Source organism: Myodes glareolus, chromosome 23 (genome assembly GCF_982192425.1).
Source record: "Myodes glareolus chromosome 23, mMyoGla1.1, whole genome shotgun sequence".
In the NCBI taxonomy this organism is placed as follows: domain Eukaryota; kingdom Metazoa; phylum Chordata; class Mammalia; order Rodentia; family Cricetidae; genus Myodes; species Myodes glareolus.
The window spans coordinates 27525520-27813877 of record NC_142048.1 but is presented as its reverse complement, the minus strand read 5'-3'; the positions used below and the strand labels follow the sequence as shown (position 1 = coordinate 27813877).

The window sequence follows — 288358 nt, the reverse complement described above, 5'->3', positions numbered from 1 at the left end:
GCATTTGTTTCTCTCGCCCTTCTGCCTGCAGATACAGTGTTTACCAGCGGCCTCACCCTCCTGCCACCGTGATTTCCTCGCCACAATGGACTCTTCCTTCTTGGCCTGGGAGCCAGATTAAACCTTGCTCCCTAAGTTCTTGTCAGGTGTCCAGTCTCAACGACGAAAAAAATAACACTATAAGCCCAGAGGAAGAGAAGGATTAAGTAGAATCAAGCCCTTTGCATGTTCTCTGGAGGAATCATAGAGAATCATTCTCCTGCAATTTGAGTCCATCATTCCCTCTTTCTTGCCTTGGCGTTGAGACATTCTTGGCTGAGCATGTATGCATGCCCTACTTAATTTGGCATGTCTCTCAAGAGCTTTGTGCCTGGCCCTTCTGTTAATACCTCATTTTCATGATTTAGAATTGAATGTTATCTAAAGGCTCCTGTAGTAAAGGGCTATTATCCAGATGGCACTGCTGGGGTCTGGGGAAATCTTTAGGGAATGGGACTTACGGAGAGGCCTGTAGGTTGTTGGAAGCAGGGTATAGCAGACCCTGGTCCTTCCTCTTCCTGTCTCTTGGTTCCTAGCAACGAGGTGAATGGTAAATGGTTTCGCTCCATTGTACCTGCCAGCAGCGATGTCTCAAGGGCAATAACGCCAGCAGATCACTGACCTCCAATACTGTACACCAAAAATAAGCCTTCCATCTTTATCAGTCAATCATCTTGGGCATTTTGTTGCGGTAACTGAAAGCCTGTAAATGCATTCTTTTTGCATCCGCTTTGCATTCACTCTCTTACAGCAGAGCAGAGAAGCTAGCTGTCCTCTCACTAGCCAAAAACAAAACTCTTGGGGCCAAGTCATGCCAAACAACATCCTTTTCTTCATAGAACATAATACATTTCAGAACTGTCTGATCTCTCCTTGTAGAAGGAAATGAACATGCTGTTTAAGAATGAGGTTAGTGTTGCCTGCCTTCAGCCCCAGCACTTGGGAGGCACAGGTAGGGGCAGGAGGATTTCTGAGTTCGAGGCTAACCTGATCTCCAGGGTGAGTTCTAGGACAGCCAGGGCTACACACAGAAACCCTGTCTTGAAAAGTGTCAAAAACAAACAAACAAGCAACACCAACAACAAAAAGACGGTGAGCTCATTCAGAGCTGGCTGCACGCGCATTTCTATAGAGTCGCTGGCTTTCTGTTACTCAGAAGAATAATAGGCCTTTGTTCTTGGGCATAGATAGAGATTTAATTGAAGAACACGGGTGGAGTGGGAATAGTGGGTTTATCAGATGCAGTGGTTGGAACATGAAGAGTCTTGCTAAGCTCATGACGCTGAACACTTGGTCTCCCGGTAGCAGCGCTGTTCGGGGAGGCTGTGGAACCTTCAGGAGGAATCCTTGACTTGAGAAAGTGGGTTCCTGGGGAGCTAGCCCTGAGGGTGATACCCTGGGGCTGCCTCTAGTCGACTCTCAGCTTCCTTTCTGCTATTGCGACATAACAACTGTGCAATAAGCTAGTCACCCTGCCTTTCTTGCCACATTGGACTCACACTCTGCCCCCATTGGTGGGCCCCTTTAAGTCTTTCTTAAGCTGCTTCTGTTGCATAATCTAATCACAGCAGTGAGCAGGACACCTAATACATCAGATATGCAAACATGGAAAGGTTAAGTAAAACCAAATAAGAGATGTTAGCCGAACGAATGATAAACACAAGCAAGTGAGGGCCCACATGATTTGAGAAATGATCTCCACCCCTAGCCATGCATTAGAAGCCTTGGGGAATATGCTTAAAAGTAGTAATACCTTCACATTTAGTTCAGTTGGGGGACAGGTAATGAAAACAAAACCAAAAAAAAAGAGTAGGATGAAGGGACACTATGACTAAGAGTCTTTTTTTAGATATTAAGGTTCAGAATGGGTCCAAGTTATGTGACGTCCACTTCAGATTGAGTTAATGCCAAGTAAAGATCCAAAGTGGGGCACACTTTCTGTTATTAAGTCTATGAAACAAATGTGTAAAAACTAGTGAGACAGAGTCAAGGACTGAGTGTGCCAGGACGTTCCCAGCCATCTACTTCTGTAAACCAAGCTCTACTCTGGGCATTGAGGCATGGGGAACCAAGCCTTCAACACATTGAGATCTGAAGGACAATGACATGTTGGTAACAATGACTTCTGTGTCTTATGGTGATTAATTAGCTTATGGGTGTATTCATTCATTCAACCATTGTCTGCTAGTTGATCCAACAAGGCTGTACTAGATGAACCTTAGAAGGTTCTTTCTGTTCAGCCGAGGAAGAATGCAACTAGATACTGATTATCCAAAGAATATTTTTAACATCTACCCTGAACAACCATAGACATATAAGAGCTAATCTCAGGTGCATGCATTGCCATTATATAATATTAAGGTCCTCGGTAGCAGTCACAGGAATTACTGAGAAATGCCAAGCATCTGGATTCCATTCTAGACTACTCGGGTCATTGGCATGGGGACCTAGAACAAAGGATCAGCAGCCCCGAGAGAACCCAGAGAAGAAGGAAAAGCCAGGAGACAGGACTAAACCCTGGGAGCAAACAGTGGGGAAGGTCCCAAAGCACCCACTCTTAAACTGGAATGGATGGAAACCGGCCGTACTTTCTCACAGAATACCCTTCTGTCTGTCTACCTTCTCTGTGTCTATCCTGTTCTGCACACTGACTATTTCCTCCACATCCCCTGAGAAAAACAAAATTCCTGTTGTATTTCTTGCTTGGTTAGAGGGTCAGTATTGAAAGAGTTTTCTTTTGCTTTTTAACTAGCACTTAACCAAGCTTTTCTTTCTCTCCTTGGCTGATACACACACAGATGCATGCACACTTACACACACACACACACACACACACACACACACACACATGGTTGCTTGGAAGTTCAAGAACATACACTATTCAGGCAACAAGGACTGAAATAAGTATTGGTCCCATGGTGAATTAGACCATTAGCTCAAGACCAAGTCTTAAACGAGATTCACATGGGATCCCCAGAGCTCCTTGTGGCTCTCCCATAGGTACCCTTTGCCCTCATTGTCTTCGGGGCACACCAGATATCCAACTCTGTGTACTACGTATCTCAAATTGGACTCACTTAGAAGTCCTGTGGATATTGTCTTCAGGAATTGACCAAGGCCAGTAAGCAAGGAGCTGATACCATGCTGAAACTAGAACAATGCAGCAAGAAATCCCAGAATGCCCTGGGAAGATGGCATTTAGTCCCTGGATTTCTATGTATAATGCTGTGCTAGCTAAGATATGTGTGCATACATATATACTTATACTTATAGATAACTTTATATACGTATATATAACTCATTTATTGTAGAAACGAGTAAGATAAGAAAGATTGGGTGGCTTGCCCAGCATAGCCAAGGAGGTAACAGAGTTAGAATTTAAGCCAAAATGAACTTTAGAGTGAAGTGGATGCTGTTGTTGGGGGACGCATTGGCCCACGCCAGCCCTTGCATTTGAACAACATATTGACCTGAAGGAATCCCATAGCTAATGAACTACAATCTAAATTGATGTACAAGTGGGTTGTAACCTAACCAAGAGTAACTATTATAACTAAGTAAGTGAGCTTCAGCCAATCACAGCAGCTAACCCCCCAGTTAATCTCAGAATGAAAGCTATCAAATACGCCTCAGGTAATAACTGTTTGTCCTTTCTCCTCTCTCTGGTTGTTAAAATAGATCCTCACAGCATGTGTGTATGAGGCAGGGTAGGATGGGGTGGGGGGTAGGGATGAGGTGAACCATGTTTTCGGCTGGTTCTAGAATCCATTTCTTGCTCAAATAAACTTGTTTAGTTGAGTTGGGCTTCCTTTTTCTCTTTTGCAGTGTTTATATGGCACAGTTTATCTCCTTAGGAATGTACTAATGATTAACGGGGCTCAGGAGAGTAAGGCTGGGAGCCAGAAAGGAACCAAAGGCCAACATTGAGTTAGATCAAAGTCAGGAACTCAACACCCAAGTACCAACTTGGCCTTCCCTTCTCCCCTCCCTCTGCCTGTTTCTTTATCAGTCTTGGAGAGGCAGGACCCCAGAGAGATAAAGGAGACTTGAAGTAGGTCTGGCGATGCACCCCGAGAACACAACTCTGTAGGTACGAAATAAAGGAATTAGAACTACCCATTCCCAGTGGGAGTCACTGAATGTGAAGCGGGTGCTCGGTTTAGAGCGCTTACATCTTCATCCCCAGGAGAAGATAACACAGCCCCCTGCCCCACCCACACCCCCGCGCCGCCCCGTTTTCCCCCAGTAGGAATTACTGTGAAGTGGGTGCTCCGTGTGGAGCGCTCACATCTTCGTCACGGAAGATACTCGGAACAAACTGTTCAACAACCATCACTGTTGCCGACGGGAGAGCAAAGGGAAGGCACCAGATGCCCGAGCGGAGCCCATAGCTGAAGTGAGAGGAGTACTGTGTGCAAGAAGGAGGCTGAGCAAAGTGTCTGAGCAGCCTGTAGGCTCTCACCAAAACCTCAGCGCCTGCGGTGTCTGGTTCAGACTCTGTAGAAAGAAAATATGAAGCCAGTGGGTGCTTCTGACTTTGGGAGTAGCAAGTTGAGATAGCACCTTGGGGAAGAGGGACACATCATTGAGGCCCCAGACGCCTGAGTGAACAGGCAGAGGGAGGGGAAAGGCCATGGTTTGTACTGGGAGGGGAAAAGCCAAGGTTTGTACTGGGAAAAGGAAAGAATAATACTGAGGGTTTGGGTGAGCCTGACAAATACAGACCTAATTCACGCCATTTGATGTTTCCATGCAGGAGTCTCATGAGCCTTTCACACTTGCCCCAAAGTGAGCTCTGAATCTCAGTTTTTCAGATCCAGGTTAATGATAACTATCTCTCTACATACTCAGACTCAAAACTCACAGTATTAGTCTTGATACCCTCCCCCCCAACCATACCCAGTCCACAGGGAAGAATTACTTATGCGTAACTGATAGTTCTAGAATTTAGAATGCAAGTCCTCCCACCCACTCGGCTCATCTCCCTGGTTCAAGCCCTCAGCACAACCTCCTTAGGTCACCATGATGGTCCTGTCCTGCTTCCATCCTATGGGCAAAAGATATATATTTGAGTCAGATGGAATCACTCCCCTTTCTAAGCCTTCTTTGTGGAGTCAGGTCTATCTAAGAGAAAGGCCAGAATCCCTTCAGCACCATCCCATGACATTGGTGTCACGTGCCTCTTCTCAGCTTCATCGCCTCTGGACCATTCCCCATTGCTCCTCCTTGTCTAACCTGATTCATCTCCTTGCTGCTGCTGTCAACCTTTCCAGCCAGGCTGTAACTCCACAACCTTTGCAATGGCTGTCCTTCTGTCTGCAAGGCACTTTTCCCAGACGCCGATCTAGTTCCCTTGGACCTGTATCTCGAATATCACCTCTACTGTCTGAGTGTTGGTTTTCAGTTATCCCCAAATGCGTCACTATTTCTCCTGGCATTTGCTTTTCCGTGTTTATTTTTTCTTCTAACACGATTGTGTATTTAATTTACGTCTGTCGTCTCCTGCCACTAGAATCTAAACTCCATGAGTTTGTAAGTTTGTCCATTGTCCACGACTGTAATAAAATCTCCTATACTGTACCCTTTCAGCTCAGAGTCAGGTACACTTAAGGACAAGGTGTGGACCTCATTTGGCCCTGCTGTAGACTTCGTGGGGCTACTATCACAGTGATGGGATTATATATGAGAGATCACAGAACGAGACACGAGACAAGAAACGGGGAGTGCATACTACTTTAACATCCATGGGGACACTTCAAGATACTTAGCAACCGCCAGTCATGCCCCACTTCTTAAAGGTCCCACCACATCCTAGCTGTCACCCCCGTATTAGGCACTGCATTTTCAACACATCGGCCTTGAGAGGACACAATGAAACCATGTGAAAACCAGAGCAACAAAGATCAGAACTTGTGTCTGTTTTATTGATCGCCTTAGAACAGGGCCTACCATATTTAACAACAAATTTATGAATAAATAAATGATTGAATGAATGAATAAATGAATGGGCAAATCACAGAACTACGAACAAGGAGAATACTAAGAGCAGTCACAAGAACAGCAATAATAATGATAATGATGCTTTTGGGTTGCACAGAAGGGCTTCACTGTGTAGCGCTGGCTGGCATAGATCTCACAGGGTTCTGCCTCTACCTTCTGTGCACTGGGATTAAAGGTACAGGCACAGCACCTGGCTCAGTAACAATAACACTTTTAAGTTTAGGCTTCTGTCTGTTTCTTTGTTTAAACACCATCTGGGTGCAGAGACACTCCCCTCCGCTGCCTATCTGCCCTTGCGTGGGTACCTCTAACACGTGGTAGTTTTGCAGTTTAACTCTTTGGCTGGTGTCCTGGCTTGGAATGGGTATAATTCTGAAAGATAAGAAGTTGTAGTCTCCAGGACCCTAGAAGGTGAGCAGGTTTGAAGACAGGCCCTTTACAGAAGCAATCAAGTTGAAACTGGGTCACTAAGCTAGACCCTCCTCCAATGACTGATACCCTTATAAAAGTGAAAAACTTAGAGACAGAGACAGATGCATTCAGAGGGAAGACAAGGCCAAGATGTCCATAGAGAAGCTGGGCATGCCTGCAAAGATGGAGGCCGAGATCGGAGGGACAGTAACACAGCCAAGGAATTCCTGGAAGCCAGAAGAGGCAAAGAACACTTTCTCCCTCGTATTCTCAGAAGAACCCACCCCTGCTAGCAGATGATGGGTGCTGGACTCCAGGACAGGGAGGCATTCTGTCGGCCAAGACCACAGTTCACAGCACGGTCCCAGCCGCCCTGGGAACCCTGCACAGATGGAAGACTCAGCCTTACCAGGCGGGCACCCTGACTCAGGTAGAAAATAGAAAGCTCGGCCTTCATCTTGCCCAGGGACTGGGAGCCAGGATGCGGAGACGGTAAGTGGTGAGGTTGATAGGGAAACGCAGAAGAGCAACATGGCGCCTGAGTGGACACAACACAGCAACGTTTGGTCATGGCCGTAACCTCCTCCTTGCCACAAGCAAGTCACTCTACCTTCTAGGTCCTTATGTAGTCACCAGAAAAATGAATTTCTTTTTCTTTCTTCTGTTTTAAAAAAATGATGTGTCTGTGTGAGTGCATGCCATGGGCATACGGTTACCCACTGAGGCCAGAAGAGCTTGCTAGATTCCCTGGAGCTGGAGGTACAGGCTGCTGGGAGCTGCCTGGTATGAGTTCTGGGAACTCAACTCTGGTCCTCTGGAAGAGCAGCAAGTGCTCCTAACCACTGAGCCATTTCTCTAGAATCCCCGAAGGAACAGAGTAGTAGCTCTCAACTCGTGGGTCACCACCCCCTTGGGATTGAATGACCTTCTCACAGGGGTCACCTAAGACCATCAGAAAACACAGATATTTGCATTATAATTCATAACAGTAGAACACTTAGAGTTATGAAGTAGCAAGAAAAATGATTATGTGGTGAGGGGGGGGGTCCCACAGCATGAGGAACTGTATTAAAGGATCACAGCATTAGGAAGGTTGAGAAGCACTGTAACCGGAAGCATCTCTGGTCACAGCTGCAGCTGACCCTCTGTGCTCCATGGTTCTCTGACATCTTCAGAGACCTGGGCATGAGCCAAAGGCAAGAGAAGAACACACTGAATACAGGAGTGATCGGGAACACATTCTTGAAACCGCTACTAATCTACTCAGCCCAATTCAACAATTTAAGAACCTAGCATGTACCCTCCACTGGCTTTTCCTTGACATTCATTCCTAGCGTGGGGTACACTATTGACGGGATGGAGTTTGAACTTGAGTGTGTGGTAGGGTCCAAGGCGGTTACTGCTAAATTCAGCCTTCTGAGATCTCTCAAATTTAATTCACAAGCAGACATGGGGGAGGGGAAAAATCACAAAAAGGAGAGTCTAAATGAAGATCATTTTTGGTCTGTTAGAAAATAGACTTGTACAGAAAGGCCCAAAATAATGCATAATTGGCAAGTTTATTGTCAACGCTGCCACTTCAGTCCCAGAAGCATTAGCTGCCAGTTAGATAAACTGCTATAAATAATTATCGGCTGTGCAAAAATTGGATGCAGACAGAGACGTGAGTACCCTACAGGATCTGGAACTCTGAAACCTACAGGCTTGGAAACCACTCATCGCGTCCTTGTCTGCCCTACCGTGAACCCCAAGATGTGCAGCCTCTCTACCCCCAAAAGTGGTCATGGAGGGGTAGGACCGCGCCAAAGGCTGAAGAAGTCCAACCTGAGATGCGCTGATGCCTAGGTCAGAAATGCGCCTTTTAGGTTATGTGCGAAACACCTGTTCCACTCGAGAAGTAAAAGGCCCATTTAAAAAAAATCCATTCAACACAGCCTGATGAGAACCAACTATTTCTCAGCAGTAGATTCAGGGGATACAGGCTGCATGCGTGGGCCCTGTTTTACTGAGCTTCCACGTTCAGCTCAGATCCTGAAAGCTTTGAAGGAAACAGAAGGCAGGGACTGTTGATTCTGAGAGAGCAAGCAGACTTAATAAAAGAACTCTTTGAAGCGCTGAACTTGAAAGCCACTGCAAGGCCAACCAAAAGCAGCAGAAATAGTGTGTGGGAAAGCCCTAAGAAGGTAAAACTAAACATCCAGGGAAAAGGATGGAGGGAAAGTGCATGAATGAGACAGAGTTGGGGATCCAGAAAGACCTTGCTGAAAGAGAGGAAGAGGCAGGGAGGAGGAGGAAAGGGGGATGAAAGAGGAGGAAAGGGAGGGAAGGAGGAAGATTTTTGAATTAAACACAGTTCTAGCTGGGCAAGAGGAAGACAAAATTGGTGTTAGGGAGGCAGAGAGAGGATGAAAGTGGTGATGTTGGATCACCCAGAGTTGGCTTCCTACAAGGCTATGAGACGTTAGGGAAATTGGTGCTCATTCTGCACCCCTCCCCCGCAGCTTTGCAGAGCATCAGTAAAGTCAGCAGTGTTTCCCAGGTCTCAGGTAGCCCACACTGGTCCCAGATTCACTGTGTAGCCCAAGGTGCCTTCGTACGCCTGAATCTGCTGCCTTGACCGCTGGGATTGGAAGTTCTGGGTTTACGGATGTGAGCTCCCATTCCAAAATTTCTCTTTTCCTGAATAATAATTTTTTAAATGCTGCTTTTCTTAAAATCCACAATTTCTGTCCTTAATAGGAATTCTGCTGTTGTAGTTTATTTTTAAGGAGCTAGGGGAAGATTTTTAGAGTTAGATTTTGCTTTCTTTCTTGCTGTGTCAAGTTGTGTGTAGAAATGCGCCTTGTCATCATTTTTTCCTTTTGTAGGCACATGACCCCCACTATGCAGATGATCGTGCCTGATGACCCAGTCAGTTGTGGATGGCAAAGTAGTTGGATTATTTCCAGTTGTGCCCAGGAACCACGGCGGCGCTGTTGCATGTGTGGAAGTCTGCCTATAGGAAATTAGGAGACACTCGGAAGTAGGGCTGCCTGGCCGGAAGACAGATGCGTCTGTGATCGAGATGGACTTCGCCAAATTTCCGTCCGTTCAGGTTTCGACAAACGTCATTCTAAAGTGAGATGTGAGAGATCACGTCTTCCTATAGCTGTGCTGTTGAGTGCCCCACAGGCTACATGACTTCATCCAAAATTAGAAACTGCGACCCAGCAGGGAACATTCTTGACTTCTCTGATTCCCAGAAACAGCCCTGGCTCCCTAGACTTGCTAGAGCAGGCTAGTACAGTGACCATGTATTCAATAGAGTTACAGTCATATACTTAAAAAAAAAAAATACCTATGTGTTCGCTACCACTAAGAACTTCCTGTATTCTCCTGCCTTACCCCACTGCTGAATTCAGTTCTCCACTGAATTTCCCAACAATCTAATTGCTACCTGTAACATGGGGGCCGGCTTGTTGGGGTTTCTGTCCCACCTGGTACCCTACAACCAGCAATTCCCAAAGAAAATAACAGAGTCTACATTAGGTTATAAACTGATTGGCCCATTAGGTTAGGCTACTTATTAGTTCTTATAACTTATGTTACCCCATTATCCTTATCTACGTTAGCCACACGGCTCAGTACCTTTCTCAGCTTGGCAGCTTACATCTTTCCTCTCCGGTGGTCTGGGCAGAACTGGGGAGGGAGCTTCCTGCTTCCCAGAATACTCCCAGTCTCTTTGCTCCACCTCTACTTCCTGTCTGGCTTTTCCGCCTATACAGCCTGTCTGGCCAATCAGCGTTTTATTAAAATATGATTGACAGAATACAGACAATTCTTTTGCATCAGTTTGGACCTAGGCAGGTCTTATGCATGCTGTCACGGCTCTGTGAGTTAATATATGCTTCAGTTCTTTTGTGTCTGGAAGATGCTGTTTCCTTGAAGTCATCCATTTCCTCTTTCACATTGATCCCTGAGTCTTGAGGGAAAGGTTTAATAAAAACATCGCATTTAGGGCTTAGTTAGCCAAAGTCTTTTACTTTCTTCACAATGTCCAATAGTGAATATTTGTTTTAATTTCCATCTACTTAAAGGGGAAACTTCTCTGATGAAGGCTGAATGATGTATTGAACTATGTGTATAGCAATATGTCATCAGGGGCCATTTTATTCCTATGCTCATAATAATGGACTTTTCCCTAGGCTTATGACCTTTCTAGTTTCAGGTTCTTGGCCACTTACATTGTATCAGGTAACAGGTTCCATCTTAAGTGGGTCTTATATTCAATGTTTAAAAGTGGTTGGTTATTCCCATAACATTTGTACCACTACTGCACTGGCGTGTCTTGTAGGAAGATTGCTGCTGTATGCTTCAGGGTTTGTAGCTGGGTGATGGTGATCACTACCTTTCTCCTCTGGTAGAATGCCTCACAGCACCATGAACACTAGTCAGCATGGGAGAAGCTTCTGGCTGGGCACCAACTCCATTTCTTCATGTTCAATGACACAAGCAAGTGGTGTCTTCAACATAAGGATCTTACTGTCAGGTAATGGAGGATAAGCAACCCCTTTAGCAATGGCTTGTGATGTTTGGGAGTTTCCATGGGGTGCTTTGAGCCAATGACTGGACAAGATATAACTCATTTCTGGCACTGGAGGCTTACTTGGTGACAGAAGATGTTTAGTTGGTTTACTTGGTGACTTTACTTAAATTCATTGTATGTATATATGTATGTATGTATGTATATATGTATGTACATATGTATGTATGTATGTATGTATGTTTTAAGAAGCTTCTACAGCAGTAAGTTTCCATATGGATTTTCAAAGGTCTTTAGTATTTTAACTTTTTAACTCAACAGAAAGAATATCTCATCTGCTTTGAAAGTAAATGATAATGGTCCTTGTCCTTGGGAGGTGGAGTGCAAGACAAGGCCCTCATCCATCCCTTCTTGGTTGTCAACTTGACTACATCTAGAATGAACTACAATTCAGGGGGGCACACCTGAGAGAGATCTTTTGCTTGGTTTGAAGCACTTCTAGTCTGAACCTTTGAGGCAGGGAGACACACATCTTTGATCTGGATCTTGAAGACACACCTTAAATCCAGAACCGCTCGTTTTCTGTGTAAACAAAAGCAAAATCTCTTCTCCAAAGTAACATACCTTTTGACTTCAGTTTTGAAGCCAAGGTATTTTCAAAATACCTATCTTGGGTTAGTTCAGCAGCATTTATAAACAAGAGTCTTTTAGCAGCTGTTGCTCCTTCCTCAGCATTCAAACAATTCAAAGAGAGCATAATGACATACAGTATCAAGATTCTCTGTGTATTTTCCATCTTTATGCAGCTTTATTTTAACCTCTATTTCTTTTATTTTTACTTTTACTTTTTGAGACAGGTTCTCTGTATATCTTTGTCCTGGAATAACTCTGTAGACCAGGCTGTCCTTGAACTCACAGAGATCTGTCTGTCTCTGCCTCCCAGGCATTGGGATTAAAGGCATGTGCTACCACACCTTGAGGTCACAGAGGTCAATCTACCTCTGCCCCTTGAAGTCACAAAGGTCAATGTACCTTTGCCTCCCAGGCATTGGGATTAAAGGTGTGTACCACCACACCCTATTTCTCCCTTTCTTTCTTTTTTATTTTTAATGACTTTAACCTTTAGCCTGCATATATTTTTAATACACTGTAAACCATTTAGAGGTTTTCTTCCTCTTTGAATCTCTTTTTTACTGTATATCTCTCTTTTTGTGACTACATGAGTCTTTAAGGAGAAGATGAAAGCCGTGGCTTTGACGGCTAGATCCAGCCTATTCCTTAGCTTTCCAGCCTCATGGTTGAGATACCAGCCAGAGCTGTGTTCACTGACACAACTCTATGGCATTTCAAGGTCCTTGCTAGCAAGCAAGCCGCAGCATTCTGCTCACAGACCACACTCAGTCGGACTGCCTGCCTGAAAGAGTCAGAGATTGCCCTGGCAGGACAGCCCAGAAAGCCGGCATTTTAAAACAGCGCAGCTTTTTTCCTGCTACGACTGAAAGCTGAAAAGCATGCGTTCAGCTTTTCATCAACACTGTTTAAGTGTTTTGCAGCAGGACCTCTCAAAGGAGCTGCAAGGTTTGCAGCTAAAGCTGAGTCAGGAAGCCTCTCTTAAATGAGAGTGTTTGCTTGTCTCTAGCAAGCAGAGCTGACCCAAGAAGTTGCTGCTACCAAGAAAACATGCTTTACTCTATTCTTTCCCAAGCTTTCACAGGCTTTCTGTGGATTCAGTTATCCACGTGGGCGCCATTTGTAACATGAGGGCCGGCTTGTTGGGGTTTCTGTACCTTGACTTCAAAATTTGGATCTAAGGTTATGATGCTTTGGAAAAGTTTTTCTTTTGTTTTCACAGAGGATGAGACCCTGTGGATTGCTTCTATCCCAATATAGTATGATAGACCACGCCCTCCTGAAAGGTTGCTATGAACACCCTCAAGAAATTACTTTGCTCAACTGCCGACTAAGATGAATCTAGCACACAGTTTATACCGTGAAAGACCTGATTAACAATGCCCCCATTCAGCACAAAGCAGTTTGGAGAGAAATAACTACGTCCATATTCCCAAATATTGCTTATAAATGTTCTTTTACATTTAAAGGGGGATATGATATAGATGTGAATAATTTGCATTAAAGTCAATTTTGTTATATGTATATATATTTCTTATCTTGATTGAGGTATTGTGATTGTGTAGTGCATTTAAAAATAATGTATAATTAGGAAATATAGGTTATTAATGGATAATCATTAATAATAGTCAAGCTTATAGTCATGTTAGATTTTCTAGGTATATAGAGATTTATTTCAGTTAGATAGGCATTCCTCATATCTTTCAAAGACTACAGAACATGGCATTTAATGTTTTAATAACTTAGGACTTTTCATGACAATGAGACACGTCTGCTCCTGACAGCACCAATCTACTTTAAGAGAAGAATGGGCATCGAAGAGGCTCCTTATGGAGTTTGATAGCCATTTGGGCAAGAAACTGCTCTTTGCCTGGACTGATGCATAAACTGGACACAGAGAACCTGCAGAGAGAGGACTTCTGAACTTGCCTAAAGGTGAGATGATCTTTCGGGGTTCCTGATTCATGAAAGAGTCTGCGAGACCTTCTGCAAGACACAGCAGATAGTGACTGAACTGCCTTTGAAATTTCGTGCTTCATGGAAATGTCTCTGGATACTATGGGCCTGTAGGCTGAAGATGGATGCCCCAACAGTACAGAGGAACTTTGGGTGACTGTACAGGCAGCGAGATGTCTCTGTCATTTCTAGAGTTTTGGAAGTTGCTTACTTCTTGTTTACTTAGGTAATATTATATCCTTCTGGAGTCTTTGATGGAGTTGAAGGATGGTTAGTTATAGTTATAGTTTTCCTTAGTTATGATAAAAGACAAAGTAGATATAAATATTGTAACTATAATTCTTACTTGATAACTGCTTTGTTATATGTAATTTTACTATGTTAAAGTGAAAGCCTTTCTTTTTTGTTTAAATAAAAAAAGGGGAAATGATGTAGGTGGGGCTTCTGTTATGTTTTAGTTTCATTGGTTAATAAAGAGACTGCCTTGGCCCTCTGATAGGACAGAAAATTAGGTAGGTGGAGTAAACAGAACAGAATGCTGGGAAGAGAGCAGTGAGACAGATGCCATGGAGCCAGCCACCAGGTCAGACATGCTGAATTCTTTCTGGTAAGCCACCACCTCGTGGTGCTACACAGATTATTAGAAATGGGTTAATCAAGATGTGAGAGTTAGCCTGTAACTAACTCTCTAGAGATAATGGGCCAGGCAGTGTTTAAATGAATACAATTTGTGTGTTGTTATTTCTGGGGCTAAGCTAGCTGTGCGGGAGCCAGGCGGGATGAAAGCAGGCCTGCCTGTAGCTCGTTACTACAGCTACCGAACAGGGATGCTTTCTGTTTTGTTATAATACCAAAGAACGAACCTAGGGTCTTATACTCGAGAGGTAGGCATTCCACCATGGAGCTGTTAATGCGGCTAGCGAGGCTGCGTTAGCCAAGGTTTGCAGGAGATTATTCGCACTACAGAAGATAACTCTGTCAAAACACACGTTGGGACTGCAGTAAGGAGAGAGACAGCACCAGGGGAGAGCTGTCTTCACTGGCACACACTTCTCAAACCCTTCTGGCTAATGAGGTAGGGTGAATTAACTGTCCACATCCTGTAATTAAAGTGGTCCTGCTAGGATAAAGAAAATGAGCCAATAGGAAACAGAAAACTAGGCAGCATTGTTGAGTGACTGAATGAAGATTTGTCTCTAAGTGAGATGCTTGGCCAACATGCATCTGCATCGTTGACACAGGTGGGTTCTTAGAATGCTCAGTCTCTGACACTGCTCTGGTCATCAGCTCTGTTTTTCATAAATATCGTCAAAAGCTAAGCCATGCACTGTGCCGATGCAGATGGAAACATCTGGGCTTCTCTTGCTTTGATTTCCCGAAAACTAACCTTTCTTCCTTCCTTCCTTCCTTCCTTCCTTCCTTCCTTCCTTCCTTCCTTCCTTCCTTCTCTCCTTCCTTTTTTCTTTCCTTCTTTCCCCATCCCTTCTCCCCACTTCATTGAAATTATTTTCTTGTGAAAATTTTCAAGCATCGGTAAAAGTGGCTGTGAAGAGTGGAGCAGCCCATATATGTTCATCACCAGCCTGAGCCATTATCACCTCTCAAGAAACGCGGCTGTGGCCCAGTGGTGGAACACTTGCCTAACGAGCACCGCAGAGTCATGATGCAGTAACTACTACCTCACAGCCCATCATGTTTCATCTCTGTTCCCAACCAATACTCCATCACCTTCTGGAAACTTCAGGTCGTCCATTTACAATTTCCAAGTGCAGATATATTTCTGGATGCTCCCAGAATTCTTCCTGCTCCCGTGGAGAAGTAGATAAGAGAGATCAGACACTGAGGACTCTATGAAAATAAAAGGCATGTTTTGGAGGAAGGATGGCCTAGCTGGGGCGTTGTCCTGGATGCTGCCATTCCAGTGGGGTGGTACCATTCATTCTCAGGTTCTTATGTGCTTAGCCGTAGATTCTGTCCTGTCTCTTGCATGGATGACCCTGTTGAGCTGTGCATGGGCCACACAGGAAGGACCTCCCCTGAGACCATGTACTTGGAAGATGATAACTTTATTGTGAGCTCCTCTAGACAAATGGTACAAATGGGTATTGACTGTAATGCTGAATCTTTCACAGTTTGGCTTTTTAATTTCACCAGACTTTTGTCCTGATTCCTGTACCTTGTATAGCACTTAAATTCCAAAGATCCCAGTGTTATGACTATGCTGGCTTTTCCTGTAAGTACCCTGTCCCTTTAAGAAAAAAGCTCTGCCCACTCCCAGTCTCTGTCTGCCCACTGAGGCAAGCTCTCAAAGCAAGTCTCCCTCTCTCTTCCTCTCTCTCTCCCTCCTCTCCCTCTCCATTCTTCTGTCTTTCTCCTTCTCCCTTTTCCTTCTCCTCTCTCTCTCTCTCTCTCTCTCTCTCTCTCTCTCTCTCTCTTCCTCTTCTCCCCTTCCCCTCTACTCGCCCCCCTTTAATAAGACTCCATATCCAATTTCCATCCACATGGCATATTCTGTTTCCTCCCTGTGGTCCCCTAACCTCTATGGGACCCACCAAGGTCCCTCTTGTGCCATAAATTTTTCATCCATCCCTTGACAATCTTCATTATCCACCCTGAAGTAGAAGATTGTTTCTTCCTTCTTTTAAATGCAGACATGAGCATGTGTGTGTGTGTGTGTGTGTGTGTGTGTGTGTGTGTGTGTGTGTTCATGTGTATAAAGAAGAATTTGTATGGGAGTGCATGTTGACATGTGCATGCATGCACATGGCATACGGGTGCCAGGGGACAAGCTCAGAAGTCATCCTCAAGATTTCTGTTCACCATAAGACTTGGAGAAATTGAGTTGGAGTAGACTTAGACATCTTCCTAGCTTTCATAATATTTGAAGGTGCAATGTAAGGTATCAATGGGGAAAAGCAATCTACGGTCCTTCGCAGCTATGGAATTTAAGAAGCACAGCAATGCCTAGCATGACAAGACACTCCCGAGGTGCAATAGTGGCGCTTACAGCTGTCTAAATGAACTTAAGGCCAATTCTATAGGAGGGAATTCATGCCCAGTATTGTAAAGCTAGCCAACTACCCTTGCTTCATGAGATCGTGGACCGTAGCGCAGAACCTATTAATCTTAAATCCAGTGTGTTTTCTAACTGTATTCTAAATACTTATGCCCACAGGTAAGCATAACTCTCATCTCTCATTAAGGAGCTTCTTTTTGCAACAGGAGAGAGCCATTATAGGAAACCACAACTGAACAAAATACAGGGGAAAGAGACTATGGGTGTTCAACCCAAACTGATACATCTGCAATCCAACCCCTACACCTAAGACTCAGGGAACATCATGGAATAGGGGATAGAAAGATTGCAAAAAGCCAGAGGCTCGGGAGTCTACTGTGAGAAAGTATCTTCTATATATGATAAGGATACTGTATCTGTGAAATCTCAAAATGATCATCACCTAAACAGGACCTACACAATGACAACACAAGTTGGCATTCCAATGAGGATGGGAGGAGAATCTCATGGGTCCCACCCCTAGGTGAAGAGCTACAGACAATTAATAAGCTACTAAGAGAGAGACTCGGTCGTCTCCAGGGAAGAACTCCCTGGTGGAGTGAGTGTTTAGCCCCAAAACCATACATGCACAAAACATGCACAAAACCACACTAAATGGACTCAGCAGGCTGTGTGTGTGTGTGTGTGTGTGTGTGTGTGTGTGTGTGTGTGTGTGTAAAGCGCAATAAGTAAGGAGTAGGTCATGAATTTAAGAGGGAGTGCAGGGATATGGGAAGAGTTGGAGGGAGAGAAAAACAGTGTGAAAATGATGCAAATATAATACTTATGTATAAAACTCTCAAGATAGATAGATAAATAGATAGATAGATAGATAGATAGATAGATAGATAGATAGATAGATAGATAGATAGATAGATAAGGACTCTGTCCATGTCCTTGTGGTGTGACCTCTCTTCAAGCCCAGAGCTCACTGATACATCTCCACCTCCCCAACGTGGGGATTGTAAGTACACGCCACCATTCCTAGCATTTTGACATGGATTCTGGGTATCGAACTCAGGTCCTCATGTTGGTGAAATAAGAAGTCGATCATGAACCACCTCCCTTTTCCTTCCTTTTTAAAGAGCGAAATGACTATGTGTGATACAACAACGCTGCTTTAAGGAAAGAGCAGAAACACTTTATTAACTGTTAGGAAATGCTGCTTTCTCATTCCTACAACCCCATCAAGTAGGTGTTTGGAATCTCCTAACACCCTAGCATCCTACAACCTCACTGCTATGGGCCTAGCCAAACCTTGGTGCAAAATTGACACTAACAAAAGAAAGATTCTCATTTCACACACCAGTCCCAAAGAGAACAAGAAGAAATCTTCAACCACAGAAGAAAGCTATTCAGCATGAAAGAGCTGCAGACTGCTGTTACAGATGGAAGATTATACTCCTGAGTGATCTTTGGCCCAGAAATAAAGGGCCTCTCACTCTTGGAAGTGCTTTTCATGAAATTGGCAATTGCACAGTATCAATCTCCGGCTTGTCTTCTTTCCAATATGTTCCATCAGGGAAGCCCTTTCATCACTAGGTGAACTTTGCCTATAGGAGATTGATTTCCTCGGGCTTGTGACACAGTGGCGTCTTGTGAAAGATCACGGTTTCAGTGCAAGAAGGAAATAGTTGGGACATGCAGCTCTCATCCCTCAGCCTGGCTAGGGTCTCACTTCCTATGCACTTGGTTGCTGTGCTCCTATGTACAGCAAGCCTGCTGTGTTGGTTGGTTTTCAGTCAAGTTGACACAAGCTAGAGTCATTTGGGAAGAGTGATTCTCAATTGAGGAAAACCCTCCACGACTTTGCGTGTAGGAAAATCCATAGTGCATTGTCTTGATTAATGATTCATATGGATAGGGTTTGGCTCATTGTGGGCAGTAAGCGGCACTCCTCCATGACCTCTGCCTCAGTTCCTGCATCCGGGCACCTGCCTTGAGTTCCCGGGCTGACTCCCTCAATGATGAAGTTATCTATCACCTGACAGTTACGAGACAAATCCTTTCCTCCCAAAGTTGCTTTTGGTTATGCTATTTATAACAGCATTAGAAACCTGAAGATATCTGCTGAACAAGATCAGGTATGGTACAAGGTACCAGGGAGAAAGAGACAATGGATTTCTTTTCTCATTACATTTTTTTTGTTATTTTATATTATTTTGTTTCCTTGAGACATGCTAACCTCAAACTTGAGATGTTCCTGTTCTACCCCTCCAGTTGTCAGGATTACAGGTGTGCACCGCCATGCCTGGTTTTTTGCTACACCTTTGAAAGCTTTGCGGATTGGATCTGAGCCAGTAGGAGACGAATTCAAGCAAAGAAATGTCAATCACAAGAGTAACAAATTTACTTTTCCATCCATACGGTTGGTGAAGCTTTCTTTTCTGAGGTTATATTGAATGTTTTTCTCATTACTGTGACACACGCATTTTGTTTCATACTTTGAGGATTGTCTTAAGGTTTTATTGCTGGGAAGAGATACCATGACCATGGCAACTCTCATAAAGTTCAGAGGTCTAGACCATTATCAATAAGGCAGGAAGCATGCTGGCATGCAGGCAGACATGGTGCTGGAGCTGAAAGTTCTACATCTGAATCCACAGGCAGCAGGAAGAGACAGTGAGCCACTAGTCTGGCCTGAGCTTTTGAGACCTTAGAGCTCACCCCCAGAATCACACTCCCTACAACAAGGCCATACCTGTTCCAACAAGGTCACAAGTCCTAATAGCGACACTAACTATGGGCCTATGGGGGCCATTTTTATCCAAATCACCACAAGGGCTTAGTGTATAGTGGCAGGAAATGGCTAGCGACAGAAACTTAGGGAAGCAGGTCACATTGCAGGCACAGCCAAGATGCAAGGAGAGACAAATGCTGGTGACCCACTGGCATCTACTTTCTACTCAGTCTGGGACCTCAGCAGGTGTGTTTCCATTGTAGTTTAAGCAGGCAAGATCTCTTCTCATAACCTTCAATCGCTTACTCAAATCATCTCCTTTTCAGTAACTTGATTAAAGAAATTTAACTAGTTGCTTGGCTATCACCTAGACAGAACGTGGCCTCTAAATGTGGCTGCACATTGAGAACAGCAGGCAAGGCTAAATTGGTCCATTTATTGTGGTTTGAATAAGAATGGCCCCCCATGGGCTCATATGTTTGTATGCTTAGTCCCCAGATGATGATATGTTTGAGAAGGATTAGGAAGTTCGGCCTTGTTAAAGGAGGTGTGTCCCTGGGGGTGGGCTTGGAGGACCCATTCTCTCTTTGTCTTTCTCTTTGTCTCTGTCTCTCTCTCTGTCTCTGTCTCTCTCTCTCTCTTTCTCTCTCTGACTGCACATCCCAGCACCATGTCTACCTGTGTGCATCCATGCTTCTACCATAACGATAACGGACTGAGATTTCTCTTATAGGAGTTGCCTTGGCCATGGTGTCTCTTCACAGCAATCGGACACTAACTAAATCGCATCAGGACTACAGTTGTTATTTCAACAGACTGCACCTGATGCAGCACACTAACCATGTGAATGAAGTAGTCTTCTGTGGCTGCTGCAGCACATTATCACAGATTTAGTGACTTGGACAACACAGATTTATTGACTTTATTTTATTTCTAATCACAGATGTATGTGGGGGGCAGGGAAGCTGTGTGCACTTGGGTACTGGTTCCTGAAGAAGCCAGAAGAAGGCAGCAGACCCTCTGGTGCTATAGTTCCAGGCGGTTGTGAACCGCCTGACTGGTGTGCTAGAAAATGAACTCAGGTCCTCTGTAAGAGCAGTACACGCTCTTAACCACTGAGCCATCTTGCTAGCTCCCAACACAAATTTATTACCTTACGGCTCTGAAGTCAGAAGTCTAAAATAGCCTTACTGGGTTAAATCAATGCTGACAGAACTATGCTCCCTTTGAAGCTAATCCCTAGGGACAAGCTGCTTCCTTGCCTTTCCTCACATCTCGTATCATCACCCCTCTCCCTCCCATTTGCTCCAACCCAAACTTCTGTTCCAGCTTTGCTTGCTCCTACTCTGACCATCTTCCTTCCCCGCATGAGGGCCCTGTGATGCCTCGGGCCCAGGCAGGTGAACTAGGTATCTTCCCATCTCAAACCAGCTTAATCATATCTGCAAAACACCTTGTGCCATGTCAGGTAACACCGACACAGGTTTTGTGGGGGGATCAGGACATGCCTCTCTTTGGAGAAGGGTTGTCCTAGAGAAACCCACAAGGCAAAACCAAAACGTCAAGGTCTTTCACTTTCTGGACTGAAGAAGCAACAGAGGGGAACACCACGCTCCCCCAGAGCTAGAGGGACAGCTGTTCTTAGGAGCCTTGAGATGGGACCCACAGAGCCAAAATCCAGCCCTCTGAGAATGGGGTGCCAGTGGCTGGTGCTTCTGGGGGAGTCCAGAGAGGCAGCTGTGCTAAAATGCAGAGGAGCTGCCGTCAGTTACATCTAGAGAAACATCAGCCACGGAGGGACAAAAGGAGGCTTTTGAAGCTGATTGGAACAGACAGGAAAGCCTCAGGAAATCACAGCAAGGGACAAGTGTCTCTCTCCTTCTCACCTACCAAGTCTCCTGTAGTGCTTCTCACTGGCACAGCCTAGCAGGGAACCAGTTGGGGGAAAAAATGTGTGGAAGGATCGCAGGTAATGCATTATCAGGCAGAGGACAGAGAGGAGTCTGTGGAAGGCATCGTTTCAGATTCTCCGCAAAGGAAGCTCCAGCTTCAGACGAAACTGCTGATAAATGTCACCAGATGCTTAAGACTGAAATCATGTTACTTATACCTAAGCATTCCCAGAGAATAGAAAGAGTGGGAACACCTCCCAGCTTTCTTCTGAGGCCTCAGTTTACCTTGATCGCAAAAGCTAACAAAACCATTACAGAAAAGGAAAGTTATAGGCCAATATAGAACAGTGCCTATCAGTTCCTTTCGGTGGTGCGATGAGATGCCCGATAGAGACAACGGAAGGGAAGAAAGGTGTTTTGAGCTCACAGTTTGAGAGAGCATAGATCATCATGTTAATACGGTGTGGCAGGAAGCTGTGTGGAGGCAGGAGCATGTGGCCACAGTAGTACTGATGGAGGCCTATTCTTCAGCTAGGGACCAAGTACTCAAGTTCCCAAGCCTATGGGGGTCTTTTCACAGTCAAATTACAACCATGTTTTACCCTAAATAAACTTTACTGTAAAGTTATTCTTATGAAGCAGTGCTTTAAAAAAGGTGAATATGCTGTGTGTTGAAATTGGCCTACTTCAAGATGCAAGAATGGTTTAATATTTGAAGACTAAGAAAATCCTTCTTCTTAATACTATGTGGGGAAAACATGGCATAACCTAGGTAAGTGGTAAAAAAAAGAATTTGACAGTATTCAACACATATTCATGACTAGAATTTCCACAAATATAACTAAAACAACTATCTGAAGTTTATAACTGTGTCTACAAGAAACATATGTACATCTTATGACTAAGTGCAAAAATTGTTCCAGTAGTGAAAGGGAACAAAAGGGGGCAACATAGACATAAGGAAGACACACAAAGGCTGAAGGTGTAGGGCCCTGTCTCCCCTAGCTCCTTGAGGCGCAAATTGCAAGGATGGTTTTGGCTAGCCAGCTAAGCTTCCTGCTAACTTTTGTGCTCTTGTGCTCGGTCTGCCAGCCTGGTGATTTAGCCTAGGGCTTTGTTATACCTTTGGAATGGTAATTTCCCACCTGCCCAGAAGAGTTCCCACAGCGCCTATTCCCCATCTCAACTGTCTGTCTCTGCCCTCCGCCACCACCCCCTGCCTGGGAGAAATTCCTCACACAGCGCCAGGTTGTTCATGCCTGGCTTCCCCGTCTGGCTGGGAGGGGATCTCTCTTACTGGGGCAAAGTATATTAACCTCACAAAAAGTTAAATAAAATTGGCATTCGGCTCTTGGCGAATGACCCAGGTCTCTTGTGTGTGTCTCTGTTCAATCCCCAGGTCAATCAATCTCCAGGCCCTTGTCCAAACTCGTAGCAGATACGGAAAGTGCGCAAACCATATTGGGGGAGGGAGGCGCAGATTTGGGTGGAACATGAAGAGATGGCTCTGCTGTTAAGATCACTTGTTGCTCTTGAATAGGACCTAGTCCAGTTTCCAGCACCAAACTGGTGATTCACAACCATCCTTAACTCCAGTTCCAGGACATCCATTGCCCTCTTCTGACCTCTGGGGGTACCAGGCATTCACATGGTACACAAACAGGCAAAGCACTCAGTAAAGTAAACAAGTCTTAAAAATATATAAAAAGAAAGACAAATGCTGTATTTTCTGTCACATGAATATTGCATATTTCTCTGGGTGGGTGGATAGACAGACAGACAGACAGACAGAGAGACAGACAGGAGATCTATAGGATCAGGAGTTTAAAGTCATCCTTACGTAGTGAATTTGAGGATAACCTGGGCTACATAAGTCCCATCTTTAAAAACAACAGCAACCAAACACAACAACAAAGCACCAGAAGCTGGAGAGGCAGCTTGGTGGGTAAGAATTCTTGCTGAGTAAGCGAGAGGACCTGAGCTTGGATCCCAACACCGATGCAAAGAGCTGGGTGTTGTTGCTTATAACTGGAATCCTCGTGTTTGGAGGGCAGAGACGGAGGATCGCTGGTGAATCCGATGTGTCTGCTACAATTACCACACTTTCAAAACCCAAGTTTTTAAATAGAGAAAATTCTAACACTGACCAGTTCATTCATCAGACTGGGCACTCTGCTGAACTGTTAGAAAACATTGTAAAAATTGAGGGTTGGGGAGATGGCGCAGCGGTTAAGAGCAGTTACTGCCCTTGCAGAGGACCCAAGTTCAGTTCAGTTCCCAGCACCCACATGGCAGCTCACAATCATCTGTTACTCCAGGCCCAGGGAATCCAGTAGCCTCTTCTGGTCTCTATGGGCACCAGGCATGCCATGTGATGCACAAACATGCAGGTAAAACACTCATACACACAAATAGTTGTAAAGAAAATAGTATAAAATGATGGGCCCCATGAAACAGCAGAAAATCAGTATTCATTTCTGGGTACCTGGCCCACCTTAACAGCAGTTTTTAAGTGTGGAAGCCATGGAAAAGATACGTAGTGAGACAACCTAATTCACAGCTTAGCCCCTCGCTGTGTGAGCCTTGATCTTCTCCTTTATGAAAAAACAAAATGATGAGAGATGGCTGGTGAGCCAAAGGAACTCTATAGAAGCCGTTCACAATTCCAGCTAAGGTGCAGTGAACCTGTCGATACTAGAGATGGAGAAAAGGCTTTGGTCTGTAGTGAGAGGGCAGCGGAAGGAGAGGCTGATGCACCGGCACATTCCAAATGCAGACGGGCTCCAACCCGCCAGACCCCAACCTAATCACACATACAACGTGATGGTCCCCGTTTCCCATTATGTCCCCTCTGCCTTATTGCCTGTCACCCTGCCTTCCCCACTGCACTTCCTCTTTACCTGCGGGTAAAGACACTCGTAGAGAACAGAGAGTATGTTTAAGGAAAATTAAGGATCTAATGCAGGCTAAATCAACAAGATCTCACTTTTCATCAGCTGAGCTAGCAAATGTTTCACCTGGCTTGCTCTGTCCCGTGCTGATGGTAGCTTATGCAGATGTCCGAATGATTCCGAACCCGTCCTTTGTAGTGGCAGCTCTTTATTCCTTCCGCACTGGTCTTTAAACTCTTTGTCTGTGTGTGTATTGTATGTGATGCATGTGTATAATGTGTCTGTGTATAGAAAGTGTGTGCATGTGATGTGTGTATGTGTTTATGTGTCTGTATATGTTGTATGTGATATGAGTGTATAATGCGTCTATGCATAATGTATGCTTGTACATCTGATTATGTGTCTGTGTATATGTTGTATACAGTGTGTGTGTGTATAATGTGCCTTGTGTAAAATATGTATGTATGTGATGTGTGTAAATGTGCTTGTGTCTATGTCTGTATGTGATGTATGTGTATAACATATCTGTGTGTAGTGCATATATATGTGATGTATATGTGTTCATGTGTTTATGCCTGTTGTGTGTGAAATGTATGTATAATGTGTCTGTGTGTATGTGTGTGATGTGTGTTTATATGTATGTACGTGTGTTTATATGATGTATGTGTCTGTATATGTTGCATGTGATGTATCTCTATAATGTGTCTAGGTGTAATATATGATGCGTGCATATGTTTTATATGTCTGTATATGTGTGTGGGGGTGCATGTATGCTGTGTTGCACACATGGCGATCAGAGGACAGCTTCAGACATTGGTCCTTGCCTTTTGCCTGCTTGTTGGCTGCTGTGGAAGCCGTGATATCTGTCCTAGTTCTGCCTCTCGTCTCTCCGTGGGAGTGCGGGGATTACAGATGCACATGCGTGCGCCCGGCTTTTGTTGGGCTCTAGACACAGATCTAATCCATGTCTTTATGTTCGCTTAGTCTTTTACCCCCTGAGCCGTCTTTCTAGCTACCCACTAAATTGTCGAAGACTCCCAAAATGTAACTGAATGTCGCAGGCAGAGTCTAATGAAGGCTCACATTCTGCACCTTCCCTCTAAGAGATTGCTGACATGGGGCTCCTCTTACAACATAGGAAAACTGGAAATAGCTAGAGTTTTGTAATGGAAGAAGTCCCCAGTGGCTCGATTTCTCCATCCCTCCTCTACCCCCAAATAATTGACACAACGATTTCACTCACTTTTGTCTGTTCTTACCTAAGATTATGAGTGGAGGGGCTAGTCTGACCTACTGGAACTCTTATTTCTTGATAATGGTGTTCACAGATAATAACTGTGCCGAGACATGAGGAACCGTTGAAGTCCTGTCTAGTTTCTGCCAGCATCGGTCTTTACACTGTAAAGCTTACTCAGTGAGTTCCCAACCTCTATGGCCGGAAAGCCCCCATGCTTCGCCAGCCTACGGCTTGGGGTCTGCTTGCGGCACTAACTGTCACTACTTCACTGTCAGAACCCTCATTCATTATTGAACCAGATTCTGGAGGTGTAAGAACATCTGAATTTTAGCTTGAGCTAAAATTAAACTAAATATGATAACATGTTTAATTCAAACCATCCATGAATTTTTCATTGACTAGAGTATGATGAATGAATAAAACCAGTTTGGATGCCTTCATTTTAATCACAGTCTCAACTTCACATAAAAAAAGGATGTTTTTTTTCTGGTGAGTGTTTCCATTTCAGTTCTTTTTGTCTTCCCCTGATCTCCAGTTCTTCCCTTAGAAGTTTCTCTGCCTTCCTTTTTCTTTTATTCATGGCTTAGTCTGAATGCCTAGGGACATCTGCGCACTTGGTACTTGCCGTAGAGCTTAAAACCCGGTTCCAGTACTGTAATTTCTTTTTGCATCAGTGGTACCATCTGTAAACTGGGCTCATAATGACTGTGGAAAGAACAGAGCATACAAAACACACAATGTACACTCTGGCCACAGAAGGATTCAGTATCAGTTCACTCTTAGTAACATAGCATTGTCCAAACAGGTTCTTCCTTCCTTCCTTCCTTCCTTTCTTCCTTCCTTCCTTCCTTCCTTTTTTATTTGGTTTTTTGAGATAGAGTTTCTCTGTATAGTACTGGTCATCCTGGAACTCACTCTATAGACCAGGCTGGCCTCAAAATCACAGAGATCCTCCTGCTTTTGCCTCCTGGGCAATTATTTCTTAGTGATCTCTCTGTGACTCAAGAAAATGCGTAGTAGACTTGTGAGGTGATACCTAGAGGAATAGCTGGTTTATGCCAGAGATGGATGACTGGAAGTTATCGTCCCCATCTACCCCTGGCTTAGCACCATGCAGCTCCTACATATCCACTGTCCTGTCTAATTCCCAAGAGTGACCATGTGTCAAAGCATGTGTCAGTCACCCACACGTTCATGGAGATTCAGCACCAATATTTAACAGTTCCCCTCCTCTGTCTCTTTATTCTATCTGTCTGTCTGTCTATCTATCTATCTATCTATCTATCTATCTATCTATCTATCTATCTATCTATCTATCGTCTAATCTATTTTGGTAACAGTGCGGATAGAGCCCAGGCCCTTGCCTATTCCAGACAAGTACTATACTACCGTGCTACACATCCACCATTGAGGGAGGCTGTTTGCTCATTCCTAGCTGCCCTGACTTGAAATAATCACTCAGAAACTATATTATTTAAATCACTACTTGGCCAATCACTTAAGCATATTCTTAGATAGCTCTTATATCTTTGCTTAACTCATTTCTATTATTTTATATTTTACCATGAGGCTCATGGCCTACCGGCAAGGTTCCAGCTAATGGGTCCATGGCTTCTCTCTGATTCCATCTTCTTCCTCCCAGTATTCAGTTTAGTTCCCCCCCCCCCCACCTATCTCTATTCTGCCCTATCACAGGCCAAAGCAGATTCTTTATTCATTAACTAGTAAAAGCAACACATATACAGAAGGACTTCCCACAGCAATCCAGTCCCCATTTAAAAAAGACTGTAGCTTCCTTTCTCCCCTTCCTGTAGTTTGAGGATGTAGATACATTCCTCAGAATCAAACAACCAGTTACAAAGATGTGTTGAGATTCAAAATATTCAGAGCCCCATTCCGGGCTGTGTGGAGGCCACAGTGTTACTATTTGTCCTGCCTAATCCACTTTTCAGGGCCTTACTTTCCTGACCAATACCCAACCACATTCTCTGCCACCATCTCATACCAGTAGGGTTAGAGAACCCAGCCCAGACCAAGGGCCCAGGTCTAACCATGACAGCTACACTGGTGTCTTTACCTGAGGATTTAGTAACCAACCTGTCCCACACCCTGTGAGGTTGAACCAATCCACGACGTCAACTCCTGGAATAGGAAGACAGTCCTCTTGGGTCCTGGTCCTAGACCTCTGAAGGTTGTCTGCACTCCCTGCTCCCAGGCCTTGCCAATAGAGTCCCAAGGTTCTTTCCCTATCTGCTTATGGAATCTCCAGAATATACTCACCACACAGGGTCCATCTTCCCTCTCACTTCACCAGCTGCCTTGTCAAAGCCATGTTTTGTGTCTAAGCAGCCTTGGTTGCAACAACCCGTAGGTTTGCAATCTTTTTGTGGTGCTTCAACTGTGACATTGGCTAAATCATTTCAGCACAGTTAAACTGGACATTAAATTATGTGACATTGTCACGCTGTAAAATTCTATGAAGTGGGGCTAAGGTATCTTATCTGTGACATCACTGTTCTGAGGGGGTAAGTGTGGTTATCGGGGTGACTTCACTCAGTGTTTAGTAAGTCTGTCTGTTCTCCAGGAAGAGATTTTAAACAATTTCTTTCCCACAGGTAAAGTGCTCCAGTCTTTATTTCTAATTCACACCCTTGTGCTATTGTGAATCACCTTTCTACTGATATAAGATATGCTATATTAGTCACGTTCCTTTTACTTTAAAATGCACCTTTGGACCAGGTAGTGGTGATGCATGCCTTCAAGTCCAGCACTCTGGAGGCAGAGGCAGGCGGATCGCTGTGAGTTCGATGCCGGCCTGGTCTACAAAGTGAGTTCCAGGACAGGTTCCAAAGCAATGGAGAAACCTTGTCTTGAAAGATGAAAAACAAACAAACAAATAAAATACCTCAAAAAAACCCAAAGTAATAGATAGATAGATAGATAGATAGATAGATAGATAGATAGATAGATAGATAGATAGAAAGAATACACCTTTGGGGGCAGGGCAAATGGCTCAGTGGGGAAAGTGCTTCCTGTCCGAACAGGAAAATCGTGATTTGGATTCCCAGCACGCATGTAAAACCACGCAGGCTTGGTGGCTCACCTGTAATTCCCCACTTGTAAAGCAGGTCAGGGACCCCAGGACACACTGGATAGCTGGATTAACTGAATGCGTGAGTTGAGTTCCAGCGAGAGGTCTTGCTTCAATATTTAAGGTAAAGAGGGAAGATGACAGCCAGCATCAACCCCAGGCCTTCACCTGTTTTCACACACACGCAAGCCTCCATGTACATGCAAACACACATATACACCCATACCACATGCACACATCCTAGAGTAAATAGGTAAACAAAATTTCCTGGGCACGCTACCTATATATATACAAAGATAAATACACAAACAAAATTACCCAGGTATTGTAGTGCATACCTTTGATCCCAGCAAGGAGAATCTCCGTGAGTTTAAAGCCAGCCTGGTTCACATAGTGAGTTTCAGGATAGACGGAGTTACAAGAGAGGCCCCACCTCTAAATAAATAAATAAGTAAGTAAACAAATAATCAATTGAATTAAAATTAAATTCTCCTTTGCAAAGTCCCCTCAGCCATTGGCCTGAAAGGCATGGTGATTTTCTTCGGTATGAAATTATTTGGAAACCAGAAAATGATGACGATATTTTAGAAATAGAAATGTCCCCCGGGGCTGTCATGGTCCTCTGAAGCCACTGAATTTCAGCTGTTACCGTGCGCTGTGCTTTCTGTCTCTCGGCCTATGAGACGGTTGCTAGATGGTGAGCTTCCCGGGCATTTCTCATGCTTGCTGTTTGCATTTTAAGGAATTTGTTTCTGCGGGTGCGGATGAGTTGCCACCTGTGACCATGAGCTTTGATTTGGGGCTCCGAGGAAAGCTTCGTAACCTCAGGTGTGCATTCATCCAACAGCGAGCTTCGGAGTTCCTCATCTGTGCATACAGTTTTCTGAGGTGGGGGAGGGCAGGGAGAGAAGGAGGGAGAGGAAAATACAGAGAGAAAGGAAGGAGGGAGGAATTATATTTGGGGGGGTCTTTACAGTATAAAACATCTATATGCAATGAAGTCATTTCGTAAATACGGGCAAATTGGTTGGTAGAAAAATATGAATCATAACTGGGACTTTTTTTTATCCATCTGACTCACTGTGCTCTCTTCTTTTCCTGGAAACAGGCGAGTGAGTTTCTCAGTCCCTGCTGCCTCTGGCTGGGGCCATGTGACTCACCCTCAGCAACTGAGTCTGGTGGAAGTGATACTGCCACATGGGGGCGAAGGGGGCCCTCTTCCCCTCTCCCTCCCTCTGCTCTCTGGGTGACATTAGTGTCAGTAGTGCAGTACGTGAGCCCTGAGCCGAGTCTTACGCAGAAGGCCAATGCTCACACCGGCTCCAAACAGCCAAGGAGATTTCTTGTATTATTTGATAGAGCTCTTAACAGACCCCAACTCCTGTTCTTTAAATCCAAGACTATGGCACCTCTGGGATCCTTGCTGTGTGTGGCACACGGGTGCACCTAATGCTTCACAACCGACTCATAATGCTCTTAATCAGCTCTCACAAGTGACATCAGACAGCTGAGATCTTCTCAGCAGGATAAGAAAGGAGGCTGGAGGGCAGCCATACTATCCTTTCCATCTTCCCCCCACTTCCTCCCTTCCTCCCTCCCTCCCTCCTTCCCTCCTCCTCCTCCTCCTCCTCCTCCTCCTCCTCCTCCTCCTCCTCCTTCTTCTCTCTCTCTCTCTCTCTGTATGCATTTCATGAGTATAAAGAACGGCCTCCATGATTCAGTCTCAGAAAACCAAACCAAGTGTTTTGACCTCGTGTTCATGACTTTCTCATCCCTTAAAATAATCTGATCTTTCACAATCACATGGTTGTCTAATTTCCTTTGTGGCAGCTAAGCATCACTTTACGTAACCTAACTCACTGGGCCCCTGAACTCAAGACTCTTCCTCATCTCCTGAGAGTGCCCACAAACTTACTTTTTTTTTTTACGTAACCTGTGCCTTCTTCTATTTCAACATTCTTCTTGTTTATTCTGTGTGTTTTTTAAGATTTATTTAAATTTATGTGTATGGGCACTTCATGCACGCCTGGGTGCCTACAGATCAGAAGAGGGAGTCGGGTCCCATCCAGTTACAGGTAGTTATGAACCTCCATGTGGGTCCTGGGAACCAAGCCCAGGTCCTCTGATTTGAGAGTGTGGGTTCGCTGCTTCATTTTTTTCCAGCCCACTACACCTTCACAACCATTTGTGTATCTTTACTGTGAACAGTCTCTTTCACTGTTCCCTGAAAGTTCATCTCAAATCTTTTCCTCTTGAATCTGTCCCTTTCTTAAGAGAAAGAACTTAAGTTGTTAGCTACTACAGCAATAGCAGTTAAAGGAAATCTATTTATTTCTTGAATAGAGTTAATAAGACGTCTTAGAGCACTTGGGCTAAAGAGACAAAGATCAGGATGAATTAGTAAATGTGTAAAAATGAAACTACAGGACACCGGTGACTGATTTAAAAGCCAAAATAGAGAAAGTCCTATGATCACACATTTAGGGAAACTTGAGAAATATAATAGCATAACAGAAATAGGGAATGAGGAAGAGAGCTACTTTGGGGGGGATGATTAAGTTTGGATATTTTGAACTTTGAATGATAATAATACATAAAGAAGTGTACACTAGAGGCCTTGGCCAAAATGCTGAGAGTGAGCAGGAGAGGAGATTTGGGGGGTTGAATAAGAGTATGGATAGAGATGATCTAGAGAGCCCAGGGAGAAGATAGAGGGCTGGGACTGTCATGTGGCGGTGCTCGTCGTCGGAGAACACGGTTTGGAAAACAAACCATGGAGGAAAGAGCACGGAAAACAAACCATGGAGGAAAGAGCAATCAAGTGGGAAGTGCAGCCCACAGGAGTGAGAGCAGAGAAAGGATGCTCAGAGGAATGGGGACTCCTGTGCCCAGGGCTGAAGGGCAGAGAGATGACCGAAGACTGGGAAAGACTCCTCCAGGCCACTGAGTGGGAGTGGGAGTGGGAGACTGGGAGGAGCCGGGTGGGAATAAGTGCCAAGAGGCTCTCCCTTCTTGTTGGAAATTGTGATTTCTTTTTGTTGCTGTGACAAATGATCTGTATTAGGCTGGGTTCTCTGGAGGAATAAAACTAATAGAATAAATATTACTAGGAAAAGAGAGCCTTGGTAGTCCAGTGATGGTTGCCTGTACCTTAGAAATACAGAGAGCCTGATAGCTGTCCTTTCCACAAAGTCAGGTACTTCAGAAGTCACAATCCAACTCTGAAGACCTAGAAGTTTCCAGGAGAATCATGCTGGAAGGTAGAAACTGCAGTCTGATGGGGATGACAGCATTGATGGGCACCCTTGCTCAAGAAGAAGCAGAAGCAGGCAAGTGTGTACTGCTTTTCTTTTGTTCTTGGACCTCTTTAAACCTGAGCCACCTGTGAAAAGGTGCCATCCACTCTGATGGCAGGTCATCACCCTTTGCTTAATCCTTTCCGGAAATGCCATTAGAGATATACCAAAAGGCGTGGCTCTTTAGCGGGTGCAGATCCTAACAAGTTGGCAATGGAGGATAATCATCACCACACCTAAGAGAAACAACATAAAAGACAAGATTTATTTTGGCTCATGGTTTCTGAGATTTCAATCCGTGGCTACTGGCTGCATTGTTTCTGAGCCAGGCTGAGCCAGGAAATCACAGTGGGAGGCCATGCAGAGCAAAATCGTTCACCTCATGGTGGTCAGGTATGAGACAGAGAAAAAAATGAAGGAGAGAGAGAAAGGACCCAGAAATAGGATATACCTTTCAAAGGCATGCCCCTCAGTGATCTACTTCCTCCCAGTATGCATTACCTCCTTACAGCCGATTCAGCTACGAGTTTATCAGTGGGTTAACCCATTGAAGGATGAGGTTAGTGCCTCATGAGGTAATTAACCTTCAGTAGTGCCATGAGCTAGGAACCTGGCCTTCAACAGATGAGATGTGCATTCAGCCTGCCCTTCATCAGAGGGTGACATGCTTGGTGACCATTTTCTGTATATGGACATGTTTTACTTCACCACCCAAAAGATTCCCAGGAAAGGAATGTGGACTTAGACATCATATCAGACACAGTAGAGTCTTCCCGAGAGGAGGGCAGGCTGGTGTGAAGGAGACGAAACCTCTGCATTGCGAAAGTTTAGTTCTCAAAATTTTCATAGAGGGGCTGGTTCATGACTTTTGTGGGGGTAGGGGAAGACAGAGTCTCACGACGAAGCTCTGGCTGGCCTGAAACTCACTACATAGACCAATCTGGCCTTGAACTCACCGAGATCCTCCTGCCTCTTCCTCTTGAGTGCTGGAAATTAAAGGTGTGTGCCACCATGCCTGGCCTCATGATTGTTTTAAAGGCAGATAATGTTTGAGCATAACATACTAACTAGAACAGTATATGTCTGAAAAATTCAAGAGGAAAAAAATGGTATAATATTTAACAGGATGAGTCTTGGATTTATATTTACACAAATTCTACAGCTGGAGGCTAGCAATAGTACTTGATTGTCATGTTTAGTTGATCACTGGCCAGTTGGAAATTGCAGCGGTCATGTAAACTATTAAACCCTTGTGCTGTGTTTGATAATCATCAGAAGTTAAGGTGTGTTTCAGTTAGAAATAGGTTCGGATCAGAAAAGTGAATTACATAGACTTTAACAGTCAATAGCAGGGAACGTAGAGACAGGGGGATGCTAGCTTTGATTCTGTACCTCAGCAGTATTTCAAGAATTTTCTTAACTGTTCCCTCATACTTAGTCTAGGTTACAAGGTGGCTATTACTACTTCATCTCATTTAAAAATTCAAGGCACCAAAGAGTGGCACCGGTCACGTTTGTTTTTAATGTAGGCATGCTCAACAGCGGTTTCATTGTTTAGAACTGTATCACATGGCCATTAGCTGCGTGGAGCATCACACGTAGGCTTTGCTATATCTTCATTGGGCATGGGCAAAAAAAGGGCTTGAGTTTAGTGTCAGATATTTTGCTTATCTCTGAACCCCACAGACTCCCCAAAGAGCAGAAATCTTATACAGTCATCAGAGTAAATAACAGAGTCTCTGAAAGTTAAGTATATTTGAATATAGCATTGTAAAAAGAATGTGTGTGGCAGAATAAGTCATGTGCACGTCAAAGAGGCCAAGGCAAAGCCTAAGTTCTTAAAGGCAAAACGAGAAAGATGGTGTAAGTTGTTTTGAGCCACCTTTGACACGAGGATCACGAATGAGGGCTGTGTCAGACCGAGGTTAAATAGGCAGGTGTTGGGCAGGTGTCCTGTGGAAGTGTCTTCTGTACGTACAAGGTCTCAGTGACCATTGTGTGATGTCGTAGTTCAAGCAAAGTCTTTTACGATAGTTTTGGATGTCAGAAATATCTTCCTGAACTCACCGTCTTTATTCATTACTGTTTGGCTAGGGATGGACACAAATGACTTCATAGTCCTCCTATTTCCATAGTTCCAGCACATTCATTCAATCTCCATTCCCTACAGCAAGCCTGAAATACAGTACTTGATACCCTTCTGTAACATATGAAGAAAGTTAGAATCACTATCAAAGATATACCCCTGGGAGATAATAGGGCTGGGCTCCAATTCTGATCAAGTTGAAGCCAAACTTTTCTTCCCTCCAATTATGTCACATCACAGTGTTCAGGTCATAGGGACACAGGAAAGAAGAACCTTACTCATCGCCATATTTTGAAAATTAAAAAAAAAAAGTGAAACAGAACACACATAAGGAAAACGTGTGTGAGTATAGCTTCACAAATTTTCCAGCTTAATTGGATTAAGGAACAAAACATTACAGCATCCCAGATAGCCCTTCATATCCCCTCCAGCCTATTTGCACTATACAACCTCTGATGTCATAGTTCAGTTTTGCCTGTTTTCCTAAACTTCATATACATGGAAATATACAAGTTATACAGCACTCAGTCTACTGGCTTGACTTTTCCTAGGATCCAGATGGAAAGTGTATCTTAAGAATGGGGTAGAAGTTCAATCATAAACTGAGTTAAAAGCCAAATCCAGATCAAAGTAGGATCAAAGGTTATAACTTAATATTCCAAGTCCCACTGGCTAAGATCATCTTGGACTATGAACAATTGATCATAACCTTTGTGAGTCTCTTTTAAGAATTAGAATTAAAATGCTCGTTTAAGAATCCATAAGATAGTCTGTCTATATAAAAGCAAACAGACACAAAATGACAAAATCTTGCTTGTCCCTCAGGGAGCTCACAAACTCTCTAAGATTCATTTACACATTCCTCAGGGACTTCAAGACACCCAAGTACAAGACTCTACTGATAGACCAAGAGTCAAGTTCATATAGTCCCAACCATAGAAGCCATTTATTTTTCTTCTTCCTAGAAACAGAAGAAGAAAGAAGAAGAAGGAGGAGGAGGAGGAAGAAGAAGAAGAGAAGGAGGAGGAAGAGGAAGAAGAAGAAGAAGAAGAAGAAGAAGAAGAAGAAGAAGAAGAAGAAGAAGAAGAAGAAGAAGAAGAAGAAGAAGAAGAAGAAGAAAAACAAACAAACAAAAAAAACCCTGGGCATATATATGAAAAAGGAACCAGTAATGTGAATTATATTCCTGCTTTGGTTTAAATCTAAAAATGTTCCCTGAAGGTTCTTGTATGAAAGGCTGAGTTTCCAGCTAAAGAGCTTTAGAGAGGTCATCAGATAGTGAGGGTTCCACCTAAGCTCACTGATTCACTTGTTGATGAACTCATAACTGAATGGACTGTTGGTAGGGGAGTCTGTGGAAGGGTGAAGGTCACTGGAGGTGTACCACTGAAGGGCGTTGCAGGTCCCCAGAACCTTCCTCTCTATCCCTTCACCTTCCTGCTTCTGTGAAGTAAACAGCTCTCTGCCTGGATGCCCGTTGCTGTGATGGTCTAACTCACCACAGTCCCAGGACACGGAGTCACGTGACCACAGATTGAAACAATGGATGAGAACAAGTCCCGCCTCCTTTGAGTTGACATTCTCAGGTGTTCTGAAGCAGTTGGAAAAGTAACTGAAATAATCTTTTCTTGAGATCCTGTTTCCTTAGTAACACTACCAGATCCACAATCACTCATCACAGAGACTAGCTAAGAGTTTCTTATTTGCCCATCCGGAAGTCTTCCCTGGCATCCAGAGTCTGACCTAGCTATTTTATTGAAGTTTCTATCCACCAAGCCATCCCAGAGTTATTTCCTTAAAATCCAGACTAGGTCACTGATCTACTTATAAACAATCGATGATTCCTTGACACCAACATTTTAAAGTACAAACGCCATAATTTGGCAATGTGCTTCATCGCCGGAATCTCTGAAATTCCTCCCCAAATGTTGAAACACAAAACAAAAGAAAGCACTTAAGCCAGCAGACCCCATGATCCCACGCTACTCCGTAATTTCCTGTCAGCTCTCCCACTGAGCTCACTCTCACATCCCTTTCCCTCCAGCTTGTGACCAAACCTACTCACTCTAGTCTGGTGTGAGTTCAAGGAACTTTCTGGAAGCACTCGAGGTCATTTCCCTCCCCTCGCAAGCACCTCCAATAAACGCCATTCAAACGCCTACTCTAAATAGTTGTGGCAGAGAATCAAGAGGTCAGAATAGAAATTAAATGATGACAGGCACATTACTCTCTACCAAGGACAGAACCCTATTTGTGGCATGCAAGAGTGAGCATAGACCCACAAATAAAGCTTTCAATACCAAAGTCACAATTACTTTGAAATAGATTTAAAACTAGCCAAGATAACAAACACAATGCAGAAAAAATAATATAATATTTGAAACTAAGCATGCATCTTTGGCTCTCTGCTTTTATTGTGACTATATGACAATTATTTTTGCAGTATGTCAGGATGACTTAGCCTTACCTCTAGCAAGACTGATTAGAATTATTGATACCAACTTATTGATTATTGATAGTTGCTTCTTTCAGCTTTACAGTATCTTGGGGGTGCTTTTAGGGAATTGTCAAATTCAAGCAAGCTTTTCTTAAATTTCCATAAGATTGAGGGCTTCTTTTGCAGTGATTAATCATAAATATTTGGAGCTGAGTTCCCATGTAAGCCAGCTTGTCCACCAGTGCCCCCGATATACTTAATTCCCTGCTAAACTTGTTGAAGTCACTGTATTATGATAAATTATTAATTTATTTTTTCCAAAATATTATTAATATTTCCTTCTCTTCACTGATGGGATCATAGACCAAGTCAAAGACTTTCTGAATATTTTTACTTAAAATGTATAAATTTGTCCTAACGGGTTTGTGATTCTGGTATAATTTCACTGGTTGTGTGCAGTGTGTATCAATTGCATACATGAGGAGTGCATGTGTGTATACATGTGTATGCATATTTGCAGGTGTACTTGTATGGAAGGATGTGCAAATGTGTACACATGAATAGGGAAACAAAAGGTCAATACCATGTCTTTCCCCAGTACTTTCCATGAGATTTTTTTTTTGAGAGGAGGTCCTTCACTGAGCCTGGAGGTCATCAGGCTGGACTTACTGACCAACAGGCGTTGGAGCTCTTCCTGCCTCTGCCTTCTGAGTGCTGGGATTATAGGCATGTCATGCCACACCAGGCTTTTTTCTGTGGGTGCTAAAGATCAAATCTAGGTCCCGAGCTTATGAAGCGTTTTACCAACTGAGCCACCTCTCTAGCCTTTGACAGATCTTTTCCTGTAATATACACTATCTGGAAACAATTGAGAGCCTTTGTGTTGCGTGTTTTCACATGTAATTATTCATACTGCGTATTAACTATGTTCCTGGCAAGAGAAAATTCCTCCCTTGGTTAGGCACTTCCTTCTGCTCACAAAAATCATCGCTTGGAAGTATTTTTGAACTTGCAAAAAAGTTATAAGCATGATACAGTATGTGTATATATACCCATTATCCAAAATTAACAATTAAAAAAAACTTTGCCTAATTTATTTGTGTCATGTTTTGTGTGTGGTATGTGCATGCTTGCATCTTTTCCTGTATCATTTGAGAATATACTGTATGTATTGCTTTATCTAAACATTAGTTTGACCTTTCTAAGAAAAGAGATACAACATAGCATGCCCATTGAATCCAGGAAATTTAAGAAGGATACAATGTTATCTAATCTAGAGTCTATGACTCCATTCACCAAGTGTATTCGATGGAACCAGTTACATCTTCTGTAGCAATGTCTTCACATTTGCTCTCTGTGTTACTTGTTTTTGTGCACCTGTGATCATCCTGCCAGATAGAAATGCATTAAGAGGAAAAATATTTATTCTGGCTCACAGTTTCAGGGAGTTTCGGTTCATTCTGGTAGAGGAGATGCAGCAGAGTGGCTCAGTTCTTGGTGGCAGATGCGTGTGACAGAGGCATTACACAGCACAGTGGAGCAAGTATCAGAAAGGCCGGAAACAAGTGTGACCTTCAAAGACCCACCCCTAAGTCTACTTCCTCCAACTATGCCCAATGTGTTAATAATTCTGTAGACTCCTAAAATGACACCACCAGCCAGAAAATAAGTATTCAGAACTAGAGCCTGTGGTGAGGGGGCATCTCAGATTCCACAGCAGAAACTATCTGATACACCCTCCCTCTTTCCAGCTAAGCCCCTTTCTGCTCAACCCAAACTGAACGTCTCCTGTTTGTGAACACACTTTACAATTTTCTGTTCAACATTAGCCTGTTAGCTGGGCGGTGGTGGTGCACGCCTTCAGTCCCAGCACTTGGGAGGCAGAGATAGGTGAATCTCTGTGAGTTCGAGGCCAGTCTGGTCTAGGGCAGGTTCCAAAACTATAGAGAAACCCTGTCTTAAAACAAAACAAAACAAAACAACAACAACAAAATAAAAAAAACCCACACTAGCGTGTTTTACATTAGTAAGCTTGAAGCCAATGTGAACTACACAGTAAAATTTATCTCAAACAAATAAACAACAAAAAAGACTAAGTCTAGAGACTCAGAGAGAACGCTGCTCAGGAAATTAAAAAACAAAATGGAAGGAGCTTAATCTTTCCAAACTACAGTAACTGAGAAAGATTTACTGAGGTGGGATCACTAAGTCACAAGACTTTATCTGATTGCTCTTCGGTTGTCTAGTTGGTTCTTAAAGTTTGTCTGCAAAAGAGTCAGAGAAGACTGGAGAGGAAGGAAGCAGATTCTGGATCTCGCCCCTTTCCATTCTGCGTGAACAGGTCAGGGTGGGGCTGATGAAATCTTGAGAGAGGAGGGGGGATGGGGCAAAAAGAAAGCCACAGATATTTGGGGGGGGGGAGATTTTTTGTTGTAGACAGGCTCTGATTACATAGCCCAGACTGAACTTTAACTTGTTATGTAGTCCAGACAGGCCTTAAACTCATGCCAGTTCTCTTGCTTCCACCTCCCATGTGCTGGGACCATACCCTGACGATACCATTGCATTTTAATCGACAATGTTTGCACATGTTTATGGGGTCGCACATGATGTTTCAATACATGTATAGATTGTATAAAGTTCAAGCAGTGGTGACAGTTCTCTCTTTAAACATTTATCATTTCTTTGTAGTGAAATACTTACAATCTTCTTTTTTTTTCTGGCTATTTTGTCAGAAATGCTATCCATGTGTGACTCTAGCCCACCTCACTATGTTATAGAAAGAAGATGTCTTCTTCCATTTTGCTTGCTTTTGCAGTGTACAGGAGTTGGGTCCGGGGCATGATGTACACAAAGTGAGCACTCTACCACTGAGCCACACCCATAGCCCAGGGCACCTGCTTTAAAAGTTCTCTGAGCGAGACTGAAGCAGCAGCAATCAGCCCACGGACCACACTGGTTCCTCCAGGCTGTAGACACGTGACCTCTGAGTTGGCTGTGGCTTCTGGGCTGCTGTGGAGTGGTCAAAGTAGCATGGCCACCAGGAAATCAAAAGAGGGAAAGCCACAAGCGTGGAGCTGGGTGTGCGGGAGAAATCCCTGCTATTTCAGTCCATGGGTGGTGGCAAAAAATGATGCAACACTTCACAAGATCAACAAGGGGTGTGTGTAGCCCTGCTGTAGCATCTCCTGTCTGGGGGTGTGTATACTCTGATGGGGTGATGTATTTCCTCACCGGCAAGCTCTCAGTGGTGTGACTCACTCACTTCTTGGGAGCCTCCACCCTTGCCTCCCTGATTCCTACCTCTACCATCTAATTTCTGACTGCAACCTCAGGGCTACCCTGCGTTTCTAATACCAAATCATCGACTCACTTCTCCTCTTTCTTCCCAGCCTAGAATCAACCCGGTTCTGAAACCTGCAACTGTTTAGAATAACCCACAGTGTCCTCCCCACCTCCTGGAAGCTGTCCAGAGCGAGTGAGCCTGGGAGCCGGATCTCCCAGGCCTGAGCTGCCCCCATTGTCTACTGCCTTGCTTCCTGTCCCTTCCACGTGTGCAGGCTCTCAGACCTGTGATGTTCCCTCCAACGAGCACTAAAGGATGTCTCTGAGCTGAGGCACCATCAGTGCCTCCCTTATTTTCAAACCAGAAAAGCGACGGAGCAGGAGGAAACCGCAGAGCGCTGCTGACTCACCTGGGTGATCACCAGCCGGGACTTAGTCACAACCTGCAGAATAAACTCTTTGTCAAAATTGTAAGCCTTTCTGAAATAGTCTTCATCTTTCTTCATCAGTCTTCGAGCCTATTAAAAGTTTTATAAATATCTGCCAAGAACATAATGGATGCAGCAGCCCTTTGCTGAGTCCCTGAGACCATGAAGAGTTAGAATACTGAACTAGCATGCTGAATTGTTTGATTGATTGAAACATTGTCTCACTATGTTGCTCCAACTGGCCTGGAATTTGCTATATAAACCAGGCTGTCCTCAAACTCACAGAGATCTGCCTGTCTCTGCTTTCCAAGTGCAGTGGGATTAAATATGTATGCTACCATGCCTGGTATAAAAATATGAGGACCAGAAGATAGGCACGTCTCTGTCATTGTCGAAGACCCTCTGTGCCAGTTTTGTTTCAGTTGTGATAAACACCATGACCAAGCCAACTTAGGGAGGAAAGGGTTTATTTGGCTTATAGGCTATACTCTGTCACCGAGGGAAGCCAAGGTCGGAAGGCAAAGCAGGAGATGAAGTGGAAACCACAGAGGAGGGCTGCTTACTGGCTTCCCCCCACCACGCCTTACTCAGCTGGCTTTCTTATACCACCCAGGACCTCCTGCCCAGGGACGGCACTGCCCACAGTGGACTCTGGGCCATCCCCAGACAATCATTGATCAAGAAATTGCTCCACAAACAGGCCGATCCCACAAAGGCAATTCCTCCACTGAGATTCCCTCTTCCCGGGTAAGTCTATTCAGTGTCAAATTGACAAAAGCTAACCAGAGCATCTTCCTTACAGGAAAACACCGGAACTCTTGCCAATTAGTGATTTAATTCTGGCTTTACAGTGCTGGGATGGAGCTCAGGGATGGAGTTCTTGCCTAGTGTGTTCAAAGCCATGGGTTTGAGTCCTAGTATCAGGGCAGGGAAAGTTTACGTGGCATAAAACATTACTATATGAGGTCATTCCACTCTACACAGCTCTGTAAGACAATTACTGTTTTAAGATGGAGAAATATAGGCTCTGAGAGATTTGGTGCTATGCTTCGAATATGCCCACCAAAAACACATGTTGAAACTCAATCCTCATTGCGAGTGGCTAAGAGATGATGCCAGGTGGGACCAATAAGAGGCAATTCGATCACTAAGGCTTCCTTCGGCAGCGACATGGCATCTCTTTGGCTTCACCAGCTCTCTCTATATCTCTTCCAGCCTGGCTATAGTCTGCCTTGCCATAGGCTGAAGCAGCTTCTTTATTAACCAATGGTACTAAAACATTCGCAGCATACAGAGGGGAATCCTACATCACAGCCATCTCCCCAGCCTCCTTAAAGCCTACATTTGTTGACTTTTGAACTGTACATTATAAAGAAAAGATAGTCTGCTATGTGATCCTCCTATTAACCACAGAAATACGCTTGCAGATTCCTCCTGATTGGAAGACTCAGAGAAAGCAGAAGACTGGCTATGTGTCGCTGGAAGAAAGAGACAAGGCCAGAAGCATAACCCCACACTTTCCTCACCTGAATCACAGCTCAATCCTACCATTTCTAGATTGATTTATCCACCAAACGCATTCTGAGCCACACTACAAGACGGTAGTAGCGTGACTCTGAGAAAGCTCTCAAGTGGAGTCACCACCAAACATCAGGGAAACATGACAAAAGAAATCGTCCAGAGACAGTGTCACCAAAACAGCCTTTTATCAAAAATTGTTTCATTTTCCACATTGCTGACAAACATTATATTAGTCGAGTGGCAATAATCCCAGGAGCAGCATGTGTGCCTGGTGTCCCCTGGTAGGTCACTAACTGGTTTGAGCGTGGTTAGGGCCAGTTAGATATCAATCGGTGTAATAGTGGCTCTGGCATAAGCGTATTACCATTGCCAGTTCTTCAGGGAGTGTGGGGTCTTGACTTTGATCAGGGCTGTGATCCTTGGGGTTCTACCTCAGTGTTTTGATGGCATCCTGGAGCTTCAGTCTTCCAGTGTTGGAAGAAGAAAGCAATTTAGACATGAAAGAGCAAAGCTACGATATCTTCCGGATCTGTGCTCTGCCAGAGCTACACGCAGTACTGAGCGTGCGGCATGCAGCTAATCCAAATTGAGATATAATACCCGCAAAGAATTCTGAAAGTAGTGTGAGCAAAAAGAATACAAAGTATCCCAGCAATAATTTTTATGCTGATTAAATGGCGAACTAATACTAATTTTGGACATACTAGGTGAATAAAATATGTGACACCCTTGTATCTTTTTAACATTGCAAAGAGGCTACTGAGAAGCCTGCAGCGTACAGGGGCTGGGGAGACAGCTCTGTCAACAGCGTGCTAGCCACGCAAGTGTGAGTACCTGAGTTTGCTCCTCAGAACACATGTGGAAACAGCCAAGCATGGTAGCGCATGATCATGATCCTAATGTTGGGGAGGCAGCGACAGGCAGATGCCTGGAGCTTACAGAGAAGCCAGCCTTGAGGGCTTTGCCATTTCCAGATCAGGGAGGGGGGCCCTGTCTAAAAAAGGATGGAAGATGCCTTAGAAATGATTCCCAAGGTTTTCTATTTCTCTCTCTCTCTCTCTCTCTCTCGCTCTCTCTCTCTCTCTCTCTCTCTCTCTTTCTCTCTCTCCAAAATAAGTGCAAATTATATAAGCATTGCAGTTTACAAATATAGAGTTGATTTCATTGTTCTGGTGTCCAGATGTCCAGCTCGATGAGACAGTGGCTCTGTCTGGTTTTGCTGATCTGGTCCCTGGGACCTAGCATGGTCTCCAAGCCTGAGAAGCACCCATTAAACCTCTGGCGGCTGAGTCAAAGCCATCCCGAAAGTGAAGCTGCATGCCACGCGCTCAGTGAATGAAGAAATGGACAGGAATTATTCATTTCTCTTGAGAATCAGCTCTACTCCCTAGTTATAGTAACCTGAAGGCAGAGAAGGAAGCAAAAGATTTGGAACGCCCTACTTCTCACATGGGGGACTCCAGCCCTGACCTCCCCAGCCCACATCTGCCCACTTGCCTGTCCCACTTCAGTGTGCAAAAAGAACCTTACCATCTCCAAACCAGAATTTCTTGTTCCCCCCATAAGATGGCAATTGTCCAGGCTTTTGTCATCTCACGTTTTCAGGTAAACAAACAAACTAACTAACTAACTAACAAAAAACCTGTACATTTTTGAATCCTTTATTTTTATACTCCTCTTTATCACTGCAAATCATCCAACCAAGAAGCAATTCTATTGACTTTGTTGCAACATATATTCTAAATGTCTACATTTTTTTTTTCCACTGTCACTGAACCCACCTTTGGGCCTGACCTATTATTGTTCCTACCGGTCCAGGAATTGCTGACATCACCGGCAGAAATTCTGTGAGCTGTTATTAACCTGCTGAGGGAAAGCAGGATGACTGATGCGGGCATCTGCAAGATGATACGATGACTTTTATCTGCACCTCACAAATGCTTCAGTACAGAGCACACCAGTTGTGAGCTGGCTGGAGAGACGGCTCAGTGGTTAAGGACACTGGCTCCTCTCCAAAGCAAAAGACCTGAGTTCAATTCCCAGCACCCACATCATGGTTCATAATTGTCTATACCTCCAACTCCAGGGAATCCAATACCTTCTTCTAGCTTCCATGAACACCAGGCATGCACATGTTGCACAGACATACATGCACACACACACAGAAAATAATACTGAAATTAAAACTTAGAAAACATAAGAAGGGCGAGAGCTGGAACATTCCACTAAGCATGCCTCAAAATACACACCCACCTCCAGGCAGGCCTTCATTAGGTGCTCCAGACAGCAATAAAGTCTATATACAGCTCTCCACAGATGTGGGACCAAGAGACAGGCAAGACTACACCTTGTTCCCCTTTACCCCTGCATGAGCTGAACAGCATCTACAGCAAGCATTGCCCGGCTCCACCCAGCCCTCTTTCAACTGGGTTTCTTTTGCGACTTCATCTAGGGTGTTCCCTATTTCCGAAGTAAAACACAGCCCTTGCTTCTTTCTTGAAACCTGCAAAACATGAAAGCCAGTCTTCGCCTGCAGAATCACAGAAGGAAAAAAAAATAGAATCAAAAATCACTTAGGGAACTAAATTGCACACACATTTTGCTGGTGCAGATTCGTAATGAACTCGTATTGTTGAAAAGTTGCAGGGAACAGGGATTCGCCTCATTAGAAATGGAGGGGACACTCAGAGTCTGAGCCTTTGGGACCTAGACCAGCTTCTGTGTACAGTGGGAAAACAGACGCCTCTCCAAAGTTCATCTTGCCATTAGATTTGTAAAACTACGACTTGATGGGCTCCCTCTTTCTGCTCTTGAATTTTCCCTTCTCCTAAAATGCCCTCCTCTCCCTCCTAAGTCACTGATGTCATGTTTGACTACAGTGTTATCTGGTCACTCGTATCCATCACCAGCTTTTATTCAATCCTTCAAACATTTCATAGACCGATAGGCATCATGGGAGCAGGCTCACACCACTGTGCTTCCAGGTGACCGGTGACTTTCTAGAATGCTGTCCCCTCTTCACACCTGAAATTACCTGGCACAAGTGAGAAGGAAACACGGAACACGCAACAAACCCACTTAGGAGTTTGTTAGAGGGGGTGCATACAGGCCTGGGGATCAATGTGCAGAGAAAGAGGAAGATGGCGGACCTAGCTTTTTAAAAGCTGCCTAGCCCATATGCAAGAGGGGAATGGTGTGACTACGTCATACGCAGATGACAGGCGTGCAAGGCTTTAGCTGAGTCATACGTGGATGAAACCACGCATGCATGCGCGTAGGTAATGTGGGGTCCTTTAATAATCAGGCATCTCCGTGCCTCAGTCCATCTGCATGTGCTCACCTTTAGAACCAGGAAGTGCAGCCTTATCTCTGGCTGAATAATTACAACACTTTTCCTTGTCCTACATTTTCCTTTTAAGTCATTGTTGTGTGCTATTTTGATTGTGTTCTGACAAATAAAGCTTGCTTGGAGTCAACAGTGGAGCTAGACACTAACTGGCTAAAATTAACCATAGAGGTTTGGATGGCTGCAGACAGGAAACAGGAAGTAGTAAGGCAGGGCTGGGAAAGAATTGTGGCGGTTTTTTTGGAGGAAGGAACAGAAGAGGTAGAAGGTGACAGGTGGTGGCTTCCCTGATTCTCTGGTCTTACAGGCTCTTACCCCAATATCTGACTCCCAATTTTTTATTAATAAAGAATAATTAGTAAATGCTTTAAGTCATCCTCCAAAACAGGCAAAGTTGTTTCCTAATGACCTATCCAAGCGCTGTTTTAAATTCCAGTTATCACACTCCTTCATTACTGGTGGGAGTGCAAGCTGGTACAGCCCCTTTGGATATTAGTGGGGCAATTTCTCAGAAAATTAGGAAACAACCTTCTTCATGACCCAGCAATACCACTTTTGGGTATATATCCAAAGGATGCTCAATCGTACCACAGAACATGTGCTCAACTATGTTGACAGCAGCTTTGTTTGTCATAGCCAGAACCTGAAAACAATCTAAATGCCTCTTGATCAAATAATGGATAAGAAAACTGTGGTGCATTTATACAATGGAGTACTACACAGCAGAAAAAAATAATGACATCTTGAAATTTGCAGGCAAATGGATGGATTTAGAAAACACTGAGGTAACCCAGACCCAGAAAGACAAAGATCATATGTATACACTCATAAGTGGCTTTTAGAAGTAAAGCAAAGAAAAACCAGCCTGTAATTCACTATCCCAGAGAACCTAGACAACATGAGGACCCTAAGAGAAACATACATGGATCTAATCTACATGGGAAGTAGAAAAAGACAAGACTCCTGAGTAAATTGGGAGCAAGGAGACCATGGGAGAGGGTAGAAGGGGAGAAGAAATGAAGGGAGCAGAAAAAAATATAGCTCAATAAAATCAATTAAAAAATTAAAAAAAGAACAAAAAAGAAAAAAAAAGAAAAAAATTCCAGTTATCCAACTCTGTTGACTGTGTTAGGACATCACAGAGGTACCAAGGATGGTGCTAAAACACACAACAACTCTGTGCATCTGTGTGAACACTGTGCTCTTGTATCTGATTTGTAACGTCACTGACTTCCGGAAGAATCTTGGCTCTTGTTAACTCCTCGGATTGGGGTTCCTTCACTTTTTTCATCTGAACTTTTTTCATCACAAAAGGGCCAGTTCAAGACCTCCTTAATCAATATTCCTCCAAATTCATTGCAATGATTCCCTACATACCATTTATTAGGGCCTTATCCTTTATTTATTTTATTTTTAAAATATAGTTACCTTCTTTCTTGGAGAAATCTTATCCTCAGAATTAGATACAAGCATGAAAATACCTAGAGGGGTATTTTCCCTCAGTATCTAGTTGATAGGATTGTAATTTTTGATCCATTGATTAACCAATAAGAAGCTGGCTATTTGACTGGGGCTGTAGTCCAGTTAGTAGAATGTTTGCTTAGCATGCATGAAGCCTTGGGTTCAGTCTTCAGCAACTATTGTATTGGTAAATGCCTGGAATCCTAGGACTTGGGAGGTGGAATCAAGAGGCTCAGAAGTTCAAGGTCATCCTCAGCTATCTGGCAAGCTCAAGGCCACCCTGGTCTAGATAAGACACTTGAAGAAAAGAAACTAAAACTTCTGTTTAAGAGATTGGTTCTGTTGGTGAAAATCATACAGGAGAACACTAGACTGTAATCCATGTCATAGCAAATCACCCAATTGAACTCCCTGTAACATGAGGGCCTGCTTGTTGGGGTTTCTGTCCTGCCCGGTTCCCACAGCTGTTAAGTCCCAAAGAAAATCACACAGAGGTCTCTATAAGTTATAAACTGATTGGCCCATTAGTTCAGGCTTCTTATTAACTCTTATAACTTATATTAGCCCATTATTCTAGTATATGTTAACCACAGGGCTCAGTACCTTTTTCAGCGGCACAGGTCACATCTTCCTTCTACAGTGTTTGGACAGGACTGTGGGAAGAGCTTCCTTCTTCCCAGAATACTCCTGTTCTCATTGTCGTGCCTCTACTTCCTGTCTGGTTGTCCCGCCTAGACTTGCTGCCTGGCTACTGGCCAATCAGCATTTATTTAAAACATAATTGACAGAATACAATTGTCCCACACCAATTTCCATATTTGGTCTTTAAACCTTTAATGAGAAGATATCACCCCCCACACACAACTTTGAACATACTCCACAACCTGCTTTATGTCAATAACATTAATACTAACATACCCAAGTAAGAATCTGATGATACAGATAATGACCAACCTATTCCCCAGTACTCACGTTGGCATGACTTGATAAATGCCAGTATTTCTTCTCTGTTCATGCAATGAAGCTGTCCATGGGAGCTGTCACTGTCAGTGCCCAATAAATGTCACTAATTTTCTAATACCCCGACATGCAGTATCTGTAATCATCTTTCTTTGAGCCATAGAAGGAAAACAATTGGCGTGTTTCTCTAGTAACAGGGTGTCAGGTGTATCCAAATAGATAGTAACATCCTTCCGCAGTGTGTCCATGTCTGAGTGCCAAAAGCCTACATGTTTTCAATAATAAAAATTAGCAATACACTTAAGAAGACTATGTAAAGTCACTGTGAAGCAATACAGTAAGATAAAATGAAAAACCGCCATCTTGAAGTTGGACAAGGCGAACCAACAGACAAACGTTTACACGTTCAGGGGTCCCATAGGAGTACTAAACGGAAAGCTATGGTATACATACAGAGGACCTGTGTAGTCCTGTGTAGACCCAGTGCCTGTTGCTTCCGTCTAATGAGAAGATATTTAATATCTATTCCACACACAGAGATAAACTCTTATTTTATTGAATTGGCAAACTCTTATTCCTAAAATGGGACTCACGCTTAATGTCAGGAGAAATTGCTTTATTTATTTATTTATTTATTTATTTATTTATTTATTTATTTATTTATGTGATTCTGGCTATCAAATCCACGACTTTGTACATGCCAAGTACATACAGGTCTCTGAAACAGGGATTTGGTATTTTACTTTTTAGCATTTAGCATTGTGCCGAGTGCAACATTGACTAAACAGCAAGTGCCTGATTTTTTTTTTAATGATTAAGACCCCCCCATACTTTTGTGGTTGATTCTCTTGCCTAACTTTATTATTGCAGTCAGTCTTACTCAAAAGCGGTATAGCGTTCTTTCAGTGCTACATCAGCAGTGCCCAGAGAGGCTCACTGTCTAGTGGATGGGGGGAGTCGATGAAGGTGATGGACAGCCAGGGAGTTAGGGATAGACGGATGAGCGACAGAGTGGCAGTGATCTCTTTTGGTGCAGTATTAGACGTGGCCTCCTGGAACCAGAATGTGATTGGAATCTTGACAGCTCAGGAAGACATAGATGCGTGGAGTGATATGAGCAAACCTAGAGCGAGCAAACATCCTGAGCCAGAAGCTTAATGGGCCAGACGGGTTGGATGGAAGGCGGCAAGATATGGAGCAATAGGAATGCCACTGATGGCTGGGAGTCTGTTTGACGTTCTCCTGTATCTAACAAGAGGATGGTTAGCTCCGTGGAGATGTGCCCAGCTCATGATTGTGTTTCTAGAAACGCGCATAGAGCCTGTAACACTGAATTAATGGAGGAACAGCCCACACAGGAGGGCTAGCCTTGGCTACATCCTTTCTCACCTCTTTCTTAGCTACTCTATCACATTCTATTGATAATCTTGGTATTTTTTTTTAAAGTTTTATTTATTTGTTTGTTTTGTTTACAGTGTTCTGTCTGCATGTGTGCCTGCAGGCCAGAAGAGGGCACCAGATTTCATTATAGATGGTTGTGAGCCACCATGTGGTTGCTGGGAATTGAACTCAGGACTTCTGGAAGAACAATCAGTGCTCTTAACCTCTGAGCCATCTCTCCAGCCCAATCTTGGTATTTCTTAAACATGACTCAGCCTTGGTGTTTGTGCCTCCACTTACCCAAACGTTCTCTTAGGCTCTGCCTGCATTGATTCTCCCCCTCTGCCTTAAACATACCCACCTGAGACCTTGGCACATCTCTCAGTTTAAGGAAGCTTCTGTGAAACTCCATCCTTCCTTTCGTCTAAATCTCTTAAATCTCAGCTCAAAGTCTCTCTCTCTTCCCCGAGAAGCTATCCCTGCTGGCAGGCGTTGAATGTCGCTCTCATTTTGTCACTATTAGTCCCTCTAAGCTGCTTTACTGTTCTGCCCACCCTTGCTCCACCCTCTAGTGTTGGGCAAGAAACCGGGCCTCACAGTACAAGGCATTACGTGTCTAAACCACACTCTCAGCCTGGACTTTCTACTCTGCATGCATCTCCATCTTTTATTACTACATAGTTTTGGGGGGTTTTGTTTGTTTGTTTGTTTGTTTGAGACAAAAGCTTTCTTTTTTTAAATTTTTTCGCGCTTTGTATTTTTGTTTTGTTTTTTGTTTGTTTGTTTGTTGGTTGGTTGGTTGGTTGGTTGGTTGGTTGGTTTCTTGAGACCAGGTTTCTCTGTAGCTTTGGAGCCTGTCCTGGAACTAGCTCTTGTAGACCAGGCTGGCCTCGAACTCACAGAAATCTGCCTGCCTCTGCCTCCTAAATGCTGGGATTAAAAGTGTATGCCACCACCGCCTGGCCTGAGACAAGGTTTTTGGAGACAGGGTTTCTCTGTGTAACCCTGGCTGAACTGGAACTCATTTTGTAGGCCAGGCTGGCCTCGGACTCATGAGAATCTATCTGCCTGTCCTTTCAGAGTGCTGGGAATAAAGGCGTGTGCCATCAGGTTGCCTAGCCCAACCTGCCTTTCTAGGGGCTAAGTCCTAGACACTTAAATGTGGGAAAGACCACATTCGAACTGTTTTATCTGAGCAAGCCATTTTTAAAAATATAATGAGGTCTAGACAGGTTCATATCAAATATACCAAGTCACACAACTTAACTAAAGAAGCAAAATTAAAAACAGTCTTCCCAGGCCTACTTCAAACTCAAGCCAACCCACATTTTCTGCCACCCACTCTCCAAAGAGGGAGATGCAAAAGCTTTTCACACAATGGGTATGACCTGGGCGGAGCCCTCCATCATCCTGTGCCCTCATCTAAGCTGGCAGAGGAGAGAAGCGCCGCCCGTTGTCTTTCGTCCTTTAGCTTTGAACCCCGCTGTCTCAGATATTGGAAAAGCCTCCATTTGTGCTCTCATCGTGTCCAGGGTCATTACTTTTGCTGTGATCTATGTATGCTTTAAAGCGTTGTTGAGGGGTCTACTCCACCGTGAGGCCTGCCATTAGTGCCTCATTTCACGTGTCCTAGAAAAAATGATTTCACTTTATCTACGTGAATTTTAATACTGAGCTTGACTCACTGAATATCAAATACGGTGAACCCTATCAGTCTTTTTATTCCCTTTCCTGTTTGGTGGTGGGAGTGTCATGTTATCCTGACTACAATAGCACGTGGCATGATGGGGAGAGCAGCTCTCTCTCTCTCTCTCTCTCTCTCTCTCTCTCTCTCTCTCTCTCTCTCTCTCTTTCTCTCTCTCTCTTGTTGGGGCTAGGGCACAAGCTCAGAACCTCAAACTGATAACTGAAGAATCTCAGAAGGTCATGGGCCCCCTAAGGATAGGACAAAAGAGGGGCTGAGACTCCATTTCCCTTTTAAAATCTTCTTTCCCTGTTAATTGACTCTTTCTTGGCTATTGTGGCACCAAAAAGAAGGGCTAGGGGTTTGCTCTGTTGACAAATCCCTACCGACCCAATGTGCTTCCATCCTTGTGGGCAAAAGTGGGCTAACCAATCCCTACACTGTTGGCAGAGGTTGCTTGTTCGTTCCCTGCTGCCTAGACCATGAAATAATCACACAGAAACAATATTATTTGCAAAACTGTTTGACCAATAGCTTAAACATATTTCTGGATAATTCTTATATCTTAAATTAACCCATTTCTATTAATCTGTGTATCACCGCATGGCTGTGGCTTACTGACAAGGATCCATTTGAAATCTGTCTCCAGTGAGGCTACATGTGTTCTTACTGCCTCTGCCTTCTTTCTCTATATATCTTTTTTTGCCTGGATATATTCTGTTAAGCCATTGGCTAAAAGCAGTTCTTTATTAACCAATGGTATACAGAGGGGAATCCCACATCACTATACCCAAAGGGACACATGAACACCTTAACCCCAGTTGGAGAATAGGGGGAGTCATTCCTTAAGTTGGTGGCACCCAGCTCCCGGACACTCTCTCTACCCAGTAAGTTAGTAATGCTTGCTATTAAACTTTCACTATGTGCTGACTCATTTTCCTTTCCTTTAATTCTTTAACTGACAGAGGAAAACAAGCCACCTGCCAGCTTGTGTCACTTGGTTCAAGTTTTGATTCCTGTGAGTATCCTGGAGAGAGAGAGAGGGCTGGGATCTACATGTGCCAGCCATGTCCAGGCTTCACAACATGGAGACAGTTACTTAAGTCCTAAGTTAGCAAGCAGACCAGGTTGGTTTTCAAAAAGATGGCATTAATTCTTCCTACTTCTTGGCCCTCACATGCCAGATCAAATCTTTTAGTTGCTGAATTTCTCCATTTTCTTCTTCGTGAATTCTGGATCGACTGAAAACAGCCATTGTTGATTTCTTGTTTACAGTCGAGAAGCCATCGCTACCCAGTGGTGCCCGGGCCAGTATAGTGACAAGCAGCAGGTGCAAAGTCACTGTGAGCAGATGGGGAAGGTGAGCACATGTGAAAAGGGAACAAGTCGGAGCAGACCAGTTAACCCAAAGCAAACCGCTGTGCATTTTTAAATAGAACCTGTGAATAATGGAACCTTGTGACAAGTGGAGACAGAGACTTCTGGACTTCGTACTATATAAATCTATCCTCTCCAGATGATTTCCCAAAGGCTAGCTTCTGAGAACTTAGCACATTCTGATTAACTGAAAAAAAATCTCCCAAAAGTGTAAGCATGGGACACGAACCCAAATGAACAGAACTCCATTGACTGCTTATGTTTTAAGTTGAGAACTACGCTGAGGAATGGCCTGACCAGTGTATTGTTTATAAAAGTAATTTAAGTCATAAAACAAAATCAGTGTCCCCCCAAAACACATCTGAATAACCTTCAGCTTCCCAGAGTGAATTATAATCAGTTTTATTCAGTGAAAGCGTCGATGTTTATCATATTGAATTAATTTTAAAATCAGTTAAAATAAATTTTAAATAAATATAGCCAGACTAAATGCATTCCATTTAATTTTGATGCTCCCTGAATGTTTAATTTTGAGCGCCGCCCCCTCCCCCCCCCATGTCTTCGGTGAGGACTCAAGGGCGGAAGAGAACGTTTGTTTTCTCAGAGATGTGTGGGAGATCGACAAGGGCCAGACGTTGATTGCATGGCCAGAGTGATGTGAGCGTCAACAATGCCACATCCTCTCAGTGAGCTAATTAGGAAAAATGTTTTGTGCTTAAACTTGTAGGAGAGATCACACTATAGTGATAGATGGGCACTAGGGCATCCACACAGTGAGCCTCTGAATTCTTTTATTGTGTTCAGTACACTTCTCATGGCCAGGGTCAGGCATGTGCTTCCAAATACATGAACACGTCTGTATAACAGCACCTACCACCATGGCTACAACACAGTGCATGCTTGATAAATAAGTATTTCTAAGCAAAGACATGACCTCCAAAATTTGAAATGTAGCTTTAACTCACTGCTGATAAGAAGCTATGGGTTGTTGGTTACAGCATGGCGGGGAGTCTGGGATGGAGAGCCTCTCTTAGTGACAGGTACTTGATAAACCCACAGTGACAGCTGTCATGGTACTTCGTTTCCAGATGTGAAAACCAAGGCTGAGAAAGATCACTCACAGGCTACAGAAGAGTTCAGCCTTGAAGTTAGGTCTTTATCACTTTAGCCCCTCCCCAGCCTATCCGTTCTACCAGGGGCCTTAACTAGGAACCCAAGAAACCCAAAGAACGTATATTGGAAATGTTTATGAGGTTCTGGATCTTTCAGCGGGTTCTTAGGGTGACCCACAACTTTCAGAAGGCACAGATGTGGGCTATTTGCCTAGTGCATGGGTGAAGAGGAGGGTAGGAATGGTAGCATAGGCAGGCAGTGTGGGGCTCCGCTTACCCACACATAGCATTCCTCTAAGCCAGTAGGCCTGTTCTCTCATCCTACCCTCAGGGATTAAAGAAATGTCATGTCCCAGATCCTACTCGTTCCTCATTATATTTACAGCCACATTCAACTCTGAGAAACTTGAACTATTAGTGTGTAAGCAAGTGTGTTTGTTCTGGGGGTGTGATGTTAGGTAGAACTGGGCCTGATTACAGTCTCTGTAACGCTCGGCAAGGAGCTGTGTTGTAATGTGGAGAGTGAAGCCGGCAGAGCCGAGTGTCCAGGAGCACTGTCAGAAACATCACTGAGGAACTAAATACTGTATCCAGCTTTGATCAGGATTCTAGGTCACCGGCCTCCCTACACAGAAGACGGAGATTGAGAATTCTGGTTTTAGTCATCAAAGAGTTTCTAGAACGTCCACTGCTACCACTAGGCACGATGTTAGGGAGGGAGTTCTGTGTCACAGAGAATCACATGTAATCACAACTCAGTATGACAAATCCTACACAAGACACATAAAAAAGCACCGCAGGCACATATAGAGGCAAGAGAGCGTGTACCTTGGGGCGGGGGTGGTGGACGTAACATGACAGTCCAATTACATAAGTACCAGATGGAACATCGGGCTCTGCATTGGCTTGGGGACAGGAAGTATCTAGACTCAGCCTATCAGCAGACTTTGGACAAGCCCAAAGGATCCCCTGCTAGAAGCAGTACAATGATGACCTATCACATAGAGCAGATGCTCTGTGCCCGGAGTGCGGAGTAGCATAGCCCTGGAAAGAAGCACGTTGTAGGGAAAATGATATCTGACTTAGGCTTGGAAGGACAAGTAAGAGATGCACTGAGTCAAAGCCCTCCCAAAGAAGCAAGAGTATGATGTTTATAGGGCATTCACTGGGAAGCAAACACTGTGCTGGGTGCTTCAGAGACATTAGCTCACCGAGAAAGGATTTGAGCTAAGTACTATTACTATAGTCTGTATACTCTTGGGTACAGATTTTTTTTTCTGAGAATTTTAATAGCCATGTGTGGTTTGCAAAATGCCACCCTAATTCCTCTTCCTGGTAGCTATGCCTGCCTAGTCCTTTGCCACATTATTTTTTAACTGTAACATGAGGGCCAGCTTGTTGGGGTTTCCGTCCCGCCCGGTACCCCAGAGCTGGCATACCCCAAGGAAAATCAACCACACAGAGATCTCTATAAGTTATAAAGCTGATTGGCTCATTAGGTCAGGCTTCTTGTTAACTCTTATAACTTATCTTAACCCATTATTCTGATCTATGTTAGCCACATGGGCTCAGTACCTTTCTCAATGTGACAGCTTACATGTTGCCTCTTCGGTGTTCTGCGCAGGAGTGCTGAGGGAGCTCTGCTTCCAGAATACTCCCAGTCTCTTTGCTCCACTCCTACTTCCTGTCTGGCTTTCCTGCCTATACTGCCTGCCTGGCCAATCAGCATTTTATTAAAATATGACTGACAGAATACAGACAATTCTCCCGCATCATTTAACTGATCATGTCATTCAATTTCAGCAACAGGGACACAGCAAGCAAAGGTTTGAAGATTGTATAATGGCATGTTATCTCTGTGCTGTCTATATTTGAAGCTCTGAAATCGCCATTTGCGAATGCTTGAACCTGTTTAAACTGTTGAACTGTTGGAACGGCCATGTGGACATGAGGACAGGAGAACGGGTGTCTGAGGTTGTTCATTTCTGGCTGTTCAGCCCCGAGATAATCACACAGAAACTATATTAAAACACATATTTTTAACTAGTTCTTATATCCTAAACTAACTCATCTCCATTAATCTGTGTATCGCCATGTAGATGTGGCTTACCAGGTAAAGTTCTGCCCAGCATCTGTCTCTGGCGTAGGCTACATGGCTTCTCCCTTACTGTGCCTACTCTCTCCTTCTCTATCTGATTGGAACTCCCCCTTGCCCTATTCTGCTAAGCCACTGGCCAAAACAGCTTTGTTCATTAACTAATTAAAGCAAACTATAGACAGATTTCCCACACCATTTCCCATTTTCTGTTTAAATAAAAAGGAAGGTTTTAACTTTAATGCAGTAAAATTACATATAACAAAACAGGTATCAAGCAAGAATTACAGTTACAATATTTATATCTACTTTATCTTTTATCACAACTAAGGAAAATGATAATTTAACTAGTCTTCAATTCCATCAAAGACTGCAGAAGAATATAATATTACCTAAGTTAACAAAAACTGCATTGTAAGCAACTTTCAAAACTCTAGAATTAACAGAGACATCTTGCTGCATGAACAGCCACCCAAAGTTCCTCTGTAATGTTGAAGCACCCATCTTCAACCTACTGGCCCATAGTATCCAGCAGACTTTTCTATGAAGCAGGAAATTTCAAAGAGTTCCACCTATATTGGCAGTTTGTCAGTCACTTTCTTCTGTGTCCTGCAGAATGTCTAGCAGGTTTTTATGAAGCAGGAACTCTGAAGGACTGTCTCACCTTCTTTAGGCAACTTCAGCCATCATTTTTCTATGGGTCCTGCAAGTCCAGTCAAGCAGTCCAGGCAAGAGCAGTTTCTTGTCTAAATGGCTAACAAACTCCATAACGAGCCTCTTCATGCCCATCATCCTCTTGAAGTAGATTGGTGCTGCCAGGAGCAAATGTGTCTCATTGTCATAAAAAGTCCCAAGTTCTTAAAATATTTAAATGCCATATTCTGTTAGTCTTTGAAAGATTTGAAGAATACCTATCTAACTGAAATATATCTCTATATATCTAGAAAACCTAAATAACATGACTACAAGTTTAACTATTATAGATGACTATCTATTAACTTTTACTTTTTAATTATACATCTTCAAATGAGCTGCACAAACACAATACCTTAATCAAGAGCAGAAATATATATGTATATATATATACATATATAAGTTATATATATAACAAAATTGACCTAAAATTTGTATCAATAAACCAAGATTCGTACCAATGCAAATCTCTATGGCATACCCCCCTTCAAATGTAAACAAGCATTTATAAACAATCATTTGGGCATAGTTCTCTCCAAACTGTGTCATGCTTTTTGTTGGACAAAGTAATTTTTAGGGGTGTTCATAGTGACCTTTTAGGGTGTTTTGCTCTATCAAACCACATTAGTCTGGAAGAAATCCACAGGTTCTCATTTTCTGTTAAAACAGAAGAGCTTCTTTTCCAAAGCAACAAATCCTTAGATCCAAATTTTGAAGTCAAGATACCTTTAAAACATATATGCTGGTTTAGCTTAGCAGCCCATACAATGAAATGACTCTCTGTACTTAGCTCATTCACAGTAAAAAAAAAAAAAAAACTCAAAGAAAACACAATAATACACATGATCCAGACTCTGTGTATTTTATATCTTTCCGTGGCTTATTTTTCTTACTCTATTACTTTCTATACAAGTTTACTCTGTCTCTTTAAAGACTTTGTTTTATATTTTTAAAAACCATTTTCTTTCTTTTATAACTCTCTATACTCGTTTTCTTTCCTCTCCCAAGCCTACATACATTTTTTAAACATACTATGACCCATTTAGAGGTCTTTTTTTAAAAAAAAAAATCTGAATCTGTCTTTATTGTGTATATGTACATATTTTCTGACCAAGAGTAGGGTTTTGTTTGTTCTTTTGGTTGGTTTTTTAATGCTAAGTGGGCATGGCTAGGACCAACCTCACAGTATTGCCTGTTGGCTCTTCCCCCCAGGTCCAAATGACAGAAGCATGTTCATTGCCTCTGAGAGTCATTTACGTTACCCCAGCTGTGGGGTCATAGCAGGTCTGTGTCACCTTTAAGCAATTTGTAACATGCTGCTCACAGATCCCATTTTAGTGCTCAGTCTCCTGAAAAGGCCAGAGCTGTTTGTGCAACTAGCATGACCAGGAAGAGCACTGTTTCAGAACCACATGCTTTTTTTCATTTGTTTTTTTCTATCACTGAATCAGGAAGACCTCTCAGCAAACAGAGCAAGAGGCTGGTTTAAACTCTGGTTTTTTGTTTTGTGTGTGTGTGTGTGTGTGTGTGTGTGTGTGTGTGTGTGTGTCTGGAATTTCTTTTCAAGCTTCTTCAGGCTTTTTTTGTGAATGTATTCATCCCACATTGGTGAGCCATTCTGTTAGGGGAGGTTTCTATCCTTCCCAGTTCCACAATATCAATAGAGCATGAGACTCTTCATCTTAAGCTCATGGGTTCGGGCCCCAAGTTGGGTGCCAATTTCTTGTCTGAGGTTATTAGTTAGTTCCTGACTGCTCAGTCCCGAAATAATCACACAGAAACTATATTATTTGCAATACTGTTTGGCCAATAGCTTAAGCATATTTTTAGCTAGCTCTTATAACTAACCCATCTCTATTAATCTGTGTATTTCCATGTGGTTGTGGTTTACCAGGTAAAGTTCTGTCTGACTTCCAGTGTCAGGTGTCTGTCTTTGGCAGTGACTACATGACTTTCCCCTGACTCTGCCTACTCTCTCCTCCTTTATTTGCTTGGAACTCCCCCTTGCCCTATTCTGCTAAACCACTGGCCAAAACAGCTTTATTCTTTCACCAATAAAAGCAAAAAATAGAAGGACTTCCCATACCAGAAACTTCAACAAATCACCTGCTAATCATCAAACAAAATGAGGCCATTCCAGAACACCTAGCCCCAGATTAGCCTATGTCTGATAGAATCTGCTGGAGTAAGCCTAGGAGAGATCAGTGAAGAAACCACTTTGGTGAATCTAGCACAAGATTGTATATGACCATTGCTTTAAGCAGCTAAGTTATTAAAGCTAATAAATACAGTGTGTGCCTTTTGACTGATAGTATGTGGCAATTAAAACAAGCTACACTTTTTTCTTTGTATAAAACAATAGTGCCTCTTCTAATTGTGATTTAGATTTGATGCAGTGCAGTTTTAGATTCACTTAGCTGATTAAAAAAAAACCCTAGGGACTTGAGAGTTGCTTGCTTCAAGTCTATAAGTAAGCCATAGATTAAAATAAACAGTCTGACACTAAACTCTAGGCTCCTTGGCCCACACATAGTTCCATCTAGCTGGGGAGGGCAATGGCAAGCAAACTGTCAAGAGAGTAGGGATAGATCCCTTAAATGTGTCCCTTAAATGGCCTTGCAAAGAGTTGGAAACATCCATGACTTATACCCTCTTTTTCACATTGACTAATTAAAATCTTCATATCGCTTCAAGATAAGGATGTATCGTGCTGTGGGGTACAGGGTGAGGTCTGGAAATCCTGGCCTCATGGACAGCTTTGTGTTGAGTCTGAACATTAAGGGAAGGGAGGGGAGTTGGTGGACTCTGCCCAAGGTGGAGAAGAGAGATATCCAGGGAGGTTATTGCCTATGCAGCTGCTGCTGAGCTTTCTCATTTAAAGTGCATGAAGACCATGGATCAAGTACCTTTAAAAAACAGAAGGTGTATGGAGTAAGGCAGGGCTGTGGCTTGGTTAGGGCCACCATGGACCCATGTGGCAGCTGTCAGTAGCTAAAAAACAAGCTTAAAGGACTTCTGTCAGCAAATCCGAACAATGGTACAAAAACGATAGAAGAGGATTTGCCAAGGGGCCAGTGAGATGGCTCAGTGGGTAAAGGCATTTGCTCTTAAGCTGAGCAACCTGAGTTCGATCCCTGGAACCCATATTAGAAGGAGAGAACCAATTTTCTCAAGTTGTCTGCTGACCTCCATACACATGCTCTGGTGTGTGTGTGTGTGTGTGTGTGTGTGTGTGTGTGTGTGTGCCCATCCTGGTCTAATTGTGAACATGTATACACATACACACACACACAAAAGTAAAAAGACTTTAAAAGTTAAATGAGAGAATGATATGCCAACTGGATTAGCTTAACTAGGAAGCTTCCATATCTTGGTTTGTGGAGTGACTACTAGAAGCCCCTTGTGAGACTTAGGAAGGGGTCATAGCAATGTGAGCACGTAGTCTAACGTTTCTGAGATTAATTTTGCAAAAGACAATTTGACTTCTATCAGTTCAAAGAGGCAACACTGTCTGTTTTAGCCATTCCCTGGCTTGGGGTGCTGAGATCATTTTTGAAACCCAGCTAAGGGGACCTAGTGTTGCTCACACACTTCTTTGAGTTTCAGGAGCTATATTTATGGGATTTGCATTAGCAGGAATGCCTTCAAGACAACTCCACCCCTCCATCAACTCATCTATCATCCTGGCAGGAGGTTAAAGGTCAAGGGACATCCCTTCAGATGTCATAGGGCAGCTGGAAGCGTTTGGTAAACGTAAGAGAAACAGAAAATGTAATATGTACAGCAAAAAGTTATAGCATGGAACGATCTCCCGATTGGCACTCATTTAGATGGAAAGAAAGGATTTGGTTCTTACCCACATCTAATCAAAGCTATCAATTAAAAAAAAACAAAGCTGGTAAAATGGCTTAATAAGGGCACACCCCTGTAAGCCTGACAGCCAGAGCTCACTCCTGAGACTCATGAGGTGGAAATGAGGGATGTCTCCTAGAACCTCTCTGACTTCTACACATGTGCGTGTCGTGCTTTCCTCTTCCACACAAAATAAAGTGTAAAAAACAAAACAAAAAAAAACCCCAAATTCTATGAAGGATCAGTGAGATGACTCAGTGGTAGAGCACGGAAAGCCCTGAGTTTGTCCCAGTCACCATGAGTTTGATTTGATCACACACACACACACACACACACACACACACACACACACACACACTGTTGGCTTTCTTCTCAACATGTTGACCGTCTATCATCCTGGTCTAATTACGTGTACAAATGCCAAAGAAATGTCTTGACCAGTATCCTTCAAAGATGCAAGATTGTAAAGAAGAATCATCTCAACATACATGGTAGCTTACGCCTTTTATTCTCAGCACTTGGGAGGTAGAGGCAGGTGGATCTCTGTGAGTTTGAGGCCGGACAGGTCTATAGAGAAAATAGTTAAGTTCCAGGCTAGGCAGGACTACACAGTAAGACTATGTCTCAAAAACAAACAATGACAAAAATCTAAGAGATGGACACAGCCAGAAAGAGGCTAAAGGGACATGACAACTAGATATAATATGGTGTCTTGATTGGTACCCTAGGCCAGAAGGATTATTGGAGTAAAAACTGAGGAAATCTGAACACTGGGTAAGTTTTAGATATAATGGTATTTGAAATTAGTTTTCTAATAGTGATAAATGTGCTGCTACTGCAAAATCTGGGGGAGGGGTTTTGAGAACTTTGTAATTTTTCTCTAAACTGAAAACTGTTCTAGAAAGTAAAACTCATTAAAAATATTCTCTAAAATATAATTGATGAGTGTTCAGAGGGGAGACTTAGTATTCAGGTAGGCAAAGAATGCTTAAAATTTCAGATTCTTTTTAACTTTGTGGAATTTGTAGTATAATTATCATGTGAAACATTGTGTTTTGTTGTTTGTTCGTTTTTTGTTTTGTTTTGTTTTTTCCTCCCTCCTTAGTACTGCTTGAGTCCTGAGAGGACACAGACATTCTAAATTTATATCACACCATGATTTCTGTTCTCTCATTCAAAAGCTGCATTCACTTTTTGCTTGTTTGTTTGGTTTGAGTTTTTGTTTTGTTTTGGCTTTTGAGGCAGGGTCTCACTGTGTAGCTTTAGCTGGCCTGGAACTCACTCTGTAGACCAGGCCTCAGCTCATATTCACCTGCTCTGCCTCCTGAGTGCTGGGATTTAAAGGCATGACCTCTGCCCTCACCCCCATGCAAGGATTCACTATTACATCCAACTTTGAATGTACAATTTTCTTAAATAGGTTTCCAGAATTGTGTAAGCTTCCAGATTCTCAAACCCCACCATTGATTAGCATTGATTCCATATGAAGTTTAAAAAAAAATAACCAACTAAGCAACTGACAAACACCGTGTACAAATGCTGCACCACGCCTTACAGAGACACAAGAAGAGAAGAATGATGATTGATGGGTGGGCTGGCTAGTTTTATGTCAGTTTGACATAAGCTAGAGTCATCCCAAATGAGGGAGCCTCAATTGAGAAAACTCCGTAAGATCTGGCTGGAGGGCACTTTCTTAATTAGTGATTGGTAGCAGAGGGCCCACCCTATTGTGGGTGGTGTCCTGGTCTGGTGGTCCTGGGTTCTATGAAAAAGCAGACTGAGCGAGCCAGGGGAAGCGAACCAGCAAGCAGCACTCCTCCATAGCCTCTGTATCAGCTCCTGCCTCCAGGTTCCTGTCCTGTTTGAGGTCCTGTCCTGACTTCCTTCAGTGATGGACTATGATGTGGAAGTACAAGCCAAAGAAACCCTTCCATTCCCAACTTGTTGTTTGATATTTGTATTTTAATAAATAAAACTTACCTGAAGATGAGAGTAAAACAGCTGCCCTGATCAGCCTTACAGACCAGACAGTGGTGACGCACACCTTTAATCCCAGTAGCCACACTAGTTTGCATAGAAACTGGGTGGTAGTGGTGCACACCTTTAAAACCAGCTCTAGAGAGAAATATAAGCCAGAAGGAGATAGCTCACACACCAAGTCTCATTCTGAGGGTTCCAGAAGGCAGGATTGCCACTTTCAGACTGAGGTCGAGGTAAGAGCCAGTGGCTGGCTGCTTTGCTTTTCTGATCTTCAGGTTGAACCCCAATAGCTGTCTCTGGGTTATATTAATCATGTACAAACTTGCTTTTGGTCATAGTGGTTCATCTGAGCAGTAGTAACCCTGACTAAGACAATGCGGTATGATGTCTATTCTCCGGGTATCTGCAGTTTCATGAGAACCAGGGAAATACTCCTAACATATATATGTCCTCAAAAGTGATTAAGCATGCTGAGCGTGGTGGTGCACATCTTTAATCCCAGCACTCAGGGGCACAGAGGCAGGGAGATCTCTGTGGGTTCAAGGCCAGCCTGATCTACAAAGTGAGTCACAGGACAACTAGGATGACGCAAAGATTAAGCATCAAATATCTACTGATGGCAACCCTTCCTTTAGCCACACAATTGATTAAAAACACTTCAGCTATTACTAACCAGTATGGTTGTACTCCTGGAGACCATGCTAGCTCAGTGACAATCCCAACATTGTGCCTGATGATCATAATGATGGTTTTGACATGAGGCCATTGTCAATCCACCAACTAGCCTGCCCCCACCCCCAGGAAATGTCAGCTCTGCTTAGTTTCTCCAGAAGACTGATCAATTAGCTTTAGACAGACACAGATTTGGTTATAGCTGGAATTCGCCACATTTAAAGAATCAGATGAAAATATAATAGAGGCTGCAGAGAGACTCGGGCTTCTGCAGAGAAATCTCCCAATTGACTCTTCTGTGCTTGGCTCTACAAATTGTAAATCCCCAGCGTTCAAGGTGTGGTGGTCTGAATAGGCTCATAAATATTTAAATTTGTGCTCATTAGGGAGTGGCCCTACTAGACAGGGATTAGGAAGTATGGCCTTGTTGGAGGAAGTGTGTCACTGGGGGTAGGCTTTGGGGTTTCAAATGCTCAAGCCAGGCCCAGTGTTTCTCTTCTTGCTGCCTGCGGATCTGGATGTAGCACTCTTAGCTACCTCTCCAGCATCATGTCTATTTGCCTGCTGCTATGACAACAGTGGACTAAACCCCTGAACCTGTAAGCCAGCTTCAATTAAAGGCTTTCCTTTATAAGAGTTGCCGTGGCCGTGATGTCTCTTCACAGCAATGGGGCACTGACTAAGACACAGGGCTTGGGCACAAAATGAGTTAACCGGTTTGGGGAGGAATATCTTACCATGGGAAGAGATGAGGCAAGACAACCGCTGCAAACTGTCAACATGTAACCCTACATGCCTCCTTCGTATGTTGGAGAATCTCAGACTGTGGCCTCGTCTTTAAAATGGCATCTCTATGGAGGGGGAGCTTTAGACCGCAAACTATGAAGGAGGGTTGGGTGAAGACACAGGAGGATGGCATGAAAAAGCAAAGACAGAGAGCGATCTGGAGCAGGCCCTTTCCTGGCAGCCCTCAGAAGAACGAATCTGGCTGACACCTTACTTTTGTATCTCGTCACCAGAACCATGGGACTCCCGTTTCTGTCGTTGAAACCATCCACTTTCTAGTGTTAGGTTGCATGACTCTGGAAAAGGCCTGTACTACAGAACCTAAAAGATGCCTGAGGCGGCCCTGGGCTGAAGATTAGAGAAGGAGGAAGAGGAGAAGAGGAGTGAAATAATGGGTGGAGAGACGGATTCAGAGAGAGAGAAGCCAAGTGAAACATAAAAATGAACATGAACCCCTTTTCCCCCTTATAAAGATGAGCCTGTAGACCCAGAAGGATCTCAAAGTCCCAGTTGCTCTAGAGGGCTGTTGGTGTGAAGGTCGCCTCTCACCTGCATTGTCCACGGAGCCTCAGACACCATGGGAGGAAGGCTAGACATACCTAGGAAAAGGACTTGCTTGCTAAGTCAGCTTGAGCGTACCCATGACTGGAGGGAACGAATGTCATCTCCCAAGAGTGTAGGTCTCTGTTTGTGAAGCTCCTGCTCTCGAAGCAGGCACGCGACCCTGAATTCCAAGTACATGCTTGCCCTTCTTGCCACCTGACTCTCAGTTTTCACAATGGTGGCACCACCTCAGAGGGGTATGGTGAGCACTCCATAGTTTATTATCATTTATTAGTCACCTAGTAAATGATATCTCTTGTTGAAATCATCTACTTTATTGTGATTTTTTTCTCAAGTCAGGGTTTCTCTGTGTAACAGTCCTGGCTGTTCTTGAACCACCTTTGTAGACCAGGCTGGCCTTGAACTCACAGAGACCCGCTTGCCTTTGCCTCCCAAGTGCTGGGATTAAAAGCATGTGCCGCCACTGCCTAGCTGTGACAATAATCCTTGTCCCTCAGATTCAAAGTTTGCCGGGAGCAAACGCTGTTGTAACTGGATGACTGACCTCCGCCAACAGGGAAGGTAGCTCTTAGCAAGTGAATCCGTGAAACAATTTGCGTTGTCGTTGTCCTTTTTTCTTCAAAATGTCAGCATGATCTGAGGCTCAGTTTAGCCACACTGACCAGTTCTGGACACTGACCACGGTGCTCATTCTAGTATTTGATTTTCCTAAGAATTATCTTAAAGTTTTGGAGTGTATTTAAATTTCTTATTACATTTATTTGGGGGAGGGCACACATGCGCATGGTACTCACAGTATGGGTCCCAGGGATTGCACTCAGATCACCTGGCTCTCCGACATAGGTGCACTTTTTCCCCAGTGAGCCATCATCTTGCTGGCCTTGCACTGGCCTTTGGAAGTAAGCAAAAGGTCAAATCCACAGAGCCAAGGCTGAGCAGGGCAGATCAGCCTTTAGAATTTGGCAGGTGGACATCATCCTTGAGCAATGTCTGGTCTGCTTGCCACTCTAACTACCCCAGAGCCTGGGTCGTCCAGAGATGCGTTATGGCCAGGACATTGCGGAAGTCCAGTCTTCCTAGCCAAGGGCTGTGGCGAAACCTGGTGTGGGGACCGTGGTGAAACTGGATTAAAGGGGGTCGTGTATACCGGTGCTAAAGAAAAGATGGGGAACCTTCCGCCACCATGGTCCTTTGAAGCAGAGATGCTGGCAGAGAGGCCATGCCAAGCCATCAGCTGGGCAGAATGTTGAGGCTGGAAGAGCTAAAGGGTGCCTACAACATTCCAAAGCATCTCATTATCGGGGTTCAGGATATTTTGGAGTTAAGACACAGATTTACCCTTTGCCCTTCCTCAGATTCGTTGTGAAACTACGGGGCAGTTTGGGTGACAGCCTGGCTTTTGCTTGCTGACTGCCACGCGCGCTCTGGGACTTGCGAGAGGCCACGCCTACTGCGCGGCCTAAGAGGCGGGGTCGGCAGGACTGGGCGGGGCCTGAAGGGGGAAGGACCGGGTTTTGAGGGGTGGAGAAAACGTATAAGGAGGCGGGGCCTGAAGGGAAGGCTAGTTGCTGATGGGCGGGGCCTGAGGGGAGTGGCGGGCCTGAGGGGGTGGAGTAGGCCAGGCAGGGCGGGGCTTAGGAGGCGGGAATGGCGCTGGTTGGGCGGAGCCTGAGAGGACCGACGGGCCTGAGGGGGCAGGACAGGCTAGACCTGCGCGACAAGAGGGGCGGAGTCGGCGGGTTGGAGGGCGGGGGGAGCGGGCGCGCTAGGAGATGGGGAGGGGCGGGGCCAGGGGACGGGGCGGGGCGGGGTGGCGCGGCGCGGCACGCGCACTACCAGCAGCCCGGCCCTGCTGCTGCAACGCTGGTGGCGCAGGCAAAGGAGCAGCTGCAGCCGCGACTCCTTAAATAGCATCGCGACCCGGCGCGGGGCAGTTGGTGGACTGCAGTGACAGCCGCCTGTAGGGCTGCCGGGGCAGCGGAGGAGGTGAGTGCGCCAGCTACGAGGAGGGGCCGCGTGTCGGCCAAGGCGACCCTAGCCGGGCCGAGACTGGAGAGCCGCCCCGCGCGGCTCTGCGGGACGTTCCGCTTTTCCGGCCTGGCCTCCGCGGCCTCATTTCCCTCAACATCGGGAGGCTCCGGGACCGCCCGGGCGGCCGCCGCTTCCGGTGCCCGAGCAGGGTTCCCCGCGGACCGTGCGCGCGCGGCTGGTGCACCGCGGAGTCGGGGCGCGCCTCGCAGCACCGGTCCCTGGCTGGGGTGGCGGAGCCCTGCCCGGCTCAGGTGCAGAGAGGTGGTCCTGCCGGCTGGGGACCCTGGTGCCTCCGCCACCTCATCCCTCGTGCCCCAGAGGCAGGGATTGTGAGGTGCGCTCGCACCGCGCCTGGAGATGGACTGTCCCGGTGCAGCTCTGTGACGTGCCCCTGCGCCGAGCGTTCGAGGAGGGTCAGAGGCAGCGCCCGGAGCCCGATGTCATAAGTAGAAATTCTCGCGGTGTCTCCAAGAAGAGCGCCCACAGCCACTGCACACAGCAGTGATGGAGTCATTGATTTTAGGCAATCTGGCTTTTAATTTTTTTTCAAATTAGGGAGCAAAAATGGTATTTATCACCTTGAAGCGGAGACAGCGAATGCTGGTAGAGGACTTGAAAGAACACGTGGATTAGATCTAGAAACAGAAGCTCCATGTAATCAGTGCCTTATGCCAGGGCTTACAAACCATCTTTCCACTTCACCCAAGCTCATGGTTCTGGAGCCTAGTTAAGAATGGCCATTAAGAACATGTCTTACCGAGACATTTAAGCTTCTTGGAACGTGAGTATTCCCTATAGGACTTGACATTTGCTTATGTTTCTGGTACACGTTTTAACATGTAATCTGTAGTTATCCCAATGAGAATTATTAGCATAACCCAAACAAACAAAACACATCCAAATCCTTCAAGTTGTTCTGGTTCTCGTCATGTGTCCGTGACTGCGAAGCCCACCTAAACTTAGAAGTCTGAACTCGTGGTCTGCAATGGGCAGGCTTGAGAACACAGAAGAGCCAAAAGGAACCCACCGCTTGGAGCTACACGGTGAGGTGTGATAAGGGCAGAAAACAAACAGGGCCAGATCTTAGGAGATGTTCTTTCTTGTAGTTTCAGCTGAGAAATCCCTTCCTGGGGTGAGCCTTGAGGTGAAAATATGTCTTGAGCTAAAATCATGTAACTAGTGAAGGAAAACTCATAGCAACACATTTTATTGACTCACCTCTTCTTCAACAGGCAAACTTAAAACAAACATACAAACAGAGCTAACCTCCCCACCCATGGTTATAAGCGTTTGGACACATTTCCTTCCTGTGTCTGTTATTTACATTTTGTCCGTGTTTTATTATCGTGACAACCTGCCTGAAATCTCTGGGCCTTACAAATGTTGACATTTAACACATGCCATGTGACAAATGCAGGTAGGGGCAGAGTGTCTATTTATACCAGACAGGTCCTTTTTCAGCTCCCTCTAGGTTTTCTGAGCTAAGGGTGGAATAGTCAAGTGCAAACCAGCGTGCCACAGTGCGGTGAGTTAATGTCTTTAGCACACTTTCAGGTTTGATGTGGCTACCTAGTGCAGTATGGGTCTGTGTTTAGCGTACGGGGTCTGGGGAAGGATCAGGTGGTTTTGCCATTTACCACATTTATTTATGTGGAGAGATTTTTGTTTTTCTCCCTGTGGCTTTTTCTTTTTTCTTTTTTGCTAAGCTGTGGGATGGCTACAGTAGGTTCTAGCTGTTTATACTCAGTCATTTCGGAGTGTCATGTAGTTTGTAAGATCAGTTTCATTTGTTGGGTAAGCTCACTGTTGCTCCTTTGCATGTACCATCTCTTCTGACTGAATTCTATTTGTGCATCACCTTTAGAAATGTTTTATGGACAGTCTTGTTTATATGATGCAGCGTAATCAGCCATCGCTCGCTTTAAGGCAGCTCGCAGCTGGGGGGGGGGGGGTGTTCCCAAAGCCTCTTTAATTAAGCCTGACTGTTTGGCCCCGCTAGATTAAGGTGCCTGAGTTTTCAGCGAAGGTCTTCAGTCCAAATTGGGCAAACACTTTAGGGTCATGGTGTACCTTTGGCATTGTGGCCTGGAGGATGGATCTCCTCAGGGCTAATCGGAAGCCGCTGTGCTTGAGGTTAGGTGTCAGCATCCTAGTCCCCTGAGGGGCTTCTGAGAACATTCAAGAAGCGCAAGCCCTGCGAAGTCGAAGCTGGACGTGAGCTAGACAGGAGAGGCAGCTTTCCCAGTGTTTGTCAGAGTACTCTGAGATGACAGAGTGCTGGGTGTCAACGCCGGAGAAATTTTAGTTTGTGTGATCCTAGGGACGCAGGTAAGATGGACAAGGGGCAGAAAACTCTCTCATGAACGAGCTGTGCGAATTCTTCTGCTTTGTCCTGCTGCTTATGATTTCTTAGCTGTCGGAGGCAGTAGGATTTCGTCAGTTGTAGCCTTCGCGGAAGCAAGGTGAGGAGGTCTGAGGGCTGCAATCGAGTGGCCCTTTTCTTGTTCCCGACTGCCTGGGAGGGATGTCACTTTTACCTGGAGGTATGTGAGGGCTGGATTCCCTTAGGATGGGGTGGGGGGCTGCCAGAGAGCAGTATATGTCCTGTGTCCTAAGTCTGAGATTTCAAAACCAGTGGCTGAGTTCACCCAGGAGCCTGGATTAGTTCTCTTTATGGATTATTTGCTGGTCTTCAAGTAATAAGTAAAAATGTGAAAGCTCTCTAAATAGCTAAATCAAAGTATAGTTTTACTTTTTCATATTAGGAAAATAATATATACATAATATATGTGTGTGTATACACACAAACATACACATTTGTTATTAAACAAGGACATATAAAAAAACTAAAAGCCTTGAAGAAATTACTTCTGGGTTCATTTTCTTCCAGTTTTATGAGCAAACTGAAATTTTTTTTAACTTTAGAACTTGTCCTGGAACTACCTCTGTAGACCAGGCTGGCCTCGTACTTAAAGATCTGCCTGCCTCTGCCTCCCGAGTGTTAGGATTAAAGGCGTGCGCCACCACTGCCTGACAGAAAAGTAATTTTAAAGCATTTATTGTCATTTGAAGTTGAACATTTTGACAATTTTTTTAACTAACCTTTATTTTTATTTTATGTGTATGGATAATCTGTCTGCATGCATGTTGTGCAGTGCCCGCAGATTTCTAGAAGTTGTAGAAGGTGGCTTTGGCTCTCCGGGGACTGGAACTGCAGATGGCTGGGGACTGCCTTGTGAATGCTGGGAATCAAACCTGGGTCCTCTGGTAGAGCAACCAGTGCTTGTAAGTGCCAAGCCATCTTCTACATCTTTCCAGCCTGACAAGTCATTGTTAACCCCCTAAGTCGGTTACACAGTGATTCCCCTTGGGTATGTGTTGTTTTGAATAGGACTACTTTTTGTTGATTTCAGAAGTTTACCAATCTCTTTTCTCTAGTTTAACATATGCATGTTTAAAATAAGCCATTTTCTTTTATTAAAAACTCGCATGGTGTTATAACTGATTTGAAAATTGTGAATGAACGGGTTTTAATGGGCTTTCGGGTTCATGTACTGTAGTGGGAACTGTTGAAATAAGGATTTCATGCTTCGAAAGATGAATGGGGAGAAGCGAGTGCGTCAGAAAAGTGCGCTTTGCCTTTCAGACTGTTTCCCCATTTGGGGTGCGACTTCTGATAAACATATTATCTACCCGTTCGCAGGGCTATGGCTGCTGTAGAAATTGGCACTCTCCACTCGGGGTTGTTGTAGGAGACATGTCTGGAGCCACGAGGCCAGAACGCCGTTGATTAAGCAGAGTTAAGGAAAGCTGCAGCAGGGCTGGACTCTCCCTTTAGGTTCAGCTGTCAGTCAGCCGAGCAGGACCAGTTTAGGGACAGGAGCAGTGAGGATACCAGCCAATAGGATCGGATGTTAATTCATTGGTTTCCCAGCAACCTTGTGAGACACGTCCTAGACTTTGACACAGGTTCTCAACCTTCTTAATGCTGCGACCCTTTAATACAGTTCCTCATGTGCTGGCCACCCCCAACCATAACAATATTTTTGTTACTACTTCGTAGTTGTAATTTTGCTGCTGTTATGAACTGTAATGTAAATATCTGATATGCAAGCCCTATGAAGGGCCGTTCTACCTCCCCACCCCCAAACGGGTCTTGACTCAGAGGTTGAGAACTGCCACTCTGTGATACTTAGAGATTAAGTTGCCCAAGGCAGGATTTGAGCCTAGGCTGCTGTCTGGCTTTGGGGCCCGTGTTCTCGAATGCTTCCCACGCATGTCTCTCTGGAGCTAGGATCCCCAGGCCTAGGGAGTTCTACACTACTCCTCTAGTAACAAAGCCAGCCAGGTTCTCGCTTTCTGTCTCGTTTACCCTCAGCTGTGAATGTTCTCCTCCTCACACGGGAGTTCCCAGAGGTAACAGCTTGTTTCTGCATAGTGTAGTATGTGACCGAGATCACTCACTGCATAGCTCTAACTTTCTGGAGAACTGAAAAGTAATTAAGAATTTAAAATCCTCTGCCTTTGAACTAGGTCTTGGAAGCCTAGCGCACAGCCAGGGATGCATGATCAACGCAGAGTGTTGGAGACCACAGTTGGGAACAGGTCCTTAGCGTAACACAGATGGCAGAGCCCAGCACTCTGATAAGAGATTCACCTCTCTGTAACACATGGGTTTGCTCTCTGCTGGGTATTTAGGGAGCACTTTTACCCGCTTCTTGGCACGGTACGGTGGTAACGTTGAAAACGTAGCAGATGAGATAATAGAATCCTCTGTCTTCGGAGCTTGCAGGCACTGTGGTATTGTCCGATGATTTTGCGTCTCTCCTGGTTAAAGTACAGAGCTAGCAGCCGTGGGCTAAGTATAACAGGGCTGCTGCGGATGAAGGCAGGTGTGGTGAGCAGTGGTGGAACCGTGCATGGTCACTTCTATCTCTTGGCACCTCAGCGTCCCTTCAGACAATCCCCGGCCTCTGAAACAGCCTGGCTTCCCATCTCACTGGTGCGGTAACTGTGGCCGCAGCAGTAGGAAGGGAGACTATGACTCAGACAAGGTTACACAACCTGCCTTCCCCTCTGGCCATCTCTCTCTCTCATACACACACACACACACACACACACACACACACGCAGATGGAGTTTGTTCCTGGACCCTGGGCCTGTTCGAGGAATATCTGGCCCCTTGTGTTGTCCTTGACTTAATGTCCTGAGACTCAGGTAGCCAGTTTCTGCTTATTGTAATCTACTCTTTGCCCAACACTTCCCAGCATGCACCTGTTTCTTCCTTCCATTCTTAGTAAGCTCACAGTCTGTTATCCCCCGTGTTGACAGAAAATGCCCTTGTTAAGAAGAAAACTAAGAAGAAACAAATCTGAACACAACAGCACCTGTAATTCCAATGCTTGGGAGGCTGAGGCAGGAGAGTCACTGTGAGTTGGAGGTCAGGCTGGGCTTCATAGTGAGTTTCAGGATAGCTTGGACTAGGTAATGAGACCCCCATCTCAAAAATGAAAAAAAAAAGGAGGTGATGTTGGTTAAAGGGGGGGAGTTCTGAAGCAGATCTCTAGGGTGAAAACCATCACAAAGTATTTAGTTAGCCTCGCGAGGGCTTCTACAGCCTGGCTCTGGTGTGCTGTTTTCTCTGCCTGTCTCAAAGCCCCATGAATTGGGACACTGGGACAAGCCACTAGGCACGTGGGACTGAGGGCTCTGAAACCTAAGACTCCATCAGTTGTCCAGATACCTGAGCTGCTAGCCTGTATCCTGGAAGGAGGTGGAGGTGTAGGCGCAGGCCTCGAAAACCCTGTGTCTGTATCTCCATAGGCCTTCCTTTACTGTGGATCTTTTTCTCCACCTTTTCCTCAGAGAGCTGTCACTCAGAGGTACCTAATGTGACTCTGTTTTCAGACTCATTCATTGGAACCTTGGGTTCTCTAACAAGCAGCAGGGGTGCCACAGCAACCAAGGTGGTAGCTAAAATGTTGACGTCCGCCTATACCAGTTAAAAATGGCTGTACTCCCAAGTGTCCCAACCCCTAGTTCAGAAACTGGAGTCCCTTTCAGTGGCTATTTAATATTTTGTAAGCCTTCTGCCTCTGACTTGCAAGCTTCGTGGTATGGGTGTATATCTTTCCTCCTCATCCGAGCATTTCAACCATTCCGTGACCTCTAGTGTGACCTCTAGGTAAGAAGGGGACCTGGTCACTGTCATTTCTATATTTTCAGAAATGTTCCTGGGCCCTGCCCTGGCCCGAAGAAGCGAGGTATTGTCCTTGACTTGTGTCCCCAGACCCCGTCCATGGGCACGGTCTGCTTATTCTCCTGTACTCTGAACAATAGCACCCAGCAAGTGGGCTCCTGGTCCTTGCTTTGATTGTTAGTGCCACCAACCAAGACTGGAGTCTGCCACCTCCAGCGTAGACAGTGAAGGCTCTTGGTTAAAACACAAAACGGGTGGGGGTGCTGGGAAGGAAGGGATAGCTGCTTTCCCTGAAGCCTGGCTCTGACCCAGTCCTTCCTGCATAGAAATAGTCACGGCTCCCCACAGTCAGGCCCCAGGTCTCTTTTTAAGCTTGTCTGGTGGGGGCTTCTGTAGCCTGGCTTCAGCCTGCTGCTCCCTCAGCATTTCATACCGTGCCTTACCCCAGTAGTTCCTTCGTAGTGTCTTGATTGATCAAAACTGGGAGGCATAAGCAATAGTGGAGAGGGTGCCTGAATGGCCTTGCCCTGTAGTCAGATTGATGGCTATCTTAAATGTCACCATAAAACCTTCATCCAACCACTGATGAAAGCAGAGTCAGAGATCCACAGTGAAGCACTGGACTGAGCTCCAAAGTCCAATCAGAGAGTGGGAGGAGTGAGAATACGAGCAAAGAGGTCAAGAGCATGACGGGAACACCCACTGAAACAGTTTACTTGAGCTAATGAGAACCCTGGAGCCAGCATAGGACCAAACTAGGCCCTCTGAATGTGGGTGACAGTAGTATGGCTGGGGCAGACTGTGGGGCCCCTGGCAGTGAGACCAGGATTTATCCCTACTGCTTGTACTGGCTTTTTGGAACCCATTTTCTTTGGAGGGATACCTTGCTCAGCCTAGATATAGTGGGGAGGGCCTGGTCCTCCCTCAAAGCAATGTGCTAGACTTTGTTGTCTCCCCATGGGAAGCCTTACCCTCTCTGAGGAATAGATGGGGGTGTGCTGGAGGGAAGGTGGAGGGGACAAGAAGAAGGGAGGGAGTGGGAACTGGGGAACTGAGATTGGTATGTAAAATGAGAAAAGATAGGGTTTTTTTAACTAATAATAATAATAATTTAAAAAATGGCCCCTGGCAATAAGACACATTATCTACTCTGCTAAACTAGATTTTAGCAATTAAGATCAAGGAGTTGAAAATCTGTGGACCAAAACGCATGTTTCCTGGAGGTGAACTTTGGGTTCAGCTCAAGGGTTTCTTTCCTGTAGTTCAGCAGAGATGAGAAACAGGTGGTTCTGGGCTTCTCAGGATGGGAGAGGAGATTAGTGTCGAATTCTAGCTAATCTTGCATAACTGTACCAGAGCCGGCACTTACCTGGTATTCCCACTTTAAAGGTGTGCCTTGTTTCCCTGCCAGGAGTACATCGGTCAAATAGGTCTCTGTTCCTTCTGTGGGACATTGTACCTCAGACAATCTGTGAGGAATCCTAGCATGTGGAGCTGACAGGGACCTTTCAGCTCCACAGGGCCCCCAGAGAGGACATATCTAAAATCCAGAGGATATAACTGAGCAGTCCAGAGCCCTGGGCTAGCCTCGGAAGACAATGCCAGTCTGGTGTTCTTTCATGACTTGACCTGGAGATGAATTCAGGGACACAGAGTGTAAGCAAGGTAAGGATCCTTAGCGTTGGTGCTAGGCTGAAGCTATAGCGTTCCCAACCCAGGACAGATTTTCCTCAAACATGGCCAGCCTCTGAGGTTAGCATGACTCTGTGTCCTTAATTCTCCTTGTTCCAGACCAGCCACCCTTGTCTTGTGGCCTGGTGACAGTCTCCAGCAATGCCTCTTTCCATCAGCAGGTGATGGTAGGTGTCTTTATCCTGTATATTGTGGTCCCTTTTGCAGGCTTTTAGATGTGGCAGGCATTCAGGGGCTTATGTATTGTTGCCCATGTGAAGGAACTGGTGGCAGCTCCGGCAGAAACAGGTGAGCCTTGCCAGGCAGGTGCCAGAGAGGATGGTGTCTGGTAAGGGTTGCGTTCACTCCTGGTTGGGGAGCAGCTAGAACATGTATTAGGATGCAAGATGGAAATATTAAAAATATTAGAGATACTTTTTAGTCTTTCTTTAAATCCAGATTTGATTTATGGCTACAGAATATTTTGCAGAATATTGTGAGTATGGTTGATGAATGAAAGCATGTACATGTTGCAGGTGTGTCTGTTCGTCACTTAGTGGGATGGTAGGAGAATAGAAAACCAGAAAGTTGTCTCCTCTGCTGCCAGCTTGGCAGTTGAGCTCCAAGGGCCACCTTTTAAACGGCGACTCAGTTCGGCCGACAGGGAAAGAAGCTGAAGCTTCTCTCTGGAACTAGGCTCTGAGCCGTGTCAGCATGCACGTCTGACTTCAGGGGAGTTAGTAAAAGCTGGAGCGCTTGGATTTTGTCCTGTAGACGTGGTGGTGTGGAAGCCTTCGTGAGACAGATCCTTTATTTTCTCTGTGGTTTACGACCACGTCTCCTGAGGTTTGGGCTGCCTTGGTATATAGTAGGAGGTCAATGCATATTTGCCAATTGAGTACATGGACCTTTTCCTTGCGTGGAAATTAAATACTGTGCTGGATTGGCTGCCTCAGCTCAACACTGAACTTGTCTCCCTTTGTTTAGATCTTTGGGCTGTTGGCAGGATGCATTACATGTGCCAGTTTGGCTTACAGCCACCCCCCACACAGTTTCTGTACCTATAGAGTCAGAGGCCTGTTGGCACCTCAGAGTGTCTCCTGAATGACAGGGTGTGTGGAACTTGCTTTAAAATATTTTTTTTAAAAAAGAGCATAATAAAACAGTATTAGCAAAATGTTAGCTGTGATTGAAGTTGACTGGAAGATAAAGGTACCTGGTAATTTTATTGTACTATGTGGACTTTTGAATAGATCGGAAACTTTTGTAGCATGAATTAGTTTAAAACTAATGTACCTTGTCTATGCCAAACAGGTAACATCCAAACTTGGCATTTAGTTTTTCTTTTTCCTGTCCTTTAAATAGTAGGCCATTGTTCTGTAATCTTCCATAACTTAGATTTGTTCTGTGTTTAGCTTCCCTAAGCCAGTCACTTCTTACGGTTACCTGAACTCTGTAATTTTAGCTAATGTCCCATGGTGTCACAGATCCCTCTCGTGCCTCCCCACACAATGAGCAAAGTCTTGCTTAATCTGATCTCTGTTTCACCTGTTGCTTTTTCCAGCACCGCTCAGTGCCTTCCACAGAGACATAGGGGCCCATGTTCTTTAAAGGTCCGTTCCATTCCCAGCTTTAAAATATTTTAAAGACTTCGTTTGTTTCTGCTTTTTAAGCTACCTGTCGAGGTCTGTTAATCTTCAAGGGTGACTTCCCTGACCTTGTGAGTGGCTGTCCTTCCCCCGGTGGGAGTCCGTATTTGTATTCAGTTGGCAACTCACACTGTGTTGGGCTAAGCCATTTCTCTAGCTGACCGTTCCCCTGAAGCCGTGTTCTATTTTAAGAGGTGTGAGTAACCCTACCCAACGTGTGCCCTCTTGAGCCCTCTTATCCAGGTCGCTGCTATTTGATAGCTGTGACCTCTGAGTCGCTGGGCCTGGTGGACTCCTTGAGGACAAGGACTGAGTCTATTCTCTCTGCCATCCTGACCTAGGCCCCCCTGCAAGACATGGCTGTCTCTGTAAACTAAGCACTCCGGGGTGAAGATGAGCCTCCAGTAGCTATTCCATAACCGGCTGACAGGAATAGTGTCCTAGGAGAGAAATCCAGCCTCCTGGTCGCTGAGGCTGCCAGTTCCTAGCCTGCCCCTAACTGCCTCTTGCAAGGCTCCTGCTCCCTCAGTGCCCCCATATGGTCTGGCTTTCATGGCACTCTCCCTCCCCCTACCTGTCTTTGATTGTTTAGATTTGGCTCAGTTCCACCTTGGCCTCTGCACAGCCCTCTGGTGGCCTCTAGCCTATACACAGAGTGTTTTCTCCCCTCCAGATGCCTGCAGCCAAAGGCCTTACCGCTTTCTTCCTTCCTACCCTGAAGTTATCTGCAGCGATCTGTGTATGGTTAGCTCCTGCAGGTGCATTTGCCTTCACTCTTCTCCTGAACTTGTGGAAGGTGGAGGAAACATTGCTAGGGCTTCATCCTCCTGGCAGTGACCTTCTGTTTGCAAAGGGCTAATGAAAAAGTTTTATTTCCCTCCAATGTGCAGGGTATTGTTTGGTTTGCAGTGAGGCCCTCTCCGAAAGGACTCTTGCGTGGAAGTTGCTCAGAGGGCTGGCCAGGGCCTGCGCCAGGGCCTAGCTCAGGACAGACAGGGAAGGCTTAGCTGTGTTTTCTGGAAGAGCTTTATAGCCCATCTGTCACTCCTTAATAGGGCGGGTTACTACTCTAAAGCCTTGTGTAGCAGCTGGAAAATACATAGATACAAAAGAACATTAACCAACCTGAGCCTGGCCATATCTTATTTATCCTGAGAATTGATTGAACATATAGTTACTGATTGATACGGCAAATTTTGTGTTATGCATTTATAATTAAAAATCTGGGAGGGGGAGTCAAATGTAAAGCATAATAAAATAATAATGTTTAAGCACTATGTTCTACTATATATTACTTAATACTTAAGAATAATACTTCAGGGGGTTGGAGATATGGCTCAGAGGTTAATAGCACTGGCTGCTCTTCCAAAGGTCCTGAGTTCAATTCCCAGCAATCACATGGTGGCTCACAACCATCTGTAAGGAGATCTGGTGCCCTCTTCTGGCCTAAAGGCCACTGCATACAGTACACTGTATACAGAATAAACAAATAAATCTTTAAATAATAATAATAATAATAATAATAATACTTAAACACTAAGTTCTATGGCCTATTACCATAGAACTGCTAGATTTTTATGATTTATTTTTATTTATAGGTTGTGGGGGGTAGCTCTGTGTGTCTGTGTATGTGTGTAGGTGACTACCTATGTCCACAGAGGGCAGAGATGGTGTGTGTCTGTGTGCCTGTATGTGAGTATGTGCAGGTGACTGCCAGTGTCCACAGAGGCCCAGAGGGATGTGTGTGTGTGTGTGTGTGTGTATGCTTGCATGTGTGTGTGTGTGTGTGTGTGTGTGTGTGTGTGTGTGTGTATGTGTGCGTGTGTGTTTTTGTCTGTGTGTGATTATGTACAGGTGGCTGCTAGTTCCACAGAGGGTAGAGGTGTGTGTGTGTGTTTGTATGTGTGCAGTGTATGTGTGTCACTATTTGATTATGTACAGGTGGCTGCTGATTCCACAGAGGGCAGAAGTGTGTGTTTGTGCGTATGTGCATGTATGTATTTGTGTCTGTGTGTGATTATGTACAGGTGGCTGCTGATTCCACAGAAGGCAGGGATGTGGTATGGTGTGTGCGCGCGTGTGTGCGCGCGCACGTGTGTGTGTGTGTGTGTGTGTGAGAGAGAGAGAGAGAGAGAGAGAGAGAGAGAGAGAGTATGTATAGATAACTGCTTATGTCCACACAGGGCAGAGACATTGGAACCTCATGATGCTGGAGTTCCAGGTGGTGCTGGGAACAGAACTTGATATGTTCTTAATCACAGGGCCATCTCTCCAGCTCAGAATTGGTGACTTTAAGGTTTTCCTCCAGTATCTGTTATCTGGGATTTCAAGGTGTGGGTAGAAACCTGTTGATTTGATTTTGGTGACAGGAAGACTCCACCATCTTTTCATGTTGCAGGGGCCCCCATGGCTTTCTTGACACAAAGAGAAGCAATTTTCTGCTGTTCCCATCCCTTCTTTTGTGCCTATTATAAGGCTCGCACTGGCAGAGGCCCTGCTCCTGACCACGCAGCTCGTCTGGGCATAGCCAGTACCTGGAATGGGATGCTTTTGCATTTGAGTCCAGAATTCTTGCCACGTTTCTGTGCTGTGTAATTTCCTAGTCACTAATGGACAATATGGGCCCTGGGCAGAATACCTGAAGGGACCTCAAGGATTGGCAGGGTCCCCTTCTGAAACACAGGGACCTTCCCTCCTCCTGTCTTCAGGCCCTCAGTGAAGATGCTTCTTACCTACCTGGGATCCAGCCCTGGCTGTGGTAAGAGGCAGGGAGTCCCTTCACTGGTAAGTTGTTCTCCCTTCTCATGGTGGAGTTCCTCACCCCTGATTTCCTTTGTAAGGTGGAGGATCTATCCTTGTGGGTTACTTTTGTAGCCAGGGGAGTTTTATTTTCTCCTCTACCTGCTACAGTAGTAGTAGGCTGTACTTATGTTGTCCAACATGGTGAGACCGTGATGTCATCCTCCTCAACCTCCAGTCTCGTCGACGTAGCGAGGACTCATCCTTGGGTCAGGTATCATCTGATGTAACATGCCCTGTCAGATGCAGCTAATGACAGGAAGTTTAATCTTCAGAAGCCTCTTCTGTCTGCTTCCTCAGGAAGCGTTAGGTGTCTACCCATTCCATCCACTGAAGCTGGTTGACTGAGGCAGCCCCTTCTGTTCAAGTCCGTTTTCTTCCCTAGCATTTGTCGGTAAGCATCCCTGCTTTGTTATGATGTCTGTGCATAGGACAGTGTTAAGTCAATTAATATTCTACTATCTTAGTAGCTTATGTTAATTATGTGTAATGGGTTTATTATGATATTGTTATTCATGTATGTAATATGTTGTAGCCACCCCTCCTACCCTCTTTGTCTCCTTCCCACTCCCTTTAATCCCCTTCCTCTTTCCAACCAGCCCCTCTCCTATTTGCTTTCCTGACCCAGTGAGTTCCATTAGTATCGTTTACAGGAATGTGGTTTGTTTACAAGAGCCTGGGCGCCTCACTGGAGGCAATACCACTGATGAAAATGCCCCCTGTCAGACGTTATTCATCTATGTATTAAATAAATATGAGGACAAATGGAATAATCTCGCTTCCCTTAGGGATCTTCTTCAATCCATCTGACTCAGGTTTAACCTGCTGTCCTACATAAAGGCCTTCACACCACCTAGGCATCTTCCTTAGGAGTCCCCAGACAGACAGATCTTCTTTGTGTCTATGTGGGCAGGGAGGGGGCGGAGAGCTAGATGTTGTGTTGACTCTGTGACTGACATGTGCTCCAGGGAATGCTGGACAGGTCCTCTAGCCGCCCACCCAGCCCTCTCAGTGTCTGGAGGACGCTCTCCTCATGGCCCTGTGCTGCTTAAGCTCCAGGGTGGGAAGCCCGGTGTTTCTCTGGTTTGCAGAATGCTGTTTTGTCATAGAAAACTCACCTGCTGAGGCACCCTGGGAGCCTCTCTTCTTCCTTGCTCATGGACTCTGTGCTGCTGTGGGCAGCATGCTTGTCTTAAGCCAATGAGGAGTCCCCTTCCCTGTATGCCCTAGGACTGTTCTGTTGGTGCTGACTAACTTCTCAGGAAACGAAATGGTCGGAGAAGGAGAAAACAGCGTGGGGGTGGGCAAGAGGACACATTAATGCAGACTCCAGCTGCTCCGGATCCCCTGGCCCACGGAGCTCACTCTCTGCCATAGGGACATGAGACTCTGCAGATGGGAGGAAGGGGAGGCCTGCTGAAGTTTGGGAACACCCTGGACAGCTCTTTCCTGTTCGGAGTCACTGTCGTATAAGTGTCTCTTCCAGGGGATTGCAGTGAGTGAGTCCATAGTAAGCATCTCAGAGGGTCACATACTCCATGGGAGATACTCAGTATAAGTCCTGTTTTGGTCTGGGCCCTATGTGAAGCACCAAGTAGGAGCAGACGGAACTACAGCGACTGTCGCAGACCAGGAGTGTGGAGCAGGAAGTACCAAGTCTCACAAAGGCCACAGAAGTATCCCGGAGTTCACCTGGAGGATGGGCTGCTTATCAGCGAGGTCATCCTGTAAGAATTTGTTAGAGAAAGTGCCCTCTGGCCTGTTCTTGTAGGATTTGGACATCAGAAAACAGGCCTTTCTCAGGAAGGGAGCCAGTGAGGAAGGGAAGTGTAGAGCAGACCCAGGCTGGAGGGGGGTTTCTTTAGGAAAGGCTGGGAGGATGGGTAAAGAGCAGGTACATGTGCTCAGAGGGGAAACTGAGGCCGCAGTACACTGTGGCACCTGCTCCTGTATTGGTGCAGGGTTAGAGGGAAGGGTGGCCACCCCCAACCCTTTGATCCCGTCCGCGGAGGAAGTCTTCAGGGACCATCTCCCAGTCTCAGACTCTGGCCTTGTCGCTGGTTCAGCTTTCATCCTCCCAGGCCCCAGAACTCAGCTCTCCAGTGCCTTATCCTTTATCTCCAGTTATTTACCAAATCTCTGCTTTTTATAAATCATTTAGAATTTTCCTTTGGTCAGAGTTAGCCTTTGAGCTGTTTAGAAGTGGGCAGTTGCCCAGTGGCACTGGGTGAGTTGTGCAAGCGGCCCCACTGTCAGCCCCACACTTTCCATCGCCCCAGACAAAACCCCTGCAGCTGTTGGGCAACATCTCCCATCCCCCTCCCCTGCCCCTAGCCCCCCCCACCTCGTGACCTCTGTTCTACTTTCTGTCCGTAGTTCACCGATCCCGCATACCTCATGTAGATCAGATCACGTTCGTCCTTTCCTTTGGCCTATTTCTCTTAACCGGGTGTTTGCTACACTCGTTCATATCACCTCTGTTGTGGTGTTTTCCTGATTTTCTTTGAAAGGCTGAATGCTCATCTGTTGTATAGATGCCTGTGTACACCACAGCCTGCTTATTCCTTCATCTGAGATGGGCATTTGGGCTCAGACACTGGCTTTTAAAGTGTTGTGTATGGAGGCTTTTTGTCATTAGCATTATGACCTCCCCCTGCCTGGCTTCCAGTTCCTTTGCCTGGGTCACAGCTCTGACCTCTCAAAAGTCCAGAACCTTTGACTTCAGCCTGGGTTTTGACTATGCCATCCTCTCTTGAGTGTGGAACAGGAGCAGGGGATGTCCTGCTGTTTGGATTTTTGACAATAACCCCCTCATGCAGTAAAGAAAGGCCGTGATGAAGATCACATTTAGCCCTGTGTGTAATTGCATAGTCTGGGGTTCAATACGCTCACTGTAAGTGCTCAGCGGGCACTTGACTCTTAGAGCGGTGGAGCTCGGGCCTAGAAGGATGGCTCAGTGGTTCAGAGCACACACTGGCTGCTCTTCCAGAGGCCCCCAGGTTTGGTTCCCAGCTCCCACATCATGGCTCCAAGGGCTCAAGGCATGCACATGGTACACATACCTACATGTAGATGGGCAGGCAGAACACTCATACACATAAAATAAAAATAATAAATTTTTAAAAATCATGACTCAACTGATGTCCCCGAATACCTTCCTTCCCCTCTCCTATCCACTTTAACTCTGACAGTTTGTTCCAGATTCATCTGTCAGTAGTGTTAGACCAAAGTAGGGAGTTGCTTCTCCTTGTCTTGTCTCTGTCCCCCAACCCTTTTGAGGGCCGTGTAGTCCCCTTCAGGCCCACTGTCTCATGCAGCCGCCTTGTTTTACCCTCTTGTGTTTGTGTTCCAAGTCTCAAGAGCAGGTCTGAGTTTTTCTGTTTGTCTAATGATTTCTCTAAGTAAGAGTGATTCTGTACTTGATTCCAAGGGCAGGGTTCCCTCCAGTCCCTTCCTCAGTCTTCATGTGAGAAGCCCATCTGTGTTCTCATGTGAGGTGTGCGGCCAGCCATTTGAGCAAACACCTGCCCCTGACGCCAGTCTTGGGATCTTGTCAAATAACGGATGGGCTATTTGTAAGGCATAGAAAAGTAACACAAGCTAGCTAATTTCTTTTTGGTGTTGACCTTCTGAAGAGAAATGTTGTCTTGCTATAAGAGGCTTTGAACATCACTTTAAAAAGCAATCAAGGTTATAAATCCATGGTTACAGGAATACATTTGATTATGAATCCATAATCACTGGGGGAGTGTTTAGTGATGAATGTATACATGATTGCAAAATCATTCAATTAAAGTAAGTTAAATTCAAGAGAAGAATATGAAGATACTTCACAGAAAACTGTGGAACCCAAAAAGGTGGTCTGAAAAGATGCCTCAGAACTGGGCATGGTGGTATAGTTTTGAAGTTCCAGAACTCTGCTAGGGAGGCTGATGCAGGAGGATTGAGGCCAGCCTGGCTATATAGCAAGATCCTCTATGATAGATAGATGGATAGATGGATGGATGGACGGACGGATGGACGGGCGGGCGGACGGACGGACGGACAGACAGACAGACAGACAAGCAAGCCTAAGTAGTATTTCCAGAGTAATTTAGTTTGTCACTTGGCTTATTTATATATGAGTTTAATGAATGTGGAGATTATTATGAACAGATGTTTGATCAGTCCCATCTGCATCTTTAAAATTTTATCTTTTCATGTTGATGTACTATATTTGGGAGATTTTATTGGGGGTATTGCATATGTGATTGTTGTGACCTACAGCCTACTATTATGGCCTTTACTCTTACTGGATAAAATAAGTACCTCATTGTATTTGCTTTTAAATGTTTTGTGTGTTCAGTTCTTCCTCTGAGAACTTTGGGTGGGATGGGCAAGAAGCCTGAGTATAGAAGTACTCAACTTGACTCCAGTATTTCATAAATCAAGTTTTTAAAAGCAAGACATCTCTGTTTTGTTTCTCCTTTTAAACCCTTCCTGGAAATTAACTTGGTAATCCACGGGATCAGTCATTTAAATGAAAATAAAATCCCCATTGGTGCATTATACTTGGTTGAGAGGAGAAGCCCTAACGTGGTGTGCGACAGTGATGGATGTTCTGTGGATCCCTTTTATCTTTGTGCAGAGGATCCCAGGGTCACCCAAGTAGTCCTCTGGGTTGATGAAATGGGTCAAAAGAACTGAGCGTGTCGGAGCTTCCTATGGTATGGCATTTGGCCAGCAGCCCCTGCCTCCTCTTTACTGGGGACTCCTGTTTGTTTGATACTCAGTATTTTCTTGTCTCTCAGGGCATTGGTTCCTAGGCTGTGGCTTAAACAAATCTAGCTTTAGGTGGTGTGCCAGACCGGGTTAAGGAGCACGACTCCAGTGACTCTGGAGTGGCAGACTGAAAGAGCAGCAAATGGCCTAGCTGCCACTTTCTTGTTCCTCCTGGGGCCTGGGCTCTGCCCAGCTAGTACAGGACAAAGGGGGCACTTTCAGCCCTGTAAATAGCTTCTTGTGTCAGGGGAAGGAGGTGGGGCAGGGAATGGCAGCATCGTGCCAGCTTGGCTTGCTGCATTAAGGAAAGATGTCAGGACTTCTCAATTCGCTGCTGCTGTCAGGCAAGTGTGCAATTTGTGTGGGTTTGTTTGAGGTCTGCATTCCTAGTAGAGCATTCCATCAAGCTGCTGTTCCTCATATTGGCGGAAGCTTGAGGAACGTCGGAAGGAGAGAAACACAAGGCTCTAGATCACTTGTAGAGAATAAAATGCTACTGTAAGTAAAAGAATTTTACTTTGCAGAATTGCAGGAGCTTGCGTGCGTATTTGCGCACGCGTGTGTGTGTGTGTGTGTGTATGTGTGTGTGTGTATTCACCCTCAGTGTCCCTAAGGGGAATGATGCCCTTGTGGGTCACCTCTGCCTCTGAACTACTTTTTTTTTTTATAATGCAAACACAAGAGTCACCTTTGTGTACAGTGGGCACGGAACCCACATGCAGAGGCCAGAGAGACAGGATCAGTGGTAGGTAGCATTTATGTAAGACACGGAGAGTTCACATGGGCTTCAGATTTAGGTTTCTCCTAACACCTAGCTAGGAGGACCCTTCTGTCCTGTTCTCATAGTTCCTAACTTAGAGCAGCTGGAGGGGACTGGAAGTCCATGTTCTGTGTGCAGCTAACCATGTATGTTCTGAGAGTAGGTCAGGGCAGCCAAGAGGAAGAGCCATTCATATGACTTGGGTTTAGAGTCAGGTTAGTGTCTCGTTCTGACAGACACCCCAGAAAAGCCTTTTTCTATTTCTGGCTCTGGTTTTCCTCAGGGCGATTTTACTATTGTGGTGTTGTAGTGAGGTGCAGAATATGACAAACTCCCTGCAGCTCTAAGTACAGCTGAATGGTGATTCTGTTCAAAGCTTGGGCAGAGGGTGCCGGCGTCTCTGGGTTTTGACAGTTGTGCTACCCAGTTTTCATTCTTCCCCTGTGTTGCCTGTCTCTGCCCGCATGCACCTAGGCGTCCTCCACCCTTGTCATTTGCTGAGTTTGTAAGCCTCTCCTCGACTAATAGTGTCCTGTCACCGCTGCTTGGTTCCAGCGCTGGCGGCATTTCAGACAAGCCAGCTGAACAAACCCTTTTTAAAAATATCTCGGTTTGCTATCTACTGTATTTCTGTATGCTACATGTATGTGGGTTCCACAGGCCAGAACAAGGTGAAGTTCCTGGGGCTGGAGATACAGGTGATAGTGAGCTGCCCAATGTGGGAGCTGGGGAACTGAACTTAGGCCCTCTAGAAGAGCAAGTGAGTGCTCTTAACTGCTGAGCCATCAGCAGCAGCGCGCACACTTTCTGTAAGCAGAGAAGGAGGGGTACACGGGAGTGTCTGCAGCCGAAGGAGCAGCTGGCCGTCAGCAAGTCTGTGTGTTCTACACTGAGACGTGTGTCTTCCTAAGACTTTAAGCCAACTGAATCATGTTATTAGGAGATAGCCGTGTGATGTATGTACCTGAGCTAAAAGCCCTGCTAGATGCTGATCTGGAAATTTGCTTTTGAAAACAAATCCTAGAGAATTCCCAACAGAATGCCATTGACTTAAGAACACAATGTGTCTTTTAGTTTTAACCACTTATTAGGAAGTGTTCAAAACCTATGAAGGACTGAATCTTAAGTATGGTATCGTCATAGAATGACCATTTACAGTGTCTCATTTCATTTGACTGTAAGCCCACCTCCACGTTTAAAATATCTGACTACCTTTTTCTTAACAGCATTGAACTGAAGGAAGAAAGGTTTATAATGCTGCCAGTGAATTTGGGTGGATTTAAATGCTTAGCATTACAGATCAGCACCTAATACCATGTTCTTGCATATATGCTATTAATATATGAGTCTCAGAAGATTTTTAAAACATTTTTCTTCCCAGCCTTATTAAACTTTCTTTGCACAATCCACTTATATCTTGGCTGTCAACTGCTTAAAATAGATAAGTCAGTCCCCTGTGTGTGACTCTATTTGTTTAGAGATGAATTGGTAGTCTCACTCAAGGATGTAACTCTGCTATATTCAACTCCTATAAATCCATACAATCTAGATGTTATGAAAATTACTCCCCAGACATTGAGGAAAGAAGAGGGCAAGGGATGGATAATGCTTCTTCAGACTCCGAATGATGAAGGGCAATGAAGACAAGTGGGCTAGAATGATTGGAAGTGAGGCAGATTTGCATGTTAGATCAGAAAGATGGTATGTATGCTAAGCTATAATATTGTTTGTGCAGTCTCAGTGACCGGTGCCAATAGGACCTGGGCCTGATTTTATCTGCTTATCCTGAAGTCTCAGCGTAGGCACCTATTTCTCAGAAGGGAGATGCCCACTGGACTTTGCTCATTTCATGCTGTTCCTCATTAGATGGTTAACCCATTGAAAGGCAGACTTGGTCCTTTGCACTGTCTTCCCAGGTCCTAGCACAGTGGCACAGCCTGGGCACTCAGATATGCAGGACAGGACGAGCTCAGTTCCTATGAATACACTGGGAACAAATACTCTCCGAGTGTATGTTGGTATCTTTCTCTCTGAGCTGTCTCATGGTGGTTAGACACACCACCCTGTATCTTATCCTTCATTTCAGTGATTGAAAAAAAAAAAAAAAACAAAAACTTATCCATTGTCTTTTTTTTTATTGGGAAGCTGAGCAAAATGAAAACAGTGTCTGTTTGAAGAACTGCCCCTGGCAGCAATGCTCACTGATGCTGGTCCCTGCCCATGGGTGGAGCAGTGGGGTGACTTACTCCTAGCTCCTCATTGGCCCATCCTCCACCCTCTGTTCCCCTGAGAAGTCAAGTATAGATTGTGTCTGCTAGTTACCTTTAGCCCAGTGGGCAGCAGGGTAGGACTTGGCGTGTGACTAATGCCCTGAAAGACCTTGGCAGGCCTGGTAAGCAGCCGCCAAGCTGCCCTGGCCCCCACCCCACCCCCATCCTCACTGCCCTTTTCTGATTTCGCTGTGGTGTGTCACCTAGCAGTCAGCTGTCCATGGCACAGATGGTGAGTAGGCACGGCTGCTTTCCTTCCAGAATGAAAACCTGAAGACTCTTGCCTGTCTGTTCTTTCTCTGCTATCATGTTAACCTTGAGATCTGTGTGTAGGTGCGTGCGTGCGTGCGTGCGTGCGTGTGTGTGTGTGTGTGTGTGTGTGCATGCCCCGAGCTGTGATAACACAAGCCTGAACAAGCTGAACAAACTTATTGTTATGTTGGGTCCTGTCCTATCCTTGGTTCAGAAAAGCAGCTTTGATACTCTGTTGCTCTGTAGGGGAAAATAGTTATGGTAGTATAGTTCTGATTTCAAAAGGTGATCTCTAGATTTCAAAAAAATGCTCTAGCTTTCAAAGGAATGTATGCTGTTTGACTTAGTGGCAGAGTGAGCACTTGTTGCAGTGCTGTGAAAGGTTAGTTCGGTCTCTCGGCTCCTTTCCTATTTCTTCCTTTGCCATGTGCCAGCCTTAGGGGCAATCATTCATTCATAAGCTTTTAAATTAGAGTTGTTCTTGCTCTCTAGTGCACACTTAATTATTTTAGACTCGTCTCTATATAAATTGCTTATAATCTGCAATTCGGGGCTTTGGTATATATTGATGTTCATCTAAGTTTCTTCTGTGTATCTTGGCTTCTTATTTTGGCTCTGTGAAATGTAGGTAAGCATTTTTATTACCGCAGTGACAGTGTATTCTGAGCTCTGAGAGCTTTGGTAGAGGAAATGATCGCATCTAACATTTATTGAGCAGTTTCTTGCATGTGGCACCATCCTTGGCTGCTGGGAATCCTGTAGTAGGACTGAAAGCTCACTGGAAGGGGTGCGGTTTTCATCTCCGTTTACAGAGACGCACACCAGGTTCAGCAAGGCAAGAGAAGCTATTCACACAGCCAGGAAAGTGCCAAGGCAGGCCTTGGTTCCAGACTATAGTCTTCAGTGCCTTTTTCCTTTCTCTCAAATACAATTCCATAACTCCTCTCCAGACTTCTGGTGTTTGTTTTAAAGTTTATGTGTACTGATTAATTTATTCATCTTAGGTCTAATATCTTGGGGACTGTAAAAGAAAGTGATCTAACTAGAACAGCCAATTATGGATCTCCTGACATTATAACTACTTCTGCAGGGAAGCTGAGAGACATGTTGAAATTTAGGCTGGTCTGTTTTACCAGTTGGGAAACTTGTTTTGGAATCTTTTGGCAGAAGCAACACCTCCTGACCCTTAGGTGATTTGGGCTTCTTCATACCTCTTCTCTCATGTCAACCCTGTGAGCCTTGACCGTGCGGGCTGGGTATGATTGATTAGGAGGAAGGGAACAAAAGATGTCATTTCCTTCTTTTGAGTCATTTGAGCATTTATGGCAAGAATTCTTTAAGGTTTTTTTGGTTTTCAATTTTTCAAGACAAAGTTTCTGTGTAGCTTTGGAGCCTGTCCTGGAACTAGCTCTTGTTTGTAAACCAGGCTGGCCTTGAACTCACATATTTCTGCCTGCCTCTACCCCCCAAGTACTGGGATTGAAGGTGTGCACCACCACCGCCCAGCCTTCTTTGAGCATTTTTAATGGAGTTATTGAAAACTTTTCTTACATACAATATAATGGAGAAATGGAACAAGAGTAAATGGCTAAAGTGTTACCAGGAAAATGAAATTTGACCGTGAGACCATTAGACTGTGGATGTAATGCCTCGATTGAGTGGCAAGCCATGTCACTAATGATTGGCCTGTGGGCATTCTGGAGAAGTGTTCTGCCCCCTGTAGTGATCCTGGCATCTTTCTCTCCTAACAGAATTCTGCCTAAGGAATCACCAGCACTGAACCATGGAAGTCCATGAATTGTTCCGGTATTTTCGGATGCCAGAGCTGATTGACATCCGGCAGTATGTGCGTACGCTTCCAACCAACACACTCATGGGCTTTGGAGCCTTCGCCGCGCTCACCACTTTCTGGTACGCCACGAGACCTAAGGCTCTGAAGCCACCCTGTGACCTCTCCATGCAATCTGTGGAAGTAGCGGTAAGTGGGGGGTGGGGGGCCCAGCCTGCCTTGTGGACTTTCGCTTCATGTTCTCTGGAGAGTTTAACCTCATTGATGGGTCTTTGAGGACAGTTTCTAAAGAGAAGTTGTTGGTAGCTAACCCATGCAGAAGCCAAGTAAATTACAGGGCAGGGCACGGGAACAGATAACGTGCAGTAAGTTAGTTGTCTCTCCAGTGTTACACGCAAGATAGTTCCAGAAATCACACTGAGCTTCCCCGTGCAGGCTCCATGTCAGAATAGAAAAGCCTACTAGGAGAAAAAGAGAACACGGAACCTGGTTCAGTAGAGAGGAGTCACCAGATGGTCCCAAGATTTTTATTTGGGGGCACATCTGATCTGTAGAACTCATACTCACCCCGTTGGAAGGGACTCCGTGGTTCCATGCAGGGTAAGGCTAAATTGGCACTTACCAGGGTAAGGCTAAATTGGCACTTAACAGTAGATCAGCAGCTGTTGAGGACGGGCACGAGGAACCAGCCCTCAGGAGGCATCTGTGCTCGCGCTCTGAGTACCGGATTGTCGTGAAGAAGCCATGCACATAACAGCCAGCGTGTGTGATTAGGAATATGGGTGGGATGGGGTAGGAAGCCTCTAGACCCTTCCATGAACATCCTTGGCGCTCCTGTCTCCTCTTCCTTTCCTTGATCTCTTTCCGAAGTTCACAGAAACACGTGTGATTGATTGCTGTCCTCAGGGCGCTTGCTTCTCCCCTTCGCACCCTCCGCTGCAGCAGCTGCTTGCTCCTCCGCTCTGGTCAGGATTAGCTTTCAGTATTTGTTACTTTCAGCACAGAAGGAGCTTGGGAAACACAGACATTCGCTGCTTCTAGGTGGAGAGGTGAAAGGTCCCCCAGCTTCTCCCCACATTGGTCGCTGTGGCCGACCAATGTGCCTCTCTGCAGACAGCCCTGGCCAGATTAATAGCTTTGTGATACTAATGGGGTTTTATTTTAAACAAGTTCTGGGCTTCGCTGATACGAAATTCTTAAACTATACCAAATGTGTCTGTAATTTGTGACGGATACAGGCAAGGGCTGTCTTCTGACAAAGCTGGGCTCTCTGCTTCATTTTCATGGGGAAGTGATGGTGTTCCCCCCAGCTTACCACACTCCAGTGAGGACTCAACTTTCCCTTGAGTGGGTGTGACTTTGTGGCATTCATTCTCTTCTGCATGGCACCTGGTACCATTGTTGTCACTATCAAAAGGGCAGGTGACAAGTACAGAGTTTAGACACCAATAATTCAGCAGGAACTCTTGGGAATTCCCAATTCTCACTAGAGGAGACATTGTGGGGACACCTGCAATGTGATTTTTTTTAAAGAGATTTATTTATATTTTTATTACATGTATGAGTGTTGTGTCTGCATGTATATACACATGCCATATAGCATGCAGATGTTCTCAGAGGCCAAAAGATGATGTCATATCTGGGGCTGTACATGGTTGTGAGCTGCCATGTGGGTGTGGGAACTGAACCTCGGTCCTCTGGAAGAAGAGAAAGTGCGCTTAGTCCCTGGGCTCTCTCTTTAGCCCTCACTGTGTGCTTTTTAAAGTTCCATCTTAGCATGCAGTGGTTGTTCCTTAGTAAAATAATTATGCATGTTCCATGAAGAACAGCTTAAGATTACAGATAAACACAACACTAAAATTATAATTTTACTACTCAGTACATAGGAGTTCTGATTTTTCTCTTAGTTTATAAGAGGTAGATTTAGATCTGAGTTTCAGAATTCAATGATTTTAGAAATAATGAATTTTCTTTGCTTTTTAAAAATTAAAATATAAAATTTGAAGTTTAAACGGTAGTTGGAGTCTGGTGTAACTCAGTAGTTGTGCACACATTATAGGGAGCATTTTTCTATGGACCCGTGTTGGCAACACAGACAACTAGCACTGATTTCTCACGGTGTTACTGACACCTGGCAGCAGTTTTGGGGCTGTTGTGTTTTCCCGCTTTGAAAGCAGACGGGTCCCACTCGCTGGCCACCTGCCGTTCGCTCCTATCCTGCTCCTCCCAGCTCATCCTGTCTCCATCGCTTCCCTTTCTCTAAAATGCACACGGATGTTAGGATGAGAAATGCACACTTTGGTCTGGATGCGTGTCCTCGCCACACACCCTAGCAGTTTCCAGGCTCTGGTTTGTATAGTACCAAGCCAGGGCTTGGGTGTAAGTTCCATCTTCAGGTTTCCTATGACCACTCAGGGTGGTAGGAAGGATGTGACTATATCTCCGTGGGCCCATCAGGAAAGGCAGGACAGCTCTGGAAAGTGGCCAGGCTTGGGATCAGGATCGTGAAGCTTTGCGGATGGTTTAATTAGGCTCTATTTCAAGAGTTGCAGCCCACCTGTGAGCCTTGGTTACCTAAAGACCAACCTCTCCCTTGGGGCTAGGAGGGACACCCACTTGCTGCAGATCAACGCTTCTGCTGCTCCACGACTTTGAACAGACGTGAAAACAGGTTTTGTGAGGGTGGGTTATTTGTTTTGTTTTAAACTCCTCCGTACTTGATATCAGATTGCTTATTTTCTTCACCTGCCCTTGCTGGCCGAGCTTGAATTCCTCATGTTCCCTTAGTGAGGATGCTGCTCACAGTGTCGACAGTGACTGGAAGCCTTTTCTGATTGGTTAGCGGCCAGGCCCAGGGGAAGCATCAAGACATGTGGAGGCTGAGAAGTGTGTAGACTCAGGCATGGGTCAAAGAAAGGTGTTTTACTGTAGGTACGAAGGAGAGAACTTCCAGAGACGTCTGGAAGAGTTCAGAGCAGAGAGGGAAAGTAGTGGATTGAACATAGCAGCCTGGGCCTGGCAGTGAGAGAAGAGAGGGAGGGAGGAGTGAGAGATGGAGGCTAAGAGGAGATCAGGAGAGGGCAAAAGGGGGAAAAGGAGGGTAAAAGAGAGGAAGACAGAGAGAGAGAGAGAGAGAGAGAGAGAGAGAGAGAGAGAGAGAGCGCAGAGCTGGAATAGCAGAGTGAATAGCTGTGGAGAGAGAAGCCCATGATCTACAGAAGTGTAGGGAAGGGGGAGGTGAGGAGAGCCAGGATGCCAAGATAGACTCTGAAATGTCTCACAGGTACTTGTGACACTGAGGGAGGCTGGAGACCAGTGTGTACTCGGATACGCTAATAGTCACCACAGATGGGCATTTGGCTCTTCTGCCAGTGATATGAGAAATAGCTTCTTTGGTCGAGGGAACAGGCTTCACCAGTTCCTGCCTCTTGTCTGACCACCAGTTTGGGGAAAAGAGTTTCCTTTGGGCCTAACAAGAAAGACAAGAAAGACGATAGAGACTTGACAGCCCTGATACATTCGTCTGACTTTGCTAACCTGCACATTTTATGTCTAAAAGCCTAAGTAAAGTCCCTGCCTAGAAGACACACCTGCCTGGCCTATGGTGTGTTCATTGCTGGTTTGTTAAGACCAGGGCTCTGGGGAGGAGAGTGGATTGCTGTCATAAAGGAAGGTTGTGGGGGAGGATCCAGTAAATCTGAAGGATCAGTGCCTGGAGCCTTGGGACTCAGGAGGAGGCCTTTCTGAAACCGAATATGTAGACCTGTAATTTTAGCACTGAGACAGGAGAGCTGCAAGTTTGAGGGCAGATTGGGCTACATAACAAGAGCCTGTCAAAACAAGCCATCAAAGAAAGATAAGAAATGGTGGCCAAATTGTGTGGGTACAGAATCAGAAAACATTAAGAATCTGGTGATGGAATCTGTAGGAGAGCCTAGGAAGGCATAGAGCTATGAAACTCCAGCATCTCCGTCCAACCTGAATCTGCCTTCCCAGGCTGGACACAGATGTGGCTAGAGAGGCATCTGGTACTGCTGAGAGTATGTGCCCATATAACCTGCTGCATGGTGCAGATGAGATCCATGGGAATTCCTGAAGGAGGCAGCAGAGAGAAAAGAGAAGTGTGATGTCAGCACTGAGAGGCTTATGTGTCAAGTTAGTTTGGAAAGGCGTGCGGCTACCACTAGGTCATAAAGTGGGAACTCACGTTTTCTCCAGCTATTGAAATGAATATATTGGAACAAATAAAATTTATGTCTATAAGTCCTTAGCCTTTCTAAAACAGTTTTTAGACTGTCAGAATTTAGGGTAGGGTTTGCTTCTGTTGAGTAAACCACAGACTGTAGCAGATTATCTAATCTTGTTAATAGATGTGGGTCCAAATGTGGATTCATAGCTTCTAAAATGTAGAACCAATTTCTTGGGTATAACTCATCTGGTTTCCAAGTTAGATGACTTCGTTTCACAGTAAATGATACGATATTTGGGATACATGCTAGCTGGTGACCCTCCTATGTGAAGGGTTGAAACTTACACATTCATATATTGGACTGTATGTGACTAGTGACTCTTCTTAGTGTGTTAATCATGTGTTCCAGAAAGTCTAATGCAGAGGGTGGGTGTATGAGTCCTGAGTCTTCCTCCACTCACTGAATCCAGTTGCCAGACTTGCATCCATTCAGCAAGCACTTGAACTTCTACTACAGGAGGTACACAGTATTGGGGCAGGACAGACGTCCATCCTTGGGAAGCCTCTGGCTGGGAGATGAGTTGCTCAAGGCCTTTCTATCTGTGGCAGAGGTCAAGTGTCATTTGTTTTTGTTTGTTTGTTTCTTCGAGACAGGGTTTCTCTGTGTAACACCCCTGGCTGCCCTGGAACTCATTCCGTAGACCAAGCTGGCCTCAGACTCTGAGATCTACCTGCCTCTGCCTCCTGGGTGCTGGGATTGAAGGTGTGCGCTACCATCTCCTGCCCTACTATTCTTAAAGAGCTCATGTGCATATTACAAGAGTCAGATGTCCTGGTCCATGCATATTTAGACATATCTGTGGAACATGTTACAGAAAGATTTTCTACGTAGTTGGTAGGAGCACTCTCCCACATTTTCCAACTTTACCCGTGTATACATGCAAAGGCCCACTCGCAGTTTCTTCAACACAAGAGACACATTTTTATGAAGACTCACACCAGACTTGTGGCAATAAAACAAGTACAGGCCTGTAAATGTAACGATGATGAGATTCCAAAGAATGGCCATGCCTTTTTCGACTTGAAACCCCATGACCGGCGCTGAGCCAGGGAGCTCTGGTTGAAGTGGGCAGCATCAAATCCTGTTAGGAGGTGAACATCTAGCAGCAAACCTGAGTGGAAGCTGCCGTGGAACGGGCTTGGACAGCGGTGACCATGGATGTCTCTGACAGAAGCCTGAGGGTCTGTGGAAACGCCCAAGCCACTTAGTTGTAAGATGAGGACTACAGCTTTTTAACTGAAGGGGAAGTAGCAGCTGAGTACTGAGCGCTGTCAGGGACCACAGCAGAGTGTGGTTATTTCTGCAGCTACTTAGAAACATGGCATAAAAAGGGCTGCTCTGTAGTCGTCTGTAGATGTAGAGCAAAGAGCAGTTAGTAGACATGTATAGGGTGGGAAGTACCCATGATGCTTCAGAAGAACCTCCGGGTACAGGGAGACTACCTTCAAGTGAACCCTGTTTTCAGGCAGCCACATTCATCGACGTAATCATTTGTCACTGCGGGGTCCTGGTCACTGTTTCCCATGGTCTAGTCTCTCCTGGTCTTGATTGCAAAAGAAAAATATCATTGTGCAAGGTGGTCAAATAAAGAGGCGCCAGTGTTTGCCCTCACAATTTTGCTCCACCCACACGGAGAGTCCTGAACACATTTTCCTGAAAGCTGTTGCAGCATCTGAGCGTGTCTTTAGCTGGCAGTCCTCACAGGACAGTAGGGATAAGAGGGGAGGAAAGCATTTTCAGGGTGCTTCTCTTCTGAGAGTCTGCTGCAAGTTTGCAGACATCAGTGTTCCATGCCTTTAGGTGACATTAACACCTTTCTCGAAACTTAACAGGTTTTCTGATAAGTTATGAACCTTTTCTGGTTATAGTTTCCTTACTATGCTCATCCTATGAGGAGTCTGCTGACTTTGGAGCAATACAGCAGGTGCCTTGGCCTTTGAATTGGGTAGGAGGAGGGAGTGTCTGACTGGTAAAGAACATTGTTAGTGGGCTGGGGGCACTGTGGATCAAGGCAGGGATTACCGGGAGCTGGGGCAGAACTTCTGGTCTTCACACCAACACCAGGCTGCAGAAGGATTAAGCAGGTGTCTTGGGAAGCTAAGGAAAGAAAGAAGTTGATTATTAGTCTGAAAAAGCTACATGCTGGGTCTGGAGAGGTAGCCTCGTGGTTAAGAGTACTTGTTCTTACAGAGGACTGGAGTTCGGTTCCCAGCACCCACATGGTGGCTCATAGTCATCTGTAGATGCACTCATCTACATAAAAATAAATAAACAAACCCCAAATAACAATTTATAGAATATGCAATGTGTCTGCATATTGGTATGTTGCTGAGTTCTCCATTCCCAAGGAAAGCAAGGGCCAATTGCATAGGAATATGATAAATCAGTTCTGGAAACACACGTGATTTCGGATAAATGATGCTACCTGCTATAGACCACATTAGACAAGAGATGTATGTCCACTGAAGTGACAGAAATGATTTCTATGATATTTACTTAAGTTTTAACATGCACCCCCAAATAAGGACAACAAGTGCCAAATGGGAGGGACAATTTGGTCACCACTCGGTGCTTCCTGCAAAATATTCCTACTGCTTACCAACATCCAAGAGGTGAAGTCACATAGGGTAGGACTTGGAGCTGCAGTCCCTTTACCAGGCAGAGGTGAAGCCTGGTGCCTTGTGTGGTCTACAGGGCTAGGTAAAAACTTCATAGACAGTCTTCTCATTTAGCCAGAGCAGAGTGTGTGCTGAGTTTTCTCCTAGTGATAATTTTTTATGTGCTATGCCCCTCCTCCCCAATTTCTCCTAAGCGAATCCTCTGGTTGGGATAGTAGACAGCACAGGAAATTAGCAAGTAGAGAATTAACTAGTTTCAGAAAGTGCCAAGGGCTCTCAGGGTTAGAGGGCAGTGTTTGTTTAGACCCTGTCTTCTCAAGCATGAAGGGAAGGCTACATGGGCAAGTCTGGAGGAGCCTGCTTGCAGAACTCCTCACCAGGCTAGCTAGATTGGAGCTCTCCCTCACTGCCTCGTAAACAGGGAATTGAGGAGGGACCGAGTCAGCAAACCTGTCCCTACTGGGCAGTGGCTGACCTTGACAGGCCCCACACATTCTCCCTCAGCTCTGGGAAATCCAGTACCGACAGTGTCTTTGCCCCTGGGAGTAATGATCCGTAGTTAAATAGTAAGCAGGACCCTTGCCCTGTAGCCTCTGACCTTCACCTACTGAGACAGTTTAGGGGTGTTGTTTGAATACTTTGTCCATTGCCGTTCAGAGGTCACTGGAGTATGGGGTGCCACCCACAGGCTGGCCTTTCAGAGACAAGATCTAATGTGGCTGAAAAGCAGTTTCATCCTGTTTCTGAAAAGAAGTGTGTGTTGGTGGGCTGAGCCGGGAAGCGGCATGTCAACCAAGTGGCAAATGTCAGGTGTAGTGCAGGGAGGAGGGGACTCTGGCAGGGAGCAGCCGCACAGGCCCTTCACCGCCAGGACTGTGCTTCTATTTGCTGCCTTTCTCCTTAGGATGGGTTGAGCATTAAAACTTGAAGCTGTCTCCTGAGAAGGTACTTGCTCCCCCCCCCCTTCCTTTTCTTCTCTTTTTCTTCCTTTCTGCTGGGTCCCCTATCTTCCTGAGTTGCTTCTTCATTTATGTTTCTGAAGATATGCATTTTATAGATAAAGATGAATGAGACTTCAATGTAAAGTTGGACCCCTCTAAGAAATCCTCAGGGACATAATTTGCTATACTTTAAATATGAAGGTAGACCAGAATAGCTCACCACCGTGGACTGCCGCCTGTTAAATACTGGTGGTTCTCCAGAACCTCCGAAGACATAGACACTCCCTGTTTCCCTGTCCCTAGCTTTCCCCAGTCCTCAAGGGTTAATTCGAGTTTTACTTTCAAATTTAGCCTAATTCAACCTCGACTGTATTTACTAATTCAATGTATAGAAAATCTGATCCAAAAGGGACCCTGTAAATGTTGGAGAATATACTAGTAGCAAAGGCCTTGGCTTTGGATTCATCTTCTTTGGTTTTTAAATTTAGAAAACCGTATCCACATTGAAGCAGACCCATAATTCCCCTGCTTTCCAGTCTCGATTGATTAGGCTCTGCAGTGTGAGGCTATTCCTTGAGCACAGCCCACTGCCCACCCCTCCTCCTTTCTGCAGGTTATGTTAGAGGGCCACATTTAAGACATTGTCCATTTCAGTAGCAGCTGTTCCTAGAAATATATCTGTGGACTTGGATAACCTGGTAATTAAAGGCTCTGTTTTGTGGCACATCTGAGCACTCTGGCTCAGCTGTCAGCCTGCAGGGTGCAGTCCTCCTTGCTGTAGGCTTATAACTCAGGTGGTGAATGTCCAGCCCTTCCATGTAGCATTTGTATTCGGGAAGGATAGGAACACTCCCACTCATCCCAGACAATGGTTCTTTTTAGGGGAACCTGTGATCGTTCATAGAGCAAATTTCAAAGCCTGGCACTTACTGTCTAATGTTCCTCCCCATTTCTGCCTTCCAAATCATAGCCCTTCCCTTACAACTGAAGGACGATGGGACCTTTTGCCCAGTTTCACCTGTCCCTTAGAGTTAGTGTCTCTTCCTTCCTTGGCATCTCCTCACTGCTTCATTTTCAAGCCTTTGCTAATTAGTTTAATTAATAATTAGGCTAATAATAAACACCTTGTCCTTGGGTTATGTTGTCAAGAAGATGGCTTTCTTGGGAGTGCAATGAACTTTTCTTTAGGTTTGGTGTGGTTTGATAGTTTTGCTTCCATCTTTCCCCAAGTCCTGAAGATGTCACTAAAAGCTTAAACCTAACTAAACAATGATTTAACTAGAGTGTTGTTATACAATGACCCTCTAGAGCAGTTTTGGGGGAGTTGGGAAGTAGACCGAGAGGGTTGTCCTGTCATGAGGGTTGTGGTCCTCACTACCTAGCTAAATCCCGTCTGCTTTTCAAATTTCCCCTGGACTCGGAACTGTGATTCTCCGTGCCTTAATTCTTCCCTTTTCTCTGTTAAATGACAGATTGCATGTTGCTCATGACATCACTGCCCTTGCCTGGGCCACTGCCCTGGACTGAGCCCACATAAATCCTTTTCTCTCTAGGCCCCCCACAGCCTTTCCTACACACTACTTGTAGTAGGTTTCTTTCTACAGTGCTGCCCTGATGGGCTCCACTCCCCTGCTTGGGACTTGTCCCTGGGATCCTGCTTCTCTGTAGGGCAGGACTAGGATCTCCTGACAGTCTTGTTGAAACCCTGATTGCTGGATCACACCCTCAGCGTTTCGGGTTCAGCCTGCATCACTCTGTTTCCCAACATGTGTCGGTTGCTCCCCCAGTCTCTATTTTGTAGACGTGGTCTCTAAGAAGTAAGAAATATTAAGTATGAGTCTTTTCTATTAAATACTATAAAACTTTTTATCTTCCCCACCTTTTAAAAACTTTCATGGAAATTTTTAATTCCCTCCACACCACCCCTGACTGGTACACCTTTGTTACAATAAGGCCTCCTGCTGCATTCCAGGAATTTTATGACCTTAAGACAGCCTGGGTAATCAAATGAGACTCTGAGGTCTGACTCCTGTCGATGGGGAAAGGACCAAAGTCCCCACACCCCCCACACCTCACTGCCCCCCACCCCTGCCAAGTGCATTTCCTGTCTGTCTGGGAGCATACATGCATGAGTGCGCATGCACGTGTGTGTGATCACTCTTCTGAGTGCGACCTCTTGGTCAAGAGTAAAATGTACCTTCAGATACTTCAGTTGGAATGACGGTCTCTTTCTTTGAGACCCAGAGTTTATTTCTAGCAAAGACACCTGTTCAGTCTGTGCTTCTCAGGGTCCAGACTTACTCTTGCCTGTCCTTGTTGATTTCCTTGTTTTGTTTTGATTGGCCAGTATTCCTTAGAGTCTTTTGGTCACTCGAGGGCAAGATGTATCAGTTATTTCTGCACTGCTGTGTCCTGACATGATTATGGCTTCCCAGTTTCAGCAGGGAAGGCATTGTGGAGCACTCTGTTCATGGGGCTGAAGAAGTTGGTGTTTGTGTTCCCACAGACAGGAAGTAGAGCGCCAGCCAGAAACCAGGGACTAGATACACCTTGAAACACCTACCCCATCACCCACAGCTGTCTACTAGGCCCCACCTTTGAAAGGTTCCACAGCCTCTCTTGAGAGAGTGACTGGCTAGAGAACACAGAGTCAGAGCATGAGCCGGGGGAGTAACATTCCAGATTCAAACCATAATGTAACCATGGGCCCAGATGGCTAATGATCATCTTATAGCATAAGATATAGTTAGTTCAGCCTAGAGTCCCACAAGCCTTCACAGTTCCGTCCTGACCAAAAGCAGTCTTTTCGCTATTAGCTCCTAAAAAGTACAAAAACTTATACTTCCAATATACAACAACACAGAGCAAACACCCCATTCTGAAAGGGAGGAATGGTGGCATAGCAGGGTGTGTGGTGGGGGAACCAAAGCAAGGCCCAGAGCCAACAGGGAAAATATTCAATCGTGTAGCCCTGTGTCCAGTATGAGAGGTGCGTGTTGCCATGATGTACGCTCCAGTGGACTTGAGGAGCCCCTCTCCTTGCCACAAGTGACACACACAGCCTCTGTTCTGAGATGGCTCTGATCTGTGCTTAAAGCTTTCCTTGGCAGACAGCCTATGTTCTTGTCTCCAACATCCTAGAACTCTGTTGTAACTTATTCTTCAGCTTCACAGCTTCATCTACTGACCTCTCAGGGGTCCCCCGCAGCAAATCTGATGCTTGTATACATTGCCTAGTTCACAAGAGTTTCTGAAAACTCTTGGTGAAAGCGGCCCTGATTCCATACTTCTAGCATTCTGCACACCCACACAGCTAGTACCACGAAGGCAACATACACCGCTCTCAGCCTGAGCAGTACCTGTGCCCTCATGCACTGTGGTCACAGTCGCCTCTGAGTTCCCTTTTCCTGGTCTGTGCCCCTCTCACACCATGACCACAGTTGCCTCTGAGTTCTGGAGAACCTGGGAAAACACTTTCTTACGCATTTCTGTGCAAGTCATGCACCCTAGGAAAGCTGTTTTATTGTCCTCTCAGTTTAGTGGCTATTACTTATTTCTTCCCTAGCATCCTCCATCATTTTAATTGCCTTTATTCACAGGGGAATTTGTGTATCCACAAAGTGATGTTACTTATTATCATAGCTTTAAAAATACGTTACCTTTGTATAATTATATTTTAGTTAAAATATAATTATATCATTTCCTTCTTCCTTTTCCTCCCTCCAACCCCCTGTGTATTCCCCATCTCAAAATTATGGCTTGTGCCCCCCTTTTTTAGTTGTTATTGTTACACACACACACACATCTCTAAACATAATACAACCTGCTCAAACCATTTAGTGTTAATTATATGTATATGATTTGGGGGCTGACCACTTGGTATTGGGTAATCAGTTAAGGGACTCATTGGGGGACTATTTCTTCCGCTCTTAGCATGCCTTAGTAGCCTGAGTTCTTAGTGTATGGGTGGGGCCCTGTGAGTTATCCCCCACCCTGCTTCACAAGGAGCTTTTTTTTTTTAAAGGAAGACCTTCAAAATGAGTTTTTGGGGGGGCTGGAGAGATGGCTCAGAGGTTAGGAGCACTGCCTGCTCTTCCAGAGGTCCTGAGTTCAATTCCCAGCAACCACATGGTGGCTCACAACCATCTGTAATGAGATCTGGTGCCCTCTTCTGGTCTGGTGGCATACATGCAGACAGAACACTGTATACATAATAAATAAATAAAATAAATCTTTAAAAAAAAATGAGTTTTTGGGTTTAGACATCGGAGATTTTATTTTTTGTTTGTTTTAACTTGGTTCTTCGGTATTGATATGTTTGCACAGCACATGGTACAGAATCTCATGCAAGTATAAAATAGAGTTGAACTACCTTCTCTCTCGTACCCTCTGCCTTCCCCTAAATACCTTCATGTCATATATACATATATGATGGTGTGTGTACGTTATATGTAAAGTAGTGGTGATAGATAGATATATAAATGGTGTATATATATAATTTGATAGTGAAATATACAAAACCCAGGATCCAGGAATTTTTGGTGGGTGAAGTCTTCAATTCTTGAAAAGTCCACAGGGCACCTTTTCTATTGTCCCGGTAAACATTACCTGGCTTTTCTTTAGTGGTCAATCTCTTTAACGATTACCTTGTTTGCAACTTTAAATAAGATCCCATTCTGGCCAAACTCTACCTTTTTTTTCTCTCTCTTTCTTTATATCATTTTGTTCTCAAGTCTCACAGTAAAGTTGACTAAAAAAGCAGCTAGCAATAACCATGCAACAGCGTAAAGCTATATAGTTTTACATTTTTCTCCTCCAAATTGGTTAGTTATTACTGTTACTGTTTAGTTCAGCTTCATTTTTTTTTCTGGATATGGGGAAAGTATAGACACGTTCTGTACCAGCACGTCTTATCTAATTCCCGGTGGAGCCCTTGTCCCTCTGAATATCCATGAGCAGGCTTCACCACCCGTAGTCCCGAGGCATTTTCATCTTCCAGACTCCCTCCGTGGTTACTCATTAAGCTTTCATAATTTGTCTCCTGGGTCTCACAGATTGCTCCCGCAGATCCTTCCAACAGTCCAAGAGTCGGATTCAGTCAAAGCCACGGCACCATTTTCCTGGTGTTCATTTCTGTATGAGTGTTATGTCATGAATCGAGGGAGGGGGACAGGAGGAAGCTCATGAACCGTGTCTCATGGTTTCAGAGGGTGTCAGTCCCCCATGGTAGAGAAGGCTGATGGAGCAGTTTAGTTCATAGCAGTTGGGTTGTGTGTCAGGAGCTGAACATGCCGTGGCAGACAGGATGCAGGGATCTCTGGCGGAACTGGAGGCTCTCTGTCACCTTCAAAGGCCTATACCTGGTGACCTACTTCTGCCAGATAGGCTCCGCCTTTTAAGGGTTCAGCAGCCTTCCAAAATAGCACCACTGGCCCAGGGACAGGCATCCAAAACATGAAGCTGCAGGGGCCATTTGAGATTCAAACCATAGCAGACGTCTTAGGCCCCGTGTTTACCTGTCTCAGCTGTTCCACTTAGGGCCATGAGGCTTCTCTGTGGAATGCCATCTTCGCTTTTAAAGAGGTGGCATTGTATTGAGAAATGCCACGGATGGTTCCGTGTCGGGATGAGTAGGTGAGTGGCATGAGAGGCCCCATCCTGAGCTCCGTGTCATAAGGACAGTGTGGGGCAGCCATGGACAGCATGGGACAGCCGGGGTGCCTGTACTTCAACTCTGGCCGCTCTTTGACCCGGCTTGCTGGGGTGGTTTCCTGTTTCCTTTCACCAAACCTCAGGCCAGAAGTGATCTCTTCAGTTTTAGGACAGTCCTTTCTTGTGGTACTGGGCATTTCGTATTGTGTTCTAACTTCCCTCAAGGCTTTCCTGGGTGTTGTAAATGGGAGGGGCCTCCCCTTTAAAATGTGAACTAGGAAGAAGGCGCTAACCTAGCAGTTGAGCTCTTCCCTACCAGTGTAGAGGGAATGTCTGAGGGGTTCCTGTGCCTCTCTGGACCCCCTGTAGTATCTCCTAGAGAGTTCTGTAGTTCCTCCTGCCCCTTTTTGGGGGGGGCTAGGAACTGACATTCTGTTCGCCATCAGGACTCTCTGTACGTGGCGGTTGTATTTAGGCCGCAGCGGCAGAGACAGCTTAAATGAAGGTGTTCAGCAGCAGGTGCGCCCACCTGTCCAAGCTGCCCATAAACACCTGGAAAGACTTGCATCCGCTCACACTCATTTAGTGCTGATGGCTGCGGTGCCGCTCGAGGAGCTGAAGGTTCTGCCGACTGTGTTGCGGTTGGTGATGAGAGAGCAGTAGCTATGGGGGATCCTCCCAAGCTGACAGGATCGTCCTCTGTTCTGTGGGTGGGTACAGTTGGAGTATGCGAGGTGGTGGCATTGTCCTGGTGTCCTCTCCCTCCCTTCAGCTGTGTCTGGCAGCGAAAGTACCTATAAATCTGTGAACTGCTTTTTTTTTTTTTTAATCCATCTTCTTCCCCCTAGATTCCATTCGTGGCCATGTTGTCTCAGACTCGCTTCTCCAAAGCCGCCTTGGTTCTTCAAGGGAACAGCTGGCTTACATTAACACATCGCCAAATTTATTTTATTCAGCTGCTAGTCACTGCACAGCAGTTTGTATTTTTGTATTTGCATCCAACCGACGAATAGTAATTGCATGTATCCATGGTGCACAGTAGGGAAAATAGACTCACAGACCCTCTTCTGCTGTGTCATGGCCTTCATTCATTATAGTGTATTATCTGCCTGAGAATCGCTGGGACAGGAGATTTTAAGTGTTTGTACCGCAAATAAATAGCAAGGGTCGGAAAAAATAGGCGTGTTGATTAGCTTCATTTGGCCGCAGCATGCACCTCTGTAAAGACAACATGCTGTGGGCTTCTTGTTAACACCCTGCTTGCCCCTGTCCTTCCCAATAGGGTACTGATGGTGCTCGAAGATCAGCGCTCCTCGACAATGACAAGCTCTTGGTGTACATCTACGATGATGTCAGAACATTGTACGAAGGCTTCCAGAGGGGCCTTCAGGTGTCAAGTAAGCCCATAGCTGCTTTGTCGTGACTGACACTTTGCTGTTGTTTCTCATGAGGAATGAGCGGCCTTCCTTGCAAAAAGGCACATCTGCCAGTCTTCCATATACACAAGATTGTCCATGTCCTGTCTCCTGTAACTGTTAGAGCCAATCTCAAAGTTCATAGGACCCTCCAGATGTCCTCCACCGCCAAATACGGCCTATATTTGATGGAGAATCACATGTACTGGGCTCCAATGTTTCCTATACTTTTTTAAAAAATGTTTAATTGACCCTGGTCCATCATTTTTTGAGCTTACCGGGCCATTAACATACATATTTTGAGAGAGCTACTAACTTTCCTGGGAAGCTGTACCCCATCAGAAACACCGTCGAGAACCCCTGCTATCCAAATGCCTGCCTCCATTACAGCCTCTGTCCAGCTCTCCACCTGGAATCAGCTCTCAGGTGACTCCACGGCTGGTCCCTCCCCGTGTGTCTTCATATACTTCCTTTCTAGATCATAAGTCTGCTCTCCCCACCCTCTCTAGTGTTCTTGACGTGTGGGTACCTTTAACACCCTGTTGCATTTCACTGTTTCTGTAAACATCTTCCTGATGTGTCATTTCCACTCCTGACTCAGTGGGGCATCTCCCCCCTTTCCTCTCAGCATCTCACATCTGCTTTGGCAATAACCCCTCACTGTGCACAGTTACTCGCCTGGCGTGCCCTGCTTTTTGCCCTCCAGCCTGTGCTCCTTGAGACCATGCCCTTCTGTTTTGTTCTCCCCACAGCACTGACACAGGACCTGTCCACAGTAGGTGCTCAATTAGTGTGTTGTCCATGAAGGACCTGTCCACAGTAGGTACTCAATTAGTGTGTTGTCCATGAAGGACCTGTCCGCAGTAGGTGCTTAATTAGTGTGCTGTCCGTGAAGGACCTGTCCACAGTAGGTACTCAATTAGTGTTTTGTCCATGAAGGAACACTCTTTTTAAGGATTATTTTTTGCTTTTTTTCATGATTCATCTATAGAAATGAATCTTAAGATTCATATGTCAGCTTCTGGTTTTTGCCACTGGTACCTAGATTGTGATCTTAGCCAGGAACCAGGGGAGATTGCTCCTCTGTGCCCCATAAGACGTGTATGCACTCGAGAAGTACCTGCTGTTTATTGCTCAACACTGGTGCAGTCTGATTACTCAGCCCATTGTGTTCGGCCAAATATTCCTATAAAAGACTCATTAGCCCATTGTAAAGAGAAAACAAACTTCCTTGTGTATCATTTACTACGTGAACCTTTTGAAGTTAGCATCGAGGTCTGAGTTTATCAATGACAGTAAATCTCCCTGAGGTAGAGCAGGTCAGCGTCAAGCTCCATGAAAATATATGTGTTGTAAGTTATGCACAGCCTTTCCTCCATAGGGAGAGTGTGGTGGGCCTAGGAGTGTGGGGCTTACTTACGCTGTACCTCTGACTCTTAGACAACTTTTTGTTCTCTTGTCTAATTGGAAAATGAGTGATCCTCAGTAAATCACAGGAAAAGGAAATATAAGCTTTCTTAATACGCATTGATTAAAGACAGCTGCTTTTTTAAAAAAAAATATTTATTTATTATGTATACAATATTCTGTCTGTGTGTATGCCTGAAGGCCAGAAGAGGACACCAGACCTCATTACAGATGGCTGTGAGCCACCATGTGGTTGCTAGGAATTGAACTCAGGACCTTTGGAAGAGCAGGCAATGCTCTTAACCGCTGAGCCATCTCTCCAGCCCAAGACAGCTGCTTTTTATGTCAATGTTTCCTTTTTTTCCTCCAAGAAACATTTTATCCTTAAACTTTAGTGTTCTTAAGATCTCGCAGGGTTAAAATACTATAGAGAAGCAAGGCCCAGCATTTGCATAGATGGTCAGAAGTTTGTTCAACGGCAGGAGAAGCTAGCCTAGAGCTTTTTAAATTTAATTTTTTAATTTTAATTTAATTTTTCGAATTATTTTTATGTTGTCTGTTTTACCTGTGCACCCTTTACATGAAGTGCCCATAGAAGCCAGAAGGGGGCATCAGACCTCCTGGAACTGGAGTTAGGAGATGAACTTTGGGGGCTGAGAATTGAGCCTGGGTCCTCTGGAAGAGCAGCCAGTGCTTTTAACGGCTAAGCCATTTCTCTCGCCCCCCCCCCCCACTTAAACCTGATGTTTTTAAGATGCACCTAGTTGTGTGTTAGTGTCCTCTGGGGACACTTTTTAAATATACTAAACCCATCCACTTCTATCAGATTTTGGCAGCAGGGCCTGGGTATGGATGGTTTTCAAGTTTGCAGGTAAGCTGCTGCTTAGCCACAGTTTTACAGCTGGGATCAGTGTGCTGTGCCCATAAAGAGCCAAACAGTAAGTACTTTAGGCTTTAGGCGTTTGGGGCCATATAATCTCTGCAGCTTCAGTGTAGGTGGATGAGTTATAAGCTGTGAACACTGCTTACAAAAACAGCCATCGGTTCATTGTGGCCCTTGGCTGCAGTTTGCCTGTCTTAGCTCTTGAGGAACAAAATGGCATCAGTTCCTGCAGCTGAGGGGTCTCCCATCTGAGAAACAGAGCTGCTGACCCTCCCGTGTCCCCTGAGCCTTGGTTATAGTGCTGTAAACTGAAGCAAGTCTGGAAGGACCGTTTTTGTCAGCGAGCCCAGCTCATGTCATCCCATTGTCTTGACAGCTAACTGACACTTGAATCCATTGGTGTGCCACACTTCTCTAGGCAATAGGACCAGGCTTGTCACAGCCCCTGGCAAAACCATTCTTTGTCTTCCTCACCAGTCCTCCCATGTCCCCACACCAGATCAGAACACCTTTACAGATTCAGACTGGGACTAGTGAACCTAGACATTGTGGTATCTTCACTTCCCTTCCTTCCTCCCTCTGGGGTGGGAGATGGGAAGTTAGCAGGGCTGAGGCAGGGCGCAGGAAGCAGCCAGGGCAGGATGTCATCCTCAGGGATATTCCCAATGCTTCCATCATGTTACAAGCACATGGAAGGATTAACCCAGTCACTAGGTCAGAACCCTCAGGCCTCCATCACTTCTCCAAAGCTAGTTAGCGGGGACCTGAGCCTCCAACGCACGGCTCTTGGGGAAGCGCTTCATTCTGAGTCAGAATGCTTGAAGCTTCACCAGAGTGGCTGCCTCTTCTGAACACAGTAGTATGTAGCTACACCCAACCATTGGCTTGAAGGAAAAAGTCACAGGCTAAATGTTCTTGGAAATCATTGTAACCGTGTGGCGGTGCACACCTTTAACACCAGCACTCCGGAGGCAAAGGCAGGCAGAGCTCAGTGAGTTCGAGGCCAGCCTGGTCTACAAAGTGAGTTCTAGGACAGCCATGTGGTAGAGAGACCTTGTCTCTAAAAACCCAAACCCAGCAATAACAAGAGTCGGTTATATTAATATCTGCCTTTCTCCTCTCTTTATCTCCAACCCCCTTGTTTTTAAGAAGCAGAGCAAATGAAAACATAAAAGTCACTTCAGACGGGGCGGGGGGGGGGGGCATTTCTAATCTGAACTCACCGTTTCTACTGTGAAGACTAGAGTCTGCTGCCTGATGTTTGGAGGAATAAAGAGAAAAGCCAATAAAATGCAGGACTAGTTGAAGGTCAAAGTCATCTATCTTTTGCTTCATCTTTGTTTTTTTTCTTTTTGTAGACAATGGCCCTTGCTTAGGTTCTAGAAAGCCAAACCAGCCCTATGAATGGATTTCCTACAAGCAGGTGAGTTCCCTCACTCTGATAGCTCTCCTCACGTCTGTGACCAAATACTCAATGTAAGCAACCAAATGGAGAAGATTTGAGCTCGGATGTGGGGGTACTCAGTTCTGGTGAGGGCGGCGTGGTGCCTGGCTGTGCAGGTGGATTATACAGCTTGTTAACATCTCAGCAACTCTGAAAGCCAAGCACAGTCTGAAGCAGGGCTAGCCTAAACCCAAGGCCAGTCCCTGTGACCCTACATTCGCCAGCTAGGCCCCGTGTCCGAAAGGTTCTGTCTCTTCCCAGAGTCCTGCCACAAGCTAGGGGCCAAGTGTTTAAACATACAAACCTGTGGGGTCCATTTCAGACTCCACTGATACAAATGGCTCTGTAGATTGGTTCAGCACACTAGTGAAAGATTGCTGGGCAGGAAACATGCTGCACTTCAGAAATTCCACTGAGCATCTATGGAAAAACAGAACATAGAAAATTCCGGGAAACTCTAATAGATTGAAACACTTGATTGGCAACCTATATGGATTTATTGGGAAGTATAACTTTTCAGATAATTTTAGAAATCCCCAGAAGCAAATGCTCCCCCTACCCCTATCCCTGGCGTAGGATGACTCGTCTTTGCCTGAGGAGTGCTAGGAAACTTAGAAACCCCAATTTGGAGTGCCCCCCTATTTTATAGATGAGGAAAACGTGCCCCATGAAAAGGTATGAACTTGCCCATGTTCATATAGTATGAGTGGCGAAAGCAAGTCAGGTGTGCTGTGGGCAAGTTGGCATCTGTTCGTTGATCCTCAGCACTGTCCTTGGCCAGCTCTCCAGATGTGACATTTAACCCCTTGGCAGCCATAGAGATGAGCCCAGATGTTCAGAGAAGACCCCTGCCTGTCTGCAAAAATCGTAAGCTAGGATCTGGCTATGCTCAGATTTATCTTTACCCATAAGCAGCTGTAAATGTCTGAATCAGTTTGTAAGTAGTGGGTCGCAGAGCAGGAAGACGTCACCCCTTATTTTTTTTATTCTCATCATGGCTACACAGAATCAAGCTGCTGTTGCTTTTCCGGTCCGGCCTCGGGATGGGCAGGCGCAGCTGCGAGCGCAGTTTAGCTGCCTTCCTTTTTCCTACACAGCTGTCCAGGAAATGGCTCTCTGTCCCTGGGCTCCACTGCAGCTTGTTCTGGGGCCAGGTAATCCTCTGGCGCTCATGAACACAAACTGACTTTCTCCCTCTTTGTTTTTAGTAGTTGACTTGTCTGAGGGTGTGGCCGTGGAGGGAGTTGTCCTCTGGAGTCACAAACCCCGGCCTGGGAGGAGCACCTGTCAGAGTGTCTTGGCTTGAAGCCTGGATTTGTCCTCTTCTGCCTTCAGAAGGTGGACGAGAATGCCCAACACTTTGCTTAAGTAGTATTTGTCTCTCCAGAGAGACAGAGATCAGCTTTTAATACCTTGTCTGGACAGAGCTGGGAGCTCACATGACCAGAGCGATTTCCCGCTTTCTGTTTGACTTTACCAAAGCCCAAACCAGTTTCTCTCCAGTTGTTTTTTTTTTTTTCATTAGTCAGTGCTGACTCATATCTGTGTTCCCAGCGCTGGTAAAGTTGGGGCAGGAGGATCATTATGAATTCCTGGCCAGCTTGGATACATACTAAGGCCGAGTCCAGCTCTGGGCTGCAGAGTGAGACAAAACACTAAGAAAGTTGCTTCTAGAATCCCTATAACAAGACCATGTGTTGGACACAGGGCACCAAATGGCAGCCCTCAGGCCCCGCAGATTACCCTCATGCTCTCTGCATTATTTATGTTATTGTTGGCCAGGAGAAGAAAGGCGTCTGTTGCGAACTGATGTTCAAGACACGCTGAAAGTCCTCGGAGTTTCTGAAGGTGTTGCCGGAGGCTTGGCAAAGGCACAGAGCTGGGTCGCACTGAAGCCAGCTATGGCTTTGTAGAGATCTTTATCTCATTTTACTTTTTACTCACCTAACAAGCCTGACTTTTAGGAAAGTTAGAATCTTTTTGAGATTTTCTTTTTTTTAAAGAGCAAAATGTTTCTTTCTAGAAACATAAATATATGCGTGTTGTCCCATTGAGCCCTGCGAGCAATTGCAGGCGTTTCTCAGATTTCAGTCCCTGACAATTAACTTAGACTTGTGAACTGGCCGAGAATAGAAGACACTATGCCATCCTGCTGTCACCTGGCCAGCGCCGCTCTGAGTCCCTTAGGTAGGACTGGCAAAGTGTTGTGTACCAGAACTGGCAGGATTCCTGGCAAGGCTGGCATGGCTGTTTTCCTATAGGCATGCTTTGCCTTCAGAGTACTCTTGAGGATAAAGAACTCCACCTTTTAAGGTCTTTTTTTTTTTTTTTTTTTTTGGTGTTTCGAGACAGGGTTTCTCTGAGTAGCCCTGGTTGTCTTAGAACTCGCTCTGTAGGCCAGGCTGGCCTCGAACTTGTAGAGATCTGCCTACTTCTCCCTCCCAAGTGCTGGGATTATCATCACCATCCAGCCTAATGTTTTAAGGTTAAAATTTTTAAAAATGACTGTAGAGTAGGAGTGGTGAGAGGGTAGCCATGGATGTGTGTCCTGCGTTTCGTGGCTGGCTCTACTTGGTCTCACGGTGTTGGCTCTCCCCTACCTTCACCGCTCATCATTGCTGACACTGCCCTGGCCGCTGTCCCTTTCTCATCCTTGTAGTATTTGTCAGCTACCCTAGCTGGCATTTCCTGGGAAATATTCTCATTTGCTTCACCACCCAGCGGGTTTTATTTCCCCCCTGGCTTTATTCAACTTTAGGTAATTTTGAAATGTGTATCTTTGCATATAAGGCCTTTAAAAACCTCCTCCTAAGATTGTATTATTTACCAAAAAGAAGTTCTCAAGAATGGGATTGTAGATGTAAACTTTAGCCTTAGCCAGCAGTGCTTAGCTACCAGGCAGAGGCAGGTAGATCTCTGTAAGTTTGAGGCCAGCCTGTTTCCACAGAGTAAGTTCCAGGACAGTCAGGGCTACACTGAGAAACCCTGTCTTGAAAAAACAAAAAACAAATAAAAGCTTAGTCTATTTTTTTCTTTTGTAAAAGCTGTTTCTAATGACAGGTTTTGAGGGGTTTGGTCACTTTTCAAAGTTATAAATGAAGGAAAGTCTAGCCAGGCTTCTTGATACATACCTGTGATCCCCCCAGCTGGAGGGTTAGGACTCTGAACTTGAGGCTAGCCTGAACCAGCTGGAGAAGTCAAGTACTTGGGACAAGGTCATTTTAGAATGCTTGCCTAGTGTGTACATGCCCCTAGGTTCCCCTCAGCACTACAAACCAGCAGCAACCTCCCCCAAAGAAAAGGAAATTGTGTCTGGATGCTCATTTTGTAACACTAGAATAGAAACCACATACATAGAGAGCCCTGATTTGTAGTCACCTGGGGCCTGCAAACAGAATCATTTGCTTTGTAGGAGTGCTATACCCAGGTCCATTAATGCTGTGTGGGTGAATAAAACCTTGTGCTGTGCAAACAGCTTTTAAAAGGGGCTAGCTCCCCTTCTCTGAATAGCTCCCCTTCTCTGAGTAGTTCTGCTTGCAGCCGACACTCATGTCACCTGGTGAGCTTCTAAAGGCCTTGCGGTGAGAACGCTCCTCTTTGCTAATGCCTGCCTCCTCTTCCTGCAGGTTCAAGAACTGGCTGAGTGCATAGGCTCCGCGCTGATCCAAAAGGGGTTCAAGGCCTCCCCAGAGCAGTTCATCGGCGTCTTTTCTCAGAATAGACCTGAGGTAGTAACCACGATTCCTTTACCATACTGGGCCCCCACGGTTCTCCGTGATTTCACGCCTATAGCTGTAGAACTATATTTTGTTGTCTGTTTTCTGCTGGGAATAGGGCTTTGTGGCTTTTCCTTAGAAAGTTATAGATATAAAAATCTAAACTAAGAATTTCTTAAGCTTTCAAGACAAAAAGAAAATCATTTGCCCCTCCCCATAATTTGTTTGTATGTTTATGTTTTTATTAATTCATGTCATCAAACAAAATCCTTAGGGAAAAAAATGTCAAATCAGAAGTCCCTTCCTTCAAGTACCTCTGTGACTGGATAGTAGGCATTAATAAGTTACTAAAATTAGAGTAGAAGTTGTGGATATATTTTTGTTAGTAGCAAACTTTTCTTCCTGAAAGGGCTTAACTTTTCTTTGGGTCGAATTTCCAAACTTAAAATACCGTGAAATACCCACTCTGAGCTGGCTTTGGTGGCGACATACTGCTGGTCTTTGGCTACGAGGCTCACACCTTAGTGCTACAGAAAGTGACTTGAGGGGCTGGAGCGGTGGCTCAGTGGTCAAGAGCACACACTGCGCTTCCAGAGCGCAGAGGACCAGAGTTCGATCCCCAGCACCCACTTCAAGTGGCTCAGAACCATTATAAGTCTAACTCCAGGTGAATCCAACTCCTCTGGTCTCCATGGGAACCCGCACGTGGGTACGTGCGTGTGCGCACACACACACACTTAAAAATAATTAAAAAAATAAAGAGACTTGAAGTGGGAAGCCCCGCTTGTGTTCTAACACTTGTGTCAGCGCAGCTGCCTTGGAAAAATTCAAGCCTCAGATTTATTTGTGTATCTGCTGTGGCCAGAGAGGCGTCCCGGTTCTGCTCTCCCTGTGTTGTTCCTGTTTTCATTACTTAAAATGTCGTCTTAGATTGAATCTCATTTTCTGCCAAGAAATAGCATCGTCCACAGCTGGCCTGCCCTTAGTCTCATGGAATGATTTGGTTTTCTTTCATACCTCAGAAACATACCCAAAAAGCTTGCTTCAGTAGAATTTTTATCACCCACAAACAAACCCCTTACCTCAAGGAATAGATTTCTGATGCTTTCTCTCAAATCTAAGTGTGGACGCAGGGAAGGATCATGTAAGGTCAGCCAGGAAGTGCTTTCCTGGACAGAGCCCCCGAGTGGCGTCTTAGAGGAAATTCTAAAATCACAGACACAGTCCCAGATCCACGCCACATGCCTGTGACCCGGTGGCTCCTCGCCCACAGCAGCTGTATGCTTTTTGGTGAGGTGATAGCGGGCTGGGATGAAGGGGTGTCTTGAGGAGTTGTGAGTGAGAAAGCAGAGGGGCTGGGCCGCCCGCGTGTCTGGGAGTTCATGAGTTGCCGTGCGGCCGAGGCTAGTGGCAAGGGAAATGGTTATAGGCTCACCGTTTTCCTGGTCACCTTACTAGGGAGGATTGTTCTCAAGACAACGTTCTTCTCTGATAGGGTAGGTGTTCTTCCTCCCTGGCTCCCAGGCCACACTACACGCTGCTGTGAGATTGATGTTCCCTCAAACCCCACGGCCATTGTGCTGTCCAGAATGATTTAGTAGTTCTGTGTGCTGGAGTAGAGCCAGACCGTGTGGCTCAGGCTCACTCCAGTCCGCCCCTACCACCAGTCTTCTATCCAGCCTGCTTGCTCGCTGGTCTCCCAGCCTTGGATATTACAGGTCTTTTGCTGTTCTCTCTCCCGGTTAAGAGGGTTGTCTTTTACTAGGCCTGACCTCACACCCTTGCCTCTCTTCTTTAGGCAGATTGCAGTTTGATTTTAAAGAAGGGGCAGATTTTGTAGGCTAACTTAAAAACTTAAGAAGATTGCAAGAATAGAGAAGCTAAAAAGGAGGAGCAAGTGTTTGTTTTGAACCATCCTGGTACCCAGTGCACAGTGGCAGACAGACAGATGCTAATTTTGCTACCGTAGATGCTTCTGATTTGACTTTTGAAATACTGCCCTTTGCAATGATTCTGGTAAGACATCGTCTTTTCTTTCCGTGACCGTGTTTAGTGGGTGATCATCGAGCAGGCATGCTTTGCTTATTCGATGGTGATTGTTCCACTCTATGATACCCTTGGAGCCGAAGCCATCACCTACATAGTGAACAAAGGTATGTCTTTGATCTTGGGATGCCCATTGTCATGGTTATGGGTTTCACTTTGGTGACTTTACATTCCAAGATCTGCTTCGTATTCCCAGCATTCTTCGTATCTGTGTGTCGTATATTAGCATCAAGCTCTCCACATCCTGGGGCTCATTTCTTATCCCCTCTTCCTTTACAGCTGAGCTCTCTGTGATTTTTGCTGACAAGCCAGAAAAGGTCAAACTTTTGTTAGAAGGTGTAGAAAATAAGCTGACCCCTTGCCTTAAAATCATTGTCATCATGGACTCCTACGGCAGTGATCTAGTGGAACGAGGCAAAAAGTGTGGGGTGGAAATCATCAGCCTGAAGGCCCTAGAGGTGAGTCCTTCCACATGGCCCACTTCTCTGAAGGGTTGGATGTGGTGCCGTGCTGGTCAGCCATGATACAGATACAGGACAAAATCCCCATCTTCCCACTAAACAAAGATTTGGTTTGCACGCCCAGAGTGCCTTGTCTGTTCTGCTTGGCTTGGTTTTTGAAGATGGTCTCACCCCATTGCTGAGGCTGGTCTCAACTCACTATGGAGCCCAGATTAGCCATGAATTTATAGCGTTTTCTTGCCTTAGGCTCTCCAATGCTGGGATCGTAAGCATAGGAACTCATTGATTGTCTCAGTTAAGTTTCTGTTGCTGTGTTAAAAACCATAGCCAAGGCTAGGCAGTGGTGGTGCACACCTTTAATCTCAGCACTTGGGAGGCAGAGGCAGGTGGATCTCTGTGAGTTCGAGGCCAGCCTGGTCTACAAAGTGAGTTCTAGGACAGCCAGGGCTATTACACAGAGACACCCTGTTTGGGGGGGGGGGGGAATAAGCAACTTGGGGAGGAAAGGTTTTATTTGACTTAGTTACATCAGGGCAAGAGAACCTTGCAGAAACTGCCAACTAGCTTGTTCCCCCACGGCTTGTTCAACTGGTTTGTTTGTATGACCTGCCCAGAGATTGTACCATCTGCAGTGAGCTGGGCCCTCTCATATCAATCATTAATCAAGAGAATGTCCCCACAGACTTGTCTATAGACAATTTGATGGGGGGGGGGCATCTTCTCAATTGAAGTCCCATCCTCCTAGATGGTCCTGGCTTGTGTCAAGTTGACAAAACTCACCAGCACAGGAACATGCCCAGTGCCCACTGTTAATAGATCACAAAAGGGGCTGTGGGACTCATACTTACCCTTGGCACCAGTGAGCCATGCCAGTAAACACTGGCACTGGAACTTCAGCCGTGCTCAGGTGGAAGTTTCTAGCTTGTATCTTGTATACTCTGTTTGGTCTTGACTGCCTCTTACTTACTTATTGATCTCTGGAACCAAGCCAGATACAGATTGTCTCATCATTTATCTGCCCCTCTGTCATCTATTGGTCTCTCTCTCTCTCTCTCTCTCTCTCTCTCTCTCTCTCTGTGTGTGTGTGTGTGTGTGTGTGTGTGTGTGTGTGTGTGTGAGATGACACAGACATGGAGACCAGAGGACAGCTTCCTGGAGCTGATTCTCTCCACCTTGTCGTGGTGGGGATTACCCTCAGGAAACCAGCCTTGACCGCGAGTGCCTTTACTAACAGATGCTTCTCGCCCACCCTCCTCATTCCCTTCCTCCAGCTTTCCTAACATGGATGTTTGCTTGGTTTCTGTCCTAATTGGGGTTGTTATTGCTGTGATGAAACACCATGACCAAAAACAAGTTGGGGAGGAAAGGGTTTATTTGGTTTATATTTCCATACCCCTGCTCATCACTGAAGGAAGTCAGGGCAGGAACCTGGAGATGGCAGCTGATACCAAGGCCATAGAGGAGTGTTGTGTACTTACTTGCCCTCCATGGCTTGCTCAGTCTGGTTTTTTGTAGAACCCAGGACCACCTGCCCAGAGATGGCCCCACCCACAATGGGCTGGGCCTTCCCCCATCAATCACTGATTAAGGAAATGCCTACAGGCTCGCCTGCAGCCTGATCTTCTGGAAGCATTTTCTTAACTGAGGCTCCCACCTCTCAGATGACTTTAGTTTGTGCCATGCCGACATGAAACTGTCTGACACAGCTCATTTGTGTATCTTTTTGTTGTTATTTTCGTTATGGCTTATTCTCAGCTTAAGCACAACGTTAATGGTAAACATTCTAGGAGTAACAGTGGGGTGCATATGATCTGACCCCCAACACTGCTCTGTCTTAGGTTAGGAAGCAAGGAAGCTGGCAGGAGACCCCTGTCCACATGCATCCAAGAGGAAGCTGCACTGTTGCTGAAGTTATAAATCTTTTTGAGAAACTGTTATGAATAGGTTTTGATTTTTATCTACTCCTCTTCCTTCTACAGAGAATTAGAGGCTACAGAGCAGAGTCCCTGGGACCTTTCCCAAGGAACCAGTAGTCAGAGGGAAACTCATTGTTCCAACACCAATGTTGGAACACATTAGCCACTGTGTGCACATTTACATATTCACACGCAGTGTGCTGACGACTCCATATGCATTTTTGCCTAAGCTTCATTTTTTTAAATTAGAGTTTAGCTAGCTTTTTACCGACATTTTCTACTAGTGTGTTTTTTGTAATTTGTAGTCTCCGTACGTGCTATTGAAACCTCCGTTCCCCACCTGCCTTTCTGTCCCCTCCTCTAAAAGGCACACTCACTGTTGTTCTTTTCCTTTTGCCTTTTTGTAACCACAGCATGATGAAGAGATAATTTTAAAGTTAAAACGTGACTTTGGTAAATGAATTGTAGTACGGAGTTTATATTAAAATCTTGTTTCACATACACTGACCTGCTTGATGTAATTTATGAATTTTAGACAGTTTATAAACAAAACTGAGAAGAAAAGAATTTAAAGTTTGCATTATGGTTGGTTGTGAGGTCATTTTCATTAATATATACTTATATTAATGCATATATTTGCAGAATCAAGGTAGGATATAGGCATTTCGGAATGTTTGCGTCTTGTGTATTTTAATATGAACATTTCAGACGTACACACTGTTGAGTAATACAACCCTTCTTCCTACTAAATAGTCTATGATTACAGGTTTAACACATCTGCTTCAACATTACTTTACCCTGTATTCACCAACACATCTATATTTTTAATTAGGTAACAAATTTCATTACTCATAAGTATTCCAATATGCTTGTCAATCATTAGAACTCAGTTTTATTCATTTTAACCTAGAATGACCACTTTTAAAAGTAATTGTTTGAATTTTTTTCTAAGAAATAGCAAGACAGACTTAAGTCTCCGAAGCTATCACTCCAAATAATGTACCAATGGAGGTCATGTTGGCTTTCCTAATTTAAAAGCAAATTGCTTGTGACTATGGCTTTATCTCACTCCACATCAACTGAAGGTTCTAGAAGTCCTTTAAGAACTTGGAACAGACGAGCTGGGCATGGTGGTGCATGCTTGTAGTTCCAGTACTGGGGAAGAGGAAGTAGAAGGATCATTTCAAAGGCATCTTCAGCTCTCTATCTATTTTGAGGTCAGCCTGCCCTACATGAGTAAGCTCCTACCTCAACAACAACAACAACAACAGCAACGAAATGGAAAAAAGTTTGCATCGATGAGTAGAAACCAACGAAGTCAATAAAGCTTATTTGGAAAATCATTTGCAGAAGTCCTTTGCCTTAGCTCCTTGCTGACTGTGGAGCGGCTTTTGTTGTCTTGTTTTGTGTTAAGCTGGTGGCTTGTCTGGAACTCCTGTGCCAAGCTGTCCTCTTGCCTCAGATTATAGGTGTGTGCTGCAGTGCCCAGCCCTAGCTGACTTCTAATTAGACGTCATTGTTCTTGTTTTTAATCTTTGGTTGTGATGTGTGTAATTTCAGTTGATTAAAAGTGTGCTAGGTGGAGCTCAGTGAGCCCTGAGCATGCCCATCCAATTTCTATGTTGTGGTAGATGCCAGTGCATTCCACGTGCATTCTCAAGTTGCTTAGTTTTCCTAGGAAAAGAATATAAGGGTTTTTTTTTCCTCTGTGACTGGATACGAAGGCTACTTTTAATGCAGTAAATGGAAGCACATACCATTAGCAGAAGTCTGCACTGGGAACAACTGTGTCTAGGGACTAGGGACAGAGCTTAGATCCCACTTAGTGCCCATTCCAGAAGTGGCCTCCCATCCTCCTTGCAGCCTGTTTCAGTTCAGAGTGCACAAATCTTCCTTCCCCCGTGTGTGGAGCATGGAAACCTGAGCCCCCCTAACACAGCTAGCATCTAAATCCGGCAGAGTGTTTCTACCTGTGCAGAGGTTGTTGAGGTGAAGCCTCGCGGTCAGGAGAGAGGGTGCTGAGGTCTTTGCTTAAGGTCAGGAGCAAAGCTTTGCTAAAGGCCAGCCTAGGAAAAGGGAGGGGCTGAAATCCAGTGCAGAGGACTTTGCTGTCTTTGGAATCAACCCTGTTTCCAAGACTATTTATGTAGTTTTATGACAGATAACTGGAAACTGGCTTTCTAGAACAATAGCTACTATGACTTTTGCTCGTTAACGTTGCTCTCATTCATTTAATTAGCCAGCTGAGAGTGAAATCTACAGTAAAGGCAGTAACCTGTGGGACTTTACTCTTTTTATTTGTTATGTGCATGGGTGTTTTGCCATCATGTATGTCTGTGAAGCACGTGTGTACACCATCTGAGTCCAGAAAAGGGCATCAGATCCCCTGGAACTGGAATTACAGATGGCTTTTTCCATGTGGGTGCTGGAAATCCAGTCTAGGTCCTCTGGAAGAATAGCCAGTGCTCCAACCACTGGGCCATCTCCATAGCCCTGCCTTTGCTCTGAATACTTAGACAATCATAATGCTGAGGTTTTCTCTTTCTCTCTCCTCTAATTAAGGACCTTGGAAGAGTGAACAGAAAGAAGCCCAAGGTGAGCATCATGGGTTACTCTGGGTTTCAGACTTTTGTTCCTTTCAATGTCTAGTCATATTGGAGACTGTTGGGAATGTGGGGGTGACACCTTACGGCTTGGTATATTCTCTTCTAATGTCTCCCGTCTCTTTAAAATTTTCTTCAGCCTCCAGTACCAGAAGATCTTGCAATAATTTGTTTCACAAGTGGAACTACAGGTATATTTTGAGATGTACTTACTTCAAAGCAGTATCTGGAAGTGTGTGCTCTCTGCCTCCCTTTTGGGTAACGTGTTAATTAATTGTAGATGGGTATAAGAAAGCAAGAGACAGACGCGGACCGAGTGAGGTCATCTTGTTTCTCTGAGAGGCAGACTCAGAATCTGAGCATGCCATATGGTTAATTCAGCATTGACTGAACGTGAACTCAAATGCGCTCTTCCTAGAATAAAATGCCTAGTTCTCATGCCCTGTTGATTCACACAAAGACCTTAGTGAAGCATGTTTAAGGCGATTTCCTGGTAGTAAGCTTCCTTCCAGGGATCGTAGGTTGATCAGAAATTTACTATTGCTCAGTGCTTGGCTGCCCAGCGGGTACACAGCAGAGCTGTCTGAGCCCCTGATGGGAGAGGGTCTCTGCTGCTCTCGCAGGAGTGTCTAACCTTCATCTGACCTTCATCTGACCTTGATCTGACCTTGATCTGCTCCCTGTGCGCTCTGCAGGCAACCCCAAAGGAGCAATGATCACTCACAAAAACATCATTAGCGACTGTTCGGCTTTTGTGAAATCGACACAGGTAATTCTCTAGAGTGTCTTCATGGTTCTTCACATTGAGTGATCGCGTTTAGGCCCCAGGAGAGAAAGTACTGAAGCCTCCCCTCCCCCCAGTAGGTCCACATTGTACATAAGACCCAAAGTCCCCTCTTCTCAGATGGTTTGCTCAGGACCTAATCCTATAAGCCTTCCTGTGACATTAGAATGGCTCACCATATGGAACTCATGGTGGCTTTCGTGTGGGGACTGTTTGGATGTCCTATAAGTACTTTTAGGAAAAGACAAAGGAGAGAGACCTTTCAACGTCCTTACTCCAGCGTTAGGAAGTCTTAAACTCGAGTCAGTGCCCTGTCCTCTTCAGGTTTCTGCTTGCAGGTCTTAGTCCTCATGGGTCGCCATTAACAAAGCGCTGCAGCCCATGTGGTGTAAACAACAGATGTTTATTTCCCTCCGTTTAGGAGGCTGAAATCCAGGTCCAGCTGCCAGCAAGTTTGGTTCCTGGTGAGGGCTTTTCTCCCTGGCTCGCAGATGGCTGCCTCTTTGTGGGTGCTCCGGTGTCTCTTCTGAGGAGACGCCAGGCTACTCCCGAGCCAGTCACACCAGGACCCTGTTCCCGATGCCCGGGGCTTAGGGGAGCAGAGTTCAGTCCATAACTCCAAAGATAGGATGCATGCTTATCTTTGCAAAGGCGTTCTCTTCCCATTTAACAGTGTGCTCCTGCAGCCTCCTGGGAGCATCCTGTACCCCTCCTTCCTGTGGCAGAAGGCTGTCTGTACCTCATGGTTTAGGGGAGTGGGTCTTTCTTTGGTGGCTGTTGATGGCTGATCACTGTCACTTTTCTTATTCTCACCCCCCACCTTTTTGTGGGGTATGCTGTATAAACAAAGCTCAGCACTTAATGCGCCACAAAATGAAATGTGAATTTCCCGGGAGGCCTGCAGAGATAACTTCAGACGCGCTTGCAGCGATGTCAGAGCTTCTGTGAAAATAGTTTCACCACAAAGAAGAAGCTCAACTTCCAAAACTTCTAACCATGACACTGGTGTGGGTTTTGGTTTTTTGTTTTTTTTTTTTTTTGTGGAAAAATTTAAAAGTATGAAAATTTAAAAGTATGAGTGCTGAAAATGTATCTCAGCAGTAGAAAGCAAGCTTTCCATTGTTGAGGCCTTGGGTTCAGTCCACATCACACACACACACACACACACACACACATTCATATAAACACACACACATATATGGATATTACTGGGTCTGGTCTCTCATTATGTAACAGTTTCACAGTAAGAAATACTAATTGAGATGCATTTCTAACTTTATTAGCTCAAACCTAAATTTTAAGCCACCCATTCCATAGGCAGTGACTCCGCTTAGGGTTACATTGTTCCTAAGACCAATCCCGCTTTGGGGATAAGAGTATACGACCTAGAAAGTAGTGCAGATTGCAATTGCACGCACACATGCATGCGTACGTGCATACACGTATGCACACACTAATGCACGCACACACACTTACCTCATTTCTGATTGACATGACTGCAGCTGTGGTGGCAAGCTTTTTTGGTGCTAATAGCATGCACTTATGTGCAAACCCTTGCTGCACCCATCCCTCAGAAGGCCCACCCCGAGGAACACTAGGCGTCCACACTTAATCTGCCTGTAGGCTCATCTTGGTCGGGATTTTATAGGAGAGCAAATCTCCTCAAGTCAGATTTGGGGTTGCATTAACTACTGTTGAGTATTTTCCTGAGCTGAAGGGAGACTTTAAGGTAAAACTATTGATCCAATGCATCCAGTAGAACCATTTACTCTGGAAATAAGAGGATCTGGGAAACCTTTCCCGCTTTCCCTTTGCAATATAACAACAGTGCTGTCTTGTCAGACAGTGGATCTTAACGTCGCTTGAGGGGCAGTGGGAACTTCCTGGTAGAGGGGTGTTGTAACTGAAAGCTGGAAGGGGCAGAGCGCACAGTCCTTCAACACTCCAGTTTGGGCGAGGTTTTCTTTACGGAGGGGAGAACAGTGCTGAAGTGGATATGCTTAGTTATGAGGAATGACGTCCGCTCTACCTGGTGTCACCTTGAGACGGGGATGTAGCCCTATGTTAGAGCATTTGCTTAGCTTGTACAAGGCTCTAGCGCCATCCCCAGTAATACTGTTTTGTTTTTTAAGTTACTTTTGGTTCTTTGATGAGGCAAAAATAAAGACATGAGTAGAAATCGGTTGTGCTGAGTGTTGAGGGGCCGTGTGCCCTGCTCTGGAGGAAAATGGGGGTATCCTGGAAGTCTTAACTCTTCTCTTCTCGCTGGTGTCCTTGCTTTCAGAGTGCATTCACCGCTTCCCCAGATGATACTCTGATCTCTTTCTTGCCTCTCGCCCATATGTTTGAGAGCGTTGTAGAGGTAGGCATCTGTTGCGTCTCCCTGTTTGTCTGTGTGTGCCCCGCTAAGTTGTTGTGTCTTGCAGAGCATACTGACCTTGAATGCCAGTGACACACAGATTTCGTTTTTACCACTGGCACATGTGTATGAGCAGCAGCTACAGGTAAGTGTGGTGCACCGCGCCATCTTGACTCGAGGTTCTTCGCTCCATCCCATTCGCAATGGCAGATGGTTAGAAAGAACATGAATCCTTATTCTAAGTCCAACCTGGATTTTTGAACTTTAATCCTGTAGTTTAAAGTTGAGAGTTTGAACGTTTAAAGGATGCCCATAGGACACGGTTGCAGATGAACTTTTATTAAAGAAATAGGTTTTTTTTAATTGAAAATAACTTTTTTTTTATACTGATCTGTATGAACTATTATTTTCCCTTCCTCATCTCCTCCCAGATCCTCCATACCTCCCACCCGTCCAACTCCATGCTTTCTTTCTCTCTCTCTCTTTAGAAAACCCAGAGGCCAGATTAAAAAAAAAAAAAAAAAAAAGGCAAAACAGACAGATACACACTCAGAGAAAAAAAAGTGCCAGAAACACATATACAGGCACACATACACAAGGCAGACAAAACCCATAAACCACACACACATAATAAATAAGCAAAGGACAAAGTTTTAAAAAAATCCCTTTGGTTTTGGTGGTGGTGGTCATGTACTTTTTGGCGAGGGGGCCTCCATTTTGTGTGATTTGTGTATCGAGTGAAGCTCCACAGGGAACCCTCATTCTTCCTTTGGAGAGGGGTTCAATTGGAGATAGCTGCTGGGTTATAAATGGGAGCCTTTGCCCCGTTCCCATCAGTGATTTAACCCCACCTGGCCTAGACCTGTGCAGGCCCTGGGCATGCTGCCACGGTCTCTGAGTTCGTGTGTGCATCAGTCATATGTGTCTAGAAGGCCTGGTTTCCTGGGTGTCTTCTGTCCCCATTGGCTCTTACAGTTTTTCCATCTCCTCTTCCGTGGAGTTCCCGGAGCTGAGGGGAGGGCTTGATGGATGGAGACACCCCTTTTAGGACTGAGTGTTGTGTTCCAGGGTCACTCATATTCTGCACATTACCAGCTGTGGGTCCCCGTATTAGTTCCCATCTCCAAAGGAAATGTTTTAATCCCTTGAATCTGGCATCTTGGAGGCTTCTGTTGTGGAAGATGCCTCCCTCTTTGTTTGTGCTTCTCACTCATGTACAAACTGACTGGATCTTTTCACTGGCCTGCGATATGCCCTGGGGGGAAAGATGGTGTCTGACTGACTTTTGCCTGGGTTCCCTGTGCGCACACAACTGTGCACCTCATTTGAAAGCTGATCAAAGTAAAATGATTGTCCTGCAAGCATAAAGATGTGAGGTGGTTCCCAGCACCCACGTGAAAAAGCTCTGGCGCTCTCTGGCCAGCCGGCCTCGCCTAATGAGTGAGTCCCAGGTCCCAACGATCTCCCCCTGCCCAATGCTAGGCTCACAGAATGCACAGACCACCACAACAGGTGCTGCCAGCACTCCGTGAATCTTTTTTACTCTGAACCTAAGATAGACAGATAGACGACTTATCTGGGCTGTCTGGGCGGCCAGTACGGTTTGCCAGGAGATAAAGCACCGTGTGGGATAATCTTGTGGCCAGCCACTCGGAATCCTGACCCAAGCTAATTCAGTGTCTTTTCAGAAAATGTTACTTAGATTCAAAAAAGGAAATGAGATTTTAATAAGTCTGGTCTGGAGGTTTTTATTTCGAGAATAAATAAGCTTCCAAGTTCCTGGAAGGTTAAAAATATTTGGGGAATATGAAATAACATAACTCATCCAACAGATGTAGCTTGTTAGCCCCAGATAACCCGTCTCATTACCAGTAGGAGGAGTCCCCAACCCCCAGTTTCATACTAACTCCTGTGTCATTGGGATGGTGAAAATACTCCATTTCCATGTTTGGACGACACATTTTTAAAGAAACCAGCATATTTAGGGAGTCCTACAGTTTCTGGAAGCTGGTTTGGAAGACTAATGCTGTGAGTCTGAGCTCAGGGGAGCCCTCCTTTGTAATGCTGACGCTTCTTGTCTGTTTTCACTCGTAGTGTGTAATGCTGTGTCATGGAGCTAAGATAGGATTTTTCCAAGGAGATATCAGGCTTCTGATGGAGGACCTCAAGGTGCTTCAGCCCACCATCTTCCCTGTGGTCCCAAGGCTGCTGAACCGGATGTTTGACAGAGTGAGTCCCAGACAACGAAGTGTGGGGGACAGAAGGTGGGACTGTGAGGCCCAGCGCCAGTCTGACTAGGGTTCAGCCGTGTACCCCTGACTAGGACAGCCATCTGCAGTCCCCTTTGCTCTCATAGAACTCTGCAGGACTGGAACTCAGTTCCTGCACAGATCTGCTGATAAGGGGACACGCAGCACGCTCTACAGAGGCTGAGCCCTAAGGTGCACCTTGGTTTGTTTGCACGTGCTCTTTGAGCTTCGCTCCGCATCTGTGAAACAGACGATTGTACCTTCTCCTTGTTTCATCAAGGTGCTGAGTGACTCACACACAAATAACTACGAGATGGTTTCATTAATTGTTCCGCCAACCCTTGCATGCATGAAGTGTCCCGTCACCTCACTGAGAGAAGTGTCCAGGCCATGGTGCCAATTGAGAAGATGTGGCATCTCCTCTCTTAGCATAGACTGTTCAGCTGGGCAAGATCAGCACATGGCATGGCCAGTCTTAATCTGAGTTTCTGGTGGGCACTGTGAATACTTTTCCCTTTTCCTTTTCTCGCCATCTCTAAAAAAACCATGTTAGTTTTAAAATCCATTCTTCCCCCCCCCCAAAAAAAAAAAAACTTTGAAGCAGTGCACTGAGATATAATTCGCATAGTATTGTTGTGCGGTCTGGGGCCTGGGGGTGGAACTCACAGTGAAGTGCATGCGTGAGACTCCAGTTCAGTCCCAGCAGTGAAGGTGGGATGTTCACTTTGAGCCTTTGAGGATGTCCCCGTGGGTGCTACAGTGGGGAGCATCGACGCCTTCCAAACCTTTGAGTGCTGCCAGACTTTCCTAACCACACCATAGTCAGTTTCAACACCCCGGAAAAGAATCCTTGATCTGCCCTTTATTACCACCCACCCTACCTGCTAGATTCCTGAGCAACTAATACCACACCTTCAAAGTGTACATTTTAGTGTTTTACCACGTTTTATAGCCAGTTACCGTTCCGCTGAATGGTCAGACACAGTTTATTTAGCCATTCCTTAATGACAGGCGTTTGGGTGGTTTCAGCATTTGACTACTACAAGTAACCCTGCTGTAAACATAGCGCTTGTGTGTAGCTGCCTGTGGACATGTCTTCAGGAGTTGGGCAATGGGGCAGATTTATACTTCACAGCCAGAGGGGCTGATCAGTAGTTTTCCAAAGCCGTGTGCCGTGTCTGCCCTCCAGCAGCTCCATGGCTCCCGCGTGCCGTCTCCAACACACGGTTGTCTGCCCTTTTGGTTTTGGCTGTCTTGGAAGCTGTGCAAACCTTCGCTCTTGCCTCACTAGATCTTTGGACAAGCAAATACCACAGTGAAGCGGTGGCTCTTGGACTTTGCCTCCAAAAGGAAAGAAGCTGAGCTTCGCAGTGGCATCGTCAGAAACAACAGCCTGTGGGATAAACTCATCTTCCACAAGATTCAGGTAGCTCCTCATGAATGTCTCACGTAAAGTGAGCGTGTGTGCGTGTGGGGGATGGGGGGAGGGGAGAGCGCTGAATTGGACTGGTCTGTAACTTCAGCTACTCAGGAGGCTTAGGTGGGAAGATAGCAAATTCAGGGCTAGCCTGGGCAACTTAGTGAAACCTTCTTCCGAAGTTCAAGGTAAAAAGAGGGGTAGAGGCACAGCTCAGTGGTGGAATGCTTGCTAGCATGCTCATCACAGCCTTGAGACATCAATCAGACGTGTGTGCGCACATGCGCACGCACGCGCGCGCACACACACACACACACACACACACACGAGGAGTGTTTGGATTGGGGTAGTTAGGAAAGCCAAGAAAGAGCAACACATGTCTGCTCTTTCTGGCAGACCCTGTTCTCTGTCTACGTCTGTTCTAGATGGAAGGATTCTGGGTGTTTTCGTCTTCCTTTAGCTTCTCTGGAACAAATAGCCCAGTCCTGAGGTGAAGATTTAAGCCTGAGAATAAGAATGTAATCTCAGGAACTGTCCCAAATGCCCAAAATATGGTAGTTGCCATAATCTGATCCCTGAGACATCTATCAGCAGAGCGCTGACTTAGTGCCTAGTCTGCCAGGGGAGCAGCTTTGGGAGGAATGGGTTCAGTCCTGGGTCATGCTGTGGACACCTAGAGCTCTGTCCCCAGTTAGAGTCCTAGCCATGCAGCTGCAGGACAGCTGCTGGTCGGCTGGGACACCAGGTCCCAAGCAAGTGTCTGACAGAGGAGGTCTGACTTCTGCATAGGTAACCCTGGCTTCTCTCTGTCTTGCAAGTCAAGCCTGGGTGGGAAAGTCCGGCTGATGGTCACGGGAGCGGCTCCGGTGTCCGCCACGGTGCTGACATTTCTGAGGACAGCTCTCGGCTGCCAGGTGAGGTTCCTCACACCACCCAGGCATCCCAGGCTGTGTAGTGCTGTGGGCCCATGTTTGGATTGACAAGAATGTATGTATACTGTCGTTGTGCAGCATGACGCGCGGGTGCATTGAGCAGTGGCACGGTTACCGTGTCACTTCACATACATTGGGCGGTGAGACACTTAGAAACAGCCCAGACATTCAGTAGACGGCCATTGTATCTCACCCCGTTTTCCGTGCAGTTGCCCCTGAGCTCACTCCTCCTTAGCCTCATGTGTTCAGTCTTCCCAGGCCTCCCCGCTCCTCATTTGTGTGCCTTGGTTTTGTTTGGAATTAGGTTAATGCCAGATTTCCTGGGGGAATAATAGCCCTAGCCAAGATGTCTGTGTAATTTTATCTAGGGTCAGGTGTGAGCCATGCCTCTAGAGTATGGCTGCAGGCATGGGATGGGTCATCAGTGATAAGGCTACCCACACACCGTGCTGAGAAGCTATTATAGAAGAGTCCAGGGCTCGTGCTGACAGTCAGGACATGTGTAATATCCTGACTTAGCAGAACAGGAGTACTACCAGGTGGGTACTGACCCATCCTGTCTGCAGGAGGTTGAGTAGGAAGGCCACATGGACTCCAGCCAGTGTTTGACATAGGGTGAAGATGTTTGGGTGCATTTTATGCTGCTGAGTGAACTCACTAAACTGAAAGTTAGGAGGTTTCCGAGGCCGGGATTCCTCGGGAGTTAGTAAAACTTCCTTCTTGCAAAGTCACAGCTGTCTCACACTAATAATGTTTTCTTTCTTGCTGACCAAGTTCTATGAAGGCTACGGACAGACCGAGTGCACCGCTGGTTGCTCCCTGAGCTTGCCTGGGGACTGGACGGCAGGTATGGTTGGCAGGAGAGCCATTTTCAGAGTCTCCTCATTGAAGTTCGCGGTTGGGATGCTTGGAGATGAGCTCATCGTTGATTGGTTCATTGGCCTTCTTGCACAGCAATGCATAATATGTCTCGAGGAGTTAGGTCTCAGAAGATAGTCCTGAGGTTCTGTGAGCTGGATAGAAGATGTGTGACTAGGTTGTGATCTATCCTAGCAGGGGCTCCTGAGAGGAAATACCTCCTCCACAGACATGCCAGTGAGTGAACAGGGTCTCATCATTCGCTGGTAGTTTCAACCCTTAAGTAGGTATTACAGTTACACTATGTGCTGGACCGGTTGTTGGAACTGCCGATAGAGGTACACACAAACTCTTTGTCTCAAAGCAAACAGGGAGGAGAATACCCGAAGAGCCTCTGCAGTGGATATGGTTCTGTAGGGAGGGTGTATGGTGGACACTGTGTAAGTGTTATCCCAGGGACACCATGGGGAGCTAAGTTATAGATGTTATTTAAATAGCATGTACACAGAGAGAAAAGTATGTAGAGACTGTAGGGTATTCTATATAGCAGTGAATGAGTTTCCCTGGCTTATTTGGTGCCTTATAAATGTAGTAACCATCTAGCAATATAGGCCCCGGCGACTAGCACTGTCTCAATATGTAATTCTGTGCTGACACTCTGGAAGTGCCTTTATACCTTTAGCTTTTAACACCCTATTCCTTAACAGTCCGAGAATTTAGAACACCAATTTCTATATTAGGTTATTAAAACTTAGGCAGTATTAGCTGTGAGGCTCTCAAAATGTATCTGTAATATCTTATTTTTGTTTTGGGAAAAGGCGCCCTTCCTAGTTTTCTTCTGTTGCCATGACAAATCTTTAGGATCAAAAGCAGCTTGAGAAAGAAAGGGTTTACTTCATCTTACTGCTCCATGAAGGGCAGGAGACAAGGCAGGAACCAAAGCAGAGGCCATGGAGGAATACTGCTGGCTTGCTGTCTGTGGCTTGTTCAGTGTGCTTTCTTTCTTTTTTTTAATATTTATTTATTATGTATACAATATTCTGTCTGTGTATATGTCTGCACACCAGAAGAGGGCACCAGACCTCATTACAGATGGTTGTGAGCCACCATGTGGTTGCTGGGAATTGAGCTCAGTGCCTTTGGAAGAGCAGGCAATGCTCTTAACCACTGAGCCATCTCTCCAGCCCCCTCAGCTTGCTTTCTTACATGCTTCAGGACCACCTGCCCAGGGAGTGGTACTGCCCACAGCAGGCTGGGCCCTCCCCACATCGATCATTACTCAAGACAATGCTCCCACAGAGTAGCCTACAGGCCAGTGTTATGGATGCACCCTCTCTGTTGAGGTCCTTCTTTCCAGGTGGCCTAGATTGTGTCAAGTTGTCAAAAACCTAAGCGGCATACAGCCTATCCCGAATCCTCTTAGACAAGAGAGTTAAATTGACTGTGAAAATGTCTTAATAGACATAAATGTAAAAACATGCTCCTCTAAGAACAATGACTGTGTCAGTCAGAACCAAGGGATGTGTCAGAGAATCACCACGGTGCACAGAGCTACCTGTGTTCTCTGAGAGAGAAGTTTGAAACTGGGTGTGCCATGCCTGTACCAGTACTGGTAAGGTAGAGGCAAGAGGATCAGAAAACCAAGGCCATCTTGAGCTGTATAAGGTATTAGGGGCCAAAAAAAAAAAAAATTGTATGTGGGTGGGTGGAGTCAATGCAATCAGATCGTGGAATTGAAGTAACAGTTTTATTTAGAAAGCATGCCTCCAAGTATCTGAACCCACCTGCAAATCAGTGGCTGGAGTTTCAGTGTTGGAGATGTATTCAGAACCTCAGAAATGGAAAAGGTCCTGAATAGACCTCTGGGTAGTCTCACCTCTCTTCGAGAAAGAAGCCCTCTTAAATTATTTTTACCAGGCTGCAATTGCAAAAACCAGGCATGTATCGCTGCAGTCACCATGAGGATGTATATTGTGGTTGTAAAAATGCTTTGACCTGAGGCCATTCTAGTGCACTTTGAAATGATTCTTCCATTTTATATGCAGGCCATGTCGGGGCCCCTATGCCTTGCAATTATATAAAGCTTGTCGATGTGGAAGAAATGAATTACATGGCTGCCAAGGGCGAGGGCGAGGTGAGTGAAGACCTGCCTGTCACTGAGGAGGACAGCTGTTAGGCTGGGGTCCATTGGGATCTTGGAGTCAAGCAGGTCAATATGAAGGGCATTTCTGTTTGACTCCCTCAGGGTTGGAGGCTGGACGTTTCTGTCCTTCCTTCTGCAGCACAGTTAGGGATTTGGGCCCCAGAGCATGACAGAAAGCTCCAGAGGGGCTTGTCTCCAGTCTGCTAATGGCCCTGCTAGCCTGCTGGGAAAACCTAATTACCCAGGTGATGTCATTCAGTCAGTCTTGCATTCCCCTGTGGCTTGACTATCCTGAGGCTAGTAGTAAAGGAAGTGGAGACACTGGAAATGGCCCCAAGGTCCTGATGGGATTTTGGTAATTCCCTCTAGAGCATAGAACCGAAGGCTTCCAGATAAAGGGTGGAATACACACATGCGTGAATTCTTGGCAGAATCCCTAGTAAATGTTAATAGACTCTCTTTTCTTAGGTGTGTGTGAAAGGGGCAAATGTGTTCAAAGGCTACTTGAAGGACCCAGCGAAAACAGCAGAAGCCCTGGATAAAGATGGCTGGTTACACACGGGAGACATTGGGAAGTGGCTACCAGTAAGTTCAGCTGTCACTTCTCTTTGCAGACAGGTCTGTCTCCTGCAGGAAGGAGAGTGTCCGTCCCTCCCCCTTTCCTGCCCCCATCCATGTGTACCCCCCCCCCCCGCCTCTGCACAGCCTGTGACTTTTGCACCCCACCCCTCTACTTGCTGAATGATCCTTTGTATCCTGCAGGAAACAGACTTACTAATTTTTTATTGATTTTATTGAGCTCTGCATTTTTCTCCACTCCCCTCTCTTCCTCTCCCCCCTCCACTTCTACGTTCTGCCATGGTCCCCATGCTCCCAATTTATTCAGGAGATCTTGTCTTTTTCTACTTCCCAAGTACATTAGATCCATGATGGCTCTTTTAGGGTCCTCATTGTTATCTAGGTTCTCTGGGATTGTGAATTGTAGGCTGGTTTTCCTTGCTTTATGTTTTAAACCCACTTATGAGTGAGTACATGTGATAATTGTCTCTCTGGGTCTGGGTTACCTCACTTAATATGATGTTTTCGAGCTCCATCCATTTGCCTGCAAATTTCAAGATGTCATCATTTTTTCTGTTGTGTAGTACTCCATTATGTAAATTACCACATTTTCCTTATCCATTCTTCAGTCGAGGGGCATTTATATTGTTTCCAGGTTCTGGCTATGACAAACAAAGTTGCTATGAATATAGTTGAACACATGTCCTTGTGGTACGACTGAGCATCCTTTGGATATATACCCAAAAGTGGTATTGCTGGGTCTTGAGGAAGGTTGTTTCCTAATTTTCTGAGAAATCGCCACACTGACATCCAAAGGGGTTGTACCAGCTTGCATTCCTACCAGCAATGCAGGAGTATTCCCTTTGCCCTACAACCTCTCCAGCATAAGTTGTCATCAGTGTTTTTGATCTTGGCCATTCTTACAGGTGTAAGATGGAATCAGTTGTTTTGATTTGCATTTCTCTGATGACTAAGGATGTTGAGCATTTTTATTGGATTATTTGTTCTTTTGGTGACAAATTTCTTGAATTCTTTGTATATTTTGGAGATCAGACCTCTGTCTGATGTGGAGTTGGTGAAGATCTTTTCCCATTCTGTAGGCTGTTGTTTTATCTTGTTGACCGTGTCCTTTGCTGAGAAGCTTCTCAGTTACAGGGGGTCCCATTTAGTAATTGTTTCTCTCAGTGTCTGTGCTACTGGGATTATATTTAGAATACTTGATTAAAATCTTGATTTTTCACTGCAGCACAATACTTTTTGGCTGCCTAAAATCAGTTGATTACTGCCTCCCATTTTGACATCCAAAATTTAAAAAAAAAATGGGTTTTTACATCAAATCTGTACTTGATTTTGGGTGCTGACTAGCATTTCCACAGGTTTGTATGTGTTGGGACTGACCCATCCTAAAATACTGAAGCATCTGCCTTCCTCTAAAGCATGGTAATGGCTGTGGAAATTTGACCCTTGACTGCAGAGTACTGTGGGAGGGTCAGGCTATGTCCTGGCTGTCAGGGAACACAGCCCATTTGGTGAGCAGGATACGTGTGTCCCCACTTCAGAAAGGGGGGCCAAATGAAGCAGCATGGTTAAGTCTGTGCTAAGTGGAGAAGCTGAGATCACATGGGCTCTCGGATTTCTCGCCACATGGCTAAATGGTTCTAGGCAATCTCAAATAGCCTGTACTGTGACTGATGGTGGGGAACCAGCCGTAACTCACCCACCATCCCATCTTCCTCTCTGATACACAGAATGGCACCTTGAAGATTATCGACAGGAAAAAGCACATATTTAAACTAGCCCAGGGAGAGTACATAGCCCCAGAAAAGATTGAAAATATCTACCTGCGCAGCGAAGCCGTGGCCCAGGTGTTTGTGCATGGAGAAAGCTTGCAGGTAGGTTCTCTCTAAGTTAGAGCCATCGCTAAGCACCCCGAGTGCCGTGGACTATAGGGACTTGAAAAGTAGCTGTTAGCCATGCACCGTGGGACGCAGCCACAATACCAGTATTTGGCAGTGTGAGGGATCAACTTGGAGGCCAACCCGGGCTACTACTTATAGGTACCTGTTTCAAAAACATCAAAGTAAAAAGGTGAATGACAGTTTGAGTCAGTGTCCACTGACCTTCCTATATGGTGGGCTTCTCTATCACCAACTCAGTGTTGGGTTTTACTCCATTGGCCTTTCCTATCCCCAAAAGTTTTTTTCTCTTCAGTTTCTGAATTTTAACACTGTTTAATTGCTCTGGCATATCAATAGTAGTTGGATAAAGATACTAGGGGCTTGATAGTATGTTTCTAATTTAATTATGAATGGAGATATTAATGCTTATGGAATGTAACAGTTTTGCATTTTTAAAGGTTATTTTATGTGGTCTGTATGAGTGTGTGTCTATCTGCACACCTAGTGCCTGTGGAGGTCAGAAGGCATTGGATTCCCTGACACTGGAGTTTTGGGTTGTTGTGAGCCCAGCCTGGGGCCTCTGCAGGAGCAACAAGTGCTCTTAGCTGCTAAGTCATTTTTCCCGGCCCCAAATTGTACATTTTTGTTTTGAGACAGGGTTTCTCTTTGTCACCCTGGCTGTCCTGGAACTCGCTCTGTAGACAGACTCAAACTTTCAGCAACCTTCCTGCCTCAGCCTCCTGAGTGCTGTGAGTAAAGGTATATACAACCACACCTGGCACATTTTACTTTTTTTTTCTGTTTGTCTTTTACTGAAAATAGGTTTTTTTCAGTGAAGAAAAAAAAAACAAGTAAAAACAAACCAAAAATTGGGCGTGGTGGTGGATGCCTTTAATCCTGCACTTGGGAGGCAGAGGCAGGCAGATCTTTGAGGCTAACCTGCTCTAGAGAATGAGTTCCAGGACAGCCAGAGCCACACAGAGAAACTCTGTTTTAATCAAACAACAACAGAGACACAATAAAAAGATTTTTTTTTCATGTAATAGGTCTGATTACTGTCCGCCCCCCAACTCCCCTAGAGCCTCCCATCTAAATCCATCCTTCTTCTCCTTAGTTAGAAAACACACAGTCGTCTAAAAACCAGTAATAACATAAGACAAACTGGAATAGGATAAAACAAATAAGAAAAAAAAAAAAGACGCAGAAAAGATTTTTAAAAAGTTCCGACAAGCATTATTATTAAGCAAAGATCCTGTAAAACTGTCTCTGAGTTTGTATGTTGACCATCAACTGCTGCCCATGGGGCCTACTGGGTTAGTAAACGCGGTGAGACTCCCTTGAGAGTTTTTATCAGTTGGAGATAGCTTCTGGGTTCGGGGTGATAGAGGCAGGCGTCCACTTTCTCTCTCAGTGCCGGGACCCTGTCTGGTTTGGACTCGTGCAGGCCCTGTGCATGTCACCACGGTCTCTAAGTTCATATGTGTGATGGCCTGATGTGTCTAGAAGGCCTTGTTTCCTGGGTGTCTCCATCCCATCTGACTCTGCCTTCTCTTCTGAAGGATTCGCTGGACCCCAAGGGAAGGGATGTGATGGAGACCTTCCATTTAGGGCTGAGAATTCCAGTCTCTGAACGCTGTGCAGATGTGGGTCTCACTGTTCTTCTCCGATGATGGCTGGTCAAGGCAGTGATCTCTGAGAGTAGCAGAATGTCTCTAGAGGCATTTTATTGTTACATTCTTTAATAGACTGGTGATATTTGAACCTAAGACCAGATAGGCCAGGGACCCAGGGAAAGTTTTACATTTTTAAACTTACTACTAAGCTAGGCTTATTTATGATATTGTAAATATTTTTTGAGAAAATTAGGTTTAAGGTTAAGAATATTCACTGTTGAAAATCAAAATTAATATTCTAATTACATGTACAATTTCCAGAAGTATACACAGCCATGCATGGAGATACACACTTGTAGTCCTAGCATTTGAGAGGCAGAGATGAGAAAATCAGTAGTGTAAGGCCAGTCTCAGCCATGTAGCCAATTCAAGGCTAGCCTGGGCTACATGAGACCCTGCTCTCAAAATTAAAAAAAAAAAGACAAGTTAAAAAAGTTTGTATCAAAGTAAATAAAAACTGCCTTGTTAGATTTTGATTACCAGTGGCAGGTGGTATCTGTAATTCTCTACTTCAGGGCTGGTAGTTCCTCACCTGGGCTCAAGGAGCCCTGGGAGGGCGCATGTCAGGAATACATTCTGAGCGACAACCCATAATATTACCAGATATTCCCATGGGCCTGCAATATAGAAAAATCAACCGGTAATGACTTGCGTGTGTGTCGTAGGCATTTCTCATCGCTGTTGTGGTACCGGATGCCGAGAACCTGGGTTCCTGGGCCTCCAAGAGGGGATTTCAAGGCTCCTTTGAAGAGCTGTGCAGACAGAAGGTGAGACTCGGCAGTGTTCCGGCCGTCTTCTGCCTCTCCACTCTGTTCTCCGCACCTCTAGGGATGAGAGAAAATAATCTGGTTTTCCTTACATTGTTAGGATGTCCAGAAGGCTATCCTGGAAGACATGGTGAAACTCGGGAAGGAAGCTGGTCTGAAGCCGTTTGAGCAGGTGTGACGCTGATCCAAGGGCAAATGCGGTGTAGAACAGAACCTGACTTGAAGACGTTTAGTGAGCAGATTTTAGAGGCTGAAGAGCAGACCCAAGGAAATACTAGGAATAGTTTGATGCAGAAAGATTTTCTTCTTGAACATTTGTGTGTGCGTGTGTGCCCGTTCACGCATGTGTACACATGTGCACACAGGTACAGGTGCTGAAGAGGTCAGAGGTGTCAGATTCTGAAGCTGACATTATAGGCAGTCACGAGCCGTCCAACTCAGGTTCTGAGAATTGAACCTGGGTCCTCTGGAAGAGCAGGAAGTGCTCTTAAGTGATGAGCCATCTCTGCAGCACCAGCACTCAGTCTGTGACTGCGTACGTCCCTGAGGTTAACCCACGCTTCTGCATTCTGTCTCATGGGACCCCTGTCCGCCCTTGAGAACGCACAGTGAAATGAGAGGGTAGACTGGGTGCCTTACAGGTCTCCATAGTCATTGAGAACTTCATTTCTGATGAGACTTCTTAGGCTACTTCTGTGTGTCTGTCTTCTCCCCTCGTAACAGCCTTGTTTCTTTGCAGGTCAAAGGCATTGCTATCCACACGGAATTATTTTCTATTGACAATGGCCTTCTGACTCCAACGTTGAAGGCGAAAAGGCCAGAGCTACGGAACTATTTCAGGTCACAGATAGATGAACTGTATTCCACCATCAAGATTTAATGTGAAAACAACGACTTGGAAGAAACGGCACACCTCCTCAACCCTCCTTGTACCGATGGCCTTCGCATCGGCAACTTCGCCTGCAGCAAGTGTAGGGAAGGAAATGGCCACGGTGGACTTGTCCGCGGGGTCTTACCATAGGGATGTTAGAGGGCACGGAACACTGCCTTACCGTCACGTGTGTTGCAGCCCATGACCCTGGGGATACACGATTTCCAAAACGAGCCTTAAATATTGTAAAGGGGAACCCATAAAAGTGCTAAGTTATTTAAAGTTTCCTCAGCCGCTAAGGTGGGTGTTAAAACTTCTGTCTCCTGTCTTTCTCACCGAGGGGTTAGGACTTTGCTCTCTCTGATGTGTCTGCCACTTGCTGCCCATGCTGCAGCTGTCTGCTGCTCTCAAGAGTACAGTGCACTGGAGGAAAGCTGTCCCTTCGTGAGTACGAACAAGTGTCCAGGCTGAAGCAAGTCGCCGTGGACCACAGATTTCTCTTTTTAAATCCCTTCCCCCTCCACTCCTCCACCTCATACACAATACACTCACACAACCCTTCTTATTTGTAAGGGTTCCAAATGGTCCCTGCTGTGCCTGCTGGGACACAAGGTTCCCAGGAAACTAAAAGACCAGTCGTCCTCAGAACAATGCTGGCGCCCAGTCTCAAGAAAAAAAAAAAAAAGAAAACATGGCGTCTCCTGCGAGCCAGCAGCTTCCCACACACACAGCAGGATGCCCGCGGATTCTTCTCCAGTTCTGACCCCCCATGCCCTTCCCGGGGCTTGTGAGAACTCCTGCCTTAGACTGCAGTGAAGATGGTCTGTCAGAGAACGACCTGGATTGGCCGCGCTCAGCTGCGATGCACCGCTGCTGTCCACTGGCTCCTCGTGGAACCACCTCACACCCAAACCTGGTTTTCCTAGCCAGTGATGATGTGGGGATCAACTTGCTGTTTTTCCTCCCAGTTAAACTCAGGCAAAGCGTGTCTTCAAAACTATTAAGGGAGTTGGTAAATATGGGTACTTATTAGAATGGACAGTAGTGAGTAAATATGAAACTACCTGATTGCTGTGAGATGCATTTGAACAAGGCAAAATTCTGGTATGTAGAAATCTGGGGGAAATCCTGGGATTAACTTCTCAAGGGATTTTTTTTTTTTTTGCAAAGTTAATTTGGGAAATTAGCAGCATTTCACTTTACTGCGAGTCTTTGCCACATGTGACCTGGTCATGCTGTCATTTCTACCTTTGAGGCCACCCTTGTTGGCTGTGTGACAGTGCGTGTGTTACTGAACCACAACTGGGTTTGCACTAAAGAACCGTCATTGTAATAACACTATTTGGTAGCCTAACTTCATACTTGTATTCTTAGCTGCACAAGAAGTCAATAATTTTCACAACGGGGTTTTGAATGTTTGCTTTCAGTGTTGGCGATTTCTATGTTTTATAAACCAAAACAGAATTTCCAAAAACAATGAAGGAAACCAAAATAAATATTTCTGCATTTCGAGCGAGTGGAGAGTGTCTTATGAGTGCAGTGTAACGTTCGGGACAGCCCGCCCGTGGTGTGCATCTTGAGTAAGGGTGACCCTCCTCGGACCCCTCCCATCGCTTCCTTCCCATCCCTGGTCTCCTCCAGCTCAGTCATTCTATGACACTTAAACTGCCCCCTACCCCTCTCCCAGTGTGGCCACTGTCCTCACATGCCGTGGGAGGAACATCAAGGTAGAGCATCTGGACTAAAAATGATAAGGGTCCCCCGCCTTAGGAGCGGCTTTGCTCCAGAGCAACAGTGTCAAGAGACATTAGCAGCTGTTGCTCTGCGGTGATGGGTTTGATTCCACTGCATCGGAGTAATTCTCTTCCTATACGACTGGTGGAGAGGTGTCCTGTTTACAGCTACCTTTTGCTTTCCCTTTCGTGGCCTGCTCTGTGTTAACAGGTGTTAGTAACTCCCAATTTCTTTCAAGTCTGTTGTGTTTAATTCCACTGTCACCATTGTTATCACACCAGCTTCTTCAAGTTTGTGTTTGTCTTTATGTATGTGTGTTGGGGGGGGGGGGGTTGCTTTTAGGAGGGGAGGAAGGAAAGAGAGAACCAGAGCGTAAGAATGCATGTCTTATGGAGTTTGAACCCAGGGCCTGATATATGCTAGGAAAGTTCTTTGTCATTGAGCTTAGAACTCACTGTGCAGCCAATGATTAACATGAACTCCTGTTTCAGCCTCCTGAGTAGCTGGGATCACAGGCCTGTGTTAGTAATCTGTTGTGGTTAGTGTTTTATGTCTGAATATCTGGCACAGCTTGTTTTGTTCTATGTTCTGTTGCTGTAACACAGTATCAGAGGCAGGTAATTTGTAAAACGTAAAGGTTATTTAGCTCAGTTCTAGAGGCTGAGAAGCCTGACAGCATAGCCGCCACCATCTTAACTTAATATTTAAGTGTACCAGTGTGGGTTTAAAGATACTCACATTCATGGACCCATCTGATTAGATGCCATCTGGCTGATAGGGGCTCTCTGCAGAGTCCCATGGTGGTACAGGTTATCACATGGCAAAGGGGCCTATGAGGGACGGCCAGGCTTTTATTAAATTATTTTATTGTTTCATGGGTATGAGTGTTTTGGCCTACATATATCACATGAATACAGTGTTTGAGGAGGCCAGAATGGGGTGCTGGGTCCCCTGGAATTAAAGCTATAGGCTGTTGTTAGCTACCACCATTGTGTGAATAACGTAATTGAACTCTGGCCCTCCTAACCATGGAGTAATCTCTCCAGCCCCCAGCTTGTTTTTCTGAGAGAGCTACCTGTGAAAACAAACCAGTAACTCCTTTGGTGACCCTTTACTATGCAAGTCGGTTAACCTGTTAGTGACAACAGAGCCAGTCACGTCTCCTGATTAGTGAATTCATGGCTCCTAGTCCAGATTGCCTTTCTTGTTTTGCCTTCATCTTGTTCTCTTGCCCAGACGGAAGAATAAAGTCTTGAGAGCAGGCATTACTTTTCTCCCAGCACCAAACCTGGGACTTAGAAACTCGTGAGTGTTCACTAAATAGGTCTTAGCATTCAGAGCACGGATGTTGTGGCGAGGTGACCGAGCAAGTTGTTGGGTTTGTCCTGGGGAAGTGCTCAGACATGCCTCCTCTTAACCCGTTTGAAACGCCCAGCTCCGAGAGGCCTTGTGTTCACATTCCTACTGTGTGTCTCTGTCTTCATTCCTACAGAAATGTTCATCCTGCAGAGTACAAACTTTGTGTGTGTTTGTCAATAGCTCTCATGCTTCCTTTCACCTCAGCCCCTGGCCGCCACCCTCCTGCTTCCTCTCTGTGAACCTGACTATAACCCTTAAGTGGTAGCAGGTGACAATGGTCCTTTCATGGTTGTCTTACTCCATTTACTGTGTGCCTTCCTTAGGGTTTCTGTTGCTGGGAAGAGGCACCATGACCACAGAAACTCTCATAAAGGAAAACAGTTAATTGAGGTGGCTTTCAGTTCAGAGGTTCAGTCCATTGTCACGGTGGGACGTGGCAGCATGCAGGCAGACATGGTGCTGCCGAAGGAGCTGAGGATTCTTTATCTTGACCCAAAGGCAAGAGGAGATGGACTGAGTGTCACACTGAGGGAAGCCTGAGCAAGGCGACCTCTGGAGACCTTGAGTCCCTGCTTTCAACATTTCTCTGTGTATGCTTGGAAGTGGAACTGCTGGTCTGAATGATAATTCCATGTGTATACGTTGTTTTGAATTTTTCTACGGGGAGTGTCATTTGTTTTTTATAATAGTCTGAGTGACTGTGGTTTGGGTTTGTATTTCCTAGGTAGCCATTGATGCGGAGCATCTCTGCTCCAAGGACATTTCTATATCCTCTCTGGAGAAGCTGTCAATGAAAGCCCTCTGTCCCTTTAAAAAAAAAATATGAGTTTATGAAGCTGGAGAGGAATGCTGGAGTTAAAAGCACTCGCTGCTCTTGTAGAGGACTCCAATTCAGTACCCAGCACATGGTATTTCACAACTGTCTGTAACTCTACTTTTGGGGAATCTAATTTCACCTTCTGGCCTCTGCAGACACCGGACACACATGTAGTATGCACACATTCAGCCAGACAAACACTCATTGCATAGACTAAAAACCAGTATCTAAAACAGTTTTTAGAAATTGGTTTCTTTGGGATTTTGTTATTGTGCTATGGGAGCTCTTTATATATTCAGGCTATCAATCCCTGAGCATCACTTTTGATTCATCTAAGGTGTGCTGTTGAGGGTGGGCACTGGCACAGCAGCACTGGCTCTACGATGGTCTTTCTTCCCACAAAGCCTGCACCAAAGAAGCCCACTGGGCTCTGTCTCTCACCTCTCTAGAAAGACAAGCGCCTTCAGGGTGTCTCTGCCTAACCATAAGGCAGTTCTTTCTTCCCTCCAGGCTCACTGCATATTAAGCATCTTAGCAACTGCCAGGACAGCTGCTCTTGTAATAGACACTGAGCCAGGGACCAGGAGCCAGAAACTGAAGCGCATTTCACTGCAGGGAAGGCCAGTCCAGCAGGCAACCCTGCTGGAAGCTCAAGCCAACCCCTCCCTCCAGGCCAGTAAGGACACTCCCTCACTCCCTCGCTTAATCTCTAAACCCCCAAAGGCAGTCTGTTCTTCAGGATAGCTGGCATTTAGTAAATATTTTGGCTTGCTCTCTGCCTTGAGCTCTGCGCAGACTAGTGATGTAGGAAGTATACGGAGTGTATTAGACTGTAGGGTGTGCTTTCCACAAGCCACATTAGCTCATCTTCTTAGCCAGTTTCTGCTTTTATCCCCAGGTTACAGATGCAACTAAAGCGAAGCTAGATTGCTGCTGCTGCTGCTGCTGCCGTTGCTGTTGTTGCTGCTGCTGCTGCTGCTGGTGGTGGTGGTGGTGGTGGTGGTGGGGTGTGTGTGTGTGTGTGTGTGTGTGTGTGTGTGTGTGTGTGTGTGTGTTTCAGTAACGAACTTCAGGAGGAGCAAGTACTGCCAGATAGCAGGTGCTGTACCTCTGAGCTTTAGTCGCAGTGGCCCTGGGTTCTAGATAGTGGATTTTCTGCATCAAACATCAGCTAATGCCGCTTGAGTTTCTGTTTTTATGACGTCAAAAGACACGCACGATTTTGGCCACCCCCAATCCATCAGGAGCCAACAGCTTGATGGAAGCCGGCATCGTACGTGAGGGGGGGAAATGAGGCATTAAGCTGGGTTACAGATGTGCTGTGACTGTTTCCATGTCTCAGAACCCCTGGGAATCACCAGCCGTGAGGGTGGCAATAACCACACCTTTTGGGAACCTGCTGTGGCCATGCCTACATGGTGTTCTTGGTGTTCTTATTTAATTTCCTTTAAGCCCTATTACGCGGGCAAGCAACTTGTAACTGCCTGTCTGCCATCACCAAGCTCTGGACTTGCTCTGTTCCGCAGCGCTGCAGTCCTCCTGCCAACAAGATCCTTCCACGGAGGTGCTTCAGGGAGGCAGGGGCAGGCCGTAGGCAAGGGAGCAAAGGAGAAGTTCCGATGTGCTAGGCTTTAGGCAAAAACGGGTATATTGATTTGCCCGCTCAAGTGTCGGTTTCACAGCGATTCTCCGCCCTCCTGATGCTGCGACCCCTGAATACAGTTCCTCACATTGTGATGACCCCCCCAACCATAGCAATCTTTTGTGGCTCCTTCATAACTTAATCTGCTACTGTTAAGAATCATGTCAATATCTGTTTTCTGATGGTCCTCAGTGAACCTGCGAAAGGGTCATTTGAGCCCCACCCCCCACACACACACAAGGGTCATGACCCACAGGTTGAAAACCACTTCATTATCAGGAGAGGTCTGTGTGGGGAGGTGGCGCTGGAGGTGATAACCCTGGTGAACAGGAAACAGCTTCCCCTAGTCTGGAAAGGTTTTCAAATAGAAGAAACAGTGAGTGTGAAGGCCCTGATTGGTTGAAGGAAGCAGAAGGGAGTGGGTGTGGCCTGAGCACCCAGGTAAACTAGAGAAAGCGGAAGAGATGGCCTGAGTTGACAGTCGCGAAAGGGCTCTTGATCACACTCTGGGTTCAGGAGGAAACCGCCATGTCCCCTGAATTATCCCTCTGGGGCACAGCTGGTTACTCTGGAAACTGCTGCACAGGGATGAAAACAGAATGCTGAGGACCAGATAAGAACCACAGAGTCTGGGCCTGGTGATGCACACCTTTAATCCCAACACTGGGGGAGAGGGGAGCATAGGCAGGCAGATCTCTGTGGGTTCAAGGCCAGCCTGGTCTACAGAGTGAGTTCTAGGACAGCCAGAGGAGCACAGAGAGAACCTGTCTCAAAAATAAATAAATAAATATCACCGCAGAGCCTCAGGTGGCATCTTGAACAAGCTAGTGCCAGTGACGGGAGAATATTTGGGTAATCCGAGCAGAGTTTAGGTGTGCTCAGAGTGGCTAGATGATAGAGCCCATTTCCTGAGTTGTAGAGGACTCAGAGCCATGTAGGTCTAGAGAGGGAACTTTGGGCCTTGATTTGAAGAACTCTTCTCACTTGAGGATCCTATGGAGCAGTAGATGAGCCTGTGGCCAGCTGTGGAGCTGGCAGCCACAGCTGAAGCAGGGAGTTAGAACTGTGAATAACCCCAGGGAACCTGCAGAGGATGGATACTCAGAAAATAGGGAAGGGTCTTCAACTGCACTGCTGAAAGGCCGAACAAGTTAGGGACACAGGAAAAACGGCAGCGGCTCTGGACATCACTTGCTGGGGAACGGGGAGGACAGAGCCCTTGGGGGGTGGGTTAAGGCACAATCTCAGGGCAGAATAATAGGTGTCTTTACTATGAGGGACACCAGATAAACAGGTGGTACCTGAGCAGAGCCACGCAGGCGAGAGAACCCATTCTGCCTGTGAGTAGTAGCTGGCCCTCAGTGGGGAGTTCCTAGATGCTAATGGCAGGCATGAGAGTTACCCAAGAAAGAGAAGAAAACAAAGCTTTCAGGAGGGGCATCGGCTTATCCGGCCGGAAGAACGGACTACAACCCAAGTCAAGCAGAGGGAAGAGCCGATATTAAAGCCTCATCTGCCACAGGTGAGGCTTGGCAAGACACGCGTTACACATGGCAGCTGCGTGGTGACGGAGTAGGAAGGTCGGGGTGCGTCTGAGTGCCTCTATTTATTAGCTACACATAAATACCAATTATGCATGAGAAAGTAAGAGTGGGAGAGATTGGCTAATCAGTCCAGGGTGGAGCTGCCCAGCGAGAGGCCTCTCTGTGCCTGTCTCACCTGTTTGCTGTCCCTGTCTAGAGTGTGAGGCCCACAGCCTGATGGCTTGGTCACAGCTCAGCGTTTTTCTGAATTAGTGGATCTTAGGAGAGAATGAACTTCCTGTCGCTACACCTGCTTTCAGTTTTGCGAGCGGTGCCATCAGCTGCAGGAACATAAATGTCATTGATTCTGGAATTTCACTTTTGGTCCTTCATGCGCCCTTCTGGCTGCTGGTCCCTTTCACAGCGGAATAAGTGGAGCTCACCAGCCTGTCCCCTGGAAGAGCAGAACGGGGAGAAGAGACGTTCCCTGAGCCTCTTGACTGGTGAAGGCTACAAGTCTGACCTGTCTGGGGCTGGAGCATCCCTCCCATTATTCAGTCGGCAGCCCCCTCCTCCTTTTTTATGGAGCTAGACCTCAGTTGTGGGTCTGACTGCAGGGGTCTGCTCTTTAGGTCTCAGTGCAGAAGCAGTTCCTCCATTGTGGTCTCCTGGTCGTCACAGGATAGAAACCTGGGCTCCAAGTTAGCATGCACCCTGCAGAGTGGGAGATCCTAAAAGGTCACCTGCCGTCTTCCCCAACCTGCTTGAGCTACCCGTTGACCACTGTGTCCCAGACTTAGTGCCAAAATTCACACTGATTCCCATGACAAAAATTGTGAAATTGGTTTGGCATATTAACTTTCCATATATTTGGGCTAAAAAGCAATCTAAATTATTAACCCCTGCTTTGATTCATAACCCTTTGAGTCCTTGACTTGCTCATAAAGGGATGTGTGTGTGTGTGTATGTGTGTGTGTGTGTGTTCGTACATGTGTGTCACTTGTATGCCCATGCATGGAGAGGCCAGAGGTCAAACTCAGGTGGTATTCCTCAGAATCCATCCACCTTGAGACAGGGTCTCTCACTGAGCAGACTAGAATAGCTGACCAGCATGTCTGGGAGATCTACCTGTCTTTCCCAGCCCAGATCCTTGGGGCCACAAAAGTGCTGAGATTATAAGCACAGCACATGCCACATGCTACATGCTGGCTTCTGATGCAGATACTGGCAAGTGAACTCACATTCGAGTTCCCACGCTCGTTCAGCAATCATTTTACCAACTGAGTGGTCTCTCCCGGCCCCTCAGAGAAGCCTTGGCCTTTGCATTTTGTTTCTACATCATGTTCTTGAGTTTTGGCCAAAAGTAAAACCCTTCCCCCAATATATTTTGCATAGAAAAAAATTTTTGAGACAGGGTTTCTCTGTGTAGCCTTTGGCTGTCCTGGAACTCTCTCTGTAGACCAGGCTGACCTGACTCCCAGAGCTCTGCCTGCCTCTGCCTCCCGAGTGCTGAGGTAAAAGGAAAACACCACTGTCTGACTTGCATAGAAGTTCTTGGCAGCTCTTTTGTGTTGATGTTTTGAACAGGAGGAGGGAAATAGTTCTGACGGCCAAATTTGACAGATCAGAATCATCCTTGCTCAATCCCACAAGGCTGCTGGGGTTCCAGAGAACGCTGGCAGGCTTCCGGCTTGACATGTAGGTTATGCAAAAGGGAGAGAGGAGGGAGAGGGCTGGGAGTAACCCTGGCAGCGGTGCCCTGCCGCAGGGGTGGGTGGGCACTCTGCACAGGTAACGTGTGAGGTGTAGACAAATCTAGTTTGCCAACATTCTGCATTAGGCAGTCTATGCTGACCCAGAAGGACTCTCACTTGGGGATCTCTTGTGTTCCCATAGCCACTGACACTGCTCCCCAACAGTTCTTTGGCCCTAGAAAGTCTTCCCAATAAAGAAGCCATGCCTTTGGCAAAAATTCAGGCCCACCTCCTACCAGGTCCTAGCGATATAGTCTCTATTATCTACAAATCTGGTTGCTTCTCTCTGCCTTTACGCCCTCTGTCCAAGAAGGATAGAAGCCCCCTTTTGCCAAGACAATTACGCCAACCTTAGTGACCCACCTGTCCCTGCAAAGGGCCTGTGCTGACCCACTCTGTACCAAGAATAGTTAGTGTGATGTGGTTTCCCTGTTTAATCTCTCGGAATCCTGTTGTACTGCACTCTGAACTGCCTAACGTCCTCAGAGTGGGGCATTTCAGACTGTGCAGTACATCGTACCACGGGTCAGCCTTGAAGACTCTGGTGCATGAGGCCCGGAGTCGGGCCAACAGTTCTGCACATCTGTGGACATCAGCTAATAACGTTGCTGGTCTCTGTCCTACACTTGGGGAGTAAGGAAATCGGGGACACTTATTTCTCTCTAGCCTTGTCTTTTGCCACCTCGTCAGCGCTGTCCTAACCACGCTGAATGTACTTCAGGTCCCCAAATGCATCAGACTTTTGTTTCCTGCACACCCTTTGGACAAGCCATGCTGTCCCTCCGGCCGAGGGGGCACCTGCTTCATTAGTTCAGTGGGACTGCAGGTGTCACCTCCTCCAGGAAAGCTGCACTTTTCCAAGCTCAGAGAAAGTGATGCTTGTTGCCTAGTGACGAGGAAGGACCCTGCCATCTTCATTTATACCAAGCACCAAGGTTGTGAGGGCTGGCTAAGCGGGTTTAGCACAGCAGTAGAAGAAGCCACGCGCTATAGAAGATTTCACAAAGAGGATGCCGTGTCAACCAGGAAACCATCTGGGGGATTCTTTCTGTTGATGGGACCTTCGGCAATCCGGCTATTTCCATTTCTCAGCGAGTAGAAAGGGCTGGGTTGTTGTTTGCTTGGTTTGTGTTTGAGACAGGATCTCACAAGGTAGTTCTGGACGAGCCAGAACTCACTGAGATCTGCCTGCCTCTGCCTTCCTAGTGTTGGCTTCACCAGGCCAGGCTGCAGAAAGAGCTACTGAGGGCAGTTGACGGCAACCATTGAATCAGGGCGGGCTTTGCAACTGTGCGTGTTCTCAGACCAATCAAAAGTCATGTCCAAATAAGCAAAGTTATTGAAAAGGGTGAACTATTTTGCTTCCCACTAAGTTTTGTCTTGAAGTGCTGGGCCTGACACAAGCTAGGCAAGGACCTTCTTGGTGAGCTACAGCCCCAGTCCAGAGATTCCGGCCAGGGTTTGCGGAAGCACTATGGAGACCACGCTACTGTGGAGATTTTCTTTTTATTCTTATTTTTCTTTGCTTTCCTCTCTTTCATTTTCTATTTTCTTCTTTTCTCTACTTCATTTTCTACTTTCTTCTCTCCCCCCCCCCACCCTCCCGGGGCCCTCTCTCTCTTACTCTCTTACTTCCTTGATTCTTTTTATACCCCCTTGGATTATAATAAAAAGGTCCCAAGTTAGTGAGTAGGTTATTCTGAGGCTAAAGAAACCCTGGATTTGGGTGGCGTTGCTCCTGCCAGGGTTTCATCGGCAGTACCTCCCATCCCTTCAGGGTGCTGGGAATGGAATTTGAAACACGTGAGAATGCAAACTCATGAGGTGCTGGTCTGACTAATTTAGCCATGTGGGCTGGCCCAGTGCCAGTTAGGTCTGGAAAAAGTAGACCAATATTAGTTACACAGCAAGCAAGATTAGTCTTCCGGCGAGAGAGCCAAGGGGCCGTTGGAAAGCATGTGATAGAGAAGGAATCTAGCGGCCCGGCTCTCGGGTGTAATGGAAAAAAAAAAATCTTTCTGCCCTCTAATTTTAAAAAACACAAATGTTACCGCTTCCTTTCTGGGTCTCGCTGCCTCTTAAAGGGACCGACCACGGGCAAATGGCCCTCCCTCCCCGTTCCTCCTGGGGACTGCAATTTGTTTTGCCGTGTCACAGCTACAGCTGTGGATCTGTCTGTGGCAGATAACGACCTTTATTTATGAAATTGCAAATTTAGTGTCTGCACAACATTGAATAAGTGCCGCAGGACTGTAAACAGCAGCAGGAAATTTTGAGATTTTTCTCTTCCTTCCCATGGTATAAAACCAGACCCTGCACCTGGCGTGGTGGTCCCATGCCTGTAATCCCAGAACTTGGGCGGTAGAAACCAGAGGCATAGGACCTCACAGTCATCTTCAGGGACATGTGAGGCCAAGGCCAGCATGGGTTATATGAGACCCTATAAAGTGAAATGAAGTAATAAAATATATAACATAAGATGAAAGAAGGCAAGCCAGCCTGTTTTTAAAGGGATTGTAGCAGAAATGCATTTCACAGGCCGTGGAAGAATGGAATTCATGTAATGGGGAGAAACAAGCGAAGTACGATGCGCCCTTAATCACAAGCTGACATTTACGACTGAATCTGCTCAGGTCTCCACTTAAAGTTGACTGTCTCCGGTCCCTTTCTTCTTCTGCCCTCTGGTGGACACTGCTGAACAGAACATTCAGCAAATGTTCCCGAGAGAAAAAGCGGGTGAGGAGTGGTAAGCCATTGTATGGACCATCTCAGGTCCCTTACCTCACTTTCCTCATCGTCCTGGAGGGGGAAATGACAATAACCCCATTTAAACATCAGCTGCTGCGAATTTGGGAGATGGACCAACGTTTTCACTAAACTACTCCATAGGGAAGAAAAGTTGTCATAGGGAAGTAACCTCCACCCCACCGTGCTCAGTTTATCCCAAGCATTCGAGGGTTTTATGGGGCTTTGTTCCCTTTGTTGTTTGGCTTTTCTTTGCATTGGTTTTGATTCTTTGTTTGTTGCTGTTGTTTTCCTTTCTTCTTAATGATAAGGATCTTGTTCTATAGCTCCTCTGGGGACCTAGAACTCGCTATATAGATCGGGTTGACCTTGAACTCAAAGAGATCTGTCTGCCTCTGCCTCCTGAGTGCTGGGATTAAAGGCGTGCCCCACCATGCCTGGTTGGTTTTATTTTTGAGACACCCTGGCTATGTAGCTCAGGCGGGCATAAATCTTGAGATTCTCCTGCCTCAGTCTCTCCTTCATGAGAATGAACAAGCACGTACCGGGAGATGTTATTTATTCTCCTTTGTATTATACTAGCAATAGCTTTTCCTTCAATTTTCTAAACATGAAAATACTATATATAATTTAAATCCCCACAATCCATGTCCTGAAGTAACCTGTTCTCTGATGTCTTTAAGGCTTCACGGTCCTTGCTCCTATTGTTCTGTTAGGACCCAGCCATGACAAGCTCAATAGAGGCCTAAGTCTCAGTAGTTTACCCTAAGACAATACCTGGTTCCAAGAGAGACCACAAACTGAGACCACCCAGGCACCACCCAGGAACAGACCATCCAAAGGAAATTCCTAATGTCCCAACCATTGTAGATGGGATCACCTGCCAGCACACACCCATCGCTTTTCACCAAGACACCCCTAGACAAATGTCAGTCAATCAGGGGTCCTGAACCTTAGAAATCCCTCACCCCTACCTTTGCTATTATAAAAACTCAACCCCAACTGAGCTCGGGGCTCTCCAATCACTCCAATGTGTTGGACACATGGAGCGTTCGAGTTTGCAAACTTGGATAAGAATAAAGGCTCTTTGCTTTTACATACAGGACTCAGTCTTCTAGTTGGGTTTCGGGGGGGTGGTCTCTGTGATCTGGGCGTAACAGTTCCAGGTCAACCTGGAACGAGGGAGGGCCACTAGCCACCTCTGTTCTCTGTTCCCTTTCCACTCTTATCCCCTCCTCCCCCTTGAACATGAACTTTCATTCATTACCACCCTATGAGCTTCAGTGACTCAAGGCTGGTGAATTCAGTCAACATTTACAAAGGCAGACAAGGGAGCAAAGGACACAGCCCAACACAGCTGCCATCTTGAAATAGAAAACACTGCCCCTGGCCTCCCCCCAATACAGCCCACCGTTCTCTTCATGGGGTGTTTCTCACAGTTGGATGCTCCTTGGCTGGGAATGGAATTTGAATTTGGAAAATGGAATTTGAGTCTCTTGTCCACTGCCCCACCCCCTCCCTCTCCTGACCCTTCTGCTAATTGGCCAGCTGGTAGCACCCATGTTTCTGCTAATGTCTTAGGATGAGTGAGCTCTTTCATTCTTTTCTTCCCACCCCAAGCTCGACTGTAGTTTTACCTCCTGGGAAGCTCAGGCAGGCACCCTGGTTTCCATCCTCAATACAGACAGCCAGCAGAAGCTTTGAAATGGTGTTTCTAGGTCGAATTGCGATGCCTGCTGTCATGTATGATCAACAAGCGCTAACCAGGAGTCTGTGGTATCCGCTGGTCAGCTTTAATGGTGCCACTACTACCCCACACCTCTCCTAAGATCTCCTGCCCTCTGGTCTCCTCTCCCTCCACCCTAGAATTACTGCCCTCTGTGGATGTTGAAGAAAAGTTACACCAGAGAGTGGAACAAAGGTGAGGTCAAGTGTTCGGGCACTTAGATGGAATATTTGTGCTCCTGTGGTCATCTTGGAAGCAGTGGGCTTGAATTGTCTGTCTCATGTTATAGGAAGCTGCTTGTTTGTTTTCCTGGTCGCCCAGACCCCCCAAATAATCGTATTATTTAAATCACTGCTTGGCCAATCACTTAAGTGTATTGCTAGCCAGCTCTTACATCTAGTATTAACCCATTTCCACTATTTTATATTTTACCATGAGGCTTGTGACCTACCAGTAAGGTTCCAATGTATCTGTTTCTGGTGGCAGCTCCATAGCTTTTTCTAAACTCTGCCTTCCTTTTTCCAGCATTCATTTTAGTTTTCCCGTCTAGCTCTGTTCTGCCCTGCTCTGCTATAGACTCAAAGCAGTTTCTTTATTCACCAATGGTATTCACAGCATACAGAGGGGAATCCCACATCAGTCTCAGAGCATCTATTCCCCCTTTCATATCTAGCACCCCAGTTCCTGTGGGAATTTATATGATTCCGGGAGGTTAAGGAGTATATTGTCTTTCTCCAGTCATAAGAACTGGCTTTGAGTAGTGTGATTGTTAATGCTTCTGTCCATAAACACTATTTGGTTTTAACTAACATTTCTATTAGTATTCTGACTTGGCCTGGTGGCCCAAGCCCATAATCCCAGCTAGTCAGAAGGCTGAGGCAGGAGGATGTCAAGTTCAAGCCAGTCTGAGTACTTTAGTAAGACCAAGTCTCAAATTACAAGGAGGAAAGGGACTGGGCTGTAGTGCCATAGTAGAGTGCTTGCCTAGCCTGCAGGCAGGCCCTGTGAAAAAGCCTGAGCAACATAGACAGGAACATGTATGTCAGGCCCGAGGATTCTAGGCTTTCACACGGAAAGAATGGTGGACAAACCACCCTTCACTTTTTCCCCTTTAGGGTTATGAGGAAGATAAATCTCAACACAGCATGTTTGCCAGGTACAGGCGTGATTAAGACCCTTGCATCAAGGGCAGGCAGATCCATTGGCTTTTGATGGGACTGCTCCTAGTGTCTTCAGAGGTAAAATGGGGTTAAAGTGCCCACCACAGAGGGGCACGCAGAACATTCAATGAGCTGATAGAAACTGATCACTTAGAATAATGCCTGGGTCATACGAAATCCAGGTGGCGGCAGTGGTGGTGTGTGGTAGAACCCAGCATCAACTGCGTGGTGGTGGCACACGCCTTTAATCCCAGCACTTGGGAGACAGAGGCAGGCGGATCTCTGTGAGTTCGAGGGCAGCCTGGTTTACAAAGTGAGTTCCAGGATAGCCAAGGCTGTTACACAGAGAAACCCTGTCTTGGAAAACCAAAACCAAACCAAAACAAGCCAAAACAAAAAACCAGTGCTCCAGGGACCTCTCAAAGCTTTGGATCAAGCTGAGGAAGCAGTGGACAAGGATCCTAGCTCCAGACTTTTCAGTGACACAAACTCAGAAATTCCTTTCGTGATTTAAGCCTATTTGGGTTGGGTTCTGGTTGTTTCTACTGAAGGAGGGATCCCTTCCTGTTTTAACTGCTGAGTGATTTCTTTTTTCCAGGACTACAAAGCATAAAAGGCTTATCCACCCCCCCACCCCTCACCCCCACACCTCCCCCCCCACCCCGCAGAAAATGCAGCTGCCGCCTCTCTCCAATGTGTGCCAGTTTTCAGTGGTTCCAGGAAGCCCGTTTCTACCCATCCATGGGGAACTTCCTTCAGTACCCTCACAGCGGTTTATCCTTCTGCGGCAGTCACCCAGTGATTTCTGGGTAGCTGTGAACACACATTTCGCTGAAGAGGAAGCAGAAATGAACTATAAACAATGAGTAGACGATTTGCTTGAGGAAAATGCATATTATAAACACAGACACTTCATCTCAAAACTTTATCAACCGTGCGGAATCAAGGGGAGCGTAAACTGAACGGTCTACGGTTTACAAAGCCGCGTACAAAAACTGGCATCATGCAAAGCTGAGCATGTCTATAATCTCCTAAAGCAGTAGCTCTACTGATTCTGCCCTAGACACTCACAGACAAGCGCCCCGGAGACACAAGGTTGTATAGTGATGCACCATGGGGAATAGCAAAGGGCAAGAAAGTATTCCTAGCACAAGAGGATAACAATGACACAAACATTTACTAATGAATTCCAAAGGCAACGTGAGTGAACTAGCGCTCCATGCAGGTGTGCAGACTTTAAAATTACGGCTTTGGAAACGATACTTGAAACTCACCAAATGTTACTTATAATTATGTAATAATTATACATAGGAGCATAGTCAAGGCTGAAAAGCATTAAAATGCTTTACAAATAAAAAGGATTGTTATGGTTGGGAAGAAGAGTCTCAAAACTATTTAAGTTTTTATCTCCTAATTCAGCAATTAGGGTGCTTGTGTTTTATCTTTACAATATTATATTCCTTTGCATGCATATTTTTATTGTGATAAATATATTACATAAAATTGGACACTCCATTTTTTCATTCTAATCATTTTTTAAGTTTATGATTTGGTGGAATTAAATACATCCACCTTTTTGTGCAGCTATCTACCCCCTCCTCCCCATCTCTATACTTAGAGCCAACTGTGTTTTAAGTTAATCAAGAAATCATTGTCGGGTTGGAGAGATGGCTCAGACGTTTAGAACCTCTTACTGAAGACCCGGGGTTCGACTCTGAGTACACGCTTGGTGGCTCACAAACTGAACTCTAGTTTCAGGTGTCCTATGCTCTCTTCTGACCTCCACAGGAACCATTCACGTCACGTACATCTGTCTCCCTCCCTCCTTCCCTCCCACACACAAAACATTCATACACATAAATAAAAAAAAATCATTGCCAAGACAATTGTTTTGACTCAGTTTCCTTCTGAGTTTCGCCATTTTAGCTCTAAGGTCTTTGGTCCATTTAAGTTTTTTCCATTCTTTTGAACCACGAGTTTTCAAAAAAGAATCACGAGTATGGGATCAGAAGGGATCTTCCCTGTTTATAAAGGGAGGACCAATAACATGTCAAGTTCAACAGGTCACTGCTTGCAAGGAGCTAAAAGCAGAGTCTGCATTTCTCAATGCAAGGAGCTCGACAACCGTCCCTAAACAAGCAAATAAGCTTCCCGGAAGTCCAGGAGCGACTCGGGTCCACCAATACCCGCACCATCCGGGTCATGTCCCCGCCCACGGATTTCCGAAACCCTGGAGCGGGATTGGTGTAGGAGGGAGAGTCCGGTGGCAGCTCAGCGGTGCGCGTCGGAACTCCGCTCTGCCGCAGAGCTAAATCCATCCAGGTCCGAGTCTTCGTCATGCTCTCGCGCTAGAGGCCGGCTGGGCCCGCCCCGGAAGTGGCGGGGCAGAGACGGGACTAGACTCTGATTGGCTGCTCCGAACAGCGCAAGCTTGGCGCGAGTTTTGGCAGTCCGGGGTGTCGGGAGCGGTAGGATGGTGGCTCGGAGAAGCTTGAGATACCCGGGGTCCCCGGGGTAAGTGCATCTGCCCCGCACGCCTCCCAGGACGGGCTCAGCTTGTCTCAGAGACTCGCCGACCCGGCCTCGGTTCCCACAGTTCCGGCCCTAGAGTCGTGGGGAGGGGGATATAGTCCCAGGAGTCCAGCTGGATGCGATAGCAACTCGGACACCAGCGTTGCTGTGTGTGACAAACACATATTTAACAAATTCTTCCTGCTTGGTGGTCAGTTTTTTTTTTCCCAAGACCCAGCAGTTTTCGTCATAGGCAACATGACGAAACCAGATCTCTAGCGAGGCCAAGCAGCCGCTTGTTTATATTTGGGATGACCTAAATGCCTAAGGGATATACAGGGTGCGTCAGGCATCTTTTTATTATAAAGAGAAATGCATCTGAAAAGAGGTCACCAAATTGTGCTCTGGAAGGTTGGTTCTAGGATCTCCTGGCGAAGGATGTTTGGGGAGTGCCTGGCGCGCATCCAAAACCTGGTAGGGATCTGGGTAAAAAGGCCTCTGCTGGGTAGGAGGCCTTCCGTGGAAAGATTGCCTATGGAAAATGGTGTTTGTAGGTACCGAAGACACTCGGTTTGCAGTGGAAGATTGCAAGTCAGCTGACTAGGGAAATGTTCCAAAAATCTTCTAAGCCATTGGGTTTTGTTTCAGCATCTTGAGGCTTGAGCCTCGTGAAGTCTGTTCCCTCTTCACTCCTAAAACACCGGCGCCGACAACAGAGATTTTGTAGGTGGTTATCTTAGGGATTTCCATCGTTTGAAGGTTAAGCAGCTTGTGCACCTGGTTTTCATACCTGCTTCCCTCATGGGGGGGCAGTCAGAAGTCACTTAAGCTTTCTGAACCTCGGGATTGCAGTCTGTAGTTACCACAGATCAAATATTCTGTCAGTCTGAGAATCGGCTAAAGCTGGGCACTGGTTAGAAATGGGAAATCTTAGCCTCAGCCCAGAGTTTCTGTGATATCGAATACTGGGGGTGTGGTGACTTCAGGCAATTTGTTTTTAACAAGCTAGCTAGACAAAGCAGCGATGGGTACCCCCAACTTCAGTTCTGGAGATGAAGCCTAGGGCCCATGTATGCTGGACAAGTGTACCAATGGCCTGCATCCTCAGCCCAAGCCTTTTAGGCAGCTCCGACGTCAGCTAAAATTTGAGAACCAGGGTTAGAGTACAGGACTCACGCAGATGGACAGGCTAAGTCTTAGGAAAATTCTCTTCCCAGTGCTGCTTGTTGAAAGCATCTTATTGCAGTTCATAGGAGGATACCCCTTTGTGTTGTAACCTAACACACACAGTGGAGATGGTTTACAAAGTGGGGTGTTGAGCGCAAGCCCCTTCCCATTCTGCTTCCTTTGTTGCCATGGTGTCTGCTCTGCTCTGCTGGGTGAGCGCTGATAAAGAGAACAGTTGGGAAAGGATTGCTTGGGAAAAATCACAGCTTATAGTGCTTTCCCAAATTACTTAAGACATTTTTAAATTCCCTCTTTTGACTCTGTTGTCTGTGTTTTAATAGCGCAAAGCAATCAAAGAATGCTCTGGAAAGAACACGTTCTAGGAGACACGTAAGTGATCTTTGTTAACATGATTTTTCTTTTTTAACCATTGAAAACGAAGTCATTCCGTGGGAAATACATTTTTGTAGACTACTCTTGACAAACTTTTTTTTAATGATAGCTTAAAACTTTACTTTATCAGTTGGCGGTAGTAGCACATGCATTTAATCCCAGCACTCAGGAGGCAGAGGCAGGTGGATCTCTGTGATTTTGAGATCAGCCTGGTCTACAAAGCGAGTTTCAGGACAGCTAAGGCTACACATAGAAACCCTGTCTCAGGAGAAGAAAAGTGCTTTTTCCAGTATGATGGAGAAAAGGAACTTCATCAACACTTTATTTTTTTAAAAAATATTTATTTATTTATATTTTTGCATACATTGGTGTTTTGCCATGAGTGTTGGGTCTCCTGGAACTAGAATTACAGACAGTTGTGAGCTGCCATGTGGGTGCTGGGAATTGAACCCGGGTCCTCTGGAAGAGCAGTCAGTACTCTTAACCACTGAGCCATCTCCCTAGCCCCTCATCAACACTTTAGAACCATCTTTTGCCGGTTGGTAGTGGCGCTTGGGAATCAGACGCAGGTGGATCTTAGTGAATTTGAAGCTAGCCTGGTCTACAAAACAAGTTCCAGGACAGCCAGTACTGTTACATGGAGAAACCCTGTCTCAAAAAAACCAAAAAGAAAAAAAAGAAAAAAAATTCTTTTTTGCGCCTAGATTGACATTAATTTTATTCAGATATTGACATCGTGTAAAAGTTGTAAAATGTTCTGTATTGTCATTTTTCACTTAGAGTAATTTCTCCCTGCTATAGTTTTTAACAGCTGTGTGTGGGCCTATGGTATTCCTCTTGGTCAATGCTATAGTTTTGTTTTTCTTTAGGAAGTGTTAAAGGCAAATGCATTTGCTTAACACTCTTGATTGCTAATTCCAAAATACCTATATTGCCATTTCCAATTAGGGTGATGAAGGTGCTTGCTTTTCCAGGTTAGGACTAGCTCTTCAGAGCGCTGGTGGCCTTTTTCGCTGTCCCTGACTTTCTCCATCTTCGGCAGGTTCCCTGCCCTGCTGCCCTGACTCTAGCCTGGATGATGCTCCCTTACTGTGGCGAAACTCTAGCATACCTCTGGGGGATCCTGCTCCGCTTTCCTGCCCACCACCGCTCAGGGTGGCTAAAGTCCACTGTGCCCAGGGGTGGGGTGGGGGTGGGGAGTGGTTCTCTACTCACTTATGCCCCTTCCCAGCCTTTCTGGTCGGCTTTCAGGTCCTCCCTGGGTGAGGGAGTTACCTTGTGTGTGAGGGAGGCATCCTTGGCTGGAGAGCAAATCTTAGGCTGTCTCTTGGCCTTTCTCCATATAACACTCTGGATGCGGCTTTCCCCGAGGCTCGGAGTTTTGTCTGCCAGTGTAATTGCATATCCTTAATATCTTCCAGACTTTCCTTATCTGTAATAATAATATCCTCTTGTATTTTGTAAGCTACCATAGAAGATGATCTCATTTGGTCTTTCATTGGGATTAGGGTTTCGTCTGTGTATTGAAACAGATTGACCTGTTAGTCCTGTTCTCTGCCCTGTGTCCAGTCAAAACTGCTCATGAGCTTGTGCCCTTTTCCTGGGGGAGGGGATCATATTGTGCCCTACATCAAGGATTTAGGTAAATGATACATGTGGGCCAAAGGAAGCCTGCCATTTGTTTTTGTACAGCCTTGTGAACTAAGAATGGTTTTTGTTGTTTGTTGTATTTTAAAATGATTTAAATAAACTGGAGAGGATGACTCATAATTTTATAATCCTATATAATCCTGTTTATAATCCTAATACTTAGGAGGACTCCTGAACGTTGAGTTCAAGGCCAGCCTGGAGTACACAATGAAACCCTGTCTCAAAAAATAAAATAAAGGTGACCTAAATGAAGATTTCTCATGCCCTGTGAAAATGATAGGAAATTTCAGTGCCCAGAAGTCAGTTCTGTTGAAACACAGCCATGTTCATTCCTCCCTAGCTTGTCAATATCTGCTTCTGTACATAGTGACTCTGCTTAATAGTTGGTAGAGAAATCTAGTGTCTACTCTCTGGTCTCCATACGAGTGTTTCATCTTTCCCTGTTCTGAATCATCAAAGTAGTGCGAGGTTCAAAAGCGTCAAGTGCTTCCAGGAACTGTAGGACTCCTTAGGAGGACCATAGGGTCCTTAGGAGATGAGCGTGGTCAAGTTCACGGTCTACATTTCAGTGACTGCTTTTATTCCCTTTTAGCGAGCTGTTCAAAAGCACAAGCCAAAGGATCCATTTGACTTTTCGGATAATTCTGTCTCGAGCATGATGGGAGAAACGGGAGAGGAAGAGGAACTGAATGAATCCTTCGGTTCGTGTTCTATATTCCTGTTCAGGACGTGGACACAGCGGTGCTTAGTTAGCATCTCCGTTATCTAAGGCCAGAGCAGGTTTGGCCTGGAGAACCCTCCCCACACCAGCCAGCCCCCTTTCCCTTCCTTTGGTCCCTGGACACCGTAAATTTACTTCCAAACTCTATGGCTTTGTCTCTTCTGACATTTCATATAAATAGAATCATAGACTATCTATCCTCTTCTGGTGAGCTTCTTTGAATTAGTGTCACGTTTTCAGGGTTGTAGCATGTATCTACTTCATTCATAAATTTTATGGCTTACTAATATTCAGTTGGCTTTGGGTTCTCTTTTTCTTGATCACAATTCTGCTATGAACATTCGTGGTCAAGGTTGTGTGTGTGAATGTGTGCGTGTGTGTGCGTGTGTGTGTGTACACAGTACCTGTTAGGTTTTTTGAGGCATATCCCTAGGAGAACTGTTGAATCTATAGTGAGTTTATACCAACTTTGGTGTTAACATTCTGACTTTTTATTCTAACCAATCTAGTGGGTATAAAATAATGTCTCCTTGTGGTGTTGTATGCATAAAGAGTTGATCTACACACAAACTTTGCTATTTTAACCAGTTTTGAACACACAGCAGTCCATGGCAGAGAGGTCCATTCACACTGCTGGGTAGCCACCTCTCACCATTCATCTTCAGAGCGCTCAGTATCCTGACTCAGACTCCTAGCCAGTAAGCAGCTCCCTGTTCTCCTGGTCCAGCCCCAGGCAGCTACTCTGTGAATTAGGCGACTCTAGGAGCCTCATGTGAGAGGAAGGTTCATGGCTGTCTTAGTTAGGGTTGCTATTGCTGTGATGAAGCACCGTGGCCAGAGCAAGCTGGGAGGAAAGGGTCTGTTTGGCTTATACGTCTCTTCACTGCCGTCATCGAGGGAAGTCGGGACAGGAACTTAGAGGACAGAAACCTGGGGGCAGGAGCTGATGCAGAGGCCATGGAAGGGTACTGCTTATTGGCTTGATTCTCATGGAGCCTGCTTTCTTATAGAACCCAGGACCGTGGGGCCAGGAATGGCCCCACCCACAATGGGCTGGGCCTTCCCCCATTAATCACTAATAAAAAAAAATGCCTTACAGGTTTGTCTGCAGCCTGATCTTCTGGAGGCGTTTTCTCTACTGAGGCTCCCTCCTCTCAGATGACTTGTGTCAAGTTGATATAAAACTGCCCAGCACGCTTGTCCTCTTGCATCTGGCTAATTTCACCCAGCGTATTGCCTTTCGGGTCATGACTCCTGTCATGTTTTAGAACTGCCTTTGGTCCTGTTACGTGTGTCTGTGGTGCTGGGGACCGGCTCAGGATCTTGCCTACAGTCCAGGACTGTTTCTGTAAGCCCAATCCCAGCTGAATGTGGTAGCACACTGTAATCATCACCCCTGGGAGGTAGGGGGAGGCAGTAAGACCAACTGTTGAAAGTCATGCTTGAGTATACAGCCTGGGCTACATGAAGCTTGGTCTCAAAACATAGCAGCAACACAAAGCGGGCTTGGTCATGCACTCATCTGTCAGTGAAAATTTGGTGTGCAAATGTCTGAGTCCCTGCTTTCATTATTGTGCAGGTACCCACAAGTAGGACTCCTGGGGTGTACATCAGCCATACCGGTTGTGGGGCTGTGTGTTTGAGGACTCCTCGATACCGTTTCCCACGGTGGCTGCCACAGTTCATATCTTACATTGGTGTGTGTGGCTCAGCTCCTGGCTTACTCAGCCTTGCTACTTTGGACTTTCTCCTCTTTGTTTCTTCTCTTTCTCTTTCCTCTTTTCTCTTTTCCTGATTATACTTGTGTAAGAGATGTGAAATGTATCCAATGGTTGTATACGCATTTCCACAACGATGTCAGATGTCCTCTGGGTGTGCTCTTGGTCGGTTGTCAATCTTCAGAGAGCTGACCACTTGTGAAAGTTCAGGATTGATTTGTCTTTGTGCATCCGCTGATGACCTTCACCCCCAGCTGTAGAAGAAGTAAATGCCATTGCTTAGTTGAGGGCATCACGGAATATATTACCAGCCTTAAAATCATGCAGCTGACATGTTCAGTATTTAAACTGCTATTTATTTTGAAAGAAAGATTTTAAGTTTGCACATCTTGCTAACATTTGAACATAAAAAAAACAAAACAAAACTGGTTGCTTGGCTCTTCCCAGCTCCCCTTGCAGCAATTAAGTCTGTTGAGGCTTCAGATTTTCCATCCCTGCCACATCCACTCCCCCCAGCAGGTAGAAGCGGCCTTAGCATCCCCTTTCCCTGCCTTTCCACCAAGGCCATGTTGTTGCCTGCGTCTTCCTTCAGGTTCACTTCCTGCTCTAATGTAAAGGCTTTGCAGTCCAGGTGGACTCAGAGGACCGGAAGTGAGAGAGGACAGGCACCCTCCCCAGTGCCTTCTAAATGTTCGGTACTTGTGAGTGATGAAGTCAGAGGGGGCACACTGTAAACTCGAGCGTTGCTAACTAGTGCAGAGGCCTCGAGGGATGTGTTCAATAATGCACATACGTAGTGGTAAGGAAAGACCCTGTTAGGCTTCCTATTCATGTTTATCTTGTGCTATGAAAACATTTCTATTAATATACATGAGAATAGAGATATATAATTTGAAAACATGTCTTTAAAATTTTTTAGATTTATTTTGTGTGTCTGAGGGTTTTGCTTGCATGTATGTCTGTACCATGTGCATGCTTGGTGGTTATGGAGACCAGAAGAAGATGTCCTGGAATTGGAGTTACAGAAGGTTTAAAAGCTGCCTTGTGGGTTCTGGGAGTCAAGTCCAGGTCCCTGACAAGAACAACAAGTGCTCTCAGCCAGTAGGCCACTTCTCTAGCCCCTGAAACCATGCTTTTATTGGCAATAAGGTTTACATTTTCTATTACTGAGGGATGAGTTAAAATATATCTGGGAAGTGGCTTGTGTGATAGACTTTGTTTTGGTTGGCCATTTAAACCAAGATTGCCTTGGATCCATGTCAGGGAATACGACTTCATTCCCTAGACAGCCGGTGCTAAAGTTGCTCTTCTGTTTTTGTAGACCCTCCTCTGCACAGTACTGTTATCGATGCCGAAGAGGAGCTGCCCAAAAGGCCGTCTGTCTTTCCAGCCACTCATGGAAGAGAAGAGGGCAGAAGGTATGGGTCCATGTAACATGAGGGCCGGCTTGTTGGGGTATCTGTTCCTGCCCAGTACCCCACAGCCGGCAAGTCCCAGAGAAAATCAATCACACAGAGATCTCTATAAGTTATAAAGCTGATTGGCCCATTAGGTCAGGCTACTTATAACTTATGTTATAAGGCTCTTATAACTTATGTTGCCCCATTATCCTTATCTACGTTAGCACATGGCTCAGTACCTTTTCCAGCAGGGCAGCTTACATCTTTCCTCTCCGGTGGTCTGGGCAGAACTGCGGAGGGAGCTTCCTGTTTTCCCGGAATACTCCCAGTCTCTTTGCTCCACCCCTACTTCCTGTCTGGCTTTCCTGCCTATACTGCCTGCCTGGCCAATCAGCGTTTTATTAAAATATGATTGACAGAATACAGACAATTCTCCCGCAGGTCCATCTCAAGCAGATTGTTTGGTTTGTTTGGGGGAGGATTAAATTTACTTTAACTATTTTTAATTTTGTGTGTGGGTATTTGCAGGTGAGCACAGGTGCCCTAGGAATCCAGAAGCGTTGGATCCCCTGGTGCCGGAGTGTTTTAGTTAGGGCCTTATTTCTGTGTTGAGACACCATGACCATGACAATTCTTATAAAGAAAAACATTTAATTGGGATGGAAACTTACAGTTCAGAGGTTCAGTCTATCATCATCATGGAGGAACATGTTGGCGTGCAGGCAGACATGGTGCTGGAGAGGTAGCTGAGAGTTTTACATCTTGATATGTCAGCAACAGTGTAACGTCTGTACTACTTCATGTAGTACGATCCTGTATTGCCTGTACTACATGTATTACAGTACTATGCCTGTACTACGGGACGGTTTGTGGGCCTGGCTGGCAAGGGCCTGGATATTGACACACACAAATAGAGACAGAGACACGGGTCTTGAATTCCCCAAGAATGCCCCCTTTATTGTGTTCTAGGGCAGCTTATATAGGGATCCTTAATGGATAGCCACGCCCCAGCCAAACCCACCAGAAACCACTCCCCTGCCATCAGGAACTCCTGAGGGTCTCCTGCTCAGAGCTACTGCAAACACAGGAAAACAAGTTGTTTTGCTCAGAGCAGCTGCAAGCATTGGAAAAACAAGTTGTTTACAGGAAATTCAGGGTCTGGGGGTCCACAGTCCCCAACACAACAGGAAGTGAACTGCCTCACTGGGCATGACTTGAGCTTGTATGAGACCTCAGAGCCCTCCTCCCACCAGACCACACCTCCATAAAGTGTCACTCCTGAGGAGCTTGATGCGGACAATTACATTCAAACTACCCCACAGAATTACAGATGGTTTTGTAAGGCCTGCCCGCCGCAGGCAGAAAACCCTTCACAGCCCACTGGTTTTCACGGTGAAGTGTCGTGTACAGAGTGTCATGTACACGGTGCTGATGGCTTGTTGTTTGGCAGCTTGAACCTTTCTGAGACTGAAGCAGAGGGAAGCAGTTCTCTAAAGAGCAGCACAAAAAAGGTATGTGGGAGTGTTCTTTCTTCTCTTTATTTCTAAGAAACCTTTTTACTTGGAGTAGATGCAAATAGAGAAAAAAATCCTGTAGCAGTATTTTTATAATAATGATATTCATTTGTGTGTGTGTGTGTGTGTGTGTGTGTGTGTGACATGTACAGGATGCAGTGGGAATCCACTCGACACTTTCACCCTGTGGGTCTTAGGGACTGAACTGGACAACTGTGGGAGTCCACTTGACACTTCCACCCTGTGGGTCTGAACACAGACCTGGTGGCACGTGTCTCTCCCTGTCACACTATCAGACTAGCCCAGAAAAATATGTTTATTCCCGAAGTGTTATGAAAGACTTCTCAGCTCTCCTTCCCCAGCCAGTTTCTATGGCATTCTGATAGTGTACTTGGGTTGTAGCTTTCAAAGGCTGAGAGAACTAGGTGGCATTCTAATCCTGCTGTCTTCTAGATATGTGCTCAGTTTTGATGTTTATGAGTGAGAAATGGGAATCCCATAGTTTCTTGACAAGGAATCGTAAGATTTAAGTTTTCTTTTCTTTGTTTTGAAACACAGTTTCTCTGTGTAACAGCCCTGGCTGGCCTCAAACTCACTTTGTGGACCAGGCTGGCCTCGAGCTCACAGAGATCCGCTTGTCTAAGAGTTGAATTTTCTAAACAAGCAATGCTGTTTCCTTCATAGCCAAGGAAGCTTGAGCCCATCAGCGATGAGTTTGAGAGCTCTGAAGATGACGTAAGGAGGAAAGCGAGGTCCATAGTGAGAACACGCACACAGCAGCACCAGGCAGCACCCCCTGTGGAGCTGGCACCGCAGCACCAGGCGGCACCCCCTGTGGAGCTGGCACAGCAGCACCGGGTGGCACCCCCTGTGAAGCCGGCACAGCAGCACCAGGTGGCACCCCCTGTGGAGCCAGCGGAAAACCTTGCGGCCAAGAAGACGAGACCCCAAGGCCCTCAGCCCTCTGCTGTAGTAGAGACTCGAGCAATACAGAGACCGCCGGTGAGCAGTGTTTGCCACCTGCCCCTCAGAGAGAAAAGTTCATTAAAAAGATTAAGAAGGGACTGGAGAGATGACTCAGTGTTCCTCTCGAGGATCGGAGTTCAGTTCCCAGTACCTGTGCTAGGCAGCTTACACTGCTTATAACCACAGCTCCAGGGGCTCTGACACCCTGACTTCTGGGGGTGCTTGCATTCCTGTCATATACTCCTCCCCCATACACATCATTTAAACATAACAAAAATAAATCTAAGAAAAAGACTAAGGAGGAATTTTTTTTTAATTTTAAAAATAAGTTTAGAGCTTTTATTACAGAAAGCAATGTTTCTTTTAGAAAATCCAGAAAAATCTAGAAAGGAAGATAAATTTATCTGCGATTCCATAGCCCAGCAACAATATCTGTGTCCTGGTGTGTGCCCCAGTCCTTCCGCGGCATCCTTTTAGCCAGTGCTTGCACTCCATAGTATCTGTTGATGAAAATTACAATTTTGATGCTTTGAAGGGTTTATTAATTATTTATTTATTTTTGATATTGTAGTGTGATCACATTTCTCCCTTTTCCTCTCTCCAAACCCTCCCATACACCCCATTGTTCGTTTTCAAATACATGACTTCTTCTTTTCCTAATTATTAGGGTATATGGATGTGTGTGGGTGTGTCTTCCTCAGTGTGTAAGTATAACCTGCTCAGTGATAGATTACATTGTAGCAAAGTCTTCATATACACCCTTGATTTGGTTCCTTATGAAAAAAATGCTATGGGTCATAATTTGTTTTTGAGATAACTGAAATATAGTATCTTTTGGTTCATGTTCTTATATATTGTTTTATTAACTCATTTGGTTGATTATTTTAGATAAATAATTTTGCTTATATTAGTAGCCAAAGATATACGCTCATGAATTATATGTGTACCCACGAACGTCGTCATAGGTATTCTTCTAAGAGGGATGGAGACTAGACACAGAGAGGGTGTGAAGATGGTGAAGCAGCCATAGCACCAGTCACAGCCACCAGAAGCTGGACCGGACAGAGAACGCTTTTACTCCCACCCCGACTTACTGGTGTGCTGGGGACTGCCTGTGTCCTGATCGCCTCACTTCCTCCCCACCCTGCCTAGACAGGATGGCACCTACTTCAGCCTTTGCTTCCTTGTTTGCACTGTCTTTTGGCTCAATTTCTCTTCAGTCTGTTTTTGTCCCAACTCTGGGTCACATTTTCTTGTATGTCTGTTTTAGTCTAGAATTTGAAATGTAGTCCATGTTGTTTAGCGATGTTGAGCTCTGTGTCACAGCTTCTGTGAGTTGCTATCCTGGCAGACTCAGCCTGACATTTGCCTGGGGTTTGAGGTTACCAGCTTGGTTTTATCCTTTGCTGGGATGAGTGTGTAGAAAGCCTAAGACATTTTCCCGTTATCTATCTTAGTGGGACTCCACCTCTCTGTTTATAATTGCTTCACACTAATTACCACAGAGTTGGTTGCTTACACACGCACGTTTATCATGTCGTAGCTTCTACAGGCTGGGAGTCCAGCTTCAGTTTAGCTGGCTCCTCTGCTCAGGGTGGTAGAAGGCGGAAATCCAGGGCTGACATCTCAGGTGAGGCTTGAATTTCTCCTTACAGAGTTTTCGAGTTGTTGACAAGAGTTAAGTTCATTAAGGCTTTAATCCTAAGGTCCCTATGTTCTGTCCTCTTGGAGGTTGAGGTTGCTCTCAGTTCCTGCAGGTGCTATTATGTGGCCCTTGAAGGATGGTGCCTGCGCCTGCAGAGCCAGCCCCAGACTCTCCAGGCTCCCACAGTGATGGCTCACCCACCTGTAGAATCCAGGGAACAGACCCGGTCCTGTTCCCAGGTGCCGCCCACACTCGAGAGGGAGGGAATTGTGCCTGTCAGTCATCTTGGAATTCTTCGTACTACAACCCTTGTGCTCTTCCTGGTAGATCCCAACAGGAGCTAGGTTTAGGCTTTGTTAGGATAGCGGGTCTCGAGTGGGGCGTTTCTCAGCATGCTGTCATCGCTGTTGTCTCTCTCAGGCATGCTCCCATCAGCACCCACAGATGCACCTCACCGCTGCAGCGTGTTGTGTGTAGCTTCGTGTACTGGGACCCCTTGGCCCGAGATTGTTCTTCAGTTTTCCTACGAACTAAACAAGAACTGTAGTTAATATCCATTGATGGTTTGCTAATGTTGTTGTCCTAATCTTTAAATTTTAGAGAAAAAACAATTTTCCTAAATAACTATACTATTTATTTTATGTTTGTTGTTTTTTGGTAGAAAACTCAGAAGAAAGTGAAGCCGTCTCCTGGCAGAAGGAAGAAATCAAGAAGCGAAGCCACAGACTCAGGTACAGGCTGGTACTCAATACCTTGTCGCTTTAAAGTTTCCCATTTTTAAGTTGTCTTAGTTGTTGGAAGAGCAAACTTTATTGGGGTGGGCGTGGTGTTGAGATAGTGTCTCTCTGGACAGCCCTAGCTGTCCTGGAACTCACTGTGTAGATCAGGCTGGCCTTGAACTCCCAATATCCATCTGCCTCTACCCCTCCAAGAGTACCAGAGCTAAAGGCATACACCACCATCTTGGCTAAAACTGCCCCATGATTAAGAAATTATGACATTGGAGTAACATTTTTTTCTGTTTTATTATTTTATCATGAATTTAAAAAATGAATACTCGTACATACATATAATATTGTTTGATAAAATCCAACCCCATTCTTTCCCTCTCCTCCTTATTCGTCTAAAGTTTAGGTGTTCCTAGTACCCACACATCAGGCAGTTTACAGTAGTTCCAGGGCCTGTGTGCCCTCTTCTGGCCTCTGGGTGCCTGCACACACAGACACACAAGCAAGCTAAAGTCTTGTGTAGATGGAATTGCTGCAGCGGTGAGTCACGTCCTTGCTCACTACAGTCGATTGTAAAGAAAGCCTGACCCCTCCCCCTTTTGTTTTCTCTTCCCTTTCTTCCTGTATGTTTTTAGCCCTTGCAGTGGTAGAGATTTAGCTCCTGGCCTTGCCCATTCTAGGAAAGTGGATTGAGCTATAGCTCCAGCCTCTTTATGAACTGCCTCCTGCCCCATGGACATTTTTATGCACAATTTATCAACGTGGTTTTGTTATTAACATGTTTTTATTTCTCTTGGAGAAGTAGAGAGTGAAGTTGTTGAGTCATAAGACAGATATATCTCAGTTTCCCAAGTCATTGTAAACTACTATATGCTTGCTGTACAGTTAAAAACAGCACTGAAAATAGGAGTGGCAGTGTCATGTGCCTAAGTATAATGGAGTTTAGTGGAGCTGGCAGGAGAGCCCACTCTGCAGCACATTGATACATAGACCCTGACTCAAAAGGTGAGCCGTAGTCGCAGGAAGGAGTGGGAGTTGGCAGGTTTGTTCTCTGGCCGGGGGGCAGGAAGAAATGAACGTGGTTTTAGCTCCTTTTACACCCTGGAGGACTATTTTTGTTCAGGGTTCAGAGTCCTGGACCTAGAGCCAATTTGCAGATAACGAATGTATTAAACTGACATGTGATTACTATTCTAGATGCTTCTGAAAGTATGCACATTTGGTGTCTAGAAGGAAAGAGACGTGGTGACATCATGGAGTTGGATGTTATTTTGTCTGTGTTTGAGAAAACCTTCCTGGAGTATAAGTAAGTCCGTTGACGCTGTCATCCGTGGACCTTGCTCGGAGTGCCACTGTGTCCGTCCTGGTTTCAGTGTTACTACATTTAAGATGTCTTTACACTTTCATTATAATCCTTCTACATACATTTATTGTGCTAGTATCATAAAGAATCATCTAGTCTAGACGTTTCTCGTAGACATTAATCTAGAAGTAAGTGTGTCCCCCAGTGCTGTCAGTGTTTCTCCGTCGGAAAGTGTATGCCAGCTGTGGCCACACTCCAGTCCCTTCCGTCTCCCATGAAAGCAGTGATGAGGGAAGAGCCCGTGGTTGCCGAGAACGGGCTGCAGCAGGGCGTCACTCCTGTGATTCTCTGTAGCACGCTTGCTTTCGTGCCGCCAACCAGCTCCCAAATCACGACTCAGAGACTTCATATTAGTTATGAGTGCTCAGCCTCATCTTATGCTTGCCCCACGAGCGCTTATGATTTAATTAACCTGTTTTTCTTCATCCACATTTGCTTTGGGCTTTTTACCTTCCTTTCATCCTGAATGTCCTACTCCGTGGCTGGCTGGCTGGTGGCTGCCTGGCTGGCCCTGAGCGCTCCCTCTTTCTCTCTCCATTTTCCCTTCTAACCTAGATTTCTCCTCCTACTTATTAGCTCTGCTCACCAGCCCTGCCTATCCCTCTACTGCCTAGAATATCTATTGGACATTTCAGTTTTTTATTAGACCAGTCAGGTGCCTTAGGCAGTCAAGGTAAAACAACAACATATCTTTACATCAAACGCAGCATAAACAAGCGTGACCCATCTTTGCATAGTTAAAGCACTATTCTGCAACACCCCTCTGGGCAGCATCAAAATAAATATGTGTACCTTTAGTTTTTTTTCTCCAGCCTGGGGTTCGCTGGGGAAAGTTGGAGAAGCAGCTGAAGTCAGGGCTCACTCTTCCTCCAGCCTTGTACTTTCCTGAAGAGAGTGATTCATAAAATTTAAGATCTTAAACAAAAATATTTTAAAATGCAGCCTGGCAGAGGGTCTGAGAGACATGGACTAGTCACGCCCAGCTGTGAATGCGTCTGACTTTTCTGAGAACAGGATCCACTGGGACGATAGTGAGTCAGTGAGTGGGAAGCTTAGGAAGGCAGGAGGGCAGAAGCTGCATGCTGGGAGGGAGGGGCTGTGGAGGCTCCTCTGCTGCTGTGGGAGATTTGCCCAACACTTCCTGAAAGAAGGGAACCAGCTGCATGAGAATGTCTAGGAAGGCAGGCTTCCATCCAAGGAGAAATCCCCATCCTGCTGTGAGCCACAGTGTGGGGCCACCACTGACACCGGTCTTGGACTTGGTAGAGCTCACTAAGGTGTTTAAGGGTAGCTGTAAAGGGACCGTGTGAAGTGTGGCGGACTGCTCTCTTCAGTCGTGGGTGGAGTCAGTGGGCCGAATTCTCACCATCCTCCAGAAGAATGCTGGTGGGCGCCAGGAGGCCCCTCCTCCTGCCGCTGTGATAAAATATCCTGAGAAGCAGCTCAGGAGGAAAGGGGTTTATTTTAGATCACAGTTTTGGGCTGTGGTTCAGCACTGCGAGGGAATCGGCTGCATGGCCCTGAAACAGTCACGTCCACCGTCCAGAGCAGACAGAATGGGGAATGCAGACAAGCTTGCTAATCCTGCTGGCTTTCTCCACTTTATGCAGCCCATGCCCCTACCCATGAATGGCGTCACCTATGTCCAGGGTGGGTCTTCCCACTGCAGTTAACTCTACAGGAAGATCCCTCCCAGGCCTGTCCCTGGACACCCTGGTCTAGACTGTCCCTGCCGAGGTGGTCTTCCCCGGTGTTCTCGATTGTGTGGTTGACAGAACTAACCATTCCATCGCCTCTACCAACACTCCTTATCCACTTTTCCTCTGTCCTCCCCCTCGCTCCAGAGCTGTCGGCATGGTGTGATCTACCCAGTGCAGAGAAGTGCTTTGTCACCCCCAGACAGTGCTGCTTTAGCTCTCCCAATAGCTATGAGAAGACAAGTCATGTTTTATTGTGAAAACACATAACAGATCATTCCATTGGCTGTTTAAGTGCAGAATGGCTGCTCATCTGCACTCTGTGCTGCACACTTCTAGAACTTGCTCATTGTGCAAGCCGTTAACTTCATTAACTAGCATTAACTGCAGCCGTTAAAACAGTTGACCACCTTCCCCTCTCCGTGGCAGATGCTGTTGTGATTATTGGTGGATTTTTGTTCCTCTCAGAAGTGCAATTGCTGGATGGACCACATGATACTTGTTTTTTATCTCTTAAACTGTCTGATGTTTTTCTGAGATCTCCACACCATTTTCTACTTCTGCCCTCAGTGACTGGAGTGGCTCAGTAGAAAGAGGGTCTGCTGTGCAAACACAAGGACTCAAGTGTGGATCCCAGCACCCGCATGCAAAGCTAGGTGTGGCTGTGCACGGCGGGCGGAGACAGGAGGGCAGCTGGGGCTTTTCACCTCCAGCCTAGGTCCTGGTTAAGTGGAAGACCCAGTCTCAAAGGAGTAACGTGGAGAGTGATCGAGGAGTTGTCCTCTGGCTTCCGCAAAGGCACGGATGTGTGCATGCATTGCTCCCTAGCACCACATTGCAATGTCTCCACCGCTTGTTCGGATATTTAATGCTCACGCGTGTGGATGTAAGCTTGTTCTGTAGTTCTCATTTGCTTCCCTCATGCTTAGTGTGACTGGATGTCTCTGTGTATGTGGTAGCCATTTTTCTGTTTTCTTTGGAGAAATGTTTTTTAAGTCCTTTGCTCATTTTTTCAGTTGGACGATTTATGCATGTGCTGATTTTAAAATACATTTTGGATATTGTTCCTTTATCAGATTTATGGCTTGCAGATGTTTCCTTGCATTCCGTGGGTTGCCTTTTCATACTTTGGTTGTGCATTTGCCGTTTAGAGTGACTTAGGTCAAGTGGATGCAATTAGCCAAAACACACACATGAAGAAATATATAACCCAAGTAGATCTGTATCTGTTTTTCCTAAGAAATAGTTGCAAAATACTCAACACAATATTAGCAAATTGATTTCAACAATGTATTAAAAACAAATACTACCACCAAGTAAGATTCATCCAAGATATGCAAGACTGATTCAACTTTAGAAAGTAAAATAAATATTTCCAGGCTAAAGATGAAAAGTTAACATGATGGTGTGTTAAATTCAGGGAAAGTATTTGACAAAATCCAATAGCCATGCATGGTTTTTTAAAATTAAGTTAGATTAGAGTGAGCTTCTTTAACTTGATAAAGAATTATCTACAAGGAACTTAGAGCTAGCATACCGACAATGGGGAATGGAAGACTCTCCCATCAGGGTCAAGGTCCCCTCTCAGCAGTCAGTCTGACATTATAATGTAAGTCTTAGCCCAGTAGATAAGGGGAACAATCCACTAGATAGGGGGAGCAGTCCACTACACTGCAGGGACTAGTGGAATCTGAGATCAAAGCCTAGCACCACTGGCGTAGAGTAATGCCCCAGACAGGGTCTTACGTAAGCGCTGTGGGAAGAGCAGTCTAAGACAGGTAGAAGAACTGAGGTGAACGTGCATAAGTGCAGCGGTATTGCTCATTTATAAATAAACTCAGTACTGTCAGCGTGTCAATTCTTCACGACTTCTAGCACCAGGCAATTTCAGAATCCCAGCAGATTCTGTTGTGGGTAATAACAGACGAATCCTAGTGTTCCTAGAGAGGAAAGGCTGGGAGTGGCTGGTGCTGCCCTCAGGCTCACTATAAAGCTGTGGCACTCAGTGCAGTGTGGTGCTGGAGAAAGTAAGAGACAGCAGGGAGCCCGCATGGGGTCAGCTAGTGACGAAGGGGCAAAGGCAGCACTGTGGAGGCCGTCAAAAGCAAACGGTGCTGCAGGCTGGCTCTGTGCACCCCTTGTCCCAGTTCTCTGGAGGTGGAAGCCAGCTTGGTCTGCTCTTGTGTTCTAGGCCATCCAAGACTACATAGAAACCCTGTCTCAAAAATGAAAACACAGGCACCGCAGCAGTGGCCATGCGTGAGCAACCGGTACTGCCCCTTAACACACTCAGCCCAGAGTGGACCACAAACCTAAATGTGAACCTGCAAACTCCCAGAAAGAGAGTAAGGGAAAACACATGTGACTGGGATTTGACAGTGACTTGCTAACAGCGGGAACACAACCCATCGCAGTCTGTAAACTGGACTTCAAGAGTTAACAACTTCTTCTGCAAGATACTTTCAAGCATGAAAAGATAGTCCACAGAACGGGAGAAAATCTTTGCAGGAGATTTATTTGTTCCTCACTGACCCATGCTTAAGCAGGCGATCCTAATACGTAAGGTGGAAGAGAAGGAAAGTAGAAGTTGACAAGAAGGGGTATGCTAGGAAAGGGAGAGGAGTAGGAGGGAGTAATGAGGGGCTGTGATCAAATAACGTGTGTATGAAATTATAAGAGAATAAACAGTTTTTGAAAGATATATATGATAAAGGACTTCTACTCAGAATTTACAAAGAACTCTTGAAAACTCAATGATAAAACCACTGGATTTGGGGTGTGGCTCAGTGGTAAAGGGCTTTTCTAGACTGCTCAAGGCCCTAGTTTGTCAATTGACAACTCAGTCCAGTCATAGGCTGGAGACCTAAAAGCAGTTACCATGTCCTGCCTCAAGGTTCCCAGAGCCAGTCCACCAGGTTTCATCTCTTTCACTTTCTCCCTGGTCCTTTCCACTCCCCTTTCCTCTCACTTGTCTCTCCCTTCCCCTCTCTTATTTTATTAAGTACGAAAAAGCTATAGGTTTTACATTATTGTATTAGGTAATTAAACAATATGTGCCAAACTATATGTACTTATGTATCAAGTAAATGAAATGCATCTTTCAAAATCCTTTATAATACCTGTTTTTTTTTTTTCTTAAAACAATTTACAGACAAAGAGTAGAGTCTGAAAGATGTTGTCAAGCCATCAACAAATTTTATTTTAAAATTAAAGGAGAACTCTTCAGAATGGTAAGTTCACTGGCATAATTATATTGCTTAAAATTACTTATTTGTTTATTTATTTTGAGACAGGATTTCTCTGTGTGACCCTGGCTGTCCTAGAACTCACTTGGTAGACCAGGCTGGTCTCACACTCAGAGATCCATCTGCCTCTGCCTCTTGAGTGAGTGCTGGAATAAAGGTGTGCACCACTATGCCTGACTGCTCCAAAATTTTTAAACTAAATTTTGGAAAGTACCCTGTGGTTGTAGAAAAGCTTGCATTTGCTGGCTCTTTGGCAATAAACACGTGAGAACTACCTTATTTCTTTTTGTGGATATGGAATTGCACATGTGCGTGTATGTGGAAGCCAGAGGCTCTGCCAAGTAACTTTCTCAATCGCTCTACAATGTATTTTTTGAGACAGGGCCTCACTGAACCTTAAAGTTGTTGATTTCACGAGACTGGCCAGTGAGCTCCGAGGAGCTCCCATCTCCACCAGCACTTGTTAAAGCCAATGTGCCAGTGCTGGAGATCTGAGCTGAGGTCCTTAAGCTTTCAGACCGTTTATCAACTGGTGTCTCCCAGCGGCTTCGCATGTGGACTTGAAACATGTGGAGTTAATTTTGGCAAGTTCGACATGCTTGTGTTTTTGTTGTCATTGTAGCTTAAAGAAGACCAGGTGCTGAGAGCTGTGAAAAGGAAGAACACCCAGGTGAGGAGGACTCTTAGTCACGGGGCAGGGCGGGAGGGAGTGAACTGCGTTAGTTCAGAACCTGCGCAGTGTGTGTAAGGCTTTGTGCTTTGGGTCGGGTTTTTATTTGATTTTGTAATGTTAATGGAGACTGAGGAATGGGGATCTCTGTTAGTCTGCTGTCATAATCAGCTTATAAAGGAAAGGTTATTTGGGCTCAGGCAGTCCCTGACTACCTGGCTCTGCTACCTTTGGGGCCTGTCGTGAAATGCGACTGCTAAGCAAGCCAAACCAGAAGCAAGAGAAGGAGGGTCCGTGGTTCTGTGCCCCCATCCCCCACCCCCCAGTCTTCAAAGTTGCCCACTAAGCTGCACTCTGCCTCTTTCCCTGCCTTCAGTGCCTAGGACAGTGTAGGCAGAAGTGAGACTTCTACTGTGTTAACCTAAGTAAATTATTGTATTGCTCAGATGATTTCCAACATGGGAAAGAAACGGCAGCGTTTAATTGAAGTCCAGGATGAACTGCTTCGGTAAGGTAATAGCCCACTCCTGCTGAGAACTCACCTAAAGGGCAGTAGTAGAGCTTGTCACTTAGGGGAGTGCTGTTTGCTGTCGTGACCCACGAAAAGCCCTTTGCACTTGGATGATCAGTGTCAGCAGTTTCTGATGCCCAGTGGCAGAGTGCAGAGTCTTAGCAAAGAAGAGTCAACACGAATCAGCATACCTGGTCTAGCCTCAGGCAGTCTGATCCCAGATTTAATGAGTAGACTCTAGGATTAGACTGCCTGCGACTTGAATCAGGCTCTTCCACGGACTGCAGACTTGGGTGGGCTACTGACTTTCCCAGTGCCTCAGGCGCCTCTTGTGCCTATGGGTCAAACTGTATTGTTCCTCAGAGGGTATTGTGAGTCAGTGAGCAAGCATAGGGAAGGGTCCTCTGCAGCCGCTCATACACATACTTCTGCTTAGGTTGTTTGCTTGCTTGTTTAGTTTTTGACAGATGGTCTTGCTGTGTAACCCAGGCTGGTCCCTGGCTCTACAATGCCCCTCGTGTCAGTCATGTTCTGAGGTCTAGGGTGGGGTAGTCCTGTGCACACGAGTCCGGAGCCTGCATGTACATCTTGTCCTTCTGAGGTGTGGGTGCTGTGCTGTGTGGGGCAGAGGCTGAAGTGAAATAGAACTGGCTGTGCTCTCCATTCTTAAGATTCTAAAAGAGCTTGGACAGCCTGAGGATGTGGTTCAGCAGAGAGCACCAGACTGGCGTGAGCAAAGCCCTGAGTTCAGTTCCCAGGACCACATGGTATGGTAGCAGGAAGTTTGAGCAGAAAAGAGATAAGTCAGCTGCAACGGTTTAGATATAACGCTGCGGGCCAGTTCTCTGAGGGTTAGCCAGGCCCCACCACCTGAGGCCTCTGTGGGTCCCAGGCAGGTGAGAGGGAGTGGGTGAGCTACCTGGGCAGGTTGGCGGGGGCAGCCTGTCCCACGAGGTCAAACGAGGAGCCAAGGAGGGTGAGAAACAGAGGCAGATAGGCACGCCATGAAGTGTGAGTTTGGATATAGTTTATTCAGTAAAAAGGAAGAGGGGAGAAGAAGGAGAGGTGAGAAGGCTTCAGCCACCTCTGCCTAGGCAGAGGAGGGAGTGGGCGGGGCTTGTCTCTTAAAGGGACAGGACAGATCATTACATCAGCAAACTCTTGAAATACTATGTAATTAAGTACTAAGTTTTAAAGTGACTGACCCAGGATTTTGAGAGACAAATTAGTTGTCTATTCCATTTTATTTACAAATTTAGTCTATGGGAGGCACTAGAAAATGTGTTCATTGGCACTGGCCAAAACATGGGACATTGGGGAATTAGAGCAATAATGGTGGTAATAGTTGACAGCTTCTTTTATGACAGGGGCACTTTCCTAAAGGCTCCATTCATTTGGCCCATTCTTAGTCAGTATGACTCCATGAGATAAGTTATTGTATGGATCTATTATAAGGCTGTTTTGTTAAACGGTGGGAGGCCATTGAGATGTGTTGAGACCAGCCTCTTTAGTTCCTTCTCTAAGTGTGATTGTAGCAGGACAAACATTTTGAGAAAGCATAGTAAATAAAGTTTATTATGGTCTTAACTTTGCATATTAGACACTTAACAGGGGAGTCACTTTGCCTCAGCTGGTTCTGCCCTTTGGAAGGACAGGGAATACAATCCTACACCTCCGGCCACTGCGACCAGTTCAGTCTGGAGTCTGCTGAAGAAATAAATGTTGCAGTTGTCCAGTGTGAAGAGCACTTTTTCAAGTTGAAAATGATCTTTTGTTTTGTTTTTCTGATCACGGTCTCCCTCCCTCATCTCCCAGGTCCTCCCCACTTCTCTACCCATCCAGTACCATGCCATCTTTCTCTCTTTAGGAAAACACACAGGCAAATACACACAGAGAGGGCAAAGAAGCACGAGAGTTACATCTGAGATCCGTTTTCATATTTTTGTTTGCAAGATGAAACTGGCGGCCTTCCTTCTTAGCCATAAATCACAAGTTAACTATTTTCTTCATAGGTGAAGAAACTCAGCCCTAGAGAGGCAGCTGTTGGCCGAAGGTCACACATCTTTCTAGCCAGGCCTTGTGACAGCTGATTTTGTTTGGCCTTGGGAGCTTGAGGCGATTTTAATAAGGGGAACTTTTTGCATGGCCTTCTTGCTAAACTGTCATGCCGGCCATTCCTGCCTGTTAGCCAGATTCCCGTGGAGTCCGTAGTTCCCAGACTCAAATGACCTGGTGAAGTTTAGCATTTGTAAGGCTTGTTAGCCATGGCTGTCCCTGTTACCTATAGCATAGTTGAGATGAACGGAACATAGAATATGATTATGAATTATACTCATACTCTGAGAGGTAAGCGCAGGTCACCTAGCCCACTCCTGGTTTTTCCTTCTTCCAGGATGCTCATGCACTGTAGACTGCTGGACTTTATTGCATGTCATTTATGTAGGAGAAAATGTTTTTGTTATTTCTGGTTTGTGGTGTAGGTGGGCCTTCTATGTGTTACTTTCATTGGTTAATAAAGAAACTACCTTGCTTTTTGATAGGGCAGAATTTAGATAGGTGGAGTAGACAAAACAGAATGCTGGGGGAAAGAAAGCAGAGGCAGGCAGATGCCATGAAGCTCAGGCCCGAGATGGACGTAGGTTAGAATCTTCCCAGTAAGCCACGACCTCATGGTGACATACAGATTATTAGAAATGGGTTAATTAAGATGTGAGAGTTAGCCAGTAAGAGTCTGGAGATAATGGGCCAGGCAGTGTTTAAATGAATACAGTTTCCGTGTAATTATTTTGGGTAAAGCTAGCCGGGTGGCGGGATACAGCCCGCTGCTCCTTTTTTACTGGTTTAGGTTTCTGTTCTTATAGTTTAATACTTTCAGTCCATGAACAATAAATATATTTCTATTAATTTGTGTTTTACATAATTTCTTTTTAAGATTTAAAAAAAATTTTTTTTTGTTGTCTAGATTAGAACCACAACTGAAACAACTACAGAAAAAATATGACGACCTCAAGGAGAGAAAGTCATCACTTAAGAATTCCATACATTTCTTATCTAACTTAAAACAGTTGTATGAAGACTATTCAGATGTTCAAAAGAAAGAACCAAAGGAAAAGGAGGAGGTGAGCCCCACTCAAGCTTACTGTGCGGCAGAAGCTGCTGCTGCAGGCATTCGCTTGTAGAGTGCCAGCGGCTCTGTCAGTGTAAGTTAGCGAGATCACAGCATCACCTCTTAGCTACTTAGGGAAGAGAAGCATCCATGCCGCCCATAAGTGCCCTTCAGAGAACTGTACTGGAGGGCCCTGTGTACTGTGCACAACTCTCAGCTGAACAGCTATACCCCGCTTTGTTAGTTTCCATCCATATTCAGCTCACCCAGATGTGGTAAAGACCAACCGCCTTTATTTGTCTAGCCCATGTTCATGGTTTCGTAGCTGTTTCACAGAAATGGTAGGAATGGCTTGAAACGCTGAGAAACAGTAAAGGAGTTGAGAAAATGTAACTTTTTTTTTTTTTGAGAAGGTTCCATGAGGTGCTGAGAAGAAGGTATATTCTTTTCTGTTTGGATGAAATATTGGAATATTCTATAGATGTCTGTTAGGTCCATTTGAGTCATTAACATCTGTTAGTTCTCTTATTTCTCTGTTCATGTTTTGTCTGATTTACCTGTAAAGTGGTGAGAGGGGAGTGTTGAAGTCTCCCACTATTAGTGTGTGGGGCTTAATATATGATTTAAGCTTTAGAAGTGTTTCTTTTACATATGAGGGTGCCCTTGTATTTGGGGCATAGATGTTCAGTATTGAAATTTTCTCCTGATGGATTTTTCCTGTGACCAATATGAAATGGCCTTCTTTGTCTTTTTGACAGAATTTTAGCTAGAAGTTTATTTTGTTAGATATTAGGATAGCTATACCTGCTTGTTTCTTAGATCCATTTGATTGATATATTTTTTCCCAACTCTTTACTCTGAGATGATGTCTGTCTTTGAGGTTGAGATGTGTTTCTTGTATGCAGAAGAAGGATGGTTTGTTTTCGTATCTAATCTGTTAGCCTATGCCTTTTTATAGGTGAGTTGAGTCTATTTACATTAAGAAATATTAATGACCAGTGGTTGCTATCTCCTGTTAATTTAGTTTTCTTGGTTGGTGATGTTAATTTGTGTATTTTTTTCTTCTTTGGGATTTGTTGTAATGAGATCATCAATTGTCTATGTTTTTGTTGGTGTAGCCATCTTCCTTAGGTTGGCATTTTCCTTCTAGTATTTTGGTAAGGCTGGGTTTGTGGCTAGGTATTAGTGAAATATAGATTTGTCATGGAATATCATGTTTTGTCCTTCTATGGTGATTGACAGTTTTGCTGGGTATAGCAGTCTGGGCTGGCATCCATGGTCTCTTAATGTCTGCATAATGCTTGACCATGACCTTCTGACTTTCATTGTCTCCAATGAGAAATCAGGTGTAATTCTGATAGGTCTACCTTTTTTATGTTACTTGGCCTTTTCCTTTGCAGCTCTTAATATTCTTTCTTTACTCTGTATGTTTAGTGTTTTGATTATTATGTGGCGAGAGGACTTATTTTTGGATTCAGTCTATTTGGTGTTCTGTAAGCTTCTTGTATCTTCATAGGCATATTTTTCTTTAGGTAGGGAAAGTTTTCTTCTATGATTTTGTTAAATAGATTTTTTGTGCCTTTAAGTTGAACATCTTCTTCTTCTATACCTATTCTAAGATTTGGCCTTTTTATGGTGTCCCATATTTCATGGATATTTTGTGTTAAGCTTTTGTTAGATTTTATGTTTTCTTTAACTGATGAGTCTATTTCCTCTATTGTATCTTCAGTGCTTGAGATTCTCTCTTCCATTTCTTGTATTCTGCTGTTCATGCCTGCATTTGTGGTTCCTGATCTTTTTCTCATGATTTCTGTTTCTATAATTCTTTTGGCTTGTGGTTTCTTTATTGTTTCTATTTCAGTCCTGGATAGCTTCTTTTATATGTTTGATTTCTTTTTCTTGGCTTTCTTTAAGTGATTTGCTGATATCTTCCAATTTTTTTGCTTGTTTTTTCCTCCATTTCTTTAAGGGAAGCTTCCTATTACTCTAACACACTTTGAAGTAGCTCCTGGGACTTCACCATTGCTGTGACACCCAGTTAAGATTAATAGAAATATTTGCTAAAAAATTGTAAGTTTATATACCTAATAGAACTAGAAAAATATGATTATACTAGTAGAATTGTATATAGAGTTACACTTATAGGATGGGGTATAGAATTGTACCAATAGAACTGTGTAAGGAATTACACTAAGAATTGTGTAAAGTGATACATAATTGCACACAATGTCTCTGAGCATCTAATGATCAGGTTTGTATTTGTAACTTCTAAATTCAATTTTAAGATCTGGCATTGATCTAAGTATTCCTGAGCTGAAGATCTGTTCATATAGTAAAGCTACAAAAACATGTTCTTAAAATGTACTTAAACTTTATTTTAGGGATTTGATCACTAAATTTGTGAAAGTTAATAGTAGCTTTGACCTACTCTGTACATAGTTCTTGGTTAAGCCAGGATCACTCTTTCATGTGCTAGGCAAATGCTCCCAGATCTACCCCAAGGCTTGAAAACCAAGCTGTGGTAACTATAGAGCAGTCTGCTGTCACAGATGAGGCTGTGTAGGACCTTCAGTACCTGTTGTACCCTTACTGTCAGGCACCTATTCTTCCCCTGTGACATCTGGATATGTCACACCTCTTCCTAAATGAAACCCGCAGCTCCAAGTGTATTCTTCCCATTCCTTTGAGAGCGGGTGCTTGAGGCGTCTTGAGTGGAGACGATCCTACGTCTGTTCAGTTGAATTTTTCAATAACATGGTATGTGTGTGGCAGAAAACAAGTCCCATTGTTACAAAGGCTCATCACTGTCTGGCAGCTTTTTATGTCACTGAGAAAAATACCTTGGAAACATGTTAGTCAGCAAGCTGCCAAAAGTATGGTAAATTATTTAACAGGAATTTAATTTCTCTCAGATAGTTTGCAGGAAGTTTGGCTTTGTTTATTATTTCCAGGTCATGAGTTGGATTTCGAGTAGTGTTATTACTTTGTACTTACATTTGGATTGGCAACCTTTAAGGCTTAATTGATCCTCTAAGTAACTCTCCTAAATGAGACCTTTGAGATTATTTTGCTGTAGACGTTAACAGACCAGTTGTTCTCATTCCATTAGTTCTTGCAGTAAAAGGAAACTCGCTGTAAACATTTCTGTTTCAAAATAAATGAGATCAAGTAGACCCCACATACCACTAACACACTTGCCTAGTCCAAGTCTGAGGCATGACTTGCCATATTTAGTCATGCAGATGCCACAGTTGTTTGAGTCAGCTTGTGTTGTCTGGGGTACTGAGATCTGCTCTGGCTTTGTCGGTTGGTTCTATTCAACATCACATTCTGAGGAGCTGGGATGAGCTAAAACATGGTTTCCTAATGATCCTAGTTAAACAAGTATTGCTCTTTCATCAACAGTATTACTCATCTAGCCTTCCAGCTCTGTTGTTTAAAGCCAGAACGGTTCTGGGAGCCAAGAAACACCTGAAAACCATCAACTATCAGCTGGAGAAGCTCCTAGAGCAGGAATGAGAAGCAGGAATGAGCTGAGTCGGCCTCCTGCTGCCATCTCTCCTGAAGCTCCGCTCTTGACACTCTTCAAACTTCCGATCTGAAAATAAGTGTGGCTTACTCATCAGAATTTATTATCATTTTGTCATTCAAACTAAATCACGCCAGTTCAACTGTAGCAGTTTCAGAAGCCATGTAGTTCTGACTGTTACTAATAAATTTCAGTCTTGACATGTTAGTCATCACTTGGCATTAGAGTTTGACCCTATAACAAACTTTTTAATGATGTCCGTGCAAGCATGGAATAATTTTGGTTAATTAGGAGCACTATTGAAGTATGTCAAAGTTAATCTTCAGTAAAACTGGCCCAGGTAAAAAGCAAATTATTAGAAAGCTAAGTGATAAAACGGTTGTTATAAACAGGTTTAATAATAAGTTAATGTAATTTGATTTTTTATGGTATTGGGGATTAGATGCAGGGCCTTGCACATGCTTGGTAAGTAGTCTACTCTTGGGCTATAGCCTCAGCCCTAATTTAACATTTATGTCATCAAATCTCAGGCTTCAGGCAAATTCTAGCCTCATTATGTAAATCCTGCCCACAGTTAGCTACTCTGTAATGCTTCCATAATGAGTTCGTCTGGAATATCGTCTATTGCATCCTTGTCACCAAGAAGACTCCTATCTGCAGCATCAGCGAATTCAGCATCTTCTGTGGCTTCTAGGAAGCAGGCATCGTCTCTGTCATCCCAGTCAGCGTCGGAAGACTCGCCTGGTGACAGGATACTGGATGATGGGATTTGAGAATTCTTGGCCAGTGAGTTGCTGAATTCATCTGCTTCATCCGAAGTGAGCTCCTCCTGTACTTTGGAGGAAAGAGAAGTAGGATAGAGGAATAACGATTAGGCGGGCAGCACCACGCCACTGCACAGCCAAATACTTGAGTTAAGGTATGAAGTGATAACTAGATTTTCAAAGTCAAGTGGCATGCTAGGTTCCTGTGTCAAGAACAGTCACCATGGGGCTGGAGAGATGGCTCAGTGGTTAAGAGCATTGGCTGCTCTTCCAGAGGTCCTGAGTTCAATTCCCAGCACCCATATGGCAGCTCACAACTGTCTGTAACTCCAGTTCCAAGGGATCTGACACCTTCACACCAATGCACATAAAATAAAGTTAAATAATTTTTCTTTTTTTAAATAAAAAGCAGTCACCATGGGGAAGGGTAAGTTAGCTCAAATGAGGTTGCTTTGGTAGTGTAGACATGCTCGAAACCCCAGGCTGAAACTGCCTGTAGTTCATGGCAGATACATCTCAATATCCCCAGAAGGGGTACAGCAAAGATAGATGTAAACTCCTAAGAGGAAGATAGGCTAGCTGGAGACAAGCTGGGAAATACATTTCTTTTTTCCTTTTTTGTTTTTTTTTTAAAGACAGGGTTTCTCTGTGTAGCCCTGGATGTCCTGGAACTAATTTTGTAGATCAAACTGGCATCAAACTCACAGAGATCCGCCTATTCTGCCTCTTGGGTGCCTTCAGTGTGCTACCAACGCCTGACAAAAATACATTTCGAAGTTAACAACAATCTCTCCCTAGAACCTATGTGAAAAAGCCAGGCATGTAATCCCAGTGCTGGATCCAAGCCTCCTGAGAAAGTATTACCAGTAAGAAGCAGTCTCAAAAAAAAAAAAGAAAGGGCTCCTGAGGAAAGATACCCAAATTTGTCCCTCTGGCCTGTATGTGTGTGTTCATGCACACACAGATGCATATATTAAAAAAAAAGATGAGGGAGAAGTGGTGGTGTTAACTGTTCACTGGAAAGATTATTTCTACACTGTTTGCAAATAATAAAAAGTGATGTTCAAATAACGGTATGGTGTATACAAAAATACTTTCATTTGGCATTTTTGGGGTATTATTAGAAACGAAAAAATTCCACTGAAACCAGTCACCAAAATAAATCAATGGTTGAAAATTAGCTCAGGGGAGAGCACTTGCTTCCCATGGGTGAGGCCCCAGGCCCAATTCCCAGCATTGCAAAAAAATGAAAGAAACCACTAAAAAACAACTAAGAATGATACATTGCTTTTTTTAAGAGATAATTTAAGATTTTTAATTCGTTCCTAGTCATTTCTAGCACTTTGAAACCTACCAGTCACCAGAGACTCTGCCTATCAGTTCTTTGTCCAGCTCATGGGATTTTCACTTTAAACTTGGTGCTGGGTCAGGAGACAGCTCAGTGGTTAAGAGGCTGCTCTTCCTAGGGATCCAGGTTCCGTCCCCAGCACACATGGTGGCTTATAACCATCTGTGACTAGATTTCCAGGGAACCCTCTGTTTCCTTCGGTACCAGGCACACATGGTAAATATGTGGCACATAGACATACATGCAACCAAAATACCCATATGCATAAAATAAAACTTAAGTGTTCTCATAACAGATGTTAAATACAAGTTTCAAAGGATGCCAGTTTTCTAGAGCAAATTTAAGCACTAGTTCAGTTTGTAGCAGGTCATTTATTCTAACCAGGGCAATGCTATGGGACAATAGTCTGTACCCTGTCACTTGTATTTTAAATAATTGCTGATTGGTCAGTAGCCAGGCAGGAAGTAGAGGTGGGGCAAAAAGAATTATGGGAAGAGAAAAGTTTCAGTCTGCAGTCATCACCTAGATACAGAACAAGCAAGATGTGACTGCCTTGCTGAAAAAGGTACCGAATAATGGGCTAATTTTAAGATGTAAGAATTAGTTAATAAGAAGAGCCTGAAATACTAGGCCAATCAGTTTATAATTCATGTAGACCTCTGTGTGTTTATTTGGGACTAAGTGGCTGTGGGGCCTGATGGGACAGAAACCTCAGTCAACAGGGCAATCTGAAAGAAGGTGCTGAGTCTTTTAAGGTGAAAGTAAAAATTAAAAAAATTAATTCTAAATAATACATGACCAAAAATATTAAATAAGATGTCACAGAAAAAGAAATTCATAAGAGAAACACAAATAATAACCTCAAAAGAGCACAACTTCATTAATAAATCCGAATGGAAAGTGACTTGCCACTCGTCTATAAGCTGGTGATGAGAAGGTGGCTATCGGCAGTGCTGGCAGACTTAGTAGCAGGTGCTTTCATCAGCTGTGCAACCTCAGGGTTCATGGAGCAATTTGGTAATAGCTTGTAATGAAATGTTCCTGATACTTGAGGGAAGAGACCTACCTCCATGTGTTACAACTTGGAAACAAAATGAGCACACACAAGTATAAACAATGGGAGATTTATGCTAAAACCTTTGAATCAGTTTGGCCAAATTAATGAAGCTTTTTACCTTTTTGCTCTTTTTGTTTTTTTTTTTTTTAAAGAAATGTGTATGTATGTCACATGCAGGCAGGAGCTTGTGGAGGTCAGAAGAGGGGCACTGGATCCCATGGAGTTTCAGATGGTTGTGAGTCTCCATGAGGTGCTGGGATCTGAATCCAGTTATTCTACAGCAGCAGTAGTGCTCTTGATCATGAACCATCCAGCCTAACCCACTTCCGCTTTCTATGTATTTTCTAATATTTAACACTAAATGTGAATCGTTTGGATTAAATGTTGGTTTGGCCAGCTAGTCATATCCAAAAGCAAAACTGTGTATTCCCTTTGACATAGTTCTAAGACAGAAACCCAACCTACAAATAGTGTCCGGTCAAACAGACACTAAGACGCAAACACCTTGGTTTATTCTATAAAGTAAAATGTAAGAAACTTGTTATATGCCTGGGGCTAGATTGATTATACACTTCATTTCCTAGCCATCCCTGTCATGAGAGGCCCTAAGGTGGGAAGACGATTAACATATCCCAAAGTGAACACAAGTGCCTCACTGTTGGAAAGCTACCTGGACAGGATGCTGTTCCTAGCTCACTCATGCTATGGACCAAAAGGCCAGGAGCCGCACTCACCTCTTTCAGAAGGAACCGCAGACTTACTTCAGTGGGTAATGGAAAGCCTGAATCAGAAAGAATAATTTTAGGTGGATGTCTAATTCTCACTTTGTGGTAAATATAAAAATTAATAACTCACAGTTAGATTTGAAGTTTTGTGCTTTACATACAGGATCATGGCATTTTTGATACCAAACTTCATTTTTCAGATCAACCAGAATCCTTTATGTATAAAGAAAAGAAAGCATTAATACCCATACTGGATAGAAGATAAAAGTTCAAATATACACCATTTCCCAGAGATGTGCCTACAACTTAAAAGATGGAGAAAAATTAAAAAGCTAAAGGATGAAAATAAGCATGTGAAATCAAAAGAAAACCGGCTGCTAAGAAAACACGGGGCTGAGGAGAGATCCACGGGGAAGTGCTTATTCACGAGGCTCTGAACCTCAGAATCCACAGAACCCACAAGAAAACAAATCAGGAGGCTAAGAAGCCAGCTCAGTGGGATAAACACTTGTTGTCCAAGGGTGAAGACATGAGTCCAAATCTCAGGAACCCACATAGAAACTGGGGGCACATCTGTAGCCCCAGTGTGGAGATAGGGAACCTAGGAAGGGGAATGCAGGAAGATCCCAGGAGCTTGCCAGCCAGCCAGCCTAGCCAAAATGGTAAGCTCCAGGTTGAGGGACGGATACTATACAAATGGACTTCTGGGCAGGAAAAAAAAAGTGACAAACTTTTCTCTAGGAAGATCCAGAAATTTTCAAGTTATATCCACCAAAATAATACATCTTCAAAACACACAAGCAAGAGTGGACAGCATGCCAGGTTTGGTAGTGCACACCTTTAATCCCAGCACTCAGAGGAACAGGTGTGTGTGTGGGTGGGGGGCAGATCTCTGTGAGTTCAAGGCCAATCTGGTCTACAAAGCAAGTTCCAGGACAGCCAGGGCTGTTACACAGAGAACCCCGTTTCAAAAAAAAAAACAAAACCCACAAACAACAACAAAATAAAAACAAAACAAGAGATAGCACTGTAAGGATAACGAATCTACTCAGAGCTAAGTACAGACAGTGAGTGTGGAGTGTTTAGCCACAAACATGATGTCTATATCTCATTTTCTACCCAAGAGGGGGTGGGGACACCGTAAGAGCTGGGGTCAAGGAAGACTGCTAAGAACATTGTCTTCTGGACATGAAGGGTATTACACTTTTGAACTCACAGAAGTCGTGGTTGCCTGCACAAAATTCACACACGATCAAGCCAGTCAATATTCAATCATGGAGTGGGAAGAGGTTCACCAGTCCCCACACTTAGATGAGCGTGTGGACAGATGATAGCCTCTGGGGGAGGGAAAGGTCAGCTTTAAGGGTGCAGCTCTTGGTAGGTCAACTACACTCCAGCAGATGACCCCACACTCGGAAATATATGGGAAGGTAGTAAGGTGGGGGTCCATCTGGAAGGATTTGGGGAAGAAATTGGTATTAACATACATTGTAGAAGGATGGATGCAGATATGAATTCACAGACTGAGGCAGCCTGCACAGGGCCTGAATGGTTCTGCACCAGATGGAGTCCTAGACCTGAAAGAAGTGGACACATGCCCCGTCCCTAAGCCAGATGCTATCACCAGTTGATAACCACTTACAAATGAAAATTTAGTTTCCTCCAAGGGAGTTTCAAAGAGGAAACAAAATACTCTTAAGGGTAGGCTGTAAGCCCAGCAGTAGATAGCCAACAAGAAAAAAACTTTCATCTTTGAAGGTTCCTTGTCTTAAAATGCCATGTTAGGGCTTTTCCTCTCTTGTTTTCTTTAATTGTTATGTTTTATTTACATATTTCTCTTTCTTTTTATCTTATGTGGTAGTTTGAAAGAAAGTGGACCCCAAAGGGAGTGGCACTATTTAGGAGGTGTGGACTTGTAGGAAGAAGTGTGTCATTGTGGCTTTGAGGGCTCTTTTGCTCAAGCTTCCTCAGTGTGACTTTCAGTTGACTTCCTTTTGCCTGCAAAGTGTAGCACTCTTAGCTCCAACACCAAGTCTGCCTGCGTACTACCGTGCTCACTGTCATGATAATGGACTGAACCTCCAAAACTGTAAGTGATTCACCCCAATTAAATGTTTTAAGAGTTGCCATGGTCATGGTGTCTCGTCACAGCAATGGAATCCTAAATAAGACACCTTACATACATATTTTCCCATATATTATATGCATATACATATTTATTATATACGTATATATTATATATGCACACACACATACACACACACACACACACACATATATATTCCAGTTTAGTGTTTTAATGGGATTTCTGAGTGTGCAAACAAATGAGTCTCTGCATCTATATCTGTTTCTCCTGCCTTTTTTTGGTCTCTCTTCATTCTGTCAGTTTGTTTTGTTCTATTCCAATGTGTTTTTATCTTATTGTATTTTATTTTATTATCCCTTAGAAGCCTATATGTTTTTTAATGAAAGACAGAAAGGGGTCAGTCCAGAAGGGATGGGATGTGGGGAGAAACTAGAAGGAGTAGAGGGAGGGAAAACTATATTATGGGAGAAAACATCTATTTTAAATAAAAAGAAAAATACATTTATTTGTAAAAAGAAAAACATACATTGCATGACTTTGTCAAAGAATTTTAAAGAGATTCTTTTATAAGGATTTGATAAAACAATGCATTCTCTTAGCAATCTAGAGATAAAGCAACTACCAAAACTAGTCAGTAAAGATGCAGACAATATGAATAGAACAGTATTGATGCAGTCAGCAAACTTGATCTAATAGGCACATATGAAGTAGCTCTTTGTAATCAAGTGCAAATCACTAATAAAGACTGACTCTGTGCTAGCTATACTCTGAGCATCCTCAAATCTAAAGGTATTGGTGTAGGGCTGGAGACATGAGTCAGTACTAAAGGGGCTTACTGCTCAGGCAGAGGACCCGTATCAGTTGGTTCACAACTGCCTGTAACTCCATTTCCAGAGGACCTTATGCCCTCTGGCACATGGTGCACCTGAACTCACACAGGACACATAAACAAAGATAAACAAATCTTGAAAAGATAAGGCAATACATTAGTTTTGGCTGGAGGGTTGGCTCCGCAGTTAGGAGCACTTGCAGCTCTTGTTGCCAACACCACATGATAGCTCACAACTGTCTGCAACTCCAGTTCCAGGGAAGCCCATGCCTTCCGGCCTCCACACGCACCAGCGAAATATGCCAAACTAAGCAAACTTCAAAATCAGGAAATCTCAACAGTCTTAACTAATAAAAATAATCCCTGAAATATTTTTTTGCATAGTGTGAAATCTCCCCACAGGGAACTGAACCTGGGTCCTCTGTAAGCAGCAAGTGCTGGCCATATAGTTTTTACACCTTGTATTACAAAAGAAGAATGACCAATGACACCTTGGAAAACGAACAATAAAATACAAGAATTAGTAATTAGTAAAAAGAATTAGTAAAAAGTAAAACTTAAAAAAATTAGCAAGACCAAAATTAAAAGACTAATTAATTGCAGTAACCACTGAGCCACATCTCCAATCCTCAAACGTACAGTTTTGACGGCTTTTGTAAACAGATTTAATCTAGTATACCAGCTATAACATAGAATCAGGCTATTCAACATGTTCTTCAGCAAAACATTCATGAACCTTTCCTCATGTCTAGAACAAACAAATTATGGAAGCGTCTCAGCTTTGACACTGACAATACAAAACAGTAAACTCTCTCGTGACTGGTAACTTCCAGTTTACCCCTATTCTAGCCAAACCCTCACACAGTTTAAATGCTATTTCTGGTTTTACTTTGCATTTTACTTCTCTTTTTTGTCCAGGAAAGTTCCTGAAACAGGGCCTGGTATGCATAGTCAGCAGTCTTAATGGATACAGGTTCCTCCTGAGCTTTGTCTAGAACAAAGAAACCTCACCTTAACCTCAGGCTTCACGCTAACTGAAGAGTTTCCTACTCACCCACATCTGCCCAATTTACTTCTATCAGGTGTCAAGGACCAATGGTAGAGAAGAAGGGAAAGGCAATCTGTCCACCAGTACCGTCTGCAACTGTCTCCTGCCCCATTCAATTCTATCATCTATTTAAGCTGATACTGTAGGGTTGTTATCAAACAAAGCAAAATAGAGCTGGTATGTACTAGAATTAATCTAACAGCAAATAAATTGATATTATACAATATTGACCAAATATAGGATATAATTTTATATATTATAAAAATTATTTATATTATCAACATTATTTTAAAAATTATAAGTATTTTAAATATATGTTAAAGGCATATAAGTCATTAACAAACAGTATTACTTACATAATATTATTACTTTTGTGGGGTCTTCCAATGTTTTCACACCAACGATATTTACAGATATCATAAACCAGTAATTCTTCTGGGAAAAAGTAGTTCCAACGCCGAATTCCTGAAATGCAAAGGATGCTGCTCAAGGAGCCGTCCCTCTGTCGTGTGAGCTAATAAAATGTAAGCACACTCTACCTCCTTTGATGGCATGTTTATTCACCAAAGAAATAACAAATTGGTCAACTTCAGGATACGGTGAGCACTGAAAGCCTGCGATGGATTCGGCTGCAATGGAGACAAGTATTTACCAATGAGAACAGTTAAATGCTGAACAAATAGTGATCAAATAATTAAGGATCCCCCCCACCCCGTTTTGCAACTTGCCTTACTGTCAGTTCCTGGTCTCTTGCTATGCTATAAGAAGGCAGATGGAAACTTCAACTGGGTCAGATGCTGGCTGGTTTATATAAAGGGCCTGTTTTCTTCTCTCAGACAAGGAGCAGGGTATACCCTTATACCCTCAGCCCAGAAGCGGCACAGGTCTACTGGCTAAGCCTTGGCGTTGCCCTGCCTCCTACTTCAGCCTTGATGTTTTGCTATTAAACAGAAATGGTGCCACAGGACTTCAGCAGGTAGACACTGAGGCCACTCTGAGGTTGTAAGGATTCACGACAAAGACAAAACTCCCTGCCATCTTGTCTGAGCAAGGAGAAAACATGAGCATCCAAACTACAAACATGGCCAAACACTATCACCGTGGCCATCACGAGCAACTCTTGTGTTTACCAATTACAGAGGTGTAAACCTCCCTCCAGACGGCCTCCTCCGGGAGAAGATTTAGCACGACAACTAGTGGAATGTATTCTCCAGTAAAAATGAGTCCACACTTGCTGTGTCCACCCTGGAGTCCCAAAAGCCAGGCCCCAAAATTTAAGTCCTTTCCAACACTTTACTGAGACGCCCCAAGAATTTCCAGCACCTCAGGGAACAGGGAATCACAAACTCAATTTGTGTTTCCTGGGTCTCTCACTGGAGGGCACTAACAACTTTATTTTGTACCTAAGAATCTACTGTCACAACTTAGAATGAATGATCCATTCACAAATTCACTTATGTTTAATGACAGGAAAATCTAGTTTTTTTAAAAAATGAAGTTGGAATTTCACTTAAATAGTTAAATAAATAACTGGAGACATTTTGAAAAATATTTAAGTGTAGAAATGAAAAAAAAAACTCCCAAGCAATGTCTAGAAATATATCTTAAGCAATCAGAAGAAATAAACACAGGAAAACGTCTTATAATAAACACAGGAAAACAGGCTTATAATCATATAATTTGTGTGTGTATGTGTGTGTGTGTGTCTTATTGCTGTTATTGAAGCAACAGGAAGTACTGAACCCAGGGCAAGTGCTCTATCACCAAGCTATGTCCCCAATCTCGTAATTTTAGAACCTACTTTTTCTCTTCTCACTATCAACGGGTGTCTTCCACTATGTAGGCCTTACACATCTAAACTTTGTAGTTATGGACTATGTCATCCAATTCTGGTGTATATTAGATTGCCAGGAGTTTCTCACTATTATAATGATATACCAATATATGTGAATAAAAATATCAGAAATTTTACATAAGAAACTTGAGAAACTTCAAAAGACCCTATGGGGTCTTCAGTATAGGAATGGGCAAAATATGATAAAGTTATATGTGAAACACTTTTGCAGGCATGCAAGGTTAAACAGGAAACTACTATAGTAGTTGCCTATAATTTTTAAAAATAGATTACATTAATTTAGGTCTGTGTGTGCGCGCACACACACATATGCACACAGATGCACATGCGCCTGTGCAAGCATGCCACAGATTAAGTGTGGAGGTCAGAGCATATGCTGTGTTAGTCAGTTCTTGACTTTCACCATATGGCCCCTGGATTGAATTTGGGTTGGCAGGCTTGGTGAGCTGTCTCATCAAGCCACCTGTCTTTGAGTATGGACAAAGGGTGAAAGCAGCGCTGGAGAAATGGCTTAGTGGTTACTTGTGGCCTCCGTAGGCACCAGACATGCACATGGCGCACAGACAAATATGCAGGCAAATATCCATTACAAAAATACTTTTTAAAAAAATGGGTGAAAGGTTATGTAGTCATATTTTGATGTGCTTGTTTTATATAAAATGCATTATTTATATAGTCTTTAAATACCACAGAATGAAAATCAGGTATAGTAATTAATAAATACCTATACAATTTTTTATAGTATGTCTAACCTGGTTAGAAATCTAGAAGAATTAGTTTTTAAAGTGATCAGCGGATACGGGTACTTAAAATTTAAAATTTAAGATTTTTTAAAGTAAAATACGTTTAGGATCCCTAAACTTTAATGTAAAATTCTTTGTTTAAAGTTACCTGAAGCGCCGGTGCTGTTAAAACACTCAGCCCGCTTTCTTTTAGTCTGAGATGTGTCACATGTGAGAATTCGCAAAGAGTCTGAGAATCTAGAGAAATCATATAAAAGAAACAAAGTAACATTATGTTAGAATGAAAGTAACAGGACTAGAGAGAGGAAACAGTGCCAAGTGGCTTCACTGTTATGGCCCAAGGTGCCAGTCTTCATAATGATAAGACTATGCCAATTAAAAAACCAATTTCCTGGAGGTTGGAGAGATGACTCAGCGGTTAAGAGCACTAGTTCCTTATCCAGGGGACCAGGGTTCAGTTCCCAGCACCCATATGACAGCTCACACCTGTCTGTGACTCCAGTTTCAGGGCTTCTGATATGCTCACGCAGACATATATACATGTAAAACACCAATGAACATAAAATACAATATAAAAAACAAACAAACAAAAATCCAATTTCCTTTAAATAGTCATTGGAAGTTGTTTAGAATAATTTCTTCACAGAGTCATTCAAGTATTCCAGGGTAACTGAAATGATTAAAAGAACAGTTCCACTCCCAGACACACAGACCTTTGAGACTTCTGTTAGGTTTTAGAGCTATGAATACGGATGAGAAGAAGGAAAGAGTAACGAAAGCACAGGAGGCGCGACCAAAATTCACACCAACCCTGCAGACGCTGCCCCTCCAACGGTCCGGCCGCTCTGGGGACATGTTATGTGTATGTTCTAAGCTTAATTCAACAACCCCGGAAGGTCATTATTCCCATTTTAAAAGTCTTTGATCTTGGTAGCATACATTTTTAATTTCAGCACTTGGGAAGCAGAAGCAGGCAGATCTCTAAGTTCAAGGCCATCCTGGTCTACAGAGTAAGTTCCAGGGCAGCCAGGGCTTCAAGTCGTTGATCTTACTTTTGAGAAATATCAGAGGAACACAAACACAATAGAGATATATGGTCAGGGGGTGGGGAGTGTATCTCCCCACGACACATAACTTTTCCTAGAAAAACATTTTAATAATAGCCTTTAATATTTATTCCTTTTTGTTTGTTTTTTGAGGCAGGTTTTCTCTGTGCAGCCCTGGCTGTTCTGGAGTTTGCTTTGTAGACCAGGCTGGCCTTGAACTCAGAGATCCACTAGCCTCTGATCCTGAGTACTGGAATTATAGGCATGTGCTACCACATTCAGCTTAATAGACCTTCTTAAAATTAGTTTACATAAATTTTTTTTCCTTAAAAAGTTTTGGGGAGATACAAAGGCAGGTGGATTTCTGTGAATCTGAGGCCATCTTGGTTTATATAGTGAATTCCAAGCCTACTGGTTACACAGTGAGTCTCTGTCTTGAAAAAACAAACCTCAAAATAAAAAAAAAAATTTTGAGGAGGGTAAAGGGCATAGTAAGTTAACATGGTTTAGTCCAGTTGTTAACTACTTTTGTTTGTTTTAGGGTTTGCTGTGTTTGTTGGTTTGGGGGACCGGGGATGAAGGGGTAACACATGGTTCCATACAGTCCAGCTGGCCGTGAACTTACTATGTGACCAGTGATGATCCTGAGCTCCTCGTCCTTGCATGTCCACCCCCAAGTGCTAGAAATACAGATAGGTCTAGGAACTAACCACATCCTGAGCTGACAAAGGCGAATGAGTGACCAAAGCATAGAAACCTACTGAGCAACAACAGACCTGACAGTAAGCATGCCACACAGCACAAACGCTTACAGCATTAAACGTTTTATCTATAATTGTTGGCAAACTATTGACTTGGAAAATGTTTGTGATATGTTGTTGAATAGAAAAAAATCACGTGACATAACTATACGAACATTGGTCCCAATTAAAACACATTTTCTAGGGCTTGGTGCAGTGGATCAAATATAGGGCCTTGAGTACTCCAGGCAAGTACTAAGGCCAGAAACTGTTTTTGATCAGGGGGCTATGTAAGTTCTAAATGTACATATGTATATGTGGAAAGAAATTGAGACAGTAGTAATTACACTTTCAAACACAATGCAAATGTCATTATTTTCTACTTTATAGGTGATAACTTTAGAATAATTGGAATTTTAGAATGCATTAAATATAATCATAAAAAGATATAAAGAGGAAACTGAATTGTTAGAAACATTTCTTACTATTATTTTTCAGAAACAGAGAAAAGAGACTTTTAAAAACAAACTTTCTTTTTCTTAAGGTAGAATCAATTTATAGAATTCACATTTTAGCACTATACAATGCTATTTACATAAATACATGATGATTAACTCTGCTCTACAGACCTGACATTGCTCACCAGGGAAGACAGGAAATACTGGTTTTCCTCAGAAATATCTTTTGACTGTTCTGGGATAAATCTGTTATCTTCAGCAACCTCCAAAGCCACACATTTTCCTATCTTTGATGATTGATACAGTCGGAAGTTTCTGTTTCTTGTATAAACTCCTACATCAAAAATTAATTTTAAAAAATGAATGCATGCTTTCATGATTAGTTTTATGGTCAGCAAATATTCTTCTGCAGAATTGCCAGAAAAAACGATATTTCCCCATATACAAAATTAAGGCAGTATACAATACAAATTAAGATGAGCAGAAGTTAGGATGACAGAAGGCCCCATGCAGGTAGCTAACTTAATGATTCCGGAGCATCTCTTCAGAGGAGAGCAAACAGAAGAGTGGGACAAAGTGCCAGAAAGAAAATTTGCGACTGAGAGCTGCCAAAGAACTGTAGCGGAAAACCCCACAGAAAGGGAGGCATCAAGAAAAGAAACAAGAGTATCTACAACTAATCTGATGAAAGGTGTGTAAGATTTCTATCCAGAAAACTATCCAACATGGCAAAGAGTGATAGCCAGACTAAACAAGAGAATAGAGCAGAGCCCGAAATACGTGCAGACTCTGGGTTGATGGCAAACGGTACTGTCGAGCAGTGGGGAGTGAGAGCCATTTCCAGCAAACGGTGCTGAGATAACTGGATGTAGCAAAGTGAAAGATGAATCTTGACCTTTTCACTCAATAAGCGAACATCCATTCCAAGTGGATCACGGAACCTACGCAGAGCCCAAGCGGACATGGACTTGCCTTTCACAAAGCACGCAGCACAGTCGGCGGTGCCAATGCCACTTACCTAAGTCTACAAAAAGACACTTTTCTCCTATGCCATTCTTCACAACTAAAAAGGAAAGGTCAGGGCTGTGCCGCTTAGGCAACTCCGGTGTCTCCCAGGCTTCTGAAGTCTCTTGTTCCAATAGTACATCAGAAAAACGGGAAGCTTCGTGGCCCATTTCCTCTGGAATTTTATCTTCATCTTCCCGGGTAATTAAGTGAAGAGCAGGTTGCAGAATTTTTCTCACAAAATTACCTAAGAAGAAAAGGATTTAAGATTACAACCTAATCTTATTTTCTGTAGACTAGAACTTACTGCTTAGATGCGGATCTACAAACAACAACTTTATGCACTAAAGCTTTCCCCCAGTTATGTATTGCTAGAAACTGTACCTGGCAAAGTCTGGCGAGTTCAACCTCGTTTCTTCAGCTCCCACACCATGCCCCAAGAGCCCTCACTCTGAGAGTCCCAAGGCTGTTTCCAACCATACAGCTCCCTCAAACTGGTCACAAGATGAACTTGTAAGATAGCTTAGAGTGCTATCTGGAATTAATTCATATATTTCATACTTCAACATCTGCCCTAAGACTCTGCTCTACCTACACTGTGGAGAATTGGTGAGACAACTGAACTTCTTTAAATGCACATGTACTATTTATACCACAAAGCCAAGCATTAATCCAGCTATTATACTGCTTTGTATATAATACTGCACATAAGAAATAATGTAAGAAAACTTCTCTAGAACTGTATATTGGGCCTTATCACTTTAAATATTAAAAAGCTTCAATATTTACTTCATAACACACACATGCTTTACACTCAAAATCTTCTTTCTCTAAATAAGACTTTCCTATGTAAAGAAACAATTTCTTTTTGGTTTGCTTTTTTGAGGCAGGGTCTTGCTAAGCAACCCTGGACACCCTTGAACTTGGGATCATCTTTCCTCAGTCTCCTTTATTCTAGGACTGCAGGCCTGTATCACCATGACTGACACATGTTTAGCATCTTAAAGAAACTAGAACTGGATATGGAGGCACTGGCATACTATTGCCGCTCAAAGGAAACAGTCGGGAGCCATGTGAGGCGAGCTAGGGCTACAAAGTAAGACTTAGTCTCAAAACAAACAAAACAGGGGCTGGGGAGATGGCTCAGCAGTTGAGGGTGTTTCCTGCTCTTCCAGAGGCCCAGCATTCAATTCTCAGCACCCATGTCAGGAAGCTCACAACTGTTGCAACTCCAGCTTCTGGGGATCTGACACCTTCTTCCAGCCTCAAGGGCACCTGCACTCATGTGGCATAGATTCACAGATTCAAACACACACACACAAAAGCACAATGAATGCACACATGTAAACGCATGTAAGTGCGCGTGCACACACACACTAAACATAAATAACTATAGAAAGCTGGGTGGTGGTGGTGCATGCCTTTAATCGCAGCACTTGGAAGGCAGAGGCAGGTGGATCTCTGTGGGTTAGAGGCCAGCCTAGTCTACAAGAGCTAATTACAGGACAGGCTCCAAAGCTACAGAGAAACCCTGTCTTAAAAAAAAACAATAATAATAATAATTTATTAATAATAATTATTATTATAGAAGCATTAGACCATTAAACTGAAACAAAAGTATTTGATTCTTGCAGTAACACAAAGATGTGGTTATTTCTGGAGTGAAAAAGAGCAGGTGGCACTGGCTAACAAGATACAGTGTATCAAAGGACTCCGAAACAGTATACACATAAATCGATAGAGCTGACTCTCCTGGAAACTTCAATTCCATCTACCTGGCCCAGATAATAAGAACAGAGAGAACTGGACTGCAAAAATGGTTACATGGGCAGTGCTGAGGCAGCCAGGCCTTTGACCCTTGGCAGAAAGCTAGCATGGCAGGAGCATGACGGCAGTCAGCCAGCTTATTAGCACTCTGGCTCCCTGCCCAGACCCCACCGTGTCCTTTCTTCTCTGATCTGTGGCAGATGTGAGCAGTAGAGATAAAGTTCTGTAACCTCTTTCATTTGGCCCAGTTCCTCTTTCTGCAAGGCTTGTAACAAGAACTTGAAGCGTCATAAAGAGGAACACCAAGAACGGGGAAACAAAGGGGAAAGGTGGTCTAGTCTGTAGTCCCTGAATCGCACTCCGGCTGTGGAGACAGCCTAGGATGACAGGATGAGAGCCTATTTGTCAACTCTAACTGTGGCTATGCACTATGATAGTAAAGGCTTTTTTCTGGTTTAGTTTTTTGAGACAAGTTTCTTTGTAGCTTTGGAGCCTGTCCTGGAACTCTCTCTGCTCACAGAGATCTGCCTGTCTCTGCCTCCGAGTGCAGGGATTAAAGGTGTGTGCCACCACTGCCCAGTACTAAAGGCTTTCTTACTCTTCTCTGTATGACGAAATTCTACCCCAAACTCAGATACAATGTGATCTGCTTTCAGAAGCTCTCTGCAGCAGAGGCTGCTGGTCACTAGCAACTCCCTCTTCTCCTCCTGCTAGACTCTCAGCATGCGGCCTTCCGTCAGCAGTCACAGAGCAAACTGAGAGGAGAAAGCAGGAGGCAAAGGAAGTTCCTCAGGGCTGTCTTCAGACTCTGCTTATCCTCTGTGCACACACTCAGCAAACAGTTATTAAATGGCCACTCCATATATTACTGCTGTTGATATTCTAAATATTATTGATACCAATACTAATACATGCTAACCTCTGAAAAAAGGACTCTGAAAATAGTAACCTCTGAAAACACAACAATAATCAACAGTTCCTGTCATTAAGAAACATTAAGTAGAACTCACAGAGAGCTCCCTGGGCAAAGTATTTGCAGCGTCAGCCTGAGACCCTGAGTTCAGATTCCCAGAAACTACAGAAAATATGAAAAAGGCCAAGCATGGCTATACCATCAGTAACTATGGTGCTGGGGAGTGGAAACGGGCAGATCCTTGCTGGCCAGCCAGCCTAGCTGAAATGGCAATCTTCAAGTTAAGAAGGGGTCCTATCATAGAACAATAATGGGGGAAAGTAACTGAGGAAGATATCCTCATGTCACCTCTGGCCTCCATGTGCCCACAAGGGTGAGTGCACCTGCACACACATGCGGACATGCTTACACCCACACCCACACGTGTGCTTGTGTACACTACACAGAATAGAGATAAGGAAACAGGAAATCACCCGAGGAAGTGGTAAGTGCTTTCACATAACACTGGACGCTGCCACCCAGAAGAGCACTGGCCTTTTAAATCCTGGAGCTGGAGTGACACACAGCTTCTCAGACGGACTGAGAAGTTCAAAATCTTGACAGATCGTCCAAACTGGACTTCAGACAGCCGTAACAAAGAGCGGAAAGGCCCAAGGACTAGAGAAGCACGCTGTGGTGGGAACTGAGTTACGGCTGGAGTGGGGAGATGAGCTGAGAGCACAGTGGACCTCACTGTGCGAGTGGGGCAAGAACGAGCCCTGAAGAGTTTGAGGTACATGTGCTATAATCACCTCACTCCAGCTAGCTGGCCAAATAATCTGGTGGAGATCTGCCGAGGCTGAAGCCTGCACCAGCACTGGATGGTGGTGACTGACACCGCTCACTGACAGACATCACAGGAGAAGGAGCAGGCGCGTAGGGAAAGAGAGGGAGCTTGGGAAGGACATGTTGAGTTGAAACGTCTGAGTGGAAATATTGGCGGGAAGTTGCTGCAGGAATCTGGTGTCTAGAACAATCTAGGTTAAATATAAAGACCCTAGTGGTCTATGCGGATGATAATGGAAGCCGTAGAGAGGGTGACCAGGGAAGGTGATGACAGAGTGAATAGGGTTCACGTGTCATCTAGCCTGCAGTTCCTGACACCCGAGGGATGAGAGAAAGAGTCTGAGGCTGAGCCAACTAATGTGGCAAGGTAAGGAGCGAGCACTCCAGCTCGCTGTGACCCAGCCCTTCTCTAACTGGGGCTTCAGAGCCATACGCCAGGCCTTCAGAGACTATGTCATCCCTTTTTTCTAGGTGGCTGTGAGGTCACGAGACACTGGCAGCTCTGAAATGGGTTGCCTGTTACAAGGATGTTACCAACACTCTTTAAGCCTAAGGCTACTATGCTCTGATGAACACCAGGGCTCTGGCTCTCTTTAAGCCTTAGACTTAGGTGTTCACATTTGGCCTATCCGCATGTTCTCTGGACTGACTTCGCTTTACACCCTGGCCTTCATTTGACCTGGGGCAAGTATTCTGCTTACGCTTTTAGGTGTGCACCCAGATGTCACCGCAGTTCTAAAGTTCTTCAGGGGACAATACGCCCTTCATGATATGACCTAGGGCCCATGCCCCCAAACTAAGGCTAATTTAAGGCTGAAGCAGAGGTCAGAAATACAGATATTAGACATAACAGATAAGGCCTCTCCTGGCTTCTCAGAAAACTGAAAAGAAATCTTATTGGAAAGAAACCAGCATCAGGACATGCATAGTTATCTCAGCATGTATGGTAAGAGGCACTAATGCCACTGATAGCCTGAGTAGGTTAAACTACCTGGAACAGAACAACAGGCCAAGAGCTGAGGTCAGTCATGAAAATTTGTTGGGCCAAAATCATCTCAGGACTGTAATATGAGGGTCGGCTTGTTGGGGTATCTGTCCCGCCCAGTACCCCACAGCCGGCAAGACCCAAAGAAAATCACACATAGGACTCCATAAGATTATAAACTGATTGGCCCATTAGCTCAGTCTTCTTATTAGCTAATTCTTACATCTTACGGTAACCCATAATTCTTGTCTGTGTTAGCCATATGGCTCAGTACCTTTTCCAGCTGTCAGCTCACATGTTGCTTCTTCGTTGGTCTGGGCAGGAATGGCGGAGGGAGCTTCTTGCTTCCCAGAATTCTCCTGTTCTCATTGCATCACCTCTATTTCCTGCCTGGTTTTCCCGCCTATACTTCCTACCTGGCCAATCAGCATTTATCTAAAATATAATTGACAGATTACAGACAATTCTCCTGCACCACAGGGCCTGTATCTTGAGGCCTGTAGGACAGAGAAAAGTCTGACTCGAGTTTCAGGGAATCGAGGGAGGATGAGACAGCAAAACCTAGGTAGACCCCCCTCCAGCCAGAGGGAGGGCTTAGCTGTTTCTCATTGGCTAGAGGTGCCCCCACATCAGACTATGTCACTTAACCTATATAAGCTGATGTTCACAGTAATAAACTGAGTTCCTGCTTTGACTTGACTCCGTATCACATCTGAATGTCCTGCGTAGTGGGGCTGCAGAATTGCAGATAGCGCACTTACCTTTCCCTAGGGAATAAGGAGGCTGAGGAGGCCTAGCAAAACTCATTTCATCTTTTTAGAATAGGTAAGCAACCAAAAAGGTTAGGAAAACCTAGAAAGTTTCAAGAGGAGAAGGAAACACAAGTTTTTAATATAACTAGGATCTTTTGAAAGGTACTCACCAACATGAATGTTATCTTTAAATGCCGCATCACGGAGCTGAAATATTAGATGTCGGCTAAATTTTTCTTCAGTGCTGGAATCCAAGTTGAAAACATCTTCAGCTGAGCAGTGAACATTATATAACTCCTCAAGTGCTTTACAAACATGCTAAAAATACAAACACATGTAAATAATGTACGGTTTTGATTTTAGATTTCTTTATCAATCTAAATACCTTGTTACAAATTAGATGATTTATTGTTATAACTTTTGTTTATTATTATGTATAGTGTTCTACCTGCATGTATGCCCGAGGGCCATAGGAGGATGCCAGATCTTATTACAGATGGTTGCGAGCCACCATGTTGCTGGCAATTGAACTCAGGACCTCTGGAAGAGCAGCCAGTGCTCTTAACCTCTGAGCCATCTCTCCAGCCCTCATCATAACTTTTATTTTTTTTTTTATTAAAAGTTTCCACCTCCTCCCCTCCTCCCACTTCCCTGTCCCCTCCCTCTCCCCCTCCCTCTCCAGTCCAAAGAGCAGTCAGGGTTCCCTGCCCTGTGGGAAGTCCAAGGTCCTCCCCTCTCCATCCAGGTCTATAAAGGTGAGCATCCAAACAGACTAGGCTCCCACAAAGCCAGTACATGCAGTAGAATCAGAACCCAGTGCCATTTTCCTTGGATTCTCAGTCAGCCCTCATTGTCAGCCACATTCAGAGAGTCCAGTTTGATCACATGCTCCGTCACTCCCAGTCCAGCTGGCCTTGGTGAGCTCCCATTAGATCAGCCCCACCGTCTCAGTGGGTGGACGCACCCCTCGCGGTCCTGACTTCCTTGCTCATGTTCTCCCTCCTTCTGCTCCTCATTTGGACCTTGGGAGCTCAGTCCAGTGCATTATAACAACCCTACCAATTTTCTTATAAGTTGAAATACATCACTTAAAATTATCATATGTTTATGTCAAAATTTTAAAGGTAAGGCTGGAGAGATGGTTCAGGGGTTAAGAGCATTGCCTGCTCTCCCAGAGGTCCTGGTTTCAATTCCAGCACTCACATGGCAGCTCACGACCATGTGTTCCTCCATTCGAGGAGCTCCAATATCCTCTTCTGTCTTCTGGGCACTGGCTGCATTTGATATACAAATATACGTGCTGGCAAAACATGCATAGACATAAAATTCTAAAAATCATTTTAAATTTTTTCTCTTAGGGCTGGAGAGGTATCTCAGTATTAAAAGCAGTCGCTACTGTTTCAGAGAACCCAGGCTTGATTCACAATACATACACGGTAGCTCACAACCATATGTAACCCCAGCTCCAGGGGCTCCTATCCCCTCATCCAGTCTCTATAAGTACCAGGATCACATATGGCGCACAGATATACATTTAGGCAAAAGCACCCAAACACATTTTTTAAAAATTTCATATGCTCTCAGGACTGAAGAAGATTCTTAAAGGTCAAGCAATTTATATACTAATCTCCTCTAAAATCATGATTGCTCTGTACCTCCTAAAATATTAGCTGTCTGAGTTAGGATTTCGATTGATATGAAAAAAATATCATGACCAAAACCAACATAGGGAAGAAAGGGCTTAAGTCATCTTCCAGCTTGTAGTACATCATCCAGAATAGTCAGGGCAGGAACTGATGCAGAAGTCGTGGAGGGAGGCAGCTACCAGCTTATCCCTGTGGCTTGTTCAGTCCACTCTCTTACACCATCCAGGACCACCTCAGTGAGCTGGGCCCATCCACATCAATCATTAATACAAGAAAATGGCCCGCAGGACAATTTGGAGAGGGCATCATTTCCATTGAGGTTCCCTCTTCCCAAATGACTCTGGCTCATGTCAAGCTGACGAACACTCACCAGAATAGAAGCTAAAAGTTAGAGTCTCTGGTCTCCTTTTAAAACTTATTAGAAAGTTTCCCATTTCTACCTCGAAGAATACAGCCTGAAATCATACAGCTTAGGAACCAACATTTGGATTTAGGAAGTGCTATTTGAGTTTTGGCCCAGCCACTTACTGTTCTTAGTGCTATGATCAATTCTAATCCCGACAATCCTCGGCTGTGATAGCACTAGTAAATATCACCGGACTTCTGGAGTTATTGTAAGGAATAATGAAAAACGAGATTAAGGAGCTAGCTAGTGCCCCACAGAGGTAACTGCTTAAACGTACTGCCTGTGGAGGGAGGTCGAGACAAGTCCCTTCTCCCTGACCACCGTCAGTCTCCTCGTCTGTAAAACGAAGAACTACCCACCATCGAGTTAGCAGAAATGTTTGCAAAATTTGTCAGTCACTTAAATATCTGATAGTTACACAAGATATTATACCCACTACCAGATTCATATTATTAGTTCACAATTACTTCATCTTATTTCCAGCATCTGAGCTTACTTCTCTTGAGGAAATCCTCACTTTCTCAGCGCTCTCCCTCAGTCTCTTCATCATTTTTTCCTAGATGTCTCCTTGAAGAACTTGCAGAGCTGCAGCTTCACGGCAGCTTACATCACTGTGATACCTGTCCCCTCTGTGGACCAGACAGGGAGCACACTCTGGCCTGCCCCATTCTAGACTGACTAGCATGCAGACATAGCTGTGTGGGCCAACTTGGACAGTGTGAGTAAGAGGCAATAATTTGGGGGTAGGTGGGTAATAGCAACAAGCTTAGTTTTTAATACAACAGAATTACACTGGATAGTATATGAGCCATGGATAAGTTTCCATCTTTTTAAAGAGGCTTTTTTGTTTATTTTTCAAGAGAGGGTTTCTCTGTGTAGCCAAGGCTGTCCTAGAATTCCCTTTGTAGACCAGGCTGGCCTCAAACTCAGAGATCCGTCTGCCTCTGCCTGCTCAGTGTTGGGATTAAAGGTGTGCGCCACCACCACTGTGTAAGCTATTTACAAGCTGGATCTTTTCTATGGCGGCTAACTTGATCCTAACTTACTATTCTTTGTTAGATTAAGCAGTGACCATGTCTCTCCGGCTCACCATTTCATTCCTACAGTCCACATACAGAACCTGACACTCGGGAGCTGCTGAGAAGCATCTGGTATTTGAATAAACTTCTGTGCTCTGAAGTTATAGAGAGGAAATTCAGTGGCTCTTCAGTTTTGGTATCAACCTTTCCTAAATCCTACTTCCCAAGTTGGACAGGAAACAGAATTATAGTTATTTATGAAACTACACTATACAAGGTTTCAGACACATGGAGGTTAAAGACACGTGATTACTTAAGCAATCACAGTACTGACAAAATGCATTAGCACCAGAAGTCATCCTAATTGACAGGAGTGGCTTGATTGAACCTTATCAGTTAAGTCATTGAGCCGAAAGGTGTCAACCAGTTGTTATTAAAGTTATTTATTAACTGTCTGTTAATTTAAAGATAAGAACTAATTGAATTTTATGGGTGTGGTAGTGCACACCTATAATCCCAGCACTTAATTGGGAGACTTCAGAAGCAGGAGGATAAGAGGTTCAGGGTTTTCTCTGGCTACATAGTGAGCTGGAGGCCCTTAAGACAGTATGTGACCTGGTTTTATCCATCAAAATGGCTGTGAGTAAAGGCACCTGGTGCTACACGTTCAATTCCCTGGACCTACATGGTGGAAAGTAAGAAGCAACTCCTGCAAGTTGTCTTTTCACATCCCCATGCGAACTGCGGCACATGCATGAAAAACACAGCACACACGAACACTTAAATGTAGGCGCAAAAGAACAAATAGCTAACCTAATTTAAGCTTCATGAGACTCAAAACAAATCTACTAGATTATAAAGGTGTTATGTGCAAAGAAACTAAAATGAAATTAATTTCAATATAATTATTTACAGAGTTGTATTAAAACAATACTAATATGAACTGTTCTATCAAATAGTAAAGATGTTAAATAAAATTGTTATACAATTTTGAAGTTAGATTTCTACAATGACCGCCACATTTTCCTGACACAGATTAGTTCTTCAGTGGTTATATAGATCAGATGTAAAGAATTAAGAGGAAAAAATTAAACCCTTAGTGTTTAATTTTCATGTGTTTAGTTAAATCTGTTACACAAGAGTTTGATCCTCTGTTTATTTACATTAGGGATATTTCTACCTTCTAATGCATTGTAGCACTTTGTTTAATAGTAGCAACGAAAACCTCTGAATCTTAGTTCTTTGTAACTCATCTATGTAAGAAATCCTGTATTAGATTGTTGAAATAGATCACAAAACCAGAAAAAAAAAGTTAATATCGATGAATTATGACAAACACAAAGTCAAAAACTAAGCCAGTGACTCATACCTGCGGTCATCATTCCAGAGTCAAAGTCTGGAAGATAGCCTCACGTTTCAGGACAGTGCACACATGCACGCACACGCGCGCGCGCACACACACACACACACACACACACACGTACACGCAACCAACCACCACCAACAACAACCCATACAATTTACGAGCTATAATAAAACAACATATTTAGGTTGAGTCTTCAGTGGCTATTTTAAGAATAAAATGATTTGTTTGTTTTGGAGAAATTTACATGTTTATTTGCTTCAGAGTCAGGTATCTACAAATATTTATCATGTAAACTTAAAGTCAAATATGCAAAGATCTAATGAAATTAGCAGACCACCTTTAGCAAGAATATTTGAATTTAGATACATTTTCAAACTATAAAATTATTTTTCATATGGTTAACATTCAAAAGAAAAAATGTTAAAACCTACTCTGAGGCTACATGGTCAATGCAATTTTCATACAATTTAGGCAAAACAATCTTAAGTTTTTAAAAACAGACATCAATATATAAGTCCATATAATTTCTTTTTACTGACACAGCTAAATAAAAAAATTAAACATTAGCACTTCACTCTTTACTTAGATGAAAACAGACGCAACTATTTGTATTCTAGGTTTCCCCAGTTACTATCTGTAGCATCCAAATATGTTCTAGTCTCTTTGAGTCTTAACTATTTTTATTCATAAAGGTGCAGATACAATTTCCAAGATTCCCACCAGTTCACAACTTCTGATAACACTTTCAGTCAAAATTTCTCCAAATTTCATCTCAGTGTCCAATTTTAAATGACATTTGCTTTATCTGGCTTTTGCTACAATAAGTTTTTATACTTCCAGTGAAGTTAAACAATGTTCCCACTGTCATTTATTTCAGCTTTTAAAACTAGATATAGTAATTAAAAAATACAGGGCATTAATTGAATTTTCATTTGGTTTCATAGTTTACTCACAGAAATAATGTTGTTAAAAGAAATAGCAAGGAGAAGCAGGAAAAGCACGGAGTACGTGGGACACATGGAGGAGCCAGGGACTGTGGAAGCGGGAGAAGAACTTACCTCTATGAGCAATGCAACCATCCTTTTCCCATCAGCTCCTGGGTTGGCCAGCTTGTTAAATTCCAGATCAAAATAAAGCTTGCACACAGCATTCTCAGGAATAACTTCATAGCAATGCAAGAGAGTTTTCCTAAATTGAATAATCCAAAATTACTAGATTTGTATTACACAGTCTATTTTAAAATGTAGTATTACTGGGGGTGAGGTGTGGCAGTCAGCGGACAACCTGCAGAAGTCATTTCTTTTTCCATCATGGGTTCCAAGGACTAAACTCAGGGGGTCAGACTCACACAGTGAGTACCTTCACTAACTGAGTCACCTCACCCGCCCATACATCTTACACCTTTGGGAACATGGTCCTGTACTCAAGAACAGTGACCATTGTGCTTTATGAATGTATAACTATGAATTAATAAACTGGTAAAGACAATGTGCTAACAATAAGTCTGTGGCTCACAGTTCTAGAGTTTCTGACAAAATGATGCTAACAATTGCACTCAGAAAATTGTAACTGGCAAAGAAGGTCAGTCTTGCAGTGCTATTTATTCACAAACATCTTGATATGGTCTAACTTCTTCGTTTGCTGCTTTTGCTGAGATTTTGAAACAAATATTATTTAAGAAAAGAATGTGAAGGTGTCAGATGTGGGTGCTCTGAAAGAGTTGTCAGTGCTCTTAACCACTGAGTCATCTTTCCTACACCTTTTAAAATATTTTAGAAAAGGAAATTCTCTCTTGAGACACCTTCACCCACCTCTTTAACTGTGTAAATTGCCTTTTTCCTATTTCAGTCTCTCTCTACCCTCTGGTCCAATGCTTAAATCTTTATTAAAATCTTATCTCCATAAATATGCTTTTATAATAATGGTTTTTAAAAAGTAAAAAAAAATCTGCATCTCTAGAAGTCAATAATTGTCCAATTTATGTAGACATGGGAGGAATGGTACTGAGTCAAAACACAAATGCGTGAAATTTAGGCAGTACTCTTACGAATAAAGGGTCTGTAGTAAGTTTAAACAGGAAAAGTAAGGGTGCAAGGGCTGGAGAGACAGTTTATTGCTCTTCCAAAGGACCTGAGTTCAGTTCCCAGCACCCATGTTAGGTACCTGACAACTATCTGTAACATCTGTTCTTCTGCTTCCTCAGTACCTGCACCCCTGCACACACGTGGCATTCACAATACTCAGAAATAAAAATAAATAACAGTTTTTAAAAAGAAAAATGAGGGGAGTACATCATCATGAGGCAGACCGTCCCTGTGGGCACCACCACATACACTGTGACAGCCCTACACTGACAGTGCAGACTGTCCCTGTGGGTACCACCACATACACGGTGACAGCCCTACACTGACAGTGCAGACAGTCCCTGTGGGTACCACCACATACACTGTGACAGCCCTACACTGACAGTGCAGACAGTCCCTGTGGGTACCACCACATACACGGTGACAGCCCTACACTGACAGTGCAGACCGTCCCTGTGGGTACCACCACATACACGGTGACAGCCCTACACTGACAGTGCAGACAGTCCCTGTGGGTCCCACCACATACACGGTGACAGCCCTACACTGACAGTGCAGACCGTCCCTGTGGGTACCACCACATACACGGTGACAGCCCTACACTGACAGTGCAGACCGTCCCTGTGGGTACCACCACATACACGGTGACAGCCCTACACTGACAGTGCAGACCGTCCCTGTGGGTCCCACCACATACACGGTGACAGCCCTACACTGACAGTGCAGACCGTCCCTGTGGGTCCCACCACATACACGGTGACAGCCCTACACTGACAGTGCAGACCGTCCCTGTGGGTACCACCACATACACGGTGACAGTGCTACATTTACAGTCCAAGATGAGACTGTGTTTCAACAAAACACCATCTGTCACACTGCATTAAGAACCACTATGGACCAGGTGTGGTGGTGGACGCCTTAAGTCCCAATCACTCAGGATGCAGAAGCAGGTGGATCTCTGAGCTTGAGGACAGTTTGGTCTACATAGTAAATACCAGAAAAGTCAGGGCTATACAGAGAAATCCTACCCCAAAAAGAAAAAAAAAATAAAAAACCAAAACCAAACCAAACCAAAGCAATGAAACAAACATCTTCATTCACCTTTGACTGGCATCCATGTATACAAGCATACCTAAATTTGTTTTATAACTGAAGCTACTTAAATAACTTAAATAACATCATAATAAAAGCATTTTAAGTCATTTACTCCCCTTTCCATAGATCACTCAAATCCGAGAAACAGATTAATATAACAGGTGTATTAAATGAATATTATGTATGGTATATAGTATGGTAGAAGATGAAAAGCCATCTCCTAAAAGCTGTTTTCTAACCTCTACTTGCACGCCATGGTACGTGTGTCCACAAGTGCATGAGTGCACACGCGGGCACATGCAAACACCACACACGCATGCATACACACATGCATGCATGTAAAATAAATAAATGAACTTTAAAAAACATTTAAAAGATTATGTGTGTAGGGCACGGTGTTGTACACCTTTATTTCCAGCACTCAGGAGAGGGAAACAGGCTTTTCTCTGTAAGTTCAAAGGCAACCTGGTCTACATAGTGAGTTCTAGGCCAGGCTGAGCTACCTAGTGAAATCCTGTCTTGAAAAATAAAAAAAGAAAAAAAAAAGAAAATGAAGTATTAAAAAATGATGTCAAATATGGAACCTCCAAATGACACACATTGGAGTCAATGGCTACCAGAAAGATAAATGAGTCTATCATTAGCTTCTGTGAGTACCAGAACCATTTTTTTCAAAAGGAACTTCAGAACTCAGTTCTAAAGGTTAAAGAGCAATGAGCTGGGTAGTTTTATGACAGCTTGACACAGCTTCAGTCATCTGGAAGGCAGGAGCCTCGGCTGAGAAAATGCCTCCATATCATTGGGCTAAGCAGACAAGCCTGTAGGGCGTTTTTGAGATTGACAGGGCAGGTCCAGCCATTGGTGGGCGGTGCCATCCCTGGGCTGGTGGTCCTGGGTTCTAAAAGAAACCAGGCTGAGCAAGCATAGGAAACAAGCCAGTAAACAGCAACCTTGCACTGCCTCGGCATCAGCTCCTGCCTCCACGTTTTTGCCCTGCTTCGGTTCCTGTCCTGACTTCCTTCAATAACGAACAGTGACGTAGACGTGTAAGCCAAATAAACTCTTTTCTCTTCAACTTGTTTTTGGTCATAGTGTTTCATCACAGCAATAGTAACCCTGAGACAAACACCAAATCATGTAGCCAAGAACTGAACACCAGTTTGGCATGAATTAATTTCAACAACAACAAAAAAATCCCAACTTTAGGTAATTATGTTGCTCTGCTACTTACCGGGACTTATAGTAAAACCAAAGTTGAGCATACGATGTTACAAGGTAGATGCGTTGTCCATCTCCTGCTTTGCACTCCAAAGCAAATACGTGAACATTCTACACAAAATTTAAAATAATTTTTGAAAAACTTACAACAAGCAAATCTAAGTTCAGCTGTAACTCATAAATGTTCATAAAGAATTTTGCCATTCAAGACAGCAAAATTTGGAACTTGAACAATTAACTTATTAAAAATGAGACAGTTACTACACCCATGTCATCTCAAATCTATATACATTATTTTTTCTTTCTTTTAAATCTATTTATTTTATTTCATGTGTGTGAGTGTTTGGTCTGCATGTATGTATGCATACCATATGTGTGCCTGGCCTGCTAGATGTCAGAAGGCAGCACTGGATTCCCTGGAAGTGCAGGAGAAACAAGTGCTACTAACCACTGAGTCATCTCTCCAGCCCTTAAAATAATTCTTTATTTTTTGGCTGGAGCAACGGTTTAATGGTTAAAAGCACTCACTAGCTGCTCTTTCCAGAGGATTTAGGTTCAATTCCCAGCACCCACATGGCAACTCAGAGCTGTCTGTACCTCAGTCCCAGGAGGTCTAACGCCCTCTTCTGTCCTCTTCGGGCACTACATGTATGTGGCACACAGACACACATTTAGGCAAGTACTCATACAATAAAATTTTTTATTTGTCTTTATGTGTATGTGTGAGTGCCTGCATGTATGGTATTTCTCTGTGTACCATACTCATGCAAGGCATGTTTGGAGGCCAGAAGAAGGCACTGGATCGCGTGTAAGTCTTAACCACTGAGCCATCTCTTTAGTCCCCGTTTTAAACCAGTGACAAGAGACGTGTGTAAGACACAGACATACTTTCCAGATTAAAAATAAAATTAAAAAAAGGAGAAAGTCCATTCTTAATTCGCTTACTCTCATTCAACCTAAGACAGTTTCATCTCTCAGTTTATAAAATTAGAGTCCTTTGACAAAATTACAAAACCCTCCATACGACCATAAACTATTTCAACTGAAATATATTAATAAAGTCTCCTTTCCTACAGAAATGTGGACAGGATTAAATATTAGGTTAAGGTGACTCGCAGCTGCTGCCCCAGGAACTTCTGCTAACCCAGCACACAGGAGGCGCTGCATGAGGAGCTCCTGCTAATTCAGGCACGCACAGAAACTGTCTGCCCCTCCAGCGAGAAGAAGCTGGTGAGTCTATTTTCATAAATGAGAAACCATGCAAAGACTCTGTTGCTTGACTCTTAAAGCTCTTTTGGGAGCTGGGGCTGTGTCTCATGGTGGAGCACTTGCCTAGCATATGTGAGGACCTGGGATCAAATCCCCGAATAGGAAAAATCTTCCTGAAATAAACTTTGCACTGGTGAGAGGCAAGTGTATCCCTGTTTGGTTCTGGAAAGAGCAAGTTCAAATGTGTATAAATTTTAAATCCTGATGCCTGACTAGGTTTACACAGAATGAGTAAGAAGGTTTTTCCAATGTCTCCTATTTTGTGGAAATCTGCATAAGTATCTTTTTACTCACAAAACAAGTTATTTCTCTCCAATATGAAGAACTTTGTGTTTTCACACAGAATCAATGATCATAATCACAATATATATTTAAACTATCTAAACATTTCTATTATATTTATGTATATATGCGTGGGATGCCTGGGGTGGGGAGATGCACTTGCCAGGACGTGCATGTGGAGGCCAGAGGGCAATTTTAGGTGATCAATTCTCTCCTTCTACCGAGTGGGTCTCAGGAATCAAACTCAAACCATCAGGGTTAGCAGCAGGTGCCTTTACCCATGGAGCATTAGGCCCAAGTTACAATTTATATATGCATCTTATCTTTTACTTGTCTTTATATTCCATAAGCACACAACAAGCAAACAGTAGGCAATATGATGTGTATTGCTTGGTTAATTTAATTTTGGGTTTGACCTCCATACTCCTTGTAAGGCTGGTGCACATTGAGCAGCTCCTCTCGCTTGCTGAATGTGCTGGGAATATGCTCACCCCCCCCCCCCACCCCCAGTATTTTTCACGTCAATGCTGTCACACAGTCCACAGTTTTAAAAACAAGCTAATAAATGTCATTCTTTGGCCAAGAGATGGGTCAGTGGTTAAAAGCACTTGCTGCTTCTGCAGAGGACCCAGGTTCAGCTCTTAGCACCCAAATGGTGCCTCACAGCCATCTATACCTCCAGTTCCAGGGGATCTGACCCCTCTTCTAGATTCCATGGACACTGAATGATATGACATACATATATACAGATAAAGACACTTATACATATAAAATAAAACTAAAAAGAAATACCATTATTTTCATTACTAAAATATACACTAAGTGGTTAAGGAATTCAAAGGGATATTTTTACAAGTCATGTGCTATCAAGATTACTATTGTGTTTTCTTGGTAAAGTATCTGATTTGAAATGATAACAAATAATTTTTTTCAAACCTTGAATGTTACTTAAGATTTAAAATAAAATAAAGCAATCACCTCTTTACAGCTTTTAACAAAATTAAAAGCTTGATTCTGACGATGAAATAGCTTCCAAATGGAGGGTGGTTCTTCTGGCTTGGACAGTCTCGGTCTATACACAGACGACAACGGCTTCCTCTCATAGTGAGATGCTCGCTCTTCTATTTGCTTCCGCATTGATTCCCATTTCCTCATCGTTGGTTCAGAAGCAGGGAGAGAATAAATCCAACCTCAGAAAGCTTTCTGTCAATTAGTACTAAACAAACAAAAACATTAATTCTTTGTTTAGCATTTATTCTTCCTGGTATGACCCCAAATCTGGCTTCCTGACACTTGTGTGCTTATTTGTTTTACATTTTCTTTTTTGCACAAAGTCTCACCGTAGAACAGGAATAGAGCTGGTCACACAAATCCTCAGACCTTCCCTCTACTAGTCTTAGGACTATGGCGAAGTTAATGAAACTCCATGAGATCTTGGTTAATCAATTACAATTGGAATCAATTGACTCTTGAATGTTCTAGGCTGTACCTTGTGATAAGACTTATGAAAATGTTTGATGAATTATAAAGCCCTGTGTGAATGTTTTCAGTATCATTATGATTTCAACGCAGCAAACCTATTGCTCAGCTGATGCTTACTGTCGTGGACCCTCTTCCTGCGTGATCATTTCTTAGTGTACAGGTCACATCTAGGCATCGTGGAAGGTCTTTCTGTTCTTATCTTTCCTCCCAACACAACAGAGGGATGGCAATTCTGCTCTAAGCGTAGCTTCGTCTGTACATTATTATAAACTTTGTGTTTTGCTACTTCTTCCAGCCCAGGGGCCATCTAAGCTCAATGGCACTCTGACTCTGGGCTTGACCATGTGACCTGCTTGGGCCAAGGTCACACCGACAAATAAAAGACCAGGTGCCTCTGCACAGACTTGGCTCTCTTGGAGTCCTGCCCTGAGACTGCACGTCACAATCCAGCAAGGGGTAGAGGACCATCGTTTTTCCACTTAACTGCACATCAGAGGGTGAGGGCCACATGAGGAAGATTTCCAAAGACACCTCCTGAGAAGCCAAAGTCAATCAGACACGTAAGTTAGGACATTTCGTATTACACAACTTTCAAACCGAATGAATTCAAAACAGAATGTAGAACTGCCCAGCGTCAACCAGAGACCCACTTAAAAAAATAAATCTGTAAAAAAAAAAAATCAGTAAGTTTCAAGCTGGTTTTTACACAAAATTAGATAAATTGGGGTTCTTTATCAATATCATCTATACTATTATTTACTCATACGAAAATGGATATATTAGCTTTTAAGTGAGACAGAAAAACATACTAAAGCATTTAGGGGCAAATTATTATTTACCTATGGCAATGCCCTTGTCTTCAATTTTAGCAGAAATCTTTGCAGTGACACAATCTCATTAACAAATGGCATATTCCCTGAAAAGAAACACAAAAGAGCCCTAAAAAAATTGAGAAGAAAGATTCCTCTATATTCAGTTTACTTTAATTTGACTCATATATAGATAAAAATCTGCTACATTTCAAAAAACCTAATTGATTTTATTCTGTACAACTTATTACATTGTTGCCCCCAAACAACAAATAGAACGCAATCATACCTGAACCATAGAGTCAAAAAATAACTAAGAATGGCCATATACGTGTTCACAATTTAGTGATACTAAAATCTTGCATACACACACACACACACACACACACACACACAATCTGATATGACTGTGAGAAGATGATATCCATGAAAATCCTAGAGTCACCATGTAAAACCCGTTGAAGATATACTGCGGAGGAAACAACAGAGGGAAAGCAATGCTTAGCATCTCCTATGGCCCTGAACTGTTCTCACGGCTAGAAACGTGTGACAGCTGGAGCTGTCCGAGGACAACTGGAGCCCGACCCAGGAGCAGGAGGGCTGAGCGACAAAAGCAAGGAAAGGGAGACCAGGCAGCATCTGGCCTTCTGGCTGGGGACAACTGTAGCCCCCATCCCTACTCTCTGGGGGAATATGACACCAGATCAGACATACTTTCAATTCCTGGTGTGGAAAGAGTCCTATTGTTCTTTTAAATAATTTTATGCCAAAGCTCCTTTCCACTCAGAGCCTATTTTCGGTAATGGACTGCAAGTCCCACGGGAAAACACTTGCATGCGTTTAAACCACAGGCTTCTAGAGCTCTGTTGTTCTTTTCGGCACAACACAGTATTTAACCACGTCTGCTGCAATCCTACAGCTGCAGGAGTTGGCGTCAGAAAACAGGATTAGTCATCTTACAGTCATTAGTGGGAGCCGGGAAAGCGGAATAGAAGCGGAAAGCTGACCGAGTTGCCTGGGTTTACTAGACTTGTCCGTCAAAGACTATGGATGGTCTGGCTCCCGAGAGCAACTTGACTGGGTGGGGGTTGGGGGTGGGGAGGATATGACGTCACATAGGTGCTTTATAGCCACCATTCATTCACACTGTAATCACTAATACTGTCAACTGGACTGGATTTCAATACACCCACTTTTGTAAAGAACACTTTTGGGGCGTCTGTGAAGTCACCGTCAAAGGCAGTGGGATCACGCGCACTCTAACTTACTGACCATGAACCCCTGGATGGGTTCCGGCTACCATGGTACTGCTGGGAGGTGGTGAAAAGTAGGAAGTGGGGCCTAGCTGAGGAAATACTGCTGTCTGGTTGTCACGATGCAAGCTGCTGTGCTACCATGCCGTCGCAGCCAAGATGGACCAACAACTTTAATGCACAAATGAACGCTTCCTCCATTGAGTTACTCTGCCAGGCGTCTGTCACAGCAATGAGAAGTCTGACCCACACAGGTGTCACAGGCATATGTGGAGCTTCCTGCAGACACGCTCTTGGTTTCTTCCTTCCTTTCCTTTTCCTGAGATGGACTGTTCCCATGGTTGCTCAAGCTGGCCTCAAACTGAAGATCCTCCTGCTTCAGCCTCCCAAGTGCTGGCATTACAGGCATGGGCCACTGTCCACGCGCCAGGTTCTTCACAACTTGACACCAATCAAATCCCATTCCAACTCCAACCTCTCCCTCTACCCTGAGATTAGATCCTCTGGTATTGTGTTTACTGGAGATACTCTAGTTCCAGTATTTACGGTGTTCTTTTATTTAAAAATACTGAACAATATTTTGTGGTATGTACATACTCGTGTGTTTGTATACACATGTGGTCCATGTGTGGGCATGAATGTGAAGGCCAAAAAAAATAATAATAGGTACCTTCCTTCGTTACTCTCCATCTTATTTCTTAAGACAGGGTCTTTAACTAAGCCTGGAGCTCATCGATAGACTTAGACTGAACAGCCAGTAAGCTCCGGGGATCCCTCTGTCTCTAACTCCCCACAATACCCAGCATTTTCCATGGGGGCTGGGATCTGAGTTCAGGCTTTCATGTTTGGACAGCCAGCACTTCACTTACTAAGCCATCCCTCCAGTTCCTCAACATTTTCTTCTTACCTCATCCATGTAAATTTACATATGTGTATTTGTGTGAAGGTATACCACATGCACCGTGTGTGTGCGTTCTTGGAGGCCAGAGGAGGGTGTTGGATCCCCTGGAGCTATAGTTTAGTCCCCTTGGAACTAAACTTGGATCCTCTGGAAGAGCAGCAAGGGCTCTCACTACTCAGGCACACTCCTCTACCTCGCCCTTTCCGGACTCTACAGTGCCTCTCTACAGTAGATCCTGCTCCGTAAGCATTCACGCTCAAATGGTCATCCTTAAAGCATGCTATTAAAATTCGCTTACAAACATATTACTATGTAAGCTTACTTTCTAGAATGTATAACAAGCTAAGAAATTAAACATAAACGACTGAATTTCCTCTCTCCTCACTTGTTATTCTGCCTACGAACAGAAGCCATATTTCAATGTCTGTGGACAGAGGCTGCTAGTTTGTTTCCCGACCGCCCTGACTAGAAATCATCACACAGAAACTATATTATTTGCAATACTGCTTGGTCAATAGCTTAAGCCTATTTTTAGCTAACTCTTACATCCGGAACTAACCCATCTCCATTAATCTGTGTATTGCCACATGGTTGTGGCTTACCGGGTAAAGTTCCGGTGCTTCTGTCTCATGTTGCAAATCCTACTGGCGTTTGCCACCATTTCAAAATCGCGTGGTTTTTTTTTTTAATTAAATAACTGGGAAGGACTTCCCATACCAAATGTCCATAAAACCTACTAGAAGGGATGAGAATGCCTGCAACACCGTTCCAGCTCTTGTTTTCTTTCATCCGCACTGATCTCCCGCCCAAACAGTACAACTCTACCAGACTAATGACCCTCACGCCACGTTTACAGCTTCTCACAGGAACACTTGTTACTGATCCACAGTATCATTTAATTAATATGTAGTCTATCTTATGAAGTCTAAAGATTCCCTGCAGAATCTGGCCCTAAAACGATTATCTACTATATTCTATAGATAGATAGATAGATAGATAGATAGAATATATAGAGATATATAAATATCTACTATACTTCCAGTTCCGTTTTCTCGCCAAATGGAAGGCAATGACCACTCCCAGCCCCTCGACTACTTGGGAAGCCCTCATACATACTCCAGCTGCTGCCACCTGGAAAACACTCCTTTACTTTTCCTGAATTCTTCCTCTCTGAGGAGGCCCAGAACACTCTGGGCTCCCTCTGGGTCACCGATGTGAAGAGAAATTACGGAGCTCAGACAAAGACATCACCTACATGTGTTTTGCCTTACCAGACGCCCTTAGATCAAGTCAATATAACTTGTCAGAAAACTCCTGCCAAGCTGTATCTAAAAGTATCATTTTTGTTAAGAACCTTTAGCACAGGGAGGGGTGAGGACCCCACAAGATCAGGGTTTCTCAATCAGTTCCTTTCTTGAGAAGCACAGCCTCCACGAAGCATCAAAGCATCATTAGCGCGTTAAATGCGTCCTGCTGCTTAGTTTATCCCACTGAGAAAGGGCTGGTCCTCACTCACTTGGGGAGGGATAATGATAGATCACCTTGTTTCTGGAATCAGCATTTAACTACTGTGGCTCTGCTCTTCGCCAGAGCAAACCACTTAGCCTTTTTAATAAGCCTCTGTTGGAAATGGATAAAATAAAAAATATATTTTGGAAAGGCAGGAGCATGGATTGTGTACCCAACAAACGGTAGACACCCGTGTACCCACGTATACCACATTCCCTTACATCCAACCAGGGAAGAGTGAGTGGAAGCAAGCTGCTGCTCTCGTGGGATAAATTTGTCGTCTCCAGAGTACCCAGAGCCCCTGAGATGTGACGCCGAGTGCTGTGCTCCTCTTCTGACTTATTATGCAAAAAACGCTTCACTGCGTCAGGGTCTAAAACAGTGCGGGGTTCAGTAAGGTCGTTGGGACTTCGGACAGAGGGACCGAGAGATGAACGGAAGTGAAGGAAGGCCTCAGTTTGAGAGGAAAGAGAGATTACGGGTGAGGGGCGATTGCAACCCTATTTTCCACTTGCCAGAGCTCTGACTGATAGCATGGTCGCCCAGAACGCCCATCTTTGCGCAACTGGAATCAGGCGCGGCCTAAGGACGCCTCTAAATTTACCTGAGGTGTTGCACAGCGGCCGGAGGAAGCTGCAGATGGCGGGAACGGAGCTTCAAACCCCCGCGCGGGGGCGGGGCCGGTGGGGCGGGGCCCTGGAGGGCGGGGCCTGCGAGAGACGGGTCTGCGGCGGCCGAGCACCAGGGGGCGGAGCACGAGCCGGGGGAGGGAGGGGGGACTGGGAAGACTAGTTGCCACGGTCGAGGACGAGGTGGGGGCTTGCGGGGGAGGGGCGTGGGCGTGGAGTGGGCGGAGCCAGGGCACGGGTTTAAGCTGCGGTTGCAGCGCTGGAGCTGGCGAGATCAAAGCGCAGTGTCCTGCGTCGTGGAGCTTGGAGAGGTTCGGTGAGTGTTGGCTGCTTTCGCCCCTTCCCGGGGCTGCCCGGCTGCCTGGAGCTGGCGTCCTCAGCCTGCTTCGAGGCTGCAGCTGCTTCGAGGAGGTGGTGGGGCGGGGGAGAACGGGCGATCTGGGCGGAGGATCCTTTGTTGCATTCTGGCTTGCTCAGGCATGCACTGGAAAGCAGGGAAGCTGGAAACCCTGCCGGGGGCCCAATCCCGAGCTGGAACCCAGACCCGGGAGGCCGAGTGAGCCCGGGCGAACCGAGTCCCTGAGGCCGGATGAACCGAGGCCGGACACTGACCCCCGAGCCTGGCGCACGGGCCGCGCCGGGGAGCAAAAGGCGGAGCCCGGGGGTCGGGTGGTGAGAGATCTCCCGGAGCACCGACGTTCAGGGGCGAGAGCCGGGCTGGAAGGGGATGAGCCCGTAGGCGAGTGAGCGTTGAGGCCCAGAAGCGGGAGGTGGCGGGATCCTGGAGCCCCAGGCCGAGGCGTGGACCAGAGATTAGAATGGACAAGGAAAGTTCTACCCCGGGGCCTGGAATCCAGTCTGAAGCTGACCTTGAGACTAGATCTCTTAGACTCTCCGAACGGGTGTTCGGTCTCTATCTCATCACTGTGTGATTTTTGGTTCTTGAAGAGAGCTGATTTTAAGCATTGCTCCCCAACTTTGCTTCTCATCCCGAAGCCTTTCGTGACTGCTTCAGCTCATTCCTTTGTTGGTCAGTCGCCGTAGGAGCTGCGTTCACATCCCTTGGACCGTGCTCAGTTATTGTCCCTTCCTCACGTTTATTGTTTGTTGATCTACCCTGAAGCCCGGCTTGAGCAGCTGGGTGTTTGCCCCATTCTCAGTTGAGTCAGCCCGGAAACGTCCTTCTCTGGCGCGGTTCAGGGACCCCACTCCTTCCGCCGCTAGTTACCGAGGCTTGCTGACTGTGTCCTCCTGGTTTGTACCTGGCCCTTCTGCTGTTTGTCTTTTCCCGATACATTTGCTTATGAATAGGAACTCCTGCTTAGGTTTCGGTTCTTAGCAAACAATTCAAGGTTAAATCTTCCCCTTTTCTTCCTTTGCATCAGGCATTTCCTGAGAGCAGACGGTCGCATCCCCTGCTTTACTTGTTTACTGTTTCCCCACAAAACTAAGCCACTCGGGACTGACTGTAGCGTGGTGCCCTCCTTACTTTTTTCTTGCTCGTCCGTTTGTTTGATTACACAAATGATTAATTAAAATGTGCATCAAGAGAGATTGGTAGGTGTGAAATGTGAAGTCATTGGTACACTATGAGTGTGTAAAACGGCAGAGGGAGATGCTAAACTGGGGGTTTGACTAGCCACTGGAAAGCCACTTTGAGTGTGTTAACGGTGGCCGTGGCATGAGCCATAAGTATGAAATGTCGAGCTTGAACCATCCCTGTTACAACCTAGTGTTCAAACTTTGGCTCTGATTTGCTGTCCAGCAGAAGAAGGCTTTTGGAAAGCAAGAATGTGTTTTATTGAGTGAACAGTTTATTGAAATGTAGCAATGCACCTACCTGGTACAGAGTAACCAAAGTGGAATACGACACCTAATTAGATCAGATTGCTTTTGTCCTCCTGAAGAAGGGTCTTGCCTCCAGCCTTTTTAGGAGCCCAGTGTCTATCTGATCTAAGCAATTACTGTGCCTGCCTTTCTACTGTTTCCCTTTCAACCCTAACAACACCGCCCTTTCTAAAGTTACAGCACAGTCCTTACTTTCTTCAAAGACCTTGCATTCGTTACGGTCTTAGTGTTAGATAATACTTCAAGTTCTGCCCCAGTGATGGGACTTTTAAAAAAAAGGATGTGGGAATTCTTAACCCTTAAGCACTGTTATATATTCATTTAGTAAACTTAAAATAACTTATTAGAGAGGAAAGAAGAACTTTTCTCCCTGTTGTCTGACCATGTGAAGCCCAGTCTCAAAGTGCTCACCAGTTCATTCATAAATCAGGCATAATCCGTGTAATCCATAGGGTTGTTTTAAAGAGCAGATGAAATATATTTGTAACAATGTTTTGTTTGGTGTGGGACCCTACATAATAGTTTTTGATTTGGCCTTTTTGTTCTTATCTTCACCGTAGAGTGTCTTCATTCTGCTAAAAGTACAGTAAAATTATCTACGCGAGGACTGTACATGGGCTAGTACCTACGCGGCTGCTACTTTTAAACACCAATGAACGTAGATATAAGCTCTGTATAGTGGATAGGGTCCACCTCTTCCACTGCTTCTTACACTCAAGGTCCAGTGCAGCTTCTGCGTATGTTGATATTCAGTAAATTATATAGTTATCTGTAGTTTTATAAAAGACATTCAGGATCTTCCATTCTATGCTGTATTTCAGCCACGAGATTGTTTTGGAACAGGCCATCAATTCTTACACATCCCCAAGAGCATCTAGGGCCTTACAGGTCTGCAAAGACTTTACGGTTTTCTTCTTTTGTCCCTCCAAAAACTGTGATCCGAGGGTTTCACTTGGGAGTGGACGTGGACGAGGCAGGCCCTTAGCAGATAGGAAGTGCCACATTTCTTGCCAACTTGTGGCACAAAATCAGATAAGTCAGTGTACCGGTCTGCCTCCCTGGTTGTGTGGCCCATACCAGAAACAAGAAAACCGGCCCATTTATGAGTCCGTATGATGCAACTGAACTGTCCTCCGTATTTTCTCTGCCTTTCCAGCCTGGGTCTTTTCACTTCCATTTTATTCTAGACATTAAAAGGTTGGCTTCGGCAGAGTCGATTGCAGCAGCCAGTTCAGTGCATCCCCAAAGGGACTGAGACCAGGAAGGACAGGTTTGGAAAGAAAAGAACAAAAGAACCACTGGTACACTACCGACGAAATCTTTTCTTTACCAGACTGTTGTGAAATGGGTCCTCTTTCTGTTTCATTTGCTTAATATGGAACTCCCAGTGCTGGGAGCTTCGTCCTCATTGAGAGGTAGTCAGTACGATCCTGGTGTTTCTCAAATTGTCCCAGAAGCCACACTACAGTGACTTCACATTCCTATTGACAGGAAGCTAGGTAGGCATATAGAAAACATTTTAATGATGTTCACTAGATGTTTAAATAGATACTTTACATTTATAAATCAGTTGCCCAGTGGCGTGAGCAACATCAAATCATTCTTTCCATTTTCTTCATTGCAACTTCCTGCACTATGATTGACCTTGTGCTTTTGTGGACTTTACCAGCCCACAGGTAGGATCATCAGGGAATAGAAATGGAGTCTGTGTTGAAAGGCACAGACTTTGTAATCAGCCACTGGACAGCACCGTATGTTGTTCATGCAGTACCATGTTGTACTTGGTATCATTAGTAATAAGTAGTGGGGATGCTCTAAAAAATATACCATTTTATACAAAGGATTTGGGCTTGGGTTTACTGTCTGAGGCAGGCTGTAGAACCAGTTATCCACAAATGACTGTATATTTGATTTCAGTTTTTAATTAGTTTCTGCCGTGCCATATATGTTTTTAATCTCATTTAATTAGAGCACTTGGGCTTATGGGTTTTCGGTCCCTTACAATTAACTGTAGTTTTGTTACCCTTATATGGTGTTGAGCAGTCTGTAGACTGTAGAGTGGTGTTTGCTACCTGGAGCTGGAGTTGTGGTTCTGTCACTTAAAAAGTGATTATCTTTCCAAATTAACTAAAATCTAAAGTGGGACCGTTACATCTCGGTGTTATTGGAAAGCCCAATTAAAAATACTTGTATACTTATTGGCCTGTCATATGTTAACTGGAAGTGAGAAAAATACTTACTTTGACTGCGACTTGGTTAAGTCTTTACTCCTATTTTAAACATTCGTGTCTAAGGAGAGGACTCAGAATGAAGAATGTTGACTATTGTGTGTCATTGTGAGATTTAGAAAATGGAGATCTGATGCCTCAGCTCATGAGGTCTTTATCTAGGCCAGCCCCTGGAACAGTCTGATGACAGGGGACAAATTCTCCGATTAAGAATATCCCAAACTGAGTCTGGGGGGTGGGGATGGCTCAGAAGGTGAAGTGCTTGTTGCGCAAGCCTGGGTACCCAAGTTCAGATCCCCAGCACCCACGTAAAAGCCGAGGGTGGTGAATTGTGGCTGTAATCTTACCAGCGACAGGGAAATACTTGGACTCAGTGTCTTAATCTAGCCAAGATAGAGAACTCCAGGTTCAGGGAGAGATTTTTGTGTCAAAAAAATAGGGTGGTAGGTAGATGGGAAGTCTACCTGGGGCCTCCTTGTGCACAGGTGTAGGCAAGCACACCCTCACACTCATGCATATCACACACACACACATACACACACACACACACACACACACACACACACACACGACACCTACCTCTAAAAGTTGTTTTTACTAACATAACATCCCATTTCAAATACCTACCATAGGCAAGCTTTCATCTATTTTGTAATGGGTCTTTGTCTTGTTTCAAATTGTTATTGATATATTATACCTCACTGTCTAATTCCTCTGCTTTAATTCTGAAGATTACTTGTTCTGTCTTCTTTCACGGTTGCAAGGAAAAACTGTGTAAATAAAAACAAGTTCCAACTTCTCACGTCTTTAAGGGAAACCTAGTTTGGGGCATTTAAGTCTCTATTTCAGAGTAACAGTAAATGGATGCCAACATTTCCAAACTTTTGAACCTCTGATTGCTGCTGCTTCAGTGACCAAGGGATCTAGGAACTGGGGGGGGGGGGGGTGAACCTAAGTCCTGAATTCCAGATTGTCATGAGGTCAAATGCATTGACCCATAGCTTCCTGGTGACCATTCAGTGTATTTCTGAACTTTTCCAGGCATTTGAACCTTAAACTGGTGCAGGGATCTTCAGCAAGTCAGAGATAGTTGTGGTGAGTTGGTTGGTGAGCCAGAATGTATTGTAAAACATCTTTTATTTTCTTTAATAACCTAAGCTTCTGCTGTCTGTCATCTGGGACAGTCTACACATCCCTGAAGAGAGATTTTTTTTTTTGAAGTCTTTCAAAGATGAGATCACCATCCCTAGAATAATTTCTATCCAGCTGGGTATTAGCTAACGAGGATGAGGTAATTCTAAGCTCTCTCCCAAGGGTGTGGATTTGGTACCTCGTGTGGAAAAGGCGGATGATGACAAATAGTACAGATGGGCACATGTCTCATGCTAGAAGGTTTTGATTCAGTATAAGAAATTTAGTCATCTGGCAAGACAAGCTGATGACAGAGACGATCTACAATGTTCAAGTGCTGAGAATGAAAACCATTATGTATTATGGTATTTGTCCCTGAGAAATCAATTCCAAATAGGAAGATAACATTTTAACTTCTGTTCTAGAAGATTGTTTTTTCATCCACAAATGTTGTAGGAGGTCGCTTGTTTTGTTCCCAGCTGCTCAGCCCCGAAATAACCACACAGAAACTGTATTAATTAAATCACTGCTTGGCCCATTAGTTCTAGCTTCTTATTGACTAACTCTTACATCTTAATTTAACCCATTTCTATTAATCTGTATAGTCCCACGTGGCAGTGGCTTATTGGCAAGGTTCCTGGCATCTCCTGATTCCACCTTCTTTCTCCCAGCATTCAGCTTAGTTTTCCCTGCCTAGATCTACTCTACCCTGTCACAGGTCAAGACAGTTTCTTTATTCATTAACCAATAAAAGCAACACACAGACTGAAGAATCTCCCACATCATACTAATTACTTTAATAAAAGAAATTTAACTATCTTATGGCTAATGTCAAAGTGACTATGGTTACTGCATTAAGACTCATCTGTCTGGGATCTTTTTAACTTTCCATAAGTGATTATAGAAAATTGGTAGGGTTTATGCAAAGGAAATGACTACTTAAAAGTCACCTAATATTTCATTAAAATCTATCATTGGGAGCCAGCAAGATAGCTCATCAAGTAAGGTTCTTATTACCAAGCCTAATGACCTGAGATTGTTTCCCCATTGTCCATATGGTGGACAGAGAGAACCAGAAACAGCTCCTGAGGCTTGTGGCCCTCTGATCTCCAATATTCACACGCCTGAATACACCTCCTAAATTATTTTGTTAAATGCAGTTTAAGTCTTACATTGGTCTGGGCCAGGAAGCAAAAGTGAAGTTCTAGAAACTGGTTACTGTGAAGCTTTTATCAGGGTATGCCGGTCAGACAGGGGGAATAGTTTTGTCCCACAGCTGGCATGAGACACAAAGTTATTAAAACTCAGTTTTCCAGTCTGAGAAACTGTACTATTTGTAGTTTTTGGAAAGAGACTGTGGTTGTTGGCAGGAACCAGTGAACACTTAGGGTTCAGCTTACTTGCGCTGTGAATTCTGTAGGGGGCAAACTCATGCAGGGGGCCAGTTTGAGGCAGGCCTTGGGAACACTGACAGAAACTCAGGATTCAAATCCAGAAGTTGCCAGACTTTGCTTTAGTTTTTAGAGTAACTTAGAGATCCTCTGTATCTGGTCCCACACAGACCCATCATTATTAACATTCCCCCAGAGAGTAGTACATTTATTAGAACTGGTGAGCCTCGTCAGCATCATCGTCACCAATGTCTAGTAGATCACAGAAAGATTCATTCTTGACACCTCAACTGGGGCAAATGTGGGATGATTGCATCCACTACCGAGCACAGCAGGGAGACGCTTCACCGTCTTCAAACATCCTCTGTGCTCTCTGCCTCTCCCAGAACCCTTTGCAGCCACTGGTCTGCTTAGGTGCTCCATGGTTTCATCTTTTATCCAGTGGAAATGGCACTGTCAGCCTTTTCAACGCTGCTTCTTTGTCTTAGTGATGACACATCACAGCCTGCCGTGTCTTCTTCATGATACGTGACACAACCATCTTTTCTTAAGTTCCTTTGACCTCGCTCTGTCTCTGTTGAGAACTCCTGTGTTGCTTTTTTTCTTTCTTTTTCTCTCTTTCCTTTTTCTTTATTTTTTCTTTTTTGGTTTTTCAAGACAGGGTTTCTCTAAATAACAGTCCCGAACAAATGGGGAGTACCTCCCAAGGTAGTCTCAAGAGGTCTTATCAGTTTATGTCCCTCCCAGTATATATGAAAATGCCTCTTACACACACTTGCCAGCTTCGTGTCCAATCTTGTTTTGGTGTTACGTGGTAAAATTTAGAGGTTTGTCCACAAGAAACAAAAGATGGCATTTGGAGTTTGTCTTCTAATATGAAGGGAATGGGTGCCATCCTGTGAGAAGTGCCAGGCCCTTCTCTTATCACCTTCTCCAGCCTCTCTGTTACCTCGGGATACTTTGTACTAGAGCTGTGATTTGGTGATAGAGCGCTTACTTAGGCCTGAGGATCTGGGTTCGAGCCCCAGCACTACCTAACAAATCAACACAATATTTTGCTTTCATTTTCTTTACTGTGGATGTGCTTGCCCTGTTCTTAGCGGAGGTAAGTTTCATATGGTTGCTGGACCTCCCATTGCATCCCTACAGAAACCCCAGTCTCTCTCTGCTCTCACACCATTAATTTCCCATGTCCTTCGGTGCCATTCTCGCTGATCTAAGTAGCATAGCTTAACAAAGAGGCTTCCTCCACCCCTCCTACCCCTCCACCCCTCCACCCCTCCTACCCCTCCACCCCTCCTACCCCTCCACCCCTCCTACCCCTCCACCCCTCCTACTCCTCCACCCTTCCAGCTACTGTTCATGGCCAAGCAGGAAAGAATATTTATCTACCAACCCGGGAAGAGTTTATGTTGTTGCTTTTTCTCAACCCAGGACAATCATTGGTTCCTTTAAAGTACAGTTTCGAAAAGTTAAGACTGGGCTACTCAAATAGAAAGTAAACCCATGTCAAGACTTTTATTCCCCGGATAGTTAATGCTAGGGAACCAATCACATGTTAAGCCCGGTGTAAAGGCGGGTAGGAAGAGCAAACAAATGCTAAGAGCTGGGTGTAGTGAGAACAATTCACTGGTCATTATGAAACTGATTGCTTCTCATAAGGCAATAGCTGTAGTTAGAAGGATTGGCCTTTCTATCAAGTGAAAATCCATTGCATCATAACAAGACAAATTTATTTTTTTGCTATGGAAAAGGATCCCTATGGAGCTGCTACTTTTTTTATGACTTAACTTCCTACAAAATTGGAAACTGATCTAGCTAGTAGCAAAAGACTATGCCCCCAGGGAATCCAATAATCCCAAGACTCTGGTAACACCCAACATCCCACTGAAATAATATCTAGTCATTTATTTGATTTGAATCGTTTGCCCTACCAGTCCCCACTGTAGCCATGACATGTGTCATAAAGCCGGTGGTCTTCTGCCCTCATTAAATTAGGCCTTCTGGCAAGGTTGGAAAAGGTGAGCCTTCCTGAAAGGCTTCTCCCGGTGTTGGCACACCACATCACCCAGTTCACTTTGCTCTCGGCTCTTCTGCTGGCTTCTCTTCCTCTAATCAACTTCCAAATCGCCAGATGCCCAGAGTTAACTGCACCTATCAACTGTTCGGTTCCAGTTAGGCCCCTGTTATCGCTCTGGATTATACCCGGAAGACGTCTCGCTGGCTCTTGTGTGTTAGCAGCCAGAGTGTCCAGTCCTTCTTCGGGTTTAAATGTCCCAATGTTCTCTCCTTGGTGTTGGTCATAAGACCGTATGTGATCTTGCCTTTCCTGGCTATCTCCCTGCCCCAGCACTCGTCAAACTGGTCTTTCTGTACCTTGAGTAGAGCAAATTGTTCCCAGGCCTTTGATCTGGCTGATGTTTACCCCAGGGTGTGGGCAGGCTCCCACTGTGTCATTCAGATCTCTCTAGTGCCACCTCAGAGATGACTCCCTGACCACCTAAAGTAGCCCATGCTCCCAGTTTATCACCCCCTTTTCGGTTTCCTCATAGCCCGGACAATGTTAAAACCCTGCATTTGCATCTCTAGTTCTTCCTTTCTGTGACATTGTCGTAGTAGTTCTGATTTTAACATAAGGATTGTTGTTTGGTGTTTTTCTCTTTTGGGTTTTTGGCTTGGAGGGTGGCCCACCACCCAGCTCCCAAATAAATCACACACAGAGGCTTGTTCTCAGTTTTGAATACCCGGCCTTAGCTTGGCTTGTTTCTTGCCAGCTTTTCTTAACTTAAATTATCCCAACTACCTTTTGCTTCTGGGCTTTTATCTTTCTCTATTTTGTATACCTTTCTTTACTTCTTTCTTCGAGGCTTGCTATCTATCTGGATGGCTGGCCCCCCGATGCCCTCTTCTTGTTCCCTTGCTCCTCCTCCTCTTTCTTCCCCTCCTATTTATACTCTCTGCCTGCCAGCCCCGTCTATCCTTGCTCCTGCCTTGCTATTGGCCGATCAGCTCTTTATTAGACCATCAGGTGTTTTAGACAGGCAAAGAATCCCAGCTTCACATGTGATTCTTTAATCAGCATAAACAAAAGCAAGACAGACACCTTAAAATAATATTCTCCAACAAATCTTTAAAGTGGTATTTTGACCGAACTATTTGACATAGCCCAGGATTCTAGAGTCTGAAGATTCATTCAGGATTTCTAGTCTGGTTTATGTTTCATTTCGGTCTGCCTGTCTTCTTCATTTGGGGAGGTCTACTACCATGGCAGTGTCTAGCCTCCTAAAGAGCTCTAGAAGACAAGTAAGGAGCTGACTTCTTTAGCGTAGCAGGTGAGGAGAGGCACATGTATTTGTAGACGAAGTTCCTTAGTATTAGAAGTCGGCTTTCTGAGTACGAGCCTCTGTGGATATTTGGAAGTCCCTGGGGCCCTCGCCATGGTGGTGCAGTGTTACGTGAGCTTTACCATGCGGTCAGTGTCTGGGTTTTGTTTTAGTTGTGTTGAGCTGGATACTGAGTTCCAGTAAATAGCTGGATTCGTTGGGCAATCAAGGAAAGAAGTTGTTATCTCTTTCGATTGGCAGAGGCACACAAGCGTGTGGGGGGGGGGAGATTTAAGCTGTTGCACACTCTGTTCTTGGTATGGGGGGGAGATTTAAGCTGTTGCACACTCTGTTCTTGGTATAATTTGTAGTCAAGCAAGAGCAAGAAAGGAGAAGGGGCCTACACTGTGGTGCCATTGCAAAGGATCATTCTCCATACATCTGACTTTGGGGCCAATAGCAGGGGAGACAAAACAAGAACTCGAGGAGAAATAAGAGTGGCATTGCCAATATACTGCAGTGGCTCTATAATGGTGTGCTATGGGTAACATCTCTCTTTTTTTCTATATTCTAGTTAATTAAGAAAAGCGACCATGGAGAACGACGAAACCACAGTGGATTCCAAATCCATTAATAATTTTGAAGTGTGAGTATCTATTTTATTTGTTGTTGTTTAAGGCAGGTTCTCCGCCTACCCCAGGCTAACCTGGAGCTCTGTAATCCAGGCTAGCCTCCAACTTGTGATGGCCCTCTGACTGCTGTTTTCTAATGCTTGAGTAACAGGCAAGAGTCACCATGCCGGGTGAAACTGGTATCCGTGGAATTCTGTAGTCAAAGGAAGATGTGTTTGCGGCATACAGCCCGCTCTGAGGGGTAGAGAAGCAGAGGGGAAAGGGCCTTTCAAACCAGAGAGCAAGCTGCCTCCCGCCTCCAGCAGCTGTGCGACTCTCGGTAAACTCACCCCTCCGATCTCATCTAAGATGGCAGGGAAAGACTTGAGGGAAAGGAGGTTGTTCAGGTACTATGTTAAGTGCCCTTCTGGTCCCGGCTTTGGGAGTCCCCGCTCTTTATTAAGGTATATCTTATCCCATCTTGGTCTAGTTGTGAAGAGGGCAGCAGAAGGGGGTGAAAAATCAGCATTAGGCCATGGGAGTTCCAGTTCTGTGATCGATTATAGGATTTGCATCCCTTTATCTAGAATGACTAAGACTAGAAGTATTTTAGATTTTGGACTCTCAGATCAGAACATACATACATATGTGTATATGTATATGTGTGTGTGTGTGTCTGTGTGTGGACTACGGTACACATGTGAGGTCAGAGGCCAGCTTTTCCGTGTTTCTGCTGCAGAGTATCCTAGGCTAGCAGTCAAGCGTCCACCTAGTCTCCTGTCTCCCTCCCATCTTGTCAGAGGAACCCTGTGCACACAGATGTGTGCCACACTTAGGGCAACGTTCTTAACACTGTGACCCTTTAATACAGTTCTTCATGTTGTGATGATTCCCAACTGTAACATTATTTTTGCTGCTGCTTCATAACTGTAATTTTGCTAGTGTTATGACTTTGTAATGTAAATATCTGGTATGCAGGATATCTGATATGTAACCCCTGTGAAAGGGTTGTTGTAGTTGGTTGTTTTACTCTTTTGACTTTTGGGGGGGACCCGCCCACCCAGCTCCCAAATAAATACACACAGAGGCTTATTCTTTCTTGTAAATGCCCAGCCTTAGCTTGGATAATTTCTAGCCGGCTTTTCTTAACTTATCCCTTTTACCTTTTGCCTCTGGGCTTTTACCTTTCTCTAATTCTGTATACCTTTTCTTTCCTTCTTATTCTGTGTCTGGCTGTGTAGCTGGTGACTGGCCCCTTTTCTCGCCCCTTGATCTCGTGTTCTTCTTCCCAAATGTCTTCATCTGACTATTCTCTCTGCCTGGCAACCCCACCTATTCTTTCTCCTGCCTGGCTGGCTATTGGCCATTCAGCTCTTTATTAGACCAAGTCAGGTGTTTTAGACAGGCAAAGTAACACAGCTTCACAGAGGTAAACAAATACAACATAAAAGAATGCAGTACATCTTTGCTTCGTCATTAAACAAATGTTCCATGGCATAAACAAATATAACACATCTTAAAATAATATTCTACAACAGGTTCAACACCCACCTCCCAAAAGGGTCTTGATTCACAGGTTGAGAATCACTGACTTAAAGCTTCTTCTTCTTTTTTTTTTTAAAATCCTTTTCTTTAAATTAATTTATTTATTATATATACTGCGTTCTGGGCACCAATCCCTTTACAGATGGGTATGAGCCATCATGTAGTTGCTGGGATTTGAACTCAAGACCTCCAGGAGAACAGTCAGTGCTCTTAACCTCTGAGCCATCTCTCCAGTCCAACTTAAAGCTTCTTATGTGGCTTCTGGTGATTGAACTCAGGCTGTTAGGATTGCATAGAAAACACTATTACCTACTGAGTTGTCTCCCTGGCCTATAAATTTTAAACATAAATTCATTTCTGTTTTATATAAGCTTTATACATGCACCCTAAAGCTAATTTTATACAATATTTTGAAAGTGACATGTCACATCAGGGTTGGTGTGACTTTTTCACTTGAGGCATCATGCTGACATTCAAACACTTTCTAATTTTGGAGCATTTCTGACTCTAGATTTTGGAATGAGAACGTACAGCTTGTACCTATATGGCCTAATTTTCTCTGTAAAATGTGGGGCCTTCACCACATTTTTTTTCATGGTTTTTTCTCATCTGCCCTTGACCCCCTTCATTTACTACTTTTATTCTCTCCCCACGATTATTTTTAGGCTGAATGTGTATCCTTAACAGTGTTGCTTGGCTGTGGGCTGTGCCTAGACATACTATTTCTAGAACCTTCCTGGATCATGGGTCAGGCTTATGCTTAGTCTGTCACATTTGTTGGAACACAGCCACACCTTTATGATCATGTTGCTCTTGGTGAGTTTCACCCGGCCAGACTGAGAGTCTACTAGGACAGCCTGTGAGCCCGAGAGGCTTAATTAATATCTGGCCTTTGAGAATGATCATTGGCCTCTGGTCTACCTAGCTAACATATTTACATCGGTGACTTCCACACAAACATTTATAAGGATTTATAATGGTCCCTCTGTGTATTGATCAGTTATTCATTGGTTCAGCTCATGGAGTTTCAGGGTTGATTTAGTGTGTGGGGCGGAGGGGGGTCTTAGATAAGAGAGCCACCCAGGGTCAGCCTAGGCTACATATAGCAAGACTACAGCCTCAAAAACAAAATTTAAAAAAATTCTGTTTTATCACTAAGGATAAATTATTTCATATAATGTTAATTTTTTAAAGATATATTCGTTAAAATTTTATTGGGCATTACAGGAAAACCTGCCACTCTGACTCTAGTATAAGATCCAAACACCCTTCAGCACATTACTTAACTGAGCCTTGACAGGCCATTTCCTCACCGGTAAAATGGGCCATTGTGAATGTATTTATTTATGCTTTCTTTCCCCTAATGCTTGGGAACAAACCTACATGCTGTGAAATTTGAATGAGAAAAGGATGTAGCATAAAGTTGGGTACATCAATAGCCTTAAACAAATGTTAACTGATCTTATGAGTCAAAGAAATTGCATTAATAGATCATCATTTCTGCCTTTAGTAACTAGCTATCACTTGATTTCCATGCAGAAAGACCATCCATGGAAGCAAATCAATGGATTCTGGGATATATCTGGACAATAGTTACAAAATGGATTATCCTGAAATGGGTGTGTGTATAATAATCAATAATAAGAACTTTCATAAAAGCACTGGTATGTATCTAACATTTTTTAAGACATTTCAAATATTTATGCCATTTACATTGGATGTAATATGAAAAGCAGTATCAGTGTGTTATGAGTCAGTAAACTGATAGTGAAAACCCACTAAGTAGAGATACGCTGGAACCTTACAAGACCCGTATACAATGTGGACTCTTCTCCCATGTTCAGAGCCTCTGCCTCACCTGTGACTGTGAAAGGCTGGATTCTGTTGCTGCCCAACAGAACCAATACCTTGAGAGGCTGAGTGATGGGAGAAGAAAAGGCCTTATGAGCAACAAGTTGGCAGGGATGAAGATAAATGACTGGCACCTGAGGTCCTCTGCCCTGAGGCATCTGAGAAAGCGTCTCTAGCATCCTTTGCAGGTGCCCCTTAACTCATGGTCTCAGGCAAGTGGGCATGACCGTGAGGTCATTCCTTAGTCAATTTTAGAATGCAAATTAGGGCCTCTTATCTTAGCTTGAGGTTGCTAAGTTATCCCCACCCTGTGCCACATTTCCCATTTGCAGGTCTCTATGTTTGCAGGTCTGTGTGCCCGGCTTCAGGCGCAATCTGCTTCTGTGTTTGCAACTATGTAATTGAGGCCTTTACCACAACCTGAGAATGAATGGCATTTTACACTAACTCTCCAAGTAGTCATTAAGATATAATCCAGGGGTTGTGCTCTAGATCTACACTCCAATGAAGGCTACACATCCAAGAGTAGATAGGCAGCAGAAAGTGGACTTGATGGGTTTTTTAATAAAAACAACACAGAGTTGGGTGGGAAAGAAGAAGTCATGGACCTAGAAGGAATTGGAGGCACAAGGATAAATATGACCAAAATACATTGTATGAAATTCTCAAAGAACTAATTAAAAAACTAAGAAAAAGTAAAATTAAAGAGGAAAAAGGAGAGCGAAAAAGACAAGGATATGGGGGTCGGTAGAGTGCTTGTTTGTCATACGTGAAGACAGTTCTGTCCCCAGTACTACATAAACCCTTGGTGATGATACATTCCTTTAATCCTGTCACTGTTGCTTGGGAGGAAGGAGTAGGAAGATGGTCCCTGGGCTAATCGGACCCTGATTCAGACCAGATGAAACAAACCTACTTTAGCATCTTTATTTTCAGTGGTTAGCACCCAGTGTGTGGCTGAGCTGTACTGATGATCTTAGTCCTCATTGGTGCCTCCTCCATGATCTGTAGTCCTCATTGGTCCCTCCTCGATGGTCTGTGGCCCTAATTGTCTCTCCTTGATGCCAATAAGAGGTTCTCATTCCCTTCTTCCTTCAGTCTTCTCCTTGAGCCTTGTGGGTACCAGGGATCAAATTCAAGTTGTGAGACTTAGCAGCAGGTATCACTGAGTTGGCTGAAAGGTTCCCGACTTTATCACTTTGAACAAATTCCTTCCTTCCTTTTAAAACCAAGCATCTCTCATGCTAAGCTTGCGATGTACCAAGGGCAGGTTCCTTAGCCTCATGTGCTCTGCATCCCTCGTGTACAAATGAAGCTAGTAAGACACATCTTGTGATGGTTGGAAAGTCCATATATTACCAGCACAGCAGAGTACCTGACTAGCAATACTAATCTGTGGATTCCCCCCTCCCAAAAGATGTACAAGTAGTACTGTCTTAAAATTTACCCAGCACAGAATCAAATAGAGTGTCTGCGAGGAAGCTATATAAACAAAACTAAGATCGCATACTTTCTTCTATCTTTCTAAAATGATTTACTGGGTATTAAATAAGTTAGCGATTTTCAAAAAGATCACTGACCATTTCCCCATGGTCTTAGAAAATATTCACCATGAACTGAGAGTTCATATACCTATGCCTATAATCCCCGCCCTTGGGAGACCAGGTGGGGCTACAGCGTGAGACTTCGCCTGTGAATGAGTGGATGAATCAGATGGCGACACAGTCCGCCATCATATGAGCAAATCACCATTTATCAAACAAACCTCTACTACCAGGCATCCAAAGTCCCCTCTTATTTTCACCATTGAAGCTGCTGTGGAGGATGTCTCCAATGTCCCTGCCATGTCAGCTTGCTGCAGCTGATACAGTGAAGTGTCTGTGTGCCAACAGATTACAGGCTCTGTCACCATAATCAAAATAAGCAGTTTTTCTTAACATTTAAAAGGAAGCGTTCATTGGTTGTGTGAGTTGCTAAATAGCTCATTTAGTCTCAAAGCAGTTACTCTTTTAAATTGCAATTAAGAGAAGTTCTTTCTGTCCCGAGGAATGACACCTCGCTCTGGTACTGATGTCGATGCAGCCAACCTCAGAGAGACATTCATGAGCCTGAAGTATGAAGTCCGGAATAAGAATGATCTTACTCGTGAAGAAATTGTGGAGTTGATGGATAAAGGTAAGACATAATTCATTAAAAGAATTAGAAGCATCCAACATCTGGTCAAAGGACAGAGATGCTGTGTTGGAAGAACTTAGCCAGAAATAGCATATATATACATACACCCTAACTCTGACAGAACACACAGAGCTCAGGGACACCTTGCAGAAGATGAGGTAGAAAGATTTTAAGAGCCAGGGGAGGACCAGAGGAAAGACATGGCAGGAAAGCTGCACTCAGGAACTCAACATCCATTGGGGCTGCCTGCTCAGGACCAAGCCAGTCAGCATTCTAACATGAAATAGAGAGGGACTCATGATAGATAGATAGTCCCCACCTCTAGGCTGGAGAGCTGTTGACGGTTGCTGGCTGCTGGAGGAGGGAACAATTGGCTTTACTTAAGGGTGTAGTCCCTGATAGGTTGACCATGCTCCAGTGGTATATGGCCAGCACAGATTGAACCCTGTGTTAGTAAACAAAACAAAACATAAAAGTTGGGAAGTTGGGGGTGTGTATGTGCGAGGATAAATATGATCAAAAAATACGATCAAATTGCCTGTATGGAATTCTCAAAGAATTAATAGAAATGCTATATCAAAAAAGAATGACCTTTATTTGGTAATTTTACTTTATGGTCTAGCTATAATTAGATCTATATAGTTAGAGGCATAAAGTTATACCTTTGCCTCCCAAGTTCTGGGATTAAAGGCATGCACCACCACACCCTGCTGCTTATATATTTTAGTAAAAAGTTAAAAAAAATTAATCATGTCACCTCTAAAATGGATCCAAATGTGCTCTGCCTGTGTTAGATTTGGATGATCTGGCAGTTCTAGTCTCAATTTCTTCATCCTGTGGTAATGATATAAACCAGAACCCAAGAAGCTAGGGCAAGAAGGAAGATCATGCATTCAGAACCATCTTGGTCCAGTTATAGAATTAGACACAAATCAAGCAACCACAGATTCTTCATCATATGCTCCTACACTGTCCTCACGTTGTTCAGTGAAACTTGCGAAGTGCTTCTGTGTCTTTGTTTTGTTTTCTCTTCTTTCCAAACGTCGTTCCAGTCTCTAAAGAAGACCACAGCAAGAGGAGCAGTTTTGTTTGTGTGATTCTAAGCCATGGTGAAGAAGGAATCATTTTTGGAACCAATGGGCCCGTTGACCTAAAAAAGTTAACTAGTTACTTCAGAGGTGACTACTGCCGAAGTCTAATGGGAAAACCCAAACTCTTCATCATTCAGGTACGGCACAGAGCCACTTGGTGCCCATTTAAAAAAAGATTAACTTACTTACCAGTATTTACTTTTTGTTCTGGGGCTGTAGAACTGTTTGATTTGTATTTATTTAAACCATCACTTAGAAAATATGGAGTATATTTCAATTTTGTTCTTATATCAGAAAGACCATTTTTTTCACTGCTAGATTTTAGATGTATACTATGTGTTACTTATTTTTTTTTAAAAAGAAAAGTTTTTTTTAAAAAATTTATTTATTATGTATAGTGTTCTGCCTTCATGTGTGCTTGCACACCAGAAGAGGGCGTCAGACCTCATTACAGATGGTTGTGAGCCACCATGTGGTTGCTGGGAGTTGAACTCAGGACCTTTGGAAGAGCAGGCAGTGCTCTTAACCACTGAGCCATAAACCTGCGCCGAAAAGCTTGTTTTCTACCGCAGGCCTGCCGGGGTACGGAGCTGGACTGTGGCATTGAGACAGACAGTGCGACTGATGATGATATGACGTGCCAGAAGATACCAGTGGAAGCCGACTTCCTGTACGCTTACTCCACGGCACCTGGTAAGAATGCTGCAGCAGAATGTTCTGTGTGGATTTTAGATGACTTACAATGTGACCGGCTTTAGAGTTGAACAACAAAGACTATGTTTTAAAGGCTATCAAGGTTTTTATATGCCCCTCACAAAGATTTTACGTCCCTAAAATAACCAATATGTTGTCTTAGTTACTTTCTATTGCCGTGACGGAACACGATGACCAGGGCAACTTAGAAAAGCTTAATTTGGAGCCTGCGGTTGCAGAGGGTTAGAGTCCATGACTATCGTGGTAAAAGGGGGAGGAGGGGCATGGCAGTAGATAGCAGGCGTGGTGCAGGGGTAGCAGCTGAGAGCTTTCATCTCCATCTCTAAGACAGCCTAAGGCAGAGAGAACTAACTGAGAATGGCAGGGATTTCTGAAACCTCAAAGCCCACATGACATACCTCCTCCATTAAGGCCACAGAGGAGCAGGGCTTACTGGGGACCAAGTATTCAAACATATAAGCCTATGCGGGGGGGGGGGGGGCGCCTAGTCTCTTTCAAACCAACACACACACACACACACACACACACGGTGGGGGGGGGAGAAGATAATTAAGTTTGTGGGTGTGGACGTGTGTGTGTGTGTGTGTGTGTGTCATTGTAGAGGAGAAAACTGACTCCCACAAATTGTCTTCTGAGTTCTACATGCACAACCATACACACAAAACAAATATATCTATTCAAACAAATAAGTAGAATATACGAATATACTCAATCTTTTTTTTTTTATCTACTGGGTATCTTTCCATACAGAGTACTTCTAAAGTAAATGCAATGATTCCAATAGTTAATCCTAAAACACAAAACATTATACTTATTTCCTTCTTGAATACTATTTATTATATTCATCCAGATGCCCCGTAGGTGAACCAATGGCGTTCTTTAAAGTATGTATACGTAGGGGGCTAAGTTGACATCTTAGTTACTCCTGCAGAGGACCTGAGTTCAAGTCCTCGCATACACGTAGTGGTCACAGCCGTCTGTAATTCCAGTTCCAAGGGATCTGACACCCCCTAATACAAGTGCAGTTGTATGCTGCACTTTACATACATGTAGGCAAAGAACAAGTCTAAAGAAACATTTAAAGTGTGTGTATGTAAGCAATTTATTTCCTGTCTAAGTCAGTATTAAAATCAGAGTTCTGATTGAACACATGGTCTCATTCGCATATGTTTGCGTTTGTATGTTCATGCCTTCCTCTTCCTGTTCTTCCCTGCTTGTCCCTTATGGGCATGAGACCAGATCATAGACTCAGGAACTCAATGGCAGTCAGTCCATAACTGCCTTTTTTTTTTCCCTGCGGAGAGCAGTGAGCCATGTATAGTACATGTCTCCCCCCTTGGTATCATTTCTCCAGAGACTACAGGTGTTATTTCTATTTCCTGTTTATGGCTTATAAGACCATGGACGTTTACATTTATTTTTATCAATATTATATAAAAATGTATAAAATCTGCTACAATGATGGTTTGAAGTAACAGCGGGTATGGTGCTTTGCATTTCGCCCCCGTAGGTTACTACTCCTGGAGGAATTCAAAGGACGGGTCCTGGTTCATCCAGTCACTTTGCGCCATGCTGAAGCTGTATGCACACAAGCTTGAGTTTATGCACATCCTCACTCGTGTTAACCGGAAGGTAGCGATAGAATTTGAGTCCTTCTCCCATGACTCCACTTTTCATGCAAAGAAACAGATTCCATGCATTGTGTCTATGCTTACAAAAGAACTCTACTTTTATCACTAAGAGAATGAGTGGGAGGTGTTGCTGTTTCTTTTGTTTTGAATGCCAAATGAGGAAGCCGTGGCAGGGAGACTTCATTTCCCTCTCGTTTAAATCAGACGCGATGCTCCAGATGGTACTTTGAACCACACCACTGCCCTAGCAATGCAACCACAGTGCAGCTACCTCAAGTTCAACATCAGGTAGTTGAAATGGAATTCAATGAGGAACAAAAAAAAATGTCAATGTCAAGTATCATTATAGAGGAAATTACCGATTTATCCTTTTTATAATTAGCAAGATTTGGTGATACTGTAAATTTTGAAATAATTATGAAGAAGTTAAACTTTGCGGTGATAATTTTATACTCCCTCCACACATTAAGAATCTCATTTTAGTTTTTGTTAAACTATCGAACTGATGGTGTCAAATAATGTCTCAGAACTTGAATCCACGGGCGGAGTCAAAGGCTTGACCCTTTATTTTGGAAGCGATGTATGAAAATGAAATGTTAGGCCACCATAGCACGTATTGTGGCTACTGGGTGTGTGATGTTTGTCCTGAGCATGTATTTGTTGTTTAAAAAAAAAAAATCATGTTTTCTTACTGAATAAAACTTGAGTATTTATGTGAGAGGAAAACATGAGCGAATAGGGTTGACTCTCGGAAGGCTACCATACATCCGCAGTGGACGTGATGGCAGGTGCTAAGTCTACCAGCGTTTGTTTCTTACTTCTTCTTGTACAAATCGGCTTAGTTTTATAGACCAGCTGAATACCTAGCGGACGGTTATGTAACAGCCTCATACTGTTGATTATTAGAATGAAATAAAGAAATTCTGCAGGAACATACTAAAATACCAGCTGTAAAATAGAGTATAAGGAGATAAATGAGTCTCACGTCACTGGAGAAAGATGACTTGAGCCAGAGCAGACATGGCAGAGCCACGGACACAGCTTCAGAAAGGACTGCCTGGATCCACCTCATGAGTACTCGTTTGTGTGGATGATGTCCCCAAGGTCCAAGCCACCACGTGAGAAAGTGAGCCAGATCAGAAACTTCTGAGAAAGGACTTTCCCAAAGTGGTGAGGCTCGAGAAAGATCCCTGGGCTCCATGTCCGGAGTCTGTAAGCATGCTGGCTTTTCTGTTGAAGTTTACAAGACAAGCAAACTAATGGTGATATTTGTATTGTCACCAGAAATGAAAGGACCATGGTACACAGGACTTGGGAAACATCCAGTCGTGGGCCCTGCAGCCCACATGGGAAGCTACAGCATGGAGTCCAGCCCCCTCAGAGAGGCTGTGCTTCAGGCTTCCTCATTCATGGAGGTGCTGAGCCATTGCTGGCTATCCTGATGTGTCCAACATTTCATATAAGCTTTCTTCTTGGTTAAAGAAAGAAAGGAACTCACATAATTGGTAAATTCTCGTTTAGACTGGATCTATTAACTCCCAGTTAATGTAGCATGTGATGGTGTTTTAAAGTGTGTTCCCATGGGTCAATTTTGTAAAAGTTTGTTGCATTTTTATTTCAAAACATAAATTCGGGTTTAAAATTATCAGCGTATTTGAGTCTTTTGTTGTCGATACTTTGGGGGTTGGGATAACTAAGTGAAACTTAAAACAGTTTTAACCCAGAGCTTAATTTAGGAGAGTCAAGGAGGATGCAGCAGGGCCCTAATCTAATATTTTTAAGTGTTGGCAAGTGACAAGACCTCTGAGGGGGTAGATATGATTTAAACCCTGAAAAAGAATAAGAAGGGGTAGGGTCATCGCGAATGTTTACATAATCATAACTGCTATAAAATCCAGAACAAAACTGAATCAAGGAACTCCTATTCCCAGGGATCAGAGTGGCATGAATTTTTTTTATTCAATCTCTTTTAAACTTGTGGCTGGGGGCTGGAGAGATGGTGCAATGGTTAAAAGCACTGACTGTTCTAAATAAATCTTTTTAAAAAAAAAAATCTGTAGCTCTCTATAATGTTCTGAGTAAATGCTAGCCTATTTTAATTTCCCTGCAATATAAAGAGGTCTCAGATATCTCAAAGATTAAAGAGTGGGGTTATAGGGCTGGGAGTAAAGTGATTCTCTTGCAAGCACAAGAACCTGAGTTTGATTCCCAGACTCCATGTTGAAAAGCAAGTTTGTTGGGGCTGGAGGGATGGCTCAGCGGTTAAGAGCACTGACTGCTCTTCCAGAGGACCCGGGTTCAATTCCCAGCACCCACATGGCAGCTCAGAATTAACTGTAACTCCAATTCCAGAGGATCTGACACCTTCAGACAGACACATACGCAGGCAAAATAATGCCAGTGCACATGAAATAATTATTTCTTTAAAAAAAAAAAGGAAAGAAAAGCAAGTGTGGAGGTGAGCTCTGGTAACTCTTGCAGTGATGGAGATAAGCGAGTTCCTGAGGCAAGCTGCCCAGTTGGCCTACCCTGCCCTCTTAGCAAGCTCCAGGCCAATGTGTCGAGCTGTTGAGGAATGACATCAGGGCTAACCACCGGTGAACCATCTACCTAGTAGAAAAATGGACCAAGTACATGAATAGACCAAGAACAAGAATGCACATAACCCTTAACTTCAGATAAAGAGCTTAATTTCTGTCACCATAAAAGGAGGAATGTAAAATAAACTATCCTCTACCAGACTGAGGTTTCACCCACCCAAGTGCTGGAGTTACAGGCATTCGTCACCCTGTCTAGCGTGTGATGTGGACTTTTAAGACATGTATCAATCAATAAACATGAGATGATGGCATATTCATAGGGGTACGGTGGCTATTCACTTCCCAAGTCAATATTTTTGGATAACTCTTCCCATGATCCTCTTTTAAAAAAACGAGGCAAACCCAGGAGGAAAATTAGATAAGGAAATTGGGGTTTCTTGATGCGGACCCTTTGTCTTAATAGTGACGCATGGCCGTTGGGTTAGGTTTTTCCTGGTACTTAGTTTGTGCTGTATTGGGGAGAACCCAACTGCAGCTTAAAAGATGTTAAAACCACAGAGGAGTGTTCTCCCTGAACACCAGGAGACACAGCTGCCAAGAAACAGCTATCGTGTTCCATGGAGACTCGTCTCTAACTCCTCGCCTACCAGCCTTTGGTAGGAGTCGTGAAACAGGAAGACTCAGATACGAAAGCCTATGGTCAGAAATGAATTGTCTGACTCAGAGGGGAAGTAGATTTTTGCTGTACCAGGAGAGAGTTGGCTTTGGAGAAGAAGACACGTATTCAAGAGATAGGTACGTAGGTGTGGTGTCTTTCCTGTGTTCAGTTCGAGATACCCACCACTTCCTTCCCAGGGTGCATAAGTTTGTTAGGATGACTCACAGAACACAGGAACGTGCCTTAGTTCTTGTTCCCGGTTTGTTAGCTGATACAGTCAAAGAATGTGGAAACAGGGCAAGGTGTGGGGGGAGGGGCACAGAGTGCCCCACCTGTCCCCTCTCCATTCAACAACCTGAAAACTCAGTCTCGTTAGGCCTTCTAGACCTCAGGTCCCAGCAACTCCATTTTCTTCAGGGTTAGTGGTAGACCAGTCCAAGCAGCGTGCACCGAGATTATCCATGGCTCTGCCTAACCGTTAACATCATCCCAGAGGGGCTTGCTAGGAAGATCAAGCCACTCTATTCTTCCAGAGATTCTAAGCCGCTGAGGACCTCTATGTGCAGGAAGTGCGATGAAGGTCATAATTCTCATCCTGGACTTGGGGAGCCTTGTGGCTGTGATTATAGATTTACTTGGGAAGAAGAGTTGAAGAAAATGGAGCCCTGCGAGTTTCAGGACGCTCAGGCTGGCCGAGGAAAGAGCAGGGTTTTTATTGAGTTCCTGGTGGCATCTGGAGAGTTAAATCATGAGGATGGTATTTTCCTCCATCTCTGGCGTATGGGAATTCTCCCATTGAAGATAACAGAGCAATGGTCAGTTTGTCGCCGGAGACATTCTTCCATCACCTTGTACCAGGTGGGTTCTTGGGATAAAGGGAGACTGGGGCATAAAAAGGAGAGAAACTGGGTGAGCGAACACCTATGGGTGGGAAGTGGGAAAGCCAAAGTCGGCTGTCCCCATGAGTTAAAATATACCTCCCGTGTATATCAAGGTCATGTGACTAAGACTGTGTCTGTACCTTTAGGCTGTGTATCTGGTGCTTATTTTTCATAGTTGAAAACCAGCTAGAGCAGAAGCAGCAGAACGCTCAAGGAACGTCTCTGATACTCACTTCATTCAAATATCCTTGTATTTGATTTGAATGTTAACCTGCTTAATCCGTGTCCTCTTCTCGTCCCAGCTGGTCCCTTCTCACCTCATCAAACAGAGCAGAGTAGGAAAGTTGAGACAGTTGACCCCAAACAGCATTTGGGTTTACCCAGTGAGAAAGACAGACTAAACCTGTTGCCATGATCAGGTCCCACCTATCTCTCAAAATCCAATACTTGGGAGATGAGACTTGGTGTGAAGGACTCTGTTCTCTTCGAGGGCTGCCTGGGCGGTGGAGCACGCTAGCATGCCCAAAGTTCTATCTTGAGAAATCTGAGAGTACAACAGCCTTTATTGCTACGGTAAGGAGCAGAGAGCAGGAGCAGAAGGATAATGTGCTGAGTCGCTTGTGTGGCTATCTTTTTCTTCTCCCACTAGAACACAATGGACCACAACCTGGTGGGACTAATAATTCATATGCTTTGTGTCACATGGCATACAGAATTAAACCCTAGGAAGGTGCATTTGCATATCCTGATGGTATCTGAAGGTCAACAGATGTTCTGGAAAGAATATTTAGAATTGCATTTACCTTTTTACTCATTTTAGATATGGGTTTTGTTTGAAATTAGAATTCCAGGCAAAAGGAAGAGACATAACTTGGCAAAGGACAACTTTCAAAGGGGTGGCCACCGTTATCAAGGCCTTGTGAATACATTCATATCCTTAAACTTATTCTACTAAAATTTAAAGATGACTTGTCATAGGTCTCTTCATAAGATTCTGAAAACTCAACAAGGCCCTAGTAGAGGTTACTGTGAGCAATTATCTGCAAGACATCAGCCCCTCTCAACTTCAGGCTTGAGCCAGGATGTATAAGTCTCCCTTCATGTCACCAAACTCAGATCAGCAATGCTGCTTCCCTGGAGAGAGGCCTAACTTGCAGTAAGAAAATTCTAAGGAATTTCAAGATCCATTTGTCTGTCTGTCTGTCTGTCTGTCTATCTATCTATCTATCTATCTATCTATCTATCTATCTATCTATCTATCTATCATTATCTTAGATCCTTTTCCTGTCAGATAGAACTACTCTGAAAGAATCTACTTCAGAGGGAAAGAGGTTTGTTTCAGCTCACAGTTCAAGGTTACAATCCATCATGGCAGGGCCCTCACAGTGGCTAGTCACCATGCATTCACAGTCAGAAGCAGAGAAACAGGCATGCATGCTTAGCTTCCTCTCTCCTTTCCTTTCAACTGAGGACCAACCAGCTCATGAAATGGTGCCACTCACATTTGAGGTAGGTCTTCCCACCTCAACCAACCCAACCAACAGAATCCTCCATGTAGGGTCTACCCCTCCTCTCAGGGTTCATCTTGAGGACAGTTTCTGGCCAGACATATTGTTGCATGTTCCAGCTAAACATCCTGTTTGTTGCTATGTTCTCCCTGCCCTCCTGGTGGTTAGCTATAGGGCATTGTTTACTCCATCTTGGGTGTGGTAATTTCCCACCTGCCTGGGGGGAGTTCCACTGAGCAGCTAGGTATATAAGGTTTTTCCTAAACTTCAATAAATGGCATTTGGCATTCTCTCCTCACAAATGACCCAGGTCTCTTGTGTGCTCTTTTAATTTCCAGGCCTTGCCCGGCTCACAAATGGTACAGTGGTGCACAAACTGTACCATAGAGAGTAATATAGGCGTTACACCTCCATAGTCATGCCCACACAACAAACTAATGCAGACATTGAGACTTCCCATGTAATTCCACATCTTGCCAAGTTGACAACTGAAATGAACCATCACACTATCTGTCCTTCCTTCCATCCCTACATTCATCATCCATCCATCCATCCATCCATCCATCCACCTACCCACCCATCCATTCATCCATCCACCCACCCACCCACCCACCCACCCACACATCCACCCACCCACCCATCCATCCATCCATCCATCCATCTTCTCTATCTTTATTGTTTGTCAGGCAAGATATTTTCAACATGTGAAACTAACAGGTGAACCATTACTAAGAAACAAAGAAACATTTTTCCTGTTTTTCTTTTTTTCCTTCAAAACCCACAGTTCATTTTGACTCAGAAATGAAAAGTCTTCAACTCACCTCCCTCTCCTTGCATTTCATGTGGTTTGGGTAATACCAGGTCTGGAATCCCCAATCTGGCCACCACTTCTCTGACCTGAACTCTAGTTTCTCTGTCTCTGAAATGGGGCCAATGATATCATCTAAAGACAAAGAGACATTTAAAGAAAGTTTTCTGTTGCAGCTTGCTTGCTGGCAAGGATTGTGGCAATAAACAGGGCTCCAGCCAGTACCTCTGCCATGAGGCTAGAATGGCAGAAAGCTAAGGAATGGGCTGGATCCAGCCGTCAAAGCCACGGCTTTATTCCTACCCATATTGCTTGGTAAATTAAAGACTCAAGTAGTCATAAAAAGAGAGATATACAGTAAAGAGAGATTCAAAGACAAAGAAAACCTCTAAATGGTTTACACTGTGTTAAAAAATATATGCAGGCTAAAGTTTAAAGTCCTTAAAAAAAGAGAGTAGCTGGGTGTGGTGGTACACACCGTTGATCCCAATGCCTGGGAGGCAGAGGCAGACAGACCTCTCTGAGTTCAAGGTGTGGTAGCACACGCCTTTAATCCCAAAGCTTGGGAGGCTGAGGCAGACAGACCTCTGTAGTGATGCTTTGTTTGTGTTTTAACAAATAGAGTTTGTGTGAAGATCAGAGTACAGAGCTAAGCCACTAGAGGTCAGGGAGTGGTGGCATACACCTTTCATCCCAGCACTTGGGAACAGGACAGTGGTGGTACATGCCTTTAATCCCAGCACTGGCACTAGGGAGATGGAGACAGGAGTTATATGGCTGGGTGTGGAGAGGAATATACGGCAGGAGGAGACAAGAACTCATGGCAGTCTGAGGTTTGGTGTAGACAGTTATAGTCTGAGGATGAAGTCTGAGGATGCAGTCTGAGGACAGGATTGCCCCTTCGGTCTGAGCACTGGTAGAGGTAAAAGGTCTCTCTAGTGGCTGGTCGCTCTGCTTCTCTGACCCTTCAGCTTTCACCCCCTAATACCTGACTCCAGGTTTTATTTATTAAGATCAGTTAGAATTCATGCTATGTTAGGGACTGCAGACCCTCAGACCCTGAACTTTCTATGACCTCTTGCCTGCTGGAGTAAACAACTTGTTTTCCTATGCTTGCAGCTGCTCTGATCACTAAACCCTCATAAGCTCCTGAGAACAAGGAAGTGGTTTCTGGTGGGCTTACAGTAGAAAATCCTGAGAGCTAGGGCAGGGCCACTAATCAAGAAGAGCACTGTATGTTATTCCTTTTGGTCTGGTCCCTTTAAGGGCAAGCCACGCCCACTCCCAGCTACTTCTGACCTCCTTAAGATGGTCGCCATCTTAACCTTTTTCTCTGTCCTTCTCTCTCGTGTGCACACGTGTCTTTTGTGTGTCTCTATGTCTGTTTTCATGTCTCTCTGTCTCCCTCTTCTTTAAGTAACAAATGTTTACCTTTATGTTCAGCCTTACATCTATTTACTATTATCTGCCGCACCTGCCCGCCTGACTCTCCCGGCCACATGGCGGGACCAGCTCTGCCGCTTGCTGCGGGAAACCTGCACCCCTCTGGCGGCAGCCTCTGCCTGGCTTGCAGGCCGCTCGGGGGGATCATGCCACCATTATATTTTCAACAACGATATTTTTAACAACAACACTATATAAGCTGCCCTGGAACACAAAATTGGCATTCTTGCTCCAAGAGTGACCCATGTCTCTGTGTGCTTTTTAATCGCCAGAGCCTTGCCTGATCACAGTTCCAGGTGGTGCAGGTGCCACAGGTGGAGGCCCCGCTGAAATCAGGAACTAGGGACACCTCTGAAAGACCCTTCCAGGAGACTGGCTAGCAGGAAAGGAATAAAGAAAAGGCGAGAGGGTGAATTGTAAGGACGGGGGTGGATTCTTCCAAGTCCGCTCTTGTAAAGGAATTACAGGTACTACTAAAAAAAACAGGGTACCAGGATTAAACAAAGTCTTTAAAAAGACAACAAACTTGCAGAAAAAGTAATAGGAATAAAGAAAAATAAGCCATGTAAAAATGGAATATACACAGAGAGTTTGGATTATTAATTTTTGGACTGTAGAGAGATATTTGATTCTGGGAGTTGCTAAGATAAACCAACATAAAGTTATCTTGAGTTTAAAGTTTGAGTCTAAGGATATATGTTATGGATCAAGCCCTCTCCCTCCCCCCCCCGCCCAAAAGGTCACTGTGAACACCCCCAAAAATTATTTTGCCCAATAAAAAGCAGGAAGCGGTTTGGAGAGAACTACACCTAAATTCCCTAAATTGCCACATTTTCAATTGCCACATTTTCCCTATGAAGGCTGGTTGAAGAGTCTATGCTTACTGAAGGTTGTGGGGTCGGGGAGCAGCTTGGGGAAGCCATTGGGATGCTGGAGGATGTCCAGGGCTGGGATCTCAGATAGTAGTGATTCCAAGTCATCTCTCCGGACTGGGTCCATTCTCTTACCTCACCCCAGGAGAAAGAACCCCCTTTATAAAGCAACTGTCCCTCCGGCTAGTGAGAGGGAAGAAGAAGAGTGGCGAGGACAATTGGAAGTACTTGAGTCCAGAAATATCCAGGCATTTCCCGTTATCGAAACTGTGGATCCTCAGGGGGATAGGCAGAGGCTATATCAGTTGTTTCGGTTTGAGGATGTAAGAAGCTTAAAGAGGCCGTCACCACTTATGGCCCACATGCTCCCTTTAGCGTTTACCTTAGTGGAGTCCTACATGAATCAAAATTTGACTCCTACTGATTGGATGCAGCTTTGTACGGCGGTACTTAGTGGAGGGAATTATTTGATTTGGAGGTCTGATTATCAAAGAAATTGTAGAGGTGGCCAGAAGGAACGCTGCTGCAGGACACCCAAATAGAAGTGTGGGTGATGGAGGAGGGTTATCTGTCTATTGTGTTATTTTCATTGGTCAATAAAGAGACTGCCTTGGCCCTTTGATAGGACAGAAAATTAAGTAGGAGGTGTAAACAGAATAGAATGCTGGGATGAGGGCTATGAGGCAGATGCCATGGAGCCAGCCACCAGGTCAGACATGCTGAATCTTTTCCGGTAAGCCACCAGCTCGTGGTGCTATACAGATTATACAGACTACATGTGGGCATGCTCTCGGGCGCTGGACCTTACCCCGCTTAATCAGCAAGTCATGTGTGACCCACGCTTGCCAAACAAGATTGCACGGGTCAGTTATCTAAGGTGCTGCAGGGGCCGTCTGAGCCTTATGCAGATTTTGTGAATCTGGCTCTTACAATTAGCAGGTAGGATTTTCCCTGATGTTGATGCCACCATGCCGGTTATCAAACAACTAGAATGCCAACAAGTATTGTCAGAAGGCTATTCTTTCTCACTGGCAACGAGGAGGGTTGAATGATTATGTCAGACTGTGTAAGGACATTGACCAAGCCCATGTCCCCAAGGCTGTGATGGCTTCTGCTCCAAAGGATCACAGTCTTGGTGCTCAGACCAGGTCTTGCTTTAACTGTGGACAAACTGGGCATTTTAGAAACAAACAAACAAACAATGTCCCAACCCCCCTGAGGCCTCTCTAGAAAAAAAAAATCGTATTTTGTTGGAATAAGCCCATTTGGATTCCTAAACAGCATGTGCGTTCTATGGGCGGTTCTCCTGACTATCAGCCATGGCCAACAGGTACGATGGGCCCGGGTCAGGAATCCACCAGTGCTGATGCAGGTGGGCCTGGGCAGTACCTTATGGCTGTACTTCCTTTCCACTGATTGGGCCACGGGACAGCCAGTCATTCCCATTAATTGAGAATGCAATAATGTTACTGGTATGTGGAACTTATCTGGCAGTCTATGTTTTCAGAAAACAAGAAATTTTTCTCTGCTGAATTCTCCTTCTCCTTGTGTTGTTATTAGCAATGCCTCTATAGCTGATTTTGCCCTTAATTCCACCAATGCTTCTGCTATTGGTCTTTGTAATGTATGGATGCCATTAAAGGATACCCACAAGGCCACCTCTTGTGTGGCTCCAACCACTAAATGTTGGCCCGGTCCTACAGATTATAAGTTTGTGGTACCCACATTATGGCTAGAGCACATTACCAATACTCCCTATATTTTGAATAATTCATTATGGTGGTGGGGTCCGCGACCACTTTACAAGAATGCTAGCAAGGATTCTCAGGAGTTTCATTTCTGGAATCCAGCCCAATATGGTATAGTGCCTACCTTCACGGGATGGTACCTCTGTGGACCTCATGCCTGTCTGACTTCTGGACCCTTGGCTGTGCAGGATTCTACCTTGTTTCATGGCACAGCAAAATGGAATGCCACAAATATCTTTGAAGATATCTTGCAGTTAAACCAGAGCCAAAATAAGACTTTTCATGCAGCTGTTTGTACGTCAGGGCCAATTTTCTTTCTTTTAACTGACCATACCTTGAATGATTCTACCCTTAACTGCTCTCAAGTTTCACGTCATTAAAGCAGCTGTTGGGCAAACAGGCTGACTGCCCCTGTAGTCCCGGTTCCAAGCTTGGTGCCGATCCCAGTGAATCAGCTGGTGCTGAGCCATCCCCGCCAAGACTTTGGTATCACCGTGGCTGTAGTGGCCGCTATTGTCACCACTGCGGCTTCCACCATGGCAGCTGGAATTGCCATCAGCCAGACGGTGGCTGTGGCTAGCACTGATGATTCCCTAGCTGGACAGGTTGCCACTGCCTTAGAGACCCAAAATTCGCTTAGAGACAGCCCTTTTACAAGAGCAGTTAGATTTCTTATGGGATTTACATATGGCTAGTTGCTCCCCTTCCTTCCATCATATTTGTGCCCCGCCCAGGCCAGTCAAGAACCTGAGGGTCAGCCAGTTGACTTGTGTTCCTCCCACTTCCATAGATTCTCTAAGGGCATTCTTTATGGCCTAGGCTTGCTGAAAAGCTGGTCTGGGATTGTTGCCCTAGGAACTCTTGTAGCTGGAGGGTTTTTATTGTTCTGCCTCTACAATAGGCAGCAGCAACAGCGATGTAATATTGTTACTAAACAATTGATGCTTGCCCAAATAAACTTCCTCCGAATGCAGTATGAGTCAATATGCTACGGGAAGACCAGTGAGCCAGAGATGGGTAAGACAGGCAGGAGCCTGTCACAGTCAACCTAAGACAGAGGCCTTGCGTGCTGAGGCAAGTGTTCTTAATGACAGGTAAGATGTGAATTTGCACTTCTGCAACCTAAGACAGGCCGGGTCTAATTAGATAGGAAAGGGGGAGCTGTTAGGGGCTGCAGACCCTCAGACCCTGAACTTTCTATGACCTCTTGCCTGCCAGAGTAAACAACTTGCTTTCTTATGCCTGCAGCTGCTCTGAGCACTAAACCCTCATAAGCTCCTGAGAACAAGGAAGTGGTTTCTGATAGGCTTGCAGTAGAAAATCCTGAGAGCTAGGGCGTGGCCACTAACCAAGGAGAGCACTGTACAAGCTGCCCTGGACCACAACAAAATTGGCATTCTTGCTCCAAGAGGGACCCGTGTCTCTGGGCGCTCTTTACTCCCCAGACCCTTCCCGGATCACAGTTCCAAGTGGTGCAGGTGCCACAATGCTACGTGGCTCAGTGCTTCCAAAGGACCTGGGTTCAGTTCCCAGCACCCACATGGCAGCCTACAAACACCTCTAACTGCAGTTCCCAGGGATCTCGGTCCCCTTTCTGGCTTCTGAAGGCTCCTTCAGGTGGGCACACAGACTCATGCAGGTGCACACATACACATAAAAAGAGTAATTAATAAATATTTTTGAAAGGAAAGAACACGTTGAGCTTATTACTATTGGTATTAGCTTCTAATTGTACTAGTCTCAGTACAGTTCAATACAGTGAAGGCACAGTTCAATTGACAGTAAGACTGACACTCTCAGCATCTACAGCCACCCTCAACCTTGCCTGGAGTCCCACTCCGCAGCCACTCATAAACTATTTGCTTCTTGAAGGCCAGCAAGAGGACTCAAACTCCTTTTAGGAGCCTCCTGGATTCCTAGAGAGTTTATCTGGTGTGGGAGAATTGTCTGTATTCTGTCAATCATATTTTAATAAAACGCTGATTGGCCAGGCAGGCAGTATAGGCGGGAAAGCCGGACAGGAAGTAGAGGTGGAGCAAAGAGACTGGGAGTATTCTGGAAGGCAGGAAGCTCCCTTTGGCATTCCTGCCCAGATCACCGGAGAGGAAAGATGCAAGCTGCCCTGCTGGAAAAGGTACTGAGCCATGTGCTAACGTAGATAAGGATAATGGGGTAACATAAGTTATAAGAGCTAATAAGTAGCCTGACCTAATGGGCCGATCAGCTTTATAAACTTATGGAGTCCTGTGTGTGATTTTCCTTGGGACTTGCTGGTTGTGGGGTACTGGGCGGGACAGCAACCCCAACAAGCAGACCCCTCATGCTACATTTATCTGAGCCTGGGGTGCTCACTTAGACTACTTTCCGTTTTGACCAATGCAATTAGAGTCCTTCGCTGCATGTGTAAAAAAATCACACACAATAGCCATGGAAACTAACAAAATCACCGGCGTGAGATCCAATCACAACCGCATACTCCGGTCACCTGCACTCGGATGCAGGCATAGAGTGTGGAGGGAGAGGCTCAGTGGTGGTCTGTCTGCTTCGTCATACCCAGCCCCAAAGGGTGCTGAGTCTGAGCAAGCGATGGGTCACAAGTGATAGATATCTCGTGATTCAGCTCTGGATTCACTTTCGGGACAGTCCCCAGGTGAGTGTCTGTTCTTGCACGTGTATATATTCCACAGCATTTTGGCAATGATTCTAGATGACCCAAATGTTGTCCCTGGGAGGAATCTTTTGTCGTCGCAGACTGCATTTTGGCTTACATGTGTGTCTGTGGAGCACATGCCAGCCTGGTACCTGTAAGGGCCAGAACAGGGCATCGGATCCCTGGAGTTCCATATAGGGCAGTAAGCACTCAACCACTTAGGCCCTGCCCCCGTGCCCACCCTTCATTTTTCATGCCCTTTGCTGATCTTAACGTATTGTGCAGACCTGGGAGCAGATCAGAGAGTCTGAGGTCTAAGTTTGGAAATACTTTGAATTTGAACTTCAGGATACTAAAGGTGGCAGTGGTTGCACAGGCCTTTGATCTCAGCACTCAGGGGGCAGAGGCAGGTGGAGCTTTGTGAGTTTGAGGCCAGCCTGGTCTACAAAGTGAGTGCTAGGACAGCCAGGGCTACACACAGAGAAACCCTGTCTCAAAAAACCAAACAAAACCAAAACAAAACCCCCAAACCATCAGGAAACTAAAACCCAGACAGGAGCAGAACACATGCCGTTTGCTACGCCAGGCCTCCTGTGGCACTGTCCTGACAGATTTCCAAAGGGGTTGGGCCCAGCTAAGGACTTATCAACTGATCAGGACTCCTAGTAAGCAGTCTCACGTAGGAACAACAGGTAGATAGTGGAAAAGTACCAGCCAGTGTGATTGGGTTGGGACATTTTCCATTTAAGGTTTTTAATTCCTGAGTAAATATTACTGTACACAGACAGGCGCTGACTAAAAGCTCTTTAATTCATTCAGATTGAATTGATTAACTGAGTTGAGGAGTAATTGTTAAGTATAAAACATTTTTTTCTCTTTTGTAATAGGAAACCAAACCAAATAAAACCACAAAGCTGCTGTGTCCCGTCCTCACAGTCCCCATAAGACACCCATACTACATTTTTGTGTAAAAGGAAGTGGCAGGTTGTGGGGCGCTGCTCGCCTCCCCCACATGGCTCCCGACTGCGCCTTAAAAATGGCGCTGACTCTTGGCCTCTCTAACGGCCACCTTGGAGTGGGCAACTCCTTGTTTGGCATCGGACCACAGCTCCTCTGTGGAATGACTCTGCGTCATACTCTGATGAGTGTCGGCAGTTGCCTGGGAGCCTATGAGCTATGCCCAGGTGGCTAACAATCAGTGGAGAACAGAGGCTTATAAGCTGCTCACAAGGAGGACTGGGGAAGAAGATGTTACTTTGTAACGGAGATCCTGCAATAAAGCCCCTTGCTGGAAGACTCTTGGTGTTGCCTCAGTCCTTGCTGGTCGAGGTCGGGCATGACCGCCTGCCCAGCTAGCTTTTCCTGAAATAATTACACGGAAACTATATTCATTTAAACACTGCCTGGCCTATTGTCTTCAGCTCCTTATTAGCTAACTCTCACATATTAATTAATTATATATCACCATTTCTAACAATCTGTATATCACCACGAGGTTGTGGCTTACTGGGAAGATTCTAACCCACCTCCATCTCAGAGAGGAGAGCCATGACGTCTGCCTGCCTCTGCTTTCTTTCTCCCACAATTCTGTTCTGTCTACTCCACTCACCTAAGGGCTGGCCTATCAAAAAGGCCAAGGCAGTCTCTTTATTAACCAATGAAAGTAACACATAGACAGATGATCCTCCTCCATCATTTTTGAAAGTCTGTAACTGACAGGCTCCCAAGTCTCATGGGGTTAAAATGACTGTACCATCTTGGCTGTTTCCCCAGGCTTGTGACATCTGGCTGGTCCACTGTTCCTACTTTCCTGAGACTGACTGTTACATTTCTTTCAGGTTGAGCTTCTCAAGAGCACCCAGCAACCAGAGTTGTAGAGTTGGTTCAGTGATTAAAACATATACCAAGTTCGTGAGTTCATTTCCTAGGCCCCATGTCAATAGTTCCCAACTCAACAGATCCATGAGATTCAACATCATCTGCTGGCTTCTGTGGGCACCTGCCCTCACAGGTACATACCTACACACAGACACACATACCCACACACACACACACACAAAGAATTTTTAAATCTTTAAATACTTTCTTAGAAGTAGGTTTATTTATTTCATTATTTTATATGCATGTCTGTGTTTGCCTGCATGTGTGCACATGTACCAGGTACATGTCTGGTGCCTTCAGAAGTCAGAAGAGGGTGTCAGATCCCCTAGGACTAGAGCCACAGACAGTTATGAGTTGTCATGTGGATTCTGGGCAGTTAAGTTGGATCTTTTGCAAGAGCAAGTGCTTTTAACTGCTGAGCCATCTCTCCAGCCCCAAGAATGTTTTCAAAGAATTTTTCAAAAGAATACCTTGCACTGTTAGTTCTTCCTTATGGAAGGATCTTTCATGGTGACAAAATGTGAGGCTAGCCCCGTCCTGAGACTAGTGCCTTCCTAAGGCTAACCCCATCCTGAGGAATACCCTGCATGGTACTTGAAGATGCTATGCAAACTTCCAAGGGGCAAAAAAACAAAAACAAAAACAAAAAAACAATTAAAATTATCCAGGTGTAAAACCTATGAACTATAACAATGGCCAGCAAGGCAAGAAGTTCCTAAGAGTGCAATGGTGCCACTTATACATTGAAGGCAACTAGCAGTTGTCTAATTAGACTTAAAGCCTCCTCTGTTCAGGAGGAAGTCTATGCCTGGTACTGTAAACCTAGTCAACTATCCATGGCTAGTGAGGCCATGACCCCAGGGAAGAACCTACCATTGCTATTATCCTAACTGTTTAATTTCTCACTTCGTTCCAAACACTTATCCTTACATCCACAGAAAAGTGTAGCTCTATCCCTCACCAACAAGGCTTTTATTTTTTTTAAGCCAGGTGGAGACTTTCACAGAAACCCATAAATGGTCAAAATGTAAAGACAACTTACTGCGGAGTGCCCAGTCCCAGAGGATACATCTGTAGCCCCACCCCTACATCTAAGACTCAGAGAGCATCATGGAAGAGGGGGCAGAAAGGTTGTAAGAGCCAGAGAGTGACCAGCGTGTTCCCTGTAAGATAGTGTCTTCTATATATGGCAGGGAGCTGCACCCATGAAATCTCAACAACATGGCCATCTAAACGAGACCTACACAATGATGCTACCAACTGACATTCTGATGTGGATGGAGGAACATCTCACAAGAGCCCACCCTAGATGATGAGCATCAATCTTCTTTAGGGATGAGCCCCTGATAGGGTATCCAGTAGCCCTTGGTCATGTATGAGTACAGTAGGTATATCACGTCCACCCTTTCCTTGGCCCCACAACTCCTCCCGTGTCTGCCACATTCCCTCTCAAATTCATGACTGTTCTTTAATTATCTGTTTCATATCTCTGTGTATTTTGTAAACACAACCTGCCCGAGTGCATTTAGGGTTGCTCAGATGCATCAGTGTTAAAGGATGACTATGGGGGACTGGTGTTTTAAAAAACACAAAGAGGTAAGGGTAGGCTTGAGAAGTATGTGTGGGATTCGAACTCCAGAATTTCAGAGTCAGGTGGTGCAGCTGTCCTGACCTGGCCTTGGATTCAAGGTTTAATCCCTGAATTAAACCTTGTAAGCTCCCAGCTGGTTATAACTTGACTTGGGCTCAGAGGGAACTGTGCCAGCTCTGGGATGGGAACTGTAATGCCTAAGGGTATGGAGTCATCAGAATTCCCCATGCGCCCTTCCTGGAAATGCAAAATCTGGCAGTCTCTTGAGGTGTTGTCAGTGTGTAAGACCTTCCCACTGCTGTGGCTAAGGCCTGACCAAAGTGACTTAAGGGAGGAGGGGTTTATTTGGCTCATGGCTTGTAGGATGTAAAACCTTCATGGTGGAGGAAGCAGAGTAAACAGTTTGTTAGGTCGAAAGCAGCACCGAGGGACCTGGGGCTGTAACCGGAAGAAATGTCACCTTCAAGACTCACAGACTTCAGCTCCTGAAGGTCCTGCAGTCCCACAAACATCTCCACCAGCCAGGGGTGAGTGTTGGAACACGGGAGCCTGTGGAAGACATTTGCATTCAAACTGGACTGACTTGTTTCTTATCAAATTAAATACGCCCTTGCCATTCAAACTAGACATTCTACTTCTGGATGTTTAGCCGAGAGAAATGGAAGATAAACTTTGCTTCTCAATCCTGATGGGCTTCCTACTTATCATTACAGAAAAGGGGTAGGGCCTAAGGGAGTAGATAGAATTCTTCCTATTCCTGTTGTTAAGTACATCTTAAAAGCCTGAACATCATAGTTAAATCTAAGAAGACTCTGAAAGTGTGCAGAGGAAGAGGGAGTAAACAGCCCAGGAAATGACCTGACAGTGGGTCTCCTGGCTTTTCTCTTTTCCTTCCTCCCACTCTTACTCCCTCTCTCCTTCCTTCCTTCCTTCCTTCCTTCCTTCCTTCCTTCCTTCCTTCCTTCCTTCCTTCCCTCCCTCCCTCCCTCCCTCCCTCCCTCCCTCCCTCCCTCCCTCCCCCCCCCCCCTCCCTCCCTCCCTCCCGCCCTTACTTCATGAGGTGTGTGGAGCTGCATGTGTGTGTGTGAGCACACATGTATGTACTTTTGGAGACAAGAGGCCAACCTTGACTGTTGTTTCTTAGGTACCACACTCCTTGTCCTTTGAGACAGAATCTCCCTGGTCTGGGGCTCACTTAGGCTCAGTAGAGTGAACCCCAGGGGCCTGCCTGTCTCTACTTCCTTAGGGCTGGGGTTGTAAGCCCTTACCACTATGCCTGGTGTTTACACAAATTCTAAGGATTGAAGTCAGGTCCTTATGTTTGCAAGACAAGCACAGTAGTAATGGAGCTGTTTCTTTCCCCTCCTCCCCCTCCCCCAGTTTTCTTTTTGCCTCCCATGGTGGACGCACTGTTGGAGAAACCAGCACGCTACACCAATGGACAAAGACTATTGTGTGTCTTTGCTAACCCTCTGTAGAAAGTCTGAGTCTGGTCAAAGACCCGGAAGGCAACAGTCTAGCAAGACAGCTAACTTGTCAACAATAGTTACCCTACTCCAGCCAAACAGCATCAGGCAGTCACCCCACCCTGTATGTCAGCAAAGGCATTCCCTGGCTGTAACATTTGCCCATCTTCAACTGGACACTGTTTCTTTAAAAAAAAAAAAACAAAACTGTTTGTTCAGGAATGCTGGCTTTGCTTTGGAACAATTGATGACTAATGACAACTATAAAATATTCAGGGTGGTTCTTCCTAGAAGAGATGACATATCAAAACAGTTCTGTCTTCTCCAGTTGTAATATTCTTGGCTCCGTCATTCAACTCTTTGCTGATCCTCATCCTTAGTCTAGACCCTTGATTTTAATTTAATTTTAGTTTTAGTCTTATCTGAGGTCCAGGCTGGCCTCAAACTCCCTCCCTCTGTAGCTACCTTGAACTTCTGAATTTCCTTTACCCCTCTAGTGTTGGGACTACAGGCATACGCTGCTGCGTCCAGTTTATATGGTCCTGAGCATCCGACTCAGGACTTTGGCTATTCCAGGCAAGTACTCTAGCAACTAAGTTTCTTCGTCAGCCCTTGTTTTACAAAAGCAAACCAGTCTTTTCTGACAGTCCCAAATGCAGTAGGAAAAACACGTAGCAAAATACCGGAAGGATTTGTAACCAATTTATCTTTGGCACTGCTTAGATGGTCACTTGGTTTTGTCAAATGATTTGTTTCCTTTTCCAAGTTTGACTCATGTCCCGTCACAGAGGACCAAGTGTGCATTTTAAGAATGATGGGACAGGAGCAATCTGCTCCGGTCTCTGCAGACTGGTGCAGCAGAGACCTGTTTATCTAACTCAGGGCGAGAAAAAGTTTGAAGACAAAGAGAGTTGATATTTATAGCTATGCAGACTCGATCTGTCTCAGTTATAATGCCAACTGTAGCACATTTAATAAAACCCAGAGGTTCCTGCAGGCAGGATCACCATTTTGGACTGAGTTACAGGTAAGAGCCAGTGGCTTGCTGTTTTGCTTTTCTGACCTTCAGGTTGAACCCCAATGTCTGTCTCTGGGTTTTTACTAATCATGCTACAATCATCATTATAAATCTGTGCCTTAGTAGTCATATCTCTTCAGGTCAGTCACCAGTGACCTCCTGCCTCTCCTGTTTCTCCATCCAAAAGGGTCAAGAGCCCATCTCAGCCCTGCCTTACCACTTCCTGTCCCTCTCTATATAGTCCTCCAAACCTCTATGGTCAACTAGTGGCTAGCTCCACTCTCTGACTCCAAGCAAGCTTTATTTATTCAGAACACAATCAAAATATCACACAGCAGTACCCAGTTTTAAAATCGAATTAGCTGGTTTGTTGATGTCTAGTTTCTTGAGTTCTTTATATAGCTTGGAATTTAGCCCTCTGTCAGATGTGGACTTGGTGAAAATCTTTTCCCACTCTGTTTTATCTGTGAACAGTGGTCTTTGCCTTACAGAAACTTTTCAGTTCCATGGGATCCTGTTTATGAATTGTTGGTCTTAGTGCCTGTTCGACTGGTTCTGTTCAGTTTGTTCTGTGTCAATGCATTCAAGGTCATTTCCCACTTTCTCCTTCTATCAGGTTCAGTATATCTGGTTTTATGTTGAGGCCTTTTACATGCTGACATCCAGTTAGACCTTGCCAGCGTCATTAGAGCAGCCCATTTGGTTAAGATGCTTTCTTTTTTCCATTAAATAATTTTGACTTCTTTATTAAAAATCAGTGTCCATAGGTGTGTGGATTTATTTCTGGGTTCTTGATCCAATTCCATTGACCAACCTGTCTGTTTTTATGCCAATACTATGCAGTTTTTTATTCCTCTAGCTAGGTAGTAGAGCTTGAAATCAGGGTTGGGGATACTCCCACAAGTTCTTTTATTGTACAGGATTGTTTTAGCTCTCCCAGGCTTTTTGTTTTTTCATATAAAGTTGAGTATTGTTCTTTCATCATCTGTAAAGAATTGTGTTGGATCTGTAGATTGCTTTAGGTTAGGGGCCATTTTTTTTTTAATTTATCAGACTTTTAAAAAAATACCAATCCAAGTGCCCACTCCCTCTCCTCCTCTCACTCCCTCCCCTCCTCTCACTCCCTCCACACACCTTCCCACCCCATTCCCATCCAGTCCTTAGAGAGGGCACACTGCTTTGTGAAAGGTACAAGGCCCTCCCCACTACATCCAGGCTGAGCAAGGTATACATCCAAAGAGAATAGGGTCCCCAAAAGCCAGTACATGCAGTAGGGATAAACCCTGACACCACTGCCAGTGGCCCCTCAGTCCACCCCAGCAATTCAACCATCAACCACACTCAGAGGGACTAGTTTGGTCCTATGCTGGTTCCTTCTCAGTCCGGCTGGAGTTTGTGAGCTCCCATTAGCTCAGGCAAACTGTTTCAGTGGGTGAACCCTTCACGGTCTTGACCTCTCTGCTCATATTCTCACTCCTTCCACTCTTTAACTGGATTTTGGGAGCTCAGTCCAGTGCTTAGATGTGAATCTCTGCCTCTGTTTCCATCAGCTGCTGGATGAAGGCTCTATGGTGATATTTAGGATATCATAAGTCTGACTACAGGGCAAGTCAAGATTGGGCCCCCTCTCCTCTATTGCCCAGGGTCCTAGGTAGGGGTCATCCTTGTGGATTCCTGGGAATTTATCCAGAGCCAGGTTTCTGCTAACTCTATAATGGCTCCCTCAATCAAGATAGCTCCCTCAATCAAGATAGCTCCCTCTCTGCCCTTCCTCCATCTCAACCATCCTATTCCCTCAAGCTCTCCTAACTCTCTTCCCCTTCTACCCTCCCTTCTCCCCCACCCATGCTCCCAATTTTATCAGGTGCTTTTGCCTGTTTCCAATTTCCAGGTGGATCTATAGATGTTTTTCTTTGGGTTCACCTTATTACTTAGCTTCTCTAGGATCATGAACTATAGGCTCAATGTCCTTTGTTTATAGCTAGTATCCACTTATAGTGAGTAGATACCATATTCATCTTTTTGGGTCTGTGTTATCTCACTCAGAATAATGTTTTCTAATTCCACCATTTGCATCAAAATTCAAGATGTCATTGTTTTTTTTTCCCCCACTGAGTAGAACTCTAATGTGTAAATGTGCTATTTTACATTTTCTTTATCCATTTTTTGGTTGAGGGGCATCTAGGTTGTTTCCAGGTTTTGGCTATTATAAATAATTCTGCTATGAGCATAGTTGAACAAATGCCTTTGTAGTATGGTTGAGCATCTTTTGGGTATATGCCCAAGAGTGGTATTGCTGGATCCTGAGGTAGGTTGATTTCCAATTTTCTGAGAAACTGCCATACTGATTTCCAAAGTGGTTGTACAAGTTTGCATTCCCACCAGCAATAGATAAGTGTTTCCCCTTATTTCACATCCTCTCCAGCATAAGCTATTATTGGTGTTTTTAAACTTAGCCATTCTGACAGGTGTAAGATCGTATCTCAGAATTGTTTTGATTTGTATTTCCCTGATGGCTAAGGATGTTGAACATTTCCTTAAGTATTTTTTGACCATTTGAGATTCTTCTGTTGAGAATTCTCTGTTTAGTTCAGTACCCTGTTTTTTAATTGGGTTATTTAGAATTTTAATGCCTAATTTCTTGAATTCTTTATATATTTTGGAGATCAGTTCTTTGTCTGATGTGGGGTTGGTGAAGATCTTCTTCTATTTAGTAGGTTGCCTTTTTGTCTTATTGACTGTGTTCTTTGCTTTACAGAAGCTTCTCAGTTTCAGGAGGTCCCATTTATTTATTGTTCTCAGTGTGTATGCTACTGGGGTAATATCTAGGAAGTGGTCTTCTGTGCCTGGTGCGGGAGAATTATCTGTATTCTGTCAATCCTGTATTTTATTAAAATGCTGATTGACCAGGCAGGAAGTATAGGTGGGTCAACCAGACAGGACGTAGAGGTGGAGCAAAGAGACTGGGAGTATTCTGAGAAGCAGGAAGCTCCCTCCGCCATTCCTGCGCAGACCACCGAAGAGGCAGCATGTAACTTGCCCAGCTGAGAAAGGTACAGAGCCATGTGGCTAATGTAGATAAGGATAATGGGGTAACATAAGTTATAAGAGCTAATAAGTAGCCTGACCTAAAGGGCCAATCAATTTATAATCTTATGGAGTCCTGTGTATGATTTTCTTTGTGACTTGCCAGCTGTGGGGTACTGGGCGGGACAGAAACCCCAACAAGCAAGCCTTCATGTTACATGTGCCCATGCATTGATGACTACTTCCCACTTTCTCTTCTATCAGGTTCAGTGTGATCGGATTTATATTGAGGTCTTTAATCCATTTGGACTTGAGTTTTGTGCATGCCGATAGATATGGATCTATTTTCATTCTTCTACATGTTGATATCCAGTTATGCCAGTACCATTTGTTGAAGATACTTTCTTTTTTATTGTATAATTTTAGCTTCTTTGTCAAAAATCGGGTGTTCATAAGTGTGTGGATTAATATCCAGGTCTTTGATTCAATTCCTTTGGTCTTCCTGTCTGTTTTTATGCCAATACCAAGCTGTTTTCATTACTGTAACTCTGTAATACAGCTTGAAGTCAGGGATGGTGATATCTCTGGAGGTTTCCTTATTGTACAGGATTGTTTTGGCTGTCCTGGGTTTTCTGTTTTTCCATGTGAAGTTGATTATTGTTCTTTCAAGGTCTGTGAAGAATTGTGTTGGGATTTTGATGGGGATTGCATTGAATCTATAGATTGCCTTTGGTAGGACTGCATTTTTACTTTGTTGATCCTCCTATCCAAGAGCATAGAAGATCTTTCCATTTTCTGATATCTTCTTCAATTTATTTCTTTAAAGACTTAAAGTTCTTGTCAAATAGGTCTTTCTCTTCTTTGGTTAGTGTTACCCCAAGATAGTTTATGTTATTTGTGGCTTTTGTGAAAAGTGATGTTTCTCTGATTTCTCTCTCAGCTTCTTTGTCATTTATATATATGAGGGTTACTGATTGCATCCTGCAACATCACTGGAGGTATTTATCAGCTGTAGGAGTTCTCTGGTAGAGTTTTGGGCGTCACTTATATAAACTATCATCTTACATAAACTATTATGTATCATCTGCAAATAATGAAAATTTGACTTCTTACTTTCCAATTTGAATCCCCTTGATCTCCTTATGTTGTCTTATTGCTATTCCTAAAACTTTAAGAACTATGTTGAAGAGATTTGGAGAAAGTAGACAGCCTTTTCTTGTTCCTGATTTTAGTGGATTTGGTAAGCAGCCACTTTTACTATGCTAATTCTACTGATCAATTAGAGATGAAAGAGCTTTCTATCTTCTGATATCTTTTTCAATTGTTTTTTTCTTCAAAGACTTGAAGTTCTTGTCATACAGGTCTTTCACTTGCTTGGTTAGAGTGACACAAAGATATTTTATTTTATTTGTGGCTATTGTTAAGAATGTTGTTTCCCTGATTTCATTCTCAGCCCATTTATCATTTGTATCTAGGAGCACTACTAGATACAAATGTAGTAGTTCTCCTGTATTTTAGATTTTACTCCAATATCTGACTCTTGATTGTTATTGATAAAGATTTATTAGATTAGTGCTTCAGAGTACCAATCTAAAGAGAACATTCTGAGCAGAGGAGTCTCAAATGGCTGAAAAATACAGAAATGTTCAACATCCTTAGCCATCAGAGAAATGCAAATCAAAATGACTCAGATTCGACCTTACACCTGTCAGAATGACTAAGATGAAAGCACAAGTGAGAAATGCTGGGGAGGATGTGGAACATGGGGGACCTTCTTCCATTGCTGGTGGGGAGGCAAACTTGCACAAAATCAGTGTGGTGGTTCCTTAGAAAATTATGAATCAGTCTACCTCAAGACCCAGCTATACCAGGCTTGGGCATATACCCAAAGGATGCTCAATCATACCACAAGGGCACTTGCTCAGCTATGTTCATAGCAACTTTATTTGTAATGGCCAGAAACTGGAAACAGCCTAGATATCCCTCGAGCAAAGAAGGGATAAAGAAAATCTGCTACATTTACACATTGAGGTATTATTTAAAAGATGGCATCATAAAATTTGCAGACAAATGGATGGAAGTAGAAAAAAGTCATCCTGAATGAGGTGATCCAACCCAGAAAGACACACATGGTGTGTCTTATACATCATACCATGTGGTTATAACTCATAAGTGGCTATTATCTGTAAAGTAAAGGATAACCATGCTACAGTCCACAGACCTGGAGAAGCTAGATAACAAGGAGGACACTAAGGGGGAGGACGAATCTTCAGGGAAAGGGATCTAGAATAGTTATCATGGGGTAGTTGGGGTGAGTGGGGGTGAGAACAGGAGGGATCAAGTGTATGTGGGGAGGACAGAGGGAGAGAGTACTGGGGTGACACCAGGGGTTAGGGAGCGTTTTGGGGACGAGCTAGAAACCTAGTACAATGGAAACTCCTAGGAATCTATGAGGGTGGCCCTAGATAAGACTCCCAGCAATGGGGGATATGGAACCTGAACCAGCCATCTTCTGTAACCAGGCAAGACTTTGGGACACTCACCCAGCCACATAACCTTCAACCTACAATTTGTCCTGCTTACAAGATGTGCTGGGGATAAATGTGGTGTAGAAATTATGGGATTGGCCAAACAATGACTGGTCCAACTTGAGACCCATACCACGAGAGAGAGAGAGAGTCCACCCATGAGAGTCAGGAGGCAGAGACTGTGTAGTCCAGAGACCCAGAACAGAACCAAACAGAACCAGCAATGAAAACAAAACAAAACAAAACAAATAACTAAGGACCAAATGGAGCTTGAGGAGGAAAGGGTTTGTTTCTTCCTATAACTTATAAATCTGAGGAAGCTCATGGCAGGAAGCCAGAACAGGAGCAGAGGCCATGAAGGACTGCTGCTTATTATCTTGCTCTCTCTTGGCTTCCTCAACCTGCTTTTTAATATCACCAAGGACCAGCCAAAGGATGGCCCTCAATCTCCAATGGAGAAAATGCACCACAGAGCCCTCCCTCCTTGTGTTGAAAGGAACCCGGGCCACTTCCTGCTGCCCGCCTGGCTAGCTTTACCCAAAATAATTACACAGAAACTGTATTTATTTAAACACTGCCTGGCCCATTGTCTTCAGCCCCTTATTAGCTAACTCTCACATATTAATTAACCCATTTCTAATAGTCTGTATATCACCACGAGGTCGTGGCTTACCGGGAAGAATCTTAACCTGCGTCCATCTTGGAGAGGAGAGCCAGGGCGTCTGCCTCATTGCCTTCTTCCCAGCATTCTGTTTTGTCTACTCCACCCACCTATGTTCTGACCTATCAGGTCAAGCAGTTTCTTTATTAATTAACCAATGAAAGCAACACAGAAACAAGGCCCATCTACATCATCCCTGCCAATCTTAAGCAGGCACTTTGCTCAGTGACTTACCAAATGACTCCAGCTTGTGTCGAGTTGACATAAAACTGGCCAACACACCCATCACTGTCCCAGGAGTAACTACAAGACTGGAGAGCTAGCTCAGTGGCAGAGCACTTCCCTAGCAGGCACGGGCTCTGAGGTTCCATCCCCAGAACCACAGGGAAACTGCCAGGTTCTTGGTCTCTCAGGAAGGAGACGGTTATTATTTCAACCATATTACTCAACTTGATCTAATAAATTTATACATGTTTCGGTGACTTTAGAGAATCCTAAATCAAGGGTTAAGTAATAGATCTGCTTCCTTGCTGAGAGTCTGCCTCCACTCTTGTCCTGCCTATTTGTCTTCCTCAGCACCCCCAAGCAAGTTTATCCTGTTGTAATAGGAAAGTACCAGAAAACCTCCCAGGAGGCGTTTGTCTGCTCACATTTTCTGGTCAGGAAGACAGATGCAAAAACCATCACAAATGCCAGCAGCTCAGGACCTGAGCAACACTAGGACGTTGGCTCTCTGGTCCAGTCAATGAGTCATGACATTGAGTGGAAGGGATTTTCCGCTCCAGGCCCAGATTAGACTTTCTCTGTCCATATCCCTGGACCTAGGGACTATCCCTGAGATCTTGTCTTCTGAAAGAAAACACAGTTTATCCCGTTAACTGTCATGTTGATTGACAAAGTACTTAAATGCTTCCGTGTGGGACCCTGTTCTCATGGGTGACAGTCACCAAAGGAAACCCTCCCTCACACCTTTGCTTTTCACCTGGGTATGTGTGACAGTTAAACAGCCCAAGGTTAAAAACAGAACAAAACAAAACGAAAACTCCCTGAATATTGGGGGTATAACAACCAACTCATAGAAGCTATACTTTCCCTTTCAACTCAGCCGAAAAATGGAGATAAACATTGATGCACAAGGCTGCACACCAAGGGACTGGCATTCTCTGGCTGCTAAGTGACAGAGACCTATGCTAGGCTGTGTTAGAGATGGGCCCAAGGATTTGCAGGGTGTAAAGACACACCGGCTCTAGATGACAACGCCAACCCTACTAATTTTGAATTAGTTTGGTCTTAACTTCTAACTATGGCATCTCAGCACAGATTTACTTCTTGGTAGTGCTATGAAACATTATTCTATAAAACCCAACATGACCCGCCAACACTGCATTCTATTTGGTTGCTTTACTCAGCAATTATTTGCTCTGTTTTATAATATTGAAATGGGCTCCTCTAGTTTCCAAACGGCACAGATATCAGGAGGGTTTCTGAGGCCCTTTGAGAACGTGACCTCTGCCTAGGCATAGGAACCCCACCCACACTCCCCACACTTCTCATTCAAAGTGTAGTGTGCACAGGGAACAGTTTCTCTAGCTGACAGGAACAAACAATGACGCCTGTACCCACGACAAGGACTCCTGTGATCCCCGATCCTCCAAGGAGCTCCTCTGACAGCTGAGGGGTTGTCTTAGGGGTTCTACTGCTGCAATGACCCACTATGACCCGAAAGCAGGTTAGGGAGGAAAGGGTTTATTCAGCTTATGATTCCAAATCACAGTTCATCATCAGTGGAAGTGGGGACAGGACTCAAGCAGGGTAAGAACCTGGAGGAAGGAGTATGTACAAATGTTTAATTGACTCAGCTCCTCATCTGGGCAAAGGAGAGGACCTGATTCATGTTCTGGGGCCCCGTAATCGATAGGTGTGTGGAAGTACAGCAGCACTGGGCTGCCTAGTTTTATGGCAACCTGACACAAGCTAAAGTCATCTGAGGGGAGGAAACCTCAATCAACAAAGCGCCTCTGTAATATCCAGCTGTAAAGTACTTTCTTAATTAGTGATCAATACGGGAGGGCCCAGCCCGTTGTGGGTGATGCCATCCCTGGGTTGCTGGTACTGAAGTCTATCTATAAGAAAGTAGGCTGAGCAAATTATGAGGAGTAAGCCAGTGTGAGCAGCCCTCTCCATGGCTTCTCCATCAGCTCCTGCCTACAGGTTCCTTCCCTCCTGCCCTCGTTGCTTTTGAAGACGGACAGTTTTATAGAACTGTGAGGAAAATAAGTCCTTTCCTCTCCAAGTCTCTTTTGGTCATGGTGATTCATAACAGCAATACTGACCCTACTTAGGACAGTGGATGGCAGGGTTCCACAGTGGAGTCTCGAATGAGAAGAGATATGTTTGTCCTGATTTGAATGTTATACAGTGTATTTGTATATCGAAATAGCACATGGTAGCCCATGCTATGTATAACCTTTATGGGTCATTATAGGTGAACCTAGACATTATGGTAACAGAGGCAGATACAAAAGACAGTTGCTGTATGGATTTATTTATAGGAGGTAACTCAGATAGTCAAATAGTTAGAGGCAGAAGTAGAATGTGTGACAAATGTCTTGGGAGCAAGGGTGCCAAGGAGTGCTGTTTAATAAGAACAGAGTTTCTGGAGACGGATGTTGGCGCTGATTCTTCTACAGCATGGTCTTTCACGGTGCCACTGGCAGCTCACTTAAAAAGGGTCATAATGATTAGCTTTATTTTATGTGTATTTCACCATCAAAAAGTAAAGGTTTTTTAAATTAATTTTTTAAAAAGCTAGGGCCTAGCGTGGTAGCTCACATTTACACCCAGTACTCGGGGGGGGGGGGGAGAGACAGATGGATCTCCATGAGTTCAAAACCTACCTGGTCTATATACTGAATTCCAGGCAGGCGAAGGCTCATAGTGAGAGGCCAGGGATGGCACCACCCACAATGGGCTGGGCTCTCCCACATTGATCACTAATTAAGAAAATGCTTTACAGCTGGATATTACGGAAGCATTTTGTTAATCGAGGTTTCCTCCCCTCAGATGAGTTTAGCTTGTGTCGGGTTGCCATAAAACTAGCCAGTCCAGGGCTGCAGTACTTCCACACACCTTTCGAGTGTGGAGTCCCAGAACATGGATCAGATCCTCTCCTTTGCTCAAATGAGAAGTTGAATCAATTAAACATTTATATACTTGCGATCTGGTTGGGTTTGTACCCCCCTCATAAGGCAAATTGCCTAAGCCAGAGGGAAATGAACAATTAGCATAATTAAGTACATCTGCTTCTATGAGAGGTTTGCCTTAACAGAAAGAACTAGAGTCAAAGGAGATACATGCATTTTAACATTTAACATCTAACATATCAATGATTTCTTTTTGTTGTTGTAACTCAGCGAAAGAGAAATCTTCCCAGCATTCCTTTTTCCTTTAATAGAGGAGTTATGGGAAAGGCCATTTAAGTTATTTATGGTAGGTCCTAGGCACTCGTCCACGGTCTTTTAGAGAGCCTCCCGTGTTCATTATCATATCAAATATATTAAAGTGATGAGACATTCCTAGATGATGTGCATGTGTGTGTTCTGTATGTGCTAGTGTGCATGTGTGCAAAGTGATGAGACATTCCTAGATGATGTGCGTGTGTGTGTGTTCTGTATGTGCTAGTGTGCATGTGTGCTCACGTGCATGTGCGTGTGCCATACATGTGTGTACATGTATGTGAATATTGAAGATCAAGCCAGGTTTTCCTCGGGTTGTTTTCTGCCGTTATTTTATATCTATCTTTTCTGTCCTTGCCAGCTATACTCTAACATCTTGCATTTGGGCCAAAGTATAAATCATCTCTCCAGTCTTGCCTCCGTGACGTCCGTTTGAACCGAGACAGACCCACTTTGTAGCTGTTTTAGGAAACATCCAGTGTTCTCATCCTTCGGTGGCCTTTTCTGTTTCCCCTCACTCCACAGGAAGATAAACCTACTCCACATTACAGTTTTACTGAGCACAATGATTACTGAAAATAATTTAATGGTGGGCCTTGAATGCATATCTTCAGAGGCCCCCATACCTTATCATATAAAATAAAAGTTATTAAACAAGTCATATTTAATACAACTTCCCCACAGGACTCTTTTTTTCAGGGCCAGGGGTCAAAGGAGGTATTATGTGTGCCAGGCAAAGGGTACCACTGAGGTACATTTCCAGGCCTTGTTTCTCCCCATCTCCCTTTCTCTCCCTGCCCTCTCCTTCCCTCCCTCCTTCCCTCTCTCCTTCCCTCCCTCCATCCTTCCCTCTCTATTTGATTTTTCAAGACAGGTTTTCCTGGAACCCACTCTATGGACCAGGCTGTTGAACTCACAAAGATCTGCCTCCTGAGTGTTGGGACTAAAGGCATGCACCACCACTGCCTAGCTGGTTGTCACATCTTTGGGCTTGATTGTCACTTCCTAAATGATTCTGAATTAAATACAATCTTGAGTTTTATCTTCTTTCATTTCAGTTAGTTTCTTTCCAAATGGCTCAGAATTATTTCCATCCTCTTAACTCACGCTATTGTAAGCTAAAGCATTCTTCCTTCTCATCCTCTTCTAGAGATAAACACATTCTGGTACCGTATTAGAGTCTGTGGCCACACCACACTGAGCATGCCCAATCTTACCTGATCTCATCTTCCTTGTCATCTTTAGCAGCCAGCTTGACACAGCCCAGCATCATCTGCGAAGGGAGTCTCAATTTAGGGACTGCCTAGATCAGATTGGCCTGGGGAGTGTCTGTGGGGGATTATCTTTATTATTTAAGGTGGGAGAACCCATCAGTCCCTGGGGCAGGTGGTCCTGGGCTGTCTGAGGAGACTAACAAAGGGTGAACCTGTGAATGACCCAGGAAGCAGCGATCTGTCTTAGTTTCTGTTGCACTTCCTCGGCAGTGAGTCTGTTCCCTGGTCTGAGATGATGCTGCGTAAAATAACAAGCAATCCTGCTTTCAAAGTTCAAGGGAAAATAAAACCATTTCCCCAACGGGACTTTTGGTTATGGTGTTTGCCATACCAACAGAATTAGAACAGAAGCCAAGCAGGTTTGAGCCTCTGTATTCATATGGGAGACTTATTGTTAATACTGCATTGCTGATACACTCAGCTTAGCCTCATTGCCTCTTTCTTGTGTTGTGTTGTGTGGGACTTGCAAAGCTCACACATTCCATCCATTTTCTTCTCACAATGTGGTCTGTTACACAGTCCCTCTTGCTTCATTATCATGCTTCAAGCAGTTTCTACAGTTTTGGGCGTTGTGAATATTTGTTCTTTTTTTCTTTTTTTATGACTTATTTATGCGTAGGAGTATTTGCTGCATGTGTATATGTGAACTACATTGATGTGGAATAATCCTTCTGTACACTGTGAAAATGTGTTGCTCTCATTGGCTGGTAGTTAAGCAGGAGTTTTGGGGCAGAGAGAATGCTGGGAAGAATTGGGGCGGAGCCTGATGATTCCAGAGCCAGAAGAAGCCACATGGAGGAGTTCATAGATGAGGTAAAGGAGCCTCACATAGATTAGTAGAAATGGGTAATTTAAGTTGTAGGCACTGGCTGGAGACAAGCCTGAGCTATCGGCTGAGCATTTATAATTAATAATAAGTTTCCTAGTGGATGTTCGGGATCGACTACGGGGACACAGAAAAACTCCACTTATGCTACAGGTGTTCCTGGTCCTGATAGAAGCTAGAAGAGGGAGTCCGATCCCCTGGGTCTGGAGTGGTTGTGAGCAGCAAGTGCTTTTAGCCGCTGAGCCATCCCTCCAGGCACGGAAGCTTTACTTCTGTGATAGTTTTTGTGTGATAAACCCTGGAATCTCTGGGTTATTTTTCTCTTCCTGATATCGCTTGGGTTTATTGGAAAAAGGGATAAAGTGATGGTATTGCATGTTTTTAGAAATATATGACTAGTTAGATGAAAAGTCTTCCATCTCGGTTTTGGTTTTATGCATTTAAAGCTCTTCATAGAGTAAATTTAACGGGTTTTGGAGGATGTGGAGCAATTTTCTGGTGAACGTTACATCTTATCACCTCAGGCTGACCTCAGGCAAGGGAGGGTGCATTTGATAATGACACGGTTCTTCAGAGGGTACAGGGGGCCTTCTCCTGGATTTAGTCAACATCATATGCAAAATATTTAAAAGTAGAAGTTGGATCTGTACTGAACACACACAGGCTTCTTTTAAAATTGGAATCGTTCTCTAAGTACGCAATAAGGAGTTACACAGCATCTACTCTGCATTAGTTAGTGTAAATAAGGCAGGGATGATTTAACATATCTGGGGAACATCCCAAGATCCTGGGCAAACGCTGTGCCATTTAATGGGACCTGGCCAGCCCAAGATCTGATGCACTGGTGAAGGAGGTCCTGGACCATTCCCCACAGACTGAAAGAGGACGGTGTTTGTACCAAAAAGAGGAGGTGAGAGAAACTGTGATAGACTTGGTATTGGTTTAGGTGTCATAAGAAAGAATAGAATGTCCTAAAACTAATTGCTTCTTTCAAAAAAAAAAAAGTTGGCTTTCTTTCTTTTCTTTCTCCTCCTCCTCCTCCTACTCCTCCTCTTTTTTCCTTCTTCCTCCTTCCTCCCTCCTCCTCCTTCTTCTTTTCTTCTTCTTCTTCTTCTTCTTCTTCTTCTTCTTCTTCTTCTTCTTCTTCTTCTTCTTCTTCTTCTTCTTCTTCTTCTTTTTTTTAGAGACTTACTATGAAGCCTAGGTTGACCTTGAACTCTAAACCTACCTGCCTCTGATCCTTAAGAGGTCTCAGGCAGGAGCCACGACTTCTTGCCTGAACTTTTGGACCTACGTCATCTTGAGGGGGGCCGAGGAGAGCAGATAGAAGAGAACAGAATATCAAAATGCTTTTCACAATGTACTTTATAGAACATTGCGATGATTTGTTAGTTCATTTTAGGGCAAGAATGTGACTCCCTCCCATCAAAGCCCCTGCATTGCTGATCCTTGCACACCGAGGTCCTGGGATGACGGTCGTTGTTGCACGATTAGTTTCAATAAATACTCGTTGAATAATTTGTATTATGTTTAAAACATATTTTTAACAACCTTGAACATGGAAGTTAAAATTTTCCAGTATACACACACACACACACACACACACACACACACACACACACACACAGACGTTAGTCGTAGCTGCAATGTCTAGATAGAAAGGCCACCTCTATAAAGTTACTGAATTGTTTATAACGTATGATAACTATCAGTCTGTCACAGGCTGCCAAGCTCCCCTGATGTACATCATCTCTTCACCACTAGGGGGAAGCACAGGTAATAAAATCAAATCTGTAAGCCTCGTGTCCACAATAAACTGGAAAAAAAAAAACCTGTTGCTTTACATTAAACACTAAAGGTACTATTAAATAACAAATAACTGTGATATACCCGACAGTTTAGCATTGGATTTCCCAAATGTATTATCCAGTAGATTGCCGTAGCCTAAACTCTATGGCAGGGCATCATTTATTGATTGAAGGGTTGGTCTCAGTTTCCTTCCAACACTGAGACTGGTGTTTTTCCCCTGGTTGAGCCACTCTCTGACACCGTCCAGTCCTTAGTTTTTACAGTGTGGAGGTACACACTATCTGAGCAGGTTCGCTTCCAGGTCGGGAGTGATGGATGTGACATACACAGGCCGAAGCAGAGTCTAGGAAGAGCTCTCAGGACCCTGTCCTGCCTCCCTTCTCATAGTGATTGCTATGAAGCTTAAATGATGATAAAAGTCTGACTAACATAATAATATGTTCACAAATTTTGGAACTGTCTGGAGCAGTGGTTCCTGACTTTCCTAATGCTGCAACCCTTTAATACAGTTCCTCGTGTTGTGGTGACCTCCAACCATGAAGTCATTTTTGTTGCTATTTTATAGCTGTAATGTGTTACTGCTATGAATCATAATGTAAATATCTGTGTTTTCCCATTGTCTCAGGCAACTCCCGTGAAAGTCATTCAACTCCCCCCCCCCCAAAATGTCTCAACTCACAGGCCGAGAAACACTGGTTTAGGAAATCTGTTCTGTGTGTCCTCGGGTCTTTGGTCAACTGTAACCAGGTCCTATCTGCACCCCCACCTTCATTAGGATATCTGATATCAAAATTAATAACAGCTCTCTCTTTGTTCAGCTTCTGTTCTTGTATGGTTTTCACGAGCAATCAATAGCCGTCAATGCTAACCATGAAAGTGAGGATCTATAAAAAAAAATTAGAGCAGAATATAGGGGAAATAACAAAAGGTCTTGTCTTAGCCACTGTTCTATTGCTATGAAGAGACACCATGACCATGACAATTGTCATAAAGAAAACCATTTCATTAGGTACAGGTGAAGTACCATTCGGGTATGTAGAGAGGAGGAAGAGAGAGAAACACTGGGACTGGCTTGGGGTTTTGAAACTCTATAAGCCACTCCCAGTGATGCACTTCCTCCAGCAAGGCCACACCCACTCCAACAAGGCCACACCCACTCCAACAAGGCCACACCCACTCCAACAAGGCCACAGCTCCTAATCCTTTCAAATAGTGCTACTCCCTCGTGACAAAGTATTCAAATCTATGAGTGTATGGGACCTTTCTCATTTTGCTCTATCAGCGGGGTAAGATTTAGAATCTCTGTGAAAACAACCATCTTGGCACACCTGTGAGAGATTTTCTAGATTGAATCCATTGAGGTGGGAAGATCCACCCTATATGTATGTGTGTTGGCTCATTCTTTAAAAATCCCTCGGGCCGGGCGGTGGTGGCACACGCCTTTAATCCCAGCACTCGGGAGGTAGAGGCAGGCGGATCTCTGTGAGCCAGCCTGGTCTACGAGAGCTAGTTCCAGGACAGGCACCAAAAACTACAGAGAAACCAAAAATCAAAAAAAAAAATCCCTCGAATCTCTTAAATAAGTTAAGTTATAATATAAATGTGTAGAGAATACTTTTTATATTAAGCCAAGTCCTTAAAAGATTGTTACAGTGTTGGGCATGATGATGCATACTTGTAATCCCAGAATGTGGTAGAAAGAGCAAGCATTTGGGGCCAGTTTGGACTACACAGCCAGGTCCTGTCTTAAAAAAAAAAAAACAACCAAAACCCAAACAAAACAATTAATAATAGATAATCAAAAACTCAAAACAACAAACTAAGCAAATAAATAAAGGCCAGGGCAGAACTGATGAGGAAGTCCAACGAGTGTAATGAGCACAGAGGATTCTGCTGTACTTGGAATAGACTGGTCCTTCCATTTCCTGAGATTTGTTCTTTTATTCTTTGGTCTCATGTAGTCCAAGCTGGCCTTGAACTCACTATGTAGACATGGATGATCTTGAACTTCTGATTTTCCTGCCTCTAATTACCTAAGCACTAAGATTATAGGAAAGTACCATCATGCTGACTTTGATCTGGGGCTAAAGCCTGAACCCAGGGCCTCACACGTGTTTGGCAAGTACCCTCCCAACTGAGCCAGATCCCCAGTTCTTTCCTTTTGTTCTTTGGGGGTCCCTAAAATCAGAGCTTGAAGTAAACACTTGGAGGTGGAAGTTTATTGGGAAAATTAACAGCAAGAGGGAGAAAGCAGGAAGCATGAGACAACCAAGAAGGAAAAACACCCTTGACTCATCATGCTGGTCGAAGATTTCTTCAGACACTCCAGCTTCCATATCTCTGTGTTGTGTTTGAATGCAGGCATATTCCTACAATACTGGATACAGCCCCAAGTCAGAAAACTTAACTTTAGTTGGGATGCTGGCAGCATAGGAGTCTGAGCTTCTAGGGAACTGTCCACTATGGCTGAGATTAAAAACTAATGCTGAGTCGAAACCAAATGTGGTGGTGCTAGAAGACTGTGCAATTTACTAATAGACCCAGGCAGGGGAACTCTATTCTGGATCAGGTGCTTCTAAAATAGAGCCTCTCTGACCCTTTATTCTGTATGCTCCTTCCCCTGTGATTTACAGTTCCTTCCGACTCATAGTATAGGCATCAGGACTCTATCTAAATGGCCTGACGTATTGCATAACTTCTTCTCTGGGTTCATCTTCACAGGGCACACTGTGATTGTCCAAATGGCACCAGGGCGTTGACATCTGAAGGCCGTCAGGATGTATGGATAGAGCCTGGATAGAAACTAGGGTGTCTACATAGAGTTGTGTGTGGCCCCTCAATGAGTGACAGGGCTGGGATGGAAGAGAAGGGGTGGGAACTTGACCTCTGCCTATCACCATGTTCGTTCCAGAGCATGTACTAAGGAGGCTGAGAATTCCATATTCAGCTTCAGCCATGTATGTGGTGACTGGGGCATAAAAGGACAGAGAACGTTTTATGGAACTATTATTGGTGTAGTTTTAAACTTATTATTAATACAAATGTTGGCAAAAAGTTAAATTCTAGCATATATTCTGATTTTTGTGGCCTAGAACTAAGAAGAAGAAATGCTGGACAGATGTGACAGTTAATTGTCAGTTTGATAAGATTTAGAATGGCCATGAAAACAACCATCTTGGCACACCTGTGAGAGATTTTCTGGGTTGGGTACATGGGGGTGGGAAGAATCATCTTAAATGTGCGTTGGCGAGTTTTACATCAACTTGACACAAGGTAAAGCCATCAGAGAGGAGGGAGCCTCAGTTGAAGAGATGCCTCCAGAAGATCAGGATGTGGGCAAGACTGTAGTGATCAATGTGTGAGGGCCAACCCACTGTGGGTGGGGCCATCCCTGAGCTGGTGGCCCTGGGTCCTATAAGAAAGCAGGCTGAGCAAGGCATGAGGAGCAAGTCAGTAAGCAGCACCCTTCCATGGCCTCTGCATCAACTCCTGCCTCTAGGTTTCTGCTTTGCTTGAGTTCCTGCTCTCACTGCTTTTAGAGGTGGACAGTTATATGGAACTGTGAGTGAGATAAACGCTCTTCTACCCGAGTTTCTTTTGTTCATGGTGATTCATAACAGCGATAGCAACCCTAAGTAAGACAGTGGATGGCAGGGTTCCATAGATGGGAGTCTTGATTTAAAAGACAGACATGTTTGTCCTGTTTTGAATGTTATACAATATATTCATGCACTGAAACATTATGTGGTAGCCCATAATATGTACAACTTTTATGTATCATTATGTGCGGGGCGCTTCCTGACCAGCAGGAATGAACAGCCACGAAAATCGAGATTCCTTCCCTTATCACGTCTTTATTTGGAGCCACTCGGTTGAGGAAAGTTGGGGGAAGGGAAGAGAGAGAAAAGACAGAGAAAGGGAGAGCAAGGGAGAGAGGAAGAGAGAGAGAGAGCGATGAGAGAGAGATGAGAGAGCACAGAGACGAGAGAGAGATTAGAGAGAGCGGAAAAACCCAAAGGCAGCTGCTTTTCTAGGGTGAGAGGCTCGAATGCTGATTGGTTGATGCCATTCTGCTAGGGCCCAAGGCCACAGGACAGGTCAGGGAACCAAGTCTCTGAAATGCAAAACAAGGCCCCAAGCACACTGGCCTGGACGGCAGCATCAAAGGATTTGTATACCTCCAGGCTGTAGGACCGCTGGCACTATCTCGCCAAGGCGACATCCTGGCGGCTCCTTACAATTATGGGCAAATATCGATATTCTAGTAACAGAGACAGATACAAAAGGCAATTGTGTATGGGTCTATTTATATGAGGTAACTCAGGTAGTCAAATAGTTAGAGGCAGAAGTAGAATGTGTGGGAGCAAGGGTGCCAAGGAGTGCTGTTTAATAGGAACAGAGTTTCTGGAGATGGATGTTGATGCTGATTCTACTACAGTAGAATTGTACCTAGTGCCACCAGGCAACTCACTTAAAATGGGTCATAATGACTAGCTTTATGTTATACATATTTTACCACAGAAAAGTCATTTTTTATTTAGTCAAATTTTAAAAAAGTTAGATCTGAGTGTGGTGGCTCATATCTTTACTCCCAGAACTTGGGAGGAAGAGGTAGGTGAACCTCTATGAGTTCAAAGTCTAGCTGGTCTACATACTGAGTTCCACACAGCCCAGTGAGACCCTGTCTTAAAAACCAAAATGAAGCAAATGTGGGAGAAGGGGGAGGGCTCTTGTTCTTCCCAGCCCCTTGCTAGCTTACACCTGAAATAATCACACAGAAACTGTATTAATTAAATCACTGCTTGGCCCATTAGCTCTAACTTCATATTGGCTAACTCTTACATCTTAATTTAACCCATCTCCATTAATCTGTGTATCACCACAAGGTCGTGGCCTACCAGCAAATTTTCAGATCATCTATCTCTAGCAGCAGGTCCATGGTGTCCTGTCTCTACCTTCTTCCTCCTGCATTCAGTCCTGTTTTTCCCCGCCTACCTAAGTTCTGCCCTATCAACAGGCCAAGGCAGTTTCTTTATTCATTAATGGTAATCACAACACACAGAGGGGACTCCCACATCAGAAACAGTCAAAAAGACAAGAAACAAAACGAAATTCACGTTAATTAGAACCACATAAAAATTAACGACATCTATTTTCCGAGCAAAGCTAACGTGAATTCTCTTTTGAGCTCTACACCCATATGCCATGGGCTATCCTGACCTTCTGTGTGCTGAGCACACTTATACATGGCCTTTTGGCTCCTTCGGAGAAACAGGCATGGCTGAGCATTGCTGCTGTTAATTATCTTCCTCCACTTAGCATCTGTATTCTGCAGAGGACACAGGGCGCATGTCGCTTTCTTCTGCTTTCTCTGTCCACTTTCCTCTAGTTTTTATATATTACTCTATATGCAGAGTGACATCTTGGTATTGTTAACTATCAACACATAGGAGACACCAGGAAACTGATGTTTCTCTTTGTGGATGAACTTGAAATAGAACCCTCCGGTCGATGGCTCATGTCCATTCTTTCCCCTGAGCACTGGAACAAATGTTTTGTGGCTTAGAGCTTTAAGGAAGAGGGATTTCGCCAATTCATCTACCAGATCAGCTTGACAACAGCTTGCGAAGTGTTTGCGATTGCTTGGGCCGAAAGTGGTGACAACACCAACCATTTAATGAGAAACCTTCGAGGAACTTGGACCGCCTCCAACAGCCTAGCTATGGGAGACGCCTTGTAGACCATGGCAGCTCTAACAGGAGTCTGCTGAAGTCAGAGCTCCCCTTCTAGTTCCTGCATCCGCTTTATCCCAGCTGAGATGCTGCTTAGTGACACACAGCTACAGGCTCCCTGTAGCAGGCCCGGACAACTGTAATAGGCTTCCTAGAGAGGAATTATTTCCTGTCTTTGGGTTGACAATGATCTGTAAAGTGAGTGTCAGTCACATTGTACTGTTACACTGTTGCTGCCCTCTGTGTGTTCAGGTTTCACACCTGAGACTCAACCAGTCTTGGATAGAAACTATTTAGGGAGAACAGTTGCACCCAGGTTGAATACATAAAGATTTTTTTGGTTATTTTTCCTTAAACAGCACAACAGGACATCTACTTTTATATTTCTTTTGTATGAACTATTATTTATAGATAATATAGAGATGATTTAAATTATAAAGAAAAATGAATGAATTTTATATACACATACTATCCCATGTCATATATGAGATGAACATATAAGGATATTTGCATGTGAGGGAGGAAGTTCTAAAATTAATGCCTATGAATGCCAATGATAAACATATATTAACTTTTAATAGAATGCATTATGTTATATCTAGTAGTCAGGGTTCTCTAGAGGAACAGAACTGATAAGAAAAATAGGATTGTTCTATAATTATATATATCTTACATATTATATGTAATTATAAAATTAAATATATTTAATATAGAATACACACACACACACACACACACACACACACACACACACACATATATATATATATATCTGTTAGAATAGCTTACAGGCCGTGGTCCAACTTGTCCAACAGTGACTGTTCACCAAGGGAAGGCCCAAGAATCCAGTAGTTCCATCCACAGGGCTGGATGTCTCAGCTGGTCTTCACCACATAGTGGAATCTCAAAGAGGTAAGCTCTGATGCCAGTGAAGGAATAGACTTGCCAGCATGAGCAAGCAGGCAAAGAGAGTGAGCTTCCTTCTTCCATGTCCTTCATACAGACTGCCAGCAGAAGGTCCATGTTCAAGGTGGATCTTCCCACCTCCTAAGATCTGGATTAAAAGTGGGTCTTCCTACTTCAAATGATTTAATTGAGAAAAACTCCCTCACAGGTGTCTCTAATCACTTGGGTTTTAGTTAATCCCAGATGTAGTCAAGTTGAGAGCCATGAATAGCCATCACAATATGTTTATATTTACCCACACATATGTTAGTTAGAGCTATGAGTTTTGGTAAATGCTACCAGAACTTATTCTGTGTTCTATTATAATGACAAACTCTGTTCTCAGCAACATTTTTTAGTACTTCAGATTATTAACAGAAAGACTCATGTTTTAAAAACAGCATTAATACGTACTTTCAACAACAACATTACAATTTCTCATCTTTAAAAACTTGCATAAACATGTTTGATATATAAATCTTTCTTTTTCTTTTTTCTTTGCGTGGAGGGGAAGTTTCTTTAATTGGGCCTGAGATTCTAGAATCATGGGCCCTAGTGTCCTAGGTAGCGAACCAAACTTGCAGAGGCACTGTGGGTTATTTAACTAAATTGATAAATAATTAATTAGTTAATTTTGCTTTTTTGAGATAAGGTCTCTCTGTATACCTATGGCTGTCCTAGAACTCACAATGTAGACATAGGCTGACCTTGACCTCACAGAGATTTGCCTGCCTCTGCATCCCAAGGGCTGGGATTAAAGACGTGCACCGCTACCACCCAATTTGTGGTTATTTTTTTAAAGCTTGAGAGAGACCAGCCCTTGCTGGATACTAGGAGTCAAGAAAGTTTGGGGATCTCTGCATTAGAAAGATTAGCTGCTCCAGAATCTGAAATGCTGTAAACACTGTACTTCATGTCAGTCCGGTTGCCCTGCAGATAGGACAGCTGAGAGCCAGTAAGGTCAAACAGTGTAGCATCGGCTCCACTGCTGGGTCTCTGGGCATCGAAGTCAGGTGCACTTGACCTTCTGCCCAGTTTGGCACCTGTAGGTTGCTTCTCTCCTGACTTTGCAGGGAATAGCATCCCCAGCTCACTGACAGTCCTCAGAAGAGCTGAAGCCAAGGGACTCACTCTCTATGACCCTCAGCTCCCTCATCTACAAAGGATTCAAGATGACGATAATAGTGCATGGTAGATAAAGATGAAATTGGATCGTGAATAAATAAAACAATAGGTTTGAAAATGCCCCCCAGAAACTTCCAGATGCCTTAATCAATCACTGGTCTTGTTAAATCATACTTATATATTTTTCTAGATATGTACACTAAAGAGATTAAAAAAAACCAAGAGAACAAAATCACTTTCCCATTTAAGAACCTTATAGGGGAGAGATAGAATCTTTATAATTAAGGTGGATAAATATTTTAATAGAGGTAATGTGAACACAAAAAGTCAGCTAAGGAAGTTGGGAAACCCTTACAGTAACAGCTGGTGAAATGCAGAGGAGGAGGAGGTGATGTGGCAGGAGAGGGCTCCGAGAACATTCTAGAAAACAAAGCCTGCCCCAAGATAAGAGTGATGGAAAAAAACAGGATGTGTCCTGGATGGCTGGAGAGAGGACAGTTATAGGTGCTGGATGAGGGTTACTTGTGGGACAGCAGGTGAGCTCTGGACTCTGGGTCATGAGGGACCTGGCATCTTTTCCAAAGGAATACACTTTGTCCTCAAGAGCTCGTGAAGGATTTCAAGCAGACAAGGGCTGTACTCAAGTGTATAAATTTGAAACTTTGGAGCTTTAAGCATCATGTAGCTCTCTCTGCCTGTATCGTCCTTTGTAGGGCAAACTAAATAGATTTTAACTACAGTATGTATAGCAAAAGAAGAAAGGAATCATCCAAGAGATGGGAGGGGGGCACAGCCCGTTGCTATTTCTATTTCTTGGATTAGTCATTGCCTAGTGTATTTTATTTTATTTTTTTATGGAGACTTTCAAAGGCTTGTAAAATTAGGGGAACGGAGATGACATGTTCCTGTGTTACTCGCAACCGGTGCTATCTGGTCTTACATTTGAAACTGCCAAAGTGTCTTCTCGCCCATTCTCTGGTATCAGGGGAAAGAAAAGTTCTGTTGTTGATTTTCCGGTGATCAGATAAGACAAACTAGTTATTTCCCAGGTGATCAGATGGCCAGTACCTGCTGCAAACAGCCACACCCAGGGACTCCGTAGGACAGCACTTGCCTGGTTAGGCAAAACCTGGTTTCCAGTGCTTTCTAGACAGTTTGTTTTATCTGCCACCCACTTCCTTCCTCTCTACAACCCATGTTTTGGTCAAGCATGAATACACCACAGGCCAGTGCAGCCCCAAATTCTTTGGAAGGAAACCAAGGTGGTAAGTGATTTCTTAGTTTAATCGGTCACACAACAGAGACATGGGTGCAGAACACCTCACTTGCTCTTCATCTCTGGTCAGATATAATTAACAGGCTTCTTCAGCTGTACTGTGTATACCAGGGGCCTGGAGGGACTATTTGGGAAATAGTAGGAGGTGTGTTCTTGTTGGAATGGGTGCGGCCTTGTTGGAGGAGGTCACTGGAGGCTCGCTTTGAGGTTTCAGAAGCCCAGGACATTCCCATTGTGTTCCCTTTGCCTTGTGCTGTGCTTGAGGAGGGAGATGTAAACTCTCAACTACTGCTCCAGCCCCATGCCTACCTGCCCAACTCCATGCTCCCCACCACGATGGTCATGGAGCCTGTTCACCTCCATGCTCCCCACCATGATGGCCATGGAGCCTGTGTGTCTCCATGCTCCTCACCGTGATGGTCATGGACTCATCCTCTGAAACTGTAAACCAATAAATTCTTCTATAAGTTCCTTAATCGTGGTGTCTTAGTACAGCCACAGAAAAAGAACAAGTTACCCACCTTACTTGAGAGTGATCTCATTTTGATGAGTTGTGTCTGTGAGGACAAGTAAGGCTATATTCTGAGACACAGAGGCTAAGACATTGATATGTCTTGCTTTCTTGTGTTGTGTATGGTCATGTCTGTATGAAGTCCCTCATAACAAATTTAAATGTATGTATTGGGTGACTTTATTTATCTTTCTTGGCTATTTATATTTACATTTTTATGTTTTACCAGTTTGAGCATTTTACCTTGTTCTTTTATTCTTTGGTTTATATTCTAAGATATGTGAATGAAACAGAGAAACATTATAAACAAAGAAAACTATAAGACAATCCCCTTTTGATAAGCATGCTAATCCCAATCTTCTCTTTGGAAGTAGACAGTTTGTCAATGAATATTCAAGCGCCAATATTCATAAGAGGCACAGCATTTTGTCACGATATAATAAAATGTCCAAGATACAAAGAGAAAGGGCTTGTTCTGATTCATAATTTTGGAAGTTCCAGTCTATGACCGGTTGGTCTCCTTTTTTTCACTCATTTGTCAAGTGGCATCATATCCTGATGGACACGTGGTGGAACAGCACCAAATAAGAGGTGGTCAGGGTAAAGATGAAGTCCTTCAACCCTCTTCAAGGACACGCCAGACAGAGACCTCCCACTCGGGCCTCCCTGGGGCCCACGCCTTTCTCAGATGAACAGTTGGCGTGGGGATTTGACGTCTGGACTATCTAAGGTCATACTATGCTTTTTCTTCCACAGTATTCTCTTCCCTGTCCACTGAACTGTGTGTGTGTGTGTGTGTGTGTGTGTGTGTGTGTGTGTGTGTGTGTGTGTGAAGTCATCCTCCTTAATTGTGGAAGCACATTTCATTTAGTAGGTATGCTGTCGTGGCGTGTCTGTGTGCTCCTGTGGCTGAGTTTTAGATTGTTTTCGGCCTTCCTGATTTTACCACAAGACAATGGACGTCATTATTTGTGCCTCTGCATAACGGGAACCAATTTCAGAGTTAAAGAGCATCAGTAACTTTAACATCGTGCCAGATTTCCTGGGAAGCAGCCCCAGTAGCTGGATTGCTGGTTTGTACCTGCATTCCCAGCAGGAGGCAGTGGTGGTAAGATCTCTGAGAGTCGAGGCCAGCCAGGGCTACATGGTGAGACTCTGTCTGACAAAAGGAAAACAATAGCAATAAACTGTCCGACTACCAATGTAGAAGAGTCTCTCTCTCTCTCTCTCTCTCTCTCTCTCTCTCTCTCTCTCTCTCAATAAACTGTCCGACTACCAATGTAGAAGAGTGTCTGTCTGTCTGTCTGTCTGTCTGTCTGTCTGTCTGTCTCTCTCTCTCTCTCCACACTCTAACTCTCTGAGGATCTCAGGTCCCTTTCAGTGCTATTGATGGGAGCAACATGGTACTTGACTGTCGCACAGATTGGCCTTTTTCAGAGCCCGCGAGAGGGTGAGGCTATAGACAGCTTATGTTCCCCTGTGCTATATTTCAGTGACTCTTCCTCCACACAGAGCCCCACAGACCCTCTCAAGGGCCTAATCATCAGTATATTTAAAGTTTAGGCTTTAAAAATAGGACTCTGTGGATTTTATAACTAATGTATTATGGAAATGAAGCTAGCATTTCATCTGAATTCACATTGGCTCTCGGTTTAGTGACATATCCAGTTCTTTCTCCGATGCTCTTTTATAAGGAGGCGTGGCAGTATGGTCAGAGTTTGGGAACATGAAGTTGAGTTTTAATTTGTTGTTGTCATTTATTTGGAAGTCACCCTAAAGGAGTGTTCCCGCAAAGCCAAGCATGGAAGCATACTTGAGTAAATATTCTAACACAGGGATCAACATTCCTGTCTCCTTCAGGAGGATTTGTGGGAAACCGAATCTGCACCACCCTCTCCCAGTAGGTTTGCGTGCCTTCCGTACTGATTACGAGCTTGGGGCAAGGGCCTGGGATTAAACAAAAGACACACACACAAAGAGACCTGGGTCATTCGTCAAGAGATAGCCGAATGCCACTTTATTTGGCTTTCTGCAAGGTTAATATACCTACGCCCCAGAAGAGGGAACCCTCTCCCAACCAGACAGCACGAAGAGCCTGGCACTGTGTGAGAAATCCTTCCCAGGCAGGGGGTCTGGGACAGGGAGTGCAGTGACAGACAGTGGAGAGGAGACTCCCGGGCAGGTGGGAAATTACCATACCAAAGTTCTTCAGCTAAATCACCAGGCTGCAGCAGAGATTACAGAAACTAGCAGGAAGCTTAGCTGGTTAGCCAAAACAGTCCTTGCAAATTGGGCCTCAAAGAGCAAGGGGAGACAGGGCCCTACAAGGAGGTTCTACTGTCTGAATTTCTGAATTCCGAAAGACCATATTCAGTTATATAAAGAATAAAGTGAAAGCTTACTTAATTGATGTGATCGATGATGGTAATTAGTTGTTTAATCATAAAAGTTCATCAAACTAGAGTTTTAAAAATTAACACACAGCTAAAGACAAGGATGTAGACTCATTTGCCAGTTTTTTTTAAACAAATAAGGTCAAATTATTTTTTCTTTATATGTATCTGCTAATTGGATTGTATTTAAACATTTTTACATTAATTATTCTCATATGTATTAGCTTTAATGTTTGGCATCTTTTTAAAATGATGTATTTTTTTATTTTATGTGTATGAGTGTTTGCCTAATGTATATGTATGTATGTGTTACCACATGCATGCCTGGTGCCCATAGAGGCCAGAAGAGAGTTTTGGATTCTCTGGAACTGGAGTACAGATAGTTGTGAACCACTGAGTAGGTGCTGGAAACTGAACCTGGGTCCTTTGTAAGAGCAGTAGATACCTTTAACTACTGAGCCATCTCTCAGCCTTGTTTTTTTTTTCATTAAAGATTTACTTATTTTTATTTTATGCATTTAAGTGTTTTGTCTGCCTGTACCTATTTGCATCACATGTATACCTGGTGCCCACAGAGGTCAGAAAGGGGCATTGGGTCCACAGGAACTGGAGTTCCAGGCAGTCATGAGCAACTTGATGTGAGTGCTAGGAACTGAACCTGGGTCCTCTGCAAGAGCAACAAGTGCTCTTCAACACTGAACCATCTTTCCAGTCCTGGAATCTTTTTTTAATGAGTTGAAATGTATGTGTGAACATACACACATATGGTGCATGAATATTTAAAGGAGGGATATTCTATAGAGATTTGCATTGGTATAGATCTTGGTTTATTGATACAAATTTAAGGTCAATTTTGTTCTATTGTGTATATGTATTTCTGATCTTGATTAAGGTATTGTGCAGCTTGTTTAAAAATGTAATGCATAATTAAGAAACATAGGTAAATAGAGAGTCATCTATAATAGTCAAGCTTGTAGTCATGTTAGTTAGATTTTCTAAATGTATAGAGATGTATTTCAGATAGATAGGTATTCTTCAAATCTTTTACAGACCTTCAGAATATGGTATTTAAGATGTTTTAAGAACCTAGAACTTTCCATGATAATGAGACACTTATGCTCCTGGCAGCACCAACTACTTCAAGAGGAAGATGGATGTCAAAAAGACTCCTTATGGAGTTGGTTAATCATTTGGACAAGAAATTGCTCTTGTCTGGACTGCTTGATGGTATATTATGTGAACTGGACATCCAGGACTCACAGAGAAATGACTGCTGAACTTGCCTAAAGGTGAGACTGTCCTTCAGGGTTCCTTCTTCATAAAAAAGTCTGCTAGACATTCTGCAGGACCCAGAAAAAAATGATTGACAAACTGCCAATATAGGCGGAACTGTCTTTGAAATTTCTTGCTTCATGGAAAGGTCTGACAGACACTATGAGCCTGTAGGCTGAAGATAGATGCTCCAATGGTACAGAAGACTTTTGGGTGGCAGTGCAGGTAGCAAGATGTCTCTGTCATTTTTAGAGTTTTGGAAGTTGCTTACAATGCACTTCCTGTTTACTTAGGTAATATATCCTTCTGGAGTTTTTGATGGAGTTGAAGAGTAGATAGTAATAATATAGTGTTCCTTAGATATGATAAAAGATAAAGTTGATATAAATATAACTGCAATTCTTGCTTGATATCTGTTTTGTTGTATGTAATTTTTCTATGTTAAAGTTAAAACCTTCCTTCTTATTTAAACAGAAAAGGGGAGGTGATATGGGATTCCCCTCTGTATGCTGTGATTACCATTAATGAATAAAGAAAACTGACTTGGCCTGATAGGGTAGAACACAGCTAGGTGGGGAAAACTAAACTGAATGCTGGGAGGAAGAAGGCAAAGTCAGGGAGAAGCCATGGAATCACCATTGGAGACAGATGTGCTGAAACTTTGCTGATAGGATACGACCTCATGGTGATGCACAAATTAATGGAGATGGGTTAAATTAAGATGTAAGAGTTAGCAAATAAGCTAGAGCTAATGAGCCAAACAGTAATTTAAATAATATAGTTTTTGTGTGATTATTTTGGGTCTGAATTGCTGGGTGGCCAGGAAACAAGCGGCCTTCCTTACAACAGAGGACAATAACAATGACCTTTGGAAAAGTAACACCTTGACTGAGAGAAGTTCGGGAAACATAGTATTATCCTTTTATTCAAGGATAATTTCTTATGGTCCTGTGGTGGCTTGAATAAAAACAGCCCTCAAAGACTCATGTGTTTGAGTATTTGGGGCCTGGATGATGGAACTGTTTAGGAAGGACTAGAAAATGTGGTCATGTTGGGATATTCCATAAGAGGGAGATTTGAGGTTTCAAAAGACTCATGCTATACCCACTGTGCTCTCTGCCTTCTGCTTGTAAATTAGACATGAGTTCTCAGCCTCTGCTCCAGATACCCATCGCCAGGCCTACATTCTGCCATCATAGATTCTAACCATCTAAAACCTAGGCCCAATTAAATTCTTCCTTGATCACAGTGTCTTATCACAACAGTGGAAAAAGAAACTAAGACAGCTCCACTGCCCATGATGGGCTTATTTAATTTTCCTGAAACTTCTAGCTTTGCTAAATTGGAGTATATTTTCCTGATTCACTTTCCAAGGAACATCATTATGATATTCAGCAGATAAATGACTAGATAATATGATTCCAGGACAGAGACTATGTTCCATTTGTTTCTGTGGTCCACAACACAGTTGAGAAATTTACCTCTTAAATATTTTTTAAAAAGTTATATGAAGAGGGTAATTCTTACCTTCTAACAGCTGAGAAAATCCTCACACACACCAGAAGGAGTTTTGGGGGTCCTATGCAGTAATACATTGTTATGGTTTGCTTTCTGTTGAATGGTAAAACATTGCCCCAAAGCAACTTGTGGAGGAAAGGTTTATTGAGCTTGCATGTCCTGGTTACAGTCCGTCATTCAGTGAAATAAGGGCAGGAGCTCAAGCAGAAGCAGAGAGGCAAGAACCATGGATAAATGCTGCTTCCTGGCTTGCTTTCCATGGCTTGCTCCGCTGGTTTTCCTATTGTACTCATTATTGTTCTACTGCTGTGATAAAACACCGAGGAAGCCCAAGGATGGGAGCCTATTTACACCTTGTCTGATGGTCAGAGAGTGTGGAGGAGGTTGCTCAAAATTGTTGACAACAAGTGTAGCTACACAGCCTGACACAGGATGTGGTTACTTGTTCTTTTGACATTAAGATGGCCCATACACATAGATCCATTCCATCCTGACAGATGGTCAGGCTATGCAAGTAAGTCTACATCTGCTCCTTCTTCTGTAATATGAGGTTACCCGGGGGATGGCTGCCCTCAGGATACTTGGTCTAGAGTGGCTTCACTCCTTAAACAGTAGAATGTTAATGACTTGATGTCTCAAAGTGCGAAGCACTTAGCTGTTCAAGTTGTCCTTTGTATCACATTAATGAAATCTTTTGTTGCCTTCTTCCCCCTTTTGCGCTGGCATATAAAAGTGCATGGAAAATTAAACACAGGTGATTTCAGTATTCACTGGAACTCCCTCCTGGTACTATTCTATGGTTTCTGTTTTATAATTTTCATGTCTTTGTACTCTTTACCTGTATTCCTAATCCACATGCATGTAGTATACCTGGCAAGTAGTATTTTTGTCAAGGCTGGACGCCAATAAAACACCATGACCAAAGAAACTTCTAAAATAAAGCACGAAACTGGGCTTATGATTTCAGAGTGTTTGAGTCCATGATGGCAGAGCAAAGACACCGTGGCAGGAAGAGCTATGAACTCACATCTCAACACTGCAAGTATGAGTCACAGAACACAAGGAATGGTCTTTCGACATCTCGACTGCTCTAGTGACACACCTCCTAACCCTTCCCAAACAGTTCCACTAACTGGGGACCAAGTATTCAGACATATGAGCCTATGGGGGCCATTCTCATTCAAACGATCACACCTATGCAATCTAAGACCACCTATCCAGAGGGGCTACTGCCAAAGAGGGCAAGGCACTCACACATCAACCATGAATCAACACCACGTCCCACAGATACGCCCACAAGCCTATCTACTGGGGGCCAGTCCTCAGATGGCATTCCCTCTTCCCAGGTGACTACAGTTTGTGTCAAGTTGACAAAGCCTAACCTGCACACATGCCATCCTCTAGGTATAATGTACACATTTCCATAGCATTCAGAGAACACAGTGCGTGTTCCATGTCTGCAGAACTGGGAAAGGCAGAGGACGTTATGACAAAATTTTTATGTTACATCAAAATTGAGCTACAGTTTTTTTTTTAAAAAAATGTGATTCTTTTTATTTAAAAATTTCTTTTGCATTAGGTAATTTATTTGTAACTGCGGCTGTTCTCTGCAGTGCAGATGTTTGATTGACATCTGGGACCATCACCACTAGAAGTGTGGCCACAGCCTCTGCCTAACCGGAGGGGTTAATAATTCTAGATGATTTGAATCCAACCTTTTCCTTTGTACATACAGATAACTGAGAATCAATTGCTTCTATTTTTTAATATTTATTAATGTTTTATCACATGCTACTATTTACTTAATTATATAGTAATCTAATGAAGCCAAATCATTAACATAAAGAAAGTATTAATGATATCACTAATATTAATACTTAAATTTTATGTGCATCTACTTTTTTGTAGTGCTGGATCTCTTTTTTTAAACACTTATTATTAATAAGTGATAAACTATACTAGTGAGTTGTAGATCTAGTTTCTAATAGTGACATTTTAAATAAGTGAAGACATAAAAGTCACAAAACAAATGCTTTATATTATGCTTGCTTGCTTATGCTTACCTTTTAGGGATTTCCAGTTATTCTTTCTTTGAATTTTGGTTTGGTGTATGTGTGTTATACGCCGGGGTCTGTGGGTATGCATGCAGAGCCTGGTGGTCAACACTGGGTATCTTCCCTGATTCTCTCTGCCTTATTTTTGAGACAGGGTCTCTCACTGAACTTGGAGTTCATCTCTGGCTGGGCTTGCCAGCCAACGAGCTCCAGAGATCTACCTATCTCTGCATCCTAATCATGGGGCTTGGGCATACTGTGTCACCATCCCTGGCTTTTACGTGGTGCTGGGGATCCAAACTCAGGTTCTTGTATTCACATGGCAAGGATGTTACCTACTGAGCCTTCTTCCAAGCCCCAGATTTTCTACAATTGATCTAAGTCCTCTAATAGTCTTATCCATTGATTTCAACTATATATTTCTTGATTTTAGATTCAAATTCCCAAGGGTTACCTTGCTAGAATCTATGCCTCCTTGATTCAGGCAGAGATGGTTAATTACTTAGAAGCACAGGTACAACAAAACTAATTTAACTGTATTTTATTTAACTAGTATATTTTCTGTCTTGAGAGAACCCTTCTAGTCAATAAAAGGAAAAACAGGTCTTTTAGAAAGTTATTAAAACATTTATATGAGAACTATAATCTCTAACTTAAAAACGTAGGAAAATTGTTTGAGTTAAGATGCAAGTTTGTAAGAATCTACATAAACTTATGAAAGACATGACGACCATTTTTATCTTGAGGTACAAATAGTGACACCAAATACATGTTATGTTCTTTTCCTATCTTGTTTTTCCAGAAGTGATAATTAATGAACATTTAAGTTTTAAAACCCCAATCATAATGTCAGGTACTTTTTAAAATTAAAATTCCAGACACAGGAGTTTGAACACTGACTGAAACATTAGGCTCCCGCAGATTAACAATTATAGGACACACGATGAATAGTTAAGTGAAATACAATTTGGCAGAAGTGTAGATGAGAAAACTTGAGTCTGTTAGGAATTCTGAAGGAACATAAATCTCCCTGTGGCAAGGAGCGTTGGGAGGGAGGGACGCAGGGCAGAGTGTGTGGCATGTGCACCAGACCTGAAATCATTAAGTTACGTAATTTTCCCAAAGACGTGCCGGTGGTTACTTTAGTGCACCTAGGACGTGAGGTAGTGAGGACTGGCAGCGGTAGCTGGAGAGGCCTGGAGGTTAGGGATGCTCCCAGGTGGGGAGGATGCTGAGAATTGGAGGTTGTGTAAGTCAGGAGAGTCAGTGAGCAGAATAGTGCAGTAGTGTAAGCCAGGTTCTGAGCTAAGGTAATGATGGGAGGGAAAGGAGGTAACTGAGAACATTTAAGAATCAGAGTTCTAGCCGGGCGGTGGTGGCGCACACCTTTAATCCCAGCACTCGGGAGGCAGAGGCAGGCAGATCTCTGTGAGTTCGAGGCCAGCCTGGTTTATAAGAGCTAGTTTCCAGGACAGGTTCCAAAGCTACAGAGAAACCTTGTCTAGAAACCACACCCCCCCACCCCCCCAAAAAAAAAAGAAAAAAAAAAGAATCAGAACTCTCAGGACACAGTGGATGTGGATTTCCTGTACTTTACCACTTGGAAAACTGGGTTTTATGAATGCTGTCAATCACAGAGAGGGGTAAAGGTGATGCTAACACAATTGGCATAGTCAGCCAGGCAAGTCAAGCAAACCTGTAAAAATAGGAGACTGTTATCTGTGCTGACAGCAGTGGATATCCAGGCAAGGAAATCGGGAGCAGAGCTACCAAATTTTTATTAGAAGTCAAAGGAATTGTATAGCAAGTTTTCCTGTCTGCCAGCCCATGAATAATGAATGACCTGAAGACTTATTTGAAACCTTGGCGTTAGCTTAGGTTTTTTCTTTTCTTTCCTTTCCTTTTCTTTTCTTTTCTTTTCTTTTCTTTTCTTTTCTTTTCTTTTCTCTTCTCTTCTCTTCTCTTCTCTTTTCTTTCTTTCTAGCTTAAGTTTTTTTTTAACTGGCTCTTATAACTTAATGAACCCATCTTTTTTTCAATCTATGTCCTGTCACGTGACTTGGTTACCGCTTTTTAGTACGGCACATCTGACTTGCACATCCAGTCTGCTGGTGAAATCCCACGCCTAGTTTCTTTCAGCCTGGATGTCCCGCCTATTCTCTCCTGCCTAACCATTGGCCATTAGCTCTTTAGTAAACCAATCAGAAGGTGCCTTAGGCAGAGACACATCTATCTTTTCAGTGTAAACAAATTATCTCCCAGTGCAGAGGCCAGGATTGTCTGGAGAGGAATAATACACAGCAAGAGAAGAAAGCCAAGGAGGAAACAGCAGGAAGCAAACATTTACAAGGAAGGGAAAGGAAGACAAAGACTTTGGCTTCTGGTTCAAGATGGTCTGGTTAGCCAAATCCCAAGGCCCTACTAAACTACTAATGAAAATTCACATGAAGATGAAAGGTCATTGTAACTTTAGAAACAAAACATAAAACCACCATTTGTTAGAATCTGTGAGGAATTTTCCACTCAATATGGAGCATGTGGAAGTAATTTATATGAAAGTTGGCCATCTCCATATGTATTAATCTCCAAAGCGAAACTCAGAGCTGGTTGAAATTTAAGAAGAATGTACGTAAGACGAAAAACAAGAACATCATCTTGTTTGGAGTTTTGTATGCAATTTCATTTTCGAAACTGTGGGGAGTGGGTGCTTGGATCTATTAAGAATAGGCAAATGTGTCATACATTTATTTAAGACAAATAAAAATGCAAAGTAAAAACAACTCAAATGCCCATCAGGAATAAAATGGGGGACGGTATGATATGTTGATACAGCAGAAAACTTTCTAGCCATGAAAACTAATGTATTACAGGAAAGAAATGTGAACATATCATGTCTAGAAGCAATCCCTTTCAAAGTACAAGCTCTTTGATCCCAGGAAGCTCAAGGACAAGCAGCATTAATCTGATGTAGTGGCGCTCAGCATGGTGCCACTGAAGATACCAACTGGGAAGGGTTGAGGAAGCTCTGAGAACTAACGTTGTTCACATCATACCTGTGCCTGAGTGATGGATCAGTGGTTAGTGTTTGGTACGCAAGCCTGAAGGCTGCATTCGAGTTCCAGAAGTCAGGCAAAGGCAGAGAGAGAGAAAAGGCTCCATGGAGTTCTTCTCAGACCTCTGTTGTCTGCCGTGACACATGCACGCCTGCGCTTGCACAGATGCGCGCAACCCGCCCTCCCGCAGATGCATGCACACCTGCCCTCTCACAGATGAATGCACACCTGTGCTCGTACAGATGCGTGCATACCTGTCCTCACATAAATGCATGCACATGCACGCACACACCCAAATGCTTAAATTCTGAGAATGAAGGGGGAAAAAAATTCCGAAAACACTGAATTAGAAGGAAAAAGGTTTTCTCACAGAGGAATAAAAATCTGACAGCTATGAAGCAATGGAGTAACTTTGATAAGACAGCATGCAAAGAGTATGCAAACATGTTTCTTTATGATTTCAGAGCACATCACACACAATCTTTTAAACACTTGAGGATTTAATGGGTCAGTGTTGACAGACTGATACTTGATAACCCAACAAAGGAGACAGAATATTAATTAGGATAAAATAAACATCTATAGAGCACATAATTGTTAAAATGTATAATGGCTCAAAGAAAGACACTTAGAAGTCAAGGGAGATACTTTCAATAACTCATTAGTCAAAGAAGTTATAAGGTATATTAGAAAGGAACTTAGTTGAACGAGTGTGAAAACACAATGTGCCTAAGTTCCTGGGATACCCCATGATAAAGGAAATTTATACTGTATATTAAATGGTTATACTGGGAAGAAGAGAGACCTTCAATTCACAGTCTGTTTCCACTTAAACTAGGAAAATTAAACCACAGCAAATAGGAGGGAAAAGAGACCAGAAGTTCAGAGAATAGTTATAGAAGAAAATGAGAAAATCAATTCAATGAAAAATGACTCATTGAAGAAATCAATAGATTTTATCAAGACCAGCCAGGATGGGGTGGGGAGAAGAGAGGAGAGAATTACTCTCAGGAATGAAAGATGGGGCATAATGACAAAACTTACAGACATTAGCTGGATAATAAGTATATTATTATACTATAATAACTATATTATAGTAACACTATAGTAACACCTTTGTATATATACACTCTATAATACAAATGAATGGACACATTTTAAAAATATTTATTTATTGTGCATACAAGTGTGTGTGTGGACACCTTGGCTGGTTTGTATACTGCAGACAGAGGAGAATTTGAAGGTCAGTTTTACTGCAGAAAAGATCATGCAGACCCTGGCATCGAACTCACGTCATCATATTTGCTGGCACGTGCCTTTACTGGGCAAGCCATCTTGTTGGCACCTGGACAGATTTCTTCAGGAAACTATTTATTTTGTTTGTTTGTTTGTTTTGTTTTGGACAGAGTCTCATGCAGCCCCCAGTAGCTCTGAACTCACAACGAAGCTGAGGATGACACTGAACATCTGATCTCTCCCTCCAGATGTTGGGGGTACAGATGTGCTTCCCCATGCCCAGCTCTAAAAACTATTACGGCTGCCTCAAGAGCAAATAATATTGCAACTCCTGTAAATAATAAAGAAACCGCTTTGCAGGTGTCATAATTAGGTTTCTATTCTGTGATAAAACACTGTTTTAAAAACCAACTTGGGGAAGAAAGGGTTTGCTTGGCTTACAGATCCCAGTGCATCACTGAGGGAAGTCAGGGCAGGAACTGAAGCAGAGCCATAGAGGAGTGTTGCTAACTGGCTTGCTTCCATGGCTTGCTCAGCCTACCCAGGACCCACAGAAGGCTGTCTTCCCATATCAATAATTCATCAAGAAAATGCCTCCCAGACTTGCCTACAGGACGGCCTAATAGAACCATACTCTTTGTTGAAGTTCCCTGTTCTCAGATTGATTCCAGCTTGTGTCAAGTTGACCATAAAATCTGACCGGCATAGTAGGTAAAATCTTTCACCTTAAAAGCTCCATACTTTAGGCAAGGCATGGTGTCACATGTCCTCAATCCCAGCCTTCAGGGAAAAGAGAGGTGGGTATAACTTCATGAGTTTGAGGCCAGCCTGATCTATATAGTGAGTTGTGTACCACCCAGAAATAAATTGCGACTCTATCAAAAAAAAAAAAAAAAAGCCCAAAGCTTAGATAATATATGAGAGCTCTTCACACAAACTGGCCAAAAGGGGATGTGTATCAAACAACAAAACAAAACTTCACATAAACATCTATAATAATTGACCACATATCCAAATATCCAGGCACTGTGGTCTAGCCAAATTAACACATGAAAGTAACCATGACACCCACAGAGAAAAGAATAATACAAGTTCCACATGAACTACTAAAGCACAGAGAAGTGGAGGGAGTGTCTTCTCATTCATTTTGTGAGAATGACGTTACACAGGGGTCAACCTAGGAATGCAAGCCCAGTTCACACTCTGAAGAACCAAGCAGCACACCTGAGCCTGCTAGTCACCATTATCCACAGCACAACACCCAAAAGCACAGCAGCATCACAGATGGACGGCAAAGGAAAAAAAAGAATTTGACAAAGCTTAGCCCCTATACACGATCACTTTCAGAAAACTGACGCCAGAGTGAAAGATCTAAAACCTGACAAAGGACATCTGTAAACAAACCAACCAAACAAACAAACATAACAAAGTCCAAAGCTCACACCATATCTACTGACTTTCTCTTACTATCAGAGGAAGAAAGCAACAAAGACTACTCTCACCGTATGCTCACTATGATGGGAGTGGTCCTAACTATTACACTAAGACAATAAGATATATAAAACACATAATGCTGGAAAAGAAGAGTGAGGCTGTATTTGAGGATTGTATGGTTGTTCATATAAAAAAAATCTCAAAGAATCTCCAAAAAATCTTCCAGAAATAATGAACAAGCTAAGCAAACTCATAGAATACAAAGTTTGCATTAATAAATCTTTAATAGTTCATGCATTATCAACAATTAGAATTTTTGTTTTAAAGAATCCCCCCACTTCATCTTTCCTTTTGAAAGAAGGGAGGGAGGGGAATGAATGCATGGAGGGAAGGAAGATCTAAAGTATGTCCAAGTAATGTGGAATATGCCCAGCATTAAAAAATATATTCTATATGCTTTGTGTTTCAAATATTTTATTAAAAAGGGATTCTTTATCTTTATAAATAAGAAAATAAATAAAGCATAAAAATGCAATCTCTTTATCCAAAACTTAGCATTCTGCTGTATAAGCTTCCAGATGATACCTTATTTACTAGTCTACATACAGTATGTGTAAAGAGGGTTGGTGACTTTTTAATCTTGATCTGGGTATCTCTTCTCCCGCTCCCCAGCCCCCACCAGAATTTTCCATACGGCCTTATATTTCAAGGAGATAAGTATTTTATTTCAAGGAAAGATGTGTTCTTTCTCTGTCCTGAATTAACACCCTGTTTGTAGATAGTGCAGGTAGGGCTTCACACTGACCACTTGGGGGCTATCTCAACCTATTTCAGATCAACTAGATGTGAACCGTCAACACTTCCCAAACCAAATCTTACTGCCTAACAGGAATTCATTGATCAACCCCGTGTGAAACGAAGTCGCTTGGCCCTAACATCCGACTTTCTGACACCGTTTAATGTACACCATTAATAATAATAAAAAAAACTATAATCGCACAGGGTTTTTAGTCGCTCCTTCATGACTACTGCGGCTGCGCGCCACAAGTGCGGACTACATCTCCCAGGACGCACTGTGTCACCTCCCGCGCAGCCTTACTTCCTGTGAAGGACTTCCTGAGTGTTTCGTAGTCTTGCAGAGTACTAACGATCGGGGCTTCTTGGGAAGGCCTGGGGACTAGCTTGTATTTTCCTGGGCGGTGAAGGGGGCGGCAAGTCGCAACAGGTTGTTATCCATTTCATTTTCTGTTGCGCACA

The 288358-nt window shown here is 44.3% G+C and overlaps 4 protein-coding genes and 2 long non-coding RNA genes across 18 annotated transcripts; 4 read left to right on the top strand and 2 right to left on the bottom strand.

The window, feature by feature from the left end:
* The first annotated feature begins 65247 nt into the window (after positions 1-65247).
* Acsl1 (acyl-CoA synthetase long chain family member 1) lies at positions 65248-134977 on the top strand. Of its 8 annotated transcripts, none has more exons than XM_087901017.1 (21): positions 65248-65405; positions 87563-87789; positions 102344-102458; positions 106125-106189; positions 109837-109938; positions 111980-112079; positions 112252-112430; positions 116912-116944; positions 117092-117143; positions 117648-117721; positions 120163-120240; positions 122190-122324; positions 123636-123770; positions 124580-124675; positions 125468-125540; positions 127597-127685; positions 128163-128279; positions 130001-130144; positions 132489-132590; positions 132691-132762; positions 133330-134977. In XM_087901017.1, the coding sequence occupies exons 2-21, from the start codon at positions 87595-87597 to the stop codon at positions 133468-133470; spliced, it is 2097 nt and encodes a 698-aa protein (XP_087757143.1). In that variant the 5' UTR covers positions 65248-65405; positions 87563-87594; the 3' UTR covers positions 133471-134977. The 8 variants fall into 8 exon arrangements, with proteins under 8 accessions (XP_087757143.1, XP_048311557.3, XP_048311559.3 ...); XM_048455600.3 differs by lacking the exon at positions 120163-120240 and adding an exon at positions 120021-120098; XM_048455602.3 differs by lacking the exons at positions 65248-65405; positions 120163-120240 and adding exons at positions 65931-66231; positions 120021-120098.
* LOC146890607 (uncharacterized) lies at positions 93257-94637 on the bottom strand. Its single transcript, XR_014998506.2, has 3 exons — positions 94450-94637; positions 93873-93947; positions 93257-93393 (listed from the first exon to the last, which is right to left on the bottom strand). It is a non-coding gene; the product is annotated as an uncharacterized LOC146890607 (long non-coding RNA).
* A 15313-nt stretch (positions 134978-150290) lies between the features above and the next one.
* Positions 150291-178290, top strand: Cenpu (centromere protein U). Of its 2 annotated transcripts, XM_048455595.3 has the most exons (13): positions 150291-150435; positions 151941-151989; positions 154235-154343; positions 157403-157499; positions 158932-158992; positions 159680-159997; positions 162268-162337; positions 163532-163640; positions 168546-168624; positions 169262-169309; positions 169756-169817; positions 172783-172939; positions 176332-178290. In XM_048455595.3, exons 1-13 carry the CDS (start codon positions 150395-150397, stop codon positions 176443-176445), a joined length of 1314 nt encoding a protein of 437 aa, XP_048311552.3. In that variant the 5' UTR covers positions 150291-150394; the 3' UTR covers positions 176446-178290. The 2 variants fall into 2 exon arrangements, with proteins under 2 accessions (XP_048311552.3, XP_048311553.2); XM_048455596.3 differs by lacking the exon at positions 151941-151989 and having other exon boundaries at positions 150346-150435.
* On the bottom strand, positions 176835-212436 carry Primpol (primase and DNA directed polymerase). Of its 4 annotated transcripts, none has more exons than XM_087901028.1 (15): positions 212345-212436; positions 208108-208184; positions 207753-207932; positions 206765-207002; positions 204249-204346; positions 200897-201026; positions 195572-195719; positions 190173-190406; positions 189326-189488; positions 187059-187147; positions 184852-184941; positions 184669-184777; positions 180480-180562; positions 180359-180405; positions 176835-177284 (listed from the first exon to the last, which is right to left on the bottom strand). In XM_087901028.1, the coding sequence occupies exons 4-15, from the start codon at positions 206939-206941 to the stop codon at positions 177030-177032; spliced, it is 1623 nt and encodes a 540-aa protein (XP_087757154.1). In that variant the 5' UTR covers positions 206942-207002; positions 207753-207932; positions 208108-208184; positions 212345-212436; the 3' UTR covers positions 176835-177029. The 4 variants fall into 4 exon arrangements, with proteins under 4 accessions (XP_087757154.1, XP_048311551.3, XP_048311546.3 ...); XM_048455594.3 differs by having other exon boundaries at positions 176835-177289; positions 207753-207802; XM_048455589.3 differs by having other exon boundaries at positions 207753-207802.
* A 135-nt stretch (positions 212437-212571) lies between these two features.
* Positions 212572-233553, top strand: Casp3 (caspase 3). Its single transcript, XM_048455597.3, has 7 exons — positions 212572-212685; positions 222865-222936; positions 225986-226110; positions 228344-228472; positions 229525-229700; positions 230136-230256; positions 231788-233553. Exons 2-7 carry the CDS (start codon positions 222884-222886, stop codon positions 232015-232017), a joined length of 834 nt encoding a protein of 277 aa, XP_048311554.2. The 5' UTR covers positions 212572-212685; positions 222865-222883; the 3' UTR covers positions 232018-233553.
* A 10880-nt stretch (positions 233554-244433) lies between these two features.
* On the top strand, positions 244434-286036 carry LOC146890608 (uncharacterized). Of its 2 annotated transcripts, none has more exons than XR_015736182.1 (3): positions 244434-244500; positions 277663-277823; positions 285838-286036. It is a non-coding gene; the product is annotated as an uncharacterized LOC146890608 (long non-coding RNA). The 2 variants fall into 2 exon arrangements; XR_014998507.2 differs by lacking the exon at positions 244434-244500 and adding an exon at positions 247967-249015.
* Positions 286037-288358: the final 2322 nt, after the last annotated feature.

Excerpts from the sequence above, each read along its gene's own strand:
- Cenpu (XM_048455595.3), top strand. The coding sequence starts at position 150,395 with ATGGTGGCTCGGAGAAGCTTGAGATACCCGGGGTCCCCGGG. Across the intron at positions 154,344-157,402 it reads GGAACTGAATGAATCCTTCG|ACCCTCCTCTGCACAGTACT; the intron begins GTTCGTGTTCTA and ends CTGTTTTTGTAG. Across the intron at positions 168,625-169,261 it reads AAGGAGAACTCTTCAGAATG|CTTAAAGAAGACCAGGTGCT; the intron begins GTAAGTTCACTG and ends TTGTCATTGTAG.
- Primpol (XM_087901028.1), bottom strand. The coding sequence starts at position 206,941 with ATGAGGAAATGGGAATCAATGCGGAAGCAAATAGAAGAGCGAGCATCT. Across the intron at positions 201,027-204,248 it reads TGGTTTTACTATAAGTCCCG|GAAAACTCTCTTGCATTGCT; the intron begins GTAAGTAGCAGA and ends TATTCAATTTAG. Across the intron at positions 187,148-189,325 it reads TCCCTGGTGAGCAATGTCAG|ATTCTCAGACTCTTTGCGAA; the intron begins GTCTGTAGAGCA and ends TGATTTCTCTAG.
- Acsl1 (XM_087901017.1), top strand. The coding sequence starts at position 87,595 with ATGGAAGTCCATGAATTGTTCCGGTATTTTCGGATGCCAGAGCTGATT. Across the intron at positions 122,325-123,635 it reads TGAACCGGATGTTTGACAGA|ATCTTTGGACAAGCAAATAC; the intron begins GTGAGTCCCAGA and ends TTGCCTCACTAG. Across the intron at positions 127,686-128,162 it reads CTGCCAAGGGCGAGGGCGAG|GTGTGTGTGAAAGGGGCAAA; the intron begins GTGAGTGAAGAC and ends CTCTTTTCTTAG.
- Casp3 (XM_048455597.3), top strand. The coding sequence starts at position 222,884 with ATGGAGAACGACGAAACCACAGTGGATTCCAAATCCATTAATAATTTT. Across the intron at positions 228,473-229,524 it reads TGTGGAGTTGATGGATAAAG|TCTCTAAAGAAGACCACAGC; the intron begins GTAAGACATAAT and ends ACGTCGTTCCAG. Across the intron at positions 229,701-230,135 it reads CCAAACTCTTCATCATTCAG|GCCTGCCGGGGTACGGAGCT; the intron begins GTACGGCACAGA and ends TTTCTACCGCAG.